The 288,358-nt window shown below is 40.9% G+C and overlaps 1 protein-coding gene across 3 annotated transcripts; it reads right to left on the reverse strand.

Moving 5' to 3' along the window:
* Positions 1 to 20,913: 20,913 nt before the first annotated feature.
* On the reverse strand, positions 20,914 to 227,698 carry LOC306969834 (cell adhesion molecule 2-like). Of its 3 annotated transcripts, XM_079565533.1 has the most exons (11): positions 227,262 to 227,698; positions 85,776 to 85,802; positions 69,865 to 70,014; positions 55,033 to 55,185; positions 52,733 to 52,870; positions 40,425 to 40,586; positions 39,744 to 39,834; positions 39,463 to 39,641; positions 35,961 to 36,074; positions 24,435 to 24,557; positions 20,914 to 22,771 (listed from the first exon to the last, which is right to left on the reverse strand). In XM_079565533.1, exons 1-11 carry the CDS (start codon positions 227,320 to 227,322, stop codon positions 22,653 to 22,655), a joined length of 1,317 nt encoding a protein of 438 aa, XP_079421659.1. In that variant the 5' UTR covers positions 227,323 to 227,698; the 3' UTR covers positions 20,914 to 22,652. The 3 variants fall into 3 exon arrangements, with proteins under 3 accessions (XP_079421659.1, XP_079421660.1, XP_079421661.1); XM_079565534.1 differs by lacking the exon at positions 85,776 to 85,802; XM_079565535.1 differs by lacking the exon at positions 35,961 to 36,074 and having other exon boundaries at positions 227,262 to 227,697.
* Between the last annotated feature and the right edge of the window lie 60,660 nt (positions 227,699 to 288,358).

Consider the following 288,358-nt stretch of genomic DNA (forward strand, 5'->3'; position numbering starts at 1 on the left):
TATTCCAAAAGTTTATCATTAAGTATTACATTTGTCACCTCGAGGCAACAAGAAAAAAGACTGATTCAAAATGTGGTTGTATTGGAGTTGATTTTTAATAGTTAACATCAGCAAATTTTTACCATCAAAGAAGCATAGCCAAGATCAGAAATATTGGGCCCGATCTTCTGCCTCACGCAAGGACAGCATTGGTCGAGGCGAGACTGCTACCGCTAGCCTGAGGGCGTCGCTCAGGAAAAAGGTCGGCTGAGGTGTGTGCAACAAGCAGCACTGACTTCAATAAGAGCTTACTTTCCTTGCTCCCTTCACTCGATCTCCTCTTACATTCGCGCGCTGCCTCGCGCATGTTTCTACTTTTGCAGGACAAACAACAAACTAGCTATTTCTCCCACTGTGAGTTAAACACTGTCCATGTCTCTCGGGAACGAGAGAGAGAAAGCATTGATGGATCTCGCTATTTAATTTTTTCCTTTAAGTGAAAAGACGTGCCATTTATTGATGTGATAAAGATGCAAAGTGCGCTCTGTTGGCCTCTGTGGTTTATGGGATTAGAAAATGCGACACATTCAGATTCTATATACAGAATGCTTCAGCTGTACATGAAGAAACAAACCAGGATTAGTGGGTGTACTACTAGGCCTATATGTTACTGATGAGGTCCTGATTGATTAATTGACTGATGTGTTGCTAATGTTGATGAAATACTAATAACCCACCCTACCTACCTAACCTAATTACCTACCTTTATCTTCGTCATGTTCGGTGTTGTGTGCTGAAAACTGAATACTGTTAAGTTATGTCGAGGTGCACACTTGGAAATATCCTTGCATGATGCCAGAGCATGTCTGTGCCATGGCTACATTTGCTGTTTGGCTTTGAAAATGAAAGGGTATTACACAAGTCAAACAGAAGGTGTTTGCTTGTGGCCGGCACCGGGACCCTTTTTGGTCCATCTTAACGACGCATCTTTAATAAATATTTATAGAGGGCGTCAGGGCATATTAAAAAACATGACATGCTAAGATCTCTTTATTCCCAGGCAGATAGAGGTCAGTTTGGAGCTGGCACTGAGGCGGGGGCAGAGTAAAGACTCATTTGTTTGGCAAACGCGGGACAGCGGATGACTTTGGCAAGGACAAGTTTGACTGAGTTTTGGAACAAAGGGAAAAGCTCCATCTCAATCAGACAAGCAATTTGTGGTAATCAACTGTAAATATAAACATAAGGCTGTGTTTCAAAGCGAAATGAAGTAAGTCATTTGCATGCTAAAGGTAGGAGGTAGGAGGTAGGGGAGAATACAGATTCTAACGTGGTAATAATACGTTACCGTGTGTCTAAGTTGTTAAAATGTTCTGTAAAGAAAGTTGGGAGGTTAAAGTATTGTAAATCCTATATTATTATTGATCATTTAAAACCTATTTAGATTTCAGTCCTGGTATTATCCACTATATAATACATTATAAATTGCTTTAGACTTGATGCTTGTAGACAAATTATAACGGTCTTATAAAATGTCTAGACACTGAATCAGCAGCTTTCACCTTCTGTTCAAAGGAGACATTTCACTTCAGGTTGTTGATACTTATCTCCAGGTCTCTGTGCCTTGTGTGGATGACTCTGTCTCTCCTCTTGAAACCTGCTATGAAAGTTAATGTTTAGGTCGACATCTTTCAAAACGTTGCAAAGTCTTTAGCAGCCTTTGCGCATCACCAGTGCCACAGCTCTATAAGGCCAGTTTGAACTACAGTCCCACTCTTTGACAAACAAACAAAAGTTTAGTTGACACAGCAGCTTTCCTCTCTCTCTCCCCCAACTGCAGTATCCAGCTCACAGCTCCCATGTCGGTCTGCAGTCGTAATGAGTCACTAAATGTGCCGAGGCGAGTGGAGCGTGGCTTTAATGATGTGCATGATTCAGAGCTTCCTCTCACAGGCCTTCCATCAGTAGACCAGCTCCTATTAGGCAAAATATTCCACTGTACCTCATTTTGTCCTCCTGCAAACGGGACTCTTCTGCTCTGCAAAGAAATTGGCCCAGCAATAAGCCTTTCTTTAACACAATCTAAATTCACATAAATGCGCGGCACATTGTCAGCAGATGCACAAAGATATTAGTTTGTAAAATATAATGGGGTTCCGGACTCAGCGAATAATACACACAATGTACCCAGTATAACTTTTTACGGTTACAGCATTCGGGTTATTATGAAGACGAGATTTTATTTCAAAAATGTTCATATCAGCTTTAACTGCGTGAGAAGTTGCCTCAATAAAACAAGGAAAAAGTAATGGTACCGAAAACAACTTTCAATACTGTGTTTTTTACGTACAGTGTCTCACAGAAGTAAACATGCCCCCTAACACTTCTGCACAATTTCATTTAGTCTTTTCACAAGACGGCACCGAAGAAATGACCGTTTTTCTACAATATAAAAATAGTATACAGCTTGTGTGATTTTAATGTCCCATCCAAACATTGTCAAAACATGTGGTACCCAAAGTGAGTGCACCCTTCAGTGAAAAGGTCCATCGGCTGCTTCATAATGAGCACCTTTTTACAAACACCTGCAAATGGTATACTCTTAAAGGGATATTTCAGGATTTTTCACATAGGGCCTCAGTGTTGTTCATTTCTGGAGATATATATATTTTTTAGTTCATGCAGTCCTTATATTTGAAGAGTTTAGTGGTGCTAGGCTAGTGCTAGGCTAGCGCATGGCTATGCTAACTAGTAGCCTGCATTAAAAACCTCTTCAAAATCATGGGGTAGTCCTCTAAACGTTGCCATATCTGATTTGTAGAAAGCTTCTTTGTGAATTCCATGTGTAGCAATGCCGGCCGCAGGTAAACAAACGACTGTAGATCCGGTAAGCTAGCAGATCACTCCACCGCTCCGTAGCTTGCAACCAGGAAGCTGATGCTGCTCCAATATGAGTTCTTTTAAATGCAAAATGGTTATATTTCAAAAATGATTCAGTCAACACAGCCATTTAAATCAGTTGTCTGGTGTTATAAGTGATTTGCCTCAGGTGCACTGTGCTTGGGTCAGACTGTTTTAAATGCAGGCTACTAGTTACCATAGACATGCGCTAGCCTAGCACTAGCCTAGCGCCACTAATCTCTACAAATATAAGGACTGCGTGAATAAAACAAAAAAAAATCTCCAGAAATGAACAACACTCTGGATACATAAATAAATTAGGCCCTATGTCAAAAATCCTGAAATATCCCTTTAACATGGGCGTGTTTGTGTCTGTGAACACCCAAAGGACCCCAACTACATCGTGTCACCCATCGTCAAAAGTACTCGCTCCCGTTTCTCCCCTTTCCCCCCCCCCCGTTACAAATATGCGCACAACTTTATACGTGTTTCTGTACAAGACTGATACAGACCCTGTAGGTTTCATTAGAGGGAAGATGCAAATCCGATGATGTTTAACAACTGCTTCATATTACAGGTACTGCTCCCGGGTCACAGCGCCCCAGGGAGAGTCTGCGCTCCGAGCAAGGATGGCATTTGACCATTAGAGACGGATTAATTAAGGTCTTTACTCCGACATCCACCTGCAAAAACAACTCATTTTCATAATTGGGGATTTTAATATCCTCAGTAGTGCGCCGCGATGACAGGTGAGATGTGCCGGAGAGATGCTCAGACTCCGAGCTCTTTCTCCAGAGAGGTGCTTTATCTTTTTGCTGCAGCTGAAGATGTATAAACCGCAAAAGTCACGTCTGAAATCAAGCGACGGGTTCTATACGTGATCCAATTAATGCACATTGCTCATGCAGTCCACTGCTGAATATGCTGTAATTGCTATGTATAATTATTCAAAGTAAACTGAGCCGCTCTCCAGCCTCGGTGTCATGGGATTGCGTCCCGGCTCTGAACATTTGCTGAATGTCTCTCCCCACTCGTCTTCACCCACATTTAACATGTACTGTTCTGTCAAATAAAGATAATGAAGTGAAAATACTCCACCCGCGAAAAAGGGAGAAAATAACTAAGTAAATAAAACCACTCGCTGTTAACCAATTAACCCCCGACTAACCAAGCACATTTTTTCCAGTTTGGCTTTACCCAAATCTAAAAGCGTTTTGAAAAAAGTGTCAAAAGAGGAACAAAAACAAGGATAATAAAGCAACAAATAAGTGACAAGAAAGCGACAAAAACATGCCAAAAGTGTGTAGCAGTTTTTCATCAAAAACAACGAAACATGACAAAACCAATGAAAAAAGGGACAAAAAAACTCAGACCAAAACCGGACAAAAACCACCAATAAGACGACAGAAAAAAATAGAAAAACACGACAATAAAATGACAAATAAAAACAGGTAAAAAATGAAATTATATTAGAAATGTGACATAAGGCAGTGACAGCGCGATGAGAAAAACCTGTTCTTATTGTGAGATATTGACATAGTTTGAGAGACCACTTGTGGCTTTATTTACCCCTAAACTAAAAAGTCCCCCACTTTGTGTCTTTTTAATGAGCATAAATGGTTGCGACTTGTCAGTGTTTCATCATATTCACCCTCTTAACAGTTTCTTTCGGTGGCTTTATTGTTGTCCGCTTGTTGTAGCGGAGCAGACAGCACACTCTGACCCCTGAACGAAATGGATGATTGACAGAACAAGCATTAGCCTCTTATCTGGGATCTTCAGAGACCATTTTCACTTCTTTCCCTTCTTGTAGTGGACATTTCAGGCCCAGGCCATTAATCAATTCATATCAGCGCCACGTCTCAAAAGTTTGCTGAAGCTAAATGCAACTCATCCATCACTTTGCTGAAAGGCCTCATGTGTGAGAGATGTGCACATTTTTCTTACACAAGCCCTTGTCAGTAGTGGATATGATCTCGTATATGCAAAGTGTGGTTCCTTACTCTCCACGCACGCTTGATTAGTCTGTGAATTTGGACCTCCTTCAGTTATGAAGTAGATACAATGGACAAAACTACTTTTTCTTGTTGCCGGTCTGATTGTTTGATTGACCAGGTTCTCCCAGTGTTTAGGCGGGTTTCTGCCAGGTGCCCCCAAAAATCCAAAACATGCACAATCCTCCAGGTGCTTCTGACCATGAACCTACGCCCGAGATCTGAAGATGTGTCCCCAGGTGCTGCACTGTAATAGCCTATTGCTCCACAAGCTCCAGTGGCATTGAAAAATGGGTCAATGGGTCTTTTGTACAATCTGCATTTTCAGTCTGAGTGGTGCCAATTTGTGGAACTTGTTCACCGAGTTTAATTCTTTGACCGCTTTTAAAATGTGCAAAGTCATGAATGTGCCAGCAGCAACAGCACTGAATGTATGTTTAGTGCAGCTCTGTGTCTGCAAATGCCATTGATCTTTCATCCCTCTTGAACATGTTTTGTACATTTAAAAGTGTAAAAAAAAATGAGGACAGCAAACTATACTTTAATCTAGGGCATGGCGATAAGGTGATAAAAAACGACTCATGATCTGCTTTTTGGTAATAGTTTCATCATATCGTGATTCTGTTTATTTTTAAATTTAATGTCGATTCTTGCTCAAATAGAGATACTTTCCCCATTCACTGCTTCAGCTGCTCAGTCTCTTCAAGCTCTGAGAGACAGGAGGACTTAAAAGGTAACATACAGATATTTTAATTGTGACAGAATCAAAATAAATGGTGACAGAGGCAAAAGAAGGGGTGAAATAATCCTTTTTTGCCATATCGGCCACTCTTTCCTTAACATCTTACTCCCCACTTTAACTGAGTGTATTTTCTCCAGCTCGGCTTTACCCAAATCTAAAAGCTTACAGCCTATAGGCCAGAGAAACGCCTCATTTGAAAGCTAAGACCTGCAAAACTGATTGTAACTTTTTTGTTGCTTTGTCGCCGTGTTTTTGTCACATTTTTTATGTTTGGCTTTTCCGGGCACGTTTTTGTCGTTCTTTTGTTGCATTTTGGTCACTTTTGTGTTGCATTTTCAACCTCTTTTTTTGTCGTTATTTGGACGCCTTGTTCAAGAAGCTTTTAGATTTGGGTAAAGCCGAACTGGAGAGAATGTGCTCGGTTCAAGAGCAACAAAACGATACGAGCAAATAAAATGTGAACATCGCTACTCCAGGTCTGAATCAGGACTGAAGTGTCTTAAACCGACCAAACCAAAACCAAATCAGGCAAAATCCATGCCAAGGTCACAGGGTCTGCTCTCAGTGAAAAACATGCAGCGTCACAACAGGGAAACTGCATCAAACTCTCGGACCACCACTAACCCCTTCACCACAGTTTGAGAACCAGTCGTTCTAATACCTCCTCATACCTTACACAGCCTTGATTAGTTTGTGAAGCTTTGCCTCCTTAGAGCATGAGACAAAGCAAGGGGAGGATTTATAGGGGCAAGTTGAGAGGCAGCCGCAGTGGGAAGACAGATGGACGGGTGAGAGGAAGATTGGGTTAGCTGCAGATAACATCAGACCGTGATAGATTCTTGCTGAGACTAAATTGGGCTCGTGGGCTGAGGCCGAATTCGTCTAAGTCGTGAGTGACAGCCAAGGAGAGCCCTTATCAATGACTGGCGACCATGGATTGGACATCTCTTGAATAGCCCCCGTGATAAAGCTGCTCATTTGGGTGTGCGTGTGTTTCTCCAAATGGTACAACTACGGCGCCATAATCGATAATTCTTTTACATCAATTCAAAATGTGTGCTTCAGACTTATCCAATCTCGGTCTGGGCTGACACAGATATTAGTCGGGCCATTATGGGTGCACTTTATAAAATGAACAGCAGCACTAGCCTCATTCTCGTATAAAGCTGGGGACATTACAAGGCTTTTTTAAACCCACAGTCAGGAAGTCTAAGCCAGTCAGCAGAGTCAGCAGAGTCTTGAGGATTAGCATCAAATCAGAATATCAGCAAAATGTTCAGATTCAGGCGCAAAACCAAATATTTCTTTAGTGAAATATAGGACACAGATAACAGAAAGTCATTGTTGTCTTTTAAGGCTGGGTTTAATTAATCGATGAATCCATTTGAATCAATTTTCCTTTGAATAGCCCGGTATTGATTCAAAAAACCCTTCAATTGATTCTAAGGCTGTGTTTATATGCGGTATTTATTTTTGCACCGCGTCTGCTTATTTTAGCTCCCTCTAGTCGTCTGGGAAGCAAAGTGACAGCGTGGCAAAAAAATAGCAAAAAAAAGCATGGTGGTTCCTTGTCCCGCAAACAAAGATTTAGTGGTTTATTTCCAAAAGTCATGGACAGCTTCAGTCTGATGTCTATGGTGGCAGCCATATTGTTTACTGTCAAATGCCAACCTGATTGGCCGTGCCAGTGCGCCACTACGCACATAGAAACAAAGGGGGGTTAAATTCTTAATGTAAATATTCATATTTATACAAATGTAAATATTCTTATTTTTACCTAATGTAAATATTCATGTACAAATTAATATTTATTGTGACCTGAATCGAATCGAATCAATTTGGGAAATCCAAATCGATATGTGCCAACACTCTCAGCTGTTTTCGCAATAGGCTACATAAGCAAACTCTTAGCAGAAATACTTTGTAGATAACGCATGACTTAAAGGGGCTAGATGCAAGTTAGCCATTTTATACTCACTACTGCCACCTCAGGTCATAGGTGTAGCTGCAGCTTCTACATTAAGCTCGTGCATGACGGCAATTTGGACCTGAATTAACACCTTTTTGAGTGAGTGTGCAGGATTTTAGAAGCAGTTGTGGTGAATATGTCTGGACTCATTGTACACCTTAGGACATTGTTGATACATGTATGGGAAGGAAAATACTTAATTTTAACATTTTTAAACTCTGTATAGTCCCTTTAAAAAAGGAAATTGTGCACATAGAACCATAATCAAAATGTTTTTCATATACATGTAGCCAATTGATTTATTCGGAATAAGTTAGTGATCATTATGACAATGACGGCAGCCTGTTTTCGTTTTATATGAATTACTTGTTAGCATGTGAGGCCCAATGATTTGATGAATGATCAAGCCCCTCACGAGCCTATATCAGACAATGAAACTCAAGATTCTGAGATTTGAAGCTGTTCTGGATGTTGATGCTTTAAATCCATGGGGAAAAACGTAAGTATTTGGCCTAAAATTAAGCACAGATTGGCCCAGAATACAGTACAGAACTTTAGTGCAGCTCTTGCCCTCAGACATTCCATTATCATAAATAATCAGCATTCTGTTTGCATGTTCTTCAAATCTTTTCAAGGCGAGTGTGACCCCAGCTTAACTCTGGCCTGAAAGATTTATCCCCTGCGGTTACGAGAAAGACATTTAGCCCAAACTCTGCTGTGAAGACTTCAATGTCCGGTGACAAGGTTAGACTAAAGTCAATAGTTGTTCCACTTGTCTCTGTGATCACCTCGCCTTCCCTCTCCCCCGCCGCCTCCTCCCTATAAACTGGCTGTAAAAGCTTCAACAGATGGCTCCCGAAAATAAATGTGTGGTAGTCTGAGAGCAGCTTGTTCAGGGTTAAGAAGGACATTAGTGAAAAGTGGTTTTGAAACGGCACCAAACATTTCTTAATCCCTCACCTTGCTCAGATGTTTAGATGTCTGCCTCATTTATCGAAGATTGCACTTGCTGTGGATTTTAATAGTGTCTTGCAGGCATGTATTTTAAAATTACATCTTGACAGATTTAGTGGGGGCTTTCGTTTTTTAAAGAAACACGGCACCACAGCTTTATAGATGGATGCATGTCCACAACAATCTATTTGATCCCATCAAAAAAACATTTAAAAAAAACGTTGAAAAAGGACGCAGTAACACGGCAACGACGCAAGGAAAAAGATCAATTTAAATGAGTTTTGTAGGTCTTAGCTTTCATTGAGGTGCTACATTAAGGGTTAAGGTTAAGGTGTACTTTATTGTCCCCGTAGGGAAATGCGTCCTCTGCCTTTGACCCACCCTTTGATGCCGCCCTATGTTTTTGCCTGTAGGCTGTAAACCTTTAGATTTGAGAAAGCTGAACTGGAATAAATGCACTTGGCTAAGATGGGGGTTAACAGGCTATAGGAATATTTCAGGATTTTTGACATAGGGCCTCATTTCCTAGTCATCCAGAGTGTTGTTGATTTCTGGAGACCCGGTAACCGAGCAGATCACTCCGCCGCTGCGTAGCTTACAACCAGGAAGCTGATGCTGCTTAAATATAAGTTCTTTTAAATGCAAAATGATTATACTTCAAAAATGATTTAGTCAACACAGACATTTATATGTTATAAGTGATTTGCCTCAGGTGCACTGTGCTGGGGTCAGACTGTATTTCATGCAGGCTACTAGTTACAATAGACTAGCACTAGCCTAGCACCACTAAACTCTTTAAATATAAATACATTTTAAAAAATCTCCAAAAATCATCAACACTCTGGATAACTAAGAAATGAGGTCCTATGTCAAACATCCTGAAATATCCCTTTAAGCAGTTTGAGATCTGACAAAGGGCAATCTTACAAAATACGTTTCAGACCGGTAAATTTACAACTGTTTTTGTTGTAGTTGCACTTGACAAAATGCAAGACCTGCTAAAAAACAAAACAAACGGAAAAGGCTCATTGGGCATATCTTACTGAGGGCAACCAAAGGGTCATCAGACTTAGGGCAGGTATACCTTATTCAGGCTCGTGTACTGCAAAGGACACCAGCTCTGACACCTCATGAAAGAGTAACAACACCCTGATGGCGGCAATAGTGCACCTTGTAGGGGCAGGTCCTGGTTTCTGCATTAGTATTACTACTTCTACTCCCACTAATACGACAACCACTTCAACTGCCACCTCCTAGCATCACCACAGTGAACACAACTTCCCTTTATTGTCATGCTTTAGGTAGGAAAACAAACTCTGAACTCATAGTGTCTTTGGAGTGGACTGAAAGTTTGATGTGCACCAGTAAATTGAATTTAACATGTACTAGACAGTCATTTGAAAACCCATGTATAATGCACGGTGTACATCTTGCTGTGACTACAAGTTCTAATGGAAATTGATTTATGGCTCTTTCCAAATCCTGGGCATAGATAAATGATCACAGATTCAAAGTGCATTTTTCACTTCAATCTGACACCGCACAGGCATATTAATATCCTTCAGGACGGAGACTGACTCGGCAAGAGTTTCATGAATTAATAAAGCTCTTGCTATACAACAAACCCGTCCGCTTGATCCAAATAAGGCCATCTCTCAGTCACTTCTGTTCTGAGCTGCCACACATGTACATGACTCGAGCACTGGGAGCCCTGACAGAGACAGCACAAAGTTAATGGTGATTATTCTGAAGCAGTGGGGAGGTGTTTTGAGCCCAGCAGTCAGCCCAATTTTATAATAAACACTAGACCGCTGCGCCGAATCAGATCAGAGCCATGTGTGGTTTGTTTCTGAGGCAGACACACGTCTGACACAGTCCAGAGAGGCATGAGACAGACATCAGTATTAACATTGAATGAACTGGGATAATATCATGATTTAAAAGGTTTCAGGAAGGCTAAGAATTGTATGCAAAGTTTGGAATGTAGCATATTGGGAATTATTCCACAACGTAAATGGAAAGTGGTTTCAGGTGAAATGGCTGCTGCGAGAGATGGTCTATCTGAGCAAACTTATCCACAGTGACATAATTTGTCACCAATGCCACCCTAGATCCAGGGAACCTTCATTAGAATTCATTCCAAGGTTTCAATGGTACGGACACACAATAGTAAAGCACTTTGAGTGCCTAATGTAGGTGGAAAAGCGCTATATAAGTCGAGACCATTTACCATTTACCATAGGTGAATGACCAAGAAGAAGTCAGAATAATACAGGATGTACAAGAAGGAGAGTCTCGACCTGAGCTAAAGAGCAGCTCTAACTGTTGTGGTGCGATACACAGATGAAATAATCCACAGCAAATCATCTGAACACTTGTGCCTACCCTTTTACCTGAAGTATAAGTTACACAAGTCTCAAACACTGTACTTTCAGAGCTTTAACCATTGAGAAAATAGCAGAGGCATCATAAGTGCAGGTGCTGGAATTACAGGCATGTTAAATCTGTTGGCCGTAGATACATAGATAATAGTGCATATTTTTTCATCATGTTTACAATTATTACAATAACACGTTTTGTGTCTGTAACACTAGTAGCGGTTGAGTGCAGCGGCTGCTTTAAGAAGCCCACTGCAGGCTGTTAAAAAACACTTGTAATCCCCTAATTATTAGGCTCTTCACATTTGCTCTAACACGGCAGGATTTATGCAAATTAACATTCAGAGTGGAAAATGCAACTCAGTTTTTGCTCATGAGAAATTAACAAATGCTTTAATTTAAGCTGCTTTTAGAATTTCGGACCATTCAATAATTTGATAACAGGTGACAGGAGATAATGAAGGAAGGTCTTTGTCGAGATCTTTTTTATAGAATCGCCATGGCAACAGTGTCAAAGCCGAGCCCCCTGTGGCGGCCCTCACACGCGGGGGGTCTCTCTACTGAGATGGCAGCATTTAGTTCAGCTCACAGACGACGTGACACTCCAGTCCCCCCCCGGCTCAAACATCTGCTCAGGACTGACCCCTGTCCCAAACACTGGCACCTATCTCCACAATAACATCTGTTTAAAGGTGACCCTCGCCCCTGTGAGCAGCACCTGGGTGTAACGTGGTACCTCTGCTCTACAGAGATCATTAGTTCTAAAGCAATGGGTGGGGCCTCACGATTGAGATGCACAAGAGGCATACAGAGAGTCAAACATCTGGTTTAGTGTGACCCTGTGACACTGACCTCAGTCCAGAGTGCAACTTTCAGAAATGGTTGACTTTAATTGTTCTGTTTGTGTGTGTGGTTTCTAATCCTCCTTTAACGTTCGAGACGGTGTCTGATAGGTGAGAGCACATATCGTATCTGACCAACAGTCCCATAAGGTTAAAGGTGACTGTTACAGGTGTTAGCAAACAGCAGCATGTGCGATCTAAGAAGAAAGTGTTCTACTGTGTAAAACACATCTGATAAGTGTACAGGCTCATTTACTATTGTTCCCATGTTCTGTGTTCACCCCCACAGCCCAAACTGCAAAACTACATCTGACAGAATCCCCCATTAGTGCTGCAGCCAAACCAAACGGCATTTGTCCAAATGGCCTGAGACCCGGTCCAGAAAAATGCATTTGTCTGGTATTTTGTCCAAATGGGTGTCTTTTATTGCAGCGACTTCATAAGCATTTTAACAGACGCGCTGATGTTTGCCTTACGCCGTTATTACTGGAGATGTGAAATCGCACAGCTGCCATCACTTTCATGCGCTCACTGCCAGGTTTAATGGATATGTTCAGAAACACCAAATGAGCTCGCGGAAAACTTCTGCCGCGTTTTCTCAACTCAATCGGCTTCAGAGCAGCAGACGTCTGACAGACGATGATTATAGAAATGTCATATGATCAGAGGCTGAGTTAAACATCAGTGAAGGCAGTGGCCAGTGATTAAATCTACTTTGGTAAAGACATTATGGAGATATGTCCTAGTAAGTTAATATTTCAATTGCTAAACTAGCAATCCTTTGAAGACAAAGGATGGCTTGGTTAAGTAGTAAAGTAGCTAAAGCTGTCAATCAGACATTTTTATGTTTCTTCTGTAAACAGACGTTTGGATTGAACAAAGTCTATCACAAAACTATTGTTTTCCTGCATGTCAAAGTTGTGAATAAGTCGCCTATGGGACAAAATCAACTCAGTGGAGAATGTGCATACTTCTGGATCCAAGTTTTACTATTGATTTAACATTTTAAGGGCTTTATTTAAGAACTCTGGTTCAATGATCATGTACAGTAGAGTCCACACACTTGTTGAATATGAAACATTCAATAGTGAAGTATTAATCAGAAAGCAAACTTTCAAAACACAGGCCTCTTTCTCCAATATTTTTGGCATCAGACGATTCACTTACCCTTTAAATTGTTTGAGTTTCATTTTGTATCAAGATACCTTTTCACCGCAGGACACGGAGCGACTGAGGCTGCAATAAAATCTTCAATGGAGGTCAGTCACCCCCAAACTGTGTCCTGGACTGTAGTCAGAGCAGCAGAAATCCTTCAAAGACAAACTTGTAGACTTCAAAGTAGGCTTGTGTACAAACACCGATGGCATCTTCAAGCCCCGCAAAGCGCTCGGGCTTCTGTGCACCTGGACTACATGTGGTTTTGGCTACACGCGGTCAGCACAATTACCCGACATCAAAGACCGGCAAAACCGCCCCTGTCATCCCTCGGTTGATCCGGCCAAAGTGAAAACGTCTGCGGAGGAAAAAAGGATCAGGCGACACAGCAGAAAAATGTAATGGATATCTATGGGGCTATTACTAAAGCCAAAAATATTGTTGAGCCTGTAATGAGAAGTGCGCGTGTGAAGACTTTTGTGTGTGTGTGTGTGTGTGTGTGTGTTACAATCTGAGGGACAATTTCTTGAGCCCAAAAATCTGGTTAGTGATGAATGTAAGCAATAACAGCAGAACATAAAACATACAAATATTACTCTTAAATCTCCGGGAAGCTGTGGATTCAAATGGACAAATCTGAAAAAGCACCCACAACATTCCATTGGATTATATTACAATGTTTTTTTTTTTCCCCTGACTGTCACCTACTTAAAACGGTCTAAAATTAAGATGAGCTTAGAACCTTTTGCAGGGCACAGGTGCTTTTAGCAGGATGTAGATTGATAGAGGGAGGACAGGAGTGAAAAGATCCAAGTGGCCGTGGTGAATTCAGAACATAAAAAAGGAGATTTGCATATGGAGCGCGGTGCACCTGAGAGACAGCTGCAGACTGACAGCACTGGGCAGGTTGAAACTATGGCAGGGTGACACTTAACGAGATCTACAGTGTGTGTGTGTGTGTGTGTGTGTGTGTGTGTGAGACAGAGAAGGGGGCACGGCAATTCATCTCCAAAGAAAACTTTTTGCAGAGGTCTTCAAAAATAGAGACGTATCAGTTTTCCTCTATTTGGCACATCCATCTGTGTCCCTTTTTTTTTAATTGCCATCCCCCTTTGCTCAGTTTTCATCTCTGTCTCTGCGCAGAAGTTAAAACGAGGGGCACGCTGGGACAAGAGATAGTGGAGTCTTATCAGGGAGCATACATTTACAGAAAAAACAAGAAAAGGACAAAGCATTTCTATCTGGGGATAGTAGAAATAGTCAAATACATGCAAGTTTTGTGCAGAAAGAAGCCGGCACATGTATTATAACACAAGAGATTCTTCTTTAATTTCTTCAGTCCCCATCAAAATGTAAACACCTGATAACTATTTGTGCATTTTTATGTGGACCTCAGAGGATGGGATTCTTGTTAAAATACAGAATATTTACAATCTTTGTGTGTAAATTGTCAATGAACTGACCTTTGATGTCATTAGATTTGAACGACTCAAATTTAGTTGTAAAGCTTGAAATATACAGCTAAAAAGAAGTAAAAACAAAGCAAACAAAACAAAAAGTTTGATCTGGATCATGGTCTTCATCAGACCATTACAAACTAATCTGACATTGCAGTACTGACTTTTCTTTTTGTCGGGAGGCTGTGCATTAATGGGGTGTGTTGAGTTGTCGTTTTATTATACATTTTATTTCATCAACGGGAAAACTTTTTCCTCTATAGTCTCTATAATCACCCCCTACCCTTTTTTTCAGTTTTATTTAATGCTGACATGTCTGAGTTCCCAGAAAATGTTGTTTAACATCCAGGAAAAAATCTTTTTAAGTCTTTGCATAGTTTTAGTGCAGTTGGAGGTTTGTTCCATTCTGAGATCATCCTGTTTTTGGTTTTGTACATTACCAATTGACTGTTGACCTTGTTGTTCTGACCATCTGATCAGAGGTTCATTGGACAAACCTTTTCAGTGGTGGAGGGGCCACATTATTAATTATCGTGAATAGCAACTTTAGTTTAACGCCAATGGGGATTGCCTTTGGACTCCACTATTGCTTCTTAAAGCCGTACTAAGTAGCTCATGCCCCTTGAGGCCATAAGCGCCACTACAGGTGTCGTAGCATGTTACGTTTTTTTACTCATTAATTGTCCGTGAGAGTAAATACTACGCTGTCAGAAAAGACAAAGGGAGAGAGGGATATTGTACATTCAGTTACACAATGGAGATATTTTTTTTCACTCAAACTTGGCTTAAATACTATTTAAGTGACGCTAGCCCACAGTTAGTTTTGCCCGTTAGCCTATTAGCTTCTTCGTGATTCCATTAGTGTGTATTGGGGCCTTCAACCCGGAGGCAGCCAAATTGCAATTGTGGATTTTTGGCCAGACACTTGTATTACCCCCAGAGGGACTACGAAAAGGATTTATTAAGGTAAACAAGTTAGTACTGCTTTAATATAATAATGACAACACTTACAGCAGTGGAATATATGTTATACTTCTTCTCACTCCGTTTCGAGTTTGAATATGTACAGATATTTATAATATAATTGTGTATGATGTTGCAAAAGCTGCACATATTGTATGAGATGTTGTTGATGCACTAGACGCTCGAAGTAAAAATAAACCAAATCAAACGTTGACATTCAGTTTTAGATATTTCCTACTGAATGTAAATGATGAAATGCTTCGTGATTAACATTTCGATATGAATTTCTTCAATTTTTCATAAAGGGGGTAAAGGGGTATTTTTTTTAGGAGCTTTTATTGTTATAGAAAGGAAATACATGAAATTCTGTGTATCTGTGCCTTCTCAGCTCAGCATAACATATTCATTCCCCCTAAATAACAGTTTAACCTTGTTACACCAAATCATGTCAAAATGCAGGATTTCCACACAAAGTTCTGCTGAATCAAACCTTTCAAACTTTCAAAAACAATTTCGTCATGTTTGGCAAATACCATCTAGATGAGAAGCCTCTGACACAGTATTTATTTTTTCGAAACGCTGGTCACTTTCAAAAAACAGCCTCGCTAGACAATTTGCTCTCGACACAGAGGCTGAAAGGCTCCTGTGTCACACTCGGAAATCAACAGTGTCTGAATGATGCCATTTTAAACATCTGTTATAAGGCTTTGAAGGGTTTGTCGAGTGAGCGCTAAGTCTATATTCTCTGCATCACGGGGCATTAACATCCTCTTTACCATTTGATTTGGGAGGCGATTGGCCATGAAGCACGTGTTGACAAGGTACTGAGGAGGAATACATGGATGGCGCTGGGTTTTTTGGTTTGGTGACAGCTCAGTGGACTAAGCTGCGTTACTATTTGTGCGTCGCATGGCTTCAAATCTATCGCTGCCTGTCAAGCCACCTGTCTCCGCCATCTGTCCTGCTCTTCACTGTGCGCAAACTAATGAAACGGGATACAATATAGAGGAAACTTTTGCCGCACTCCGGAAAAAGTTTCGACAAACGCTTTTCCCTGGAGAAGCTTTGAAAAGTACAGAAAACGTCACTTTTTTTTTAGTGATTCATGCAAAACAGCGCAGTCTCAACGCAGATGACCATAAGTTCAGTCCTCATTACAGCTAGACGTCTTGTTCATGTTCCTGTGTTTGTGACATGTGAGGGCTACTGTTTGCTGTGACAGTGAGTGGTTGTAAAGTCCCATGATAAATATATCTTCTGCATTTTGATCCATCCTTGAATGCCACCGTCAGGCTCAGTGGACAACCGCGGAGAGCTCCTCTACAAATCAGGAAGTGTCTTCAGGGGTCTGGAGGATTAGGGCATGTTTTATGTTGATAAGGGAAACGCAAAGGAAATCTATTCAGAACCAGCGAGAAACAACTCCACACTTAAAGGCCACCCTGCCAGGAATTGAACTGGAGTCTTTCTTTCATTCTTGCTCACCAGTAAATGTGATGTTTTCCAGACTATAAGCTCCACTTTTTTTCATAGTTTGGCTAGGGGGGTGCAATTTAGGTGCGACCATTAACTGCCAAGGCTGATGCGACTTAAACTCTGGAGCGACTTATAGTCCGGAAAATACAGTAGTTAAATTAGAATTGTGGCCAGATCACACATAAAGAGCTGCCGTCTCCACAGTAAAAAGCAGAATCTTCAGCTTTTATGAACAATAGTCACATTAGTAACCTCTCTTCTCTGACTTACCTCGCTTCAGAGCAGCCATACGGCCCTAGTGTTTGCAGACTGTCGATTAGTGAGAGGGAATACACGGCTTAAAGCTCGACTCTCTGCATGACAAGCTGGATTCAACTAAAACATGTTGATGCATATTTTGAGCGCGGTAATTCTGCCTAATTCTGAGATAAGAGGCTTGACTTCAAACACAGGCAGGCACAGGTGGTTTAGCAACTGTCAATTCGAAATGCAAAAAACGCATTGAACGACATGGAATAAAATCTTAGAACCCTTAACCCCCACCGTAACTTAGCACCTTTTCTCCAGTTTGGCTTTACCCAAATCTTAAAGCTTTCTGATCTGAGAGCTTGCAGCCTATAGGCCAGTGTAATGCTTCATTTGAAAGCTAAGGCATAAGCTCTTTGAAAAGCAAGAAAACATGACAAAAAGACCAAAATGTAACAACAAAAACAAAGAAGCTTCGTTTTGTAAGCCTTAGCTTTCAAATGAGGCGCTACACAGGCTGTAGGCATACCTATAGGTTGTACGCTCCAGTCGAGAAGCTTTTAGATTTGGGTAAAGATGAACTGCAGAAAATGTGCTTGGTTACAGTGGGGGTTAAATGTCAATAAAATAACATTAAAATTGATTCTAACAGGCATTAAATCTGAAAAAGTCTTTGAAAATAATCACCTTGATCAACTTTTTAGACCAGTTCTGTTCATACAAAATACTAAGATTATGGTTCAAAGTTTCAGTCAGATTTACACTTTTTTGCTCAAAAGTTGCCCTTTGTGTCGAAGTAAGTTTTAGATATCTACATTTCCCATCATTCCTCTGTTTCATGTAATGTTGAATGTTTGTGGCATTCAAAACATTGTATTCGGGCATTAAAGAAAAATCAAAAGAATAAGTAGCTTCTGTTTAACTTTGCCACCGTCTGTCAGATAAAACCACATGTTGGTCGTGTATCAAGCCCAACGAAAAGGGAAAGACACACTTTTCTCCCTGTCGTCTGCATTTGGCCCCTTCTCCAATATTTCTGAGGAACCTGTCAGTGTCAGTGGCCGACTGCACTGCTTGGTTAGTATTTGTCAGAAGTCTCGCTGCAGGATTTTAAGATAGTACACCCAGAGAAAGAGCCAGTCTCTCAGTAAATTAGCTCTGAAAGGATATCATGGGATGAGCATTTATTGTGAGCTCATTCATAACTGTCTCTCATTTAGCCAAATCAAAACCACATTTTTGGATTGTAGTTGCACTGATGAATATGAAATTTCTGTAAAACAGTCGAACCATCAGTAAGGTTGGACTGTTAAAAGATGTTTAGTTAAAGGGCCAACACAAAATCAACTTCACTGAGCTTTAAACTATGCTATGTTGTTACATGTTCATCAGATCATACCTGGAGTGATGTTATTTCATTGCACAGTTGAGTAACTTTGCATATCTCCTTCTTCCACACCCCAAAAGATAACGCACACACTGATATACATCACACAGGGTAATCCATGAAGCTCCTCTGTTTTACGGTACAATAGGGACAATCCTGTTTCTGGTCAAAGCCTTCAAGTAAATGAAAACAAGATGTTACTGAAGAATCACTGAATAGTTTTATTAACATTGGTGAGAATCCAGAACTCAGCACATACATGGTGTCAGCATTTCGGAGCACAGTGAAACGTGCTCCAGCGAAATCCCCTTTAATAAGACAAAATCCTAAATGAAAGATATTCCTGAGATGCAAAACAAAACACAAGAAATTCATCAAATTAAAGAAAAATGAAATCAAAATCTAGAAGCGACTGTGTTACAAGTTGTTGTAGAGAAGGAAATGATTGTTTGTGGAGGTCTGTACAGTGAACATTGTTGGGCAAATTTAAACCTCAAAATGAAATATTAAAACTGTAAAACTATGAGAAGATATCATTACTTTTACTCTCCCCTTCGTTGAGTTTTGGGGTCTTAATCATTTCAAACTGGTGAGAGAGAACTGGATGCAGCATTCGTGCACAGGTGCAGCTGCGGCAGGTGGAGTTTGGGTGAGCTTTCATAATGATCAATTATTTCAGCTTATAACTCTTTCCACCTTAAAGCACAGGCCAAAAGAACAGTCTCTGAGGGGGAAACAGATGCTGCATGTGGAACAATGTAGAGTTAGCTAATATTGTAAAAGGGGATTATAATAGTTACAGAGTTATTTCTTATGTTAAGAATGAATCCAGCAAGACAGAGAGTTGCAATAATAATAATAATAATAATAAAAAGAAAGAAAACTGTTGGGTTGCAAATATTCTTATCGTGTAAAATTCTATTCACCATGAACATTGCAAGACTAAATATTAATTCTACTCACATAGATTTTGTGAATTTGTATTGGTGTTTCATGTCTCTCTGCCAACATGAAAACTGTTCCTGAAATTGGGCAATTTCATGGCAAAATGGATGCCTCTATTACTGAGCTTTGCCCAATCTGCATACACATACCACCTCAGGTGGCCCTCTACCTCCTTTTTTCAAAAGAAGCTAAAAAAGGAGAATAAAACTAAAATAATAACATGGACGTAAGCCCAATGGAAATGGGTTGAGTGCACTGTTCCCGTCTCACCACCAGTCTGAAATTAGAAGCCCCTCAGTGTATATTTACTGAAATAGGCAGCAGATTTAAAGCTTAGTTTCAATAAAATAAAGAAATGAACTATGATAATAATAATAATATCAAAAAACTCAAAGCGAGCTACAGTTGAATCTACCAAATAGTGCAGGATGGGATGTGCCAGGCTCTCAACACATTACAAAAATGAATTCAGGTTTGGTCTAACTATTATAAAAAGCCATTTGCAAGAAATAAGCTCATTATTTTCATGTCAAAACACATATTTACACGTGGATTTTGTTAAAAAATAAAATGCACAAAAACCCCAAATAAACAAAAACAATCACACATTTTTACTAAGAAAAGTCAAATTAGTCGGAGTGCATAATTCAGGAGATGGCACCTGTTCAGCCCCTAAGACATCAGCCTAATAATACGGACACAGTTCTGATCCTGCAAAGCCATTTCAACAAATGTAAAGGAACAATTGATTGACACCATCACTGATTTAAGACACAATAAAAAAATAGAAAAGAAAATGATAAAAACAGAACATCTTAGTGGTACAGTTATATACAGAGAGAGACAGAGAAAAGCCACTGAATTGTATCTGAAGTTGTACAAGAGACTGACCGAGTAAAGGACAATGAGAGCAACAGTACTGTGCAAAGTTTCATGTCGATGGACTATTTTTTTCTTCGTTTTTGTAGCATTTCTAAAAAAAAGTCAGATATACAAGGTTGTGTTTGCCCCAAATAGAAAGAGCAATGACCCCTGAACTTGAAGGTCTGTCAGTTTTTGAACAAGTCTGAGCACTGTATCATTTCGCTAAAGGATCAGTGCCTTGGCAGAGGTTTACACCGTTTGATCCATATTTGGTTTGTGTTGTACATTGAAACACCTTCTTACAGGCTTTTGCACAGTACTGCACTGAGGCCGCTAGCACTCTTGAAAGTAATCATGATTGTAGGCTGAACACTAAGTGAATTGTGACACCCGACAATTTTCAGTCTATGGTTCTCAGGTGAATTAACATATAGGAAAACCTTTTACTTGCTGACCTCATTTGCATAATGTTGTAAATTGGCCAGAGAATTGGAGACAGACGGGACTTTTTTTTAATCGCCCTTGGTAACAATTTGCTCACTTAAGTAGATCCGTGCCTTAAAGTCTTGGATTTCCAAACCAACTCAACTATATTCTTGCAACTAAAAAATAAAAATACAAGGATATGGAGCTTGTTTTGTTTGATAGTTTTGTCCCTAGATTTTGTATTTGTATTTGAGAATAGTACTATGTTTGCAAATAATATTTTATCGTTCAAATCCAGTCCAACAAAATCATGCCATATACACACACAGCCACTGTCCCTTCTTTTGTTGTCAATTTACTTGAATAATTTAAATAAAATCAACCAAAGAAGCTCACCATATATACATGCCCCCAGTAAAAGAAGTTGGAATTATGAAAAAAAAAAAAAAAAAAAAGATGTTGGCAAATATACAAATTTCAAACAGGAATCCAAACAGCATTATCCACAACCAAATCACTTTTTTTGCAGACACAATATACAGAAGGGGAGTCTCATAATATAAACCTTTTTGTTCAAATTCTTAAAAAAAACAACAACAAAAACAAACAAAACAGGACTCACTTCATATTTGGGCATTTGGAAAAGCTGCGAAAAGATTCCCAACAACCATTCGGACTTTGTGCTTCTTCTTTTGTTGTGTGAACTCTTCAGAAAACAGTGTCCCCTAGTGGATTATGACTTAGCTGTTGCACTGTTTTCTTTCTCTATGACAAAACCTTTGATGATCCCGGATGACTAAGAATACTTCGAAAGCTGCCTTGACCTTAAATCCGTCCGCACAAGAGACGCCAATTTTGTAAAAATCAACACAAAATAAAATATCGACCTATTCTTCATTCAAGGTCCAAAACAAAATGTGTGCTGTGAAATTACAAAGTGAAAAGCTAAAACTAACTTCAATACAATTTATACAGCAGTAGAGAGAAGTGACTGACTCTTTCTGTACAACCCCGAAAGCTCAATGACAAACTACCCTTTAGCGTTTTGTAATATTTTTTGCTAAACTGCAGCCTGGAAGAGTGCGGCGCTATACGGACAAAAAATACACAGCGGGTTTAGCATTTGAGTTATAGGATGAAAACAATGCTAACCGTCACTAGCATCTTGATATTTTTGGTGTGTATTCTCTTTTCTAGACGATACCACACTAGCCATTTTTTTTTTTTTTGGAATACCCCTAACCCTATTGAAAATTATATTATACACGTATCTGACAAACCTTGCTACAGTGTTACACAAAAACCTTCTTCGTATCTTACAACGGGCTTCAGTAATTTACAAGTCTGTTCGGTTGGGGAGTAGACAGAGAGAAAGATAGAAGGGGGGAGGGGGGGGGGGGTTAGGTTGCAGAGCCTCTAAAAATGTGATCGACAAGTATAAGGCGTCAAAACAGCAGAGATAATTGTTTTTTTTTGTTGAGAGACACAAAAAAAAAAATCTAGACCTATAAGTGCCACGGAATGGGGCGGACTCCCGAGCTAGCCGCCTCCCGAAGCTACCCACAGACAATATACATGAAAGGCATTGACGAGATTTCAATGGTAAGTTTTAGGCACCGTGTTTTATGTGAGATATGCATTTTTGTGGTCATTTGTGTGAACTGAATACTGTGTGTGTGTGCGAGGAGGGGAGGACGGGGCGGAGGAGAGGCGGCCATTTTGAAAAAAAGCAGTCACGGGTCGACTATTACAGAAAAGGCGGCAGCTCCCCGTAAAGTGAGCCTGCCTCTGACAAAATGGCGGACAGAATGGCCGACACCGAAGGCAAAACACGAAGAACTTGCGGAGGTGGCGCTCTTTGTCTGTGATGGTTGCGGTGATCAGGAGGCAGTGGTCAAACGATGGGGAGACGGAGAAGAGAGAAGGGGCGGACAGAGGGGATGTGAGAGAGCCGTAAGCAGCGCCCCCTTCAGTCTAAATGAAGTATTCTTTCTTCTCCTCCGTGTGCGCGTGGTTCCCCTCGGCGTTTATGATAGCCGTGTCGGCATCCGGCGCGTCGTCCGCTCCTTTGGCCTCGTTTGTCAAATATGTTCCTGCAAAAAAAATAAAAACGGAAAACAAATGCAGATCATGGAGGACAAATAAAGAGGCAAAGTTGATGGTTGCTGGAGGCAAGAATTGCACAGATCAGGAGACGGCGTCAGTGAAGCTACATTATTCATAGAGGCGCCGGTGAGGGACAGGAAATGCAAATGAACATGCAGCAGAGGAGCAGCGCAGACAGAGCAGATCACACCTACACTCGGGCCATCTCTGCGGAGGCAATTTAGGCCTAAGTGTGAAGCCCACAGCGGGGCACACCTCTCACTTTGGCTCATTTTAATATTTTTTCTGACAGTGATTTTCAGAGTGAGGTTTTAATTGTTTGGGAAAAGGTGCTTTGTACTTTCTTTTTCGTGTTAGTAACTGCTACCAGGCCAAATGCAAAGAAGGTTCCAAGAACGCACTGTTTTTTATGAATTACGTGAAGATTTAAACTTTAGGATTCAGAAACATAGCTCAACTTTGAAAAGCTTCAGCCCTACAATTAAAGGTGTGCAATTGTGGAATAATTTGGAAATGGAAATGAAACAATGTCCAAACATCAACCTGTTCAAATATAAATACAAACAAAAGACTTTTGAAAAGTACAGAAAAGAAGAAATGAGTTGCCACAAGAGGGAGCTCAAAACAAAATAAAGAATGAGCCACTCCCAACGGGCTCATTAACCTCATCTTTTAATGCACTTTAAGCATAGAAAGAAAAGGCAAATAAAGGCTACATTTCTCACTTTGCATGTAATGAGTCTATCATATATTAGTTTCACAGTTTAAGTTGAATAACAGAAGTGAATGCACTTTTTCACGATATTCTAATAATATGATAAGCACCTGTATTGTACTTGAATTATACTAATCTTATCAGGTCACAAGACCAGCTCAATGGCCGCTTGTAGCAGAGTTTCATGACACCCTCCATTGCTGTAGTACCTCCATATACGGGCGACAAAACAATTCTCTAATTTTCCTGAACTTTCAACAGCTCCTGTGACAATGGTGGTTTTAGTTACAATTAAAGAAACCAGGAGTGAGGAGGAGCTGTCTATTCTTTTCTACGGTCTATGGTCCTGCTACACCTTCTTCACCACTTCAGCTTTCTCCTCCTGAAAGTAGTTTATATTTATAGGTTTCTTTTATACTTCTTCCTTTTATTGATTTACTTCCCATAATATGTTTTACCATTGCTTATATTGAAGTCCTTCATCAAAGCCAAATGACCAAATAAAATCCAAAAGCAAGTTAAACTTAGCTAATTTACTTCTTTAATTATTTTTCATTGGCGATGAGGCCGAGTGTGCCCAACTTGGCAACCGTAAAGGACTGAGCTGTCTCGATTGTTAACCTGTATTAGTTTAAACACTTTAACAGCACACATTCTGCATATCATTCTTTATATATTTATGGCCTTAACTAGGGCTAAACAAGGATTATCCCAAAAGAGAAAACATGCTATATGAACTAGTAAAAACTTCAGTGTAAAAGATAATTAGTTCTTTTAAAGCACTTGTCCGGGGAAGAGCAATCTCATTCTTAGACTCCACTGCCCAGTGATTTCTCCAGTACTTTTTGTCCTTGCAAGAGGACAGCTGAAGTGGGCCATGCTCCGCTGCGTACACGAGCTCTGAGACAGACAGCTCCAGTTCACTGCGGTCTTACCTTTATGCCTGGCCAGATATCTCCCCAGGACAATGATTAAACACAAGGTGACGAAGACCACTACTGCCACCACTCCCCCGATCAGGGCATGGTCCGTGCCGTGCTGCCCCACTGCGTTGGGATCTGAAGAGAAACAGACACAGAGAGAAGCGAGATGGCGTCAAGGCAGAGAAGCTCAAACAGTGGGAAGATCAGGCAGAACATTACGACCACCACCTGAAGAACACGAACTACTGAAGAGATTGCGATCATGTCGTCACGTTGGATAAAATTTAGTGCAATAGTAAATTAAGTTTGAAGACAGACAGCAATTACAATGTTGTAATGTTGCTATTTTCTTTTTTTGACCAAAGTAACTCTATAGACAATATTACCTGCTATCAAGAAAGAAGCTGGATTGTCTCTATACAAACACAAATACCTACAGAATAATGGGCTAGACTCTTATTAATGAAAACCAACATGAAGTTTTGCAATTTGACGGGTTCTATCCAAGCTTCCGTTTACTCTCCACTTCACCTGTTGCGTGCAAATCATACATTTTTTCCCCCCTTGGGCCACTTTTGATACAGCTCATGATACAGCTTACCCTGGGCCTGTCAGTGGTCGTAATGTTGTGCCCGATACATCAAAAAAACACAAAGCTAAACATCCCGGAGTATTTCTAAAGATCTTTTTTCTAGAGCCACAGTCATCACTCCTGTTGCGTTGAGGCTCGAGTAGAATATAATGCAGATAAGGGAGACAGACACGAGCCCTGCAAAATGAAGGAAAATGGGAAAAAAAGGTGTGGGAAAAAAAAGAGCTTGAATAATTTAGGATCGCCCCTGCAGGAGTCCCCAACATGCAAAGCAGGGCAGCGGTGGAGAGACGTACACAGTAAATAAAACATCATAGAGGAAATACAAGAGGAAAGATTGGTATTTTTCATGTTCTTGGCCAGAAAAGACAAGAAAGTCGTTGAGAAAATGAATTGAGCTTTTGCCCCTCGCACCTATAGGTGTCGGCGGAAACAATTGTCAAGTCATAAAAGACAGCGGGTCGGTTCATGCCTCATGCAAAAGCCATCAAAGACTTTTCTTAACAATGACTTCTCTGTATTCACGAGTCTCCCTCCCTCCCAGGCCAGTCAAGGTAAGGCTAAGGACGTAGCACTGGAAGGGGCACAGCAGACGCATGTGGAAAAGTTGACAGTAACGGCAGTGGGGGAGAGGCCTGTATTATTCATATCAGCCGATGACACCTGAGAAATTAGCACTCATCTCGCTACCCAGCCGCAAACACAGAGCCGCAAAACACGCTCCTCGCACATGCCTCCGTCACGCTCGCCTGTCATGCTCTGTCTGTGTTTGCGTGAGTGGGAGAGAGGGGCGTGATGGCTCAAATACAGCGCAGAGGCATGTGGTGATGGAAGGCAGGGAGAGACACTCAACATTTGCATACGCCTGATCTATGTAAATTTGGACCTCGTCTTTGCAAAGGGAAAGGGTCTGGTCTATAGACAATTTCAAGATAAGCCAGACAGTGTCAAACTAGACATCTACATGGTCTATATACAGTGGCGCATGTCATACATATATTTCAAAGGGAAAAGCTTAATATAGATCTAAAAGCTCCTGTAACTTTTTCCTTGTTGGAGAGTAAAATCCTTTTCCCACATGGAGAAGTGGAAAAATGAGACTGCTGCATCCTATTACAAAACATTTTTTAAGTGGACACATCATTAATAATTGAGGCTTATAAACTTGCTTTTGGGCTCCTCATCATTGATAGTTCACCTTTTAAAGCAGAACTAAGTAACTCATGCCCCCAGAGGCCATAAGCGCCACTGCAGGTGTTGCAGGTGCATGTTGCGTTTTTTTTTAACTCATTAATTGTCCGTGAGAGTAAATACTACACTGACAGAAGAGACAAAGAGAGAGAAGGATATTGTACATCCAATTACACAATGTAGATCATTTTTTTCACTCAAACTTGGCTGTAAACACAGTTAATGTGGTGCTAGCCCGCAGCTAGCTTTGCCTGTTAGCTTCTTCTCTGTGATTCCTTTAGTGTGTATTGCATGTGCAGGGAAAGTTGCAAGGGTGGTTTTCTGGCCAGAGACACCAGAGGGAAATGAAAGACCCCACAATCATCCCATTAACACTTGTATTACCCCCCAGAGGGACTACGAAAAGGATTTATTAAGGTAACCAAGTTACGTAGTACTTCTTTAAAATGCAAGATGTGTGTGCATAGAAAATACACTTGATCAGTACAGGCTGCACTTAGGGATCTTGGATATTGCTTGGAGCGCCCAACCCAAACCCTTAGATTGAAAATTCTAAAAATAAAGCCATTCCTTAATTCCATTTTATGACATGAAATGAAAAAGGCTACAAGCAAAAAAAGGTAGAAATTCAGCACCTGTGGCCTCTCAGATGGTGTAACACACAGTCACACCAAGCCATAGACAAAGTGAGTCACTCAAGGCTGAAATGCAACGGTCAAAGTGTGTCCGGATACAAAAGCGAGTTCTCACACATCATCACTGTGTAAGGAAAAAAAAAAGTTTGCTTCAAACTCCAGCTTGTATTGAGAAGAATCACCATTATAACCAGTGCGGTGGACTGTATATGTACACTCCCTCGAATCACTATAACAGGGATAATTACAGGTTAACTGAAGTCAGTGGAGTTGAACACCCTGCAAGCAGAGCACAGTAGACTCCATCACAGGGCACATATTGACTGTTTCGCTTTACTAATCTTTTTTTTTAAAGTTGCCCGCCCATGTGGCCAAAATGAACAGCTGCATGACTCACTTTCACTCCGACTCCCCGCTCGCCAGGTCTGCAGGTCTTCACACCCGACTGCCTCCCCCTTGCACTGGAGACGCACTTTGCTTTTCACACATGACGCGGTCCCTCTGTGCTGTAGTTCTGCTTGGCCAGTGGTGCAAAGACCAAAAGGACCAACACATATACGGGTGTCCCTCCTCACCTCTGTGTGTGTGTGTGAGGGCACTCTTTTCACCAGGGCTGATTCTTTGTGGCAGGAACAACGCAAAAGCAAGTGGAGACAAGTCAACCAGCAGCACCAACACAGCCGCATCTCTCTTTGTGCTTGAGATTGTTAGGTGTTAAAGGGGATGTGTGAGTGTGACGCAAATCCCCAGACATGACAGAAAAATGTCTTTTTTTTTGTGGCAACAATATCACTGCGACTTTATAGCAAGACTAGCACCAGCTGGCTTCTAACAGATAAAAAAACTGACATTAATATCATGGAAAAAACAATCTCTCTGTACCTTCATGACAAAGAAACCCCCAAAACCCAAAAGGCGTAAATACTTTTGGTGTGAGTGCGATTCAACATGCTCTATCTGTTCTGCTGTAATGTATTCTGTACAAGGCACCGAGCTACAGCGGGGAGTGAGAGGGCACACAGCGCTGGGGAAAATGGAGATTGATGGACAGGAAAAGAGTAAAATTTAAGACAAACTGAAAGAAGCGGCGGTGGAGAGGGATCTAGAGGAGCGGATTATACATTTTTATGGTTCCAGGAGACATTATCTTTTAATAAGGGTATACATTCTTCTCTGAGTGATTTAATATGGGAGCACAGAAGAGCAAACTCCTCTTTTAATATTTATGGCTCTCTCCTTGTCACCTGGCCTTGTGAGTCAGGCTGGTTTCATAAATTAAAGGAGTTCACGGCTTCATTTTAGCCATTATAGAGGTGTAGGCTACATACTGATATGCTCAGGCAAAACATAGAGACACCTGTTGACTGTTTGAGATGATGTTACGCAGAATAACATTTTTTCAATTGATAATCCCAATAAGAATACACTTTTTGGGGGTCGCGGCTTGTCATGATACGTTGAAGGTGGGTCTAAAAACTACGCCAATGGAGAACCAATTTCCCTACAGAACAAATAAAGCACATCACAAACCTATCAGTGTTCTCCAACTCACATGTCAGTGATCAAAATGCTATTTCAGATCCCGGTACAGTTAAAAGATCCTGTAACATTTGAAACCATCTTAAAATGCGTCACGACCCAGTTTCTTACTGTAAAGGTCAATACGGCTGACAGAGTGAGGTTAACCATGGAGCGCACACAGATGGGAAATGGCATACAGAAAATATTATTAGTTCAAATATTCCATCAAGGGCTCAGCTGGAGAGACATGATGAGAGCACAAGAAAAGAGGCAAAGATTAAGCCCCAGATTTAATCAAGTGATCACAGCACAGTCAGTCACACGTGAGCACACACACACACAGGCATGCATCCACACGCACACGCACACACGCACACACACACACACACACACACACACACACACACACACGCACACGCGCGTGCGAAAGCTGTGTACCATCCAATTACAGAAAAATATAGACCTTTCCACTTAAAGGGTTGGCATCATTCAAAAGTGACTTTTTAGAGTAGTTTACCACATTACAATGATGGGGGGCGAGAGGAGGAGGGACTTATCAGGACACAGGTCGATTTGTAATGTGTGTCATACCAGAAGCTAAGAATAGCAAAGTTTTGAATGAGCCAATTTAGACCAACATAGTATTTTCTTAACAAAATGTAACACAGTGAACACATTGTGTTTGGATTTAACACCAAACACCGGAAAAAGCGTAAAACCCCCACTTAAACCGATTAAAATAAACTTGAGGTACACAAAAGCCAGTCGTAAAAGTAGGACACTTAATTGACTTGCAATTTTTGAGTCTTTTGTCTCTCTGCCTAAATTACCATATTTTTAACGTCACCTCCCACACTCCTGCCTTACTCATTTTGTCTAACTACTAATGTGGTTCAGTATCTCAGAGCAGTAAAGCAGCAGTAGGGCAGCAGTGGCCCAGTGGCAAAACATTTGTCACTAATGCAAAGGTTGCTGGTTCAATCCTGCCTCGAGGTAGTGCATTCCTGGAGGGGCTAAATGGAAATGATAGCTTTACAGTACTTTTCTATTTATTCTCTGCACTGTCCTATTTATTTAATTTTTTTCTAATTTTTAATCTGTTGTTGACTTATTTGTGCTGCTGATGAACAGGATTAATAAAGTATATCGCGTCGTATCGTACTGTTGTATGACAAGACACTCACCTCCTGTGTCTACCAACACTGGAGTGTAAATTGCATGAATTAAACAAAATGCAACTCCCATTATGTTTTTGATGAGAGTAACATTATAATGTAACATGGTACAAGCTCATAAAAGTTAGTTCTGTATAATATGGGATTTTCAGAAATGAAAAGACCCGCCAGCATTATAAATAGTCAATTATGTCCAACTTTTCTTTTGGCTTAGAGTGGAAATATAGCTCTTGGCTCCAAAGGCTGTTTTAGCGCCAAGATCAAAGAACCCTCCCAGGCTCAAGTCAAGCAAAAAAATATGTAGTAAGAAAACCTTCACACACTCACAGACAGCCCTGCATACTACAGACAGAAGACACGTGTGCTGGTGTGAGCCCCAAGACCTTTGCAGTATTAGATCAAACAAAATGACTTGAGCCGATAATGCAGTAAAAACTTGACATCATCTACTCTCATACAATCTGTGATCCGTGGGTAGCCAACACAGCATAATTAATCACAAGAATGCATTAAGTCACTTTGACACTGTCCATCAAACATGCCAATCATCTGTTATATCACTTAACACAGTGGAGGATGAAAAACATTATCAATGTATCTTCAAGGTTTAAGGATGGTTAAACTGAACGTTTTGCTCTCTATGCAGAGAACATTCTCATGGCAGCTTTTGTGACGTCACTGGAAGTTCACATTCAACGCCCACCATGGCTATGTAGAAAGGCCACAAAAGTAAATCCAGCTGATTGTCTTTAGTCCTTGAAGACAGAATTAACCAGGATGATGTTTGCACCATTTCAACATTATGTTTATTTTTAGCTATTAGTAAATACAAGTAAAACAAAATCTTCAAAGAAAAAAAAAAAAGAACTTTCGACTGAACAGAATGAATAACCTTAAAGGTACACTGCATAACATTTTAGACTATACTGTTCAGTACAAAACATGCTCCTAATGACCAGCTCGACACAGAGAATGCTGTTACTGCAGTGGCTAATCAAAGAATGGATTTGGATGAGGAGCTAACCTATTCTGCTGACTTTAGTCAACATCTCCATGGAAACGAGCTGGAGACGTACCCACTCCTGGTAAAGTTACAGTCATGTCTGTCATAAAATAAATGCTCGAATTTCAATTTTAGTCATTGGGTAAAATCATCCAAATCCATTCTTTGATTAGCCACTGCAGTAATAGCATTTTCTGTGTTGAGCTGGTCATTAGGAACATGTTTTGTACTGACAGTCCAAAGATGATGTCTGATGTGTGAAGTTTGCGTCGTATTATGATTTGTTGATGCTGTATATGGTCAACCCAAATAGTCATAATGTGACGAAAAGAGGTCTACCTGTGTAGTCACATTTTGACTCTGAAGGACGGCCTCAATGGTAAAAAAAAAACAAAAAACAACAACAACTATTTTGTTACATTTGGACTAAAAAGGTTAAAAATGAGGTATAGTGCCTTTAAGTTGAGCCAACTCACATTTATATTTATTTACAGTTATTCTTTCAAGTCACTGGTTATTAGGCTGACTCTTTACGAGAGTAATCAAGCTACAAAGCTACTTCATACATACTGGAGCTATCTCAGTGCAGCCATGATCTTTCCTCATTGAGATGAAACAAATAGAGATTGCTATTTCCTCATAATTCATAACACAGGCCCCAGGACATAATGATTTTTCTGCCTCTGTCCAACACTACTATAAGAAATTGTTGCCATAATTCTTCCCTAAAGCTAGTTAATGTGACAGCTCATCAATACAGTTGCTGGCAATAAGTGGAGAGACCTTTGCATTATGTTTTAATTCCTCCTGTGTTTTATAGGGTGGGGGAGTGGAAGAGCAGTGAAGGGAGGACTGAAGGTACAGCTCAATATTTAACCAATCTTCCCCCTGGGACACAGCGACCGGAACTTAGCCTTTTTGTAACAAACCATTTACCCTCAAGGAAATATGTCTTATGTTCATCGCTTGGCCTAACCTGTGGCCTCTATCTCGAAATGAGATCGATAGCAATGGGATAAAGCCGCCCCTCCACAGACCGGGAATGGTCCTTTGGTTTATTGGGTTTACTCTAAAAGCGTGTTTTTGAAGGCGGGTGTAAAGGTGAAGATGGTTAGAGCAGGCAGAGATTATCACATTATCTGATGCTGTGCAGGTCGGATTTTTAAAGGGTCAGACTCTGACTGGTTGGAATCAACATGAGTAGAGTTTTGATGATGAAGTATTTCTGTTAAAAAGGCAGTAGAAAACCCTAGGTGATGCATGCAAATAGTCCAATATGATTCAAACTTACAACATATATATAGGGTTGCAGAAGGACAAGTTACTGATTTTTTTCTTTTTAAATTATTATTATTTTTCAAACAAATACATCTAAGCCTCAACTAATTTTGGTTTCCAACTTAAAGATCTTTATTCACTTTGCAGGGAGGTAACACTAATGTCTCGTGATGCTTTTGGTTTACAATTACTCTCTGTGCCATCCGAGAGTTGTGTACTTAAAAAAAGATACATTTAGACATAGATCTGTGAAGCTTTCTTATGAAAGAGGTGTAAATGTGTCACCACTATGTGTTGACAGTGAAGTCTCCTTTGCACATGACATGTCAATAAACATGTATTGATTTTTCGATATTTCAAACTAATCTCTTCAATATTTGTTCGTGAGTGCTGAGCAAAGAGATATTTGTGAATGAGTTAACATGGACGCTGTTTTATTGTTGAAGATTCTTTTAAAATAATAATAATGGCTTAATGGTATTGCGTTTTACAAGCCTGTATTACCAAGTTTCTCAAAGCGCTACACTGCAGTCATTATTCATTCACGCCGCACTCTGTGGTGGTAAGCTACTGTTGTAGCCACAGCTGCCCTAGGGTAGACTGACGGAAGTGAGGCTACCGATCTGTGCCATCGGCTCCACTGACCACCACCAACCACTCACTCACTACATTCATTCTGGCTTATTGTACATGTTTTTGGTGGTAGGGAAAACCGGAGTAAACCCACACACGGGGAGAACATGCAAACTCCACACAGAAAGGTGTGTGGAGATTAAGCCCATTAAGTTTTTTGTAACAGTAATATCATTAACATTTTTGTGTTGCCAAGGCCATGTGCGTTACTGATTTAGCTAAGCAGAGAACAGGCTAGCTCAAAATAGAAAGGCCTCACCCCGGCCACTAATCGAAAACACAAGCTTTTTGCATTGAAGGGAGAGCGCTGACTGCTGTGCCACCAGATTTCTATCATTAAAAATGAGTCAGGAGCAGCATTTCCTTCCCAAAACTTAAAAGCTATGTTATACTCAGGACTGGCACCTCTCTCTGCATGCCTCAACGGCTTAAGTCCAAAACATCCCATTCCTCTGCCTTTCTCCTTTCTGTTGTTATGTCCTCCTTACAAAACCCTCGTTACATTAATCACCATTAGCAGCCAGGTAGATGGTAATTACCATCACTTTCCATTACATGTGAGTCACTGAGTTTAGCCTCTGGGCTCATGAAGCGCACTCAGCTGCATGTATGACAGCAGAAAATGGAGCCGTCACAACTGCCGTTCTGATTGGCTGCTGGTTGTCATGACAGCGGAGGGGAATACATTTAGGACCTCCACCTTGACCCTGATGCTATTATACAAAGTACACGTCGTAGAACATGCAAATAAAAAAACAATTAATTTCTGCAGACACATATGGGCTGGTTAATGCACACAGCTACCACATTCATCTATATAATTATCTGCATTTTTACAGATTAAAAATGAAATTGAAATATGTAGATTAATTTACTTGCACCTTAATTATTCTCCCTGACTGAACACTGAGATTTAGCACTTCATACCAGGGAGTCTAGCTCCTATGATGCACCTCAACAGCTCTGGGACGAACTCATTAGGCAACTTTGTGCAACATCTGAAAATAAATACCACCTTAATTCTAGATATATTTGGAAAACAAAACATTACTTTTACTAAAGTACAATTTGAGAATCACAAAAACAGCAAACTTTCTTCATTTGATCTTAAAGGAAAATTACAATGACAAGATGTAGTAGTTATAGTAACATTTGAAGCGGTAAAACTATATGATGGGAAGTGTGGAAGATGGATTATTGGAGCGTAGCAGGTGCAGTACATGTAATATTTGAAGCATTAGATAGTGGTTGAAGTAGCAGTGTAGGGTTTTCCGTTACATTTCATTTTCTCTTTTACTTCATCTTGAGAAATCCCTGTTTTTACTTTTCTTTGACTTTGAATATTTGGAGCACTTCCTCTACTTGCGTACGGGAATTGAAAGCCAACCGAAGCTCAGCTGGCACGCTGAAACTTTACATCCAGACCTCAGCTCTCTCTGTACAATGTATTTCCCTCACGCAGCGAGACAGCTTTATTAAAGAGGCGAAAAACGTCACTGGGGCTCCTCTCCAGCTCCGCACTTGTTTGCTTTCATCCCGGGCCTGTGAAAAGCCCTGGTAATAAATCAAGTCGACACATGAAAGCAGATAGGGTGGTATCCTGTGACTGCGAGACGCGCTCAAGCAGTCTGATATTTAGATTCCCCCAAGATACACCGCGATGCTCTGCTCCTTTTGTGTCGGCGCGGCAACACAAACACACATCAGAGAAGAGAAGGCGCGCGAGATGAGGAATATCCAACACGTGTGCATGCCTCTTATCTACACAGAGGTCTACCGAGACGGAGACTGGAGGAGAAGAAGAAAGATGGCGGCGGAAAGACGTAAAACAAAAGAGGCAGAGTAGAAGAGGAGAGGGCTCATAGAGGGGCTTTAAACATGGCAATTTACAGAGGAGCAATGACGAGGGGGAATTATACAGAGTGGATTGAGCTGAAGAGCTGAGCAGATTGGAGAGAGAAAGAAAATATAATGAAAATATACGTGTATGACAGAGCAGAGGGTGAACTTGACTGTGGTAGCACGAGATAGATGGAGTTCATTGCACCTCGTATACATGACATTGTGATAAACTTAATCATCATCAGTCTTAATCATAATTATTGGAGGTAATGACATGTTAGAGTTGCTTTAGGAATCATGCTCCTAGATTAAATTCTATGTAATTACTGTTTGCTGAAGTCTGGGAAAAGTCTTTAAATGTTTACTCCGGCTTATACAGATGGTTTACCTTTCTATCGATTGAGCCGGCACTTGTTGTATTAGAGCTTATGTCGCTTCAGAATTGAGTTAGCTTTCTTCATATTTTTTTCCAATGCAGCGCAGAATATATAGCAATAGAAAATAACTTGACATGATTTTCGTACTGCTCAATAACAGAAACAACTGAAAGAGGCCTAAAACATTTTCGGAACCTAAGATACCTACTGCAACCCAAAAACACAGACATTCACAGATCTTTTTGTAGCCAAGGTTGCACTTCATTATCACTTTTGAGGCTTGTCAACTGAAGAACAGATGCACCAATCCCACACGAACAATTTCACCCCATTGCTTGCCAACACCAACCTTTAGATAAATACAAACCACTGTAGAAGCCCCTGTTCTACTCATAGCTGCTTCAAGCCATAGATACAGACGGCATCGCGACATAGAAGGGGACATAGAGGGGGAAAATACTATCTTTTGGGAAACACATTTTTTCACTCCAGCCATTTTCTGTCGAAGTATAAACTTATTCATCACATACAAGTCAAGTCTAAATTGGGTCCATATGGATGTTTATTCACAGCAGATTGTTCAGTAGAAGCAAAAAAAAAAAAAAGGCAGTTGTAGCTAGCACGATGCTAACATGAAGCATCATGCCAGCATTAACCGTTATTTATGTATTTATGGGCCGTTGAACCACTTTGCTCCTCTCCATGTCTTTGTATATTTATCTCGTAGAAAACTATATTCATAATTCAGTAGTTTTTGAATAATTCAAGAAAGTTTAGATTTTTCATTAATTTCATAGTAGCTGTCTTGTTTTTAAGCTGAATGGTTTGAGAAAACAGAAACCAAAAAACTAACAAAAAGCATACACATAAACCACTGTGTGACATACAAACATTCCTCCAAATTGATTGTGACAACAGAAGTCATGAATAGGGTTCTCCAGAGGGTAGACATTTTTATTCGGACATGACATTTGCTTCTTTGAGCTTTGAGGGCGCACAAGGACTGAACAGTTGGAAATGCCAAGGGGCAGAATATCAGTACTTGAGCAGTGAGGCCCTTTTAGGATTTTTAAAGTCTCCTACATATTAAAAGGATTCATTCAGTTCACTTTAATGGGACATTTCTGCCGACTGTTGACAATTACACTGATGAAGAACAAAGAGGAGCATTGGAGTGTACTGATAGATGAGGGCATTTGCAGCTGGAGGCAGTGAACCGTCTCACAAAGAGAGGATAGAGGAGACAGGCGATGAGACAGGAGAGGAAAGGCGGAGTGTGGCAGTACTGTACCTCTGTGTCCGGTGAATGAGGGCTTGGAGGCGGGGCTGTCTAACTGAACTGTGGACTCTGGGGTGGAGGGATGGAGGGGGGCGGTGGTGGATGGAGGTGGGGTGGTGGGAGCTTCTGGTGGAGGGCAAAGAAACATACACAAATACAAACAAAACCAATTCACATGGGCGTTGTTAGGGAACAGTGCAGAGCAGGCAAACTGAGAGGGTGAAGTATTACAGAAACGAATGCATGAGAGACGAAAACATCTGGTTAAAACTAAAAACAAAACGATGTGGATGCAAAATTATAATTTCAGCAGATTTAGCAGTGATACTTACGGCACATGCTGCACATTCTGCTCGGAACAACCCTTTGGAGACTGTTGGTATAATGTGCATACAAATGTGGTGGATTGGATTGCATGCAAATATAACAATTAAAGTAGTTGCCAATTATTGTGAGATTTTACTTGACTTAAGTTTGCACTGTTGAGTTACTCTTTTTAGATGCGTTAGAGTGCATTATAGTTTTATGAATAATAGAGCACATCGATAATTTTCATTCCAAGGAAAACCCTCAGAGTTCCTTTCTGGATGTCAAACTTGTCACTCATTTGGCTTTGGCTGATATGCTCATGGCATAGCTGTGTTTCCCATGTTGCGATCTCACTAGCGTCCCATAAAATTCCACACAACAGGTAGTCACTGCTGTGTTGAAGTTTATGGGATGCATAAATTCATGTTTATGCAAGTTATGAGTATGTTTGCCTGTCTAAAATTATAGTTAAATGTATATATATTGTACTCCCTTGTATATAGCAAGAGCAGGAGCCACTGTGCCACCTGGGCTATTTGCATAAGGCAGGAGAAGAAAGTTTTTTAAACATTAAAGCAAAACATGCTTTTTACTCATTAATTGTCTGTGAGAGTAAATACTACTCTGACAGAAAAGTCAAAGGGAGAGAGGGATATTGTACATCCAATTACACAATGGAGATCATTTTTTTCACTCAAACTCAGCTGTATACTGTTTAAGTGGCACTAGCCCGCAGTTAGCTTTGCCCGTTAGCCTGTTAGCTTCTTCTTCGTGATTCCATTAGTGTGTATTGGTGACTCCTACCCGGTGGCAGCGAAGTTGCAATTGTGGTTTTCTGGCCAGAGACACGAGGGGGAGATGAAAGACCCCCCAGTTAAGACTTTCTGACCCGACAATCATCCAATTAGCACTTGTATTACCCCAGAGGGACTACGAAAAGGATTTATTAGGGTAAACAAGTTACTTAGTGCTTCTTTAATGTTGGCTCAAGAGATGCTCTTGTGCTAGAATAATAAGTTCTGATACTGACCTTGTTCATTTAATTAAACCAGTGGTCCATCCAATCAGACGCCTATCATATAAAGATGGAAGTAATGATATGAGCTGCTGAAAACCTGTTATGACATAGTTGATCAGGTTACAACACGAGCTTATCTTTTAACTTTTTTGCCATGGTATATTCTTTACAATTCGATTGTTAATTGGCTGCGCTCTCCTCTCCCAAGGGCGAGTCTCCTCTGTGTCTCTGTGACATTTCAGCTTTAGCTTGAATCACTAAGCTGCATGGTGTGGGTCTTTGCGAAAGAGGGAGAGCGGTGGGGAGAAGGCGTTTCCTGGTTATTGAGAAACCATTAAAAAGGTATTTTCTGAGAATCATGGAAGCAATTGCAAAAGGCTAAATGATGTGCTAATCACTAATGAAGCCCAGGAACAGAGACAGTGCCATTTGAGAAGAACGAGTAATGAATCCAGTTAAGACTTTCTGACCCGACTATTACCCAATGGCTTTTTGAGAAGCAGTGGAATTTGTCAGAGTTAAGAGCATCATTGTCATTAAACGCATTAAATACATTGGTGATTCTTGTGGCTACACTGTGTGGCATTTGAAACCATTCTCAGACACAAACAAACGCTAAAAGAAATGGACAGTGATATCATCTCTAGCTCACATACCACACATACATCACAACCTTTGAAAACCTCTTCTACGATGAACAGCTACAGTACAACTGCATAGCTGGCAATCATTAGAAGGATATACTGCTTTTGGTTGCATTTCCTTGTACAAATGTCACCATGTTAAACTACAGGTTACTGAAGCAGCCGCTATAGGTTTCAATTTTGTAGCCTTGATCTTTTCTGGCCCTCAGCAATTCATGAAGTATACATACAGGATTAACCTTGTTTCTCCCTTCAGCCTCTTCACACATGTACAGCCAAGGACAGTCACAGGAGTGCACTGTATCTGCTCCAGGCAAAATACACATAAGGCTTACATTCTTTTTCATGAGTTTAATGCTGCCTTTAAATGCAACCAGGTCAGATCTTAGCACAGCATTTTTTTTTTTTTTTTATATCCATCTTCTTGTTTCAGCTCCAAACATCACAAGCTACTGACATTAAAATGGTGTCAACAATGTGTCCTTAAAAACAATCTATTTCTGTTATTTCCATTTTCGCTAGAGAAAGATTTTAGTTGATGATTAAGGAGTAAATTTTATGTGAAATACCAATGATGTGGGGTCTAAAGCTCCTTGTAAACTTCCAACATTTCAACTGCAAAGTACAGATGATGACTCAAGGGCCTTCATCTAGGATATCCACGCAATGTTAGAACTCACTTAAAAGAAAAGAATAAATAAGGAATCTGTTGCTCATGTTTAAAATCCATAGAAAAATTGACCAGCTGCTTCCTGCACCTCCTCTGGAGTGGATGGGAATGACTTATCCTTCCCGGTGATATTCCTGACAACGCAGCACTGAATTCCGGCTGGATCCTTATCCATGCGTGTAGATCTAGGACAACGGTTTATTTAAGGAAAGCCACTGGAGACATTTTTGCCTCCTGAGACCCTCATCCCCCAGTGCGAGGGTGCTCTAATCGCTCAACTCAGCAACTGTATGCATTAACAGAATCAAGCTCTACAAAAATACATTTTCTATTATGCTAACTTTGGGTCTGTTAAAATCAGTCAATTTCATTTGTGGCTCAATGGAAAGGCCACAGGCGACCACAAATCCAAAGGTCGGTGGTTCAAGCCCAGCTCCAAACGGTGTCCTGGGGCAAGAGACTTCACTCACCTTCCATATGTATAAATGTTGTGTGTGTGTGTGAGGGGTCCTTTGGCACAGATTGGCAGCCGAATTACTGCTAGTACTCAGACTGACTGATTCACTGAACGTATGGAACATAATGATCTCTTGTGAAACACAATGTGACTATGTCTGAGAAAAGGGCTGAGGAAATAAAATACATAATTTTATATCAATAGCAGCAGCAAAATGTCTGCTGCTGCTATTGATTTTCAATTAATGGTTAAAATCAAAGATCATAAGTCAAATGAAATGTTTACCAGCCTTGGGTTCTGGCTATTGTGCATTTGAGGGGAGCTTTTCAACAGCTCTTTCGTCTCTCCTAATAGGTTTATTATTGGGGCCTCATATTGCAGGTCTTTTGTGTGAGGAGCCCATCACTTGAACTCACCGTACACATAGAGCTTGTACTCAGCGCTGCTCGTGCCCAGGTGGTTACTGGCCTCACAGCGGTACGTCCCATTGTCCGTCTTGTTCAGGGAGGTGAAGGTGAGGTCACGTCCCTCCACAATCATCCGGTCCAAGTCAGGCAGCTCGCCCCCATCCTTAGTCCACATCACAGGGTCAGGCCTAGGAAGACATCATGCAGTGGATATAATGAGAGTACTGCATGGAATATGGATGGGTATTGTAAATCATATATAAAAAAAGAGGAGTGATGAAGTGACTTACGAAGGGTTGCCTTTGGAGTCACACTCCAGTTTGAGGTACTGGCCCTCCTGGGGCACAGTGTGGGTGGGGCGGATCTCCACACGAGGGGCGTCTGTGGACAGAGAGAGGACAATGAGTTGACAATAGGCTATCTATCGATCTTAACTGTTTTTTTGTTTGATTATCAATGAGAGCATGAAAACTAACATCTTAACTCCCACCTGAACCGAGCACATTTTCTCCAGTTTAGCAAATCTAAAACGTTCTTGAACAAAGTGTCAAAATCGGAACAAAAACTAGGATGAAAACGCAACAAAAAAGTGACAAAAATGCAAAAACAAAGGTCACAAAAACTCAACGAAAAAGTCACAGAAACTCAAACAAAAACTCAACAAAAAATGCCACAAAAACTCAACAAAAACTCACAAAAACTCAACTCAAATGAGGTGTTATTCTGGCCAATGGGGTTCAAGCTCCAGTCAAAGAAGTTTTCAGATTTGGGTAAAGCTGAACTGGAGAAATTGCACTCAGTAAAGGCGGGAGGGGGTGAATTACGGTACTTTTTTTCCGTTAGTAAACGTTAGTAAACATCTAGTTGTATTTATGTGCCTTGACCGAAATAACAAGCACCATCTGTAAGCTAAAGCTGGCCTCCCTTCTCTCAGTGTCAGTGACGTGTCGGCCGCACACGTGTGCACTCACAGTGGACCTCCAGCACCTCGGTGGCCTGCTGCGGCGACTGGGACAGGGACACATGGTCCACGCGGCAGGTGTAGGCCACTCCATCATCGTTCCTGTCCACTTGCAGCTGCAAGTAGCTCTGCACCGTGAACGTCTTCCCCATAGGATTCACCACCTTGGCGCCTTCATACAGAGAGAGGGGAGAGAGAGGGGAGGGGAGCGAGGGGAGGAGAAAGGGAGCGCGAGGGGGTAAAGAGAAAATGTCAGTGATTTGGCTTGGATGAGGCCTTTGTGTCAGAACAAGTTGTGGTTTCAAATGCCATGAATCTATGCATAAACCACCACTAATTAAGCGCTTAATGTGCCTTCAACAGCAAACTACAAAAACTGATCTAAACAAGCAGATACCGGTTGTCTACATTTCAATTTTAGGCTTCATTCAGTCAGGAGTAAAAAAGTGAAAATGCTATAAAAGAAAAAGAAACACTTATTTGTAGAGCAGAAAAACCCTGATTCCACAGTTATTCAAACCACAATTCGAAAACCACTGTTCTACAGCAATTTAACTCTGAATTCTATGCTGAATATTTTTTTTTCTGAAACCAGCTGAACGGCAGAGCTATTTTCTTGTCAATGTGCCTGTGTCAAAAAACTGTCTTGAACAAAGCGTGAAGAAATGGCATATTCTCACTCTGTCTCACCTTCAGCAAACCCAGACGGAAAATGTTAAAATGCATTTCAGACTTCAATCAGCCTCTATGCGCTGTATGATTATTCTCCGTTCGTACAGTGTGCCCATGGAGCCATTGACGCCACACCTGCTCTGTGATCTGAACAGCTGAACACCCTCATTACCGTCGGGCCACTGGCGAAAATCTTCCAGCTGAGCGTTACCAGAAATACAGGTGTCCATAAATCGTTCACAAATCGTCCACTGATCACACCATTTTAGGTTTTGCATATGTTGGCTCCGGCTGTCCGGTGTTATGTCCAAATCTCTAGAGTTTAGAGCCCAAAGTCTGCCAGAGTAAAGTCCTACAGACAGTTAGAATCTAATGTTCAGAAGAAGTGTAGGCCCCCTATTATAGTGAATGTACCCAAACAGACACAGGGAGAAGATTAAAACTTCAGAACCTCAGAAAGGGTCAGCCCGGGAGTTGAAGTCAGGACCTTTTTGCTTTGAATTTTCTATCTTCCTGACAGATAAAACTGAAAAGGCTTTGTTTGTATTCCAGTTGTACAACGATATTGTCTATATATAAGAATTACTCTCAAGCCACTCAACTGATTGCTCTTCCAATGTGTGTCTAAAGGCTGGGTGAACCGAACCAAATGGAGGAAACCTACACAGACACATTGAGAATAGAAATTCCTCACAGAATGGCCAAGCATAGACTAGGGACGGGAACCTCTGGGTACCTCAAGATTCGATACGATAAACGATACATGGCTCACGATAACCTCACCATAGGCCGATACTGTGACAATCGATATATATCTTCGACATCTTTGACATTCGTTTTCATGTGCGTTTTCTTCAATGAATAAGTGAACAAATGGACTTGGAAAATGGGTGAATTGATCTGTTAATGACATCACTTCATTTACATCTAAATTAACAAGAAATCACAGTATTTCAAAAGGAATCAAACACAAAATAATCTTATTTATAATTATAAAAACTCATTAAAAGCAATATATCTGTGCGACAGTGTTTGATCACAAAGTGCTTATAATTGTTGTGCTGTCCTCTAATGTTCTGACTAAATTCTTGATCATTATTGGCCTCTATTGACTGTGACAACAGGGGAGCACTGCTACCTCATTATTATGCATGACGTCATCAAAAGTATCGATATCGGCATAAAAAGTATCGATATCATATTGTCCAGCAAAATATCGCGATATATCACAAAATCGGTATATATATTGTCACACCCCAACATGTCGGCAAACCACTATACCACATTTCGGCTTAATTCCCATGGTTCCATTTTAATAAGTGCCATCCGACCGTTAAGAATAATTTCAAGTCTTCTTTCCTTATCTATTCAGGCTTTGTTCCTACTTCAATCCATCCAAAAGCGTTAAAACCTTTTTTGGTAAGTTGCTGCTCACTGTATTGTTTTTGTATTTTCCTTCTAAACTCCTCTCTTCGTCTCCTCACTTCCTTAACTCCCGGTCCTCATGTCTCCTTCTGTTTTCACTTATGCCAATCACTTCCTCCGCTCAGTCACTGCACCCAACCGCTGCTCTGAGCCCGCCTCCCCCGGTGAGACGTGATTGAAAGCTCCGCAGCGCCAGCAACATCCAAGCGTACAAAAGCCAAAGTGAGAAAAAAAAAAAAAATCCTGTGTTTCAAATGTCCCTGCATGATTTAGCAGCTGCAAATAGGGCAGTCAGATCTGGTCAGACATTTCCACAAATACCGGACGTTTTTGGGGAAACTTTTATAAGAAGTGCGAGTGTTCCGGATCAGCCTGACCTCAGCAGAGCCATGTCTTTTGATGTGGTTAGATGGTTAAAAAGACTGGCGTATACAAAGGCATAAATGGATTTGAAAAAATGTGGCGAGGTGAGTGAGAAACATACGGGTGACCGGGTGTCTAAAAATACAGTGCAGAATTCTTTCAGCAGAACTTGATAATGGGAGCATGCCAATCAGACTGTTTGTGGAAGATAAGTTAAAAAAAGTAACTTTTAGAAACTGGTGATTTGCTGTGAAGCAATGTGTGCTGTACTACTGATTTGAATTATTTGAAGGCCTCATATTTTTGTCATCCAGGTGTCACTATAGAAAGTCAATGTATTAATCAATCTTATCTTTCATATACTTGCAATAGAAAAAATACTGTGTGTGCATATATCTTTTTTCTCAAGAATTTCCAAAACAAACCACAGTACAAAGACTGAAATCATGTAATATGGTTGAAATAACAAAACCAAAATCAATGTGTTTCTCGATCACTTCACGTCTCTGTAAGCTGTGGTTTAGATTTGATTGCACTGTTATTCCATTGAGGATCTAAAAATGCAAGTCCTTCAATCAGTGCGATGAACCCTCAGCAGTGACATGGACCACCTCAACCACTGATGTCTCTGTTCCACCATCGCCCACGAGCGGCCGAAAAGTATTGCCGCGCGATTCATCGTCTCATTTTGAGACTGCGAAGGTTCAACAAAGCAAAGGCCCTCAGCGGACTGAAATACAAACTTGTTCCTTTGAGTGAACATTTGTAAAGATGGACTCTGATTGCTTCTGTGAAAGTGGGGCTAGTGCTACCAGGCAACAGGTTCATCCGTCACAAAAATGGGCGAGGTGAAATACTGACAAAGACACAGTTTTTTTTGTTATAGAGTAAGTGATGAAGTAAAACATGTACAAAATGTGCCGGACTATCTTTAAAATCAGAAAGATGGTAATTATAAACTGAATCTTTTAGACACACTAACAATGCTCATCTTTGCTGCAATTATTACATTACATATACTCCCTGCCTGATTATGCAGGTTTATCCTCATGGAGAGCGTATACACTGAGTGAGGGGGTTGGACTGTTGACTGTATTTAGTGTTATTAATGACCAACATTCGGCTGGGCTCTCTGCTGTGCGTCTTTAAACCGCGTGTTGGCAGAGTGTGCCGGGAGCTGCAGCTGCTCTGTGGGTGGACTACAAACACAGAGCCAAAAGACCGCGCCTCGGACGATGGAAAACAGAAAAGGCAGCCGCACTAAAGTGAGAATGTGACCCTTTCATGTCCTTCACACGAGAGGCTGAGCGATGAGAGATACTACTAAAAGTGGTGACATTCATTTCATTTAAAAAATATGTGCCAACTATGTCATCTGCCTCAAAATACATTGATTAATTGGGCACAGAATTTATACCTGATGCCATTTATACTTTCTTTGGGTTAATCTAATTGCATTAATCTAATTGCATTACATAAACAACATTAATATAAGCTTAGTGCCCAAATTTGGACATAATACATAGGCCTGTCATGAAAACAAATTTGTAGTTCAATATATTGAGCCAGGAAAGTATCGCGATAAACGATATTATTGACTCGATAATGGATACTGTCGACTCTCAGGCATGAAAATGACAGAAAACCTTTGTTGTAAAAGTGCATCATCATGCCCTGATGTTCAAGCTGCAAAAAACATGAAATATAATGTAACTCAATTTGCTTCAGTTAAAAATCAAAGTTTTACAAATAAAAAATAGGGGGCCCAAAAATCTATCGTTTATCTGTTACATATTGAATGATAAGTCGATATAGTAATTATTGTGACAGCCCTAAAGATACCTGCATTCTGTATTTGTGACAATATGACCTTTCTTGCCTTAGACCAAACCTTCATCTCGTTGATAGTATTGTCAAAGCTTCATCCTTAAAAAGCAACACTTCCTTCCTTTTCTCAGCTGTGTAGACCATCCTATAGTGTGTTTGTATGCTTGCTTTTGGGCAAAGTTTACAAACCAAAACCACAACCCCTTTGTCATAGTTAAAAAGGCACTTTCCTTGCTGCTTGGCCCATAATTTCTTGTCCGTGGTGCGGTCCAGGGCTGTAATCCCCAGTAGGAGCAGCGTTAGCGAGGTGTGGACATGATCTATTACACCCGGAGAGCCCAGGGAGCGGGACCTGTTGGCAGCACTGGTCGGATCTGTCTCCTCAGCTCTGGACCGTCCTAACTGATGACTGACTCGAGGGAGCGAGCTGTAAGGATTTCTATCAGAGACACGAGCTGCGCTGACATGGAAATCCCGCAATGCTCAGAGTGACTTGTATTAACAGATATGGCCCGTGCAAAGAGAGAGTGGGTAGGTCTTGGCACTGTAACCGGCAATGCAGTGTCGTTGGCTGTTTATAATTAACCCCTTTGAACGACCCTACAACACGCACAACAGGCTAAAACCTCCAGCTCCTCCTGATCATGAACTCGGCTCAAGAACGGTGGTGACAGGTTGCCCTAGTGGCACTGAATGATAGGACAAATCCAAAGAACAAATTTCCGTTTTGGAATGATCAAGTACCATACATTTCAATAATTCAGTCAAGTTCAGGTCAAATGTGGTTGTTGGCTACAAAATCTACAGTCTGTTCTTCTTCTTCTGACAACAAAACAGAGGACAACCATGTCGATTTGATTCCCAACAGAGCCCTAATATATACTGCTTTTTGACCATTGTGAATACAAGTACCTTGGAAAATGTCGACATGCTCCCAATTGCTTCTAAATGTCCTTATTACCTATAAAATGGAGAAAGCAAGACCTGGAATAGACTCCCTGAAAATCGGTGTGTTGGCTGGCACACATGGGATTCATTTACACCAAGTAAGCAATCTATAATAGAAAACGCTATCTCAATGGCCGCCGCCTGGGCGCCGCCATGTTTATTTCCCATACCGACTTTGAAGCTAAGCAGGGACGGGCCTGGTTAGGACTGGGATGGGAGACCGTTTGGGAACACCAGGAAGCGAGAGTAGTGAGTGTGTGCGTGGTTGGTGGTGGGGGCTCATGTGCGCATAATTGTTCAGCAACTTTGAGCGTCTGGAACAGCGCTATATAAGACTAATGCATTATTACTATTATTATTATTATTTCATCCGCGGCCGGCCCCCACGTGACGGTCCCACCAGCCGCGGGCATTGACCACGGGTCCATATGCACCGCGGTGCTGCTGTCCGAGGACAACCCGCCGTCACAACAACGCGAGTGCACGACATCTGACTGCCGTGCGTGTGCGCGCATCCTAACAGGGCGGTGTGTGTGTGCGTGTGTGCGCGCGCGTGTGTGCGTGCGCGCGTGTATGCGTGCGCGCGCGCATCCTAACAGGGTGATGTGTGTCATCGTCACTCACCGCTAACCTGCAGACGCTCCGCACAGGTACAGTTACATCCTCCAAAAGACATCTGCGCGTCTTTGTTTAAGTCTCTCCTGCAGTGACAGAGCCTGTGGTTCATTATAGATCCAGGCAGTATTCCGTCTCTAAAGCTTTGTCTCCGAAAAACAGTACACGCAAAACATTGCCCAAAAGCCTCTACTCAAACGCGCTGCTCCGACTGATTTATCCTCCGTGTGAGTCAAAGCGAAAATGAAACTACAACTTAACGAGCGCATGGCCTGCACTGCGTAGTTTTTTTCTTTTTTTCTCTTTTGCTGCTGTACCATTTGTTTTCTATTTTGCTTTCACGTATTGTGAGCCCAGAGGTACATTTCATTCTAAAGCAGCTTGGAAAGCATTGCCAATTTTATTGTAACGTTATAAATACTGTCTAACAACGATCATTAGGCTATTTCATTTCAAACCCTACTTATTATTTTTTTGATTGCACACTACCGTGATGCACCAAACCACGGGTCCTGCACCGTGAACCAAACCGTTAGAGCTGAACCCCTAATATTTATCCATAATTATTCCACTGTCTCTTCATTTCTATTCCCTGAGTTTAGCGAACATATCGTCGTTGTAGTTTATAAGAAAAGAGTACGGGTGCATCAAACACTCCAATTGCAGATTGTTTGATATTATTTTTAGCATTCATTATTTTACACATTTGTAGTGGCCATAGTTTTTGGAATGGGTTGGGAACCACTGGTCTACAGCTGAACTGTGTGACGGGTTGGACATTTCTTTGTAATCACTAATAATCTCAGAATATCAAATGTGGAGACTAGCGAGGCCCGGCCGAAGGCCGGGTCTCAGCTAGTATTTATAGATTTTAAATGAACTAGCCGCTTCAAATAAAGGCTTTCTAGAGGATTTAAATAGTGAATTTTGATGCAGAAGAGCCCTTGTCTCTTCGTCATATTTTCCTAAAAGTGACTTTTTTACAACTACCTGAATATGATTTGGCGCTATAAAAATGAGTTTGTTGTGGGCTACAAAGAGTTCAATTTGCGATCCATAGCAACATAACGTTGAAATTAATTTAGATAAAAAAATGGACAAGTTTCAGGTTAACCTCCTCCAATTACCTTTTTGATCATTTGACAAAGACGACTTGCTCTTTTGTAGTTCCTGGGATGGCGTGTTACAAGAATGAAGCGTCAAGTCTCAACTCAATTAAGCAGAAACAAATTGAAGGGAACATTGATTATGTAAACCATGTCAAACATTTCACAAACAAAAATATGATCCCACAAAAAAGAGCCAAAAAGTCTGATTTCGTATCTTTGTGTGGAGGTATTCAGGACAGAGGAGTCGGAGCGTCATAATCTTTTATTCATGGCACTGTGACCTACCAGAGCTGTGTTGAAATTACATCTTTAATAGTCATCGATCCAGTGCACCCTGGGGAGCTGCATACTTTAGTTCCAACAAAGGCTCGCTAAACAGTGAGCAAGGAGAGCCAACACTTCAGAAAAAGAACTCAAATGAAATTTTCCAACACGAAGCTTCTTTCTTTCAGTGTCACAATATCACTGGCAGCCCCATTAGCCTCAAACCTGATCCTGTTGGAGATACACTGACTGACTGGCACTTTTCGAATACCAATGTCCATCTTATTCTGTGCAAGGACAACAGCCCACAGATGAACAAACAGCCTCCAGATTCTTTAAGGATATTGATATTGATATTGAAATGATATTAAGATAATTCAAACGCCAAAGAGAAAGAAAAATGATGATGAGCAAATGAAATGGCAGAGTAACCACCATTTTGGAAAAGACTGAATAACTTGGTGCCCACGTACCTCAAGACATGCATCAGTTATTTTTCTCTTTCTCTTTAGATATATAAATAAGACACTAGTTATTCATGACTAATAAACACACTCAATTTTCTGAAGAAGAAGAAGAAGAAGAAGAAGAAGAAGAAGAAGAAGAAGAAGAAGAAGAAGAAGAAGAAGAAGAAGAAGAAGAAGAAGAAGAAGAAGAAGAAGAAGAAGAAGAAGAAGAAGAAGAAGAAGAAGAAGAAGATATAGCACTGTTCATATATACAGTAATATGGAGAGGTAGGATGTGCGGTCATGTTAACCAAGTCCATTAAATTCAAATGTTATTTTCTAAAACATTATCACGATTTGCTCTATAGCGGACTGACTATGTTGGAACGGTCAAGTTACCACATACAGGAGCTAATTATCCACAATGTTGTGATGAGTTGAATTTTTTAGAAAAATCAGTGAACAATGAATGAACCAGAACAGTTCAAATCGGGAAAGCCCAGAGCGCATTTGCAAAATACGTATTAGTATGTTACATAAAATGACACAAAATGCACCATATTCATCATCTGAATCATCTAAAATCATTCACTGAAATGTAGCGCAAAAATATTGGTGCTGTTATAGTCAACAAAGTCCTTATTGTGCCTGGCATGGGGAAGGGAGTGCATGTGCTTGTTTTGGATTCAAGCAGCAGAACCATTTTATAGCAACAGCGCTTCTATATCGCCACTATTACCTTTAAACGTAGCACCATGCATAGTATATATCTGCAATTCATTCCCCTTATCCATGACTACAACACCTTTGACAATAGAATATGTGGCCGCAAGTGAGCGTAAATCAAATCTGTATGTTTTTTTCCCCCCATAAGCCCTTTTCGGATATAGCTGTAGCCTAACATGATGAAGCAATAACCTCTACAGTTTAGGTCAGACGCTATGATAATACCTGCCCGAAAGCTACATCCCTGCCCATATATTCAGGGAATAAATATTCATTTCATCTCTGCCTTTGCCTTGGTCTCTCCACCAGTCCCTCCGGTTCAGCGGTGTGTAAACAAGAGCTACATGTGGAGATATTGGCGTAGATCTCAGCGGGCTCCGCATAACAGAGACAGAAATATAGCATTACAGGGCGGGACTGAGGGGATCCGGGGCATCAAATATGAATATTGGATTCAGTTCCACATGCGAGTTTATGTCCTGGCTTTCACTCATATACATATCAATAACACCCCCCCCCCCCCCCCTCACCACAGCGTGTTTAGCATAGCGCTGTGCTAACTGTATGACTTCTGTGGCCCTTTCCCATAATATGATCTCGTTCCTTCCCCCAGATCCCACACCAATATGTCTCGATTGTCTTTCCTCTCCAGCAGCGTTGCTCACAGTCTCACACTGAACAGAGCGGGATCTGTCAAATGAGCAAGTCAGTGCATGTCTCACGTTTTGTGTTATCCTCTGTGTTACATGCTTATTTTTTTTATTTTCTACAAACTTGCTCATTCATCAGGGAGTCAGGTTGAAGGATAAATTAAAGTATATCAACATCATTGGGACTGAAAATATGGACTTTTCCCCCTCAGTATCATCTTTCACTTTTGATCCTTGCTTGTAAGGTCTGGACGACACGGCAAAGAAATGAATCACGGTTTTATTCTCGTATTGATTGATCTCGGTTTTTTTCCCTATTTTATTATTTCACACTAAAAAGAAATCCATGTAGCCGATTCGTGAACTTAGACAGATCTTTATACAACTTCAGCTCAAACAAAATAAATGCTTTCCTCCAGTATAATTAAAGCAGTACTAAGTGACTTGTTTACCTTAATAAATCCTTTCCGTAGTCCCTCTGGGGGTAATACAAGTGTTAATTGGATGATTGAGGGGCCTTTCATCTCTCCCTGGTGTCTCTGGCCAGAAAGCCACAATTGCAACTTTGGTGCCTACGGGTCGGAGGCCTCAATACACACTAATGGAATCGCGAAGAAGAAGCTAACAGGCTAACGGGCAAAGCTAAGTGTGGGTTAGTGCCACGTAAACAGTATTACAGCCAAGTTTGAGTGAAAAAAATGATCTCCATTGTGTAATTGGATGTACAATATCCCTTAGTCTTTTCTGTCAGCATAGTATGTACTCTCATGGACAAATAATGAGTAAAAAAACGCTACATGCCACAACACCTGCAGTGGCGCTTATGGACTCTAGGGGCATGAGTTACTTACTACAAAAATCTTCAATTGTAAAAAAAAAGGATGATAATGAGAGACTGTACCTCCTGGGAAAATAATGCACATAAATGTACACAGGTGCCAGTGTGAGATATCCCCTCAGCAATGGGATTCTTCAGTCTGAATAAACATGATTCAAAATAGCGCGTGCACCGCTGTCAATTCAAATAGAAAACTGATATGATATCTGCTTAAAAAGGTGTGAAGACCAACATTGATTTGGCCTTATCTGACTGTTTATATGGACCAGGGACACCCACCTGACTGATAGCAGGCTGAAGTGAGGGAGCTTAAGACCCACTACAAAAGGAGTAATGACAAGACTGACAAGAGAGCAACAGAGCTTTGCAGACAATTCACTCCAGATCAAAACGTAGTGACTTTGTGATAAAACACCTGACAACAATCGCCGACATTCATAGTGTCAGCGAGGTACTGTTAACAAACAACGCACAACCTCCAGGACTTTGGACAGAGGATATAATACATCAAATGCTCATGCTGCTTATCCATAGGGTTGAAGAGTAAAGCAATGCAAAAAATGAATTAATTAAACTGTCACTAATGCCAGTTGTTACCAGCGAGATGCTAGGATACGAGGAAAAATAAGGTGATTTGTTATCATACATGGCTTTAGGTTGTAAAAGTCTGCATTTAGCACACAAACTGCTTGTGATCATCCCAATGGACAAAACTATAACAGGGCAATTAATAAAAAATTAAAAAAAACTTAATTGACCTTTACTGAACCCTGTTATGCATAATAGCACCCCTTGTATTTAATAACCAGCAGAAAAGATACTGGCCCTAAATTAAAGGAGATCATGTGTGAGGTTAATGGGGGACCTTAATAAGAAAGCCTGTATCCCCGTGAGACTACGGTAGCCCCCCACAGGACATTACCCTCCAGTTAAACAGCCTGGTGTAAATGAAAGAATCTTTACTGGACACATTTACCGACCCCCTCTTCTAGTGGGAACAGTAATAATTCCCCGCAGAGACTATGGGAGACTGTTAAAGGGAAATGCCGCCTGCTAATTAGTATGCCATTATCTTCTTTATAATCCCAGAACACCAGAATTACAAGTATAACTATGGATCAACTACAATGGAAATAGGCTGTTTGAGTGATCTAATCTAAAGCTCTGCCTTTTCAACACACGCGCAACAAATATACATTGAGCCCAGTGGTTAATTAAGAGCCATTGCCAGAGAGGTTCTCTTAGAAATGTGCAAATTTCAGTTCTTTTCTGGGAAATGACTGTAGCATGGGTCATGTTTGCCTCCCTATATAAAAAAAAGTATTCTGGACACACCTTTAGTACAACACGATAAAAAGCATACAAATAATGGTGAACAAAATTATATTGAATTAATAAACTTTGACTGAAAATAGCATGCCAAGGTTAATAAAGTGTAATCTTGACTACAAAAGGCCTGAATACCTGAGCATAAACTGACATACAAAGGTAATGAGCAAAAGCGTTTGCCTTTGCAGAGTGTTTTTAGGCTTTATTAATACCTCACTGTGTCTGGTGCATGAAGGAAACTTTACAACATTAAATTGGGCATTTAGGATCTGCAACACCTGGATGCGAGCTTCACTCATAACACTAGTCATTACAATAGTGTCTTTCTGTTTTGGCAAGCGTGAAAACAGTGATTTTCATTTCAATTTCTTTGTTTACACTCGCAGCTATGCAAATTAGAAGAGGATAATTTGCATTCCGTGTTCTACCTTTATTGTCTTTTGTTAAATGATGCTAAAACCAAAGTCGGCTGCAATGTTGAAGATAATGTGAGACATTCTGTCTTAATGAAGTAAACATATGATTTATAAAATGTTCTCAAATTACTAAAAGGTAATTCCATTGTGCATGAACAAAGTGGCACATCTGCTTTGTACTGCCTATAATAATACTAGCATTTTTCAACAACACACCCTTTTAATTCCAGACAATTACAAGGAGTGAACTTCGTCAAATGGAAAAGAGTGTAAACTGAAACGAGAGATGAAGCTGGCTGCCCTTTGATAACAGGTTAATGTACTGTTCTAAATCACCATTAATAGAAAATACGAGCTGTTCTTGTGACACTTTAGGAATCATTTATACAACAGCTGTGTGTACAGGTAAACACACTACACAATCTTGATCTTGGAGTAAAAATGTAAATATGAAATACACTGTACATGGTTATAATTCATTCACTCCATACTCCATGGTGATAAGCCACTGCTCAGCCACAGCAGGTGGTGAGATGAAGTGTCTCGTCCAAGGACGAAATGTGGCAGCCGGGATTTGAACCGCCAACCTATCGGTTTTTGTACGAGCCCCTCAACGCCCTGAGCCATTGTCGCTTCATAGAGGGTAAATCCTAATCAATATGGAACAGATGAAGAGAGCCCAGTCCATACCTTTGACTTCCTTCTCATTCCTGAACCAGCGCAGGTCGGCGGCGGGCTTACTGCCCTGGCTGCTGCAGGTCAAAGTGATCTGTTCTCCTTCCAGTGCAGGCTTCTTCAGGCCATCGATCTCTGGCTTTGCTGGTACACCTGAGACAAACAAACAAACAAACAAACAAACAAACAAACAAACAAACTGGTAATTCCTTCCTTCACCTGGTCAGGTTACAACGTCACCTACTTTAATAACCCATAATGTACTGTTATAATAACCCATAATGTACTGTTCTTCAGCTCTCAAAGTAAATTAAAATAGAGGAAAATCAAATATCTACAGTATCTATATCTATATCTATATCTATATCTATATCTATATCTATATCTATATCTATATCTATATCTATATCTATATCTAGACATAACATATTACCTTTCACTGGTTGTGATCATGGTAATGGCCTAAAGCCAGTGTTCAGAGCCAGGGCCACCAGATTGTCCAGAAAATGTTAATTACTGGCATTTCCAATAATGAGTGCTTTAAGCATGTAGAGTGTCAGCCTCAGGCTGAGGAACTGGAGCACTGTCAGTCAATGCCATTGACTCTCTCTGTCCTTGTCCATCTCAGCACATCCTGTAAGCTTTATTACTGCACTTAAAGATCTCTTTGTTTACTAGGGCTTTGAAGGGCACTATAAAGATCAACATGGCAAGAAAGGGGAACTATATGTTTTAGTTTTTTCCGGAATCAATACGTTTTTTTTTTTTTAATTCTTAATGTTATGATCACACTAAACACATACATATTTTTTATCAGCTAAATAACTATAATGGATGTTTAAAAAAAAAAAAAAATCCACCGGCGCATTAATTACTGCTCTGTTTTGCAACATCATTTTCTCCATACCCTTATTGAACAGTGGGCCTTAATGTGTTGTAATTCTCCCATTGCTTGTTAACACACAGAGCCGGCTAATGGTCCTGGAGAGCACTAGCACATCTATTAGCATTAGTGAAAACTAATTGGCAACATAATAAGCTCTGTGGCAGGAAATGAGACAATGTTTGTGCGTGAAGATGATCTGAACACAAAACATGCAGAGAGATTGGACAGCCTCACAATGGACCATAACTACGGCTTAAGTCAAATGATGATACAATGTTATGCAATCAGCAGGAATCAAGTGTAGGAGGGACACGGCACGCATTGATTAAAATCTAATTGTGCAGCAAAAAACTAAAATGTGTCTTGATCTTAAAATGGATCCTATTATGTTTTGACATTAGGAATGCTAAATCACAATCAACGTAAATAATAGAATTCAGATCCAAAGCTGTACTTTTCTAAGATATGAATAGAAGCTCTAATAGCTCAAACCATTCGGGGTCAATAGAAATAGAATTTGTTTATGTGTGCATTATTACTGGCCCTTTATGTGACTTAAGAGCATTGAGAAGCATCAACTCCTAAACTAAAAACCACCCTCTTCGGCACAGACAGAATAATCTGTTGAATTCTGCACAGAGATATTCAATGTGTCCTGCAAGATCACTCACATTAGGCCACAGTGGTGCACACATGATTCCCAACAATTGTAGGCCTTAGGCAAGATGTACACAGAAAGTAGGTCATACAACCAGACAAGAGTTTGCTGGGTTTCATCTGATACCACAACATCACACAATTTGAGATAAAATATACATTTTGTCACTAGTATAACAAGATTCGTGGATGGCCTGATATATGATTTTGTTTGTTTGCAAAGAATAAAAGAGGTAGTGTGTAAATTTGAAATTGTTAAATGTGGTCCAGACTCACTCTAAACTTTACAGACACATTTCTTAAATACCAATTCTTCACATGTATGTCTTTATAAGCATGCTTTATGACTTTCAAGGAGCAATACTGATGTGGAAATGTAAACACCAACAACTAGCCTTGGAATTAGATGCACAGCAGAACAAGCACATTTTATTCCACAATAAAAAGGGCCTTTAATAAAGAGGTCCAAATAACAAAGATTTGGTATTTAATTTTGAATTTGCATCTGCATTTTCTAATGGGTATTTGAAATAACTTTTATGTTAGTTAGTCAGGTAGAGAGGTGTGTTAGGGAGGTGAAACAGGTGCATTTACTGTCACTGGGGGAAAAAAGTTGGGAACCACTCATGTAATTGATACAGGAATACAGGCTCTAGCCCCCACCCTATACGTCTGAAAACCACAATGATAAGCACCTCCATCTTGTAGACTTAAATCGGTTAAAGCAACATGCAAACACTTAACTCTATCTGTGGGTTTAGGGCGCACTCACCTAGTACGGTCAGGTAGGCTTTGGCTGTTCTGATGGGCATGGTGAAGAGTGAGCAGGTGTACATGCCCTCGTCGGACAACTGCACGTCACTGATGCTGATGGTGAGCTCTGACCACGTGGCACGGACCAACTCGATCCGGTTGTCCCTCAGGGCTGTACAAGACACAAAAACACAAGGCATTTAGTACAAACATCTGCATACAGTAGATTAGAAGGACAGAGGGCTGACTCATGTCTATTTAGGGTAGGTGGAAAACGTGCAGTCTACTGAGCTAGCTCTAATTATGTCCATTGTGTCATCACGGGATGTACTTCTCAAGAGACCACACCATCGAGTGGCGAGGGCGTTGTCAGTCTGATAGACTTGTCAGGATGACCACACCTTGGAGGAACAACAGCTAGTTAGTGACACACCACTGCATGCCAGGTGACATTTCTGAGAGAGGCTGCCATGTCAAACTTATAGTGTCTGAACAAAAGAAAGTTCTGTTTGTTTCGTTGTTAGACAATATTAGAGCTTTGGACTTAGACTATAGACTCGGTCATCTTCAAATATTGAGCCTCAATTATAAAAGCCATTCAGTCATTGATTTGGTCTGCACAGCTTTGTATTTTGTTTTTAGAAATGACTCACACGCATCTGTCAAAAACCCAGAGCTGAAATGGAGAAAAAGTAGGAGAAAAAAAACAAAAAGAAAAAAAGTATCTTCAGAACTTGTAGAATTGAAAAATACATGCTTGAGTGGATCTCCACAGTGCGCTGCTGGAAAACCACATCAGCATTTTACTTATATGAAAATGTAATCTTCCAAAAGACATAACAGCAATGGAAATCAATAGCACAATAAGCGGGTGAGAAAGAGGCCTAATGATAGTTTGGAGAGATGAGAGACTCATATTGGATTTGCTGAAAATTGCATGGCCAGATGAAAGGGCTGTGTACTCCATAGCTATACTAGGGAGAATATGTTCACAATAGTTACTTATCAGACATGACCAGGATGATATAGCAGGCCTATTATGTGCTGTATGCCAAAGAAAGGAGCTATGAGTCTGATCGAGCTCAGCTATGGTCAAAGAGAGGCATGCACACTTTGATTTAGTGAGATTTATTTAATATGAGCAACTGAGGCCATATTATGCATTGCCCTTTACATTAAAAGAAAATGACATTCATATGTACAGCATGTGCTCATAATATGTTAGGAAAAGAATCTTTTGGCAACAGACATCTAATCATGTCGGTCAACTGGAAGGACAGTCCGTAAACCAGGTCTCATTCAGATCCAAAGTGGATAAAGCCAGGTTTGAATTATGGCTACTGTCAAGATAATAATGAAACAAGTAAACCATGCAACATTTTGAAAAGTACAGCTCTTGTACAAACATCAAAAATATAAGCCATAAGACATTTGTGTGTTTTTGTGGCTAATTTCAAAAAGTACTTGAAAATGGTACTCAGACTTTGTTGAACCATATTCAAGGGAGAAATAACCAGCCGAACGCTTCACTACACAAACCCCTTGTAACATGTTTTCATTGTTACGTTGCTAGCACTAATTATTCTGTGACTAACAAGTGAACAGAGCAACAGACTGAAAACCCAAGGCTTGTTGGACAAATAAAGGCCTGTTTTTGCCAGAACACAGTGGTGGCTTTGAAGGCAACTTCAGGGCTTTGCTCCCACACTGAGAAGGTGCTGAACTGAGAGTGATCAAAATAGTTTTTAACCGTGCATTACAGAAAAAGACACAACGCTAAGAATTGTTTCCTGTACCGCTTTAATGACTACACTCTTCTCCTCTCCTCCTGATTTACATATTCATTTGGCAAAGATTTTAAGCCAGATGCCTTTCATGACGCAATCCTCAGCAATTATCTGAGCTCGGAGCTGATATAGATGATCAACTTACAAATAGATAGATTGATCACTTTGAATCTCGAGTGCCATTGGAGGAGCACAGGTACTGCGTCCAGTTGTACCTCAGTTTGAGAATCCCACATGCATAAAGCAGGTACTGTGGACGGGAGACAAAGACTAGCCTATGCCTGTGTCGTGTGTGCGCGGCGCTTCCTCCCACTGCAGTCCTCATTCTGTCGAAGCCTGTAGCTACTCAGACGATCCGAGCTGGAGACGGGCACGTTAAACAGGGCTGCTGCGATGCAACTCTTCACTTATGCTGGGGCATTTGCTTTGGGCAATAAAAGTGAGCAGGCAAATGTCAGTTCTCATGCTTTAGCCCTGGATTGATAGATTCTTATGCAGCGCAGAATAATACCATATTTACCCACACAAACTAGCTTGATACTTGTAGCAAAATGTTTCCGGGTTATAACATAGAGATGGATTCATTGTAAAACTTGTACTGTATTGCATTTTGCATCAGTGGCTACACACAATAGCTGTTATTATTCAAATCAGGGGTATTATGCTTTTTACGAGAATTGAGTATTAATCTATGGTTAGAAAATGCTATACTGTTCTAAAATGGCTTATACAAAGACAGCCCTTGGCCTGCAGCTTCCGCATCGACAGGCTCTGGAATCACCTCTGTGACTGGGAGCGCCCTGTGACCTCTTGCAGATCCGGACCTAGCGCATTATGTGGGCTTTAAGTGGGCAGGACAGGCTCCCGTGGCCAATGGCGATATTATGTAGAACAACCTTTTTCCTCCAACCAGACTCCGCGGCCGGAAAAAGGGCAAGGGAGAAGGGTGGTGGGGGAGTGAAAGTGAACATGTGCGTTTGTTTGGGTCACGTTATAACGCAATTGCGGCTGAGTGCAGACAGGCAACACAGGCTGTACATCCCTTTCTCTCGGGACACCGAGAGAAAAAGGATGTACACCAGACACAGATGACTCAAGTACTTAGTAAGATAGAGCTTATAAAAGCCCGTAATGCTGAAGGAAGAACAAGGCAGAGTGATGTGTACAAGGAAAAGAATGTGAGGCTGCAAGAAGAGAATAAACCACCCCTGAGTTTATAAGCGACGCCCTCTCACAGTGGCCCAGTCAACAACGCAACAGCAAGATGGCGCCTGTCTAACGTTTGGAGCAGCGCTGTCCTTGCGCCAGGCTAAAGATCTGGCCCCTCGTATGTTTTCTTTAGGTACAATATTGCAACATGGTAAAAAGCAAAAAACAGTTGAGAAAAAAGATCTCAACTGTCTTAAATCAAAGTGGCCATAGGCGCTAGTGTGTGCTACCCATCTAAGTCATAATACACCAGCGTGTATATTACAGGTATATCTATCCTTCTGAAGCCTTCGATTCATAACTCTATTACACATGTGGATGGTTATACAGAACTCTGAGCTGAAAGATGAAGATGTATGTTGCAGTGTATAGTTCCTGTGCGATCAGTTGTATCCTGCATTTAGTGTCTTGAATTTGCCTATTGAGTGTTCATGGCAATCTAAGGCTCACCCGGAGCCCCCTGAAGAGTTTAGGAACATGAAAGGCGTTATATAAGGTGTGAAATGAACTAAACTCCTACACAATTATCCAGACGTGGGAAGGCAAATATCCTCCAAGGCAACATCCTAATAGAGCACACAAGTCAAAATTATTACGTAAAGTCTCAAAGGATGGATAGAACTCAAGGTTTGGTATTAAGAGCCTTGTTTTTGTTATTTTAAACAATATGGCTTTTACATGGTGCAGAAGCTAAGCACTTTCATGCAATTTTGATCAAGGAAATGGCATTAAAACAAATGACATATATTGATATTTTTTTTTTATATTGCAGATGACAACCACCCAGGAACCCAGGAATAACAAAACAAAATCTCTCGCAACTCAAGTATGAATCCTAAAAACTGTCACACTTTATTTACTGAGTCTAATCTGCTATAGTGAAATAAAGGATGAAAATTAGCCCTAGAGTCTGGTACATGCACTGTCCTGACCGAATAAACTAAATGGAGTGACACTGTGGTGAATGTTCAAATGGTTCTTTAACGCCCCTGAGTGCCTGTATTTCTATAACTGTGCATATGACTTTTCTGGCTTGCAAACTTTGAAATATTTATGTTGTAATGAAGGTGGTTGAGGTAGGGCTTATAAAAGTCCGAGTGAATAGGTCTCTAATTGAAAAATGCCATTAGATAATCTATATGGAGACATTATGTATCCATCTACTGGATCTATCCATTATCAACCATTAGCGCCTATAAGATGTATTTGCTTCAAAGGATAAACTTGATTATCATTTGAAAACGAACTCTTTTAATGCCATTGCATCTCCTCAAGGACATTAACACACTTGTCAGCATCAAAGCAGCACTGATTTAGCAACGTGTTAGGAACAAAATGGCTGATGCCAGAAAGAAACTGCATTTACTCACATTCGGCTGTCAAAATCTCTGTAGATCTAACACCGGAGACACCTTCGCAGCGATAGCTTTATGAGTTCACAGAGGTTGATGCAGAGTGAGATTTGGAGTTTTTTCTGATCTTATTACAGCGATAGGACTTATGACCGCAGACTCCAATGGCTCTGACGGCGTTAAAGTACTAAGAAATACATCCAGCACTGATGCGAAAGCAGCAACGCAAACGTATACTACAAAACACAACCTCCCTAATGGTATAGAGATCACTGAACAAAAGGGAGAGAGTCACATATTGGCTTTTCATACTATGTGGAGGATAGAGGGATAAAAAAAATGGCTTTAAAAAGCATAAATAGAAGGTCAGAGATGTCTGGCTTCCTTTAAATGAGAAGTGACATTTTGATTTTGTCGGCAGAATAAAGACGTACTCAAAAGAAAAATCCCACATGAGCAATTTAGTGAACGGGCGCAGGTCAAAAATATGTAGACATTTCTGTGGACATTTTGGCACTTTTAGTCAATTATCTTTTATATAAATATACTTTCACAACACATACTGATATATTACTAAAGGCGAAGAAAACAGTTGTGTTTAGCTATACACCGAATGCATTCATCTGGACACCTTAATTTCAATGTGTATTTATTTCATTAGTAACTAGTACTTTTAATACATTCACATTTTAATCACTAACACATTAAACTTACTTCAATAAAATTATCTATTGGTGTCTGTTATGTTTCACTACATTTATGTAATGTCCCATGTTTGAACTGTATGACCTGACATCGCACAAAAATCTCCATTCTATTGTGCAAGTCACAGAACGAACATTCTGATATTATCAATGTTGTTTTATGTTTTATAATTGTTGTTGGCATTATACACCGTGCCCAGGGACAACAGCTGACAACTAGCTTTGCAGCTAATGCTGACACATTTACAGAAATGTTCATTAATGTGTACAGTCCCTGTCAAATAAACTAATAAAATAAAAAATAAAAAATGTGTGTACAAGTGCAAGAAAATAAAGAAATATATAAAATAAAGAACTACAAAAGCACTGAACAATTTTAATTTCTGTGCAAACCCCAATGCCTCACATCTAGTAATAACCGCTCAGCTCACAGTGCTTCCTGTCTTGTTATGAGAGCCTTGTTATTGTTACTCAGGCCCAGTGTCTCTGCACATCTCCTGTCAGTCTCACAGCCCCACACTACACTTTTATATGTAACACATAAACAGGCAGATGGCTATCACAAGCCACCTACATGTTTTATGTTGATGCTGTGGGAGTCATATATTTACCCACAGAATGTGCAGTGTGTCGGCTGTGTACCTAACAGTTACTCTCCTTAGCGTTAAAATATGTGTAAAATCTATCTCCAATATCCGTGTAGCTTTAGTAATGAGCTGGATTTAGTAGAACATACTCTCTTATTTCTTTTCCCTAGGATATTTTCACTTGGATTCAACGTTATTATATTTGTCATGACGCAACTGTACATTGATATTATGTTAATCAAATGCAGGGTTAGTTCTGCTGCCACAGTGGGTCAATGTGCAAGAAATACTCATATGTTGATTTTTATTGGGGTCCTTATGAGCTAATTTCATGTTATTTACAATGAATTTGCACAAGGTACACAAGGTATGCAATTAATTATATACACAGAACTTATCCAACGATGGACTGATCTCACGACTAGTCTCTCGCCTTCCTTATTAGGGCCGCTTTTATACGGCCGTACGAGCCGCATGCATAAACAAACAGCCACAGTTTACATAAAGCTTTTTATTATTGCCCACCTTCACGCCTTCAGCTTCCTTCCTCCGGTGACCTGCCCCCTCTTCGCCCCTGTCCTTTATCTGAGCCCACACACTGTGCATTAGTATAGAAAGCTGACAGGTGCTTGCTCATTCCACTGACACACTTTCATAATGAGAAAAGTGCAAATTTCTCCCAACACATACATTCAGCGGTGGCAGCCCGGATGTGACGGGGTTCGCTCCCTCGTCAACAAGTCGTCTGGGCGACTGGTGAAGATGCGATAACCAACACTCAATGTTTATGGATGAGATTGATGCATATAATTAGAGGCGGCTGTCATAATGTATGTAGCTTGAAAAAGAAACTGTTGGTTTATTGTGGCTGTTGAAAATGAGGAGATTTACTATGAGACGCCTGACAGCAGTGAGGAATGGGTCAAATGTATGGGGAAAATTTCCCTCCAGGGGGAATAAAAATGAAGCACACCTTAAAAATAGTGGGGCACCTATTAGAATGGCCGGTGTGTCTATCCACCCTCTGTATCTCAGCCATTCCTCACCCTTCATTTGTGCCTTTTTTATTCCAGGTACGGCGGCTTTTTAAAATGTAAAATATGTCACAGACTATACAGTATAATTGGCCGGTGGTGGATTTTTTCTGCCGGTGACAGGAGTGATTTTCTTTCATCAGTTTTGGGGCGGCCATGCTGAGTTCAGTGGGACACCTAGAGCCGCAGCGTTTCATTAAGTCCTTGTGAGAAGCAGGTCAAGAGAGAAAGAGACAGGACTGCCTATAAAAACCATTGTATTCCAGCACCGGGGTACAGTCTCCCCTCCAGCTCGAGAGGAGAAGACGGCCAGCGATAGCGAGTCTATTAGAGGCCCGCTATTTTCTCGGCTAACCACTTCTGCCATCCTTCACAGTGACTTTGAAAAGAAAGAGCACTGTTTTGTACTTCCACTTTTTTGGGGGGGATTATGCAGGTAATACAGTTAAGATGCAGGATACATTGCACACCTTATTATCTACAATTCATGTTTATTATGATAGGCCTACAGAACAGAAGCACCATAGTGTGTCAAGTGAAACTAATGGGGGGACAAACAACGGTGGAAGAAAAACAACAGTAATATAATTTTAAAGTGGCAACAACATGATGTGAGGAGCTTTTCAGAAAGACAGATTATGATGTGAACTAAATTAGGAAAGCACTGATCGGATATCGGAGCCATTACTGGAAAACATATTATATTGGGTATCGGCTACAAATATCCGATACTGAACCGATAAGGGATAAGTTAGTTTTAACCTCCGCAAACACATTTTTGAGTGGCTAGCTACAGCATGCTAAAGCTAGCGGGAGCGTGCTAATGCTAACGCCAACGAATCAAGGCTGGGTAAGAAACTATAATAGAAATACCTAAAGAAGCCTAATGAAATTGGCCACTGCTGGAGCGGCCAAGTATTTTAGTTTGTGATGCTGCTAAAGATGAACTGATTTAAGATATTTGTAATGCACAGATCTGTTGATGTAAAATAGCCTGTCCCAAGGATAGTGTCAAATATCCAGTGATCCTTGTTAAATGTTTTCCCATGAGTTTATCAATAGATATAATTGATAATGAATCTGTAACATCATGACAAGAACATACTTTATTGATCTCACAATGGAAATAAGAGGACCATTAACTTTTTTAATCTAAGAAAGCCACTTTTAAAAAAGTCTCTTGGTATCGGTTAATATCTGGTCGCCAGACACTCAAACCAAAATATTGGCATCGGAAGCAAAAAAGCTGGATCGGTGCATCTCTGAATTAAATTTACAGAAACAGATGCTCAAGATCCTGCCAAATTTGAGTTGGTTTGACTGTAATTAACACTGATGGACTGGATTAATACTTTCGTGTTAAGGTTTTCAAGCTCCTCCAATTTCAGTTCATTGTTAGTCAGTTCTCAAGGATCTTTATGACCTGGCTGGTTCTGTTCCTTAAAGCGTTCCAAGGTTGCCCCAGTGCATACAAAGAAATACATAAGGCATATGTTCCTATACAGAGACATAAAGTGCACTTTAACCTTGTTCTATTTAACTGTGGGCTATATAAAAATGCAAATATAACATTAAGCTATTTCTTTACATTCACCATCGCCATTTGAGAGTTTATATAACAGTGTCTGAAGAAAAACAGTATTCATTTTAATTTTCTTCCCTCTGCCCTAGAACTTTCTTGTGTAAGAGAAAAATGAAGAGTTCTAAGTGTGAGCTAATTATTTCTTTTGGCCTCAGGTATTTCTCTGTACCTCGCAATGATAAGTCGCTGTGCTAATAAAGACTGGAATAACAGCATCTATTTCTGAGTTTGACAGCGCTCTGTGCCGAGGTTCACCACTTAAAACACAACTGTCATTCCTCTGACACCACTTTTCCCTAACAGACAAAAACACACAACCCGCATTAAACACACGCACACGCCTCCAGTCTTAATGTGTGCGCGGCACTAAACCCGATGCAACGGCGAGTTTGTGCAAAAAGCTTTTATTTGTATGAAGCTAAATAATGTGACAATGAAAGCAGACGCACGGCTCCGAAGGTCACCTTGCCTGTCTCTTAAAAAGCCCACTTTATTCACCGCAATGAAATACTTCAGATATTTCCATTTCTTAAAATACTACCTTTGTGCACTCAAACGGTACATTTACTTCACTCTTGATGCACAACTTAATCAAAAGACTATGGAAGATTGTAGGAAATTAAAGTATAATCCAGACACTGAGTTACAAGTCAGTTTGTTCTTGGTGCCAATCTAGAAAAAACAAACCTTTTGCACATCGTATGCAGTGTGTAATATGTTTCGTCATCGTTTCCGTCAAAGTATTGTTCTTTCACACTAAAGACTTACAAAAACTAGGTAAAAAGTACTGAATGACAACTAAACCGTAGTGAGCATGAACAGTGAAGATCCGATCTGGAGATGGCGCCCTTTTTCCTAAACAAGTAAGCACCAATGTACGCCACCTCAATGCATTTATTAGCACATGCCAGTGCCGTTGCCACCTCCCTGCGGTGTAGCTTGTAGTAAAGCTCTCACACTCGCACCTGCCGCGTGATGGCATCTGTTTAAACATTAAGATTAGTGTTATGGCTGAGCGGCTAACGGCTAAGTGCTCGCGTTTTTAAGCTCCGAGCTGCTGAATATGAAACCGTTTGGTCCTCAGATGTCAAATACTCGGCAGCCTGTATCAATTTGCTGCCTCTTTGCCGCGCACATACACATATACGGGGGCCGCCGTAGCTCACCAGTTTGCAGCCACGAGAGCTTTGATGCATTCAGAGTATCCGTGCCTGAGCAATTTGGACGATGGGCTTTTAAAAGTTTTCCCCAAAGTAAATAACAGAATACCAAATGCGCCTCAGACTTTGTATCAAAGAAATGAAAAAGGAAAAAAAAATAAAAATAAAAATTTAGGCAGCTGTCTATTTTTTATTTATTTTTTTCCCTTTCTATAAAACGTCCTCAAAATTGGTACCAAATTCTCTGCCATCTGAAGAGAAAGCTGATTGTAAATCCCCACAGATCCTGAACAAGTCGCTTCTCCTAAAGACAAGGGCCATAAAATATTAGAGGGAGTAGGAGGCGGTGCAGGGGATGAATCAGAAGAATTAAGGAGGCATTTTATGACATGAGAAAACTTTCAGCTTTGACCTTGAGCCGTCTGAGTATTTTTTTCCATTGTCAGTTAATTTACATTGAGTGAAAAAGGCTTTCGTACCCATTAAAAACACCAAAGGTAGTTGCAGCACTAGACGTGGCAGTAAGATGAATATTTTCAACACATAATGAATGAAGATTTATTTTACTTAATGGAGGCATTCACCAGATATTCATCAACTAAACCTTGGTCATCTATAATAACATCCTTTCTCTCACAAAAACATTTTATCCTTGGTATTTTGGTGGAATAGTATGTAATATGTAGGGTGGCCGTGCAAAAATGAAACGTATCAAAGGAGCTAAGTACAAGGACACGTAAAAACACAAGCACAAACACGAGCTACTTGACCTAGCTGTCGGCGCATGTGCGAATTAAACAAAACCAACTCAAGGTGCGTTTTAATTTTTATATGAAGAAGTGCCATAGACAGAATTATTCAGCTCAAAAACGTTGAATAATTTTAACAGAATAATAAAGGAACATGTCCATTGTCCTGAAGAGCATATATTGTATAGTGGATGTTCTTCTATGATAGACAAAGAAATGGAGTAACAAAGGTCAGGTAAAGAAAGCGCAGAGTGCCACTTTAGCCTCTCCTTAAAGGCTACTATACAGGAACACAGCCCTGAAAGTAATTACGCAAAGGTCTCTCTAGTAAAAAAAGAAAAGAAAATCAAATTAAGCCGTGGTCCAATTTTTCTCCTTCTAGGACATAAAGCTGTTATCATATTCTGAATTAGGCAAACCTAAAGAGCAAACTATGAAGTCATATTAAGTTCTTTTCAATGGCATAAAAGACAGGCTTCCCGCTCATCTCCCTCGCACTCGCATTCCAGCGGTTAGCGATGGAGAGGACAGAATTGGCTACTTTGAGGACAATGACTTGAATGATTTGAAATTCAAACAAGTCCCGGGAGTCGTCACGGCACCTTCGAGAGCGGAGGAGACAAGAGGAATCTGGTCCGTGCCAGCGCGTCGAAGGAGAGCAGCTAAACCGGACATTAATAAAAACACATAACAGAGAAACATGCGCCCGGGCTATGATTGGAGTCCGTGGTTTCTGACAGCAGCAGTATGTTTATGCTAATGCTACAGGGGAACACGGGGTGGAAGTGGCATGAAGTGTGATACATACAATTAGAGATGCACCGATCCAGCTTTCGATACCGATAGGGTCTGAGTATCTGCTGATATCCGATATTTACCGATACCAAGATACTTTCTTAAAAGTGGCTTTCTCATGATGTTACAGATCAATTATCAATTATATCTATTGACAAATTCTTGGATAAACATTTAACAAGGATCACTGGACTTTTCTACACTAAATATCCTTGTATGACCGGCTTAAGGTTACGTTATTATAAACAACTCACACAAAGTGATCTGGTCAATACAAATATGTCAGCTCAGTTATTTCTTAAACTAAAACAAAACACTGGTTATTTGATTTGATTAGGCCACTCAAGGAAGGCTATTTCTATCAAAGTTTCTGACCCAGCCTTGATTAGTTTTCGTTAGCATTAGCATGCTCCCGCTAGCTTTAGCATGCTATTGCTAACCGCAGAATGATGGTTAAAACTAAATCAGCGACTGAATTCCCGAGGTTCTAAGCTTTACAATGATATACAGCATGCCCAAATTTAGATGGTAAAAGATGTGTTTTTGAGGCGTTGAGAGCCAAGCCTGGTATCGGTTCAGTATCGGATATATTTATAGCCGATGCCCGATATCTTTTTTTTTTCAGTACTGGCTCCGATGTCCAATACCAGTATACAATGCAAGCATACTACTTATATGGAAAACAATAATGAAAAAACAATAACTCAAGGCTCATTTGTTATTGATGGTTAAGTCCGGCCAATGTACTTAAATGCACTCTCTGAATACGCTCATTACACAAGCAAACAATGCAACTTTAGTCATGTCTAAATCGTGACATTTGCAAGTGTGGTTTTCCACACCAAAGGCATTTCAATTGCAGACTTCAAAACGATGCTTAACATGAGCTCATACAAGAAAATAGTTTTAACACATTCCTATCATTAAAAAGACAAATGCAGCAAAACATCTCCCCGCATCTCTGTCCATTTATTCTCAGCAAAATGAACCAGTTAAAATGTTTACACTGTTTCTGCATCCATTTACTGCACCTTTAGGCGGACAATTTCCACACGCCACTTAGCCTCTTTTCAATACATTTCACTGTAGCCCTGGCTAATAAAAACTCACAGTGAGGTTTGTCTTTTGAGCAACTGTGGACTTGCCCTCATTCGAATCTGCTTCCCATCAGGCAGTAGTGAAAATTAATCTGAATCCTACTGCGCTCGAGGGCGTTCGAGACGTGTCTGTTTCCTCTGCACTGGGGGCACTTTGGAAACACTCTCCATGGCAGTGGCCTCATCAGCATGTGCATCCCAATCTGCAGCATTCAGCAAGACAACTCCCAAAGCGCCCGACACAGACGCAGAGCCAAGCCCAAAACAGTGACACTATTCGGGGCATATCGACGCACCAGTAGCCATCCTTTTTCCTTTTTCTTTTTTGTGCTTCTCTGATAATAACAGTGTCCAAAGTTGCTGTCGCGATCCCGAAGCGGCGCAAAGGGAAATGGCAGGAAACGGACCCTGAAGCTTGGATCGAAAAATGTTGCTGAGGCCATGAAAAGTGAAGGATGGCACTGCGTATAGGACTCCAGGGCAAATCGCAATCAAAACAATCTAAGGACAATTATCAAAGTGCGGATGCAGCAATGTTTTAGGTGTATAACATAATAACTTAATGTTCTCTCCAACAAAATATCCTGTTCTGAAATACCTGCTCCATAGGTATATTATTTCAGTGTGTGCTCAAATGTTAATGTGTCTGGAGGGGGCTGCGTGATATGAGAAAAATTGTGATATTGTATCAAAAATAGCGATAACAAAATGATTGCAATATTTTACAAAAGAATTGAACCTCATAACCCCCGCCTGAACTTTACCCAGTTTGGCTTTACCCAAATATAAAAGCTTTCTTGAAAAAGATGTCAAAATAGCGACGAAAATGAGGATGAAAGCGCAACAAAAATGTGACAAAAAAGCGACAAAAACGTGCCGGAAAAGCAAAAAAAATAAAAAAATAAAATAAAAATGTGACAAAAGGGTGACGAAAAGGCGACAAAAAAACAGGGGAAAAGAGCCATGAAAAAAAGCCGCGAAGAGCCACAAAGAAAGTGAAAAAAGCCCCACAACAAAACAGTAACAAAAGAGCAATGAAAAAAGGGTCCGGAAAAGCAATAATAACACAAATTTAAAAAAAGGGACAAAAACACAACAAAAGAATGATGTAAAGGGAACAGAAAAAGCGGTTAAAAAAGATGAGAACGCAGAACTTCCAAAATGTGACAAATACGCGGCAACAACACGACCAACAAGTGATGAGCGGCATGGTAGCACAGCGGTTAGCGCTTGTGCTTCACAGCTAGAAGGTCCTGGGTTCGATTCCCACCTGGACGGGGGCCTGTCTGTGTGGAGTTTGCATGTTCTGCCCGTGACTGCTCCGGTTTGCCCTACCACTAAAAACATGTACAATAGCCCAGGATGAATGAGAGTGTGTTTGAGAGTGCGAGTGGGGGACGACAGATGGAAATTAGCCCATGGCCACAATCCGGTGTGGCTTGTTTACATGCATGAGACCCATGTATGTTCATTAACATGCACTGTCCCGACCAAATAAACCAACAAATAAATGAAAAATCAACATTATTATTTTGTTCATTGAATTGTCAAAACAAAACAAAATCAGGAATGAAATGGATTTAAATTTGGAAGATCAGGACTAAAGTACCAGCGTTTCTGTGGTAGGGTATGTTAGCAATACAATACAAAAAAATCATAAATCTCACTCAAGTAAAAACATTAGTAATTTTGGGAAACATTAGGTAACACTTTATTTTACACTACCCTTGATACATTGTACCTAACTAAATGTGTAATAACTTGTCCCTATGGGTTAGATACACAATGGAATAATATGTATTTGTATTATGAATGTACATAATGTAATAAGACATAATTCTAACTCTAACCCTAATCTGATGCCTTAACCCTAAGGGTCTCGTGTCCTATTACATTATGTACTTACAAAGTACTAATACAAGTTATTCCATTGCGTATGTACTACATAGGTACAAGTTATAACAGATTGTTACAGAGCACACATTACATCGTACTAAATGTAGTTCGGTACAATGTATCAAGGTAGTGTAAAATAAAGTGATACCGAAATATTATAATAAAATATTGCACGGCTTACTATTGCGATAACAATAATTTGGTAACACATTGACCAGTTCCACATTTAGACATGTTTCAAATGTATACTGAACAGAAGTGTGTGCATTTCCCTCACTACAAACAAGCTTTTCATAAATGGACTCCGCAGTCTGACAAAGTGACAGTGTAGCAGCCCAGTGGGCAGAGGGATAATGGAGGAAGACTGTGTAAATCCCATATGTGCTTAATCCAGACACTTACAACACAGTGTGATTCATAGTCCATTACACTCCGCTAATACAAGCACAGACACACAGCACACAATCAATTCAGAGCGTGCTAACCGGCAAAATAACAGGCATGAATCCCCTTTATGCGGTGGTGAGTGAAGCAGGTCCAAAGGTCACGGATACAGCCTCACAATGTGCTTATTAGTCATTAAACACTAGCGGCTTTGTGCTGGTGATATAGCCGAAGTCTGTGTGTAGTGTTATTAGCGGGGCTTAGTCCACGTTACCTGGGGATTTCTCAATGGCACTGCAGATGGTGCTCAACGTGGCAGTACACTATGAGCCTCAGTAACCCACTAATACTAATGATACCACCACTAGTGCTAAGATGTATTAATAAAAGCCCACAGACTTTAAATATAAAAAATACTGGCGCTCACAATCTTAAAGCCACAACAAAGATCAGAAACCACAATGCAAAAATGAGACGCTTTCGCTGTGGACCGTGCTGCTTGTGTCTTAACTCACCTTTCTTGTCTCCGAAAAACAGGGTCTGCTGTGCTGGGTTGGACCACTGGAGGGAGGTGTTGTCATTGTACTCCACGCGGCAGGTCATGTTGACTGTCCCTCCCTCTGTCACCGTCACGTTCTGGACCAGAGGGTACTGACCGCTGAGGCCTGCAGCACATTAAACAAGACACGAGGGTAAGAAGAGCGGAGCCACACGGGGGAACTCACTCTCAAACATATGCTACTTTTCCGATTCAATTCACTGGTGCAATGCTGGATCACCTTCGCCAATGACACCCAGTTGAAAATACAGCAGGAGGCCTTGCAATGTGGCCGGATTGACAGAATAAGCATATAACACAGCTGATATTTCTTTACTGTGGCACCTGGTAGTGGGTGGAACATACTGAGCAGCAAAATCATGTCACAGAAGCAGGAACACTGGACAAACTCACAGGATTTGAGTGAGCTTGCCAAAAAAAAAACACGTCAGTTTCAGTGTAGCAGCCTGTTAACAAATGAGCTACTGCTGCCGAAATCGCTGAAGAAGTAAACGCTGGCTCTGATAGAAAGCGGTTACACTACGAGGCACATCATTGCCATTATGAGCATCCGTGGCACAGGCACATGGTCGTAACGTCACGCCCTATCTGTGTTGTTTAAAGCAGTCCGATCCCGCCTCAACAAGAGACAGACTTTTAAAGTAGCTAATATCCTAATTACAGAGCAAATGTTCGGTAAAGAATGGCTGGTCACTGCTGTGCGCTAAATTGGAGCCTAACACGGGGAACACAAGGGGCTTTTAGCCTGCAGTAGCGACCCTGAAACCTCAACTCCACAGGGAGCACCAATTAAAAACCATCCTCTGTGGAATTGTGCCCATGTTTGTCTGTGTAATTGCTGCGACGAATGAGGATAAAAAAAAAAGGGAGAAAAAAAAGAAAGAACAATGAGGTGAGAGAGAAGCACAAGAACAGTTAGAGCTGCTTTTGAGTTCAGCACCACGGACAGGTTGTTGTGCAGCTTTGAGCAGCAATTTCAGCACCACGGACAGCTCTAACCACTGTCTGCTCTGCGTGTGGAACTGAGAATCCTCATGCTAGCATCATCTAAACTTCAAGTATTTTATTGAGAACAAAACCAGGACATTAAATACAATTAAGAAACTGTTTTTTTTTTTTTGCTCATACATTTACTTTAACCTCTGAATTCCCGCCTAAACCGAGCATATAATCTCCAGTTTTGTATTACAAAAAAATAAAAGCTTCAAGAAAAAAGCGGTGACAAAATCAAAGATGAAAACACAACAAAAAAAGGCAAAAACGCAACAACACGGCCACAACGTGAGGAAAAAGATTAGTTTAGATCAGTTTTGCGGGTCTTAGCTTTCAAATGAGGAGACTGGAGAAAATGTGCTCGGTAAAGGCGGGGGTGAAGAGGTTAAGAATCCTTCTCTTCAGCCACACTGGTATTTCAACACTTGCCTAAGTGCAGAGCAACAGCTATATGAACGCCGACACTTTCTCTGAACAGTATAACTCACACCCACGTGTTGGCCAAGTTCACGTGTAATGACGGTATCTAATGTCAGGTGTGAGTGTATCAGAAGGTAAACAGCTCTATACTAGGCTACTGACAGTAAAGGTTTTCTCTATAGGACATGCGGATTATTGGTCACTTCAGAGCCACGGCCAGCCCGCTCTGTGTGTGCGTGTTAGCGCGTGTGTGTTGTTTATAGAAAAGGCTGAGGGTAGGCTGGTAAAGAATAATAACCGTAAATCTCCGCCTGGCTCGATATCCAGAGGACAGGTTTTAAAGAGAGTGTGAATAAAGGCTTATAGGTGAGAAAGATTATTCAACGCAGCTAACTCGACTTAGAGCTACTTCCCCTCTGGTCAGGATCAGAACCAACAAACAAACATGTATAGAAGGAACGGTCTAAAAGGAAACACACAGGAAAGTTTGAAGTACTCATTCTAAAACTTATTTCGTTAAAGAAACAACATGCTATTTGATAAAAACACAAATAATCTTCAGTTTGTTTTTGTCAATGATAGTTTGTGTCAGACAGAATAGACAGTGTTGGTCCTTGATGCATCGCTGGCACATATGACGAGCCAGCAGGGTGGCGGAGGAGAAAAGCGGAGGTAAGGCGGGCACACGGGTCATTTCCACTGTTGATTAAGGCCTCCCGAGGTTAATCATGCGTGCCACAGATAGAGCATGAGGAGTCGGCAAACGCTGGAGAAATGGATCTCCGCCATGAGAGCCGGGAAGGATGTTTTATTCATGAAAGTTTTGCATGAAGCATGATCTGCCAATGATTTACTGTTCTCCCGCGCCTGGCCTTGGTCTCTTTATTACATTCTCTTTTTAAATCACTTACATTCCCCCATTTTTCTCGCCGATGCACCATACAACACGCAGCTCAGCATGAACCATTCTATTCCCTTTGTGCTGGTCACAATAGTGCGTTAAAATCAAATGGGAGCAGGCATGGCTGAGGCAGTAGGCTGGAGAAAATGAGCAATAATTTAAGATGATTATTGGAGTGTAAGCGTGCTGTAATTTAGGAAGACAATCATCAAGGATTGCATACGTTTAAAACCGTCAACAGCTCTGAGTCAGGGCTGATTGGCTTTTCACAAACAAGAAAACAAGAGAAGAGTGATGGGATATGATCAACACTTCAGATGACAGCCGGCATAAAAAATTTGCAAAACTTAGTTACTGTGTATGCCACAATATAAGTAGGTTTTACAACAATGTGATAGATGATGTTCTAAAAAGGCGTATCTTAAACCAATAGCCTAATCTTCAACTTAAGTTTCAATGGCACTGACGTGGTAATTACTTACACAATGGTCTACAGGTTTGAGTGTATTATCACAATCTGATTGTAAATTTTAGTATTGTCTCAACATTACGCACCGCACAACTGTTCCATCAGCTCCATCCACTTCTGGGATCAGGAACAAGCCAACTTGATATTAATCTAACCACATACTTGTTAAAATGCTGTTGGCTAAAAATCGAAGCTTGTATTTAGTGTGTTTCTATGGTTATGTGCGAACAGTGGGCGCTCCATACAATACATAAGATGCGTCTTTTTGCTATATACATTCTTTAAATGATAAAAAAAAAAGTGAACTATTGATAATAAAGTATCCCAAAGCATGAGCATGAGCCTCTATTAAACACCTGTCCACTTGAATTTACTGTGATTGTTGAAGAAGCATGAAATGAGAATGAGATAATATCATTGACAGTTATTATGTTTTGTATTAAGGCCACTTCCTCCCAGTTTTCTTCTGTTGCTCTCCCGTAACTCCCTCCAGTCTGGGGAAGCCTGTACTTTAGTCCTAGTCGGGAGTCTGCTGCTACACATCCAGTGGGACCTAGAAGGCCAAAGGGTGCACCATGATGGTTATATTAGAGCGGTGCGCCAGTGTGTGCGCCTAATTGGCCAGTGGAGTAGGCTTTTCTCTGCTCCCCCTGGCCATCCAGACCTGATTTAAATGTATCTCTGGAGGCAGCTGTTCTCTCCTGATTTCCATGTCTAAATTTAGGGCTTCCTTCACTTCGTTCCCAACACCTACTTTCACTTCCTTGCTCTGTCTTCGCCAGTTCACTCCTGCTCCAGAGTTGATCCCTGAAGGTGGCAGTTTTACTGTCTTTGTCTCACTGTCAAAGTGACCCTATGCAAGGGTTTTGCCCTTATTATGTTCTATATTCCATATAGAAACAAACCCACATGATCTGCCCTCCATTTTTAATGACAGCTAAGCCAGGTCGACTGTTTCCTGGCTGCATGTCAGTATAGAGATATGACACACTGCGTTATTTAACTGGAATTAAATGGTGTGGTTTGTCCAACAAGCAGACTGTACATACAGCACTATTTGCAGGTCATTTCAAGTAAGAATTCTGTCCTCATTGTGTGATAAGATTCCAACCAAATCCAACCTTGGCAAGATATACTGTAGCTAAGAAAAAAAAAAAAGTAATCATTCAATCAAATTTCACTCAAGTGTTCGTTAGTCTAGGAAAAAAGTGTTTTGGGGATACAAAATGATATAAAAATCATAGGTAGTCATTTTGCAAAACAGTCAAAATTGTTTCCAAATTTTAAACCAGCTCACATCAACCAATGGGGCCACTACCATAAAACTTTATCTGGCTTCACTGTAATGTGCTGACTTGTCTACTCAAAATAAAATGCAAAGCCTTGTTTTAGGACAGAGCACATTAAACCTGCTCCTTAAGTGCTGACCACCAACATTTCCAAAAGCACATGTCAGCAGTGTTGGAAATGGCGCGTCCTGTATCTACAGGCAGAAAAATAACACAGACGACCAAATGCTTCCCTTAGATTCGATAATATGACCTTTAAAGCAGGAGAAGACCAACCATTCTCATTTAGACATCCAAATGCAGAGAATGTGAGAGACAGACAGACCAATAGACAGATGGATGGACGGACAACTCAGCCACTGACCTTTAGAGCTGCACTGTAGCGCACTCCAGCTGAGAGAGCTCTCCATGTATAATCAAGAGCACAGGAAGGCCAATTAGGTAAAGACAGTATGCCGCTACTTTTTTGTACTTTTGTGCTATAGGCGCTATACTGTAAGCAAATGCGTCATGAATTGGAAAGGTTTTACTGATGTCACTGTTGTATTACACAAACATTACCCAGCATGGATGGTGGGAAGAAGCTTGAGAAAACCCATATGTGGAGGACAGGGAGATCAATATGAGACCTTTTCTGAAACTCTGAGACCAAACTGAGAGTGAAAGAATATTCACTGATCACAGCTTAGTAGCTCATAAAATTCACTATGTCATTCATTTCTGTGTTGTTTTGTATCAGACAAATTAACATATTGCACAATGACAAGCCAATAGTTAACGTTAAGCTGATTGTTTGATAAGTACCCACTTAGTAACGAAACACAATTTGATCATCCAGCTTAAAAACCCCATTAAGTGTTGATGATTATTCAAAATGACCAACACACGTGTATTCATGTCATAACCACAGTCGAAGCCAAACGTATCTCTTTCTCCACTTGTATCCATGGCAGCGCTCTGAGGGTCGCCGCTCAAAATGCACTCGGGAGATCATGAATGAGACACACAGGACGGGATGAGACATGACAGGTTTGCCAGGAGCGCTTAGCGTCCGCGCACTTACACAGGTGGTACGCAGCTGGTCACGGCCTGACTGATTCCGAGTGTCAGGCTGCGCGGCAGGACGGCCCACCCGCTATCGCAAAACAAGCGCCCCAAGGTCAACAGTTCGATCGCCTCGAGAGCTTTTCTGAATTCATCACGAGACTGGGAAGAGGATCCTGTCAGCGCATCCTTGAGACACACGGCCAACCTTGACACCTGCCTTCTCACAAATGTTTAATGTCATGAAAAATGGATGGAAGGAATAACATGCGAGGAATGATTTCTTACAGAGAAATAAGTGCAGGCACAGGAATTCAACAGAATTCAATACACATTAAGTGAGTCTGTTGCCAAGCTTTTGCTCATGTGCAAAACAAGAAGCACGAGACCTGTGCACATTAAAAGATCTATTGCATTTTTTTTATTTATTTTTTTACAGAGATTCAGTTTAATTTTATTTACACCTAAAAAAATACTTTGGGTTTGCCTCCAAACACTACCCCAAATGTCCCTCTCAAACATGCATTGCAATCATTGCACCAAGTTAAGGACATTTTTGGTTTCTTTAGTACAGACAAATGGGTTTTGTTCATTTTGATGATGTACTCTGGTAAGCCACCATGTTTGTTTTGCTACGGGGGGACCATGTTTTCTACCCATGCCCCCTAGAGGCCATAAGCACCACTGCAAGTGTTGTAGCATGTTGTGTTATTTTATTTTACTCATTAACTCATTGACTGCCAGCCATTTTACACAATCACACATCCAATTACACAATGGAGATACTTGGCAGTAAATACTGTTTAAGTGGCGCTAGCCCGCAGTTAGCTTTGCCCTCAATCCTGTTAGCCACTTCTTCGTGATTCCATTAGTGTGTATTGCGCCGCCGACCTGGAGCAGGGAAAGTTGCAAGCGTGGTTTTCTGGCCAAAGACAACAGTGGGAGTTGAAAGATCCCCTAATCATCCCATTAACACTTGTGTTACCCGCAGAGGGACGACGAAAAGTATTTATTAAGGTAAACAAGTTACTTAGTACTTCTTTAACTTTCGGTGATAACTTTATTTATTTATTTTACCTTTATTTAACCAGGAAAGTCTGACTGAGACTAAGAATCTAACTTTTAGGGGAGTCCTGGCCCCAGAGGGAACCTTTTGTCCAGTGTCTGCGTATTTTGGTGTATGAATGAGAGTGTGAATGGGTGACTGGTTCCTTAATGTAAAGCGCTTTGGGCCTGATAAAGGTAGAAAAGCGCTTTGTAAGTTGAGGCCATTCACATATTTGTATTGGTATGGGGGAAACCAGCACGGGGAGAACACACAAACTTCACACGGAGAGGTCTCATCCAAATCTGGGGCCTTCTCTGGGCTCCAGACAAGTCTCTTCATACGACAGGAAAAGCGTCTGGTTAGTCGAGACCAGGACCAAATCGTCCCCAAACCATCTACTGCAAATGGTTTTGAAAAGGCTCAACTAAACAGTAAAAGCAGCCTCCCGGTGCACCGGTACCACCAATTTAAAAATCATTTTAATTGTATTACATTAATGAATGAGTGCTGTATTTTTTGCATTGACTTTCCATTATCTGAACACTGCGTGCGAAACACAATTGCAAACAGAACATCGTGTCTTATTAAAAATGCACTGGTAGCTGTTAATAATTGATAATATTAATATTTCAGTCCACAGTTAAAGTTCTACTGTGCTCCTGAAACAATTAGTCAAATACATAATTAGAGGAGCTTGTGGTATCAATCCTTCAGTGACTTAATTGGAATTTACACTGTAGGGCAGAACGAGCCGTGCCACAGATGTCTCCTATATTTGGACTCATTTAATGAACCAATGAACAATTAGTTAAGAAGATAAAAGGCAGATGTTGAGAAATATGTAAAATTACCATTTGCTCGCCACATTCAAAGCAATACATCGTTTCATTCTGGGAAACGTGTGATCACTCAATGCATGGAAATTCTTCTCAATGACCATGAAAAAAAAAAAAAGTTATCAGTGACGGCAAAATTAAAATGCAGGAAACAATTATTCATTAAAAATAAAGCCACTGTCTGCCAAATTAATGAATAAATGAACAAACACTCTGGTTCTGTCAACATTCATATTGCATGTTGTTACAACAACAGCACAAATTGAATTCCGGTACAAATCCGGCCTCACTAATATCTGCCAGCTGTTGTTGTTACCTTAATGTAATCTCCTTTATTGTGCAGCAGAGAAATCAAGGCTGCATGACTTTTACTTGTTTTCAAATTCATTATTTAGCCCTTTGTATGTGCTGTGTCTTGTCCTCCTGGATTAGTGCAGCCCTAAACAAACGTGACTGAAGCATAAAAAGATGTTTAAAGGGGCTCTAAACCAGTCCTCCCCTGCAGTGGTGGGCGTGGCTCCTGCTGGACTGCTAGCTGTGAGTACCTGAGTCGTTTGTGATGTGCACTTCTGAAGTTAATTACGGCGCAGCAGCAGCACCACCACAGCACAGCGATGGAGCCTGTTGTCATTTACATACAGTAATGAGAGTGGGCAGCTGCTGATTCTGCCACAACAAACTCCCTGTCCAAATCAGCCCCCAGTGTCACATCAGGGACATCACCTGTTACTCTGTGTGCCCAAGAAGAGTGTGTGAGCATGTAGAGGCCTAACGCTACACAGGTTAGGTGGGGGGGGGGATTAACGAAAAACAATTTGATCACTGACAATGATAATAAGCTTGCGTCATGTTCCTTTTCACTAAACCTTTCAGTTTTATGTCCGCCCTTGATCCGGCCACGTCAATTTATAGAGCAATACAAGGCTGAAAGTATCCAAAAAAGGTCCAGAAATCCCCCCGTTGTCCCCTTTTGCGCCCAGGCCGGGACGCTCACACTTCTTTATGACACAAGTAAACCCCTGCCTTCATAAATACTGCATGCTTTCTTCCAACAGGAGCGGGAGAAGCCCAGAGCAAAGACGAGTTAGGTGAGGACACAAAAACATATTTTTGAAAACATGGGATTGAAAATTCAAGATCAGCGAGGGCAGAGGGATGAGAAAGCAATATCTTAAAAATGTTTTTTGCCGAAAGGAAAACTGTCTCTCGCATGACTGCACTTTCTCAGTAGCGGCGATAAAGGGAAGATGTATTGCAATTTTCTACCGACATAAAGCCTTGTGCAAGTCACTTCTTTATGCGCATATCGCCTGAGGTATATGTTTATGCAGACATTGTGCATTATCACCGTGCATTGAAAAAGACACATTACACTTATATACATACTGCTTGGCTTGAATATAATGATGGCAAACAGTAAATACAGATGTGGAGTTGAAACGCAATTAAAACAATCTTCACACTGCAAGAAGAAGTTAGTCATTTTCAGAATAGACTCAAATCCAGGTGTCAACCCACTCCAAGGGGTTGAGGCAGTAAACAGTAGATTCAAACCTACTGCAAGTTCTATATTTTCATTTATCACTATAGGGCTGGGTAACATTATTTTTCTTTCAATATCAGTACTTAAAGGAGCATTATGCAACTTTTAATGCGAAAAAAAAAAGTTGATATTTGTGCGTATTTGATCTTGTAGTGACCTGTATGAGCTGTATGAGTGGTCAGCATGGCGCCTTCACCTTCCATCACAGTGGCTTCTGTGACGCTTTCACAGCTGACGGAGCCTCTCACCAGAAAACCTACAAAACAATTGATCCTGGAGCATCACAGAAACCACTGTGATTGAAAGTAAAGGCGCCATGCTGACCACTCATACAGCTGCTGCGTCACTACAAGGTCAAATACGCACAAATATCAACTCTTAATAATACTTGTTTAATGATATGACTATCGATACCTATACTAAATGATTTGTCATCGAGAACCCCCAAAAAATACAACAATAATGTAAAATATTTTATTTATTTCAGTTTTTGAATTTAAAATATACTTTTCCAGTACCAGTGTTCTGTATCAATGTTTTACCGGTAACCGTAGTATCGATACCATAGTATTGTTTAACAGAACCCAGCCCTGTATATCACCAACAAATTTAAACATTGGCTTCATCTTGGCGTCTATCTTTGATAAGAATATGTCTCTAGAACATCATCAGGCAGCTGGTCAAAAACTGCTACTTCCATCGATGTAACATAAGCTCAGATCTATGGTGCCCAAAGAAGAACTGGAAATGATCATTCATGCATTTGCGTCCTCGCGGTTGAGCTTGAGCAACAAAGAGCTTGCTCGTCTGCAGTCAGTTAAAAATTCGACTGCGAGACTTCTGACCAGGACAAACTGGAGAGCCCACATTACACCTGTGTTGAAGTCCTTGCATTGGCTCCCTGTTGAATATCGGGTTCAGTTTAAAATCTTGGTGCTAATCTTTCGAGCTCTACACGGTCAGGCTCCCATTTACATTGCTGATCTACTTAAGCCCTACAGTCTGACTCGGAGCCTGAGGTCGTCTGGGTAGAACCTACAGATGGTTCCACAAACGTGCTTAAAACTCAGGGAGATTGCTCCTTCAAAGCCGTAGCGACCCGACTTCGGAATGAACTTCCTCTTGCCTTGCGCTCATTGGAGACAGCAACTACCTTTAAAGGAACAGGCCACCGTTTTTCCATACTGTGATATGATCTTACCTGAGCTTAGACGAGTTGATATGTACCTGTCTGGTCTTTGCGAGTGTCTGTGGAAGAGCTTGGTGGCTTCTAACTTCACCCGGTTTGGAGCAATAGGAATATGCTGGGAGAGGCCAAATGGTTCTGTGGAATAAGCTCCCTCATTCTTTAACAGCATTGATGTTCAAAAGCTGTTTTAAAAGAATGGTAAAAAAAAAAAAAAAAATGTCCTAAATCATGGGATATAATGTAGAGAATAATAATCTCCCAGGTTAGGTGTATTGTAAAATTGTATTAGCATGTTCTTGTGGTGTTCAGGAATGGGATTTTAAATGATGTATTTGTACATGTAATGATGCTTTGTAATACTTTAAATGTAGCATTTTCATGGACCCCAGGAAGAATAGTCTTTACCATGGTAAAGACTAATGGGGATCCATTAATAAACAATAAACCATCTTCTGGTCGTTTTGTGTGACAGTTACGACGCATCAACTCGTCTAAGCTCAGGTAAGAACATATCTCAGTATGTCAAAACGGTGGCCTGTTCCTTTAAAAAGCACCTAAAAACCCATTTGTTTGAGAATTATTTGAGTCCGGCTGACTCAATATTGACACAGATTGTACTATGTTTTGAATTGTTGCAATTTGAATATGTTGTTTTATAATTATATTTATTACTGTGAAGCACTTTGTGACTCTGTGTCTGTGAAAAGGGCAATACAAATGAAGTTTACTTACTTACTTACATTTACATTGACCATGATATTTGAATGTTCAATTCAAGTTTCTTAAACACATGATCAGTCCTCATAAGTGCCAAATGGTTAAAAATGTCTGCCCCTACAGTGCTTGATTCAACCTGTCTTCAATGTGTTGCCACAATAGACAATGTTATTATGTAAATGCTCAGTCACAGCTGTTACTGTATCGTAACGCGTACTGGAATTACTTGTTTAAGCAGTTAAATACTATCATTAATTAGCAATATTTGATGACATAATCTAATTCTTACATTGAAAATAGAATCCGCCATGCTATGAAACACAATTATATCGTTCATCAAAAAATAAACAGGGAAGATGTCTCTACTTTTCTTGTTACAAAATCCACAACAGACTTCGAATCCCCTCTCAGGGACAGCGGGTTAAACAAATATGACAGCAGCACTATTCTCAACAGCACAACAATCCTTGACTTTTGATCGAAGGTTGTAATTTTATCCCAGATTTTGTTGCTGTGAGAGCAGATATTTGGTGGCACTCTGGTGGGAATCAGCCCTAATCGCTACTGCCACCAAACAGTCCCTGCTTCCCGGATCAACATGACACAGTGTGATTTTCTAATGTGCGCTGATGTGGTGACAGATACTCTTCATTTAGGCAGTGATCTGGGGAAACGCCGCTCGCCCCGGGGGGTACACAGGCTAGTGCTACGCTCTTAAAAACACCTTTTATCATCGGGCGCCTGTGACAGGACTTATTTTGCCTGACGCGATCGGAGCATACAACATCCAAGTCGGAGTTGACACTGCAGATCAGGGCTCAAAGGGAGGCTCGGGCCGGTCGAATGGCTGGGAAATAATCAAAGCGAAGTCTTCGAGAAGTGCCGTGACACATGGGAGGCGTACTAGTGTGAGAACTGCATTTAAACGGCAAGCCAGACCATCGCTCTACATTATACAAGTCTATTAAATACGCTTATGAATAAAAGATCAATGTAGGAAAACTAGCGATGCAAAATAGTGGCACTAATATTAACATTAACCCCACAGGGCCTTTGTACTGTTGACTATTACATGATGCCATATTGTTATGTTAATCATTTCATATTACAGCCACCAGGTCATATTTTCAGCAAAAAGAAGGGGGAATAAAGCAATGGGTTTGGATGAGACATTTTTAATACAAAATAATAATTGTATCTTAGCAATAGCAACATAGGGCGGACTTCCTGACTCCACCTTCTTTACTTGTTTGTGAGAGGTCCATTTCCATATTTAGCCTGAATAGCTCATGTGTTGTCTCCTTGAGTCTCATTTACGCTCGTATGGAAACGAATGGAGCCTTCTGTTCATCTTCTGGGTTGAGTCTGTCCGTCTGCTCTGTCACTCGTTCCGTTAACCCTGAGCGAGTGAGATGTTTTGCAAAGGAGCTGTTCATGTTCCTTCTGCCAGGGACGCTATTGCACACAGCGCAATAGGTGAAGCAGAACAAAGTTTTAAAAACGTGTAAACAGATCATCACTGCTTTCGTGTCGTTTTCTTGACTTTTTTTCAGTCATTCTTCTTCCATTTTGGTGCATTTTCTGAAGATCCAGCACCCTTTGGTAAAACTGGACATTTGGAACGTGTGGAAGCATAAATGCGCTGAAGTTAATCATAGCAGAGTAAATGAGCCTTTACTGCATGAATAGTGAATTGATCAATATTTATCAGCTGTTATGCTATGGTATCCCCTTTTATCCTTTACATACTGTATGAATAAAGCAGTGTTTTGAATAAAAACACTACTCAGCATATTGTTTTGGATGCAATTACTCACTGATCTATAAAAAGCTGCAGACATTGGTGACCAATCTCTGCTCTCTTTTTGACAGCTTGTGTGTTTTGACACTGCGCAGCCCCCATGCACCGTATCACTGTATCCCCTTTAATGAGGTCTTTTCACAGCCTCATCTACATACTGTCATTCCTTCTGTAACGCCGTCTAAAAATACAGATTAACCAGCGACCAAATGGGAGAAAATGCATATATGTTAGCATGTGTGGGGTCCAGGGCATCCATCTCTGTCACTGTGTAATTGGATTAGATCACAAGTACACGGGCCATATGTAAAGCTTAATGTACTGTATATAAAGTAGTAACAGATTCATTGGGTGAAACAGGGGCATATGACATTATGGATTCAAGAAAACATTCCAATATGTGGGCCATTATAAACGGACATAAAAAGGTCATTTATATGCATCCTTTTATGTGTAACTACTATGAATGATACTTATAGATTTTAGGCTTCGCTTTAAAGTGATAATCTGCAAGATTTCAAAATGAGGAGAAAGTGATATGGACATTTGAAAGTAATCAATCAAGCTCCTTCCCTCTTAATTAGAGCAGAAAGCCATTCCAAGTTTGCAAACTTTCAAAAATAAATGATCACGCTCCTCCCCCTTTCGTCTCATTGGTCAAAGTGATGGCACCGGGTATTCTGATTAGTTTCGGAAATCAGCAAAGGGAGTCTCTTAAATATATATTACATTACCAATCAAATTTTAGACACAGGCGGTCAATCTATTCTATTTGCAAAACATTTACACTTCCAGACTCACTTTAATATAAAAATATATTATATAGAATCAAATTAAAGCTTGGATTTTAACTGTGAACTATTTCCACTTCACACTAAACAAAACGTTAAACTTCAAATCATCGTGTAAACAATCTGTTTCTTGTCAATAACAGCTGCCTCCTGAGTGACGCTTTGAGGTGAGCTACCTTTATCTGCCCACGACCACGAGCGCACGTCTTATCTCCCGTATGTTTACCTCCCGTCGCCTCATTATAAGGAGCAGGAGGCTTGACTGTGATGTACACTTCCTCTGTCCTCCTGTTAAGAGAGCAATGGATTTCCTATAGCATCATGGGGAGATGAAAAAGCATGATAGCCGCGTTAGTGTCGCCTTTAACAAGCTCGGAGGTCAACACCAGCTGTATCCAAACAGCTTCAAACCATTTGCATTTGAAAGCCGAGTCTTATCTCGCAATTGAGATGTTTTGATACAAGTGATAAACCAACTGACGCCGCACCGGGGGCCAACTTTTCCAAACAGATGTCTCTGAGCTGGGACAGTTGACGTCACGCCAAAACAAGGTTTCTGGCCCAATGCCAACAGCAAGCATTGAACAGGTGTTACAGGTGAGCTACACAACAGGAGAAAACTATTATCAAAGTCAGAAATGCCTCCTACGGGGAAAAAAAAAAAACACATTAAAAACTGGTACAGAGTGCTCATAAATAACCAAACGGGAATGGGATATCCTGAGGGAGCATTTGGAGTCTAAGTGCAGAAAAGTGTATGGATTTTAACTGTGAAAAGAGCATTTCTATGATGAATTGTACTGCTGACTATTAGAAAGAGGATACACCGGAAAATGCTTTATCTAAATGGAGGCTGCAGTCTGATAAATGGCTTTTTTTTCGGTCCTGTATTTTCTTGAAACTGAGCAATTACTCTGTTTGGGGGGGCATTTCTTTTTAAATAGCAGACTACTCGCTACAATGTTGTTTAAAGCAGCCACTTTTGTTTGACCACCTGCCGCGATCGGGTACATATAAATGCTGCGTAAGAGGCTCCATAATGTAAAGAAGGCCCATTTCCATCACATTTCCATTAGTTCCTTCTTGTGCATTTTGCTATCTTCGCGTATCAGTGATTAGAATGGTATGGTATACAAAAAAAAGTTTGTTATGGGCTTGCATTTGTATTATTACATCTTGTTAATAAAAAAAAACACTGACCATAACCCTTTAAAGGACAAGTGACTACTTTTGCTAATTTCCGCACACTTTACATATGGCCTCCCTGCTGCACATCAGTATAAGGTCAAGAAGCATGTAGTCCACACTCTGCCAATCCGAAGACATCACCCTACATCACAGATCCCACTACTGTGGCATTTGACCAATCAGCAGAGACCTGTCACGCTCTAAACTTCCAGCTTTCTCTGAAGTCTGAAACAGTCTGGCAAAATTCATGGCACATTTCTTTACATAACTACAAAACTAACCATGGTAAGTTGATAAAACTCACACATTTTATTGGTGAATAATTGTGCTAAGTGATGATATATGTGTTGGTTTTGGAGGACGTAGTGAAATAAGTGAAATTACAGCATGAAAAAGGCAGGCACCATATTTGATCATACGTTCACTTAATTAGTTTTGCCCATTTTTGGACATGCCCGTTGCACCTGTTATTCATACTTACAGTATTTTCTTGACAAAAGAACCAATAAACCATAGGACTATGCCAATGGTTATTTTTCGTAAATTTTTTAGGAAAACAATACTGAAGTTGAGTGACTCCTCCCACTGCACGTGAATCACAATCACATTACAAAAACTCTTGCCTATGACAGGTGTGATCATTCAAACATCAATATCACAAAACACAACGTACCAAGTACCAGCATCCCCGAGACCTGAAACACTTTTTGTATATTTTACATATAAACCTTTGTATTTTTTTTTACCCCATAAAGGGCAATTAACCAAATATGGTAACTTCGCTCACATTGATTTTCTGCAAGATATTGAAAGAATTTGAAAAAAACAGAAATGAACTTGTCTTATGTCCCACAATAACACTCTTACGTTGAAATTATTTATTTCTAAGTATTTCAATGAGTGCCCTACAAAGGGCTAAACTCATAAGCCAGGTGTTCACTGCACGATTGAGTCTGAGATGAAAAATCACAGATCAAAAACACAGATCTCTAGGTCGTCGAATGAGACGGGGACAAAGATGAGGAAAAAAATACAAACGAATGACCAAAGACAACCTGCGACAGATGTCAAGCAGTGTTAAATATATGCTCTCTGTCAGGTTATCCGCAAAATACACCACCAGCACACCGCCACCGTTGCCAGCCATGAATGGGACCTCATTCTCCTTTACTGTTCACTTTTCTGTGGAAATAAACACTACTGGGGCCTGAAACTCGCAAGTAGCCACGATTCAATCTTCGAAACATCGCGTAGAGACAAGAGCAGAGTTACGATTTTACATTCAGCACGTCTCGCACCGTGACAGTTTGCATCAAAATCAAAAATCTCCATTCTCCAGATATGCAAGGAAGCACAGCGCCTCATTATTCACTTACACAGAATGAAGAGGCGAAACATGGGAGCAAACGATATCATACCGATCAGGCATAACATTGGAGACACCTGCCTGATATGCGACCCAATCCTTAACAAAATGTGACACTCGCTCACAAATTTCTATGGAACAAGAATTAGTGTTGTTATGCCTGATCAGTGCGGATGGAACTATGGAAGCACAACTCTATGAAGCCACTCCAACACTCGAGGCATGTCATGAGTTTGCTACGGGGAGAGCAGCAAACTATAGCCACCACTCACCTCGAACTTTGCCTTTTGAAGCCATCACTGGAGTCCCCAAGAAGACAAAAGTAGGGGGTGGATGGACAGCAAGAGAGGCAGAAGAGAATAGAGAGGGGAGACAGAGCAACAGATTAAATCACTGTGTGGGAAGAACAGTGCCGTATCTGTCAAATATATGCAAAAACAACATTCTCTTTATCTCCGACGTCAATCACAGGAGTGAAGCGCGGCAGACCGCTCAGCCCTGAAAGAAACTATTGTGGCTGGCGTCAGCAGATTGAGACCTTCCATTTTAGCACCTTTTAATTACTCCTGTCTCATCACCTGCATCCAGCTCACAGGCCCGTTGTTTTTTTAATGAGTCTGCGGCGCGGTAAGGGAAGCTGCCATCTTGGACAAAATCACCATGAATTTATCGAGGAATAAAAGAAACGGCACATTGTTTTATTATGTGAAATTGATTATTAAGGAGATGGCATGATCTACTGTATCATCCGTTTTTGCTACACTGCAGAGACGTGTTGTGGATATCCCAGCAGTGACGATAACCATGCTGACGCTATGAGAAGAGATGGCATACAGTTCAGTAACATTGATCAAAACAGGCGCTTCTGCTGCTGTAATTTGAGTTTACATGGTTTTATCAGTCTCGAGTGCAGGAAGCCAACATTGTCAAACCATAAATCAACTGCCTTAGGAACATGACAGAGGCAGCTACTGTGTGTTCAATAACATCGAGGCTAGCACTTTCTGTAATGAACAATGGGAGTTTTACATTAAGAAATCATTTACTTAAGTACTGTATTTCCCAGATTATAAGTCGCTCCAGAGTATAAATTGCACCAGCTACATTGTTCAAGCAGCCGTTTGTGAACTCATTGCTCTAGCCCCCTTTTTTGTTTTCCTCATTACAGGAAGAGTAACCTCTGATTTCTTTCAGCTACTCGATTACCGTTTTTTTCTTTTTATTGTCAGTAGAGTAAGTAAGTGCTTTATTTGTCATAATACGTATACAACCGTACATGAGTAGCAGATACTGGTACACAAGCCTAGAGCGCCCTCTAGCGGCTGTCAGTGTGAAAATAACAAACGTGAAATCATATATATATAAGTCGCACCTGAGTATAAGTCGCACCCCCAGCCAAACTATGAAAAAAAGTGTGACTTATAGTCTGGAAAATACGGTACCCTGCCCAAAAACACAAAGGCAGGTTCCACTTGTGGAGTTTGCCTTTCCGTGGGCATGCTCTTTTAGCAACTGCTGCGCCTTGTTTTAACATTGACAGAACAAGTTTATTCTGATCACACTTTACTATAAGAATAATAGAAAACTGTATATTTTTCTATCGCCCGTTTCTTTTTTGTAAACGCTAGGCCCAACATGCTCTTGCCCAGTATAGATGTTTTGCAAACTCTAAGACCAAAGCGGCGATGTGGCATGTTCCATTATACTTTTGTTATTTTGCAGACAAGAAGATTATTGGTCTGCGTGACTGCTCTACAATCAGTTAGAGTTTCTGCCTCACAACACGGCCCTTCTGAAACAATGGGAGGGGCTCAAACAAGACAAATCAACAAAATACAGCAGCCCCCACCCCCCTGAAGATGTCCCGCAGGTGAAGACACTGAAATAAACTACTTAGAGCGACCATTAGCGTGCATGTGTGTTTGTCTATTAGCTGATGTTAGGGTCCCGAGGGAATAGCTCTTACGCTTCACACAGACTGCTTTGGCAAATTGATGGATGTATTGGAATGCCTCCAGTGAGCCTGAAAACCACAGAGAGACGGCGGCTGAAAAATCGTATATGAGAGAGAGAACCTGCAGGTGTCCAGAGCATAACAAATACGGCGCCTGCTTTAGGATCGCGCATTAAGTAATTCCCTTTTCTTGTAAATCACATAGACACGCTAAATCTACATGCAAAGATATATGGTTCATTTACTCAGTGATAAGAGAAAATGGCATTTTTGAAGCCAAACTGTGAGCTGGTACGCTGGCCGCTCTCCTCTATTACGCCCACATATTGTTTTGCCTATACTGGAGCCTCTATTAAGTTGTTGATTGCGCCAATTTCCTGTCCCCATGGAGATGATTATATTTTGTGTTTGCAGCTTGGGGAAAGAACAGATCATTTGTAGATCTGTATCTGCAACATCATCTCACACTTTGCTTACAGTACTTTTTTTTGGCGAGGCTTGATTTTATAAATACATTCTAAAGTTGGATCCATTTTCAGGGAACTCATGATGCTCAAGCATTAAGGTTTATGAGTTTCACCTCTCACCCTCCGCCTTAACCGAGCACATTTTCTCCAGTTCGGCTTTACCCAAATCTAAAAGCTTCTTCAAGAATAGAGTCAAAATAGCCACAGAAATTAGGATGAAAATCCAACAAAAGAGCGACAAAAATGTGCCGGAAAAGCAACAATAACATAATTTTTAAAATCGCCAAAAACACAACAAAAAAAGTGTCAACAAAGCGACAAAAAAAACGTCTACACGCAAAAAAAAAACAACAACAAAAAAGCCACAAAAGAGACACAAAAAAGACCTACCAGCTGCATTCATTCATCACCTCATCACTGGCAGCTCTCTCCAATCATCACAGACCCTGCTCATCCCTGCTTCAGCCGCTAATCGCTCACGATCCCCTTTTTAAGCTCCCTGGTCAATTACTCAGCCATTTCCCAGCCATGCTACGACCCTCCTCCACCCCTTTCTCCGCCTGGCCTGGCCTCGGCTCTGCTCATCATCAACTGGCCAACCCAAGTCACCTCTTTAACCACCACCAGGGTCCAGGCTCCATTTCATATCATTCATTCAATCTTCCGCCGGGGTCTGAGGCCCAATAATGATTCATGTTCATGAATAAAATACTCATACCGTCATTCTGTCTCTGAGTCTTTTCAGGTTGAATTTGTCGGTTTGTAGCCTTGGGCTAATTTCCATCCACCCCTTGCACAATCTCAAACACACTCTCATACATCCTGGCCTATTGTACATGTTTTTAGTGGTAGGGGAAACTGGGCAGAACATGCAAACTCCACACAGAAAGGTCCCATCCAGGTGGGAATTGAACCCGCTGTGAAGCACAGGCGCTAACTGCTGCGCTACCGTGCCACCCAGCGACAAAAGAGTGACGAAAAACATAAAAAACACAGTCTTAGTTTTCAAATCAGATGTTACACTGGCCTATAGACAATGAGCTCCAGTTGAGAAACTTTTAGATTTTGGTAAAGAGAACTGGAGATAATGTGGGAGTTAAGAGGTTAAATATATGTCTATGCACTATAACTTTATGATTGCACAAGCGCTAAGGGCAGACTTGGCAGACGTTGACTTTGCGTTTCAAGTTTTCTTCCTTATATATTTACTGCATTGATCTTTCATATCCTTTCTGGGCTTCTGCACAGTACAGTACACCCACTGGAAGAAAGACAGAGGTCTTGTGGACATATGCATTCGCAGACGTTGGTTCCACATTGCTGGCGTGTCATCGGTCAGAGAGGTCGAGCGATGCTGCCGTCTTCGTGAATTGAGAGGCTTTGTGAAATATTCAGTCGGCAGTGCTTGACCTAATCTAATCCAGCCTCTTATCCCAGCTGTCGAGTTTCTGTCACATCTGTGGCTATGATCTCTCCGTGTCACTACTCAAGGGAAGAAATCACCAGAGGATCAAAAAAGCACTGTATAAAATCCACATATCAACTTGGACAATCAAACCAATATAAGCACAGCCCACCGTACGCTATGGAAACAGGCTTGTAAGAAAGATTCGCCATTTGTTGCATCCCTTATTCTGGTTAAAACCACACAGTTAAATTCAGTCTGGATTTATTATAAGCTATTTATTAACTTTGAAAAAACGAAAGAAAACAGTTAATCTGATTGTGTACTAAGCTTTTCTAAGTCCTGTGGTAAATGCATCGATATAGCACATCAATATGCAAAACCATACATGCTGGGAGGGAGATGACAGAGTGATAACCTTGAAAGAGAAACATTGAAAAACGTTTAAATGGACAGTCTTTGTATGCAGGAGAGCTCAAAGTCTGAGAAGGAATCAGCAAATTTGGGCCTTAAACAACCATTGACAATCACTTGTAAATCTCAGGATCATAAATTTAAAACACGCTTGGATAAATAACTGTAGTTTCAGCAGTTTAGACTTAATAAATCAAAAACTAAATGTTCCTTTGGTTGATGAGATCACGGTGCTCAAAGAGAACCCACTGTAACACAGGCTGGAAGAGCAAACTCCACACAGGTAGACAGGAATTTAGCCTCCATAGGATCAACACATTCTACAACAGATCAAAGGGCCAATCCCATCCAGACAAGGCCAGAACAAGCAAACTCCAAAGGGAATCAAACCCTCTCGCCCTGAGGAACAGGTACCACGGTGCCACTTGCCTTTCTGCTTGCCGAGACTTGAACAAGGTATGAATCGGCTCTTCAGTTCAAGGTTCACTTCCAGGTTTGCGAAGATAACATCGCAACACACGGCAACTATGCAGTGCCTCCCTCACATTAAAGTTCTTTTCCACCTGATTCACACCAGCACATGCATACATTAGAAGTGCAGACAGGCAAGAACACACAGCCTTGAATAGAGAAGAGGCTGGGGAGAGTATTTTTCACTATACACTCGCGGCACTTGTGTATCGGAGTATCACAGTTGCTAGGCGACTCACACAACAGTTCTCCGAGTCCTGGCTCAAAGCTGAAATTGAATAAAACACTTTTCATTCCCATCTCCCGTTCCTCTATTTTACCATGCCATGAGCAGAGTATTCCCCACCGACTGCACAATGGCCACCTCTCGGCGCCACTCAATGGACTTGATTGAACACAGTAGGCAAAAGACACATGGGGAACGGGATATTGGTCAGGACAGCAAATTGTTGTGGTCCATATTGTATTAGTTGTGCTATTTTAAAACCTTGATACAAAAGTTGCTGTTTTTGTGTGAGAAAAGGCATAAAAGTGTGGATGTAAAGTCAATACATCAACCCCGAATACAAGATGTTTTGATGTTATGAATCATTATTAATAACTCTGTTGAAATCAATACAACACAGTCTCATATTTAAATGCAGTTCTAGGTCGTTTATTGTTTAGTAGAAGGTAACACTGAAATACTTCAATATGGTCTGATAAATCGCTCTGTTTTCGCTGCATCTTCTTTCTACGTTTCAGGGCAAATGCATTAGCTTTCAAAAATGCAAATCAGCACCGTCCTCTTTCAGGGTCATGTTTTGTGTGCATCTAAAATGCAGTTTTGAAATAAAGATCTGACCTTTTGCTGATGTTTTATGGATAACTTATTTCAAGTGCTGCATCTAGTTCTATATTGTTTTTATTTTTGTTCAGTCACCATCTTCCTCTCGGGCCAGAATCAATGGGGACGTTTTACTCTTCTTTACCGTTTTACTCTCACAACATCTGCTCCAGCTTTTAGGTGACAGATTTGAAACAATAATCATTATACATCTTATCTGAGCTTGGGACTGACCTAAACATGGCAAACAAATGTGCGATTGATTTTGAAACGATCAACATTTCCCGGCTAAAGTAGCACTGCCGTTCAAAAGGATCGCAAAAAAATCAATATCAAGACACAACCGGTGACGCAGACGGCCAACGCATGCTTTCAAGAGTAGAGCATCCGGAAACTAGCATGCGGCGCGTAGTTTCGGCTGCACTCTGCAGTTTGCGGCGTGAGAGATAATGTTTTGAGGGAGAAGCGGTGAAATGATTGAAGAGAAAAGCAGGTTGTTTTGTGAGTGCGTCTGTCAGCAGGGCGCCGTCATAAATAAACTGTGTGATAGTTCGTTCGGGCGCCACCTACTGTGACACGTACACACACCCACACACACCTGCACACACTGGAGATGATCATAGTATTCCCGCGGGGCACACATCTCCCGCGGGACATGTTCTATTGTGGGATGTTTCCGTTCTGTTCACTTCCTCTCATTCACCCGCTTGCATCACCTTCCTATTCCCATTCCCTTTTACTACACGTTAACCCTCTCTCCGTTTCAACACAATTAGATCATTCAGCTGAAACACATTGATGAGCCCATGTGCATAAAAAAAACAGTTTAAAAGACCAACCACTACATTTATGGCGAGGCTGTCTCTCTTTGCTTCTCTTTGATCCGTTACAGTTTGATACCAAATAGCACTTTCCTCCCGGTTCAATCCAATCAAAAAGAAAAAAAAAAAAAAATACCCTGAAGGTGCATTCAGACCAAACATGACCAAGGCATTTGCCGCGGGTGATTTCTGTGTTGTCTCTATTTGAGAAAGAAAGTTTGGAGTGAGCTACAAACTTGTGAGGGTCTGGCGAAAAGCGGAGGTTACTCTTACTTTAATGGGAAAAAAAAACAAATGAAGCTAATCGCGAGCTAAAAGCTAGATGGCCACAGCAAGAGACACGAGTTTGCAATATGGGTGCTTGAACAACGTGATGCCGGGAGAGGCTTGTCATCGGTGCAGGTAGCTGCCCAAGCTGGTGCAAATTACACTCTGGAGCAACTTATACATGTTTTTTCCGTCTTCATTATGCATTTTTTTGGCTGGTGCGACTTATGCTCCGGAGCGACTTATAGTTCGGAAAATACGGTAAGCATTTTTTCCCCCCCTAGTAAATGCTCTTTTGGGTGTTGCAGGTCGTACCCCGGGCCTTTTCTGTGGCGGTGGCAGATATATTCCGACACTTGCTGAAAGGTCTATGGAGATGGAAGTGTCACATGCCATGATGGAGAGTTGTGCTTATCTTTGGCGGAGCAGCAGCTGTTTTGCCGTATGTTTGATGTACTCCTGGCCCTTTTGGAATCAGACCAATATTTCCACCGGTGAGCAGATTTCTGTACCACCGTATGACTGAGCTACACACGGAGCCATCAATCCCACAGCACACACAAGCTCAACACATGCAGGGAAATGTGCATTGTGTCGCACATTTATTGTTCGGGAGTATTTCATGGCCCTCTTTCATCAAAAACATGCCTGGAGCTGTGTTTCGGCACACACGCACATCTTTGAGTAATCTTTGAATCTTCTCCAGAGGCTGTTCTTGGTCTTCTTTGTTATGACCTGTAACCTAGTTTAATGTAAAAAAAAAAAAAAAGCTTGTATGAATTAAAAAGCATGTTGCACAGAGTATTAGGTTGTTTATGTTCTTTCACTTTGGACACAGCTGTCACATACACATGGGCCAATCTGCCATGTCACTACTGTTTACTGTGAGGGATGTGCTGAGTCACTGTTACCAGACCTCCATGCATTTAAATGGAGAGTGCTGTTCATGTCCATGTGATTCAAATCCAGTTTAACTCAACATATTTAGCTATAATCACATGTCAGGTTAGATGCCAAGTTACAATGTCCTGAAAAAGGAACAAAAATAAATAAAAAAATCTGATCCCACTAAATTTCAATCACGTTTTTGCCCAGATTAAAATGTTTTGTCGCTTGGCTGTTGCCTTCACTCTGTCCTCATGATACCCGTCACTCACACCATAGCACATTGTGCAAATGCTGCTGGACCTGGACCACACGTGTGATCACAGATGCCCTTTCTGTTGCAAACAGCCACGTTGCCGTGATTGGAGTTGACAATGTGGATCCTACCAAGGGATACAACAATAAAATGTCTGATAAATATATCGTGGCGCTGTCCGTGCTCTGAATTATCTGTTTCAGTGCAGTAATTACCATAAGAGCAGGGCGTTAAACACAGTTAAAATGGCACAGGCCGTTATTTATGGCATGCCTCGAGGAGGTGCTCATCAGAGGTAAGGCGCTGAAAGCTACGCATTAAGGTACTTAAAGCAGCACTTTACCCTTCTAATTCCGTATGCCCTTTATGCATGACCTGGCCCTACGCTGAAAGCTAAAAAATATACATTTCTATATCTACAGGCAGAACAAAATGATGTCCTGTTGTCTAGTGTTGTCCTGAGAGCTACAGTGTAAAATTCTGGATTGTAATCAATAGGTTTTTCAAGTGGATTTTAAGTGGTTTATTTGTTCAGCTTTTACACAAAATCACAGTGAAAACATATATTCAGAGAAATAATAAAACAAACCTGAATGTTCAAATGCATGTTGACATATGGGACTACATTAAAAAGCTTTATTGGCATACAGAAGAGAGTTGGAGAATGCGTTTGTGGCCTACAGCTGTTTACTGTTGCACATCAAACGCAGCGGAGTGAATCACTGAAACTACTGACTCGACTGTGTACAGGGATGATGTAATCTAATGCACTTTGACTATCTGCACAAACACAAGAGTTCACAATCATCTCTGTATTCTTCATGTTGTGTCGAAATAATAACCACTTTTATCTATTTTCCAACACATCCAGTTGCAGTTTGTTTCACTGGTCATTCCAAATGGAGGGGTCACTACACATTGTGTTTTCAATATGTATATTCACAGTGCATAACCAACAGAGAGCCACAGTAGTGCCTATAGAGCTCGCAGGTTTTGGTCCCAGAATGCAGTGCGGTGTTGCCATATATCACACCTTCCCACGCAGCCAGCAGAGCTCATCAGGAAGCGCTGACACCGTGCGCTCCTCACAGCCCTCGTCTCCCCGTGCTCACTGCGCCTTCATAGATCATGCTAATTAAGTGGGACTCTGCATGACGAACAGCCAACTCCAGCTTTTCCCACTGTGATTAAGAACATTTCGGAGATGATCAACATTTAAATGCGGCGCAAAAAGTCAAAACGCCAAAGCTTCCATGCCCTTTTAAGTCTGATTGCACCAATGAGTGTGAATCCTAAGCTTGAACTACAGTGGCTCTTTTAGTTTTCTTCTCGTTTCTGAACTTATAGGCTTCAGTTAAACGAGATCTTCACATTTTAAAAACAAGATTTAGCAAAAATGTAGCCCATCTGCAAATCAGCAATAACAACAGGTAGAACGTTTTAGACAATGAAGTATGATTGAGAGCTGATTATTGATTCAAAAGCTTCAAGATTCAGTTCATTTGCCACTTGCAGCGTGGAAGCCACATTGTCACACTTTTAGATCCTGACCCGTGCACTCTTTGAACTCCACAATTCAGCACACTTGGTTTATTTCCTGCTTTCTCTCCCTAAACAGCCACCAAATTTCCGAAATGAAAGCGCTTCTAAATTGCGCTTTTGTTGCACCTCCTTATCTTTCCCTTCTCATTGGCAGCCTTTGTGCGCGGTGTATGTTGGAAGCTTCGCGCCTGATCACATTTTATGGCCGAACACCTCCCACTGCCTCTGTCAGGTACAGTATATCTCAAGGTGCACGATGCCTCTGAAATAGCACACTGCCAACCAGCGCCCGGGCTGCAAAGCAAATAAAAGTGCGCTCCACATAAAACACACGTCAAGATTAAACATCGCCCACAGATCTATTTATAATTCTTCAGTCATTTTAACAATATTGTTTTTGTCTATAAAAATCCCCCTTCCATTGTATTTAAGCCTCAGTGTTGTGCCCTTTAACAACAACAACAAAACCAAAAAAACAGAAGAGGAACAGACTGACCAATCCTATTTAAACAAAGGGAGATGAAAAGTATTTACAGAGCAGCGTGATTTTATAAAAAAGTAAAGCAAAATAAAGTTTGATATATTGAGGCAGGAAAGTATCGCGATAAACAATTATTGATTATCGATACTGGCAACTCTCGGGCACAAAAATGACAGTAAACCTTTGTTCTAAAAGTGCATCGTCATATCCTAAAATACAACACAAGCGGCAATAAATATGAAATCTAATATAACTCAAGTTTTACAAAGAAAAAATAGGGGGGAAGTGCTAATAAATGTACAGACGATAAATATCGAGCCCAAAAATATATCGTTTATCTTTTACAATAAGTGCTATAGCGATAAATCGATATAGGAAATATCGTGACAGCCCTATACACATCCTGGTGCATCACAAGCATTTCTAAATATGTTTTTCGAGGTCTAAAGTAAAGGGTTTGCAGATTTTGTACGGCAAATCTCACAAAGACAGGAAATCACATCAAAATAACTGCAGCGTTTGCGATATGCTAATGCGACTGTTTGATACAATGCGATGGCCGTCAATAGTGGTGGTTTGTGCACCAGTATACCCTTAAAACTACAAATCCTTTTCTACTACCCGAACATCCCAAATTTAATATAATACACATCATCATCACAACAAGCAACATTTCAATTTCCACAAAGTACCGGGGGAGAAATGGCAGCCATGAATCTCGGAAACGAGAAAAGTCCGACACAGGCACTGCTGCGGCGGGATGATGGACACTGGCCGCTGTGGAGTATGCATCCACACACTCTCAGCCACACCTCTACCTGTCAGGCCACGTGATGGACAACCGCGGCACTGCCCATAACTCACTGTGTGCTTTTTTTCTTCTTCTTTTTTTTGTTTCCACCGCGTCTTCAAATGAATAGTTTAGAAAGTGAAGTTATATTGTGATAGATGCCTGGCGGGTAACAAATGGCTTCCAGCAGACAGGGCTTTGAAGTGGATGTGGTGACCAACCTGTAATCTGGGGCCATTTGTCAGCGACCGAGGGGACAGCGGATTTTTTGCGGGAGGACTTGGACGTAATACAAAGCTCCATTTTTGAGCCCGAGCAGAGGTCAAGTCTAGACAGGATAAAGACTGTGAGTTATGACGGGCTTTGGGATTTCAACGTCTTCACTACATTTGATTTCTGATGGGTTTCTGTATTGTGGCAAACTTATTAGTCTTACAAACAAAAAGAACTTCACGTTACCATTTGCTGAACGATTATAGGCATGCTTTAAAGTCTTAATGTGCAAAATACTTATACTTAGAACTAACAACTTTTAGAAACTATTGTAAATTAAAATGCACTTTTTAACCTACTAGGTAAAAGCAAAGGAGAGAAAACAACAACGACTGTGACTTGATTAAAAGAATTATAAGGATTGGTGTCAATCAACAGCGACACTGACTTATGAATGAACCAAATCAATAAAGAACTTAGAGCCTAAATTAAGACCAAGGTACAACAAGGTTTAGTTATTGTCCCCGTAATGAAATTTGTCCTCTGCATTTGACCCATCCTTCGACGCTATTGGTAACACGTAAGGAGCAGAGGGCAACGGCAGTGCCTCGCGCCCAGGGACCCATCTCCAGATGTGCAGATGTGGAGCCTGGAGTATCGATACTTTTTCAAGTATCACACTCCTTTGTTTTGCAGTAACAGCACTTGGCATTAGGTTGATAAACTTTTTACAAATTTTAAGGTAAACATATTACAAATCATAATTACTTATTGTATCGCAATACGTATCAGATCGGCCCCTGAGTATCGTGATACGTATTGGATTGTAACAAAAGTGGATCGTCCCATATATATAGATATATATAGTGGTAGGGGAAACCGGAGTTCTCGGAGGAAACCTATGCAGACACAGGCAGAACGTGCAAACTCCACACAGAAACGTCCTGTCCAGGTGGGTGTAGAATCCGGGACCATCTCGCTGTGAAGTACAAGCGCTAACCACTGAACTACCCATAGATCGGCACTTTTGTAAAACAAATTGTGTGACTAAAGATGAAGCCAGTGTTTCCCAACCAGGGGGACGGGGAGTATAAATGAACGACTCATGGGGTACGCAAGACAAAAAACCACTGGATTAAGCTGTGGAATCATTTGAACAAATCAATAAATAATGGATTTAAATGGTGCAAAGCCATATTGCAATAACTACTAGAAAGAATTTATTTTAAAAATGACAGATTTTTCCCATTTAAGCATGTTTATTATAAAAAAGGTTTAGGCACAATTTCAGGCCATTGCATTCTGTTGTGTCTGTGGCCTTTAGTCTCTGCGCGTGTTGAGGAAGGCAGCTTTTATCCTCGGTTGAGAGGAACACGCCCGCGAAAAGCCCCTCTCCTCCTCTTGATAGCTCGACTTTGATCAAAAATGTGTCATAGCGTTTTGCTCCGGCTGAATTATTCAAAGGTCAGCGAACAAAGCCGTGTTTGTGCTGTGTTGCATTACAAAGGCTTGAGTGATGGTAAATTGGCGAAGTGTTGACTGTGTCTCTGTAGGGGAAGTGACCGGGGGAGCGTCTGCCTCAAGGGACCATTTGGAATCACACAGAGCCAAGTCCTTGTGATTGGAGGCTGCACCTGCCCTCCACTCCCTATATACCTGATGTGTTTTCACGCCATTATCTTTTTCATCCCTTTATGCGGCGGGCACAAGGGGAGTTTTCTCGAAGGGCAACAAGAAAAGGGACCTCAGTCAGGAAAGGAAGACGAGCGGGGGTCATCTCAGCATCGACTAACAAATACTGAACGTAATTGTTTTGTGAATCACTGTGAGCACCATTGAGCTCTGACAATACATATTTCAAATGTGGGCGGAAAATGTCATGCTAGAAGGGCTTTAAAGTGCAGATCTCCACAGCTTTGACCCAATCTATGCCCTATGATTAAAAAAAGAAAAGAAGGCGGCTGTGATTATTTGTGCAGCTTAGTCAGAGGAGACCAATTCAAAGTGTGTCAGCTCAATACTGGTTACCTGTAATAGACACTGTCCTTGGGCAAGACATCTCACTTCACTGAGGTTTGATTATGATTAATTACCCAAAGGCATCTTTCATCAGCTTGCACTGTTGATATTAATGGAAAATGCAAATCCAAAACGTGTGAACCACAATGGTAGTTAGATGAGACTGCTGCGTGCCTCCCGACAGAGTAAAATGGAGTAGGGGAAAGCTGGAGTAGGAGTATCATGGTTAAATTAAACAGCAGCTTGTGTTGATTTCGAGCAAATTGTTAGCAAAAAAAGACTTTTCGATTGCTTCACTAACGGCTACAGTAAGGTTTTAAGGAGCGGGAGGTCAGTGTCGAGCAAGTTACTGTAATATGATAATATATTGTATATTAGTAGTTATAGCTTTATAAATGTAATATGTTTGTGTTACATATTACTGCTTAAAAATGTAGCTGAGTTACACTACATTCAGCTACTTTTGAATTACTTTTGAGTTACTTTTGGCAAAATATAAACTGAAAATAGTAATAACGCCACCGTGCAAAAGTGCAGTCAAAGATTTATGTTTCCTTCACATTCCCCCATTCTATCATATTTTGTTTTAATGACGTCAGCTACAGTACAGGCAACTGTAGATCTTATACACCAGTGTCCAACTCGATTTGGTGCTGCACTTTATTTGGAGAGTTTGTACATCAACGCAAACCATTTAAATGCACTTGTAACTTGAGTGACTTAAATTGTAATGACTAATGTATTCCGGTATTTTGTTTCAGCAATATGCTATATTCCTTAGGTACTGAAAAAAGTAATATACTTTTGCAACTCGTTACAAAGTGAGAGCTGTGAAACGAAATGTTATGTCAAAGTCAAAGCCAAATACGAGTAGTTTTATTGAAAACTCACAATAAAATGCAAACATAAACACTGTAGAACAAAGCACAGTAAGGTGCCCACTTAAATAAATAAAAATATCTTTAAAAAATCAAAAAGGTCAAAGAGGGCAGCATTTATATATGAAGGGCTCTATTTAAGATGAACTTCTTTAAACATCAGCTTGTTAACTTAATAGCTTATCTGAATTTGAACTATATTGAGATATGCAATATGGTCTAATTCTCTCTCTAATCTTTAATATCAATATATCGCCCAGTCCTAGTGGCTATATACTGTATGTGCAAATAAACTGCAGACGCCACAGCACTTTGAATAGTTGCCGTGACAAATTCGACTCAAAGCACAATTGTATGTGTGTATATTTTGATAAAAATCATAGAGCTGTGTTCTGAACGTTACAGCGCAGTAGAAAGCTCGAAAAAGTCAATTTTGAATAATACCACCCTTCGAACTATTGATAGTGTTTGTCAAGCAGTTATCCCATCACTCTGCATAATATCGCTCTTCCAGTAGGTCATCAGAAGAATAGGCCCTCCACTGGGCAACATAGAAGTCTTGTGGGGTTTTGGTTTCGACACAAGTAATGAATACTGAATAGTGTGCTGTGTGAATCCGCGCACTATTTTAAAAGTGAAATATTGTGAGCGCTATTGAGCTTTGACATCCTGATGTGCGTGTGTCTCCTCTGCTTGCATGAGGTCTTTTGTGATGATTGCAAAAGGGAAACCGCTGGGGCATCGAGACCGCAGGCTGTCTCCGGAGGGGCAGCGACTCATGGGGTCTGCTGCTCAAAAAGGATGGGGAGGAGAAAAAAGAAAAAAGGAAGCGTGCATTCATCTGACTGCCTTTCAAGTCTATGCTTAGCTTTTCTCTTTTGTCTTACGATATCCCTTGTATCCGCGCATCACGATTTAATGATTGTTCAGTATTGTTCGCTGCTCAGAAACAATGGTCGCGTTCAGAGAAAAGGCGCAAGTAGAACACAGATAATAGAAAGGACCGGCTAACCTTGTGTGCTGGTGTTTGTTTGTCTATGTAAAAAGCAACAACGGATGTACATTATTCATACAGTTACAGAGATGGAAATAGTTGTTGCGAGCACAGGCATAACATAAATAAAAAGGAAAACCTGCACATGGAGTATATATGGAGAGAGAGGGGCGGCACAGGAGGTGATAATGAAGCTATAGTCGGCGTTCCCGGGAGAGCTGCTGTATCCAGGTCAGATAGGCCTTCACCATGGAACTTCTGCTCTCACAAGCCAATGCTCTTTCCTATTCAGACTCAGCGAGCTGGGTTTTAAAGGGATATTTCAGGATTTTTGACATAAGGCCTCATTTCCTAATCATCCAGAGTGTTGTTGATATCTGGAGATATTTTTTTCTTAAATTCATGCAGTTTTTATATGCGCTAGGCTAGTGCATTTCTATGGTATCAGCTAGCCTGCATTAAAAACAGTCTGACCCGCTCCACAGTGCACCTGAGGCAAATCACTTATAACGCCAGACTAATGATATAAATGTCTGTGTCGATAGAGTAATTTTAACCATTTTGCATTTAAAATAAGTTATATTTGAGCAGCATCAGCTTCATGGTTGTATAAGCAACGCAGCGGCGGAGTGATCTGCTAGAAAATAGTCCCTCAAAATGCGATCATTCATGTGGTGCAAGGTTAGTTTTATTCCAAAAAAATATTCTATCGACCCAGGCATTTATATGGTTAGTCTGGAGTTATAAGTGATCTGCCTCTGTTTCTAATGCAGGCTAGCTGATACCATAGAAATGCACTAGCCTAGCGCCACTAAGCTCTTCAAATATAGGAACTGCATGAATTTAGGAAAAAAATAAATCGACAACACTCTGGTTGACTAGGAAATGAGGCCCTATGTCAAAAATCCTGAAATATCCCTTTAACGGCCCAGCTACACTTATTTGTTTTTACGAATATTTTCCATCTGGAAGAAATTACTGATTCAGAAGTTAGCGGCTGTTCGAGATGACTAAACAAAACAATGGTGTCCGAGAGGATAGATGAAAAATAGGCAGGAGTCTGAACGTCTTATGCAGGAGAAGTTTACTTCCTCTCAATGCGGGAACCAGACAGAGACATGAACTCAGGACACTGTGCAAGTCCACATGAAGAGGGATAAATATTCTCTGTTGTGTGTCATACTGATATGCAAGCCAATAGTTATGACTATACGACAGAGATGGTATGTACAGCATGACCCAGTATGATAAATGGGGACTCAGAGAGAAAGTGAAACGTTGGCGTCACTCAAAAATGTATTGATTTTACAAGATTGACTAAACCACTTGGATGACTGAGATTTTACATTGTTTTATTGGAGAAAACAAATTAACTGACTTTTATCATGATGCCCTCAAGGAGTCCAGAGGCCAGTGAGGGGAAAACTTCAGCTAATTTCCCAGCTAAGAATCCCATATTGTAACTATTGTAATAATATTATCCTAATGATACTTTTAACACTAAATCTTTGAATTACAACGATACCATCACAGATTTTAACTTTTAAAAGAGCAACTATTGTGCACAATAACATGGTCAAAAACGTGATTGTAAATTACTTTACACTTACACAATTATTTAATCATTTTACTTTTCAAGGGCTGCTCAATATGAGAAAAAAAATGACTTCAAGAGCCTTCAAGCTATTTGTTTAATCATGAAATTGTGTCAAAACAAGACTTGAATAAAACACCAGATCAGGACCAAAACAAAAATAACATAAATCATGACTACAACTGCACATGTTTTCCGCCTCTTTCAGAAGACCTAGTGATTTTGCGATATATTGTCGCTTCTTGCAGTATGGATATCACATCATCCAGTATTAATAATGTTGTTTGCATAGGTGAATTTGTCTTTGTTTTATTTATGGCTGCATTATATGTATTTAACCAACTTTGCATCTTGAGTTAGGATTGTTCTATTAATTATTCCATTGTTTCATGATTTGTGTTCAGCACTTTGGCCAACTTTTAAAGTGCTTTATGAATACAGTTGGTATGGTAATTTGGCGATAAATTGTGCAGCCCTATTTTCCTGCCTTTTACTCGTCCTGTGCATGTATGAAAACATTACAGCGATGGACAGACCTCAGCTCAATATTACCATTCACCTAAACCTGGATAAGAATAAATCTTATTTCATGCTTCAGCCTATATTTACACAAGAAATAAGTGTGTCCAATTACCTCGAACAAATTTGAACGCATGTGGGTCACTTCCAACAAATTGAACAGCCCTTAATTCCATCCAAGTCGCACAATTAAATGGAACAAATAAATGTAATGTATTAGCTTTTTTCCAAGTATCGAATTAAAGTTGACCTCATTGCTCTCCTATTACAGCCGAGACCCCCGGGAGCTTTGTAAGCGGGTGGCCTGTGGAAGGACACGGTTGGACCATAGTCGTGTTAAATACAGGCTTTAAGGCAGGAAGAGATTTTCCATTTTAAAATCTGAAAATGTCCACCTCATCCCCCCCACTGTCCTTCTTTGTGCCAGTCCCACCTCTCAGCTGTACCCACGCTCTCTGCCTGTCTTTCTTTGCCCATTACAAAGGTGTAAATTGGACACAGATAATTGAACATTACTATCCTGGGAGGACGCTGGTACCATCTGTTAAATGTCCGCCCCCGACATCATAGAGTATTGTAGCGTGTGCACAAACATCCCAGGAGTGCATCGAGCGGTACTTGATGACAAGATTTCTTCTATTCCTAATATGCATTCTTAATTTCTTCTCATTTTTCTGGTACTAAAAAAACACACGAGAGGGCAGAAATGCACATTATGTATTTTTAAAAAACAAAACACAAGATAACAAAAACATAACAGCAACAAAACTGTCAGTTACAAAGATAAAAAAAAAAAAAAAAACGTTGGGGGGTGGGGGGTGGGGGGGTGTCCAGAAAGGCTCTCTCATGCTGGAAAGTGTCTGAATTACCTAATGCTCAATCGGACAAAACTCGCTGAGCTGTATCCACTGTAAGCAGGAATCACTATGCCAGGTGCAAAAGCTTACATATAATATTTTATTGAGGTTCAGGAGCAGGACCATGCCTCGACCAACATGTTCCCTCCCACCTAACCAATCCCATCTTCACCTACACCTCGCCTCTAAATGTGTACAGCCTCACACATGTTATTAAAGGAACAGGCCACCGTTTTTCCATACTGAGAAATGGTCTTACCTGAGCTTAGACAAGCTGATACGTACCTGTCTGGTCTTTGTGCGTGCCCGTGGAAGAGCGTGGTAGCTTCTAACTTCATCCGGTTTGGAGCCATAAGAATATACTGGAAGAGGCCAAATGCTAACAACATTTTTGGTCTTTTTGCGTGACTGAGGGCAAATACAAAGACCAGACAGGTACACATCAACTTGTCTAAGCTCAGGTAAGAACATATCTCAGTATGGAAAATCAGTGGACTGTTCCTTTAAGCTTAGCTGTAGCCTTTAACTACAAAGAAGCGATTTCTGCAACTGTGAGTTAAACACTGTCCATGTCCCGAGAGAGAGAAAATATATTGATGGGTCCCGCCCTAGCGATCGTATTCAAGAGTGTTTGGCAAACTCCAGGCAGCAGAAACATGAGCAGAAACCCCTAAATCTAAGAGTTATGTGGTCTGCAATCTTGCTTTGAAAACACTATCAAGCCTGTCAATGCATTCAGACAAAAGTCACAGTTGGTACTGGATTGTGTAAAGGACAACACTGAAGTCCAAACCTATTATCACAGAGTAACTAATCGTTACTGTAAAGTGGAAAACCATTTGATAGTAGTGGCCAGTGCCTGGATTTAAGTTGCTACCAGTTGAATATCATTGTGCTACATGGACAACAAGGCAAGCTTATTTAAACCTCCACACTAGACTTGACTAAAATATTCTAATTATTGCATTTGGTGTGTTCCCGCACCCCTGGCTGGACCCTCTCTCCTGTCAGCAGACTCTCTCTAATTGTACTCCATACTCAGTGCCTAATGGCTGCTATTGTTCATGCCTCTGATGTGGTTTACACAAGTCCTGGACCGCCACTAAATTCCATAGCATTCCCCAACAAAGGCCTAATTATCGGACAGGATGGGAATATGATAGGTTATCTTTGCAAATAATGAGGGCATTGTCACAGTGAATATCTGAAAAGCTCTTAATAGTGCCTGGATTATGCTCTCCCACACTCTCTGACACACATGGCTGATTAGCAGTTGGCATTTCATTTTTTGGCTACGTGCTAAATGAGTGCAGCAACATTAGCATCTCAAAGATACTCTGCGCGCCCGGTCAGGACACAATGGCTTCTCAAACACTTCATCGATCATCCCCCAAACATAAAATTCAGACATTTGGCCTCATGCCTGTTATAGCGAGCTCCACACAGAAGTGCTCGGGACAACAGGAGAGAGCAACAAAATTCTAGTAAATATTTCAATAATAGAGAAATGATTTACACACCATTTAATTTGGTGATTGTAAAGCACTTTGTGATGAGTTGGCCTGAATTAAACTTTCCATGATACCTTTCAAATACGTTCAAGCAAATAATATTTGGGTAGCCATAACGCCTTTGCACTGCTTCATACAGTCAGATCTCGGAAGCTAAGCAGGAAGGGCCTGGTCGGTACTTGGTGCTTTGGGAACATCAGGAAGCCTGGGTGAATGTAGTGAGTGAGTGAGTGGTTGGAGGGGCCGATGGCGCAGACTGTTAACCTCGTTTCTGTCAGTCTATCCCCAGGGCAGCTGTGGCTACAATAGTAGCTTACTGCCACTGTGAATGAATAATGCAATGTAAAGCATCTTTGAGTTTCCAGAAAAGTGTCATATAAAACCAATACATTATTATCAATAATAATAATAATAATAATAATAATAATAATAATAATAATTGTTATTATTATTATTAATAATAATAATGTATTGGTTTTAAGACACTGTTTTATTACTATTATTATTATTATTAATAATAATAATAATACGAATTATTATTATTATTATTACTATTATTATAATTGTTATTAGTAGGCCTGTCAGCCTAGATTAAGCATGTTTTTACCAAACTAAACAAATTATAGTCTGTAGAACTTCTAATCTTTCTCGTATACTGGGTGTAATTGACAATTTGCTCTGTCCATAGTAAACAACAAACATGACGAATACGGTGAAGCAAAACACAGCGAAGACTGAAAAAAAGTGCAGATATCTGATGAATCAACCGTGATAATTAAAAGAAAGAGTTGAATATCTTCCATATTCCATATGTGGCGTGTTGCAGATAAGTGTCTGATCGGAATCGACACCAAACTTATGGCAAACTATTTCTGTGTTTTGGAACAGGAAGTAATAAAAGTGTTTGGCTCTTTTGAATATAGTCATATGTAAAGAATTGTGATGATTTGCTTTTATCAAACTAATATCAGAAGCTCCTTTCATTAAAGCTGGATAGGTCTGTCTGAGTCAGATATAATAAAGAATCAAATACCTGAAGATTCAGGGTCACACAGAAGTTATCTGTAAAATCTGCCAATTACAAGAAGATAAAGACAGAGTCCAGAGCAGCCCAGCACATACAAGAAAACCTTCAAGGCCTATACGTTTCAAAGCACACTATAAATACATTAGAAAAGGACAGACTAAATATGGACTTGTGGAGGTGCCATTTTTGTTTACACCTCAAAATGATGCATTATGTATGTCTAGAAAGCTGTGCTCTGAACAAACATAATGGATGCTTGTTGTGAAGCTTATAGCACTACAGACGGCTTTTGTAATTCACTACATCCACACACCTCCACTTAAGGCAAGAGCATGTGTCCTTTCAGACAGGCCTGTTAGAGTCAAGGATGTGAAGTGCATTTATACATGCACACATAGTGAAACATACTGTCTTTAATAACAAACATGTCAGGCTCATTAAACACCGACCTGCATCTAAAAATGCACTGTTTTAAATGGACACACAACCTACAACATAATGCAGTCTTAAGTACAAAACATCTGATCTGAGAATGAAACAGCAATTTGTTTTCTGTTTGAGTCACAAAAGTGTGATGTTGGATTATGTGTATGATGCATTGTAAATGCAAAAGAAAATCCTTCCTCTGAGAGGATCGATAGCAGGGCTCAGCTCCAGCTCCTGTTTATACTGCTGTGTGTGTGCCCTCTGCATCGATCCCCCACTTTGTTCCAATTATCAGTGAGGGTATGGCGCCTAATACTGCTATTCACACAAGTATTAGAGTTACATAGGCTGCTCTGTCACAGACGGGTTTAAAGATACAGAGGAAGAGAAAGATGAGGGTGGCTGAGAGCTTTAGATAAATGTGTCAATGTTTATGCAGAAGATGTTTTAATGAGTAACACCAAACATATCAATGTATGCATATGTGTGACACCACATCAAGACTAATTTATAGCACACTGCTCTGTACAGTACAATTCAATTACCTTACATACGAATACCCTGCTGTAGCTGTAAGCACAGCTGGAGCTACTTCAAACAAGTGGACAAGTGTATCAGGCTATTTCAGAAGATAATGGCTTTTATGAGCTCATGTTGTTGACCTGCCAAGTGTCAAAAAATAATTCTTGCCTGCATCATTTGTTATTCTATTCTTCTATTCTAACTACAACACATTAAATATGGATGGCTGCCTCTGTGGAGGGCTGCCGATGGACACCCACAGCGCGGATTAAAAGATGTGGTGTTGTTGCAAATCGATTGGCCTTTATCCCACACAAACTCTCAGTCGGAGCAGTACGTGTGGGCCTGCACACAGCTCCTTAGCAATAAAGTCTAACCTATAAAAGGCCTGTAAAGAGTTGAGGGTCATCATTACTGACACGAGGCACACAAATGTATCGCTTTTCCAGTTATCTTAAGAGCAAAGATACAAATTCAAATCATTTTTAGAGGCCCAATCGAGCTTCACCTAAAAACAGAGGAATCAGAGGTAGATAAATATGCACTGTTTGATTATGTTCTTTTTGCTCAGAAAACAATCATCCCCTCAAGTATTATGTCCAATTCTGGCAGCGTCTCAGATGATCATTACATGTATTATTATGTATTAGCCTAGCGTAGCAAAAATGAATAAATGAAGTGAAATATATTGTTCAGACCAAAACGAAACTGGGAAATGAGATGCATTCAAGCCAATTTGTATGTTGCGTATGCATGCTGCTGTGGGTGGGAGCCTCTCTGGAGATTTGAGCCACATTGTTTGATTCCAGTTGATTCCACAGTGAGCGTCGCCAGGGGCTTGTTGGCGAGGGTTGGCCAATTGAATTAGGGATTTAACATTCCCTCCTCAGACCGGCCTCCTGACCATTTCCTGTTCGGAGGGATCCCTGAGGACCCCTCCCTGCCCCTCAGCTGTGGACTGTAATTGTGTTTAAGATGCCAGCACTAAGCCCAATGGAATTCAACAGGAGGAGATGGAGAGACAAACAGAGCGAAGAGTTGCAACGAATGTGCTAAAAACATGGAGAAAGTTACTATGGATTGATAAAATTATGTACAAGATGTAAAAGAGAAAAAAGGTCATTCCATTTAAGAGGAGAGACTGAGGAAGAATATACCGTAGTCTAGTCATTCCACTCATTAGACTTCGAAGCTTGAACAAGTGAGGGGTGTAGGAAACACTTTGGTGTAACTGTAGCCATGCCAATGTGATAACACAGTCTAATTGCCTATCATATCATAATACATTAGATTTAGTTTCAGACTCTACCTAATTTAGAACTAGGTGTAGTGAAGCATTAAAACTATTATACCACCATGAGGACCACCTCTGTTCATGCTGTCTGTGGAGTTCAAGAAAGTCATGGCCGCACCATCCCCCCTCGCCCTGACAGACTCTCCGACTCCCATCTCCATTGTGGACTCCTTCCGTTTCCTGGGCACCACCATCACCCAGGACCTCAAATGGGAGCCAACCGTCAAGAAGGCCTAGCAGAGGATGTTCTTCTTGCCTACCAGGATGCTGGTGCATACACGGCCATCATCCTCCTCCATCACCATGTGGTACCCCGTCATCATCAATCATCGTCTGCAGTGCGCTGTGCGTGATGTTGTATTTCGGGTCCTGCACTCCAGGACCTGGAGGCGTGTAGGTCGGATTACAGCTGACCCTTCTCACCCTGGACATGGACTATTCACCCCTCTCCCCTCAGGCAGGAGGCTAAGGTCCATACAGACCCATACCTCCTGCCACATCCCACATGAACATTTTTTCCCCTCCGCCAACTCATGAACGATAACAAGACCTAATAACTAACTGTATCAGACTCATGCATGTAATGACCTCTTTCAGCCATTTGCACTGCTCTGTTGCACTATGTGGTATGTCCACACTCATATTTGCTACTAACACTTAATGCACATGCGTGTCTGTGAATACACTCATGCTGTCAAATTGTTGTCTTTATCATAGTTTCCTATTTCAATGTCTCTATTATTAACCAAACAGGTGCAGGTTTTTATTGACCCCACTCACACTGTTGTGCAGTGTGTTGATAAACATCATGACTCATGTATTTAACTAACCATTTTCTCTGAGCTTGGGGCTGGTGTGTTATGTTTGGTTTAATGGCAAGGTATTCTGACTCATAGGTTAAACTGCACTTCATGGGAGTCAAATTTTAATTTCAAAGAGTTGTTTTAATAAACTTGTGACGTCCAAGGTGTGGCCTCTTATTTGAAAGTTTCTTGTTCATCTGTGCAGAAGGAGCGCGGTTCCCAGAATCAGGTCCACCTGTGGCTTTCTCTCTGGTCGACTCCTGCCATGGTTACCATCCGGAACCTGCTTTAGTTTAGTTTGCTCTTTATTATTAATAAGTGTCGTTAAATTGGGTGAGCCCTAAATTACCGTAGTGGCTACTTATCGAGCCGCAGTTGTAACGGGTGGCAGTATTGTAAGACTAAGACACAATAACAAAAGGCTGAACTGCCTCTCACTTCTTTTTGATTTGGCACCAAGTTACTTATTTGTTTCCAATTTCATGCTGGTCAAACAGAATAACTATTTTTCCAACGCCATTTGTTTCAGCTCTTATATGGCTTTTCTCCAGCCGGCCCATGGTGATACCTGTGCTGCAGTTTTGTCTGACACGTGTTTGGTCCGAGCCGGTCCTTCTGCTGCCCCGCTCTGATCAAAGGGTGACGCTGCCTCGCCCATCTGTGTCCCATGTCATTCAGTGCAGTGACGGCAGGCCTCGGGCTACAGGGGGGGGGGGGGGTTACCAAGGCCTGACTTACAGACTCTATCACCATTTAGTAGTTCACAGCAGATACTGTATGTGCAGCAAGCTTTATGGCAGACACTTGATAGAATACAAAGTCAATGCAAAACATTTATAACATTAGGCAGAGCTCAATAACAGAGTTACAACATCCAGGCATGTTAAATATAAGACAAATCAATCAAAATGGAAACTCATGCATTAAAATCCATTTGGTTTGATTCTGATTTGTGTGTAGTAATTAATTATTATTCATACTTCATCACCGGGGAAACCAAATACAACAAGCGCATCCAATATACCAAATAATAACTCTTAACCAAAATGTTGCCAATTGACTACAGTTCAGCGCTGGAAATAACATTGAACTTTGAATACATCAGAAGCAGCAAACCACCAGATTTGGTATAATTTGTTCCCAGAATCCAAACCTAATCTGTGCTGTACCGAGAGAAATCTCAGGCATCAATAGCGTGTCAAAACAAGTCCAGGTTAAAGCATATGGCAGCAGCGCCCTTGACTGCTCCCCTGCTGCTCCCTGTGGTCAGAATCAGTCCTCTTTGGTCCTGCTTTGATGACCAGGTGCAGGGCAGGTGGCACAGACAGACACCAGGTACAACCCTATGAGTGTGTGTGTGTGTCGTGTAGGTGCAATGCAATGATCGGGCAAAATTCATTCCCAGCGTAATGAGAGGGGTGCCAACTGCTCATCCATCTGGCATTGAGCAAACTTTTTTCTCTGCGTCCCTCCAGCCTTCCTCACCCTTACACTTCTCATCATCTGTTGGTTTGCTTTCACTTGAGCATCATGCCGTTTGACATTTTTGGATGATGTAAACACTCTCAGCTGCCCACACACACTCCAGCCATGTTGGACCAGAGAAATGCAGCTACATCTCACACTGAGTGGTGGAGGAGGCTATTAGCATAAACAGCTGGTTCTGAAATATGCAAACTATTAAAAATATATATTTATTTGCTATGATCTTGTCATTTAAGAGCCTTTTGAGAGGGAAAGGAAATTGAAGACAGTAAAGGACAGAGACACCATTTTTGACACTCAAGCTCTTGCGAATGCTTTTAGATCCACACCACTGGTGATTCAAGCCAAATGAATGGCATTATTGCTGTGAGAAATCGGGTTATGTATTTGCCGACAAGAATGTGCACTTTTATTGACAGCGCAGGAACAAAGTAAGGTATGCTGCTACATACGGCACAGTGCTTACAAGCATGCCCAAAAATGTTTCTTAACATATTGAGTGCCGCTCTGTTTTTGGGATTTAGTTGTAGAGTGCCAACAATCCAGACATTTTTCATGATATTTGTAGCACCAAAGCGTATTCTATGTTATAGCTATGGACACATGCTATGGCCGGTTCGTAAGTGAAAACAGTTTAATTCTATGTGCCGCCGTTCCTGAGAAATCTAAGCTCAACAGAGGCTAGTTTTGATTAAAATCACAGATTTTTTTTCTACAAACGGAGATATTGCGTGTTTTATGAAACACTTTCCTTTCTGATTAACTCCTCTCCCCTCCTCTTTCCTCTCTGGATGGACACTAACGTTAAGGGAAGAGGCAAATGCCTAAACATCTCCGTTTCAAATCAATTTTCAACAACAACATTGTTGACACGTTTTGAAACACTGTGTGTTGCCGCAGATCAATCGCTTTTTATCGCGTGTGCATTTAAACAGGCTGGTTCTCGGATTGAAGACTTAAACAGGATGTTTCTCAGCCGTCCTTGGATTTTAACCATTTAAAAACTCAGAGGAATGTTAAAATCTCAACTGTTTCCATAGGAAGCCACTCTGCTTTGTCAAACGCGCTCCAGAGAGTGAGAGAGACGTGTCGGCTTTACAGCTGTTCGCTACGCAACACAACGCCATTTATTTCACTTCTGTTCATCACAGAGCTACTAAAATCACACATGAGGTGTATTAGAGTGTCTAGTTTCATGATTTAAAAAAACAAAAACAAGTTTTTACGTTTTTGGTAATTTAATTTAATGGCCTTGCTATCTTGACAATTTCATGTTTTGAGACTTAGCTGAATATTGGATAAAATGAGGTCAGCAGCAAATGCTCCACTAAAAGTCCGGTGGTAAGCTACTGCCACAGCTGCCCTGGGGTGGACTGACAGAAACGAGGCAACCAGTCTGTGCCATCGGCCCCTCCGCCCACCACCAACCACTCACTCACTACATTCACCCGGGCTTCCTGCTGTTTCCAAACAGTCTCCCACCCAAGTATCAACCAGGCCCTTCCTGCTAGCTTCCGAGATCTGACAGGATGGGGCATAGCAAAGGCGGTATGGCCTCATTTTACATTTTGCATTCCCTCTCCTATTCCCATTAATCTACAACAGTTAATACCAAAAACCCACTGCACACAGTGATGATGTAATAGGCCCGTTCAGAAAGACCTCATCAGACCCCTCCAGTCTCAGACACCATTCGCCGACCGTATTTACCTCGCCTGTCTTTATCTCACTCTGGGCTGCAGACATGCTTGCATACAACACACATTAATTGACTTTCCGGCATCTTCTGAGGCATTTTGAGTGACAGGGGGCGTCGGGGGATTGTGGGTAATGATGAGGCAGCTGGCAAATGGGCTGATGGGTAATGAGGGACCCACTTGCTGCCAGCCGACGGTTAGATGCTGAATTAAACAGTTTTCAGCTGCATGCTATACCATAAAGCCTCTATACATTCAATATGCTATTCACTGTGCGCGACAATGTCAATACACTGACAGAGAAATACAAACTTCATCCGCCACCTATCACTGAATACTAATCTGCAGCTTTACTCAAACAGAAATCTACATACAGGTTATGTCAATCACTTCATCACGACGATAGCATCCGTTCAAGAAGCACCAATGGGCCATCCCTTCACACAAACAGGAGCAGGCATGATTTTCTATGGTGACATTTTTATTTGATCTTTATTTATCCAGGAAAGTCCCACTGAGATTAGAATCTCATTTCCAGGGGAGTCCTGGCTACTTAGGGGGCCCTACATTGTACATGTTTATAGTGGTAGGGACCTTGCTGTGAGGCACGAGCGCTAACCGCTGCACCACCGAACAAATGTTTTTGTGATAATCCATTTAGACTGTCAGTCTTCCAGTAATTATCCATAGTAGAGATTTTAGAATATTGTCAACTGGACTGTTGATTGAGTTGTGGACTTTTTGCTTCTACTGTAGATTCAGAAGCTTCTTCTCACTTTTGCAGTGACAATGTAAGACTGGTTAAACACACAAGCTACAAAGCAATGTAAGGAAGAGTGCAGTGAGCTGTATAAGAGGGAAACAAAACAGCTTCTATTCAAAAGGAAGTATCAACATCGCAAGGAGAGGAGGAGAGGTCCACAGTCAGCTATACATTTCTAGACTGGCAAGTCCATAATGATGTATTTGGTATACACAGGGATATCAGTCTTGTCACCACCTCCGTGTTCTCTGCGTGAGCCAAACTCAAACCGACACGTGGAATCAGATTAGTTTATTAGCAGCAACGTGTTGTTCGTGAGCCTCATTCTCGGGATGTGGAAGACCCCCAATAACAATCCAAGGATGGCGGACGCTACAGCAGAGAGTTTTTTCCAATCTGTGGTAAATTACTAAATGCACAGTAGGAGAGTTGTGTGATTTATAACCCTGTTTGAATATTAACACAGAACACACGTCCACCCTTCACTGATTGGTTCACTCCACTTCCTGCTCGTGTTTGCGCCGCCTTAAACATTTGGTTGATGTCGCTGTGACCAGACTCAATGGTTGGTACAGAGGTGACTGTGGACGACATCTCCATCTTAAAACAGTTATGGAAGAACTCCCTTCCCTTCAGGAGTGGCCAGAGTTTTAACAGACAGCTTGTGCGTTTACCCAGTTAAACATTTGACAATGAGAGTGAGAAGATAGAAACATCCTAAACTGAGCCCAGTCAATATATGTAAAATCTCTACAACGATGGTAAATGTCAATGTTGTCTAAATGTTTTGCATGTTCACTGCAGCTAGTATTCCATCCCTTTTAAAGCATGTACTACATAGACAGTCCTATTGTAGACTACTGTTGGTGGATGTATACTATCCTCAAAGGGACACTGGGATGCAGAGGAGTCAAGTACAAAGACCATTACCATTTGGCAGTGTGTGCTTTGGGAGTTGGCTCTACACGAGTGCAGTACATTATGTGTGGTAGACATTAGACAGGGCTATTATCGACCATGGGCTCGATTAAGCTACATAGGATGACAAATGTTCAACACCAGACAATGTGTAGTTATAGAAAATATCTGAGCATGGCTGCACTTGCAAACAATGCAAGTTTCTACTTCATTTCCAAAATAAGCTTTGTTTATTTGATTAAGAGGGCTAAAACAAACAACAGTCTGTGTTTACTGTCAAGCTTCTAGAGGAGGGAAGGGACGATTATCCGAGCCACAACCAACTGCTAGTTCTAGTGATATCACTTTTTGTCTTTGTTGAATAAAATAAATAGGACAATCAGAAAATCGCAATAGTAATTAAATTGGACAGCTGAGAATAGATGATGAGCGAATTGCCTTACAACTAGATTGCCTGTGTGAGTGTGTCATGTGAGTGAATGCTTGTTGTTTATTGGAGAGGCCGATGGCGCAGTTTGGCAGCCTCCCTTCAGTCAGCATACCCCAGGAGAGGTGTAACTTTTATAAAACTGACAACGCGTTATAAGTGTCATTAATATAGCTACTGATTTGTTTTCTTGGCTGTAATGGAGGATCTCTTTCATTCTCCTTTGCTTTCTGGTAGTTAACAAGATAAAGGTGTGGTCGCTGTTGCTCGACGACAGTGGCAGACTCTGTCCATTTGGAGTGCAATAAGAATGATGAAACATGGTTGGTTCTGCTGACAAAGCTACAGAGCTTATATGGTCTGTGTTCATTACTGGCCATTAAAGATATTTACTGCAGCCTACATGACCTCTGAAAGCTGTACTGACCTCCTAGACTTAACTAACAAAAGTGTGATGTGATTTTGCCCCTCTTACCAGTTCGTCCTTGTTAAAGAAATGCCTTGTCTGCATTGTGTGTGTTTTCCTTGGTGACTCGTAAAAAAAAGAAAAGAAAACGCATTGAACCACTCTGCCACTCAGAGCATAAAGGTCTACAGTTAATAGCTTGTGTGTGAGGAAATGCATTGTCAAAACATGTAGTGTTAAGTTATTAGAAATCATGTGTATGAGAGAATAGTATAACATAATGTATTGACAATTGCAAGTGTATCATCTACACACAGTAAAATATTGGTGCCAACAATTCAACTAGACTTCACAAATTCACAAAATCTGGTATTCTTCTGGTTGCTATCGCAAGTGAAGGCACGGCACTTGATAAAGTTTGTGAGAGAGAAAAGGGGGAAAGAGAGACTGTCCATCTCATTATTATGCTCCACAAATAACATTTTGCACACGGTGAATTCAATAATAGAAGATTTACTGGTTCTTCGCCCGTGCCGGAGAATGTGTTACAAGATGTTATGACGGTACAGCGATTCAGCTCCAGGGAAATTAGAGACATAAAAGTCATAAAAATGGAAATGAGATTTTTTTTTTAAATATAAAATTAGCTTAAAAAAAAAAAAAAAGGTTTGATTTTACAGCTGTAAAGGTTTGGTGTAGAATTTCTCCTGACTGAATTGATTGAGAGAGCATAGAAAAACAACAGCTCGAGAAAGGAGAGCGGAAATATATCGGTCTTACCTGGTGATGAGGCGACAGTGGACAGGCAAGAAGCGGCGGGGGGAGAGAAAAAGAAAAACATGTGATTAATATTTCAAATATTTTTATGACATATGATGAAGAGACATTTTAATACATCAAGCAATATCACTAAACCAAATATAGAGATACCAGATCCTTCATAAATATTAAAGGAAGACGATCTACCTTGTTCTTCTTTGCACATTTTCCTGACAATTTGAGTGTCTCGTGAGAGGTGTAACATGTGAATGTCTCCATTGTGAGATCAATAGAGTCACATCTTATCTTATCTGAACCACAAAGGACTTAAAACAAAGCGAGTGACTAATGTGCAATGAGGAAGTACCATTGTGTCCTCATAAACATAATAGTACATTTACATAGTTTATTGTTTCTACGAGCTTATGACTTTTTCCCCAGAAATTTAGTGACACAAAAGGATTATTTAAAGGGTAGTATCTTCCAATTGACTTAGTGTGTCTTACATAGTAACATTTCCTTTTACTGTAGAAAGGATGGAGTCATAATCACAAAGTAAAGAAAACTATAACCTATACATTTTAACTAGCTCCAGTGGTTCAATGTGCTGCGCTCCATTGGTTTTTTGATGAATAATGGCTCTAAATGACTGATGTGTAAATGGGCCTGATCTCTTTGGGATTGAAAAGTAGAGGGTCGATAATCCACTTCTTCTTCTTTCTGAGCTCCCTGTGCTTTTGTTTACACTAAGCTGTGGCCCAGAGGAGGAATAAGAGGGTTTAGTCGAGCAGGCTCTGATGTCATGCACACATAAAGTAACTCAGTCAGTCACTTAGCTGGAGTCATCAAAGCGCAAAGGGGGGAAACTCTAAACAATATATTTATCATGATCCATTTTTGTAAATTTTTAGAGCAAATATATATATTTTAATAAGCACACAAAGATCCTCACCTAAGAAAAAAGATGTAAAGAAGTTGCGGATGTTTTTATTTGCATAGCAACATCCAGAGAAAATGCTTGTCCCTGGTTTAAATCTCTGTTTCATAGCATGCATAATGGTGTATTTGTCCATCTAGACATCGGCTCTATATCTTGTACTACCGTTTCTCCCTTGTTTCACTGTCTGACTAACTTTCACTATTTACTATTACGCCACGAATAAAAAGAAAAGAAAACTCAGCTATCCAACAGCTCTGGAGTATTACATCCCCAGCTGTGGGACTTAACTGGATTTCCTGCAGTGAGCACCAGTTGCACTTAACAGATAATGCCACCTGCTTGAGTTCCGGACACAAAAAGTGTGATAGGGAGCACAGTGTTCCCTGATACAGAAATGTCCCACTGTGTGCCTTTTAAAACAGCATTAGGGTCCCATCAGAGACAGCGTGAGGAGCGCTAGAGGTGAGCATTTGTGAGCGACAAGAGCCATCCATTATTACACTCTACTAGTGGTGTGCAGGTCAGCAATCTTTTCTGACCATGTCCAGCCAACATACTAAAAATCAAACCCGACCCACCCGACCCTAAAATCTAATGTTATCAAGAAACAATGAGCAGAAACTAGGGCTGCACGATTATAGAAAAATTAACAATCACGATTATTTAATGAATCACAATTATTCAAACAATTATTGGTTGCCTTTAAAAAACAAACTATGCAAAATATTTTCTTTGGACAGTTAAAAAAAAAGTCCAAATTACATTAAATATGCTACAGTTTCTAAACTAATCATTAATCACTAATAATTATGTATTTTCCTCCCCCTACATGTTCCAGCAATGTCCTAATGTGTAGAATGAGCCCAGACCTGTTCACCACAACTGCCTCTAAAATCCTGCACTGTCACTCAAAAAGGTGTTCATTCGGGTCCGAATTGCCGTCATGCACGAGCTTAATAAAGAAGGTGCAGTTACATGTTTGACCTGAAGTGGCAGTAGTGAGTATAAAATGGTAAACTTGCATCGAACCCCTTTAAAGACATTCCTGGTTCACCTCCTCCCTGCTGGCCAGCCCTCACACCTGCCCAAGCAAACCAAGCGAGTGGCCTGATGACATCATCACACAGAGCTGTTTGTTTATGACGGGCCAAAGCATGTACCATTAAGCACGTGAAATGCGAAGGGAGCAGAAACAATCATCACAGTGGGACGAAATAATAGGAGTTTGCTTTGAGCTGCGTTTGCTCCTGAAGAAGAGTTTTAGACTTTTTGCAAAGAACAGCCCTGGGCAAAGGATACAGAGGCTTCTAAACTTCCTTTATCAGTAGCGTTTTCTCAAGAGCTATGTATAAAAATTAGTATGATTATTTTATTATTATTTCCATGACAAACACAACAGTTCATCGCGCTGTGTTGGTTCAGCCACACTCACACAAACCGTGCAGGATGTATTTTCTGCATTTTGAATGGACAAGCGGGAGGGCATCCTTAAGATTTTTTTATGCCATTTTTGTAAATGTCAAAATCGTCATTGAATTTCGACTAATTTCACAGCCCTAGTATAAACGGTCACTAGGCTTACCTTTACCACACCATGCACAACTCTTTTTGTCAAGCTGGATACAGAAATAGCCTTCCTGACGCTGTATGAAGGTCCTCTCTTCAGGTTAGTGACAAGCTCTCGCTTACTTTCATCAAATAGTTACAGCCTGTAGAGTGTCCAGATAATGCCTGAACATGGCGCAGTGATTTAAGCCATACAACAAGCTATATCTAAACTTGGCACAGAAAGAAAATAAAACACACTGATTATATGTCGGGATTTGTTTAAACATGTAACATTGACATGGTCCTTGATGTAAATGAAAAATATGTAAATCATATACACCTGCTTGTTATCATTACTGTTATTATCCTGTGCGATCATAAAACGTCATCCATCCACCTGATTCTAATAAACTCTTATGCTGTGTGCCCACAGTACTAGCACTTTACTTTTGATCTAATGGGGAGAGAAGGACATTAAACCCTAAATGAAAACACTGTCATCATTAAACAGTGAACCTCATATTGATGTTCCCACACATCTGTTGCGTCTGCTGAACCGGCCCACAGTCGATCGCTAGTATGACTGTAATCAATAGCTTCATAATGAGAAACCAACACAGGGACAGCTGTTAGACACTTAAAAGCCAAATATAATATAACCAACAGATGCTTTCCACATGTGCAGCTGAGTGTGACGCTGAACATCCCTGTTCATTTCTCTACTGTCAATGATTTTGATTAAAATGATATTAATTTAGTTCATGCTGTTTCTTCTTGCCAATGTCTAAAGATGAGCTGTTCTAATTATCCACACAACCACAGACCCTTGGGATGCATTACCAGGTATTTAGTAGTGGTAATTTGAATTTCAGAAAACAAAATGTCTGGACAGATTGAAGATGAACAATCTCCTGCAGTATGCTTCATATTATAGGTCATCTAGCGAGAGTCAAATATTGAACACATAAATACATATCACACAATGTAGACAACATGCTATTCCTCCACAGTGAGATCAATCTTATCTAAATATAAAACAAACACAGAAACCATGAATACAAATGCGATTTGATTCTCTTAATTTTAAAAGTGTGATTGATTAAATGATTATTTGATTTTCCATGCAGATGTCTAAAATATGTCTACGTTTCCTGTTTACCTGTGTGACGACAAGTGTCTACCTGGTCCAGCAGCAGAAACAAGTCTTTGCACAGTTCATGTTTTTAGTTGTAGTTTGTCGCGTCTGACAGAGATGATGCTCCTCCCTGTCAGTCGCCACAGCGCAGTGTGTTCCTGTCATTCTGTAGTGTGTGCATTTCTTATAGTGAACTGTGTTGACTTCTGTGACAGTATTATTTATATTGCAATGACATATAACTGCATAATTACACTGAAGTATAAATGATGCTGGACGGTGCTGTGTAAATGGAAATGACAGAAAAGAAAATCGACACAAATTGTACACAAAAGTAATGATGCCACTTCACTTCGCAGAAAGTGAATGAGACCAACATTAGCTCATACATGCCACTGCAAATGACTGTGTACCATTAATGTGGATATGGACAAATTCAGCAGAGAAATCCTGATAATAACTGACTTGGAATGAATGGAATTTATAGAAGATCCAACCTCATTTGCCATATTAAGTTAATTGTCAAATCAAAATGTGATGCTCATGATTTGAGTTATAAAACTGTTGTGCTGTCCTTTACCTCACTCTGCCCTTGGCCAACAAGCTCTTGGTTGATAATGTTTTGCTTGATTATGAGTAGTAGTCGCAGAGGAGTAGCTGTAATGGGAGTAGTAGTAGAATAGGTTGTAGTGTCTTGAGCGTTACAAAAACAAATTTCACTCGTGAAGTAAAATAAGTATTTAAGATTCATCTAAGGCGCGTCTAATTTTCTTGGACACTATTTTTCCCGCACAGATGGCTTGACTGTTGGATTTCTCATTGAGTGACTTTGAACAACGCAGCCTGCCAATATCTAAAATGAGCTAAAGAGAATCTATCGAATGGACCACTATTTGCTTCATTGTTTTTTTGAAAGAAAATCTGTGCATTCTTCTCTTCTTGACAAAGATGATACCGGCTTTTGTAGAGTTTGAGGGAGTTTGCTGTTGATTCACCTCTGTTAGTCATGTCTAATGGGTAATGGCTGGCTGAAGTGAGTGCATTTATCCAGTGTCCAGCTGCATCAAACCTCGTGTCATTATGTAGCATTACCACAGACGCTGACACCAGTAGCTCTTACACAGCAGCCTTCTAATCACATTAAAGGACTCACTGTAAATACCATCCTGAAAGATGTAGGGGAGTTGTGGGGAATCATGGTTTACAGCGGCTAAGAGGTAGGTGTACAGTGTTAGGGCTTTGAACTTTGACAAAAGCAGCATCAGAAAAAAAAAAGTGTTGTTCCGCATTGGATCTCCTGTCGATACGAGAGGTCGACCGATATGGGTTTTCCTAAGGCTGATGGGATTATTTGGGATTTTTATTGGCCAAAGCCGATATTTTTGCAGATGTCTAGTCTATAAACCTGTAAAAACATAAACATTTATATGTACATGAAAACTGTTGCTGGCCGCAGCATTGTGTGTGCTGATCCAAAATACAATTGCGGAGGTGAAAACTAACTCAGCGATTGAATTCCAGGTTCTGTTCTTCAAAATGACATGTAGCACGTCCATATTGAATGAAGTTTAAAGAAACTTTAGTCAAAAGCAAACAAATGCAAATTGCTATGTTTCTCTTTTCCCCTGAGATCTAGGGTGTTGTGGGAGGACTTGTTTTAATGCCCTCACTTCGCTCTTTCCAATGCAAAAAAATGGGAAGTCTCTATCGCCTTTAATCGGCGCTAGATCGGCCGATAGCTGATATGGTAAAATCCCCAAATCCCTCTAGTCGATACCACTTGTTCTTTGCCAGGTATTGGTACTGGTGAGTACAATTCAACAATCCTAAACTGATCTGCCATTAACATGATTTCTCTTATACAAGTAACCACAGATGGAAGCGACCACTGTTTCTTTTGTGAGGCTAACGCTACAGCTAACACCCAGAGAAGCTACTTTCCGTGGAGGCTCTAAAATAACTAAAATCTTTATAAGAGGCCACAGAGAAAGTCATGTGACCTCTTTTATACCTTGATTTAGTCTAAAAAGTGGAAACAGAACTTTGGACGAATCACACAGTGTGATTCAGCACAGACTTTGTCATAGCTTATAACATGGCGTCGATCTGCTCACAATGACCTGCAGTTATCCCAGCAGGGCCACCCATTTCAGCCAGCTCGGTTATACTTTCAACTTCACACTGTTCACATTATATGCAACATGCGAACAATTGTTCTTTTCTATACTGACAGTCTATTGATGGATGACTTCAGTCCAATGTCTAATATACTGTGCAATATGCCACAAATATTAATAAAATACAGCTTTAAACTGCTTGGAGACAACATGTGAAATAGAAGAATTAAACCAACAACATTCTGGCCAGAAAAAACAGCAGCAGTACCTCTCTGCACATCCCAAGAAATAATAGTAAAATGGCTCAACACAAGCAGCATAGGAAACCTAAAATGTGCATTTGGATGAAGCCAATAACATTGTAAAAGTGGTTGAAGAGTTCCTTAGTCAATCAGAGCCAAACCGTGAAATAATTAAATGAAGAACGAGTACGAAAATGTAACATGTTGTCGAATTATTACATTCAAATCAAACAAATGAATGAATAAAAAAAAGCAAATCAAAGTACTGTGGCTCTTTAAAGTTATTCGTAACTTTTCTGAGGCAAATCTTACAAAGCCCAGACTTTGTTTACTTTGCATAATTAGCCATGTCCTCTTGGGCTTAGCCACAATTTTTACAGGCTTGTTTTTATTCACACCCAGCAACGGCATAGGACGGGCACTCGGTATTGGACGCTTCATTGAAACAAGTATCGGTGTCGGATCGTAATGAAAACATAAAATAAATACATAAATATAGAGCTGATATACAAAAAGCAAGAAAATCTGTATAAGTGATGCAAAAATAAGAAAAGCATTACTTGTGAGTGTTAATATTTCTGTGTGAGGTTGGTGAGTCTGACATGCTATAGTCGCTAATGCCTAAACACATGCGTTTGCTTTCAGATAATGTATTACCCGAGGTGAGAAAAATAGTGCATGAACATGGTAGAATAAAAATCTATTCTTTTAACTGTGAAAAATGTGGTTTTGTCAGACGTAATGGTGTGGTTTACAGATGTTGTTATTGTTAAGAAGGAGGAGGACTGCGCCAAATCATGGCGTCGATCTGCTCACAGTGACCTACAGTTATCCCAGCAGGGCCACCCATTTCAGTCAGGTCGGGTACACTTTCCACTTCACACTGTTCACATTATATGCAATTGTTCTTTTCTGCTGACAGTTTGTTGCAGAGTAAATGGGAATTTCATAAAATCCAACACAACCAGCTTTCTAATTTGGATCGTCTTTGGCAAATGGTCTCTGTGGTTCACAAGTTGGTGAGCAGTTCCTTGGTCAAGAGCCAAAATGTGATATGATGAAATAAAGGAGAAAAAAAAAAGATATAACACATTTTCTAATGTCAAATACATGATCAAAGTAACTTGGGCATCTGCCATTCAGCATTCAGTTTGCCTTTCTTTTTCCTTTTTCTTTTTCCAAATCAAAGAAACAAATAAAAAATGCAAATCAAAGTACTATAGCTCTTTAAGGTTAGTCAGAGCTTTCCTTCGGCAATCTGAGCTGAAAAGCGGCAATTATTGTGTACTCAGGAGGAGACAGGCAAAATTACATATTTACGATCAGCATGGCGCCCGGCACATTGCATTTTGTTTTTCAACTACAGCACAATGTAGCCTTGTTTGTGTCAGCACAGAAGACAAATTGTCCTGTGAAACTTCACAAAAACAAACGTGCAACAACAACTTGACCTAAAAATGTGTCTTTTCTTTTTAAAAAGGAAACCAACCTTTGCTAAAGGCCAATAAACAGGCAGTGGAGCGTCACAGCTGTACTGGTTTTGGAGTAAAAAAAAAAAACAGTGTAGCAGCAGTAATAACGAAGAAAACAAGGTAAGTCTATACGTTTCCGAATGAAGGTTATAAACTGTTGAAAGAAATACTCACCTCTAAGTTTTTAACCTTGCCTATCAGCTTGTATACCTAACCCATCACTCGTGAGTTTTTAGCTCTCAGTCTCCTCCTGTGAACTCTCTAGGCTTCCTCACCCAGTTTTACCCCAAACTGACCTGTCTTTTCCTCTATTTTCTGCATCCATAACCCTCTGCCCCTTAAGCCAAGTGCCATAGACAAGCCAGGGGCCTGGGTTCAGTATTTGCTCAATATTTCATGCTTGGTGGGAGGATGTTTTATTCACTGTGTCAGACCCCCGCTGTGTGCCACTCATAACAGAGATGCACAAGTTCCTGAGATGAGGTCAAGAGTCGGGGAGAGCAGAGTGAAAGAAGAGACTGTGAGGCCAGGAGAGCTTATGTGGATTACAGTATTCATTCATGCATTCAATTTACAGGCAGACACTAATGGGTGATAAACATGTTTTGGAAGATTAGAAACCTCACATATTAGGCAGAATGGATTGAAATGGAATACATCTTTAGGTGAGAAAAGAGCACACAAACTTCTGCACAGACATTTTTGCAGTCGGTTCTGAATTTCAGACTCGCTCAGTAATTGGAGGCATTTACAGTAAATGGCAACTTTCTGACAAAGAAAGTGTGACTTCATTTTATTCCGTGAAATATCATAGCGTTGTTTCCGTGGTAACAGCAGAACATGAGCTGAGCCCGAGCAGCTCAGACAGACTTACGACAACGTTGACACAACCAGAGAAAGTACCATTCAAATCAACCGAAAACAAAACCTGCATTTGACATAAAAGACATATCACATGAGTTGATATTAATCCTGATTGATGCATTTACATCCATTCTAATCACTTTCCCCACACATACACATACATTGCACCATTACAACTACATTTCAGCGATTAACTTCAGTGAAACGATGCACAGACGGCTCTAAGAAGTCAAACAGGGTTATGCTCCGGACCTTTTACCTGACGCACCTCATCAGTCAGCGCAACAAGCAAATACTTTTCATGGTCACGTCTGGTATCCGGGCCACAGACACACTCCGCCGGCTAATTACCTCACGCATTGAGCTGAATTAGAGCCACGCAAACTGTCTGGTCTGGATAGACATTCATATAATGCCAATCATAACAGATACCTGGGATAAAACTCACTGATGAGAAAAGTTTTCAAAGTGCACCATACTTTAAGAAAGGACTTATGTTTTTCACTTCACTTCAAGTGAGACATTAATCAAGAAATCAACTTTGTTATTTAAATGAAGAGGGCTCGCTCTGTCTCGACAGCAGCAGCCGAGAATAAATAATGGGGCAAAGAATACCGCTAAACACCTCGATTAGTTTGGTTTCTTTGTCTCATTATACACAAACTACTGAGCTAGAGTTCCTTAGGCATCACTTAACAAAGCTTATCTTTGTTGACATATTGGATTCAAAATGTCCATGCATATCAATTGAAAAGTTGATGTCAGTCATGCGAAGAATTTCTGTTGTTTTTATTAAAAGGTTCTGCAGAATTGTGACTATGATCAAGCTCTGCTGGCATTAATTGATTGAAATTTTTCGAATAATGAGTACATCAGACAGTCTCGATTATTGCTGCTTTAATCTACAGATCTAGAGACAATGTTATGGCATTAATAGCTCATTGTTTGAAGTGATGTTTGGCTATTAGAGGAATAAAATGTAAACTAGTATTTTGTGTTGAATGGTATTGGAAAGCATTAATTTGTTGTTTGAGCTTATTTAAGTTACCGGTCTGTAAGCTCCAAGCCGCTGAAGAAGCTGCTGAGGTTCTTCCTTCACGCTGATGCGGAAGTGGGCCTCTGTGACTGGTTTGGCTGAGCATTGGTGAGTCTAGTGAACTGCATTCTGGCTGGCAGTTGAGAACCAAATGAGTTGTCTCTGGTCAGAGGTCAGGCTGCTGTTGGTAAAGACTTGCCTTCTTCTCTCTGTGGTCTCCTCTCATTTCCAACTCTCTGACTGGTCTGACTGCCAGATCTGGGTGTTGGCCAGAGTATATACTGGGATGGTCAGTCATTTTCAGCGGAAATCTGAACCAATAGGAAGAGACGTAGCTTGAGGACACAATGAACATTGACATTATTCCACTGATATTTAAAGACCATGTGGATAGCTCATAACGTTTCATGTGAACACATTAAAGCCTATTACAAATGCATTATTTACAATATGATTCCACATTATGTACATGTGTTCATCCTTGGGAAGAAAAATGCATTGTCCATGCAGGGTTAAGCAATATCCTTGGCCACGCTTCAATCTAACATGTTGATGAGTCTTTAAAGCAGCATTTGCGAGTCCAACTTCCCATCAGAGTCTGATGAGGTTTGCTCTGTTGCTTGCTCTCACTTGTTTTGGTTTGCCGTAACCAAGGCAATGAAGCAGCAGGTCAAAACGTCACTATAATCACTACAAACTAATACTTGTGCACAGTCAGATCGTGCTGTGCCCTAGGGTTGTGCAATGAAAAAAAAAGACTTTTAATAAATTGTGGTAAAATCTATCTACACTCTACACTATCTACACTGGCCAAATGCTTTTTAGATAACAGGTGCAGACACTCGTGTGGCAGCAGTGTTTGGAGATTTTGGAGGAATAAAATAAAAACTTTTATGAAATAATACTGGAGTGTTTACTTTAAAGGTTTACTTTAAAGGTCTATCATGTCTAAGTGCATGAAGCTTTTGGTAGCACTTGATAATAATGGTACATGAGTTCATGCATGATTTTCATGAACTTATGTATGAATTAATGCTTGATTTCATGAAACATTCATGCATTAGTAAATCATGACTTCTCAGAAACATACATGATTGATCACATGTTGGTTCATGGATGACTTCATCCCTGAATTAAACGTCTAACAACTGTAATGAATGTACATGAACATCTTAATAATAAATCATGATCATGAGGATCACATAAGAATACCATGAATTTACTAAAACAGTAATGAAATAACAATAAAATGATCAACAAATCATGATGATGAGGATCATGATCAAAATGAATTATTAAGATGTTCATGTACATTCATTATAGTAGTTAGACATTTAATTCACAAATGTAATCATGTTTGTTCCTGAGAAGTCATGATTTAGTAATGCATGAATGTTTCATGAAATCATGCATTAGTTCATGCATAAGTTCACGAAAATCATGCATGAAAATCATGCATGAACTCATGTACCATTATTATAAATTGTTACCAAGATTTTTAGTAAATGGCCGACTTATTAGTTCCAAAATAAATGACTGTAATATAATATTCCTCATATTCACATACTGTATGATTATAATTAGTAGTTAAGTCAAAAGTCAATATAAATGCCTCACCCTCATTATGGACATCTTGCGTAAAACCTTTTAAAAGCTGATAATTTGCTTCAACAACAGGAAAAAAAACAAAACAAAGTATATCATTTATAGGGCCAGATCTTGTAGCGGCGCACGCTCTTGGCGAATTATTTTCCGAGTGGCGGCGCTGTATGTGCCATTCGCCTCCGCCACCTGTGAGGGGCGTCACAAGAGGAGGTGACTGCACTGATGGAAACACGGCTGACATTCACTGCGTTCTTTCTTAAGCCTTAAGCTCTCACAGGTCAAACCAAAAACTTTATTTACCCCATCGTGAGAGGTTCACGTCTCGAGAGAAAAAGAGCTACAGCGTCCGCTGTGGCGCGGATCGGCCCGTGCCTGGCGTGAACGCGAAGCAAAACAAAAGCACATGTTCACCCCACACAACCACTCTCCTGGACGCGGAGTCGATCTGGTTGGAGGAAAATGTGTGTGTCTCCTCCCACTTAAATGCGCTAAGTCTGGAGTGGCAAGATCACAAAGTGCGCTTCTATTGAGCGCAAAATGTCACGCTATCGTCTCCGTTTTGATGCACAAGATCGGGCCCATAGTGTGTTTTCTGCATAGTCCTCACGATGACCTTTCTATAGGCGTATAGTGAATAATTTGTTCCGGGCATATAATATTCCAGACAATTATCACTAAAATAGAAATCACAGCATCAGCCAGTCCTTAGTCCTCACCTTTCGAGTGACCTCTTTGGCACAAACAATAACAGCCAGTCCATCTCAGGCATTAGCACAGAGCGCGTAACAAAGACCAGTAATGAGATCAAAGTATGGCTGCTCCGTCCCCGCAGCTCATCCACCAGTCCGTGTGCTTCAAAGTGCAGGCCGCATGTAACAAATTATGCCTCACATCAGTTTTTGTTCTGCTCTGACCGGCACTGACTCTGACAAATTTAGACAGCGATGGTTAAATTTAAATCGAAGCCAAAACAGCATAATGTATAATTTCTTAGGCATAAAATAATTTCACCACTTTTTAGACTTCACAAAACTCCCAAAACTTAAAATTGTATCTATTTTTGTGTTGTTCCCTTCAAAAGGAGGTTTAAGTCACACCAATGGCTGCTGGCTCCTCTGCTTCGAGACCACGACACGAGGGCCGCCATTGCTGTAGTACCTCCATATAGCCGCTACTTTCCCATTGGAAAGCATTGCACTTTAGACACGTTAAAAACAACTTTAAAGCCTGGTTTCTAATTTTTCGAAACTTTCTACAGCAAGATATTCCTCCTGTGATAACGCTGGGTTCGATACAATTAAAGAAACCAGGCTGGTTTTCGTAAGAATTCTTGTATACTAATGAGGGCCGGACTTTGACTGACAGGCCGTTAGCATTAGAGCTAATGGCACGGGCACGGCTACGACTGAACTACGTGCCCCGCGAGGGCCGAGTTTACAGTGAAGATCCCGCCCTTATGCCCTTTATAGGAACATGCGCCATCACAGCAGGGTAGGAGGAGTCTGTAAATCCGCCATGATTCCCCCTTGAACGTAGTTATTATGGCAAACAGGGAAGAGTGATCTATTCTTTTTTACGTTCTATGGGTCGCACTTTATTTTACACTACCTTGATAAAGTGTACCTATACTAAATTAAGTACAATGTATTCTGCTATGTAATAACTTGTACCTATGTAGTACATACACATTGGAATAATTTGTAGTTTGGAGGTGCATAATGTACTGTAATAATAAGACCCTTAGGGTTAAGGCTTATGGTTAGGATTAGAGTTACAGTCTTATCTTATGTCTTATTACATTATTTACTTCCAAACTACAAACACGTATAATCCCATTGTGTATTTAACCCATAGGTACAAGTTATTACACATTGTTACAGAGCACATTACGTTGTACTAAATTTGGTATAGGCACAATGTATCAAGGGTAGTGTAAAATAAGTGTTACTGAGGTTTTTAGTCACAACAGAGTTACTTAAAGCCACACCGCGTAGAATTTTACCCAAAAAATAGAAATGAAATAGAAGCATTTATTTTATGACAGAATTATCATCATTGAAAAATGCCTCATAAATGAACCAACAAGCATGAGCCTTTACTGTGAGCGGCTCAGCTCTCCTAAGACATGACTGTAACTTTACCAGGAGTGGGTACGTCTCCAGCTCGTCTCCATGGAGATGTGACTAAAGTCAGCAGAATATGAGATTTCAACCGGTTAGGTTCTCATGTAATCCATTCTTTGATTATCTACTGCAGTAATAGCATTTTCTCTGTTGAGCTGGTCATTAGGAGCATGTTTTGTACTGATGGCAGCAGTATAGTCCCAAATGTTACGCAGTATCCCTTTAAATAAAATAAAATAAAAAGGCACAAAACGCCTAATTGCATTTTTCCTTTGAAGTATAGTGCAATTCGATTTGCAATTTAAAATGTTGAGGTGAAGATTTAGTTCAAGGTGCACATTTTCAGGTGCTATTACGTTTGAAAGAACAAGTTTGTAGAAATACAAACTATAGCATTACAGGTTTCAAAACTTAATAAGTTTTGCTGGTTTTATAATACAACAAATAATGGAAGTCTTTACAATTTGCTAATTGCAACCATTACATTTTGATTTGATTGCAATTAATTGTGCAGCCCTAATTTGGAGTTCGTAGAGTCACCGTTTCACTCCGCTGAACACACTCAAACAATCTAAATGCCCGAGAAATATGAAATGCATTTGGACTTTTTTTTCCATAAATGGTCTCAATTCACATCGTGCATTTCCACCTACATTAGGCACTCAAGGCGCTTTTACATCAAGGAACCACTCACTCATTCACACTCTCGTTCACACGCCAGAGCACAGACCCCGGTGTTCAACCCGCGCCGCCATCTGAGCCGCTGTCGTCATTTCTATTCTTTTTTTTTTTTTTAGTTAGAAGCTCTCTGTGCAACTGTAAAACACTGTAAATACTGTGATAACGAGCTCTGTATGCTCCACGAGTGAAGACCCATGTGTCTCGATCGTGGCAACAACAAACTCACTGTCACGAGTAAAAGAAAAGCTTTGAATCAAACGCATAAGCGCAGAGGACCGGCGAGGACAGCGTGAGACGAAGCTTTATGTTTCGCTCCGCACTCTTGAAGTTTTCCACGGGCATCAATGGCCGCCAGCTGTTCCCAGAAACATTAGGAACGACGTGCGTTCTCTTTAAGCGTCGTGAAATCAAGAGGCTTTCACCAAGATCGAGGGACAGAGGTGTTGAGGTTCTTTTTTCAGCTAAAAACAACCCACAAAGAACAAAAGTCACACATTCGCAGCAAGACAATGGGTCGACATTAATGATGCTGTTGAAATGAAAGTGAAGAAGGTCTTTTTTGTGGCTTCTTTTTCCATTCAATATTATTTCGATAGCATTCATTTGGTGATACATTCGATCAGAGAACTGCAATCTCACATGGACTCCTTTTTCGAATATTCGGACTATTTCAAACTATACAAATAAAATAGCAATGCCAACCGTAGCTGCACGATTGCATTGATTACGTCTCTGTCCGTGGAGCGCTGGCCAGCCCGAGTCAGGTGAGTTTTAAAAGCAGGAAGGCTAAAGATAAACGCTCGCTGAATAATACACGGAATGGCCGTTTCAACTACAGCGAGTGCAGTGGAGGGAAACAGCTTGTGAGCAGTAAAAGCCATTTGTCAAGACGAACCAAATGCACTTTTTTTTATAGTTTCCCGAGCTTTTCTACAAGGCTGATAATGCTGAGCCCTTTCAGAATATGTTTATACTACTTTAGGGGTTGCTGCTGTTGTCAAACATGGAGATCGTTGGTTCAATTCTCGCCACTGTTAAACCTAAAGACATGCAAATTTCACAGAATCAATCAATGACTAAACTAATGTGCTCCGACAAAGGAGAAAAAAAAAAAGCACAATATAAATTCACTGATAAATGCATGCCAAATTCCTGCATTTCAAAAGTTGCACCAAACTATTGAGAGAAATATTTCCAGCTAAATGCGCACTCATTCATTCGTGACTGTCTTCCGTGGGGTTGGAGTGAGTTGGGGTCGCTGATTTTCAGAGGGATTTGAGCAGAACAACCACAAGGCAGCGCTGGGAGGAGGAAGTGTGTGCGTTTGTTTGTGAGTGTAAGAGAGAGAGAGAGAGACAGAAAGGCACTGATGATGATGGGGGGGTACGGGGCTCTAATGCACTGGCTTTTAAATATAAAGCCGCACATTAAGCTTTCATAAGCTTCCCACTGCTTCTCTTGTCAGGAGAGTTAGCCAGCAGGACTCCACGCTCTCTCCTAGTTAGAGGAGCGTTCTTAACCGGCAATTAGACACCGAATGCCAGCTATAGATGGAATATTGCCAAGGTACTGTGCACGTGGCTTACGCCATTAACATTAAAGGGACTATACGGAGTTTAAAAATGTTAAAACTAAGCATTTTTATCCCCCTACATGTTCCAGCCATGTCTTAATGTGTAGAATGAGCCCAGACCTATTCACCACAAGGAGACTAATATAGAAACTGCAGTTACTTAAGTAAGACCTGAGGTGGTAGTAGTGAGCATAAAATGACCAACTTGCATCTAGTCTCTTTAAACGTATATAGAATCAACCTTCACTCCTTGTACCTTTGTTTTAATTAATATACAAATCAATGAAAGTTTTGCAGATTGATCCTGCCTATTTGCAGAATTGCCACTGCACTGGCACACTCAGTATTGCAACAACTGTATTTTATTGAGTCTGATTTTAAAGTTTATACTATCAAGTCGCTTTATCTAGCTCTCCGCATGCGGAAAGGTCTACAGTCGGTTTTGTTGCCAAGGTCCTGAAGCAGAAAACCCTTGTTAACTAACCCTCCACTTACAACATCACCCTTATAACTCAGGAATAGATCTGTTGTTCTGGGATCAGCCCTTTGGAGAATCAAGGTTATCCTTTAGCATCAATTATTAACAGCCCCTGCACACTTCTCACTGCGTCCCCCTTCCCCATGTTACGCCGCATCTGTTTACACGCACCCAAAGTGGCAGCATTCATGTCTTTACAGTCGGTGTTTTTCAGGGTCACAGGGTCAGTCAGCTGAGTCTTCACAATTTATAAGCGCTTCACTAGCACGGTGCAAAAAAAAAAAAAAAAAAAAAAACCCAGGAGATTTTCAAGTATTGATTTGGAGATCAGCTCAGAGTGCAAATACACCAACACAGCCACATGCAGCCTGCTATTCTCCGGTCGATACTTTTTAAGGGATGGCGGTGAGGAGAGGGATTCAGGGGGGATTATCTGATGTTTTATAAACAAATGAATCTGCATGTCTTGCCAATATAGTATAACTTATTGCCGTTGTAGGTACACACGGTTGAGCAGTCATTCACATACAGTTAGCGTAATGGCTGCCTTGTTTTGACACATAAACGCCAAGCTCACAACAATGCCCTGTTTGGACATTGGACACACACGTTCAAACACCACTCATCATGTGTTGCACGACCCCTTTTGTTTTCCTTTGCCTCACACCTTGGTAACTGCTGCTGTACTGACAGTATATAAAACGCTTTCCACTATGTTACAGCGTGTTATGCTCCCGGACGAACCACCATAACAATTGGGAGCATTACACCTGTCCCATATCCCTCTTTTTGTGTGAAGGGCAACAAAAACAACAACTGTAGATACTGTAGATCATTATTTATGTGCACTGACCACTAAAAAAGCTGCAGATTGCCTTGTTCTTGCCTTACTGTCCAAATCTTATCACACACTGTCATCTCTGGAGGAAAAACAAACAAACAAAAATTTACATTGTGTCACACTTTGCAATGAGCGTGTGTGCATGTGGATTCTTCCGAGGCTGAAATGTCCAGTGGAGAGTTAAATCCTGCAAGTCCAAACCCAGGGAGATAGTGTCAGGGCGCCTCTGCAGCACTCTCCTGTTTTATTCATGCTCCTTCAAGAAAGCACAACACTAGATCAGGTGTCCTCTTCTGCCATCTGTCTTTTTCGAACGCTGTGGATTTTTTTTTTTTTTTTTTTACCCCATGCCTTTGCTGCTAAAAATATGTGCATCATCAGAGGAATACATCGCCTTCTTTGATAATGTACTGAATAATCAATGATGAAATACATTGGAGCCGTGCGCTGTTTGGTGTTTGTGTTGCGAATCCCGGATACAGGGCGTAATCGCTTTCTGTTGCCAAAATACACTGCTCGTGCTTGTCCTTATTTAAGGTCACGCTCATTCGGGGACGCTGCCTGTGCTGACATAAGAGTATCCGTGTGTAAATGGTAAGGAAGATTCACAAATGAAAAACAAAAACAAGCTATTGATGTAGTTGTGCAGTGGGAAAGACGTCAAATAGACAAAAGCATTCAATCGACCACACAGTTCTTCACAGTAATTCGACTTGGACACTGGAGTGGGTTAGGTGTGAGATCAATCTTTGTAGGTGAATACCATCATATTGCAATAATTAAAAAAAACAACCTACAAAACGATCCCACTGCGCGCTTTAGATATTAAGTAATGCCTTTGCACAGAAAAACTGTAGCAATGATTTGAAACGCACACACAAAAAAAGAAGAAGCAGCCGCGAAGATCTAGCACCAAGGAAAAAAAAAAAAAAAAAAAGTGAAATTAACCAAGGCGATGAAAACACAAAGACTGTAATGAGAGCGCGGATCGTGAGCGGCCTACAGAGTGAGGGAGCCGGGCGCGGAGAGGTCCCACTGAGCACTGCTGCTGAGTGAATTTATCTGAGCTGTGGCCTCTCAAGTGAATCCCTGAATGGAGTAAATAGACAGCAGCGGAACAAGGCCCTGCACACATCAGCGGGCTGTGTGGGAGAGGAGCAGGACGGTGGACAGTAGCACGCACTGGCTTTCACTGACATAAAACAATATCCATGCTTAAGGAGGAGGTACAGCAATAGCATGCCACGTTAAGCCCAAATATGCAGAAAACAGTCACAGTGACAGTCATAGGGTTGGATTTACATTTCAAAACTTTATATATCTATTTTGGCGCTGTCTCTGCAGAAATATTTGCCATGCTTTGTGAAGGAGATTGAGCAAATCCCTATATAAAAATGATCATCACCTCATATAAAGCATTACTTGGGTATTTGCAAGTTTAGAAATAGGGACACTGGACGGCCGATAAAATATGCGTGCGTATCCATTAATCATTGGTGCCACTTCAATATAGGCCGAGCCTCGGAACAACAAAAGACACGTAATTTCTCATCAAGAGCACTGCAGTTGAATAAACCGCCCACAGTTATTGTGTCTAATCTAAAGAGACCATCTGACCTTATCAAGCAGTGAATATACTCAAGTGAGCCCTGTCATTGTCTGTGGTAATGAACCCAGGAGAGTTAAAGACTTACAGAGCTATCGAAGGAACATTCTAGACAAAGTAGTTTGTGTTTGCCCAGTAGGTCATGTATAAATGTAGATGCTTTTGAGATAAATGACTGAAAAATGGGCCTTTTTAAAGATGTTTAAGATGCCTCTGCAAGGAGACTAGCCATTTGCAACAGGCCAATTAGCATTTGCCTCCGTCAACAAGGTGTCCTGTATGCTAATTCTATGTAAATGAATGGAAAAGGGCAATTTGATGACCTAAAATTTATACACCCGCCGCTACAACAGCAACAGCCCTCATATATGTGACGCTATGAGCAAGTCCATATGCTTAAAGAAATAGGCCACCATTTTTCCATACGCAGTAATATCTTCACTCCTATAGAATTCTCTGCACGGACGACAAAGTGTATTACGCCTTACAATAGAGTACCCCTATTTATCCACTTAGAACATCGACATTTTGTGTTGGATTGTGGAACCACTAACGTTACCGTATTTAAATAGGGGAAATGTGGAAGAGCTTGGCCGCTTCTAACTTCACCCCCGTTTGACCCCATAGAGGAGAGGAGGAGAGGCTAAATGCTAACAACATCTTTGGTCTTTTTGCTAGGCTCAGGTAAGACCTCACCTTGGTGGTGATATCACATCGCCAGGTAAGGAGAAGCTGGAGAGGCTCTTCCTTTCTAAATATCTACAATACTTCCTAAGAAAATTTCGCTGGGGGCCAAAATACTGTATATCAGGAGTATTTTGCCGGTCCATAAACAAAGGCTCCAGTAAAATTTGGAAAAAATGCTATTGAGGAAACTTTTTTCAATGAACAACAACACCCTGTCGTCATTATTCACTCACTCCCCACTCGGTGGTGGTAAGCTATATTGTAGCCACAGTCGCCCTGGTGCAGTCTGTCCATTTACCACATGGCTAACTTGTGTTGTTTATATCCTGATCTCTTCTTATGTCAGTGCCCTCTGCTGGACACGTGTGGAATTCTTTCCTTTTTTGATTTAAGCAGCCCCCTAGTGGCTGGAGCGATCATTCTGGCTATTTCTTTAAAACTCCATAACTCCGCACAGGAATGAGCTAGAGACTTTTTTGGACATACTCAGGAATTTGTGCTCTACAAGTTGTGGGGCAGATTGAATCATCTCGTGGGCCGGATGTGGCCCGTGGCCCGCTTGTTGGAGACCCTATTACTTTTAAGTTTAAAAAGATCAATCGAAAAGAACTACTGGGAACTACGTACTTTGAACCTCTTTCCTACAAATGCCTTCAGCAGCTTTGTATGTTGATTCTTACAGCGTTGTTCCTCGGTTGCTAAAACTTCATTCAGCAATTAGCCACAATGCCAAACAAAACTACATCGCATAATAAAAAGCTTGGCACACGAGGGCAGGAAACCGCATCTTTTCATATCCAAAGATGAAGCCAGACTATGTACTTATGTAACATTGTTTACTTAGTTCTTAACACCCTACCACAGCCACACTGTCTCCTTTCTTCTCCTGTATTACGTGTCTTTCTTGCAGTGGTGCAGGCCTGTGCTGTGCCGCTAAGGGAACGGCAGTGACATGTGACAGGCCCGGCTCACTCCTCCACTGAGCCTGTGCGAGCGAAGGAGACTGTTTGTTAGTGTGCCGCCTGTGTTCTGTACTTGTGCACTCTGCCGCTATGTCCTGCCTCTTTGTATTTGTCTACCTGTCCAACAATATTTCCAACACTGTCCCCCGCGGCCTGTGGAGAAATAAGAAACGTCCACCGCACCTGATTCGTTCACTGTCCTCGTCAGCCATGAATTAATAACGCCACCGCGGACAGTGCCAGAACCTTTGCCTTGTCTGCGATGGGACTTGTGGATGAAAAGAAGCATGCTCGAACCAATAAATGCGTTATTTGTGAAGCATTGTTGTTCTTAAGTGTGATTTTGAGATTGAGCTAATAGGAGAGCAGCCATCCGTTTTGTAGTTGGCAGCAAAGAAATGTCTCTTGCGCATTTTTCATTTGAGCAAAACAGACATTTAGGGCCGGAGAATATGGCAAAAAAAATAAAAGCAAAAGATCACTATAATCACATTTGTTTCCTCATAATGATCAATCTCAATTTTCTATTCAATTTTGTTTTTTCATAATAAATACAAATACATGCAGCTGATTCATGAACCTTTTATATAAACCTTGGCTCAAACAAAAGCTTTCTTCCAGTTTCTTTTAACCACAAATATCTTCCATTGTTTCATCCATTTCCATCTAGGTGCTGTTTCTGCCAAAGAATTGTCTGACGATTATGAAGTCCCATGGCGATTATTGAGATTGACCAAGAGATTGCGATTTGTATTACATTTTTTGATGAAATAGTTTTTCTTCATCCAAATAGAAACTTTTCCCCATTTGACTTCTAGAACCGAGCACTAAAAACAACTGGTAAGGGACGGCGCTGAGTGCGTGAACCGTCTCTCCTGGGCAAGAAAATCAAACCAAGCTACAGCTATAGGAATATGCTGAGAGGCTAAATGCTAACAATGTCTGCTAACAATGTCTTTGGTCCATTTGTGTGACTGAGCGCACGCATAAAGACCAGACAGTAATGCCTCAACTCGTCTAAGCTCAGGTAAGAACACATCTCAGTATGTAAAAACGTATTCCTTTAACGGTTAGGTTTGACAATGCCGACCATTTCCTTCATCTGCATAGTAGAATATGTTTTTCTTGTTAAACCGCGGTTCAATAGACACATCCCGCTCTGCTTTGATTCCTATAACCCGGTCCAAACTGAAGAGAGCGTCCTGACAGTGCGCCTAACAGAGAGGACAGAGGAGGGGGAAGGCTGTTTATGCTTGATCCTCTATGTACCCGGTGAGTGGACAGCTCCTGGTGTAGCCATCTCATCCATCTTCGTCAGGGACATTGTCTCAGACAGCTGTTTCACACGCCAACACTCACACAAGAGCCGCTCACCCACCTGCTCTCTACACACATATCCACACATACAAGAGCTATTTGTTCTACTGTAGCAACTAACGCAGCACGCCAGCATTCCTCACCTTCACCATGCTTCCTCCCAGGAGCCGCCGTTTACGGCCACATAATCAGCCATCAATACAATACAATCAGCGTTGTGAAACATACTTCCACTGAACCTACTACCTGCTACCTTTTTTCTGTCCGTTTCTTTGACCTTCAATCACAGTCACATAACACATTCACACTAGGCAAGATGTGAAAGTGTGTGAGGACACATTGTTGGAAGTTCGCAATTGAGCCTCCACCCTTTGGATTAGAGGCCGATTGTCTGTAATGCACTGCTGAAATACTGATATATACGATGATATTCAGCACTGCCTCCCACACATTCATCCGTCACATTGTCGTGTGTGTTGTAAAAACAAATAAACAAATGCACAGTCTCTGTTTCATCTTCTGCTCTCTGTCTCATATGTCCACAATAATATTTACAGTGTGTTGACACTATATTATTACGTACAGAATCGGCCACACAGGCAAATGAATCAGTCATAGGGAGACGGATATTTACTTGTTTGTGTGTGAAATGGGGTGAAAGGTAGTGGAAAAAGACGTATGTAACTGAAGTATATTGATATTGAATAAAGATGCTTAATACACAAAATAAAACAGTAGATTACAGTACAGCAGGCAGACGGATGATTCCAGACTTAAAGGTCACAGATGTTTGCAGAAAACAGAAATAATCCTAAGAAATGGGAAAGTCTGAGTGAATACAATTCATGCTTGATGTTAATGGCAGCTACATGCTGACTTTCTGAAAAGGTCAGTTTTACAGAAATGAATGGGAATCTGCTTACTTTTAAAAGAAATCCGCAACTGATGATACAGTGATAAGGAGAGATGTTACTCCAGGTCTTTCATGCAAAACAGAGAGATGAATCTACTAATGAACAAGAACAAAAATGCTTGGAAATGATTGTGTTGCATCTTTGTAAAGCGTAAATCCTTCTTGAGACGGGGGTATAAAGACAAGCCGCTATACGAACCGACAGAACTGCTCGTCTGCAGAGATGAGAGAGCACAAGATGCCCTGAGGAAGGAGGAAAAGAGGGCAGAAGTGTGCGAGACTGGGAACGGGCTGAAGAGATGCTCTTTGGGTACATCGAGCATAGATAATTATACATTATGTATGCCAATGTAAAGCTGCTTGAATATGTGCTCAGACTGCTATTGAAGAGAGTGAGAAAAAACATTAAGGACCTATGTATAAGAAGAGGTTCATTTATGTAAAAGGCACATTCTGCACCACTGCAACGCCAAGTACTGCAATTATATACAATAATACCAATAATATAAGGGAGGAGTTTGATATGTTACAGACAGATTCAACATTATGACATCTGCTTGATGTGCAGTCCATATTATTCCCAATCCCAAATTGTTCATCTGTTGAATCATATTTCTTAAACTCCTGAACCCCTTCTTGAAATTTTGTATATGCTCGGCCCAAACATCAAAATCAAACGCACTTTCCTTTTTCATTTTTTCAACTTTTTCAACACATTGATAATATCCCTTCCAGATTTCACTTCACTTCTTGCGCACACAAATCTAACAGACAGTGCTGCACATGAACAAAGAGTACGAAGCCCCTGGTGGATCTAATTGAAGAGATTAGATGTTATCCGGCTATATCCCAGTCAATTTCGGCCCATAGCCAAACCTAATGCCGCAGAATTCAGGGGTTACGACAACCTCGGCGCTTCACACAGAGCGGTTCCCGTAGAAACAACAGCATGACAGTCTATAACAACCTGCCTAATAAAGCTCCCTCTTCTGTCAGTGTCTGGCGGCCTGCTTTTCAAACTCTTCTGCCTCCATCTTTCTGCTCCCCTTTAATACAATTGCGAAAAAAAAAAAAAAGAATTGGCATCAGTAGATCAAGCAGGGATGGGATTTGAGTCGGCGTGGGCGAACTTATACAAACTTTCTTGGAGATAAATTTCGGAAAATGACAAAAGCTCGACAAAGTGTGATGGTTTTAAATACATTGCAGGAGGGGTTATAACAGGTTATATATAAAAACAAAAAAAGAAAGACATGTGAAGGATGTAGAGAGAAGATTCAAGATGATTTTTATATTTTGCTACTAATTATAAAGAGCACATAGCGTATTAAACTGACTTGATGTGAACTTAAGCCTAGATTTGTGATTTGTTTGAACTGGTCAGCGATATGAGGTCTAAGGCACCTCCTCTAGAGCTCAAAACGCTTGCCCCCCCAGCCCACCTGCTGACGTCATAAAAGATTGCTGTTTTTGAAGCTTTGTACCTTTTGTTTTGCCCTTTGTCTCTTGTCACCGCTGCACAAAAGACAGACGGGCGCACTAGTGCTGTCACGATACAAAAATGTCAAACTAGATTTCGATACAGAAAAAAAAAAAAAGATTCTTGATCATCGATTAAGATATGATACCATGACAAAAATAAAATCAACTTTTAAATATATATACTATTTGCTGTAAAAAACTGTTGTCTCTTTCCATCTGTACTGTATTATCTATATTGCAGAACACTCAACAATATATGAGTTTATTCAGATTGACCATGTTCTTGAGAAATCATTGTGATAAAAGGTCTAATTTGTTATGCTGCTATGCTATGCTAAACTGTTTTGCATTTTCAGCTGTGATATTCTTAGTCAAATGCTTATACTATACTCAGCGATTTAACCCACAATACAAACTATTTAATGGGTGGATTTGGCCCATGACCATTTTGTTAAACACTGTCCGTTCATGAAAAGTAACAGTCACTGCTGTCACATTTAGGAGCAGGACAGGGCATTTATTCAAAGAAAATGGAAAAACTGGCCTTCAAAATTCCTCTAAATATATCCACGAGCCAAGTACAGATAGGAAACATGTAACTGACATTGGTGTAATTTAATTTTGTTGAGATTTTTTGTCAGAAAAACAAAACAAAAAACGCTTAATAACCAATGCAGACTGATACATGTAAACCAATGGACGCCGCTAAGCTAACGTTAGCCACACTTGCAAATTCTAGTTTCTATAAAAAACGCCTGCTCCTTTCGACCTGTAAAGTAACGATACTTCGCTACCACTTCCAGTATCGGATTAGTATCGAGGAATCGATTTTTTTTGACAACCCTGCAGGCCTAAAGTATAACTGCATTTTATCATATCATTTAACACAGGCATATTGGAAACGCCTAAGTCATTTTAAGTTGCTTCCTGATGTGTAGAAGAAAGGTTCGCTTCTCTGGCTTTGAGCGCAATGTTTACGTCTTGTCTGGACTCATGTTAGTATGTTAAACACGCTCAAGAACACATACCATATGGAAGCAGCACTTAGCATGTCCAAATATTTGAACTACATACATCACAGGAACATTATCTTCGTGACGAGCGTCTATAAGCCCTCCCTTGGTTGTCCCCTGCACATGTCCCTGTTCCGTGTGGCTGATGGTGTGTTTGTTTACCCGCGCTCAGGTTAACCTTCACTCTCCCCTCGCTCGTGACCTGCACAAAGTCCCCTCCCTCATCTGTCACAGCGCACGTCACCACTTAGACTAACAGCAATGATCTTGACCAAATGTGCTTCATCGGCAGGTGTGTCAAATTCATTTGTCTTCTTCAAATTGAGAGGTTGTGTGAGGGAGTTTATTGGCCTTTAGCAGGGGGACGCCGTGGACTCTGGGTTGGTGATCTCAAAGACAGAATGAGTTTGGACCACTGCTAAATTAAAATGTATGTGCTCCTTCTTAAATTGTTTGTAAACTGAAAAAAAAAAAAAAGAAAGGATGCAACAACGCAATAATCTGGAAAATGTGTGATATCTTGAGTAGCCCATGGTCTAACATACATGCCAACCATCAATCCTCTTGGCACGGTTTTTCTCTGTGACTGACTTGCCAAACACATTACATGCATGCACTTAATGTCTAAGCTTTTAACAAAGTCAAGTTAACGCTATAGGCAGTAGAAATGAAGAATTGGCCAGCCTCACCGACCACCTGAGCTCAGTTTCACAATAGATTTGGCTAACCCACATGAGGGCAATTATTATGGGGACAAATGGCAGAAAATCCATCGGAGTCATGCCAAATTGTATGATGACTATTGATGCATCTCATCAGGAAGAAGGATTGCCCGGATCTGGCTGTATTTCCTGGCGTGTGTGGCTTAAAGTCTTGGGTTGGTTAGCGGCTCTAAAGGGCTGGTGCGGCTGCTGGGGTTGTCATGTGATTAATGCCCCTATTTGCTGCTCTCTCTTCCCCTTAACCCCTTCCCCAGCCCAAGGTTAGAAGGAAAGAACCTTTTACAGCAGTATGTTGGAGTTAGAATAGCAATGAGTGCAGAGTTTTATCCCTGTTATTCCTTTTTTTTTCATTTTTGGGAAAGGAATAACAGGGATAAAACTAATATATCCACAATTATACCCATATCAAAAATAAGGAAAATCATAATTTATTCTATAATTATTGCATGCCATGTTTTGTGTGTAATGTAATGACAACTGCTTTTTCCCAACTGGGAAAAGATAGATAAAAAAGTACATTAAGATAGTGATGAGAGGCACAGTTCCAATGGGATATAACCCACAGACCTCTGCTGCCGTAGACTAACACGTCAAGGTTAATTGCTGTTGCTTCACGTGAGCATTAATCTGCCTGTTTAAACAGCACTGCCGATACACACTTAGTGCGGGCACACACATTGGGGCACATAAAACCATGGGCTGTCAGGTGGGGACGTCCTCTGTGTCTTTGTTTCTGCACATGAAATTCACATGTCAGCACCGTGTTAGCTTGTGAGCCGAAATTCTGTGAATGTTGCATGACAAGAAAAAGCTTGTTTTCTTGTTGTGATGAAGGAAAACATTTGAGAGAACTAAAACAAATTATTATGTTAATACTTTCAGTTTAAATAAATCAACAAAGTACTTTTTTCACCCTCAGTATTCTTAGGGATACAAAGCCTTTACCTAAAAGGAAAAATACAATATTCTACATTATAAAACTCTACAGTTTGAAGCCTTCAATTGAAATTCTGCTGTATGTCTTTTGTTACTGACATCTCAATAGCATCTAGTCATAGACGTATGTCTTTTAAAACCCTGGTAAATGTAACTATAATAGAGGTCAAATGTGACGCCTGTTCCCTATAACAGGGCTGTCACTGCAGTTAATGTTAAGCCTCACTGCAGCCGAGCTGTACAACCGTGTGGAAACAGATGGATTCTGCAGTATATACTGTAGTATACAGCTGTAAACCCAAACTCTAATATCCTAAACTCTGCCTGCATAAATCATTCCATGATTAAGTTGCCTATCATCGTCTGTCATCTGTCACACGAGGTTGTCTTCCTTTCCGCCACATTATCATGTAAATTAGCAACTCTTCAATCAATTAACACACCAATCCTTCCCAGTTAGTGCAGTAGATAATCACTGATAATAGGAGCTCTAAAAGCACAGCACATGGCGGTCTGTTCTGACAGCAGCAACATGTGCATGCTCCCGCCTGGAACCAGTGTTTTAGAACAGTATTCCAGCGACAAAACTAAAGAAACAGCATTTATACCTTTAATTTTGAGGTTTCCATGTTTTGACACAATCATTTGTAGAAGCAGAAAAAACATAATGAAATCACAAACTTGGACAGGTAGGTGTACGACGTGCAAAGCAAAGAGACACAAGGAAATGTTACTGTATTAGAGGTTTTCCCCAATGGCTCTCCACCCCTCACCCCTCCTCCATCTTTACATTTCTATTTGACAGCTTGATATGCAGAAACTGTGGGAGAGATGAACGGAAGGAATTAAATTGATAATATGAACTGTGTTTTTCCTGTCAGTGGCATCATCTCTGCTTTTTTCACATGTGGTTTATATTTGTGACATAATTTTGAGGAAATGGACATAATCTGTCCATAAACCAAAGGGGGCAAAAGACACAGAAAAACAGTGTTATGCATGACGATCAGGGCTAATTCTCACAGTAATCTTATCTGAACAAAGATTTAAATTGACTTGCCCCCCTGTGGGATTGAGATAAAATGCGTTGTGGCACTTCGAGATGGAATTGAAGGAAACCCGACTTGTGATCCCTATTAGGGGGGACAATTACACAGAGAAGCCCAGCTATGCAGTGGTTTAATACTATTTGAAAAGAGGTGCAGAGCCTGGAGTATGTATGGCGGTCACAACATGGATGCATATTAGATCCAACGGAAACGGGGCCAGATTGACCCCAATAACCCAAGGCCATGTGGCGGTGAGGCAGTGGTTCAAGTGACACACCACATAAATATTGCACAAGCTCTTTCATGTGCAGAGTGCGATGTACAGTAAGTGGAAAAAGACAGATTTGTCCAGCCATATGCAATAATAATAGGAGAGAGAGGAAAAAAGTCCCTACTGCAGGTATGTGACCATCACCACAGTTTTTTAGAGCACAGGAACCAGGAACTCACCTGCAAGAAACAAGAACAAAAGAGTCATGAGTAAACTGTACAGTGGAAGCATGTGGTAAAAGATCATCATGACATTCACTGGAATACCATTTACTGAGGAGAATTAACTGCTTATGGTCAAAGGCCCTGTACCAATTTCCCCCTTTTCAGGCTGTGACAAAGGGAGCTACTTAAGTTGAAACGGTTCAGCTGTCCGCGGTGGCTACTCGTTTCAGTTGTTCCAGTGCCACGTCTGGGCTTATGATTGCTAAAAATTGTTCACAAGCCTGTGCACTACAATGTGAGACTGAGGAGACTGTAATCCATTCCACATTTCCTTTCGTGGAGCCCAAAGTTGAAGCATTTTTATGAAGACTAATGGGGTTGTATTCATTTTGATGTATTTTAGATGCTTCTCTGTGTTTTCCTACATTTTTACTTGGAGATGTGAGGCCTGTGTGATCAGTTCAAACACTTCAAAGACAGTTTCAATAGCAGTTTGACTGATTTAACTCTATATAACTATTCTGTGAAAAATTGTTTTGGGCTTCACGCCATGTTCATCCCCAAGCAACATCTTGCAGGAAATAAGAAACTGAAAAAGTGTCTGTGCCGCCAATTAATTTCAATTCATATTTTCAATCGCATTAAACCTCTATGCAATTAATTAATCGGAATTAATTGAAGTCCTGGCCCGAATGAAAACATAAAACAACAGACGATACTTACGTCAGCAAACTACAGCAAAAGTGTAATTCCTTTTCTAAAATGTTAATCGTAATCTAAAATGTTGATATTTAAGTTTTGACATGTATGAAAAAAAAATTACATGCTCATACCCTATGATTTTGTCAAACAATGCCTGACTAATAGCATGTACTGAATTAATTCTCCTCCACAAAAGGCCGTACAAAGCCTCAGCGGGCGTCGCCTCGACTCCAACACGTGTGCTGAGAACGCAGAGGGTAATTGGGAAAACAAATGAGTCTAACAGCACGCTCCCCTCTCAAGGCTTTCACTTCATTTTGGTTAGAGTGTAAACGATCCAAACGTACAAAGAAGTGACAAAACATTAATAACAATGTTTTCTTCTGACCACAGCTTATGCAATGCCATACACGACCCTATACTATACTATAATACCACTCTGTCACACTGGCCTGTCTGGCTCCATAGAGTACATCAAAAGACCCACTGTTTTTCACTGTGTTTCATCCACAAAGATATTTGATTTGATGGAAAACTCCAGGATGACTGACACAAAAATGTAAATGAACAAAGCTGTATATTAAGGAGAAGGATCGAGCACTGAAATCGATCACATAACCGTACTGTGTAAAGTGTGCATGGGCCCACTTCACCGAGACTCTCCCCTGAAAGGCAGTCATTCGCTGCAGATCAAAAAGCCTGGCATTAGATTGTTGCTGTGTGGATGTAGGTAAACAATATGGAGGAGGAAGGGGTTGACATTTGCTGACATTGGGTTTATACAGTACTTTCAGCGCTTGTGACTATTCATTGGGTTTGAATGGGTCTTTATAGACGAAGAATAAGCACGCAACTGCTGCCGACTCCATGCACTTATAAACAATTTCCTGCAGGTAAGAAACGAGTTTGAGGAAACTGACTCATTTTAAAATTAGAATATAATAACATACTTTAAATAGTCAGTCAGTCAGTGACAGGGGAGGACAGAATAGCGCAGTGGTCTAAAAGTTCATGATTCGAAATATGTGATTGCTTTGAAATGGAAGGACACAGAAAGACCTGGAGTGAAACAGTGGATTAAACTGATGAGCAGTAACTTAGCGCTGGAGAAACTGACATACATGGCCAAAGGAAAACTGGAAGACTTTAAAGACATTTGGTTGCCCTTTCTACGCCTTGTAAAGGACTTTGATTTGTAGAAAATAATTTTGTTGTAATTGAGTGAAGGGTGGGTTTTAGGGTGGGGGGAGGGATTTTATTTTATTTCCTTGTGTTTGTGTATGTGTGTGTTAAAATTGAAAATTTCAATAAACATATTTGTGAAAAAAAAGTTCATGATTATGGACATCTCAACTGCCCCTGGTCTTTGCTCTACACTATGCACTATCCATTTTGTACATACGCAAATGTTTAGTAAATCAGGCTAATAGAGTCTTTGTGTTATTACTACATGGCACCCACTGTCCCCTAAATACAGACACAATAATGAGGCTTTGGGCACCCAGTGTGAAAATCTGCCTAAATCAAATAAAACTGTACCATGTCGACCTAAAACAAAAAAAGGAATAGTAAAAAAATCAGTCCGTCAAAGACAAAATAAACTGCTCCCAGAGCTCAAATTAAATTAACTTGTCTCTACTTCTTGACAGGAAAGATTACTCAATAAAACAAAAAGACACACTTCTTGAATCTAGCCGTAAGCGATAATCAATATTCTCCAAATGAAATATCTCCATTAGTGCTTAATATAAAAACTGCAGTCACAAATGCGGATGTTGAGACAACAGATTTTACTGGTGAGTGCGGTGTTCTCTGCAGCCTCTGAGTGACATATGAAATATAATTTGCACTTCTAAACCAAACAAAGTGCGACTTGCTTGTTATTGACTGGATAAATGCACACGGTGCCAGCCTGGCATCAGAGCGCGCTGCCGGGAGTCCACTCACACACAGGAAATCATCTGCATGTTTTTACTGGCGCTACGGCGGCTGATTGGCAAAGCATCGCTTGAGTTATTCACTGATGTGATGTTTGCTTGTCAACGTCAAGAAATTCAATTTTTTTGTGTTGTTGTACCAAACCTGACAAAACAGTCTGGTTCTGTAAAGGGGCGCCACGGCAGGCAAAACTGAATGCCTCCAAGTTGAATTGATCAAGAATGAATTTAATCACCACTAGAAATAAAAAGAAATACAATAAAACAAATGTGTTTTCACAATTGTATTCACTACAGGTATTGTTCTTAAAAAAAGAAATTACAATTCATTTGTCACATGATGCGTAGGCCTGTCACGATAACAAATTTAAAGTTGAATATATTGAATATATATATTGAGGCAGGAAAGTATCATGATAAACGATATTATTGACTCTAACGATACTAGATACTGTCAACTAAAAAGACAGAAAACCTTTGTTCGAAAAGTGCATCATCATATATACTAAAATACCTCAAAAGCTGCAATAAACATGAAATATAATGAAACTCAATGTGCTTAGAAATCTAAGTTGATAAAGGCTGATAAATGAACAGACCATAAATGTCGAGCCCAAAAATGTATAGTTTATCTGTAATTTATTGAACGATAAGTCGATATAGTAAATATCATGACAGCCCTTATGATTTCCCTATAAAATAATAAACAAGACAAGGTGCTATTGCTCTTCTCACTAGTAAACAATTATTCAATATTACAGAATTGCATAGTCAAACACCACACAATCTGTGAATCTGTCCTTTTCACTGAGTTAGTCAATACTGTGAGCCCTTAGACTCTGGGACAAACAGACCCAGAATGAAACATCAATCTCTGACACATTTTGATGTGAAATTTCAGAATTTCTTCAGTATATGTCATCCGCTAACTAAAAGAGAACATGCTCAATTTCCAACAGCGTGGATGGAGCGAGAGAGCAACTAATGAGAAAAGTCCAAGCGCCTTCGTAACATGTCACCATTCCCATGTCCCCCGTCAGTGGCAGCGTGCTGGCACAAATCCGATCTATCATAATTACATGCTCGTCTGCCTGTATTGATCAGGCGTTAGTCAGGCAGGGTTGACAGCGAGCGCACTAATTCAAATAGATGTGTGTGGACCAGGCCCAGGCTTTGGGACTCCTTCTCACTCCGGCTCAGCAGCTTACGACTCCAGCGGGCGTCACATGTCACTGTGATAGATGTGTCTGTTTGCCTCATGCACACATGCTAATTTAGCAGCACGTGAAGCCTGACTTATACCCGAGTACATGTTACAGTACTGCCGCACAAACGCTGTGACCTCAGTGACTGAAAATGTTCAGGCCTTGGAAAAGGAGAGGAGCAACATTTCACAAACACAGGACACGGAACAATGATTAACTTTATATTTCAGTTTATTTATGCTTTATTCAATTTTGTAAATGTAAAAAAACATTTATCAAGGGAAAAGAGACCTTAAAGAATTGCCCTGAATTAGTAAAAAAAAAAAATCTGAATATCAGACGCCAACCAGTTTCGTGTTTGTGCAGTTTCCTTGACAAAACTAACAGCGCTGAGGCCAGACAGCCTGGTGTCCTACACACTGTGTTTTCACAATAGAGTCTGGTGCCTTTGAAGAGTGTGACTTCAGAGACTCGTGGCAAGCTGCAGCACAAGAAGGCAGTTTTTACACTGTTACTTCCCCCATTGTATCGAGCCTAAACCAGCGATTATTCAGAGGAAATGATCACATGTAATTGCTAATTAATGTTGAACTTTTTTGTCTTTGTTTGTTCCAAAATATTTTGTACGTCTTGGGGGGCATTCAAATCGAGTACGACGTGTGGATCAGCAGTAAAGTAATTCGCACATTATTCCATAAATATGTGATGCCATTAGCTGCTGTAAAGATATTTTCACACTTTAATGCAGCCTGTCTATCTCTTATTTGCTCTTTTCTCCAATACGCCCAACACTTCATGTTTTTTTTGGCCGTTTGCATCCTTCTCTTAGTGGCAGCAACTGAGCCCCTATCTAATGACAGTCTCAAAAAGTACAAGTGGCAGAAAAGGCGGAACGCAGAGTGAGAGAATGGACTTGTGAAGGTGAGAAAGCACATTGGAAGCAAAATGTGTCGAATGTGATAGAACAGATGTGAATTTGGTTTGGGACAAAACGGGGTTACATGCAATGTCATTTTCACATCACGGATATGTGTCTTTTATTGATTTATTTAAATACGAAAATGCATATTAATGAGCATGGCACTAGTGCTTTATGCTGGATATACCGAACATACCACCAAAACAATATAATTACAAACAAGAAAAGATCAGGAAAGCCGTCAGTGTTTTAGAGTGACCAAACTGTCAAAGACAATTTGGGATTTCCACCGAAATGTTTTATAGTTTAGGCTTGGTAGCAGCAAATTCCAAATAGAGTCAACACACACAGGCCTGTTTAAAATCGGCTCTGTCCTGGGTGAAGGTCTACCAGAACCTTGCACACCTATCTTGTTCCACCAATAATGTCTCCTCAATACAATGGACTCCTCAAACCCCAGAGAAGGGAACATGATTGTCGCTTGGTAAAAAATGTTGATTTTTGCATACAATTCCCCCTTTAAATCTCCATCCGAGGTTTAAAAACTATTGAACTGCATTCACATTTCTGACAGTAAAAGAAAAGAAAGAAAGTGCATCAGTGGCCGAGCTCCCCAGTGCTCGCTCCCCCAGTGTTAATGTGTCAGCGTCCAGAGCAGCAGACAGACAGCAGACAGCTGGTCAGGCGTCAGGACCATCGCTCTTTGCTCTGACCTCAGCAAGCAGCATACTGATGTGAGAGAGACACACAGTCTATGTGCACTGCTACTCACACTCCATCAGGCCAAAACATATTACCATTGAAGCAGTGCTTGATTTGTAAATAAGAGTTTCAGGAACACTTCTGATTTGATGTGATGAATTCAGGGAACAGGCCAGAACAGTTACCGGAGCACTCTCATTAAACGCCATTATACAACAGTATCATCTGAAACATACTTCCAGGATCCTTCACCCTTAAAAACTGAATGATGGGGGATCAACTTAAGCAGCACTGCATTGAAGCTGTAGTTATCATGGCACATACAATAGGACAATAAATATTTGATCCTCAATGTTGATGGATTAGTCCCTGGGGAGACTGTAAAGTTGTAGCCACAGCTTGGTCAGTAAAGGTGTCAGGTTTTGTGCCGTGTTCCAGATCTGGAGTGGTCAGTCGCTATTAATAGTGGCCTAAGAAAGGAACAGTGGTGAATCGGGGACAGATGATGCATTGAAGAAAATCAGCCTTAGTCTCAAACAAACTAGCATCTAATTCATCATTCTCAAATTGTTTACAGAGCAATATAGAGCACAAAGAGCAGACATATAGACAGTTGAAATGAACACATGCAACCTTGTAACATATGATTTCTAACCAGAAAATCTGGACTGAAACCTAGATAAAGAATAGAAGAAAATCCAAGCACGCCACCGCCCTGTCTCTGCAAATCCCTCATCTTCCAGTTAGCGGCCGACAGCCGGCTCATTTAGTATGGCACTCACATGCGTTGAGGGGAAGACGGAAAGAGGAGAAGAAGAATGAGGGGCTATTTTTTGAAATTGCTGCTTGGTAAGAGAAGTGCGGCGCAGCAGCAGCAGCAGCAGCAGCAGCAGTAAACCTCACAAGATCCACAACCCAGATATCCTGTGGCCAATAGACAGGGGGCTCAAAGTGAGGAAAATAAAACAAAAAGACATCCAGAGTGGAGACAAATTGGAACAATATGATTTGCTGGAAAGTGCTGACAAGATTCCAGGCGATATACAGTGGTTAAGAGTGTTAAGGGCGTGCACACGAGAACGGACAATCTAACGCAGGTGTTTTGACAGTTTTTGCAAGGGCGGTGTGCTTTTAGCCCCGGGAACATAGACCCTAAAGCAATCTTCAAAGACAAGAGATTCTCTGGAGAAAAGCTGTAAATGAAATTCGTGCGACACTGTGGCGGTGAACACATCTGCTCTTTTATTGTGTAGTGTAGGTGTAGTAAGGGGATTTGTAGCTCTGGGGTGAATCAGCTATTATACTATATTTATGTACTTTTATTGCCATCTAATCTTCAGAAAAAGTAGCACAATTAAAGCCATTTGTTTATGTTTTACGTCCACAATTTACAATGTTTACAGCACTGAACTATCCCTGTATTTGTTTAGCTCTACATTAAAATGTTTAATGGAGTTTCATGATCACAGTGAGAGCGCCAGGATGCACATACAGTAAGAGTCGATCATAGCTGGGTTAGGTTTGAGCCACCCACGGCCCCCATAATGAAAACAAGCTGAGAATGATTGAAAGCAGCAGGACATTACTGTAACTTCTTCAGTTAATTTAGCCTGTCATCGTATATGTATAAAATGTATGGCCTAAACGTGCACAGGTAACAATGTAAAATGATGTAGAAAGGACCAAGTGGGTCATGCCTGCTCACAGCCATTAAAAGATGAGCTGCAGAGGAGAATAAAGCGCAGGAAAGGATGGGGAGAAAAAAGTCCCTTGACAAATTCAATTTAGCAAGGCCAGAGCCGGTGCATGCAGACAGCCCTGTATTAGTATTACTTATATGATAGAGCAGGCCATCCATCACACACAGTCCATGTAGAGAGGGTAGATAAAATGAGAAATAAGGATGGAGCAAGGAAGTGGAGATTTTTCTTCCTTTTTTTCTTTTTAAGCTTAAATTTGTATGTATGCCGGCCCGCTGAAAACCCTATTAAATCTATTGTTTTTGAAGGACACTGTTATAGGTTGAATTCTTCCCAGTCCCCAACCTTTCCATGCCTTCTGGGGAGGACGTTGACGTAATAAGCGTGGGGGGGGGGGGGGGGGGGGGGGGTTGGGGGGGCTGGGGATGGCGGCCGGCGGTCTGAAAATGCATTTTACTGTATATCGCCATGTAGGTCACTATTCCCCAGATAAGCCTCTCTTTTTCTATTCCTCCTTCACACACTGTGGCTTACTCATAACTCCACATACACAGGAGGAAGAGTCGTGCGGGGGGAAATATGCCGCGCTTCACCTCCGGAAAGTGTGCAGAGGCAGAAAATGAATGTAGTGGAATGGTAAAGGCCAGTACACTCGACTGCGCGCTGTACTCGCTCTGAAATAGTGTCCGCTGGGGTTCGGACAGTTTATACACTCTAAGAGACATTTAGCTCAACTTTGACCTCTGTTTGGGTGGACTATAAAAACACACAATGTGAAGAAATGCAACGAGCAGAGGCTGGAAGAAATAATTAAAGGCAACGAACAATTCCACTGCAGTGTCCCTTTTTTTTTATTGAGAGCAATTTGATAAAGTAGGTTCAGTTTACTTTGTCCCATTAATTTCTTTTGTCACTTTTTTCAGTTAAGTTCATGTATTCATTTTTTCATTGTCATATGTTTGCAATGATTCAACAGATAGCTTAGCTCTGTAACGAGAGCACCTGGTTTGTGATTCGAGGGTCGTGAGTTCGAGATCATGGTGTGATTTGGCATCCACTGGTAAACAAAAGCAAAAATATGCTTATTATTGACACAAGCACTATCCTTTATTAAATCTTGGTCAGTGACTTCATTTCAAGATGGTTGTATCACTGATACTTCTCATTAATTCTCATTCAGATGTTTCTATCCAGTTTTCCTCTTTCTAAATTCTCACTCTCAGTTGGTTAAACAGCTCAATCCTGATGATTTGTTTCACATTTTGAACGAGAATTAATGAGCTCAGTCAGTGTTGAGTTTGCTTTTTTCAGGCTCACTGCTGTGATGCTTTTTCACCACCAGATGGCGCCTATACAGTGATGATACAGTGTGATACAGTGTGACACAATGTGTGACACACACTTTGAGGTATCATCTACCTATCCCTGGCAGCTATATTTAAAACCTCTGCTTTGCCCATGGACATGTGCAGGGGGGACTGGTTTATTGAATATTTTTGTATTTTGTTTTGTGTTTTGTGTTATACTGGTTTTTTTGTTTTGAATGGTGTGCAAAGCCCTGTGGTTCCACCAAGGTTCAACACAGATGCCCCTAGTGAAGGGTTTTGAAACAATGACGCTAAATTAAATACTTCAGTCTGGGTCACGTGCCATGCTTTGAAACAGTGCCGAGGCGGCCATCCCTTTAACAGTTACTTTTTGTCAATTTTGATTCAACCACATTACCATGGTAAAATATATTTTTTGTATCAATTGTGAATCTTTGAGTCTGCCTTCTACTTGACCACATTGGCCAGCTTCTCCTCAAGTTCCTTATTATCTTCTTTTTTTTTACATGGTTGACTGTAGGGACAAAGTGACCTTGTATTTGATTTCGCCAAAAACTGCGGTGGCACTTACTGTTCCAATAAATGAAGTAGCACTTCACAACTAACAGTGATCATAAAAACATGATCTAATATCACAAATTGGAGCCTGATCCAAGTCCAAAAACGGAAAGGGATGTCTGTGGTCTCTTACTGTGTACCTATATAATTTTTAGATTGTGTTTACCATTGTTGTTCTGCGACTGACTAAATTGAAAAAAGATGCAAACAAAATTGTATTTGAAATATTGAGCAACATACATTTGAATTAATAGGCTTTCCATCTCCTCAAGCTTATCTGACAACAACAGTCCATCTGTCCGCGTAGTCTTCCCCGTGTGCCTTTGAAGACAGTCAAACGACATGCTGGGTAAGATTGTCCAGGCACCCCAATATTAAGGTCATCTGTGGAGTTCAAAAACCATCACTTTGTTTTTTAACCATGTCCTCAAATGAATCCTGATAGAAGTCACTAACGCAATTAACCTTTCAGCTCCAATCCCAAAGCCCCATTCTCTGTGTGGACCTACGGTGGCTCCGATGGGCCAAAGAATAGCAATGACTCAGGGGTCTGAACAAAGATAAAAATCAATAGAGGAACCATGTACTACACACACATTTAACTGTTGCACTCTGGGAAAACTGCTCATCTATCATTCATGTTTTAGCCTTTCAAACTTTTCATAACCCCAATCCCCAGTACTACACCTGCACTATGGATACTTGCGCTCTTCTAAAAGATTTTCTTTTATGGAGTGGGAGAAACGGAGTGAAGAGCCAGGACACTGACGCTGTAACTCAGTTTATTTTAACATGCACAGCAGTCCCTTTGAGGCGCTAACTAAGTTGTCTTTACATTATTGTTACATACTATCTTTTGAAATAACAACATTTTGAAGACAAAGAGTAAGTGAACTTCCTCAATTGAAAGACTTTTATTGACTCACTTTTATTTAATCGAGCTTCTTGTGCCTTTCAACAACAGGTCTATGGACACGCTGAAAGAGGTTAACCCGAAATGAATCCTTAATGTGTTTTGGCTGCATTATTTCCAGGTAACACCATCAAAAAGGCAATTATTCTGCAAATGTAAATTCCAACCAAGGAGATAATGAACTTCATTTAAGTGGCTAAGTGAGTTTTCTGGTACATTAGCTGCAGATTTTCCCCACTAAATAACGCCATCTCGGGACTATGCAGAGACGATGGGCTAATACGTTTCCTGCAGGGACTCAAAGCTTGCAGTCCTTGTGAGTGCACTTGGGAGACAATGTGATGGAATGCCTCTCCCACTCACGCTGCGACAAATCAACCTACTGGTGGGGTGGCCCGTTCACTCTTGCCTGACTTTACTTCTGCATAAAAACAAATAAGTCAAGATTTTCTCAAAGTGTCGGAAACTGTTCCAAACAACCCTGTCCCGATGCCTGCTTTTCCAAAACCCTGTGCTACAAAAAACAAACTCCTGGATCACTAATTTGATGTATTTTCTTACAAGGCTTCACGCTAAGTTACCTGTTGCCCCAAACTCCCAATTCTTCATGTAAAATATGAGTCTTTGTCTTTGTACAGAGCAGATCTACTGACAAAAAACGTAAAATGGTCTAGTATAGGAAACTGTGTGTACTTCATTTGTGCCTTTTTGTGTGAAAAGGGGCCCAGAATGATCTAATACAGAGAGTCTCAATTTGTGGTGTTTCGCAAGCCTATATTTAAGAGCAACAAAGACCGAGACCCCAGACCACAGCTCCCTCCCACTCCATCAAACTCCATTTTACATCCAGCAAAAAGCCTTCTACTTTTATCTTCACCAATTCATCTGGGACACATATGGGGACCTTTTGAGAAAATAAACGGGTTGGTGAAATAGGCGCAGAACCCCTCCCTTCATTTTGCAGGCGCACACAATGAGGGTTTTTTTTATATATATATAAATATATATCCAAAGATATAAAACCAACAATGAAGCGGGGCAGGCAGCTTTCTCATAACACACAGAGCTGAATTGAAAGCTATAAAACTATGAACTGTGCGGCTTGGCATTTTGTTTTCGGGCGTATACTGGAAGGGCACAGGCAAAAGGAGTCTGCTCTAATAGAAATATTATTTGGCAAGACAGTCAAGCAGCAAGTCATATACTTCTAAATCACAAACACAAGCACTCAATTGAAGATGGACATCGCTGAATAAGGAAAATTCGACATTGTGAAAGATCCTTTCTCTCCAGCTTATTCAGATGAGATTTCAATACTTAATGTTTCCTTTTACTTAAAGAAGAACTAAGCAACTTGTTTACCTTAATAAATCTTTTTTGTAGTCCCTCTGGGTTAATACAAGTGTTCATGGGATGATTGGGGGGTCTTTCATCTCCCCCTGGTGTCTCTGGCTAGAGCACCACCCTTGCAACTTCCCTGCCTCCGGGTCGAAGCCACCGATACACACTAATAGAATCACGGAGAAGAAGCACACTCTACATAGTTACATGACTCTGTATTGTGTATTGTCATCTATCGTTTGTCTGTCTCTGTACTGTTACGTTGACTATTAAAAAAAAGAAAAAATTTACAGACAAGTGTTTGAGTGAAAACAATATCTCCATTGTGTAATTGGATGTACAATATCCCTCTCTGCCTTTGACTTTTCTGTCAGCGTAGTATTTACTCACAGACAATTAATGAGTAAGAAACCGTAACATGCTACAACAACTGCAGTGGCGCTTATGGCCTCTAGGGGCATGAGTTACTTAGTTCTGCTTTAAGTAATTGAGGTGTAATTATTGTTTCCCTCGACTTGACTGTAGTCATAACATCATTATTCTCCTCTGAACTGTAGTGAACAGTATAACAGAAAGCAGTCTCAGCAATATTACTGTAGTGGTGATACCCTCAGTGTTGCACGGCTTTGATCTACATCCAAACCTTCACCTCTGGCCTGTCTCTCCCGTCTCCCTCTCTGGTGTCTGCTTAATGCCACGTGCATGTCCTGACTGCAGCATGCGGCCTTGTTTTGCTCACAGACACTCTAATGCCCTGCTTTTTTCTCCACCATTAGAGCGGTAAACACTCGGCTGTGGCTTCTCTCTGTCCTGTTATTGCTGGCTTCTGCGACTAGCTTGAGGTTAATCTCCAGCGCTACTACAACAGAAACATATCTTTTTTTTTTCTTCTTTTGCCTTTCAATCTTGTGTTTTTTTAGCCGTGTCTTCTCTTGTTAGTGTTCCTGCCAGAGCTAGACTGTTCCCTTGACTGGCAAAAAAAAAACTCTGAACAAAAATGTAACTCATAAGAACAGGTTTTCGAGCAAAACTTTCGAAATAAGAACTTAAAATAGCAATGGAAATGCAAGGTAAAAGTGCAAGTTTTCCTGTTTTATTGTCGTTATACAATTATGCAATGAAATTATGTAGATCAGAAGTCCTGAGCCAACCCGATCAGCCTGTATCAAGGTATGGGAAACTGAAGCACCTGGAGAAAACCAACACAGAGCCGGGCAGAACATACGAACCCAAAATTTAGGCCCAACTCGGTCCAGGATTTGAACCATTTGCTCTAATATGTAAAAAAAAAAAGAAAAAAAAGAAAAAAGGTGCGATAGTAACGATAAAAAATTGAAGTAACATTTATAAGGGGAGTAAAAAACATAGTTTGGCAGAAATTTGCGAAATTTGGCAGAAAATTCCATTCGGTCGTTCCAATCAAAAAAGTCAATGAAACCCCATATGTTTTATGGTGTTACTGTAGAGATGACCAGAACTCCCATTTACTCTAATGGGAAAATTGTATAACAAGGGCAAGTGGAAACATTGTTTTTCTCATTGCTTATTCCATAAGATTTATAAAAAAAATATATAGTTTTCAGACACTCTGAGCACTGAGCCATGTGCCACCCATAGAAAAACAGTGTATTTGCATCCAACTTTGAATTGACCTTGAATGATCTCAAACCCTTTAGTTAGGCCAATATTCTTGGTTTATTTAATGCTATAGCAACTAAGGTCTTAAACGCCTATAATAGAAAAATACTATTCGGAAATCTCACTGGGGGACCGTGTCGATGTCGATGTGACTCTTGAAACTGATATTTCAAAGCTAAAAATGATGTGACATGATGAAACAATATGTCAACATTTGAAACTATGTCCTTAAATGTCAGGTTACAGTACCAAAAAGCTTACAGTAAAGACATCTGGACGTAGTCATTCTACTTCAGTATACGACAACAAATGGCTTGGAACAGCAGACGAGCAGCAGCGCCAAGTCTGGCTATTTAAAACTTTTAAGTCGCGCTTACATGTGACATTAATTTATTGTGTCTCCAGTTCTGGAACCACAACTTTTGGAATCTTTTAAGGAGCTTCCAGTACTCACTGCTGTGTTTGCAGATCCTGTGAGAGCTTTGGGCGTATATTTGATGTGTTTTTGGTGATTTGGTGGAGCCCAGGCACGCCAACTGTTCTGGAGGATTTGGCGTTTCCAATAACCTGGGGCTGTTGGCTATGTGTGTGTGTGTGTGCGTGTGTGTGTGTGTGTGTGTGTGTGTGTGTGTGTGTGTGCGTGTGTGTGTGCTGTTGATTAAATGTGGTGTCTGAGGCAATGTGACAGCCCCCGGTATATCTGCGGTGGTGGGTTAGTGCTAGTCTCAGTTGGAGAGGTAGTTGTTTACACCCCCAAAGATACGATAAAGCCATCCAGGGGGAGAGGAAGGGGGAGTCGGGGGAAAAAAGGCACAGAAGTTGATGAGATTTGATGGCTTTCAAGTGTGTTGTTTTGGTATACGGCTGCTGGGCGCTCGTAAACTGAACTCTAGGAACTTTCACAAACTTTAAAAGAAAAAATTGTTAGATAGATCAGTGGCTTGTGCACAGCAACCAACTTCAATGAGCGGGTTGTGGGTTTGATCTCCGGCCTGTGTTACTATGGGTTCTCTGGGGGTTCCTTCTGTCCTAACGGTGGAACAGTTGGCGTGTCTTGGCTTTACCAAATCACTAAACAAATCTAACAGACCGAAAGCAAACACCATTTGCTGTTGGAAGCAACTAAAAGATTTCCGAGTTGTGGTTTTTGAACTAGAGATATGATTTATCAACGTACAGTACATGTGTAAGCAAGCTCAAATACATCACACACTCACAGATTTCATCCAGATGGCCTCCATTTTCAAAGAGATTTTTTTTTTCTATTAGCGACAAAGTTGTGCACAAATTAATGAAAGTTATCTTCAACCACAGAGAAACTGGTTCCCACACATTGAGTACCAGCTCTGAATGTGCTTTTAATTGAAATCGTTATCTTAAAGGTGCATTGTGCATCTTTTTCTATGAAAAAGAGTCCTATTATTGCGTATTTGACCTTATGCTAAACAAAGTGGCTGTATGAGTGGTCAGCATTGCTCCTTTACTTTCGATCACAAACAATTGATCCTGGAGTGTTGTAGAGACCACTGTGATGGAAAGTAAAGGCTCCATGCTGACCACTCATACAACCACGAGGTTACTTGTCAAATACACACAATATATTATATTTTTTTGCATAAAAGTTGCATAATGTACCTTTAAAGGCCCCTTTTTTTGCCAGAATGAGAACAATCTCCAATGCAAAAACCTGAACAAAATTTTATGCACAACCCTGGTATTGTCACAAAGTATAGTCTATATTAAGGATAACTGCATACAGCCTCAGAAAACAACGGCCAGTTACTCACCAGCAACATACATGACCGTTCAACTGAATCATAACACAGTCAAGAAAAAAAGTGCCTACTTCAACCATGCATGTTCCACAATGAAATGAACTTGTTCCCCCCAACCGCAAGTTTAATTTGGGCGTCGTCTTGTAAGACATAGCACGTCGTAAGTCTTTATTTAGCTCAGCTTTATCATGAGCCAAACCAGTAGTTCATGACTCCGGTTACCACTTGAAGAAAGGGAAAACAGAAGGGTGGCCCCTGTCGCTCGGCCGGCTCCCACCACCAATGTTGTTCTAATGCAGACCAGATGTGTTTCTCTGGAGCTTGTGGGTTCCTGGGACCGCAGGCCTTGCTCACACAGACAGACGGCCGGGAGAGGACAAGCAGAAAAGAGGGATGGGTTGACACAGAAATTGTACATTGACCGAGTCTAAGCTGAGTATGAAACTTTCAACTCCCTGTACACAACTTCAGCAGACAATATTCATCCCGAGAGTTCCTCATTGAAATGTGCCCGCAGATTCAAATCCTTGATAACACAGCGCAGATGACATCAGGGGCTATTTTTTCACAGACGATTCCCAATGCGCAAGTGAAGTAAAGGAGAATTGGAGGAGAGGTTGATGTGCTGAAAGAGTGAAGGTTGTAGAGGGCGAGTCAATGTCATTTTGCAGCTTCATTAAGCCCCTGTTATGAGAGCAATGAGAGGGTGACAAGAACAAAAGGATGACCAAATAAAAAATCTTTAAGAGGAAAAAATGGCAGGGAATATCGAGCCATTTACGCCACAAGTCACTGAGGGGCAGGTACAATAAGTGCCCGGGCTGATAAAGTTTATCTTAATCTCTCCTGCATTATTACCTCAATCTCCCGGGGAAGATGTGTGATAAAAACTCCACCACCTGCCATTTGCTTTGCGCTCACCTTTGGATGTCACCCTCGAGCTACAGTGAAGAGTTCCTCATCACTATCTTCATGGAGAAGGTTAAGGTTTTCTGGTCAGACGGGCGGGAAGATGTCTACGGCAATATGAAAATCCCTAAATGAACTCTGGCAAACAAACAGCTGAGTGAAGTAAACAGGTTCAAACACAAAGTGAAGCAAAGAGAGATGAGTGTAGTGACAGATGACAAAGTGGATCCCCAAGCCATAGAAGAAGAACTACCGGAATTCAATGCACATTCAGGGTCAGTCTGTTTCATGTATTTCAAACATTATCCAGCTTTTAATTTTACTCTATAGTCTGATGGCGGATGTAGAATTGTCACTTGATACCATTATAATTGGTTAACAAGAAGTGATAATGTAATAAAGACAAAACAGCCCTGTTATTAAATCAGACTCCTCTAATGCCATCTGTGGACTTTAGGCCTATGCCCGTATTTCCGGCTGAAATCAGATTAGGCATGCTTGGAAAGGTCAGCAGTAAACAGGGTTAACATTCACTTTATTCCGGGCATAACAGAAAAGCGGAAAATCCGACACAAACCCACCGGCATGGCCCGTGTAAGGTTCAGTGCCCCTCTCCAGAAAAAAAAGAGCCGCTCTGCCCTGGTGTGATTTTGTGGTTGATCAAGTGTAAAAACTCAAGAGATTAAAATTAGTTCAAGTTTACGCATCAAATTAGCGTCAACTTTAAGAGGGTTAACCTGCAATTAATTGAGAGCCAGGTATTGAAATAATTAAATAAACTTTGAGATTTTGTAAGAGTTAGATGAAGAAAAATGACGTCATCAGATTGTCTGTAGTTTAGCTAACAACATGTAAAGCATTGTTTTGGAAAGAGATTCAAAGCTATAGTTTGGGACATCTGCTTCAATGCAGGATGAGGTCAACACATGGCATAATAAACAACATTTGTTAACCTCTAGTGGATCAACAGTTCAGTTCTCAACTCCAGTGTCTGCATACACTTGTGTATGAATGAGAGTGTGAATGGGTGAGTGGTTCTTTGATGTAAAGCAGTTTGAGTGCCTAAAGCAGGTAGAAAAGCCCTATAAATAAATGTGAGCATTTACAATTGCAAGACAGGGTTGATGCTTCTGAATAACTGAAACATAATGATGTCCTAAATCCTTTAATCATTGCAGGACCCAGTATGTTGACTCTATAGCTTCATTTTATAATGCAAATGTGCACCCCATTTATTAATATGTATGCAAATCATATGTGTTACCTTATTTTAGCATTTAAATGAACGGGGCAAAGCCAACAGTCGCAGAGCACCAGACTGCAAAGAGCCGACTGTGAATCCCAGCTGACAGTGCCACCACCCACAGCTAACGCCAGAGGCCAAGAGGCAATAATTAAAAATTAACATCCATTATCAAAACAAACATTTTCTGTTTTGTTTTACTGATAAACAAATCACCACTGCTGTCTTTAGCATACATAAGGCATTCACAATGAGGCAATTAAGCTCAATAGATTGTCAAAGTACTTAAACTCCTGAGATGCCACCAGTTTGCACCACTGATTATTTCATTGTCCTGATTCAAAGTTTAATGAGTTTTTATAAGGAGCCTGCAGCTACACCTTTTCTGGGAAGAGAATCAGAGGGGAATAGTACTTAAAGGGTGTGAGACAACTGTGAGCAGCTAATAAGGTAATGCATAGCGGATACAGCGGAAGTGAAGGCACATTGCTCTCTCTCCTTCTCTCTGATCTTAGAGCAGGGCTTTTATGTTGATACTTGTAGCCTGCTAATAACAGCATAAAGGAAAAGATGCCATTAGCCAAGAGGGAAAGTATCTGTGCTTAGCAGCAGCATAATTACATGCAGGAGATAATGCTTGGTTGACACAAGCAAGCAAACTCAGAAGATACAAATGCTGGCTACTTAAAAACACGGGTTGTGAATCCTGCGTCCTTTTCATGTCTGTGAAATCATTTGGTTGAATCTTAATTGTCCGTGAATGAATGCCAAAATGTAAAATTGATGGTAAATTGTTTAGAAAATAAATCATAAAGATGTTTACTCTGCCACTAGGTTCTGGGTTGTGCTTCTACAAAAGGCTTGGAGTTAAAGAGTAGGAGCAGGAAATGTTTTGGGAAAAACAAGAGCCAAGCGGAAACAGTGGTGTGCTTTTCTTGCTGCTGGCCAGAAAAGTTTGGCAGTGTAAAAATGGAATCTCTAAGGGTTTACATGAGTTTCTTTGCCGCTGAGATGTCAAACTGTGCATTGCAAAACGACGCTTGGAGATCTCCTCTGGTTAACCCACATTCTGAACAATTCAAAGTGGACATTTTTTACTTTCATTCAAAGTCTGGGGAGGCTCGAGACCTGGAAAAACTGGCAGAAAACATTATCCGGAAAGTGACCTCGCTGCTTTTCCATCACAAATGCACAAAGCAAACAAAACCGGCACAACTGCGACTGTGTTAACTTGGGCATATGGCAAAAAAGGACTGAGCCTGTGCAAACATCTTTGTTTGCTTTCTTCTTTGTACGCAGTTAAAAAAAAAACCTTTTCTGACCAATGGCAGATGAAGGGAATAAAAGATTATCTTTTCAGCATTATTACGCTTTTGGGGCAGGCTTCAGTACAAAGCAAGAAAGAAGGAAACTTGTCATTTGATTTTGATACCACAGTGTTCATAAATAAGTAAATAAGTAATATAATACGTACACAATGTATTCAATTTATAAACTTCACATAATACCTTTTCATTTTGCCTGTATGTTCAACTGCATCATTGAAAGGTTTTGAATGCTCGTAGATAGATGACTATGCATTTCGGATCTCCTCAAGTCTTGTCTGTCCTAAGGATCAGAGAAGTTCCCCTGCTGTGTGACTGATGGCAATTACACAGGAGGCAGGAGCAATCTATTTGGAGGGAAAGACTGTACAATATGAATCTGTGTGTCTGAGTGAGTAATGCATGGGCAACTGTAAGTAGGAGGATGAGATGCAGATATATTTATAGCTTTGTGTAACTTTATCCCCCTCCTGGAACCGCCACCTTAACGTGGTGGAGGGGTTTGGGCGCCCGAATGATCCTGGGAGCTATGTTGTCGGGGGCTTCATGCCCCTGGTAGGGTCTCCCAGGGCAAACAGGTCCTAGGTGACGGGTCAGACAAAGAGCGGTTCTGAAGCTCCTTATGAGAGACCAACAGGTCCGTTTACTCGTGAGGCCGTCCTTCTGTGGACCCACCACCTGCAGGAGGAGCCATAAGGGGATGGTGCAATGTGATTTGGGCAGCTCCAACAGCTGCCCCCACGACCCAGGAATGGACAAGTGGAAGAAAATGGATGGATGGATGGATGGATGGATGGATGGATGGATGGATGGTGTTACTTTATCCATTTATGCGCCTCATGTCATCATTCAGAAAAAGCAGATGAAGCTTTTTTTCAGCTAATTGGGACTCGGTTTCCGCTTGCCAAAATGACACAATTGTGACATTACACTTACATTCATTGACAATATCAAAAAAAAAACTCTTTAACCAGTTTAACCAAGTTATGTTTTAATCACAAAGATCTTCCACATTTTTTTAGAAACTAGAAGGTCTTTCAAATGAGGCTTATAGGCTGTAAACAAAAACGCAGCAAAACAAACAAAAAAGCAACAAAACAGAAACAAAAAAGCAATGAAAACACAACAAAAAATCATGAAAATGCGGGAAAGAAAGTTATCAATATGTGACATAAATACAACAAAAATATACCGGACAAACAACAACTCAATAAAAAAGCCTAAAAAAAAACACACATGAAAAAGTGATGAATACGCCACAAAAAAGCATGAAAAACACAACAAATTACGACGAAAAAGCAACAAAAATGTGTCAAAAATGCGTCAAAAAACGCTTGACTTTCAAATGAGGCATAACACAAGCCTTTAGGCTGTGCACTATCCAGATTTGGGTAAAGTTGAAAATGCGCTCAGTTAAAGGGGCTAGATGCAAGTTGGTAATTTTATACTCGCTACTGCCACCTCAGGTCTTAGGCGTAGCTGCAGCTTCTATATTAAGCTCGTGCTAGTAACAACATTTTGAGTGACAGTGCAGGATCGGCAGTTGTGGTGAACAGGTCTGGGCTCTTTCTACACAGTAGGACATTGCTGGAACATGTAGGGGGAGGAAAATACTTGATTTTAACATTTTTAAACTCTGTATTGTCCCTTTAGGGTGGGGGGTTAAGAGGTTAATTTTGTAGATTACAAATGTACTCTTGGGGGCTGATACGATTGAACCAAAAAACTTTATTTTTCCAATAGCTTTGAATGCCCATTAGCCGGAAAACTGCTATAAATTGAGGTCATACCATTACTATTCATGAGAATCCAATACACAATGAAACGTCCACCGTATGTGTCTTATCAATTTTGACAGAGGTATTTGGTAATCATGGATATTGACGTGTGTAAATGTCAACATCATGACATCCCATAATAGTCAGCCTCCACAAATGGGTGTACGTGTGCGCGATTATCCCTGAAATCAAAAAGGTAAAAGACCGGAGGGTAATGATGCCTGGTCTAAAAGCAAAGCACAGGCTCATCTCGTCCAATCAGAAAATGGCAAATCTAATGAGGCACTAAGACGAAGCCCTGAGTAACCCCCGCTTTAGTGCTGCAGCCAACCTGAAGTCTGCACATTATCTTGGGTCATTGACAGCACCTCCAGACACTCAGCTCACTGCACCGGGGGAGAGTAGAAACACAGTCAACACATTTACACCTGCAGACTTGACGGTGCACTCGTAGTACAGGGGGGGGGGGGGGGGGGGGGGGGGGGGAGCGGCGTCCTAAAGCTGCCCCCTCGGTGGATTCAGACCATAGTGTAACGTGTTAATGGATTCTTTACCAAGTGAGACACATCTGGCGCGAGTGCTGACGAGGTGGAAGTAAGCGCGGACATGTTCAAATGTCCGAGGCCCCAATGTCTCGCCGCATGCGGTCATCCCGTGGCAGGTTGAGGAGCAAGCCCAGGCGCCAGCGGGGGGATAGACTGAAGGAACAGCAACTGCATTTGATGTTCAAGGCAAATAGCTGGCATTACCAAGTGCCACTTTGAACACAATCGTGGACACAATTCAATTCCGCTCTCTCTTTGTTGTTCTCTGTTAATGAATGGAGTTATAGATTTGACATCAATGATCAATATCAAATCAGTCAGTAAAGAACATAAACCGGGGACCACACAAAATGTTGTTTCTAGGCAGTGTGCAGCAAAACAAAAACCTGTTTAGAAAGTGCTAAAAATGTCACAGTCTAGTTCCTTTCCGGGGGAGAAGACAGTGATTCGTTGGACAGCACATAAACTGGGACAGCTCACTGCGTCGCCTGTCGTCAAACTCTCACGAGCGTTTTAAACCTAAGTGTCTGCAGTCATGTTTTTGTCTGTCTCCACTGCTCTGACTCTTGTAAATCCCCCCCGACTTGGCTGATTACGCCGCAGACGGCACGGGGACAAGGAGGCTGTGGCCAGGGAAGTGAATATCAAAATGCCCCTCGTATTTTGTGTTGCTACAAGCTAATCTGTTATTATGAGAGCGCCGGTACAGCACACGCACCTGTTCTGTGATTTGTGAGCTGCGGAAAAGGCTTAGGCGTCATATTGTTCTAGTGTGGCCCAGGTTGACAAGCTCAGTAAGCTTTCCTACACACAATATGTAATGTCTTGCGTGATAAAATACAGATATGTGTAACGATGCGTAGACTATATTGACTATTGAATTTAAACGTACTAATGTGTTGGCGACACGGTGGTACAGCGGTTAGTGCTCGTGCTTCACAGCTGGAAGGTCCGGGTTCGATTCTCACCAGGGACGGGGCCTTTCTGTGTGGAGTTTGCATGATCTCCTCGTGTCTGCGTAGGTTTCCTCCGGGGAACTCCGGTTTCCCCTACCACTAAAAACATGTACAATAGGCCAGGATGAATGAGTGCGCATGGGGGACGCCGGATGGAAATGAGCCCAAGGCTATAATCCGGTGTGGCATGAGACCCATGTATGTTTGTTAACATGCACTGCCCCGACCAATAACCAATAAAATAAATAAAACAATAATGTTTCACCCGGTGAGAATTGCATTAGCTCACCTCAGTGGAGAAGTGGCAGCTTAGCTTTGACTACATGAACGCCACACAGGAAATTTAAATACAATGTGCACTTTCTAATTTGTTAATAATTTATCCCCCACCTTTTTTTTAAATTTTCTGTTATTGGAATAAAATTTGTTTTGTCCATTAGTATATAGTAAAGGCAGACATTTATTTAAAAAACATTGGTTTAAAGAGGGGGTATTATGCTTTTTTCAATCACACCAGTCACACCAGTCTATAGCACACTACAATTATGTTCTGTTGGTTTGTAAATGCAGTAAATTAGAATAACTGCCTTGTATAAAATTGCTCTCTCAAAATGGCTGTAGCGAATGTCTTGAAATAGACCTCTGTCTCTTTAAGAACCTCTGACTCTTTCCGACACCCCCCCTCCACACGCTGTCTGTGGCATCAGTGGGGAGGGGGTTCTGCTGAGGGGCAGTGATTGGTTACTCGGTTGGTGACGAAAGGTCGGAGGCGTCTCCAGTAGGTGGGGGCGTTCCTAGGAGGAATCAGGCAAACCTATCCCTAAAATGGCTGCCATCAGAGTTTTTACAGATTACTCAAAAATACGTGAATGTCCCAAGGCAACACTTCAGGCATGTTTTTAATGAGGGAATGACATAATAACATGATGTAAAGCTTGAAAAAGTTGATTTTGCATAATACCCCCCCTTTAAAGCCTTTTAAACAGTCATAAAATGTCAGGCTTTTTTTAAATTTTACAGTGAAGTGACAGTTTTCCTCCCTGAAAGTTGTGAAACCTGGTTTAAACTCAGTCCCTGTGACGAATTTTGATGTTGTAAATGCATTAGGAAAGTTTCAGATGAGTTTGGACCAGATAATAGCAATTTAAATTTGAGGGACCCTGTTTCTTTGTTTCTTCTTGAACCGAGTGCATTTTTTCCAGTTTGGCTTCACCCAAATCTTATCTCAAATGAGTGTACTGCCTCATTTGAAAGCTAAGCCCTAGAGAACTTATTTCCCCCAATTCTTTCTTTGTAAAACTTTGATTTTTAACTGGAGCAAATTGAGTTACATTATATCCATCCATCCATCCATCCATTTTCTTCCGCTTTATCCGGGGCCGGGTCGCGGGGGCAGCAGTCTCAGCAGAGATGCCCAGACTTCCCGATCCACACACACCTCCTCCAGCTGTTCTGGGGGGACCCCGAGGCGACACCAGGCCAGCTCGGAGACATAGTCCCACCACCGTGTCCTGGGTCTTCCACGAGGCCTTTTCCCACTAGGACATGCCTGGAACACCTCCCGCGGGAGGCGACCAGGAGGCATCCGGAACAGATGCCCGAGCCACCTCAGCAGTTACATTATATTTCATGTTTATTGCAGCTTGCGCGGTATTTGATATGATGCACTTTAAGAACAAAGGTTTATTGTTTTTTTTATGCGTTGACAATATGTCTAGTATCGTTAGAGTCAATAATATTGTTTATCGCGATACTTTCCTCCCTGAATATATCGAACTTTAAATTTGTTATCATCACATCACGTTTTAACAGCAGCACCAACTTTCCGGATAAATGTGTGGTTTATAGCAAAGCAAGTGTCTGTAAGTCTTGTTAATACAGCTCTCACTATCTGAAGGAGCAGTTTGAAAACCTGAGTAAATCCATGTACTAAAATTGGGTTCCTCTGATGTTCTTGCTGCACACCACAAAACCTCTGACAATTCCACAATAGAAATACAATAGCTTGCTTTCGAGTCGTCATGTTTGATGAGCGTGTTCTGTTGAAAAAGGTGCCATTTTTAACAGTATCTAAACGCAGCACATGAAAGTCTATTTGCGTGCATTCATTTGATCTGCTTTTGGTTACAAACGATGTGGCAGATATATATTCTAACTGGAAGTGACTACACAGGTACCTGGGCGTACATGGGAAATATAATGTAGGTTACAGGTTTTCTGAGGGCCCTCCAGGCAAACCGGCTACTTACTGTCTGACACCAATTACCAAACAGGCACATCATTAGGCATGTGATACACAACAGTCTCACCAATCCAATACTACAACACATAGCTTAATCTAACATGGTTAAATAATAAACCTAAAATGACGTGCTTCTTAGTTTCAACTATAAAAACCAACGCACATGTTTACCCTGAATAATGCCCTTTCTAACACAGTTTAGTTTAGTTTAGTTTAGTTTAGTAATAGGGACTGCCGTATTGTCAGACCATAGAAAATGAAGCAAGATATGACAACTTGCACCAAAAAAACGAAATATAAAAACATAAACTTACATTGGTTCCACGCATGCTCTCGCTTAAAGGAGCAGTCCAACCCTTGTGCACCACAACATTCACAATGAACATAATCCGCCTCAGTCTGTGATCCGGCTACTCTCCACACAACCCGCACTTCCTGAAAAATGATTTTTATTGTACGCTTGACTGGAAGAGTTTATAATTAGAGCAAAATGACTGATCTAAACATGAGGAGATCATGTCGCGTTGTCTTTAAATACATGTATAGTATTAACAGTAGTAAGAGTAAGTAAATCTGCTCAGTGAAGTAGTAAACACAGGATTAAAGAGCACAGTCAAGCGTCTGAAGCCAACAGTGGATTACCCACGATCCTTTGAGAGGGACTTCCTCTGTGTGGTTTACAGGGGCATCCACAGCTCATCATCTGTGACAGCTCGGGTCTTTGTGGTCAACAGGATCATTACCAATCGACTTAAGAGTTACACTTTGTATAGCAGTTGGAAACAAACCCAGCCTGATGCTGTAGTTTAGGTGCCCGTTTCAAAACCAGATAAGAAGGAGAAGGCATATGAGCAAATAAAGACATGTAATCAGAAGAATAATTTATTCAAATTGAGTGTGCAATAGTCAGAGTCAATAATTTGAATTTTCAGACATAGGCTTCTTCCTGAGAGCATTAGTGGAGAAATGACAAGTTTGTCAATGAAGAGATACTGTACATCCTGGACAATGGACAATCTCTGTGTTTACAAGATGCTTAAAAAGGCCAACACAATTTTTATTACTACTACTACACTAATATAAAAACAAACCAAAAATATAGAGTAAAATAAACAGATAAATTGGGTGTTTAAGGGGACTTGAACTATTGTCCATAGTTTATAGTTTTTCAAGGAGGAAAACTGAGCAGAACTCTCGCAGCAACTCCGACAGACAAGCTGAAGTCTGACATGTTGAAACAATTTAAAATATCTTTTCATAGCGCAGTCGTTTTTTGAGCGAACCAAACATCTTGACTTTTGTAAAGGCACCACCTCTCGCGCTGCAGCTGCCTGGGAGCACTTCTCACTCCAAAATACATCTCCACACTCAGTATCAACACACTGAATCTCTGTATTAAATCACTGCTGTGCCTAAATGAACACTGCTCCAATTACAGTGGCAGCCTCCTCCCTTCACACTGGCTCATATACAAACACAGGCTATAGACGCTCTAACTGGGAGTGTTGGCTTACTGATAACAGCTCTAATATATTTCTAATGAGGCACCTGCCAGGCTGTGCAACTACTAATTTACTTGTATTCATTTGAACAGCGAGCCTCTCGTTGGCTCAGCAGGAACATGGACACATACTGAGAGAATAGGCAAAAGGCTTATGGATTTTACCTGTCTGATAATAGTACATGAATTAACACAATTAAGCTTAGATCAGAGGGTGAAAACACACATTACACGTTCAGGTGTTTCAACAGTCAGAAAGCATTTGCAGACTCATGCATGTATTTCAAAATCTGACTATTTTTCAAGTCAAGGGACGAGTCTTAAAGAATTGACACTCACGAAAAATGTTTTGCACTTCTGCCGGTTAAGCAAGTCCGCATTTCAGCAGATGTTATTGAGGTGAAAGAGGAGGCTGTGACTGATCAAGGCTTCAGAGTTTATTTCTAACAAATGTGATTCTGTAAATGCATCGACATTGCATAAACCTGCTCTATACTTCTGTAGACTATAAAGACTATACAAAGGTTAAAATTGGCATACATATTATGGCCACCTCCAGTATATTGTTGTAAATTATAAACAACATATTAATTATGGTGAATAAAAAAGGAAATCCAAGGCACTCAGATAAGATACTTTGATCCAGATCCACATATCCCACAACACACTGCGATCAAGCGAGCTCTACAATAAAACATATTAATTATGATATTGATGAGACAATCTTTATTCTTTTGTACGCTAAGGCTAACCCATGATTTTGTCTGTCTGAGATAAAAGATCCCTCTCCAGAGGAAAATTGCATTTTGTAGCTCACTTTGATGTTATGTGTCTTACAGTAAGACAGTGACAAAGATGAAAGATCTAAGTGTTTCACCACTAAAGACGAGCTGCATGCAGACATGGCCTCAGCCAAACACACGCCCTGCAAAGCCTGAAACTAAAAACTGATAGACTTTGGCTGTAGCATATCTCGCAGTGTGACAAAAATCATTCGAGATGAAAAAAGTGCAGTTTATAACCACCCAACTAAATGTTCTTAATCACAGCAATGTATTATTAATACAAAATGCACGTTGTTGGAAGCTCAGATGACCAGCAAAGCAAACACTGCACATTTCAGTGGCAGAGGCTGTTGAAGTGAAGCGACAGCTGGCTGCTTAAGAATTGATAAGTTGCAATGGGGACATGTTTCATCCCGGACACTTCCTGCTGTGATCCATGTCCGGTGAGATGACTTCCTGTTATCAATATCATTACGACCTGCTGAGGTGAGGTGACAAAGAGACCAGCCTCCTATCAGTTCCCTGCCCTCCGGGCTCATGTTGTTGATATACTGATGTCTAGTTGGTTTTCGAAGGGCGTAAGGAGGTTTTATATGGATGGCCCTGTGAATTATTCATTGAGAAACAGCCTCTCCCAAGTTGTAAACTGATTTTACTGACTTGTATTTCAACATGGGTCTAGTTTTGTTCATTTTATCAAGTCACAGAGAACAAGAAAACTGAGCTTGCTCTTATTGTGAAGAATTAAAGCTAGTTTTCAGCTCCTAGTTCGTGGAGTGAAACATAAAGGGCAACAGGGCAACAGGGCAACACTGCACCAGGGAATCTAACAAACAAACCAAATCACAAGAATAGAGAGGACTAAACCTGTTTTATCACTCGGTTGGTGCATTATATATATGGCCTAAACAAAGAGGTCATTAATCAAAAGCTTTATTCAGATTTACAGTCCTTGCACGGATCATTTAACTATCAACGTTAAGAGAACAGAAAGCATGTGCTTCCATTCCCCACAGAGACACCTGTCCCTTTCCAAAGCCCTGTGTCATAGCAAACAAAAAACTCTCAACTGTATAAAACTATACATACCTGGGGGAAACCCATGACTCTCACCTTACATATGGTGTAAAACTGTTGAGTATGGTAAAAAAAAAACTGTTGAGTATGGTAAGATCAGAGCATGTTTGTCACCATCCAGCCAAAGGACGTACTTGAATGCCATCGTAGTTTCCACCCTGTCGCACTGTCTCCCAGTTTGAGCGCTCACGACTAAGAAAATACTTGAACCTGTGGCTAGACTGCACAACAGAACATACAAGATCAACCACTTTCTCCCTGGTTGGACCCAGCATTGCACTGCTCTATCACTGTCTGGTGCCTTGACTTTCCAGAACTCTGCCCTGAGCCATGGGATTAAGCTCTACTTCTATCTGCTCAACAACTGCCCATCGGCCTCACTGTCTGCTCTGGTCCCAAGATCCGAGCCCTCAATCAGAGCGTTCAACCAGATCCACAAGCGGTGGTCACAACAATAGCTGTCGGCCAGTCTTTATAAAAAGTCCAGGTGTCTTTATGGTTCTAATGGTGAGGGGGATCCTGTTCCAGGCCCTGGTGAGCTCACAGAATAGACAGTATTCGATTATAGAACAGCCTGAGCCAAATTCCAAGCACCTTTCGCAATTTGGTTTAACTTGAGACTTAAAAAAAATCATGACAACTAAAGAGAATTCATCGAAGAGACGGAGCTGACTTGGGCACCAGCATCCTCAGGTTTTCAGGAGGAAGACGTAGCGCGCAAACAGTTAAAAGCCTAATCCATCTATTTTGTGTAATGTTATTATTTAGACCAATTGTGCAGTGTTTATGACCCAACAAATTGAATCCAAGTCGGTGCCACGGCGTTGACAAAAACCTAATTTGGATAGCAAACTAGTAACGCCACATGCACCACTGTTCTCACGGGCATACGGCATAAATCATCAAAGCAATCATTTAGCCATGCACAAAATAACCCTGCACTTTGAACCACTATTGATAGCATTATTGATCGAATAGACTTATCTGGCCGCGCAGTCCTCCTATTAATTATTCTCCTCTGAGTTAACAGCTAATGATTGGATATTTCCACGGCTCCCACACACCAGCTTGGAAAACACAGGAGATGATGTTAATGTTTCTCTCTCAAGGCGATCCAAAACCTACAGAAGTGTTTACTTTCTCACTGTTGTTAGATAGTACATAAGGCCAGACAATGTGACAGCTCCACAGATGCATCGTCGCTTTTTTAACCAACAATATTTCTACTCTACAGAAAGTAATAAATCAAGGTTAGAAATGAGTACAGCAGTGTAAAAGGCTCAACAATAACAATAATAACAAATATCAATAAGGTTGGAGAGAGTGGAGTTTTTCAGAAGCTGCTGTTACAATTGAACAACATACTCAAGTTGCACAACAGTACGTAAACTTATCCAAACTTATCAGCTTTTCATGGTTGTGCTTGAAACTGTGACTCAAGCATGTTATATGCAAGTGTTTCTTCTGACGCCCAAACTGAATCAGATCTGACCTTAAAAATGCAAGTAAACAAGTTGATCAGACTGTGAAGGAAACTAATAATATCGTGCTTCGTCAAGTCAGGGGTCTGCCACCTTTTCTTTTTCCTCCCACGAGGTACTTTTGTAAAGTAAACACTTCAGTTTTGATTGGAGTATACAAAAGTGCAGTAGCCATAATTTCACTGATAAATTTGACAAATGTAGAAAACCTGAAGCATCGGTTCCCAGTTCAGAGCGTTGAAGGCCCCTTATCGGTTGAAATCCACCTGATCAGTTAAAATTCACCTTATCAGGTAAAATAATTGGCAATTGGCTTTACATCTTACATTTCCAAGACTATAGGCCAGAGTGACGCCTCATTTGACAGCTAACAACTACAAAACTAATCTAAGCTTCTTCCTCGTTATGTTTGTAATGAAAATGGTTGCAAACGACAAAACCGTGATAAAAATGTGACAAAAACGTGGCAAAAACGTGACAAAAAAGTGACAAAAAAGTGACAAAAAAGCAATGAAAACGTGACAAAATTGTGACAAAAATGTGGCAAATTAACTATGAAAATGTGATTAAAAAAAGCAATGAAAATGTGGCAAAAACGTGAAAAAAGCAGTAAAAACTTGACCAAAACGTGATTTTAAAAAAAGCAATAAAAACGCTGGCAAAAACGTGACAAAAAAGTGCCAAAAAAGCAATGAAATATAACAAAAATGTCACAAAAAAGTTAAAAAAAAAAAAAAAAAGCTCTGAAAAAGTGGTAATGAAAAAACAGATATGATAACAAAGCAAGGAAGGTCTTAGCTTTTCAAATGAGGCGAAAAAGGCAAAACTTTATTTTCCCCTGGACTCCCCCTTCGCACCACCTTCACAACAATGCACAGAAAGAAAGATTAATATGAAAAAAAGAAAAGTTGATAATATACCACCATGTTCAAGCTGCAAGTCACTTTAATACCATTAATCATGTCCATTGTCTCATAGTTGTCTCATAATCCTCTTCTACATAAATCAACAACTGTATACGTGAGATCTAGATGGAGCATTCTGCTGTCACATAGATCTGATTTCAAGCAAGAATGTAAATCACAGTAGACTGAAACAATATCCGCGACTAATTGTGTATCCAACAAACTCAACTTGAATAAATATTTCGTTTTTTTTTAGGGACTAGAAACACTCATTCCAACTGGAGGAGGACCATGTAATATTTGCATGGCATACACAAAAACGGCCATTACCATTTAAATAGGATTTTCTTCAGGGATGGGTGAGGCAACATCATAGAGAAGGATAAATTACACAGCAAAAATGTCAAAACAGCTTAATGATACATATGAAAAGCACACAGTGGATGCCTTTCTGCCGTGATATAACGGGGGAGTTGTATAAATTACGCCGCAAACCCTTGGGACAAATGCGACGGCTGCACGCTTGTTTTGTCTCTAGCCGGCCCTGCACTTTTAATTGACTTGAATAAAAAACTCAATTACAGCACATTCTGGCCACCGGGGGGACAGAGATAGAGTGAGAGAGGCGGATAAGAGGGAGTGGATGAAGCGTGAGAGAGGAATGAAGGAGTTATTGGGTCAGAATGGCACCTTAGGGGGGTAGTGTAGACGGCAGACGCAGTTTTCCAGACCACACTGTCTATGGGAATTACACCTCCGCAAAGGGAAGCACAGGGACCTTTTTTCTGTGTTTGTTTTGTTATATATCACGCGTGTATCGTCCCCTGTTCCGTCCATGGGAAAGACAGTGATTGAAAGCGAGGGGCGGAGGACCACTTGAGGGCTCGACACTGATGCAGCTGCCACTAGTTGACAGGTCTCGCACAGGCGCAAAATGAAGAACATAAGTAGATAAGAAGGCCAGTGTGATGCAAGAAGAAAGAAAGATTTTTAAGGGTGTGAAAATGAGAGCCGTGGCTAATGTATGATTCAGTGTGGGTTTATTGGTAAAATGTTGAGTGTGAAGTGAAACCCTCGGAATAAAGATGGCTGCCGTCTATAAATATTATAGTGTTCTTAACTTGTATTAAGCTGGATATCGAGCTAGGTATGTTCCTGTGGCTCATTAAATGCCCAATGCATTATTCAGCATTTTTAAACTACTTTGAACACTTTAGCTTTGATACTTCGTGTTGTATCACTTGGAAAAATTGTATGTGTCCTGAAAATACTTCAGGACGTAGCGACTGAATTTTATATATTAAATACACACTTACAGGGCGCTAGATTGGCAGAGTGAAGAAAGAAGCACTTTCGAGCCAACCTAAAAACAATATTAGAAAATGCTAAAGGACAAGTGTTGTGAGTTTGGGAGAGGGACACTATTAAGATTTTTTATAAAGTCCGTTTTATGTCAAATGGGAGCTTTAACCCTCTAGGGCAAGTAACTATTTTTGGTCATTTCCGCACACTTTACATATGGCCTCCCTGCTGCTCATCAGTATAAGGTAAAGAAGCATGTAGTCCACACTCAGAGGTTACCCTACATCACAGATCCCGATACTGTTGCATTTGACCAATCAGCAGAGCCCGGTCGCGCTCTCAACTTCCTGTTTTCTCTGAAGTCTGAAAAAGACCCAAGTTTGGCTAAATTCATTCAAAACTAACCATAGTAAGTTGATAAAACTCACACATTTTATTGGAGAATAATTGTGTTAAGTGATGATATATGTGTTGGTTCTGGAGGTCGTAGTGAAATAAGTGAAATTACAGCATGAAAAAGGCAGGCACCATATTTGATCATACGCCCTGTTCACTTGAAGCACCTATGCACCTATTATTCCTACTCACAGTATTTTCTTGACAAAAGAACCAATAAAACCTAGGACTATGTTTATATGTTGCCAAAGGTATTTTTAGTGAATTTTTTAGGCAAACAATATTGGAGGTGACTAACTCCTCCTACTGCACGTGAAGCTCAATCACATGACAAAAACTCTTGCCTATGACAAGTGTGATCATTCAAACATCAATATCACAAAACACAACATCCCCCAATAACTATTATTTACTTCAAAGTATTTCAATGAGTGCCCCATAAAGGGTTAAACATACCAACACTGTACTCCTCTAGTTTAGGGGTAAATTCTAAAACAACATTTAAAATAATACAGTATAATGTATCCTTTCCTATCTTGCAACCACCTAGGTACTATAAATCAACAAAAACATACTTCTTGTGGGTATAGGTAAAGATGTAAAGTGATTTGTATGTAAGCGCAAATTTAAAATCATCTTAGTTACAGTCATCTTGTCAATAGCTGTGGACAGTGAGCCAACGCTTCCACTTTGTGAGTGGACAAACAGCGGGCCGTTGTTCCAGAGCCTCTGTGATATTGATTAGTCATCTCTACGGGCAATGGGCGCTGTTATCAGTCCTGACATGGAGACAGACGCAGGCGGATGATGCATGAGGGTGGAAAACTGCAGAGACGCAAAGATAATGGAGCCTGGGACGCACACTGGCACACAATCCTACAAATCCTAACACACAACAATAGGCCCATTACCCGACAAATACATTGGCAGGGATAGATCTGTCTCCAGTACCACGGACAGCGCCTAAGTACTGTGAAATGCCATACACTCTGCATAATGATTATCTATGGGAGCGGCCATAATCAAACAGTATTCATAAGTAAAGCGCCAAGACCCGAGGGAAGCTCACAGTGTTCAAAGTGACTGGAGAGGAGAAAAAAGTCGTCCCTACTATGAAGACTACCCCCGCACTTCTCACACCATGACACAGAGGGAGCAGGAACTCACCTACAAGAGACGAGAACAGAGAGAGAGGTGATTAATATGATGCACAGAGCAGAACAAAGCGTGAAGAATAACAATACCTTTTCATAAAAGCTGTTTCCAGCATGTCTAAACCTTCACCATCATTAAAACATAAGTGATGGGATTCATTGCTCTTTAATGGGAGTCAAATATTGATTTTTGTTTTTGCCAGAAAACATCTGAGAACAAATTTGGTACACATTTTGATTAAATTTTACAAAGAGGTTACTTTAAATCCACAGTTTAGTTACACCTTCTGTCTATTACTTATAACTTTTGTTCGATGTTTCCCTGTAATTAAGTTTTGAATACAATTTTGGTGTATTCAAATTTGAAAATAGATCAGCTTCTTTTTTGTATGTAATTTGAAATGAGTAATGGGATTTTAAAAGCAAAGAATATCCATACAAATGTGTTTTAATAAATAAATTGCTGTGTGGTATATGATGGCACTTGCAGTAGTCACACTGTAGCGATATTCAAAAGTGCCAGTGTGTTTTTTTCTGGATAATAAATGACCATGAGAACAGATTCTAACTTCTTTTACTTGTGCTGAACTCCTCCACTTGACTGCAACTTTACCATGTACTGAAAACTTGTGCAGAAGCAGGTGCTCCACACTGAGTGAGCTGTGTGTAAATGTCAGGAGTGGAGGCTGCTGTCAGAGCGAAGGCGATCGAGAGAGAACACAGGGGAGAGAGAGTCAAGGTCCGCTCCCGACAGCACTCCTCCTCCTCTGGGACAGGTACACCCCAGTTTATACAAGTCAACCGTGAAAATACACAGGGGTCAAGCTCTGCGCCATGTCCTGCAGCCTGTTACCGATGGAGCCAAGGTCAGATCAGGACACACGCACACACTCATTCACAACTGGTCTAAAAGAGGGAGGTTAAGGAAAACAGTGGTAGCGCTTTATTATATTATCATTAATGAGTTAATTTCCTTAATTAACTGTGTTCATTCATGAGTATTTGTTCATGAATCCTGATGAAATTACATAAATTCATGATGAATTCTAGTATGAAGTCATGATGAATTAATGCATGAATTATGCATTCATTCATGTATTACAAAGTGTTACCAAAATGGTCCCTGTTGGTGTATAGAACAACAAAAGAGTTTAGTGGAACACAAAGTAGTGAGGATGGACTAATACACAGATGTAAACCTTTGTATCTCACTGTAGTTGTCATGATACTAAAAGTCAGTAATGTTATCTAAAGGTCAACGCATTTTTCTCTTAAACGTAAGGTGATGTTTTATAACACAGCGCGTCTGTTTTGTCAAATGGAGATCAAAGTTGGCGACACGAAGAAGTGGGACGTTTTTCTTTGGATTTAATAAGAAAAGCAGAAAGGCCTCAGCCCCGAGATGGAGGAGACAGCGGAGAAAGTAAAGAGAGGCGAGCCGCTAGCCGCGAAGTGAAGCTATACACTCCAAACTCAGTAAGTCCCACTAAACTCTGTTCGCAGTTGAAATGTAGTTTGAAAAGGTGGTTGTCGTGAACTTTTGTTGATATAAAGTTGTGCTGTTTTGTGCCGCTGTTTTGACAGAATAATGTAAAAGGAGGCGCTGCGGTGTTTTTCGAACGCGAGTCCAGTCGTGACCCCCCCACACTACGCAACCCTCCTCTGTGTGACTGCCTTCGACTAGCCACAACTCGAGAAGACTCGGCACGACTGAGAATTAGAACAGAATCGGGCATAAATGTCGTACAGTGTGTGCTGACCTTAAATGTATAGACCCTTTAATTGTTTGTAAACATTCCGGGTTTAGCTGGAGGCAGGAAGCTAGATTCCTATCCATTGTAGCTAACTGTTGTTGGAAATATCAGATAAACCTTGTTTTATCGTCTCAAATGTCATTCCTCTTGTTCTTGCACCTTGAGCCACAACAGGACCACATTATTTAGTTATAGTTTTACACTTATAATCACTAGTTTTAGTTTAATCTTATAGCTCTCGATCACATCCTGCCTCCAGCTGACGTCACTGATGATGTAAGCAGCAAAAGGGTCTATAGCTAAAAATATGAAGTCTGACACAAATAAGGTAACATTCGGTTAAGTTTACACAGGTACATTTACTGGAGTAACTTTTTGAAGTACTGTAGCTTCAAAAGCAACATAACTCGTACTTAGGTAAATATTTTAGCTACGATAAATGCCATGAGGAAAAATGCAGTTATGACTCTATTCAGTCTCGCAATGCTTCGTGATAGACCAAATACACCAGCTGCAAACATGTGGGACAAAGTGGACAAACATCTGTATCTAAATGAGTGTACTGTTCTGGTCTGCACAATTCCCACAGCCTTGATGGGAGGACCTCTGCAGAGATCAATGCAGCCCGGCACAAAAGCATGCTGATAATTCAAGGCCGTTTTAAGGGAAAGCCTGGAGCAACAGAAGAGAGTTAAAAAAAAAAAAAACACATCGTGAGACATAAAAACAAATGTCCCCTGAGGTACAGTTACAGCAGAAACAGATCAAAATCAGCGCACGATTGTTTGTTCACCGAGTCTGTTTTGAAGATAAAATCATTATTCAAATAGTGTGAAATTAATTTTATGGCAGCTGGCAGCAGAATAAATTAGCAAGTGCAATAGTGTAATCCAGAAGTACACGGGTTTCTCAAATCATTATTTTCAATGTGATTTTGAGCAAATTGTTTATGTGTGATTCCTTATTTTTGATGTCCAGACCTTAGATATTTTATTTGGCACATAAAAAAAAAAGGATTTTATTTTTCGCTCTGTTATAGAATCGTCAATTATGGCTATAATGTTCCTTAAAGGGGCTAGATGCAAGTTAGTCATTTTATGCTCACTACTGCCACCTCAGGTCTTATGCGTAACTGCAGCTTCTATATTAAGCTTGTGCATGACGGCACTTCGGACCCGAATTAACACCTTTTTGAGTGACAGTGCAGGAATCTAGAGGCAGTTCTGACAGGTCTAAGCTCATTCTGCATATTAGGACATGGCTGGAACATGTAGGGGGATGAAAATACTTGGTTTTAACATTTTTAAACTCAGTACAGTCCCTTTAAAATGATACAAAGAATATTATAACACACTTTTAGTAAGTTAATGCACATGTTCATTACATTTTTATTTTATTTCAACGTTTCATTTTACTGTGCACTAGAGCTTGTGCAGCATTTGATATCTTGTCAGATCTGCCCACAGTAATTCATTCCTCCTTAGCACAGTTCATGACTGTACGTTACATAAATATATTTTCTTTGGTGTATCAAGATTAAATCACAACACCAAAAACATCTGTACTTTTCTACTTGTTGGTGAATCAAAAAAAGCACAACACATTTAAATGAGTAAAGGGAGAAGCGTAACATTATTGCACCTTGAGTCTGTGCGGCTCATGTGGCTGTAGTGAAACTATGGTGAGTGTTTTCACTTCACAATGAAAGGATTCAGCTTAGCAAGAGATTAAGAGGAAGGAAAGCATTTCCTGGATGCAGAGGACCTGTTTGGGAACTGCTGCCTCGATGCTAAGAATAGCCAGAGTCAAAGAGGACTCAAGATGCGCAAGTGGGTGGAAACACTACTCCAAGGTGGTAAAAAGCTTCAAAAAGTCAATTTTGCATAAAACCCCCTTTAAAGGTGCACTATGCAACTATGCACTATAATGTAATTATGTAAAAAAAAGAATAATAATAATGAGTTTATATATATAAACATATTTGACCCAGCCGGACGTATGGGTGGTTTGCATAGCACCTTTACTTACCATCCCAATGGCCCCTAAGATGCTCTAGGATCAATTGTTTTTGAATTTTTCACTGCTGATCGAACCGTATCCATGGTTACATATACATATATATTACATTTCGAAAACTAAAATCCTGAAGCATCAGAGGAGCCACCGGGATGAGAAGCAAAAGGTTCCAAGCAAACCACCCATACACTGGGTCACTGGAAGGTCAAATGCGCACTGATATCAGCTTTAGTATACAATTATTCATTTATTTGTATTTAAAGGACAATGTGAAGTTACATTACAAAAGATGACGGCGCCAGATTTTGCACCATGCTAATCTGTAGAGCTGGATATAAAGTCGGAACATCTCAACAATCCCATTTTTTTTTGAAGGGTCACGGCATCACTTCCGCTGTTTCCCCCCGTATCAAATCAAGCCCACTATTTTGTCGAATCAATGAAGTGATATCAACTGTATCAGACTAAATGGGTTTATTGAAAGCTTTTTTTTTCTCACTCCCTGTTCATTCAAAATGGGTCTCAACAAAAGAGCTTTTTAGTGGGTCACTTGGTGAATTACCCAGGGCACAATTTGCAGCCTGCAATGCAAAACTGAATCAATATTTTGTTGTTGGCTGTTTGCTGAATACAAAGTTACCAGAGTAATTATGACAAAGCCTTTAACCTTCATTTACGGCTATTACATTACATGCTAATTTTTGATCAACATCTTCAGCAGGTCAACATATACCACTATCTGTGTCTTAATAATCCTGTAAATTGAAAAGGGTGGCTCGACAAGTCGTAGTGGATCAGTTAATGGCCAGGTTGTGGGTTGGTTTCCCTTCATGGTCCGTATAGGTCTGCATTATGAGGTGACCTGGTGACTCGAAAGACAGCCCACTTGCTAATGGGACAGCCTGCGCTATAGCCCAAAACACATTAGCAGTGGCATCTGGTTCATAGTTCAAGCTGGTAAAAAGACGTTATTTTATGCTGGTGCTTTCCCTGTCTTTGGCACTTTTACTGACGCAGTTATTGTATGGGAGAAAATGGCTGCTTTGTAACTAGGCCCATCCATAAACCTTTGTGTTAACGTGTTGCCGCATGTGAACGTATTGATTTTCCACCCAATCTCGTTTCTCATCTTTACTTGGAGCACACCTGTATTTTTCCATTCGTTTGTGGACATTTTCTCCAAGTTCACTCTGATGGAAAATGCAATCTTTGTCCCGTGCACTCACTCCACTACTTTGCTCATTCTTTCTTGTGACTAATAGAAATTCGGTTAGTATGTTTGTATGGTTTGCAGAGATGAAAATGATTTTATGGTGAGGAAGAAGGATGGCGTTGAAACGGCTGTGGGCGATAAAAAAAAAATGGCCGGGAAAGGAAAATCGATGAAAGATGAAAAATATCGCAAGTCCTGGAGCAAGGTCAAGAGGATATGATCTGTGCTGTGCCTCACTGAGCCGCCGGGAGACGCAAAAGCCGCCCCTAAAGGAAAATGAGGGGCGCCGAGCGACAGACACTTTTTTACTGAGAGTGGCCACTGTTCATTTATCAAAGATAGCATCCTGCCGCCAGCGTCCATAAGGCCAAGAGGACTGCTAAGCGCCGCTCCTGCACACACTGCTGATGGTGGCACAACGATGGTCTAAAATGTGGAAATGAATCTTTCTTCAGTCATGATCTGCCCACGCGCGGTAATTCAGCTAAGTGCTTAAACACACGTCCATCACAAGCTTGTCTTTCATGCGCACAATTGTCAAAAATACAATACAACACTATAAAAAGATCATTCAAATACATAATTTATTAACTTTTTAGGCCATCATTACTAGAGTTTCTTTCAATCATGTATTGTATAATCTGTTTTTTTGCTAAACTAACTGTAGAAAAGGGAGGTAACTTGTACTTGATTTTTGATAAATCAAGTACAAGGGAAAGAGCAGATACAGTACATTTTGTTTTAGCTGTAGTCCAAAGTTTTTCCTAACTTTGCTAACACACCACTGCTAAAAATAGCTATAGGATGTTTAAACTGGCAGATCATTTCAAAGAAAATATGAACAGAGTTGAAACAAGTTAGAAATGTCTTAGAGTAGTACAAACTACCGTATTTTCTGGACTTTAAGTCGCTCCGGAGTATAAGTTGCACCAGCCTTGGCAACTACCTGGGCATGGTGGCGTAACTGCTCCGTTGACAAGCCTCTCCTGGCAGCACGTTGTTCAAGCGTTCATTTGCAAACTTGTTCCTCTAGCTGTAGCCATCTAGTCTTTAACCCGCGATTAGCTTCTTTGTTTTCTTCATTGCAGTAAGAGTAACCTCCGCTTTTTGCAAGTCCCTCAGAAGTTTCTTGCTCACTCCTCACTTTCTTTCTGCTGCTCGATTACTGTTTTCTTTTCAATTTTGGTGGTACAGGAGTAGCAGATACTGGTACACAAGCCTAGAGCCTAGTCAGGATGAAAATAACATGTGAAATTACAAATTTTTACATATTTTTACATATAAGTCGCCCCTCTAGCCGGACTTAGCGTCCGGAAAATCCGGTAATTAAAACTACCCAAGATTACCAAATGAAAGCATTACTTTTTTATCTGAGACTCCACTTTCTCCTCCTCCAGCAGGCAGAGCGGAGCGCATCTGTCTACTTCTACTTCAACACTGCACCAATTACTGAGCCATTAGTGCCCAGGTTAGTGGGCGGTGGAGGTCAGTCCGTCTTGAACTGTTTGTGCCTATATTCTCCCCATTATAGCAGGCCATTGTGCTCCATTCATACGACTGTACGTACAAATACCAGCCGACATACCACCCTTATACTTTACATCACAGACGCATGTTCACAACCATAAACAAACACACTTTCTGTCTGTGTAACCTTTATTTTGCCCCTCCACCCACAGGCCCCTCCCCCTTCATGTATGATTCATTAGGCTCCCCGGTCGCCGTCATACAATTTTAATTCATAATAGGGACAGAAGTAGGTCATTTGACAAACATGTCACATCTGCTCTAGTCACGGCTACACACCTCCTTCAGTGTGAGCTCTGTTTGATCTCCTTAGGCCTCAGAGCAGCTATAACAAATGAGGAGAATGATGAGCATGTGGATGTTACTTAATCTAGTGTAAAATGCTTTGTACGGTTATATTAATATTCATACAATGCCATGGTACATAACAAGGAATGACGACTGTTCGTGGGAGGGTAATAGGACTTTAGCTTGACACGCTGGTTGTTCAGAATCGGAACTGCTCAATATCAAAGGTGCAAAGAAAAGTCAACATAGGCCATATGAGTGTCGACGTTGAGTTACGAAGCTTGTTATTATTAGTTTTTGAGAACATTTACGAATAACATAAACGCACACCCTTAATCGGACTGCATTTCTTACAGTGAAAAGGCTTGAGAAAGGGAAGGCACACAGAAGGCGTGGGCAGAGTGTATCGATGCAGATGTCACTGCGGTCTCCTGGGGGTGCTTCGTACCCCGCACCCAGCGCTCTGACCTGAGGAGGGCTGAATGTCAGCTGTCCCCAGAGAGTCGCCAATCTGCTAACCCCGATAGCCCACTGTTTGTCACTGCCTGTCCGCCAAATGCGCCAATGATGGCTGTAATCATCATACTGTACGGTACGTGATTGAAGAAATGGGCATATTGTATCATACTGATGTGAAGAAATTCTGTCTGAAACTCATTAGTAAATTCGTTTGGCTCAGTAATCCAGGCTATTCATTTGAGTCGACAAATCGTTCATGAAAAAAAAAAAAAAGTTTTCCCATGTAGTGTGACACCAAAAGAGCCCTGGGTACGCTCTCATAGCTCCTACTGTTAACTGTATTAGCAGCGTGGTTTATGTGAGTTTTGTTGCTGAAAGTCCCCATGGAGCGATAAGCCTGTAGCACTGAGCTTTGAACACGTCCACCACTGGAGACAGCATGCTGTTTTTAAATCCGCATGTCCAACGAGAGTCCCTCTCCCTGCCCAGCTACAGACTTTCATTTAGCCACAGCTCAACCCGCTGCACTGTTCTGCCTGCTAACAAACTGTCAGAGGAATTATCAGTGTTTACAGCGAACAAAAGAAGCCAATGAAACTGTCACCACTACACCGGCTGTGGCAGGCATGGGTCCAGCAGGGGCGCTAATGCTAATACTAATGCTAATGCAGCAAATAAATGGGCCATATGAGAGAGGAGCAGGATGTAATGAGTCGAACTGCACACCTTATGAAAAAGTGGATCAGGGTTAGAAAAGTATCAGAAAAAACAGTCAAAACCTGTGGACATAAGACTCTCTCTCACATGAAGAACCCATTTGACTGAGGTATTATCGTTCATAATAGGATTTTCTTTTGTTAAGCTATGAGCCAATTTACATGGTAAACAGGAAAGCCAAAAATACATGGTGCTTGGAATACATTTTGACCATTTGGACACATAATTCGATAATGGCATGGTAGCATTAAGTTTACATTACATCCACATTGTGACAAGGAGGAAAAACAGAAAAAGGAAAATACCATTATGTGTAATGTAAACATGATCAAATGCAAATACACTGCTACATAACAATCTTTACTCTTTAAAATAACAGTGTACAGCATTTTGTTGCAGGCTGTCCTGACCTCAACTAAAGAAGCAAAAACAGAGAGAGAGAATTACAGCAGAATTTCAGAGCACTACTGTCTCTTCAATTTACTTTCAGCACTCGAATATTCCTCTATGCCTCAGTGCACAACAAGAAAGCCCTGGAAGTCCCTCTCACGCTCAAAGGCCTCAGACAGTTATGTAAAAGGGAGGCCAGTCCACTTAAGTGAAACACAGTAAACAGAATGTGACTCTGCGTGCCACATCCTTCTCCCACAGGGTCAGTGCACATGCACTAATTGAGAGGCAGGCTGTTCAAATGGGTCCACAATTATTAGGGCTGTGCGATATGGCAAACAATAAATCACATTAATTTGTCTAAATACAGATCAATCTCAGTTTTTGATTACATTTTACTTGTTAGTATTAAATGCAGGCAGCTAAATATTGGTTTTACAAATATGGTTCATCACAAAGAAATCTGTTTCCATTTCATTTATCAAAGTCCTAACTTCAAACAAACCAAGAACTGTTTTTGCCATAGGTTTGGATAGACCAGTCAATAAAAAACCCATGCCAATAATTGAGAGTCTTCTGAAAAACATCTTTTCTCAGCAGTCTGTAGTACACCCTATTTATATTTTAGAAAATAAAACATTATACTTACTGTACAAATGTGTATTGTGTTTTGTTTTGAGACTATGTACGGCACTGGGTGAGAGCGATGTATATCGATATTCTACAATGTGAGGATGGAAAATCTGTTTTTGACAATTAAAATAATACTTCAGGGATATCTCACCTCTAACACACTCTACAAAACAGGAGGAGGAACATTTGACTCCTTTCTTTATTTGGACGCAAAAAATGGCCTCATATCAGTTCAGTTCAATCCTTTTGTGAATCTCAGATGCTCCGGAATCTCCTCTTAACTAATTTCACCCGACCATTAAACCACTATTACAAGACAGGTTTTACCCAACTGTACGCCTACTGCTGCTGTTGCACCGACTGTATGTAGACAACACCATGTGGCATCCAGTGAAAACGGCAAGCATGTGAACAACACACCTCTCGCCTAAACAAGCACAATCAAATCCCTCGACTGCTCGCGCCTTTGTTCCCCTTTTAGTGTTGACAAGCCCAGACGGCGCAGAGCGGTGGATCGAGGAGCCGCATGCTGCTGCCTATGTGTCCTATTTGGAGCGTTTGCCAGACTCTATCAAATCCTCCTCTACTGTAGGAGAATATGTCGGCCACCCACTGACAGCCTCCTCAGCCCGGCAGACTGCGCACCGCCGCTGGGAGATAGTGAGGAAAGATATGCGCCCCGGCTGGGATAATCCGGTTACACGGTTATGCACGAGTCCCAGGCCCACCTCCAGAATCCATAGGCTATAGCCTTATACATTATCAATACTAACAACTTATTTATATTGTAAAGTGCAATAAAATAAGGTAGGTACAAATTATATTTACAACCTTAGATTATTATGAGAGATTGTGCAGCATTTGAGTTCAAAAAGTGAATACCGTATTTTCTGGAATAGTCGCTCCAGAGAATAAGTCTCACCAGGCAAAAAAATGCATAAAAGAAAAAAACATATTTAAGTTGCTCCGGAATATAAGTCGTACCAGCCTTGGCAACTACCTGGGCAGGGAGGCGTACCTGCACAGTTGACAAGCCTCTCCCGGCATCACATTGTTCAAGCTCTCATTTGCGAACTCCTTCCTCTAGCTGTGGCCATTTAGCTATTAGCCCGCGATTAGCTTCTTTTGTTTTCTTCATTGCAGTAAGAGTAACCTCCGCTTTTCGCCAGTCCCTCACAAGTTTTCACTCACTGAAAACCTTCTTTCTGCTGCTTAATTACAGTTTTTTAAATCTTCAGTGGTACAATGGTAGCAGATACTGGTTCACATGTTTGAAAATAGCAAACATGTGAAATTGTATATTTTGATATACAAGTCGCATGTGAGTATAAGTGGCACCCCCAGCCAAACTATGAAAAAAAAAAAGTGTGATTTATAGTCCAGAAAACACGGTACATTATTGGTAGCGTTTACTCTATCTCACAATGTAAAGAAAATCCAGATTAAACTTGTAAGCATTGTCAGTGTTTCACCAAAAAAGATTAACAGAATTAAATGAAACTGTAAAAATGTGCTTACATTATTTTGTTATCTCATCTTTAGGTGTTATCTCAATTACTTTCACAAGCCCCTTAAGTCTCTTTAAGGATTGTGGTAAAAACAAAACAAAAAAGAAGAAATACTTCCTCCACGACAAACTTTTGCATAAATTTGTCAGTTTGTTGTCAACATAAAAAATTACAGTTGGAGTAATGATTTAAGCAAGCATCTTTCGTCACGAGTCGATCCCCCATCTCATTTACTCAAGAATCACTGTCCTGCTTGGTTTATCCCCATCTACCTGTGTAAATACCATTTCCCTCTAAATTGTGTGTCAAATTCCGCACACCAATCAGGTTCTGTGCTCAACAAAGGGAGACTCATTGAAATTCATTGTATGTGCATGGTCACTTTCTCCCCATTAATTTCAGTTTCCAACTCACTTGCTTTTCTAAATAGACTTCAATATAAAAACACTTGCATGAAGAATATTAATATCTTGCACGCGGAAAATACAAAGACGGTTAACACATCAGTTTTTCTTAAAGACTGGATTGGAATTTTAATTTAATCAGGTCGAAGGCTGCACAACTTTACAAAAACAGCCGGCACGGTAGCACAGCGGTAGTGCTTGTGTTTCACAGCTAGAAGGTCCGGGTTCGATTCCTATCAAGGACGGGGCCTTTCGGTGTGGAGTTTACATGTTCTTCCCGTGTCTGCATAGGTTTCCTCCGGGTACTCCGGTTTCCCCTACCACTAAAAACATGTACAATAGGCCAGGATGAATGAGAGTGTGTTTTAGAGTGCGCATGGGGGAAATTAGCCTAAGGCTACAATCCAGTGTGGCTTGTTCATTAACTTGCACTGTCCCTACCAAATAAACCAATAAACAAATTGAAGTTAGCGAAATATATGGGGAGGAGCAGATTAAGAGAGCTGCAAATGTCTTCAACATTAGTCTTAATTTCTATATTTATTGATATTTGTATGTGTTTTTAACTTGATTATACTATTGATTCTGCTTTGGATTGTGTGAATGTGAGCAACAGACTGAACTTCCATCAGGATCAATAAAGTATTTATCTAACTATCGAAAAGGACATCCCTGAAATAAAGACATTAAAGTTATGAAAAGGTACATACAAGATCATACCCTGACATGAGTTTAACAGCTTCTAAATATAAATATAAAATTTAGTTTTTTGCTGCTACAATCACCATTGGATTTATTATAGGAAGTGGATATTATAATGAGCACAGTGAATTAATATTTCCTATGGTTTGTTGCTTCTTGAGATGGACTGTCTGTGCGTCACAAACACTAACCTAAAAAGACAGTGGCTGGCTGCATTTGATGGCGCTTTGCTGTGTCACTCAAATGCAACAGAAAGTCTGTGTTATTCATAAAAGAAACAATGGACTCTGATGCACTTCTTGTGACACCACAAGTGAAACAAAATTGAAAATAGATGAACGTCTGAATACAATGTTTGTGAAAATGGACAGGAAGTGCACTTGAAGCATGTTTCCATTAGTAACATAGCAACAACAGCCATGCAGCATCACCAGAAGCGTACAGTGATAGTGAACATAGGCTAAAACCTCTTTGGATAATAACATGACCATCTGCTTTTCAATCGACATGTCAAGAGCTCCAGTTTTCATCCGCGTCAGTGTGTTCACTGTTTGTAATAGGAATGGAAGAATTTATAATCAAGTTTATATTTAGATTCAGTGATGAACTTGACTAATATTGATATGGATCTGTTTTCCACATGCCACACAGATAAAGCAATGGGGGCGCGTTTGGTGGGGTTTGTCTTAGGACGAGCTAGAACCACCTTGTAGAACCTTTGTCTACAATTTTCGGAAGCGGTGTTCTTTTCTCCGCCTTCATTCCCGAGTGTAAGAGTTTGCATTTGCTCCACTGTGTTGAGCTAAATCAGCTCTGTCTGAATGAAATCGACTTTTTCAAGCTTTTCATGCTTTACATCATGTTATTATGTCATTCCCTCATTAAAAACATGCCTGAAGTGTTGCCTTGACACATTCACGTATTTTTGAGTAATCTGTAAAAACTCTGATGGCAGCCATTTTAGGGATAGGTTTGCCTGAGTCCTCCAAGGAACACCCCCACCTCCTGGAGACGCCTCCGAGCTTTTGTCACCAGCCGAGTAACCAACCACTGCTCCTCAGCAGAACCCCCTCCCCACTGATGCCACAGACAGCGTGTGGAGGGGGCGTGCCGGAAAGAGACAGAGGCCTATTTCAAGACATTTGCTACAGCCATTTTGAGAGAGCAATTTTATACAAGGCAGTTATTCTAATTTACTGCATTTACAGACCAACGGAAGGTTTCATCATCATTGTAGTGTGCTATAGATTGCTATAGGTGCTATGTGATTGAAAAAAGCATAATACCCCCTCTTTAAATTCCAGATGTGTCCTGCTTGCCTTAGAGTAGCGACCACTGGAGGTCCGTGAAGCAGATAGAGCCACATTACAAAAATATTTTATTGGTCTAATCATTCATGTGTCAATATGATGTTGTTTGTGCAAATAACCAAGCCACTAATATCTAGAGAAGAATTATTGCCATTCATGCTAATGGTCCGTGTTTTTGTGAAAATAACATGGCGCCTTGCTCCTCCTACAGAGCATGTTACTAAAAAGAGCACGAAGGCAGGAAGCCTCCACAGTGGTCCAGAGCCTGTCAATCAAAGCCTCAGGCTTAAACGTTTTAATCGCAGGTGTAAAGTCTCCATTGGAATCCAAATTTTAAAAGTTTCTTTTGGAGTCACCACTGGCCACCAGGGGTCAGCTCGCCACCACGAGGACCAAAGAGTCTTGCTATGAGAAGACTCAGTAATAAGGTTTGTCAACAAGATGTCTGAAGCAGCTCTGAAGCTCCAAATCTTTTGCGAGGAAAGTGTTAACGTGTTGATTCACCATCACTAGAAACTATGCACTTGGTTTAAATAAGAAACATTATTATTATTTATATTTATATTATTTATATTATTTGCTATCTGGTTAGTTGGTTAAATTGTACAACACTAAATTTGCTGTCTTTCATTCATAAAGAAAACTGCCAGCGAGTGTCAGCTGGCTGAGTGTCACGCTTCTTCATGTTAACATGCAAGTCCTTATCCAGAAGGCATTAAGATTCAGCAGCTGCAGCCACCGCTAGGTGGGCTTCAGCACAGCCCAAGGCAGGTGGCAGATAGTCAATGTGCATGCTCCTAAATCATTCATGTGGAGAAGGTGGAGACTGGACATTGCCTGCTACATGTATGTGCGCTTCTAAATTAGTAATGTTCATGTAACTAGGTGAAATGGTGTTAAGGCAAATAACAAAGGTTGTGCTCATATTACCAAGCCATTCTAGATTAATTGGCCCATTGAGATTGGAGGCAATTCAAATTTCAAGAGCAGATTTTGAAACATTTTTAGGGTCAATTTATTTGCAAGTACTGGCCAACATAAGTAGAATCGGCTCAAAGTTCGATGTATTTTTATGTCAGAGCAAATTATTGCTCTGAAAAGTTCTGATACCATTTCATCAGTTTCACAATTTTAGAAGGCAGGGTATCATTCCTCTATAAATGTGGTACTTTGTTTGACCAAATTGCAAATTGTAAAAACCATAACAATAGATCTGAAGTTTGTACACAGCCCAGCTACCTATATATAAGGTGGAGAAAAACTGGCTGAAAGCATAGGGCAGGCAGGTGAAAGTGACATTCAGGAGAAGGGGCAGACTCTCTTTAGGATTAGTATGCATGACTGCTGCCACACAATGACCCGGAGGAAGGAGCTGCGCCGCAGACAGCTGACAGAAACTAACACTAACAGCACAAATTATTACCTTTTCATTATGGAAATTAGCCCTTCCTTCTCCTTCCTCCCACTCAGTCTCTGTCTCTGTGCTATCCAGGCCCCTCCCACTCCCCTGCTACACTGAGGAAGAATGGTGTTGACTCTGAAAAGCAATTACCTGTCATTTACCTGTCTCTCTCTCGCTCTGATAATGAATTTCAAGTGAAAGGTGAAATAATTATCTTTTCCCCGCACAAAATCAAAGCTGTGGGTGGGGACGGGCCCTGTCACAATATGTGGCATGTCTTGTGGGATTACAGAGGGCACAGACTCTACACACTGTACTAAACTGTTTGCCGTAAGTGTAGAATCCAAAAATATACTATAGACAAGTGGTTCTCCAACGTTTAACACCAAGTCAGACTGCAACACCTCACAACTTCAGATCCAGACCATATCGTTTTGACACATGACTGGACGGCGGCTGCGGAGACGTGATTACTACTTTTCAGAGACTAGGACGTAGTAACGCGGCCGTATCACCTCTTGTGAAGAAATTGGATTAGTGAACTTCAGTGACTGTAGGATCCCCGTGGTGTTGGACTAACCCAGAGAATGAGAAATGAACAAAGCAGATGGAACAGTGAGTACGAACAGGCCTTGTTGCATGTTGTGCCTTTTATCACCATCCTTATAGACCGACACATGGCTGACACGTTATTGGTTTGAGAGATTTCAATTTGATGCCTACGTTTCCATTGGTTTGAAAAACTGAATCAGACTGTGTGGAGGTGAGGGCAGTTCGATTATTGAAAAAATAATAACCAGGATTATTTTAGTGATAATTGAAATTATGATTATTCAAACGATTATTTGTTGCCTTTAAAAAAAAGTCTATCTTTATTTTATCTATTTATTTATTTATTAATCAAAAAGCTAAATGAATATTTTCTGTTTTCAGAAAAAGTAAAAAAGTACAAATGATTTCAAGTATGCCTCGACTGAGGAGAGGTCTCTGTTTCACACCTGCCCCTGCTGGCCAGCCCTCACACCTGAGGAAGTAAACTGAGCAGTGCTGCCTGTTTGTTTTTATGTCAGGCAAAAGCATGAGCCATGGCATGTGAAATGCGAAGTGAAAATAATCCCAGCGGCATGAAATAATGCAAGTTTGCTTTGCTTTGTGAGATCGCTTCGGATGGATCAATAAAAATCAATTAAAAAAAAAAGAAATCATAATCGAATTTCAATTAATTGCACAGCCCTAGTGGAGGTTATGCAAGACGTGAAATGTCTGCATCTAACTTCTTATACAGGAAAACTGACTCTGCGATATACGATAAGATAAGCCTTTATCGATCTAACCGTGGAGAAATGTACATGTTACATAGACACTACACATTACATAGATATTACACATAGCAATACATATCTTGTTTGTCTACTTTATTGTCCCCGTACCGAGCGGCCCGTATATAATAATACTTTTCCTCAGCTTGTGCCAGGTCATAAGTCAAACATATGTAGCTCATTATCTGTTCATCTTCAAGTGGATATTTATATACTGTGACATCATATTATGTGCCCATGCATATTGATCTGCAGTTGAAGACATTGCCTAACCACTGGCAACAGATGAGATTGAGAGCTGAGGATCGGTTACTACTGATGAAGCGGAAGCAGCACAATGAACAAATCAGTTTTAGGTGTTCAATCAAGTGCCTGGTTGTTTGGGAAGGAAAACAGAGGTGCCAGCGTTATGGAGGTGGTCGTAATGTTTTGCAAGAACGTGGTCTGCAACAGCTTAATGCATGACGCCCTTGTTGATAATCTTTCACTGAGAAAAATGAAAAAAAGTAAACTAAAAGCTAACCCTATCATGTATTTTGGCCACACAGAAAGGCTCATTAGGATATGTGTCGTCAGTTTGAAAATATGACACCAATTAGAAAAATCAAGTACAAATTTTGATTGATCCATTTAGCCCCGTGTTGCTTTTGAGACGGGGAGAATTCGGCAGTGCAACACAAACAGACAAGAGCACAATCCTCGGATAAAGACTGGAATTTCGACACCTGATCCGCGACAAGCTAGTTAGAGGTGGGTGCTTTCATCTCCAGTGAATAGTTGCTTTGTGCTGAGCTGATTGGAGACAAATCGGTGCTATACGCCATGAGGAGAAAAAAACGCACAAATGCACCTGCATGTAGGGATGCAGATCTTCTTCATGAGTCTCATATCAGTTAGTGTCTGAACATAGTCGAGAACTGTCATATTGTTTTAGTTTCCCACGCATATTATGAAAACACATCTATGTATTTTTGACACTATCCTTTTTTCGTGCCTCACAGCTTTAAACATTAGATCATGCTTTTTTTTTTAGCTTTATCAAAGTTGTGGTCCATTCATTGCCGAGGTTTGATTTGTTTTGCCTCTGTTTTGACTTTCATTTCATTTCGGACCAAAATCTGAAGTTGCCAATGAAAAAGGGCACGGCCGTGCAGAGATCTACAGAGGGACACTGGCACAAACTTCAAAAGGGGCCCACTATTTATCCATCCATCCATTTTCTTCCGCTTTATCCGGGGCCGGGTCGCGGGGGCAGCAGTCTCAGCAGAGATGCCCAAACTTCCCGATCCACACACACCTCCTCCAGCTGTTCTGGGGGGACCCCGAGGCGACACCAGGCCAGCTCGGAGACATAGTCCCACCACCGTGTCCTGGGTCTTCCACGAGGCCTTGTCCCACTAGGACATGCCTGGAACACCTCCCGCGGGAGGCGACCAGGAGGCATCCGGAACAGATGCCCGAGCCACCTCAGCTGGCTCCTTTCGACGTGAAGGAGCAGCGACTCTACTCCGAGCTCCTCCCGGGTAGCTGAGCTCCTCACCCGATCTCGGAGGGTGCGCCCAGCCACCCTGCGAAGGAAACTCATTTCGGCCGCTTGTATTCGCGATCCTGTCCTTTCGGTCATTACCCAAATCTCATGACCATAGGTGAGGGTGGGAACGTAGATCGATCGGTAAATCGAGAGCTTTGCCCTCCGACTCAGCTCCCTCTTCACCACGACAGACCGATACAGCGACCGCATCACTGCTGACGCCGCACCGATCCGTCTGTCGATCTCACGCTCCATCCGTCCCTCACTCGTGAACAAGATCCCGAGATACTTGAACTCCTCCACTTGAGGCAAGGACTCCCCACCGACCTGAAGAGGGGAAGCCACCTTTTTCCGGTGGAGAACCATGGCCTCGGATTTGGAGGTGCTGATTCTCATCCCGGCCGCTACACACTCGGCTGCAAACCGCCCCAGAGCGTGCTGGAGGTCCTGGTTCGTTGAAGCCATCAGAACAACATCGTCCGCAAACAGCAGAGATGAGACTCTGAGGCTCCCAAACCGGACACCCTCCGGCCCCTGGCTGCGCCTAGAAATTCTGTCCATAAAAGTAATGAACAGAACCGGTGACAAAGGGCAGCCCTGGCGGAGACCAACACGCACCGGGAACAGGTCTGACTTACTGCCGGCTATGCGAACCAAGCTCCTGCTGCGGTCATACAGGGAACGGACAGCCCTTAACAGAGAGCCCCGGACCCCATACTCCCGGAGCACCCCCCACAGGGCACCACGAGGGACACGGTCGAACGCCTTCTCCAGGTCCACAAAACACATGTGGACTGGTTGGGCGAACTCCCATGAACCCTCAAGCACCCGACGGAGGGTATAGAGTTGGTCCAGTGTGCCACGACCAGGACGAAAACCGCATTGTTCCTCCTGGATCCGAGGTTCAACTATCGGCCGGATCCTCCTCTCCAGCACCCTGGAGTAGACCTTACCGGGGAGGCTAAGGAGGGTGATTCCTCTGTAATTGGAACACACCCTCCGATCCCCCTTCTTAAAGAGAGGGACCACCACCCCGGTCTGCCAATCCAGGGGCACTGTCCCCGACCGCCACGCGATGTTGCAGAGACGTGTCAGCCAAGACAGTCCTACAACATCCAGAGACTTAAGGTACTCAGGGCGAATCTCATCCACCCCCGGAGCCCTGCCACCGAGGAGCTTTCTCACCACCTCGGTGACTTCAGCCCCGGTGATGGGCGAGCCCACCTCCGAGCCCCCAGCCTCTGCTTCCTCATTGGAAGACGTGACGAGGGGATTGAGGAGGTCCTCGAAGTACTCCTTCCACCGCCCGACGACATCCCCAGTCGAGGTCAGCAGCCCCCCACCCGCACTGTAAACAGTGTTGGTGAAGCACTGCTTCCCCCTCCTGAGGCGCCGGATGGTTTGCCAGAATCTCTTCGAGGCCGACCGATAGTCTTCCTCCATGGCCTCCCCGAACTCCTCCCAGACACGAGTTTTTGCCTCTGCGACCGCCCGAGCCGCAGCACGCTTGGCCTGCCGGTACCTCTCAGCTGCCTCAGGAGTCCCACAAGCCAACAAGGCCAGGTAGGACTCCTTCTTCAGCTTGACGGCATCCCTTACTTCCGGGCGCCACCACCGGGTTCGGGGATTGCCGCCGCGACAGGCACCAGAGACCTTACGGCCACAACTACGAGCAGCCGCATCGACAATGGAGGAGGAGAACAGAGTCCACTCTGACTCCATGTCCCCCGCCTCCCCCGGAATCTGGGTGAAGCTCTTCCGGAGGTGGGAGTTGAAGACCCCACTGACAGAGGGATCCGCCAGACGTTCCCAGCAGACCCTCACGACACGCTTGGGCCTGCCAGGTCTGACCGGCTTCCTCCCCTGCCAGCGGATCCAGCTCACCACCAGGTGGTGATCGGTTGACAGCTCAGCCCCTCTCTTCACCCGAGTGTCCGAGACACGCGGCCGGAGATCAGATGACACAACTACAAAGTCGATCATCGACCTCCTGCCTAGGGTGTCCTGGTGCCACGTGCACTTATGGACACCCTTGTGCTCGAACATGGTGTTCGTTATGGACAAACCGTGACTAGCACAGAAGTCCAATAACAGAACACCACTCGGGTTCAGATCGGGGAGGCCGTTCCTCCCAATCACTCCCTCCCAGGTCTCACTGTCGTTACCCACGTGGGCGTTGAAGTCCCCCAGCAGAACAGTGGAGTCCCCAGTCGGAGCACTATCTAGTACCCCTCCCAGGGACTCCAAGAAGGCCGGGTACTCTGCACCGATGTTGGGCCCGTAGGCCGAGACAACGGTGAGAGACCTGTCCCCGACCCGAAGGCGTAGGGACGCGACCCTCTCGTCCACCGGGGTGAACTCCAACACGTGACGGCTGAGCTGGGGGGATATGAGCAAACCCACCCCAGCCCGCCGCCTCTCCCCGCGGGCAACTCCAGAAAAATGGAGAGTCCAGCCTCTCTCCAGGAGTTGGGATCCGGAACCCAAGCTGTGCGTGGAGGTGAGCCCGACTATATCTAGCCGGTATCTCTCAACCTCCCGCACAAGCTCAGGCTCCTTCCCCCCCAGCGAGGTGACGTTCCATGTCCCGAACGCCAGAAGCTGCGCATGTGGACCAGGTCGTCGAGGCACCCGGCCTCGACCGCCACCCAGTCCTCTCTGCACCCGACCCCTACGGATCCCTCTGCGGGTGGTGAGTCCACAGGAGGGCGGGCCCACGCCGTCTCTTCGGGCTGTACCCGGCCGGGCCCCGTGGGCAAAGGCCCGGCCACCAGGCGCTCGAGTTCGAGCCCCAACCCCAGGCCTGGCTCCAGGGTGGGGCCCCGGCTGCGCCATGCCGGGCGGCGTCACGGTCCTTGTTCTTTCATTGTCCATAGGAGTCTTGTGAGCTGCTCTTCGTCTGACCCGTCTCCTCGGACCTGTTTGCCATGGGAGACCCTACCAGGGGCATAAAGCCCCAGACAACATAGCTCCTCGGGTCATTCGGGTACTCAAACAACCCCACCACGTTAAGGTGGCAGCTCATGGGGGTTGCACTATTTACTTTTAAATGTAAATAAATAAAAGGCATGGAGGCAAATGCGACTCGGTGCTTGAGCCTGAAAGAAAAAAAAGTCTATTGGACACTACAGTTTCAGGTTTACTAATTTCTTCTACTTTTGGCCTATTTTCCACAACTAAGGTTGAAATTATGCAAATGTCTGCTACAGTTCGAAGGCCTCATTTGCATACAGCGGCAAAGAAGGCAACAAAAACCATAGCGCATCCTGACCCGGGTCCTGCTGCCTGGGGAGAGCCTGTCCACTCTCTAGCCTACGGTCGATGAAGAATCTAAATTGTGTTGTTTTTTTTCCTGCCTGAAGTGAATGACCCCTGACCCCGGCATCCCATAGCAAGTGCGCTTCCTTGATCCAACAAAGTGACAAGGCTAATAGGCTGCTTCTGTGCCTATCACGGACACTTAGGCGAGCTTTTCAAATGTAAATGCTTGGATTAGTCTCAACAACAGTCTTTTGCTTTTGGGGTATTCAACAAGAACTCCTGTGAGAATGATGCGCCTGAATTCCCATTGTATGCATCTAATACTCTACTTGTGTACAATATAGTTTTCTCTTTGCTGACTATGGAATTGACTCTACTGATACAGCTCAAATTGCCAATGCTGCGGGCCGGCACAGTTAATCACAATAGAATCTAAATAGCAATTTGAAGGGCAGGGCAAATAAATAGCAAAGACTGCAACAAAGTATCCTGTCCTGTGAGCAGTTTATATTTGAATGGTCACTCGAATGTGCTTCTTCTAAAATGTGCCCTAGTAAATTGAATCTTGATTTTACTACCAAAATTGCAATACATATATATATTTATATTTTTTTAAAAAACTGAACAATCCTAAACACAACTGAAATGTGAATCATTTTTTAGAGTCGTGAAATTACAATATAAAAAGCCATAATTTTTTTAATACCTATCACACACCACAGCACTGTAATGCAAGGTTATAAAACAATGTTACTATGAATTGGCAGGAATAAAGCGAAATAATGGATATAGCAAAAGCCAAACAATTATATGTAAAACCTTGCTATGCACTGCTGGGGGCCACCATACACAACTGTAGCTGGATTTCCCTCAACATGACAATGGCTGACAGCAGTGGATGTTCTGGATTCTAGCTGCTTAAGGATTATGTGAATGGGACTTCTTCTCAGCACAAACCGTAAGCCAATAAGACCATTTTTTGGACAGCAGCACTCCGGAGCTGCTGGGATGAGACTTTCAGGAATTCTCTCTCTCGTTTTTCTCATCACGTGTTGGGAATGACACAAACACACATCTGCTGACTTCAACAGAAGCGAAGGAGAGTGCAGGGGAAGCAAAAATCTGATTGGAAAGAGAAGCAATGGCAGTATGTAAAAGTGAGGTACATGTTGAGTGGTATTCTGTCTTCACAGTAATGCTAAGCGAGTGCTGAATAGTGTATACAGAAACACATCAGCAATGGAGTAAAGTGGTAAATCTAGTGTCTTTGCAGGACAAAAGCGATGCTGAAAGTGGTAAAGAATAAAACTAACCCACTTCACATTGGTGTAAAAATAACTGCTTTTACATAATTATTTTTTTCACTCAACCATTTGCCAGAACTGGGTCAGCCAGAATTGCTTTCACTACTTATAGGAATAAATACTATATCTCTGAGGTTCTTAAACTCTTCACACTAGAGATGCACCAATCCAGCTTTTTTGCTACCAATACCGATACAGGTTTTGAGTACCTGCCGATACCTGATATTTAAAACCACTTTCTTAAAAGTGGCTTTCTCTAAGTGAAAAACTGAATTGACTCTTTTCTCCATTTTAAGATCAATAAAGTCATATTTTATTGTCATGATATTGAGGATCAATTATATCTATTGATACACTCTTGGATAAATATTTAACAAGGATCACTGGACTTTCCTACACTAAATATTCTTGGGTATATGACAGGCTTTAGGTTACAGTAAAAAACTCACATGAAGGGAGCTGATCATTAAAAATATGTTAGATCAGTTATTTCTTAAACTAAAATACAAACACTTGGCTTCAGCAGCGGTCAATTTTATTTTATCAGGCCTTAATTAGTTTTGCGCGGTGATCAACACTGCGTTTGTGGAGGTTGAAATAAGGTTCTTAGCTTTCCAATGATATGCAGCATGCCCATATTCACAAAAGAAATATAAAAAATAATCCTAGCTCACTTTTCATTAAAAGTGTTAGTGAGAGCGAAATCATTGAAATTGTACATTCCTTCAAAGCTAAGAGATCAGCAGATGGATCTGACATAGATATGGTCCTCATGAAAGAAATTATTGATTTTATTGTCACTCCTTTCATGCATATATGTAATCAGTCTTTTATAACCGGTATCTTCCCAAGTAAAATGAAAACCGCCAAAGTAATACCTATTTTTAAAAGTGGAGAAAAGCAACAGTTTACCAATTACAGACCGATCTCATTACTTTCGCAGTTTTCAAAAATATTAGAAAAGCTTGTCAGACGACTTGATAGCTTTGTAGACAAGCATAACCTGTTAAGTGAACATCAGTACGGTTTTAGATCCAATAGGTCCACTTCAATGGCAGTCACCGAACTAGTAGAAAAGATATCAACATCTATTGAGAACAAGGAGTATGCTGTTGGAGTATTTATTGACCTCAGCAAGGCCTTTGACACAATAGACCATTCATTGCTTTTAAATAAACTTGAAAGGTATGGTGTCAGGGGCCTAGCTCACACTTGGCTAAAAAGTTATCTAAGTGATCGAAATCAGTACGTACATATTAATAACATCAACTCAAAGGAGGAAAAAATAACCCACGGTGTTCCTCAGGGCTCCGTTTTGGGACCTAAATTATTTATCATGTACATTAATGAAATCACTGAAGTCCTCAACAAATTACAATGTATCCTATTTGCTGATGATACCAGTCTGTTCTGTTCTGGAATAGATCTCGAGCTGCTTTTGAATACAGTAGGAACTGAGCTTAAGATACTAAAAAAATGGTTTGATATAAATAAGCTTTCCATAAATATGCATAAAACTAAATATATTGTATTTGGAAACAAGGAAGTTAATAAACCGTGTCAACTCAAAATTGGGGATGTAGAAATCGAAAGGGTGTATGTAACAAAGTATGTAACAAAGTATGTAACAAAGTATGTAACAAAGTATGTAACAATATTGATGATAGGTTAAATTGGAAAGCGCACATAAATACACTAAAGACTAGAATTTCTAAAATTATTGCCATACTATGTAAAATTAAAACCTCTGTGAATCAAAATGCATTATATATGCTGTACAATTCCCTCATCCTTCCATACCTTAGCTATTGTGTGGAAATATGGGGGAATACCTATAAAACTAACATACAACCTATCTTTTTATTGCAAAAGAAAGCAGTTAGAGTGATCAGCCATGCAGAATACTTGGCTCCAACAAATCCCCTTTTTATCAGACTAAATATCCTAAAATTGCATGATCTTGTTGATGTTTACACAGCAGTTGTGATGTACAAAGCTCACAATCTCATGCTCCCTCAGAGTCTACAGGAGATGTTTCAAACTAGAGAATCTAGATACAACCTTAGAGGAACTGATCTGCTACAGAAACCTCTGGCGCACAGTAATACTAAGAGGAGGTGTTTATCAGTTAAAGGCGTTGATCTATGGAACGGTTTATCTATTCAACTTAAGGGCTCCAAAACTATTAAAGCATTTAAGAAAATGTATAAGTCAAACATGATAGAGAAGTATAGAACACTTGAATGAAAACCATTAGAAGAGAAGTCGATCGAGGATACATAGCATAATTTTTGTTTGTTGAAGTTTAAGTTTTGTGCTAAAGCGTTACCATCGTTGGTATTAAAAAAAGTGTATAATGTGTCATCTTGGGACACAGAGTCACAGTTGTAAAAGGGGTTAGGCAGAATAAGTCTTGGCTTCAGCCTAAACCCCTTCGGTCAGGCATCATTTAGATTAAAATCTTAATGTATGTGTTTTCTTATTGTATAATGTTTAAGATCTTTGGAAAACATGTGACATGTGATTTAAATGTTCATAATGACCGAAGAAAATAAATTAACTAACTAACTAACTTAGATTTAGGTATTAAAATGTGAGTTTTCAAAGCATTCCTCAGTAACTTGTTTACCCTAATAAATCCTTTCCATAATCCCTCTGGGGGTAATACAAGTGTGTCTCTGGCCAAAAAAACATAATTGCAACTTCACTGCCTACGGGTCAGAGGCCCCAATGCACACTAATAGAATCACGAAGAAGCTAACAGGCTAACAGGCAAAGCTAACTGCGGGCTAGTGCCACTTAAACAGTATTTAGAGCCAAGTTTGAGTGAAAAAAAAATATCTCCATTGTGTTATTGGACATACAATATCCCTCTCTCCCTTTGTCTTTTCTGTCAGCGTAGTATTTACTATCAAGGACAATTAATGAGTAAAAACTGCAGAGGCACTTATGGCCTCTAGGGGCATGAGCTACCAGTATCGGATATCAGAGCATCCTTACTTCGCACCAAGTCCCACCTGCCTGATCTTCCAAGTACAACAGGCCTTTCAAGATCAAATCAGGAGTTCATCTAAATTCTAAATTCGACTAAACTGTGTTAAACTGGGTGTGAACTATCATAGCACAATCAAAAACACACAAGTAGATCCGAGGCCCTCATGCTTACAATTAAAAGCCTTTTATTGGGATCTCGTCAACGCGCTTTGACCAATAACGTGGCCTTCTTCAAGGCATACAATCACACGGTTCAAATAGGAGCAAATGGGGCAAGCAAAAAAACCTAAAACTTGCCGTTCCATTTCAGCAGTCACAATACAAACTACTATGACACACATGTTTGTCTGGTTTCTGACCTCTTTAGGTCGACGTGGCGTGCCAGTGTGTTGACGGTAGCAGCTGATTTTGCCACATGGGACTTTTGGCAGCCCGTGTCCAAAGATGCAACGACGAGAATGTCAATGCTAAAAGGCCAGATGGACTGTAGTGAAAACAACAAATGTAATGTTGATTCATTCTTCTCGGGCACCCAGGCTCCTCTCTGTGTGAATGTGTCTTTGTAAAAGCTGTTTATGGAGCAAACAACTGAGGAGTAGCGCATTTGGCAGTACCGCTTTTTCATTTAAACTGATCAGGCGTGACATTACAGCACCGGTATGCAGGCATATTATTGTATTCTATTATATTATAGTCATTTTCTCTACATAACCATCTTTTCCTTTAGATGGATAGACAGGTAGATAGATAGATGTATAGATGGATGGCCAGAATATTACACCTGATTGGTATATCTGTACACTATACTTGTTTATTGATTTTCCTTTCATGTCTTATTCAAACTCCTGCTTGTTTTCCCAAACTCAATATTATGCTTGTCATTTTAGTACAAACAACACATGACATTGTCTCCCACGTACTATTTTACCAGTGGAAAATTGCCAACTACATTTGTATTCCTTGCAAACAAGCCCATAAACACATAAGCAGCTTTCTTGGCTCTCGCTCAAAGCACTCTTTTTTCCAGTCCACTCCTGTTCCACCTGTTTTAGTGGACACTCGTCACAAAGATCTAATTGCAGCTTAAAGGCTGAATGGAGAACATTTGAGGAAGAAAAAAGAAAAACAGCCTGTACTTGGGCTTATTAAGTTCTTTTGTTCACTTTGGGCTCCGGTAATATGGGACCGTGCACTAACCAGTTAAACCACGTTGTGACGACTGACACAAGCAGTGATTATCCGGTGCCATGGCAACTCTGGGTGGGATGCGAAGTTGGAAAGAAAATGTGGTTTTGCAATTTAGAGGGGCTGGATGCAAGTTGGCCATGTTATACTCACTACTGCCACCTCAGGCCATATGTGTAACTGCACCTTCTATATTAAAGAGGGGGTATTATGCTTTTTTCAATCACATAGCACCAGTCTATATCACACTACAATGATGACAAAACCTTCTGTTGGTCTGTAAATGCAGTAAATTAGAAAAACTGCCTTGTATAAAATGTCTCTCTCAAAATGGCTGTAGCGAATGTCTTGAAATAGGCTTCTGTCTCTTTAAGAACCTCAGACCCTTTCCGACACGCCCCCTCCACACGCTGTCTGTGGCATCAGTGGGGAGGGGGTTCTGCTGAGGAGCAGTGGTTGGTTACTCGGCTGGTGACGAAAGCTCGGAGGCGTCTCCAGGAGGTGGGGGCGTTCCTAGGAGGACTCAGGCAAACCTATCCCTAAAATTGCTGCCATCAGAGTTTTTACAGATTACTCAAAAATACGTGAATGTGCCAAGGCAACACTTCAGGCATGTTTTTAATGAGGGAATGACATAATAACATGATGTAAAGCTTCAAAAAGTCGATTTTGCATAATACCCCCCCTTTAAGCTCGTGCATGACGGCAATTCGGACCCGAAGTGACACCTTTTTAAGTGACAGTGCAGGATTTGAGAGGCAGTTGTGGTGAACAGGTCTGAGCTCATTCTACACATTAGGACATGGCTGGAACATCTAGGGGGAGGAAAATACATCATTTTAACATTTTTAAACTCCCTATAGTCCCTTTAACTTTGTCTAATTTAAGTCTAAAACATAAAAAAGATGAAAGCATGGAGCAGGGTAGGTTTATTTGCGAGTTTTAGATTCTGATTCAAGATCGGGGAGGTAGCTCGTCGTGTGTGGGGTCATTTTTGTTGACAATTACACATAGAACAATTGCGATCTTTCTGTGTGTAGTGTGTTCTTAGCCTTCCTAAAATAAATCACACATACAAAACAATATATCTTACAAACACAATGATGAGTCATGGCACAGCCGGAAGTCTTGTAGTCAAGGCTGCTGCCATGTACAAAACACTGTTACGACCTCCATTTGAAGACAAAAATATTTGTTCTGTACTGTATACAGCAGGGGTCCCCAACGGGCGGACCTGGGTCCAGATCCAGACCTTCAGAGGCTTTAGTCCGGACCCCAAATCTTTTTCATCCTCTCAATATACTTAATTTAACATTGAAATAAGATGGCAACATTTTTGATAATGACAAAGTAAACTATATAAATACTGTACATATTAAAAAACTGTATTTATTTTTATTTTATTCTGCTTGCTATTGTCTATATTATCAATGAATGCCTAAGTCCCAGATTGTTTGCATGTTAATCTTATGGGACACGACCTGAAACGTTTGGATACTAGATTTTAATCGATCAATACCATTAGGACTTTACATTTGCTGTATGTCTGTATTTCACTTTTTGTGCAAATTAATTTCAATTATTACAGAACCGTCCGAGGTTAATCAGCTAAGCATTTACTCAGGAAAATCTCAGCTTTCCAGCCAGGAAGTTCTATGAACCAGGCTTCATAGCAATGGCTTCACTTAGAAATATTCTTAGGCAACTTTCTAGATTATGGGCAATTATATCATTTATGACTGATGACTGCATGTAATTCCCTCACCCCATGAGCATTAAGCTTTCATTTATGTGTCTCACTAACTTCTGCTGCATATGCACTTTTTTCTAATCTTTTCAGCTCTATTTGTTGTTTATGAGTTTTCTTTCATAGGCCGGGGTTTTAATTACTCCTCTGTCTTTATGGCCCTGTTTTTTCTGTTTATTTTCTTTCTTCTTTTTTTTCAATCAGTACTTCTTTGATAGTTTTATAAGTTGCACCAGTGGCAGTGTGGAAGCAGATTAATAGCAGAGTAATGTCATTAAAATGGTAATGTGTGGACTTGGGCGAGATGTTGAAAACAATAATACTCCACTTGATTAATGACACTCTAAGGCAAAAGCACAGTGAGAACACAGACTACACACACACACACACACACACACACACACACATACGCAGACACATGTACACACACACACACACACACTGAGTTGAGCAAGAGCCGTTTTCTTTTCATCATCAAAACGTGTGAAGTTTTTGTTCTAATAACCCTGCAAATTCAAAGAACGTACTTACTTGAAAACAAACATTGTCTACGGTTTTTCTTTTTTTCATATGAGAAATCCGGCTTGGTAAAAACAATGTAAATGGCATAATGAGCTTACACAGTGGGAATGAATACAGTATGACATTGTTTTAATGTTCAGGGACATTAACATTTGAGAGAGAGAGTACTGAAATAGGAAAGGCTCAACTATACTGTATGACTCCCGTGCATTTCAGAACATATTTAACAAAGTCTAGTACTTGCAAGGTCAAACATTTGAAGTGGTACTTGGCGTGAAAACTTTGAGAGTATTGGACTGGAGAATATCAGTCACCAATGCTAGGAGTACCCGCAATAGGGTGTCAATATTCTTCCCTTCTAGAGTAGATGGGTGACTTAAACAATCTTGTTTTGTTGTCAGTCCAATCCACACAAATGCCTGTACATGTCCCAAGCTCGGCAGTGTGTGGTTTGGGCCGGTCTCACATCTGCCAAATGCACCAGCTGCGGCTGGAATTGAAGAAAGCCGTATCTTCAGGCGCTGTCTCAAACCGGGCTCCTGCCAATACTGACTGGAGACAGCGGCCTGTGAGTGTCCTCCTGGTGCGCCTCTGCTTGTCTATGCCTTCAGACTTGTTGATGTGAAACTGTGGGCAAATGGTCAAATAATGACCGGCCGCGGCCCAAACACAGTATTTGAGGATGTGAATTCATTGTTTCTCTCGAGCTCGCAGCGTGCAGGCAAATCCACACTGTTATCGCTGTCAAAATGGCTCGGCTGGAATGAATCTAGCTCCCGGGCCACGGCGAGACGGAGTGCTGCGCCCCGTGGGTTACAGCAATATAGTGCTCTGCGCTCCTCTGCCTAACACAACATGAGGCTGTGCTCCACATATGCTATTAGTTCAATTAAATGTATGCAGGATCTACGGATAGGATTTTGCTTTAATTTTAGTATTTCATTCAAAAACAATATAATAATATAATATATACAAGTGTTAATGGGTGTCTCTGACCAGAAAACCACACCTACAGCGTTCCCTGCACCGACCCGGAGGCCCAATACACACTAATGGAATCACGCAGAAGAAGCAGGCAAAGCTAACTGCAGGCTAGCACCACTTAAACAGTGTCTATGGCCAACTTTGAGTGAAAAAAAAAATCTGCATTGTGTAATTGGGTTGTGGCACAATGTACAGTATCCCTCTCTCCCTTTGTCTTTTCTGTCAGCGTATTATTTACTTACTATTTAAAAAACGCAACATGCTACGACACCTGCAGCGATGCTTATGGCCTCTGGGGGCATGAGTTACTGCCTTGATGTGGGCTTTGGCCTGACACCAAGAGAGACGTATTTGTGTGTGTGCTGGTTCATTTCTTTATCCTTGGAATTTGAATTTAATTTTGCATTTGCCCCCATTTGTCCCTGCATATCCACAGTGTCAGATCCTCAGTCCCAGCGCATCAAAGAGAGCACTAACAGACCGCCGTAGAGGCGTTGACACTGGCGTCAGGGGGATCAGACTGTGTGATCATGTAATGGGCCTGGACCATAGGACGGACAGCGGTCCTCTCATCAGCCTGTCGGGGGGCCACAGCCGACCCTACAGCGCCATTTTGGCTCTAACTGGCCCCGTGCTGAGAGGCTGAGAAAAACAGACTCAAACTCAAAGCAGTGAAGATGTGTCACTTTGAATTCAGGTCATTATTGGGCCATTGTAGACCGGCTTTCTCTGTGTGATACTGAAAAACACTTACTAAACCTGAATCATGTCACATTGGCTTTTCATACAGACATACAATTCAACTCAAGTAGCTCCAAACAAATCATACCCTGCGCCTGGACAATGACCAAAAAGTACAGCCCAAGGAGATAAAGAAATGGTTGCCAGGGAATAAGATGAATATTTTCAAGAGAGCGGATCTGAACCATTTCATTGTGAAATTGTGAACAGAATAATGACGAGAAAGTCTCCTGAAAACAAGGAAATGTGTCACTGACAGAAAATATTTGAGAAAGTGTTTGGCAGCTGTGTTGGAAAATAGTTTTTGCTTTTCATGACTGTGAAAGGGTAGGATTTTTTTTTTCCCTTTTTTTTGGCACAAGCACATTTCTTTCTGAATATTTTTAACACAATGTTTGGCCACACAACTGAAAGAACAGAAGCGCTGGCAAAAATTACGACCGGGGTGTGTGCATACCCCCAAATGTACAGTGCTGGCTTTTTGTGACGCTGCTGTTTATTGTGCCTGTGGGCTCGGCGTCGTGGCACATTTTATGCTCTACAAAAATAGAAAGTGACTAAGAGAAAGCCAAACAACAGCAGCTCCAAACCACAGCAGCGCCAAGGCCAAGCAGCGACCATGAGAAAACACACGGAACCGCTATGGGAACCGATGGGGGGAAAATGAGGTCGGTACTGGCACATGGACCTAAGCATGGCCAATAGGTTACATGTGATCCTGTTCTGAGCATTTGATCTGCCGCAGCGAGAACAGATGACCTGCATGTGACTCCTGCACGGACATGGTTAAAGTCATATCCACTTCACGGCAGATCTCGGGCACCTGGGAAAGTGAGGGACTTGTTAAACTGCATTGACATGGGGTATGAGATGTTATTTATTTGTACAGTATAAAGATCTCTGGTTGCAACATGTGGAATCCAATATTACCCGCCAGAAGCTTCTGGGTCAGCGCCTTCAACTCACATCCCTCATGTCCGTTTGATAAGTGCAAGAACGCAGCGTGAAGCCAGGTCATCTAAGAGTCAAACCTGTCTCTCTCTCTCTCTCTCATTTAGACTAAACTTCACTGACATTACTGAACAAATGAAGTCTATGGAAAAACAATGGAGAGAGCAAAGGCCACGGCTGCAACTGTGGGCCAAATCAGGCAAAAGATTACGACCATTGACAGATGAAGCAAGGGTTTATTAGGCAGCCATTGAAGATTTCATTTTGTGTTACTGTATAATGACAAGAATGAGAAGAAATGAGGATTTAAGTGAATGAGCCACATTGTGTTGGACCTCAGTGAAAGGGTCTATTGAAGCCTTCACAGTGGACAGAATAAAAGTGTCCAGTAACTAAATGGGGTTACATCAGTGATATGATAAAAGGAAGGAGTGACAGCAAGATCAACAAAAGAATGTCAGAATTTAGAAATCAAAGTGGACCCATTGAAGCAGTACTAAGTAACTTGTTTACCTTAATAAATCCTTTCCGTAGTCCCTCTGACGGTAATACAAGTGTTAATGGGATGATCGGGGGGCCTTTCATCTCTCCCTGGTGTCTCTGGCCAGAAAAACAATTGCAACTTTGCTGCCCCAGGGTCGGAGCCACCAATTCACACTAATGGAAGCATGACAAAGAAGCTAACAGGCTAACAGGCAAAGCTAACTGCGGGCTAGCGCCACTTAAACAGTATTTACTGACAAGTTTAAGGGGAAAGAAAATATCTCCATTGTGTCATTGGATGTACAATATCCCTCTCTGCCTTTGTCTTTTCTGTCAGCGTAGTATTTACTCTCACGGGCAATTAATGAGTAAAAAAACGAAACATGCTACAACACCTGCAGTGGCGCTTATGGCCTCTAGGGGCATGAGTTACTTAGTTCTGCTTTAATATGACCAACAGCATTGTGCACATTAACCAGGTCATAATGCTATTTGATTCATGTTAATTTACCCTTTATGTTTTCAAGTAGGTCAGTTAAGAACACATTTTCATTTGGCTTAATGACCCCGCCTACAGGCAAATCAGTTTTCGATGTAGGAATTTTAACACATCCAAAAAGGAGTAAACATGAGAAGTGCTGTTTGAAAAGTGTTTTCTTCTGGAGAAAAATTATCTAACTGTGCCTTTAAGCTTGCGCCAAAACCCATTTGGCAGTGTTTTCTAACTCTTACAATAGACCATACAGGAGATTTGTACTCTAAGTGAATGTTAAAAGAATCCTTTTCTCCTTCCATTCACTTTTAATCTTTCCAATAAACTAGCTTAAATGGGGAATGAAAGCGCATACATATACAGTAGATGCATAGAGAGAAGCCTTTCGTCTTTCATTAATATAATTGGCAGTGCTGGGCTTCTTTTTTTTATGCATTGGCAAAAATAAAAGTGTAAGAACAAAACCCACAGCCAGCCCAGCACCATTTTGTAGTACTGGGTTTTGCCAAGACACGCTGGACCCAAGCAGACGTGACAAAAACCCAAAACAATCCAAATACGTCTGTGACATACGGCTGCTCATCTCCTGTTTCCCTCAATCAACACAGACTGGGCTAATGTATCTTCCTAATCCTCTCCACTCCGGATCCGAATGGCGCCGTGATTCGCGAAACATCCACCACTCCACACTTGGTCGAGGAAAGAGGAAATGTCACAGCTTGATTCAAACCCGCACAGACAAATTTCTGTCCCACCAATGCCATTTGTTTGATAATAATGGCAGCAGGTAGAGTCGTACATGAATCGGATTACTCATTTTGCAGCAATGGTGTGCCTTATACTGTACAATTGTGTCACAATGAATGATGTAATGATTATAAATAGTCATTTAGAACTTGAATGCAGACATGATTGTTCCATGATAATCATTTCATTTTCTTGCTTCCTACACACTAATACTGTAAACATACAGACTGGTCTCTCACTGCAAGTAATTCCTCACCGGTAACAAGGTGAAGGATATAAGGATGTGCAAAAATTATTAGCAAAATGAGTCACCTGAAGGCTGCACAAAATGTCGCTAAATTAGGTGACTCATTATCACAAGAAGCCACTATGTATTGTAAAAGTACTTTTCCTTTTGACAGAGATTTACAGGGTTAGGGGTTATAGGCTCTGAAAAGGAAACTGAAAAAAGTAAACTAAAAGTAAAAAGGGAAGTAAAAGTGCCAAAAATTTGAACTTGATTAGAATAGTGTCGGGTCTTTCCAAACTTCTATCAGTATCGGACTCCAAAAGTCCACATCGGCGGGGCCCGAATTCAGTGAAGCGACTTCCAAATGGAGGCCGAAGTGTGCCTATGCGCATACAGCAAGGGCATTAAAGAGCTTGGGTCAGGGCCACTGTAATCTGTGCTGAGCGGGAAACTGGAGGAACTCACTGAGATGTAGAGGGAGGGGGTGGGGGGGGGCGCGTTACTCATGCATGAACGACCCACAATGCACCGCTACGCTTTTCATTCACTGTCGGCAGGACAACGGAATCAGCGAGGAAAGGAATTTGGGAAGGCAGGGATTTGCCAAGTCTGTGGGAACTGCCAGGATCTTTCGAAAAAGGCCACAAAAGATAGGAGCTCTTAACACACACATCGAGGCGACAGAAAGTATTAGTTGTGTCGCGAGTCTTGCACCACTGAAACATGTATAGATGCAGAACTAGGAGAAGTTTTATAATCAGTCTGTCTGTTAAATGTGACCTCACTCTTAACACTTTGAAACAGCATCCTTTTTGTTTGTATCTTTGTGTAAGATTCTCTGATCATTACTTTGTACATCCACATTGATTTTGCTGTATTATACTCTTGAACAATTGCTTTATTTGAAAATTAGGGTGTGTGTTGTTCAAATGACACAAGCATTGATTATTTTGCAGTGGTCCACTCCCCAAAAAATCAGATACAAAAAGAAATCCACACAAAAGAAAAAAGAAAAAAAAACTCCTAACGGCTAAGGGCTCCTGAGGACAAACACATCCCACTCCCCAACACTCCCATAGCATTGATTGGTCTGGCTTCCTCCAAAGCAGATGTGAGCTGACGACTAATGAATAAGCAAGCCTCAATTAGCCCACTGACTGATGGGAAATGTGATTTCATTTGGATGCTACTACACACTGTAAACAGGTCATGCTTTGTGATAGACGACTGTCGTGAACCAGGCAAACAACGAATGCGTTACTTTTAAGTTGTTTCCTACACTCCCCTTTTTCTCACAAGTCACGCGATGAAGCAAGAGGTTAGGACTTGGACAATTATCCTGAGGCTGACTATTTAGATTGATGTTTGCATTTTCTAATTGCAAATCCGCACAATTAAAGTTCAGTCAAAAAAGGTTAAAAAAAAGGTTCATAAATCTAAGATCAGAATAAGACTTTGGTGAAGTTGAATAATAATAATTAAAAAAAAAACCACTGCAGGAGGAGTTGGATCATTATCCTTGCCTTTGCCTTTGTCTGCATATTTTCTGGCTATTGTTGAATTACGTACAGCATGGGACTGAAATCCCCAGAACGAAGGGGACAAAAGCTAAGCTATAAAAAATGAGACAAGATAAAACATATCAGGCATTTAGTTAATATGAGAGGTTAGAGTGAAACTCTTGGACAGAAACCGACACATCCTAAATGACCTAAAACAAAGCGGGTAAGAAGAGACACAAAAACTGTTATCTAAATGCACCTAACCTTTATGCATCTGCGCTGCCCTTGCACCACAATCATTTAGAACAGCGTAAACAGAGAGAAAGGCTAAAGGACAGTGGGAATATGTGGGAACCGTGTTTGTAACAGTGTAACAGTTTCATCAGCGCAGACCCGCCGCCTCCTTCTGATGGAAACTGAGCAGTGAGCGCTTTCGCCCAAACAGGGGAAATGATATGTCATGGTCTATAAAGCAAACCTTTTATATACTTTTGGAGACACCGTCCTTGTGACTCGTGCGCCATAGTGCAAGAATGTGAAACCCCCAATTCAAGAAAAGTTGGGCTGCAGAGTAAAAGATTGAAAAGGTGATCCACATTTATATGACAGAAATGTGATCTTTATGCTGTACCATTTGAGGACCAAAGTATATCAGTTCAGTGTCCCATTCTCTGCGACAGTGGGGTTGTACAACACTTTAAGCTCTTTCGCAGTGCAAAGGCTGTTGGAAAATGTTCAAAATATCTTTAGGATTGAGTTTCCCCAAAATTCCTTTGCACGTATTATAACAGGTCAGAGAGCAGAAATAGCAAAAAGGAGGAACAAACTGCTCCAGTGACCTTTGCCCTTGTTAAGTGTCTGGCATTAGGCTTCCTCCAGTCTACATGTGGTGTTCTGAGCTGTACGGTTACTATAACACCACACTAAATACTGTAGATTCCATTATTTTAAGATGACTGTGTAATGAAATAGCTCAGTAATAGGCTAAGAAGTAGATGAAATGAGCGAATCAACAACCTACCTGCACTGAGGAAAAAAAGGGAAACGAGTTAATTGTCCTTGAGTGAGTGGACTAAAGTTTGTGGAGGCAGGTGGAAAGAAAAAGGGAGTTCAGCTTTCTGAATGAAGCTGTTCTTTAGTCGGCTGGTCCTTGTCCAGAGACATATGAAGACCACTACCTGAAGTCTGCACGGCGCTGGGATTATGCCCGATGCTGAGGTGGCAGACACGTCCTCATTATGCGCTTCCACAGGATACAGTTCAGGAATCATATGTTTTACGGAGCAGTGCAAAGAAAAGTGATTTCCAAACTTCTACCTTGGCTAGGCCATAAAACACTTTTCATCTATATTCATTCAGCAGCCGGATGTTCTTTAGCCCTGCTTTATATATTGAGACAGCTGCTGAGAATCTTTAGCGTGTGTCAAAAACCAGCGCAAAATGACGCCTTACTCACGTACTCTTTCATTTGGTCGCAGAACCGGCAGTTGCATGGGGTTGTACTATTTCTGTGGCGCGGCAAAACTCGGCGGCGCTTGTTAAAACACTTTTCATATCCACGCAAGTGCAATGAATGGTGTCTGACAAGGGCGCTTGTCTGCCAATTGGAGTATTCTCATAAAGGAAGCACCCCGCCAAGATAAAAGCTCCGGGTGATGATGAGGAGCGAGGTGTCGAGGTAAAACAGAGAAGAAACATTCAGATTGGGATGAGAGAGACCCAGGAAAAGATGGAGGAAGAGAAGTAAATATGGGAAGTATTATGTTCACATGAACTGTGAATCAGTTTCCTTTTTTAGATGCACTATGGATTAGACAAACAATTCTGGCTTTAGCGAGGTTATACGCAGTTCATTCTGTCTGTAGATGTAAATATGGAGCCACAAAAAATATTATTTCTAAAGGTTATTTGTGGTTTTGGAGTTGTGTGCATGTGTAAAATATGCAGAAAATATGCGCATCATTGAGTATTAATAGTTTTCTCATTGGAAATCAGGTTCAGCAGCAAAGTGAGGATATCGAAAACCTAGAGTATCAAGTTTGAGCAGATGAATTAAGTAACACAATTATTATCTGGTACACCCCCGTACTTCATATTGCACAGATCCCAACAATACTACAGCACACTATTCTCTGTAAATGCTGTTTATGTGCTGGAGACTGAAGCTGTGTCAAGGCTCATTTCCTCAATATCTCACGCTTGGATGGTGTTCTTTTCTGGCTGCAGTACATGCACTGTTTATATCCCTATTTTTACTTTCCAATAGTCAGCGACAATCTCTTCTGCTCCAAATTATACTGTGCACCAGATCAAATTCACCAGTTCTACACGAGACTACATTTTGACTTATGTCTGCGCTGTCTCATTTCCAGAAGTGAAAGAAGGAAGAGACACGTGTCCTTTAAATAAAAAAACAATTTATCAACAGTGACTCCAGGCAAAGGCGCACACCCACTGAAAACAGCTGAGATTCACTGCTCTAAAGATACCGCAAAATATAGCATTTAACTTTACATAAGTTAACCCTTGTCACTCAAGGTGCAACAGTCACTTCTATATATACACAACATCTCTGGCATTTTCTCCCAAGAGCCCACTGGATATCAGGAAAACTGCTGAGACTTAGGGGATTATGCTATTAGGTTTGCAAATCAAGCTGGCGACGGATAAAGGAAAGAGCAAGAAGCTCAAGTCTCCCCTCTGGTATATGTTGAAGTTTAGACTTAATTACACAGAAATTATCACATGAAATGTTTATTATACTATCAGTTGAATGACTCAATACAGAAGCAGCGTACAAGAAGAAAGAACGGGGAAAACATTGAACCCAAACCCCGACAAATGCACTTTTTTTGAATAAAGCCTATATCTTTTAATTTTGCATTGAACCATAAAACCCTTACTTTGCTATGGGGAAAAAAAAAAAATCAGATGAAATTCAGATCCTATTGGCAAATCCTGATGAGCGAGTCAGTCTCATGTATTATGTTGAGTGATGTAAAAAGCTATGCATTTTTATCAGCTTTACAAATGGGATTTTCCCTGTCAAGATGGAAGTGTGTTAACAAAACGAATCAGCCGTTTATGATGACAGTGTGTTTTACATGTTATGGCAGAAAAAAGCAATTTGCAGCTCGCACGAGGGTGATCAAATATGTGATATGTGATCCTCAAAAGTGCAAAGATGTACGATTTTGAATCCGATTTGTGCTGTTAACTAGCTCCACTAGTGTTACAAATCCAGTGGTAAGAATGTGCAAAAAAAACAGATCTAACCCTATGTCAGTGATTCATTCTGATCCAATGACTCATCTTTCTGTTTCTATTCAGTCAATTGTGTTTTTATCACTGTTAGCAACCACCAAGTGCGAGGATCATAAAGTAATTCCTATGGGGGTTATAGGTCACGGCGGGATTACTGCATGTGAAGGTCACCCTGTCACACACCCCGATGCTGATCTGGGAACAGCTTTCTGAAGGGGGCTACAGTTTAAAGATGGCTTACTTTTTCAGTTTGAGGCTCACTTTTAATAAGGTCAGGATTAGGGTGACCAGTGCATTATGACAAGGGCTTTAGGATCAGTGCTTAGTCCTGGAGTGCTGGCTGCCATTTACCAGCTCAATGCAACTGTGCTTAACATGGTCTCATTATTACAGCCGAGCCTGGAGATTCTGGCTCTATCTGTGCTGTAATAACTCGTGTCTGGACTGCAGTCAATGGAAAGTACGGGTGAGGATTTGAGGCTAAGCGCGCTTGTGGTTTTAATATTCTCCAAAAAAAAATGGTGTCCATTCACCGTGCTCTCTTTCGTTCTACCCCACAGTCCAACATGAACCGCGGAGCTGTAGTATGTCGAGGGTGCCTCTCTGAGGATTAGCACAGATTAGCATTAGCCGCTCCATTTCTACTGGAGACACATACAGCGGAGTTAGCATATAGGTCTGGGTTTGCACTGTGCTCATAATTAGCTGTTTGAAAGAATCCAAAAGCTGGCTTTAATGTTATTGATTTAAATCATTAATAAGGCATAATATTATCACTCACAAGCCTGTTTATGTGTCATAACAACATCAGAAAATAACAAGGAATACCCTTAATTACTTAACCTGTACGGTACATGATCATACACAACATGTCGTAATGATAACAATAATAACGGCTTACACTGATTGCACTTTACAAGCCTGTGTTGACAAGTTTTTCAAAGCACTACACTGTAGTCATTAATCATTCACTCAGTACTAAGTAGAGATAAGATACTACTGTAGCAACTGCTGCCCTAGGGCAGACTGCTAATCTGTGCCATCACCTTCTGACCACTACCAACCACTCACTCACACCACATTCATACACAGGCAAGGAAGGTTGAGCACCATACCAACTTATAAAGCACTTTAAAAACTGTACAAATCATATATTTGTGTCTTGTCCGACTTCCTATTTAATCCAATACATTTCTTGAGCAAAATCAAGACCAAAGAATACAAATGTAGCCGACAAGCAGTCTGATTTTAGTGTCTGTTAAACATACAAAGAAAAAGCTAGAATAATGAAAGGAAAAATTGCTTGATTGGAAGCGCATATACAACATGGTCGGAGCAAACTTGGCTTACAAAACGTACTGATTTTTGGCATGTCACTCCACATTCATTAATGGTGTTTACCAATTCCAACCACAGGGGAACTTTTGACACAGTCAGGCCAGTGACGGCTTTTGACCTGTGGGAAGAGGGAGAGTGATGGAGTGAGTAATTGAGTTCAGTGTGAGACAAACACTAATGAGGATGATAAAGGAGGAAGTGAGTTAAGGCTGATAAGAGGACAGGCATGAGGAGTGAGTACGAGGGAGAGCGCAGAAGAGAGCATCTGTGCTAACGGTTTTGTTTTAGCTTTTTTTAAATCACACTGAATGAGAAAAAAGGTTCTTGGAGGTAGTAGTAGCACCTAATATATTTAACACTTTTTAATTTCCTTTTTAATCAGCACTAAATAGTTATGATACCCTTTTTCTTTTGTACTATGAGTGCTACTTTTTGAGGTTACATTACTTACAGTGGTGGTCGTAAAATTGGCAGAGTGTAAAGCACGTGCAAAATTCATCTGCCTGCGTTTTGTGCCAAATCACAATACTTGCTCTACCCATCCAGAGCGAAGGGAGAGAAAAGCAAATAGCTTTAAGATAGGCAGCGAAATTAGCCGTAATTGGAGACCATTTAAAAACATAATAACTTCTTTGTTTTCTCTGCAGGAGGTTCAGGGGTAGGGAAAGCCTTTTGATTAGAAGTGGAGATGAGTGAGCCATAAAACTAGTGAGCCAGCCCTTCCCCAGTTTCATGCGGCGTGCCCGTGTGTTAAATCTCCCTGCCAAAAAAGTTAATAATGTTGGAGGAATTATTAAAACGTCCGGTGTCAAATCAGGGGAGACCAGTGGCGAATATCAGACAGAATTTCCCCACAGGAAGAAGATAACAACATTGTAAAAAAAAAAAAAAAAAAAAAAACCTCTGCAAAACACAAACTTACACAAAATAATAATAATAATAATAATAATGCAAATGGGGCATAAAAATACGTGATAAATCCTGAGAAACGCAACACGGCACAGTCAACAAAGAGGTGTGCTTGGTAGCAGATTGTCACCGCTCCACTGTTTGGGGCATGCACCGCGACTGAGCCCAGGGTGTGTGCCACTTAGGCGGGGGGAACAATGTTGTGGAGCATATAATAGATTTGCAATGTGGTGAGCAGAGACAGATGGCAGGGGGGCTGTGTGTGTTTACCAGATTGAACACACACAGCACAATGGGTGTAAGGAAGACGAAATCCCTAAGGCGTGTTATGTATGCCGCCGCGCGCTCACCCCAGCAGAGGGGTCGCACTTCATTTGGGTTTTAGCGGTTATAAATTGTCACACTTGACTCCATCTTCCCTCCCTCAATACAACAGGCCTGGAGCGTCTACATGCAGAGGAACCGGTATGGATTTCAGCCTTTTTGGAGTAATGCAATATCTATCTAAAGATTAATTCGGCAATAACAATAATGTGTGAGAAGTATTAAAGTTTGGATTTTAAATACGTTTACCCGAGGGTCACTCCCAAACCTTGAATAACTAACTGTTCTGATCTGGGGTGGCTGCAGTTGGTCAGGTCTCGGTTCTGCAACACTATGTGCCCAAAGAATGAGATCAGCTGACGACCTGAACATCCTGAATGACCAGATTATTCTATCAATGGATTTCTTCTTTCCTACCTCCAGCCAATGATCGTGTCTGCGAGGGTCACACCTCCGCCTCAGCCTATCAGCACAGAGCCACACCTTTGTAGCAATCATCATCACCCTTGGTTCTGCTTTGGCATCCATGGCCGTTCGCTTCCCGCCTGTGCTGCAACCCACCTCCTCCCCGTCTCCGCCTCTTCAATCTACGGCTCTCCGTGCTGCATCCTCTCAGGCGTCCCATACCACCACCGGTGTCCAGGCTCCGAGAGAAGTCATCTCCAACTCTAACCTGCCCATCTATTCAAAATTCAATCCATATATCTGATGTCTAGTGCCGAGGTCTGATTGCCATAAAAATACATATCTCAATGAATCTTTCTACTCTCTGCTTTTGTCTGTTTGAGTCTAACCTGGTTGAAATATGTTTATCGGGCTCACATTGTAAAAGAGTGGTTCAGGAAGCACGAGATATAATTTTCACACTTGGATTGGCCACCACAGAGTTCAGCTCTTAAGCCCCATTGAGAGTCATTGGGATGTGCTGCTCAGTGGTCACACTCTCCCATCACCGAAACGAGATCTTGGTGAGAAATTAATGCAATACTGTATCTTTTGACATTGCAGAAGTGTACTGAGACAATGCTACAGCGAATGTGTGCTGCAGTCAATATGTTGTTGGACTAAGGGTGATCCAACAAAATAAAATAAATAAATATTTGGGTGGTGACTTCTATTTTGGCCAAGCAATGTATAATCTGGTCCTTGATTCATCAACATGTAGAACCAGAATAGACTTCTACAACAATAGCACTAATAGGTGCTAAGATGAGCAGGTAACGTCACTAATCTGTAAGTGTATTGTTAAGCTCACATCACCTGTTTAAACCCCGTCATCGACCCAAACTCGCAGCCTATTGTGTGTTTTGGAAACACATGGAGTCATTGAAAGAGTTAGACCAGCAGGTGAAATTCCATACCATACCTAGGGCTGGGTACCGTTAAACGGTACCTACTTGGTACTTGTCAGAGCTGTAACTTACTAACACTGTTGTTTACAACTCCAGCTGCACCAAATGCAGCACGGAGCGTTTGGGATCAGATTGTCTCTGGAAAAGGTGAGCACTCACTCTTCATTAGCCATGTTTGGAACAGTCATGGTACATTGTTAGTGGCAGAGTGAGCGCTCTCACTATGTAACAGATCTTTGACGTGTGAGGAGCTTTCACTTCGTCAAAAAGTTTATCTGAAAGAAAACGGTGCCTGATGTGGATCTGGTCTGTTCTTGCAGCTCAGAAGGTAATAATGTCCTTTCTCTCTTTTTATCACTGCTTTAGTGGGAATTCTGCTCAAAACATGAAGTTACAGGTGACGCTGCTGCGGCCTGTTTTCTGATGTGCCGTGGTTGTGCCGTGTTTGTGCCGCTGTGCTGTTTGTTCTCCTGAACGAGAACAAACAGCTTCCGGTACCGAAAAGCAGGTATCGTTAAAGTAGTGGTATCGAAAAAAACCGAACGGTACCCAGCCCTAACCATACCTGCACTTCTCAAAAGTAATCACTTCATGAGAGTCTTTAAACCATATACTACGTGTTTTCTCAGGTGACACACACAAAGCCTCTATCCTTCAACCGAGACCAATAATAATAACTTGTCCATGCTTTCATTCAGAGTCCAATTGTTCAGCCCAATAACACTGTATTGAATGTCTAACAACAGAAACCACACAAAGGTTGCTTGGACCTATACGTTCCACACAGCGAGGAGCTTCAGAAAAATGGGTAGAGCCAGACAAATAAACAACAGGCAATCATACAGAGGCCAATTGGGTTGCTCTTCTGTTCCTAAGAAATATATAAGCGAAACAGAGGCTGTGAGAAATGATACAAAACACACCCGAGTTACAACTACCCTGTCCAAATGACGACTTTGAAAACTCCTATGACGATGGACCTCCTGAAAATAGTCATTCCGTTTGGCAATAATTCTGCATTTAGAGACAGTTCTCACGCCTCTCATCCTCTGTGTGTAATAGCTTTCAAACACCAAATTAACATGTGTGGAAGAATCCCCTCCAGCTAATGATTAGACAAGGGACTCAAAAGCATCTTCTGGCCACTAATATCAACACAAGCCCCTTTTATATCACAAACTCCCACAGACGGAACATACACCAGCAGCGGCACGCGCAGAAAGTCAATTAACACCAACATGTATCTTCAGGGAATTATATTTCAATTAGCTTTAGCTACTTCTGGGCTTCCTTTGAGACGGCTCTGCTGAACAAGTGCATTGGTGATGTGTATTATTTGTGGATGCAGTAAATCCCACTTTTCAATTAGCATCGCGCAATAATTCTATACTGTTATTGTCTGAGAACAAGTTAAGCAATTAGGCAGTAAATCACAGTTTCGCACAAATTTGAGAGGCGTTAAATATGCATGCATATCATATTAAGTATTTTTAGAGCTAATTTTGAAGTAAATTAAGGCAGTGGGAAATGTAGCCGTTATAAATTATCTAGAGGGAATGTACACTGATTAAACAAATTACACTAACTAAGATTCTTATTCATGAAATGCTCGCCCGTGCAGCAAGAGAGAGGGGTTTTTCAGTCTGAAACTTCAGACTGGGCTTGGTAGACACACATCCGCCTGTCGTCCTCATTCTGTTTTTCTTCACCTGAAGTATTCTGACATGCATTTCAACTCCCCCCCCCCCCCAACATATTCCCCTTGGATTTAGTCTTCCTGACTGCTGTGATGTGATAGAGAAACATGCATGTGGAGTGGACTAAGACAGGTTAAGTGAGGTAACTCTGCTTTATCCATTGTGCGAGACCAATAGTGTCTGTCTTTGAAGACTGCACTAAAATAAATCTAGTCTTTTGTTTCTTATTGGCTTATTCTTTATAATAATATGAGTCAGGTAAGGGAAGACCATCAGGGCAGGGAGCCGTCTGTAACTTGAGTGGTTGGGTGGGTGGGAATTGTTTTTAATCAGTAAACACTTTGTACTCCACGTTTATATGAAAATCGCTTTAAAATAAGGTTTTGGTTGGTTGATTGATTCTTTAATATGGGATTTCTAATGACTATGTTGTTGTATGTACAATTATTTAAAATACTGAAAACTACAGTCATCTGCTTTCATTTTGTTTTCTCCATTGATTTCACTGAAAGCATACACTGACTTGCCTCTGTTCATTTGTTTAGGTTTCACGATACCACAATGCATGCAACCAAAAGGTTCAAATGAAAGCAGAACTTAGTAACTCATGCCCCTAGAGGCCATAAGCGCCACTGCCGGTGTTGTGTCACGTTTTTTTTTACTCATTCATTGACTGTGAGAGTAAATACTACGCTGACAGAAAAGACAAAGGGAGAGAGGGATATTGTACCTCCAATTACACAATGAAGATAATTATTCACACAAACTTGGCCGCAAACACTGCAAAAGTGGTGCTAGCCGCAGTTAGCTTTGCCCGTTAGCTTCTTCTTCCAAATTCTAATAGTGTGTATTGCGCCTCCGACCCGGTGTAGGGAAAGTTGCAAGGGTGGTTTTCTGGACAGAGACGAGATGAAAGACCCCCTAATCATCCCATTGACACTTGTATTACCCCCAGAGGGACTACGGAAAGAATTTATTAGGTAAACAACTTACTTAGTTCTTCTTTAGAATAAGATAACAGAATAAAAACTAAATACTAAATAAACTTTCCCCTCATACATAATATATACTAAGTTAACTGAACTGAACTGAGCAGCCGCACCTTTTTATTTGAGCTGTGACTGTATGTGCAAAATCACATTTGAATTGAAAAGTGTGTCAGAATGCCATATTACAGAGGCCATGTTTGCTCTGGGTGACTCCATTCACAGCTGTAGCAGGTGCAGAGACTCTTCACAAAAGCCGGGTTGGGGGGCAGAGGGAGAGCAGTGAAAGCAACAGGGAAGAGCCTATCTCTATCTGTGTTGTGGAGGACGATTACTGTACTTGTGCAGGCAATTCTCAGCGTGTCGGACCTGAGGGACTTGTATGAAAAGGAGCTGTCAGATGAAAGGGCACATAACATGAAAAGAACATTATCTCAGTAAGAGTGTTTAATACGGAGGATGAAGTAGGGGACACTAAAGTTCAACTCAAAGCCCTTGTTGCGCTGACAGGAAGTGTTTATTTGATTTGAGTGTCGTGGGCATATGTACGTTTCCTTTCTTCTTATCCCAACAGTGATCTTTCGGGTAAAATAAATGTTGGACATTATTGGTCATTGTAATAGCAAGCCAAGTAGAAATAAAAGTATTTTTAGTATTAGTAGGATTAGCATCAGCTGTAATCGTAGTAAAACGTTCAGCAAAGGGCCTTTGAAACAGTTGCCACAGAAGTAAGTAAATAGGCCAAGCACTAAGTAGTATTTGGAGGGGTACTGCTTCTGAGGTTAGAAATACCATTTTTGTTTTAAAATAGAGATTCCATAAGCATTAACATTTGAGAGAAGACCTGCATCCATTCATGTCACCGTTGCTGCAAGTCTCCCACGAAAATGAGATTTACCTCAAGGGATTGCCTGATTAAATAAAGGTTAAAAGGAAAGAAAAAAAGTAGCATCTATTAATGGAGTGGTCGTGGAAATAACAGAATCATTAAAAATGTGAATGTTCGGTAAGTGTTGAGGCAGCAAGTTTATTATTTATTAATTGTTTAAGGATTCTAGATACCAAGAAATGTAGTGTATCTACTAGATGATAGCAGATAAGTGTATTTTTGTGTTGCCTTTTCTTTTACAGTACCCAGCCTTAGGCACACCTTCAGACATGAACGGAATAACGATATTATTACATTCGATATTTTAACAGGTAAACTTGAGAGCCCAGGCTCTTCATTTCCGACTTCTTTGTTTGCGAGAAACACTGCGCCGACTTAGTCAGCTTGAATCCAAAGGTGCTTGTGTGTATACGGCTGGGGGAATATTCTTTATTCCAGTGTTTGAGATTAGTGACACATGGCTTGTCAAAGACTGGGGCTTCAGATTAGCCTGTTGCTAATCCTTTGCAATTCCATTCTAATACAGACATCACACAGACAAGCAAGAAACACAAGAATCCAGTTTACCAATGTTTGTTTAGGCCTAAAATAATATTGGCAGATGAGGTTAATAAAGAAGCAGTGTGCCAAGTTGCTTTACCAGCAACCACTGACTGTTCCGGTAGCTGATTTGTTTTCTGAGTTTGAGCATTGCCATCACCTACTGGGAGTGCTATTTAGGTGCGAACTGTCTGCAGCTGGAGGCCTTGCTAACTGTTCGCACCAGGAGGCTGCATTTGATCTCAATATTCTCAGTCCTTTGGTTTATTTTAAGGCTTTCATTTCCCTCTGATCAGTTCTACTAGTTTTGGATGTGTATAAATTGGAAAAGGCATTAGCTTCAACATAGCCTAGTTCATGATGCTAAGAATATTTATATATCAGTACAAAATAAATGGTTGCATATATTTTTCCGAGGGCAATAACAGCCATCTATTTCAGAAACTCTCAGTCACCATTCAAACTTGGATCTGACTTTGAGACTAGAGATGCACCAATCCAGCCTTTTCGCTACCGATACCGGGGTTTGAGTATTTGGCGATATTCGATATTTATCGATACCAAGAGATTTCCTTAAAAGTGGCTTTCTCAGAGTGAAAAATGTAATTGACTTTTCTCCATTGTAAGATCAATAAAGTCATATTTTATTGTCATGTTACAGATCAATTATCCATTATATCTAGTGATAAAATCTCTCTACACTAAATATCCGTTGGGTATATGTCAGGCTTTAAGTACATTAATATAAACAACTCACATTAAGTGATCTGATCATTACAAATATGTTTGATCTGTTATTTCTTCAACAAAAATACAAACACTTGGCTTCAGCTTTGGCCGATTTTATTTTATTTGGCTACTTTAGGTAGGCTATTTCTATCATAGTTTCTGACCCAGCCTTGATTAGTTTTCAAATTACATTTGCAGAGGTAAAAACTAACCGCGATTGATTTCTCCGGGTTCTTCAAAATCATATACTTCATGCCCATATTCACTTAGATTTAGGTGGTAAAACTTGTGTTTTTAGCGCGTTGAGAAAAAACTAGTATCGGATATTTGTCGCTGACAATCGACATCGTATTTTCTCCAGTATCGGCTCCGATATCCGATACCAGTATCGGATCAGTGCATTCCTATTTGAGACACTGACATAGCACCATTCATTCTTTCAGCTCATCATCAGAGGAGCTATTGTATAAATGTTATTTTTGCCATGTTGCTATTTTGTCCACTCAAACTCTAAGACACTAGACTTTTAATGCCAACTTCCTGGTTGAGACAACGCTTTAAACAACTCAATGCAATGTTGCGAAAAATTCAAATGATATGTAAATTAAAAACTGGAGCAACGATAAATGGTTAGATTTACTCAGAGCCGACAGAGCCAACGCAAATAAGGCACATAGCTTTCAGGCATATCTCAGATTTGGCCATGCTTTCTAAACATTGCATTATGAGTAAGGATGTCATTTTGTTCTGCTAGTTTCTCATTATAACCTCTTTGTCATTTTCTTGACTGGCGAAATAAAAGAAAAATCTGGCAGCACACTCCGTCTGTACTGCGTCATTAAGAGCGAGGGTGTATTCACTTAGGACGAAAAAAAATGCTTGCGCTGTGTGGAATATCATCTTAGAAGAATCTTCAAGTAGCACATTGAGTCACACAACATGTTTGTGCAGCTCCCATGCAAGGAGAAAGTTCATGAAGAACGTGCTGAACAAAGTCTATTCCCCATGAATATGCAAATCAATGCCCATTTCTCTCATCTAATGTTGTATATTCTGCATTTTGTGAATAATGTATAAACACAACTTTTCATCTCTTTCCTGAGACCAATCGGATCAGTGCAGCCATAATCTGAAAGGCAGTTTGTGGAATTGGCGTATAGTATTATCTGTGAAATGCATTGCAGCTCAAGAGAATAGTGCAACAGGTAGCAGCGCTCTCAGCTGTGTCATCAAAAGACACGTCTGCTGCCCCCTATAGCACGGTCCGATTGTGTCCCTCCTCTCACACTTTTTAACACCTGGACTAACAAAAGAGCCGCTTTGATCAGGGGAAATCCCTTGGCAGAGCTGGCGGAGGATCCACAGAGCTGCGTGTGTGATGCTCCACCGAGGCTGTTCCGCATTGAAGATTCATGGCTTGGGTATAAGGCGCTGCTGCTGAACACCTCACATGTTGTAGCCATCAAAGCGTGCCCATGAAAATGAACACGCACATACAAGAGAGAGAGAGAGAGAGAGACAACCAGAGGGCCAGATAGTGAGTACATCTTGTTTCCTGGTGTAATCAGTAGCTCTGCGAACACGCTCACACACATAAGGAGGCCTGTTATCAGAAGCTTTCCCACGCTGCTCAGCTCCATGCCAGAACGAAGTGATGAAAAGAAAAGAGTAGGAGAGAGGAAGTCAGAATGGATGGAGGGTCAGTGGCTTGGACTCCCTGCAAAGGTACAAGTACGGCAAAGCTAAAACAAACATATTATCATTTGTAGATTTCATCTCCCTCTTGTATAGTTTATCTTGCTACAGATTATGTAGTTATGCTATCTTAGTTCAAAATGTTAGTATCAATGAAGAAGTAAACAGTGCATGTACAAATCAAGGTCAACCAGTCTCTACCAAAGTGTCCGATGTTCTGCTTTGTTGGCTTCCTGTCGTCTTTGCTGCCGAATGAGTTTGTGAACTGTGATCTGGTGCGCCTAAACTAGAAGCCCTGCTGTGACACGTTTTATCCCAGCAGTGAGTCTGAGCTGCTCAAGGCTGGTCCCACATTCAGTTCTTCTTTCATTGTCCTCCATTTGTCCATCTTCATCTATAGAAGTATTACTACTCCTCCAACTGATATTGACCGTTATGGCAACTACAGCTGTTGCTGCAAGTACTCGTGTTTACCACTACACGCTTGTCCATAAACCTATTATCTATTTTATATTAGGCTTTCAATCATTCAGCTATTACCTTGTACAAGAGATTTCAATATTATTGATTGGACTGGGTTGATTGAGCTGAGGTCAATTCACCAGTAGTTCTTCTCGTTCATGTAGTCAAATGCCAAACTGACTAAACGCACAAGCGAAAGTCCTTCTTAAACAATGCCCCTTTGTGGAGCCGCATTATGTAATAACTGTTCAAAATGTTAAAAAAAAAACATTTTATAAAAATATACTCTAATTTTGCATGCTATTAGACCATTTATAAAACACTTGTTTCCTCATATCCAAGACATTTCCAAAGCTTTCTTCATCATTGCTACTCATTAATAAGCAGCTAAATAGAACCGTTATTGTTCCGTCAATTAATAAGTTTAAAGTCGATTACACAACATGCCCAAATTGTTTTTTCTAAACCATTTCTGACTTGTCCCTGACCTTAACCAGACACACGGAGGGCGAACATTGTCACTATGCTATTACTATGTGTGCATTCAAACATTCAGCTGGGTGTATCTAAGAGAGGTTTCAACCGTCATTTAGGCTCTGTCTCATAATAAATGTTACTTTTTGAGGTTTAAATGTGTAGAAAGTTGCAGTAAAAAGTACCATCTCTGGTGATGTGTGCCAATAAAACAAGAAGGCCAAAAATTGGTCTGAGGGCCGCATTTGGCCCCCAGGCCGCACTTTAGACATGCCTGGTTTAGATGCTTATGTTAACAATGGTTAGTGAACCCATTCCATTACAGAATGTGTTGAGACAGTTTATTATAAAATGTGTCACATTATTATGAATTATGCGATTTACAAGAGTCCAGCAACAATAGTAGCAGTAGTTGCCAGTGGTATTAGTTAGAGAAGTAGTTCCATAGATGAAGATGAGGCAGAAACACAGACGATATTCAAAGAAGAACTGAATGGAGGGTCAGCCTTTAGCAGCTCAAACTCACTGCTGAGATAACACACAGCAGGGCTTCTATAGTTTAGGCTCGCCCGATCACAGTTCACTAACTCAGCCAGCAACAAAGACAACAGGAAGCCAGCAAAGCAGAGTATTGGAGACTTTGGTAGAGACTGGTTGAACATTCCTCCTCCACACCTCTCCTCCCACAGTACTCTTACATCAATCTATTCTCTGACTCTCTCAATGTGTAAGCTTCTGTTTGCCCCTCTGCCTTCAGCTCTTACGTAACCGTTCCATTTGCATAACCATGTTTTTTTTTTCTCCTGCTTTGGCGGCGGGCAACACGAGACCCAATAATATGTTAACAATTCGAGCTGTCGGGATAAACAGCAAGCCCGTATCACAACATGTTTGCAGCATATACAGGTCTGAAGGAGAGTTCCTGGATCTCCTGATGCCAGCTGGCAGAAGGCCACTGGGGCCACAACAGCTGTCATTTACTAAACAGTGAGGATGAGATAGACTTGTTTCGCAGGGAGGCTGACCAGCCTGCTGTGTGGAACCTATACAATAATAGGTCTTGCACCGCGAGATGACTGTTCAAATCAAGCAGCCTAGCATTATCCTCTTCAGGGAGAAAGCAATTGAAGCTGATAACGGATTGCAGGCTATGTGTCGTAAAGGCAGGAAGACACACATGCACTGGCTGGCTGGTGTCTTTGCTTTGGCATTCACAAAAACGTTGTACAAATAGGGGGCCTGTTGGCAGAGATGTTTTCCAATACCCAAAATCATTCAGTTGATTATGCCTTTGTGCAGGGTTTGCGGGTGGCGCCACACTATCACAATCACTATATGGCTTGGGCCAGGTAAATCTAATGCGCAGTCAGGGAGTAAAAAAGAAAGCGCTCAGACGTTTGCAGAAATGTTGTTTAATGCCCCATGGTTAGACATAACGACACAACAGTAAACAGGGGACATGCACGCTACACTCAGACACATCCCAATTGTCTGGTATAACAGGTATAAAACGCCTCAATGAAACGCCTGTTGTCGTATTTATTTGATATCCTAAAAAATCCCCATTCATTAAGTCAGGAATCATCTTAATCATGTCTGCTTATTAGACAAGCACCGTTACACGCGCGGGCACACACATCCACCAGCAACGAATGATCAAGGGAATGCAGCACAAAAGAACCCCCATTTGGGATTTCAAGTCAAGAAATTGGAAGTCTTTTTTTTTCTTAATATAATTATGAAACTTGTCTTGTTTTTTAGATGTTTTGCATGGAAGGTAGTACAGTAGCTGAATAAAAAAAAAAAAATACCGTCAACATATTGTCAAAACAACAATGATCTGACAATCCCAAAAAAGATGCTTCTCACTCTGGCCTTTGATGCCTGGGGCGCTGTGGAAACCACCTTCATTAAAAATAAAAATTCAACAGCATGTTTAAGTGTAGTTTAAGATGACTAAATGGGCTACCCACCGAAAGGCACTTTGAAGGGAATGCGAGAGGAGGAAAGGGGGGCTTCTGAAGATATACTGTATTTTCTTTTGTTTGAAGCTTGCTACACTTTGCTTTAATAGACCTCTGGCTTGAAAGATATTTTTCTTCAGGGAGAAAGCTATCAGTCGGTTTGCATAGTCTACTGGAGCTCTCAATGATGGCAAATCCAAATGCATGGCCAAAGATTTCTGAATGGAGAGACTATAATAGAATATATTGGACAGGTGCAATCCGGGTCTGCTATATTCCCACCAGTCCATGCCACTACGTCTTTATGTGATGGGATAAAAGTAAGCACTAAAGGCTGCTCTCCTTGACCTTGCCCCTAACAATGTCATGTCACATGTGTGTTTACAGTTGTGAGCAGCATGCTGGCTTCCAACCAATCTGAGCTGACAATTACCTCCTCCTAGACATGGCAACAGCAATGATTTATCACCTGTATTCATCAACAAACCCATAGCACGCTTGGCTGCCACAAAGCAGGTAGGACAGACAGTTTGTCAGTTCTTCACTAAATAGATGTTTTCATCACACTTACAGGTACTTGTTTCCGATGCATCATATCTAGAGAAGTGAGTAATTGGGCAAAGGCGTATAGGAATCAATAAAATGCTCCACCACAGTACAACAAATTCTCTCATCAGCAACCTAATATGCCGTATGTGTGTCTGAGTCACTCGCTCCATCCAACTCACCCTGAGGTGTGTCTTTCACCAAGGCATAGGCTATGTTTATGCACTGAAATGTAAATCAAAACTGGGTGAGGAAAAAATACGCAGAGTACGGTGTAGAAGAAATATGCAGAGTATTATGTTCAGGTTAAGTGAGAGGGGGGGGAATTACATTCATCCACGCATCACTTCAACTGAGTGTAACGGGCCAGACACACCTGTGCGTAAGAATGAAGCGTCAGTGACCGCAAGAGCTGACCCGTATTCCCGCCCTAGTGAACAACACAACAACAACGCACACGCATTAAGCCGAGTCCCGCACTTACTCACCTTTCACCAGGAGCACGTAAATAGTGTAGAAGGTAAAAAGCAAATGACTCTTGAGGTTCATCCTGTCTGCCTTCCTCGCGTCCTCTCTCCACCGCACTTCTTCTTCTTTCTTCTTCTTCTTCTTCTTCTTCTTTCTTCTTTCTCCTCGCTGGACCCCGGACCGGACCGCTTTGTTGGTGTTGTTGTTGTTGTAGCTATTCCAGATGGACTTCTTTGACTTCGCGACCCGGTTCTGACGCGTGAGTCGCTTACGTCCGCACGAATCGCGATAGTTTAGTCGCGTATGTTCGCTTTGAGCAGACGGGACGCTGAGAAGTAGCAGTAGTAAAAGCCTCGTCAACAGCGCGCCCCGCGTTACGCACTGTGCTGAATGGATGGATGGATAGATGCTGCCGCTGCGCTGTCGGCTGTGGCGTACAGTCCACACTGAGCAACGACCACGAGTCGATTGTTTGAGTCCCGCCCATGGGGGGGTTTGACGGGCAGGAGGCAACGACCAATCCGAGAGGAGAGAGGCGCAGAGAGGGAGGGGCGAGACGAGGAGGAGCAGAGAGCACTGTAAAAACTTGCAGTCAGTCTGTCTCATTGTGTTGTTTGACTACGATGTTGTTATTTGGCTGCCCACTTCTCCTCAGAGTTCGCAAAAGGAAAACAATGCCTTTATAGTTTGGTATTTTCTATATGCTACAACCATGAATGGATAGACGAAGTGCACACAGGGAGACAACATTACTGTAGGCCTAAATGCACCCTCTGGTTCTGCACTGGATGCTCGTGCGTATCACCTGCACACCTCTCTCACATCTTACATCTCTCTGCTGTACAATCATCCCCGTCTTTTTTCTTTCTTATGCCTCTCTTTGATATTTTTGCTCCATATGTCTGACGTGAAGCTGCAGTCCTTGTCAAAAATGTCTCACACCTACACTTTCTCCTTTTCTGCTTACAACAGCCTGACATGAGATTTTCCGACTTACAGCCCATCACCGCTGCAATGCTTTAATTCAACAGCCAGATCTCAAGCCTATAATTGCATATTGACCAATCTGTTGCTGTAAGATTTTCCACCCGACCCAAAATATCACCTGCAAGACTTTTTACCCACAACGTCCTCTCCAATTGTTCATATTATTTTACAAATCACAATGCCACTGTGTTGCCAAGAAAAAAAATATTAAGTTGAATCAGTTTGTTTTAACTGCCAATGTTTATGATCACTTATGTTGTTTTTATCTATTATAGGCAATCGACCATCTCTTAAAGCAATAGTAATAATAATGCATCGGTTTTATATAGCGCTTTTCTGGATACTCAAAGACGCTTTACATTGCACTATTCATTCACTCCATACTCGGTGGTAGTAAGCTACTATTGTAGCCACAGCTGCCCTGGGGTAGACTGACAGAAGCGAGGCAACCAGTCTGCGCCATCGGCCCCTCCGACCACCACCAACCACTCACTCACGCATTACATTCGCTAGGCTTCCTGGTGTTCCCAAACGGTCTCCCATCCAAGTACCGACCAGGCCCTTCCCTGCTTAGCTTCCAAGGTCTGACGGGATTGGGCATCGCATAGGCGGTATGGCCATAGTAAGTAACTCATGCCCCTAAAGGCCATAAGCGCCACTGCAGATGTCGTAGCATGTCGTGTTTTTTACTGTACGTGTCGTGAGAGTAAATACTACGCTGACAGAAAAGACAAAGGCAGAGGGGGATATTGTACATCAGATTTTTTTCACTCAAACTCGGCTGTAAATACTGTTTAAGTGGCGCGAGCCCCCAGTTGGCTTTGCCCTCTTTTTGTGTATTGGTGCCTCCTGGCAGCAAAGTTTCAGTTGCGGTTTTCTGTCCAGAGACACCGGGGGAGATGAAAGACCCCACAGTCATCCCATTAACACTTGTGTTACCCCCAGAGAGACTACGAAAAGGATTTATTAAGGTAAACAAGTTACTTCTTACTGCTTTAACATGCAATTATTCACATATTTATATACATTTTTTTATATTATGCAGGGTTATATGTGAGGTCAGTCAGCCTTTATTATTCATTTTACTGTATAATTCACAATTTGTCCACTTGTCCTTTGCTTGTATTCGTTAGTACATGTACATTATGTAAATCTAGAACTTTACCATATGTTTTCTGCATTTGATCATATTTTTCTATTTTTCATTTCCTTATAATTTTGTTAATAATGATATGTGTTATGTTTAATATCTATCTATCTATCTATCTATCTATCTATCTATCTATCTATCTATCTATCTATCTATCTATCTATCTATCTATCTATCTATCTAGCTATCTAGCTATCTATCTATCTAGCTATCTATCTATCTAGCTATCTATCTATCTATCTATCTATCTATCTAAGAAAAGTACTAATGTACTAAAACAAATCTGATATGTACATAGTACATGGTCTCTCAGGGATTGCCTTGACTGCAGCTGCCGATTTGCATGTATGAAAATCATCTTGTTTTCATTGTCAGCAATGCTTAGCTACAGGCTCTATGTCTCCCTTTGCTCCTGGGTTATCTGGAGCTTTATTGTCTAGGTTTTCATTAGTTACATCAGAGGTTCCCAAACTTTTCAGACCCCCAAAATCCCTCAACCAACAACTCGCAATCTCTTTCTATAGAATGTAATAAGCATTTTATAATAATTTTAGGTGCATGATGGGAGGACGTTTTTTAGAGTGCGTTAATTCTATGGCTGCAGAATTCAAAACAGAGAGGGTGCTGAAATGTGAAAGAGAATAGGGAGATCTGAAGCTGGAGAGACCATAATGCATTTCTATGGGGGGATTTGCATTTGTTTTTGGAAATGCGGAACACCAACCCATCTTTAATGTTAGAATACAATACAAGTGTTTAATTATAACTTGAGTATTACTAACACACTAAATTCAGTCTACTAAATTATCAATCACAATATCCATGTTTGTATTTTTGTTTTTGTTTGTTTTTAAAAATTTACAGAGCAAGTTTCTATTTGATACCTTATTACTTTTTTATCCATGTTTGTTTGTTTGTTTGTTTGATTGTTGTGTGTTTGTTTGATCCTGGGAAGAAGAAAAAAATGCTTCTCACACAACATTTTCTTGAATGTGTTATGACCAGAAGCTGCGTGTAGCCGAGCTGTCCGAGGCAGCGCTGAGTGATCTTTGGCCCTTGGGTGACACCTGCCCGTGCTTTGAAGATCTTCACAAGGACTGATAAGGAGAGGGGTGGATGGAGGTGTGTCTCTGTGTGAGTGCTTGAATGAATGTTGAGTATTTGCATGAGTGGAAAGTGGAGGTACAGTATAGCGTCTCAATGTCTGTTTTTGTCTATAATAAAGTAAAATTTGCTTAATTAGTGAAGGAAAAAAGTATGTTGACGTGTTGAAATCCCTAAAAGACAATTTAGCTGATTTATTAACGTTCATTCTTCTCAGCAAGAAGGTTGTGAAGTGGATTCTCAGACAAGTTTTTTCCCGTCAAGCATTGACACTTAGTTAATTTAACATCTCCAATTAGCATGTGGACGTGTTTTAAAGGAAGCAAGTTAATTATTTGATCCAGACCAGTGACTGACGCAAATTAAGGCTGCATTCCATAAGTGCAGGCCACACACAGTGACAGAAATAAATGGGTGGAGACGTTAGCAATAAATAGCATTTAATTAGTTTCCATAGCTGGTCAATATGTGATAATTACCCGACTGCTTTAGTGGCCTTCATTAAACCTGATGAAAAACACATTTGGGATGTATTAAAATGAATGTTAAATATTATGTCAGTAGCTCCTGCAAGGGCATCATAAAAGTTGCTATTGATGTTGATTAATGTGCATGTTAAAATCAATCTGGTGTTCATAAAAGTCTCAAAAAACTATTAAAGATAAAAGGTTCAATAACACCGACTTGAATAGGATCAAAACAAGTTGTATTGTTTTATAATGGACCATCAGTACATATTGCAAGATGTACAAAAACCTCACAAAATTAAATTAAAACATTAGTATCATGTTTTTCAAAGTGAAACAGTTGACGCTGAGAAATATTCACACAATTGTAATGATTACAGTGAATGAATAAAATAGTATTACACAAGATGACAAACAATTAATAATACTCTCAAGTAGGCTACTGGGGAAAGGGATTGTTTACCACAGCAGCCTAATCTGTTTGGGACTCCAGTTCTATAAATAAACCTGACTTGACTTGAGCCTGCTGATCCCATTTTGGGTCAATCCACTTCAGTGGGAGGAGGGGGCGAGCCGCACACCTTGTAATGGCTCATTTCACACTGTCAGAATTGGTGTGCGCCGTCACTGGAGCCATAACACAGAATCAGCGACTCTGCTCTGGATGGTGTTTGGATCAGGGGCAAGAGGCAGGCAAGCTGAACATTTAAGTTTCCACCTCACCTGAAATCGCCCAGAGTTCCAGATGGTATAGACCTGGCTTCTCTCCCTCTCTCTCACACACAAATGACACATAGCCTCTCAGAGTTTGGAGTAGGCGCCACCTGCCCCTGCATCAGCCCATTGTTCAGTGGTGCCGCTAATGCAGCCTGACACATGTGGCCTGTCCAGCACACAGCACTCTGGCTCAGACAGAACAGAGTTGGACGCAGCATGAATCACTTGTCTTTGGAGCTTTTATTTTGAAATGTGCTTTCAACCATTTATTCTTTGGTGTTCAATTCAAAGACAAAACATTTTATTTATGCCAGTCGCAAAACACATGTAAACACAAATAAACAGGGAAACAGGGAATAGTACATTTGGGACCCATTTTAAAATGAAAAGCTAAATATTTTTGCATGAAAGCATGTGGAAGCACCCTTGTGTTCGTGCCCATTTTCATTCATCCTCAAGGAATATTACAGAGAAAATGCACATCTAATATGTATATATATGTGTGTGTAAATGTGGCGTGTGAAAGGCAGTCATTGTGTCCATTCAGGTGAAGCATGTACAGTATTAACAAAAAATAAGTTGTGTGGTAGTTATTCTGAGCCTAGATTTAGGCAACATCGCAAAAACAATTTCAACCTCCGAGCCTTTACCTTTTACAGTACAACGCTCCTCAATCTCTTGTTTTTGTAGCACATCTCACAGGTATTTAAACACATTAAATCAATGTGCAGTCTACCTATATAATCCATCAAGTCATTGTTAGTCCCTAGTAAAAAAAAAAAAAAAAGAAACCATTCACCAGTGCATGTGGGATAGTCAAGATGTATTTCCATAGATTATAGTTACTTAGCCGTGGGTTGTAAAGTTAACACAATCAAGAAAGCCATTCCTCACAGAGTTGGAGCGGAAACGTGCTATAGCACACGGGAGTTCAGAAGTTTGAGCTGTGACTTGTGGAAGTGAGTGGGTGCAGTGCCAGGATTTTACAGGTTTAAGAAACTCGCTGACATCCTGTTTCTTTTAGCTCTGCCTCTTTGTGTGTTTTCTGCTTTAAGAAAAATAAATAAAAGCGTCTCTTTTGAGCAGCCATCAGCGACGACACACAAGCATACAGAACATGCTGTCTTATCTTTGCAATCAAAGTTGTATTGGTTTAGTACATAACTATAGAAGTGAACATTTTCCTTTAAAACCTTGAGTCATATTGTGTTCCCCTTTCCATTCTCTTTGTGACACATTTACTTCAGAATATACTGACAGAAAGTACATGATATGAAATAGCGAATATCTTCTTATTCAAACTCCCGCCTCTGACTTTGCCAAAAAGCCTGCTTTCCCTTCTAACATCTGCGCAGGGATTTATTTGGTAAAGGGAAAAGGCAACACCACAGGTTTGCCAGCATGATAGTTCCAGGACTGAGTAGCATTTCCCGATTAGAATGGCACTCTTAATTGTTCTAGTAGCACTCATTTGGAAAGCAGAGCCAACTTTGAATACAAAACACTGGACCGGGCGCTTATTAACATGAAAGGCAGCTGCTTTCCCTGTTCCATTGGCGATTGGAGCGAGTGTTTTCACTTTAAGAAAGCAGTAATTGACAATGTTTGGACAACTCACAGTGTTTGTGTTGCTATACGTTTCTCAAACTATGGTTGATTTGTAGACTTTTAAGAGAACACGGACGAGAAGCAAAGATAGTTGGTGGTGTTTGCTTGGTTGCCAAGGTCAAGTTGATATGTCATCATTTGTAGATCAGAACAGCTGCTGGTTAAAAGCTCCGGCTACATATATCTGGCTGATATGGGCGGACCACCATGCTCTAATCCATTTTGCATAAAGCAAAGTCAAAAGGAAAGAGAATCGGTGGTGTTTATTTGCCTTGTCCAAAATATTGTGATCTTTGTAAGAGACGGCGAATGTCTGCGGATTTTGCTCCAAATAAATCAGAAGCACGAAAGGTCAGAATGCACCTTTTGTATGTTGCGTTTTCTCAAAATGCCACATTACTTTGGCCTCCTGCTCAAGAGTCGACTGAAGGAATAAATCTGAAATGTTTGTGTGGATGGGATAAACAGAACACAACATTTTGCATGTTCCTTGAAACCTCATTATGCATTATAGAGCATAGCAATGAGATCGTACAGACAAATCATGCCGTTTTGGTCTTTGACTCTCTTGAAATCTGCGTGAAAAAAAGTGTGTGGTTAAAAATAACAGTGAGCCAGCAATGGGGCACTGCTTTGTATCAGCCTCTTGTCTGTTCATGACACAGTGCATTGTCTCAGACGCTCTGCAAAGGGGAAACTGAGGAGAGGCAGATCTGCACACATGACATGTTTCCTGGCAGGGGGATAAATGATTAGCCAGTCCATTTAAGTTACATTTCCGTGTACAAGTGCCATGGTCAGCCAAGCCAGAGCAAAGCAGACACAGACAAAAGAAGCTCAGGGTACAAAAACCTCTCTCTTTAAATGCGCAAAAAGTCTGTTTACAAATCTGTATGAGCTTTTCATTCTCCTAATCGAGCAATACATTAATAATGACATGGATTAACTGAACATTGAGAGAAAATGTAACGTAAAACTAAAATCCCAAAGATTATTGATGTCACCCAGTTCAAACAGATGATGCATTAGTTTAAGTGTAAATGCCCTATTGTAACAGAGCCAAAATATCAGGACTGGTTTTACATCTGACTACAAGAAGGAGCAGCTTCTGAAGAGAGAAGCCAAGCGTTCTCTAACAGTGGACGATATTTAATAATCTCTACTTCGATATTTTCTTGACCCATGAAGTAATGACAATGAAGTTCCAATGCACTCTTCTGAACAAGGAATCCTGACCATTACACGGTGAAGAATTCTGATATGGGAATAGGATAAAAAAACACCAACATACAGCACAATGGATTTAAAGTTCAGTTAATACATCTATAGTTAATGTGGACTTCAAAAGACTAAATTCTATCTATCAAATACACTGGACATTGGGAACTTTTTCATTTAATTTTCCAGCCATTACATTGGAAATGTATTACAAACATTTCATTTTATTCGTTTGTTTCATTCAAAAGTGACATCACAACAAAACCACCAAGCCAATACAGTATGAATGAAACGGAGCAGAGAAACAGAGAAGATCAAGTCTCATAACATCTGCCCCTTTAGCTACAACGCACTTTACATGTTAGCTTTTAAATATATACATTTGCAGTATTATAACGTTTATTTTTTGTTGTCAGTATTTTTATAAAACACAGCCATTGTATTCATGCTTGTTCAAATCAAATATCTCACATTATTCAGGGCTATTTTTCATACTTCTTTAACATTGTAGCTTTTATGTGTCTCTTGAACTCGGGGAGAGTTCCTGACTGTTTTCTTCTTTCTGAAGTTTATTCCATAAACTGATTCCTGTCACTGTAACAGTTCATTCCATTGATTTAGAATTTTTTAAAGGAACAGGCCACCGCTTTTACATACTGAGATGTTCTTACCTGAGCCTAGACGAGTTGATGCGTACATGATGTTGTTAGCATTTAGCCTCTCCCAGCATATTCCTATAGCTCCAAACGGAGGTGAAGTTAGAAGCTACCACGCTCTTCCACGGGCACGCACAAAGAAAGACAGGTACATATCAACTCGTCTAAGCTCAGGTAAGAACATATCTCAGTCTGGAAAAATGGTGGCCTGTTCCTTTAAAGATTTCTGTTCCTTTCAGATTATAGTGACTTTATCTTTTCCTAAACCTTTCTTGGATGTTCACTGGAAATATTTTGTATTTGCTTTATACAAAACCTGAAAGATATTATAGTCAACTATATCATAAAATGTTACTAACTAATTAAATAAATAAATAGTGAATTTGATGGATCTCTATATCTAATATTACAGTGGCTGTATATAGCAGGTTGAGCCCTAAATTTCCACACAGTAAGTTAAATATGTATAGGCCACGTTATGATGACTTAAATGTAAAAGGCCTACTGCATATGGAGGGAAAACAGGGTGTGCAGTTGAGAAGGGAGGAGTGGTTAAGATGTGCTTCTGAACCCAAGTCAAATCCTAATTTCGTTTACTGAATGAAAGGAGGTATTTGACATGTCGAAGCCACACACACACACACGCACACACACACACACACACACACACACACACACACACGCACACGCACACACTATGCTCGGCAGTTTGTCATTTACTTGTAATAGGACTATGACTGTCCACAGCTGGGGTATCCACTCGGGCCAGGGACCTCCTCACTGATGCAGAACCTTACAAATACCACATCGCAACATCGCACCTCCAAACTCTCTCTCTCCACTACCCAGTGTCCGTACAAGAGAGGACATCCTGCAAGTCCGGGCGCAGCAGAGCAAAACCTGCACAGATTTTGGGACGATTCAGTGGCCCCTCTCTCTCTCTCTCTCTGTCCTCCAGCCTCTAGGTATAAGGTAAAGGAGCAGTGCAGGGGAAGGCTGGTGAAATTGAGTTCACGGTGGTCGCTTAGCAATGTTGAGCAGCGGCTGAGCTATCAGGCCAAATTGTTCCGGTTCCTCTTGGCTCCCCTCAATTCCGTTTGAGTGTTCAGGGGCGGAACGGCGGCACAGCGATCCGGGCCCGCTGACATTTACAACAGGAAGGAAGGGGAGGAAAGTCCTGAAAGTAGGATGTATGTCTTGTCTTTGGAGAGAGAAAGTTGCTGCATGTGTTTAATTCTATAAACTGGATGTTTTTTTGTTTTTTTTCATTACTATTATCAATTATCTTTTCATTGTCTGTGGATGCACTTTAACCTTACAGGCCATTACATATTTTCCATATCTACATTGAAATTTTTCCTCTACTGTCCTTGCGATGAAAAGAAACCTTAAAATATAGACTGAAGGTCATTCATTTGTAACATACCTTCGATTATCTTGTTTGCCCTTCCATCCGATTGCGAGCGCATTTCATTCCCATTTCCTTGATAATAAAACAAAACGGGCTGAATGAGTGTGTGAGCCTCTTTGTTGTTCAAATTTGCGGCTTGAGTTGAGTTCATTCGCATTGAACAGAGCATGCGGCCTCAATGACACACAGAATGAATGCTCTCATAGTTCACTTACCCAAGGGACTGTGCAGCTAATTAGTACACAGCACCTCCAAACCTTCGAATCAGCAACAGCACCCATATTTAAGTCAGAGGCAGGGAGAGGAGAAATTTCAATTTAGATATGGACAACAAAAAAGTGTACCCACAGACAACAAAAACCAAGACACAAGGCACTCTGTCCGTTGGGAAAACATTAAAAAGCTCAATGAATGCAGACACTGGAGGCAAGTAGGGTGAAGTGTCTTGTGTCTTGCCCAAGGACACAGCGACAGTGTACATTTGCGGGAGCTGGGATTCGAATCCACGACCGTACAGTGAAAAGTGAAACACTATTACACTTACTTAGTGTGGTACAAAGCATCGAAGGCCTGATCTTGTCTTTCTAAACGCAGACTATAATGCAACATTTTGCGCTTATTAGAGGCGCACTTTGAGATCTTGCCACTCCAGCATTTAAGTGGGCTGGAGAAACACTCATGGCCAATTGGCGGTGTTATGTACAACACCCTTCTCCTCCAACCAGACTCAATCAATGCCTCCATAGGATACTGAGGATCCTTTTTCTTCACAGCAAGTTTGTGTTCCACTAATCTGTCCTTGAACCTCCTCTTAGTTCTGCCGATATACAAACAGACCCCAGTCTATAGACATCGAAGCAAGTATTGCAGTTCGCTTATCCTCTCAGAAATGATGATCTCCCTGTCCACACATCTTTGAATGATCAGCCCGAGAGCAGTGGCTGCAGCTTCCACAGGAGAATGTACCAATCGGATGCCCTAGCCAAGTGGAAGGATGGGACAGTGACAGGTAACTCCTTTCAAGTTGATCCTTAAAGTGGGAGCGCATCTAAATCAAAACGTAGGAGGATCACCGTTTTCAAATGAGGATCACTCTGAATAATAATACAGTAATGTTGCTCATTTCATGGCATCTGGCACAGTACTGAGGGCGAGTCCTTCAGTTAGAAGATTTTTTTATTTTTTTTATGTATTTACGTATTTATTATTGCAGTATGTTGTTGTATGTCTGTGGATGTACTGTTTTTATCGGGCCCGTACTGGCACTTCTCCTGCAAATGAAGTTCCTAACGGATAAATAAAGTGAATTTGATTTGATTTGATTTGAGAGGGATCTTCTTTAATGTATGCATGTTTCCAGAGTTTCCTTCTTATAACCTCTTTATTTGACATACAGTCTGTGCTCTCAGTCTGTCAATGTAGATAAAAATGTAGAAAAAAACAATCTCCCAATTCACCTGAAGTGTCTCGCCATAATAAGGGAAAATGTTTCATGCTAGACATGCTTGTAGGAGCAACACACTTAATTAAAGTGATCAAAGCTTTCTCTGAAATAGTTGTAGCCATAACATTAGAAAAAAATATATTTTGAAATGCTTGAATAATCATGTGTCACCACTGTTTTATGCTCTCGTTGCTGGACATCGAGGCTCTGTCAGACGCTCCATTAAAGCATCAGTTAGGCCTGTCACGACAACAAATTTGAAGTTCGATATATTGAGGCAGGAAAGTATCGCGATGAACGATATTATTGACTCTAACAATACTAGATACTGTCCACTCTCATGACAGTAAACCTTTGTTCTAAAAGTGCACAATCATGTCCTAAAATACCACACAAACTGCAATAAACATGCAACAACACTCAATTTGCTTCAGTCAGACATCAAAGTTTTACAAACATAATATGGGGGGGGAGTGCAAATAAATGTACAGACGATAAATATCGAAAAGTATATCGTTTATCAGTTATTTATTGAACGATAAGTCGATATAGTAATTATCACGACAGCCCAAGCGTCAGTCAGTGGACTGTGTTCACACAAAATGTAGAACATCTTGGACAGTCCAGCTTTTCCTGCAATGGACTTTAGAAGTCTCTGCCCACTGACAAATACTTTCGACATAGGTCTGAAAAAGTGGCTGAAGTCGGACCAGACAAAATGAAATGTTAATTGTGTTTAAAAGCCTCCAATGGACAAGTGTTGAAAATAATCAGTTTTGCTTTAACACTTTAAACAATCCAACTGGTTTGTCGAATGCTACTGTTACGTCTATACATGGTTTTCAGTCATGTGACTTTTGTTGTTATGTTATGGCCATTTTGAATACCGAAGTAGAATTATGCAGTTCTATAACATGGAACAATAGCTCTACTCAGGATATAAAAGAAAGACAACTGATTGATAGTGGCATTTTTATTTACCCGTAGTTATTGCTCACAAAGATGACAGTAGCCCCAGAGAGGCACGTTTATGTGAAGAAACCAGTGAGTCAGTGTTTAAGCTGCTCAAGATGCTAGCATGCTACCGGTTAGCATTTAGCTTTAACAGCTCAGCTCTGACCTCTCCAAGAGAAAGCCCTGAACCACAAACATCTAGCCTTGGATACAATTGTCACGGTTTGGTTTAGGACCCAAAAGCAGAACACAAATTGGCAAGTGCACAAAAGGACATTTATTGCATAGGTGAATTGGTGGCTGGTAGATGAATAGGCAGGCCAGTAGGTGGACGAACATGCAGGTACACAGCACGGCAGGCAGACAAACAGGTCCTGGACAAAAGACAAAAATTATTTAAGGCACAAAAATCTTCACCAAACTCACAGAAGCTAAAGCCAAACTAACTGTGGTAGTTTAACTGACGAACTGGCAGCCTGTGGAGGAAGAGCCAGGCTTCTTGTACAGGTCACAAGGTGCAGGTAACGAGCTGAGGATTGGATGCAGGTGCGTAACAGGTTGCAGATCTGATGGCTCCGCCCAGGTGAGGAAACAGACAAACACAAAAACAAGAGGGAGGGGAGGAGTGGCAAAACAGGACCATGACAGTACCCCCCTCTCAAGGACGGATCCCAGACGTCCAACACAAAACCGGGCGGGCGGAGGGGGTCAGGAGGAGGGAATACAGTCCGAGCAAATGAGTCGGGGGGCCACGGAGGTAGACGGAACACCAGGGGAATCAGAGTAGGGACACAGGACAGACCAGAAGACGCTGATGAGTCTGGGGGCCAAGGAAGCAGAGGGGACAGAGAAGACACTGTAGGAGAGTCTAGGGACCATGGAGCTGGAGGTGGCAGGTCTGGGAGGATGGCAAAAAATCCTGAAGGTAGAGACAGGCTCACAGGAGTTACCTGGTCTAAAAATGCCAAAGGCAGATTAGGAGAACCTGCTGAGGGGCATAATGCCATGGATAGGCTGGGAGGACTCACTGACAGAAACGGGCTGGGGGTGCCCACAGACAGAGGCAATCCAGGAGCGCCTGCAGACAGAGGCGGGCCGGGCAGAAACAAATCTGAAGAGCCTGCAGACAGAGGCGGGCCGGGCAGAGTTGAATCTGGAGTGCCTGCTGAAGGCACAGCGGGCTCCAAAGACTGTAGCGGGTCCAAAAGCTTCAGTAGAGGCAAGTCCGGGAGCTCTAGTGGAGGCCACAAGGATCCAAGGGTAAGATCAGGAAAGGATAGCGGTTGGGACGTACTCAGACAAGCAATGACAGGAGCTGGAAGAGCCCACGCCAGATGTAGGTCTCGGTTCAATGGCGACCCCAGGACAGGAGGAGCCCACCCTGGACGGAGAAGGGTGTCCAGCGGTGGCTCCGGGACAAAAGGGGCCCACCTCGAACAGAGGTCAGGATCTGGCAGAGGCTTAAGGACAGAAGGAGGAAACCGCCCCGGAAGGACAATAACCGGCGGTGAATCAGGAACAAGAGGAGACCACCCCAGACGGAGATCCTTGTCTGGCGGTGGGACAGGACTGGGAACACGAACAGGAGAGGCTTGGGGAACAAGTGAACATTGAGGTGGAGTAGCTAGGTCCTGGTAGTTAGCAACTGCAGGAGCAGAAATAGGTGGAGCCGGGTTGGAAGTTAACATCTTGATCATGGTGCTGACCTTGGCAAGTTGTTTGGTGATGGCTTGCTGACTCTTCATTAAGCCACAAAGGGTTTGTTGATGATGTCCAGAATTTGCGAGGGCTTGAACTACTGGGTCTGTGTCCGCTGGGTCCATGGTGGCCAGTTCGTACTGTCACGGTTTGGTTTAGGACCCAAAAGCAGAACACAAATTGGCAAGTGCACAAAAGGACATTTATTGCATAGGTGAATTGGTGGCTGGTAGATGGATAATAGGCAGGCCAGTAGGTGGACGAACATGCAGGTACACAGCACGGCAGGCAGACAAACAGGTCCTGGACAAAAGACAAAAATTATTTAAGGCACAAAAATCTTCACCAAACTCACAGAAGCTAAAGCCAAACTAACTGTGGTAGTTTAACTGACGAACTGGCAGCCTGTGGAGGAAGAGCCAGGCTTCTTGTACAGGTCACAAGGTGCAGGTAACGAGCTGAGGATTGGATGCAGGTGCGTAACAGGTTGCAGATCTGATGGCTCCGCCCAGGTGAGGAAACAGACAAACACAAAAACAAGAGGGAGGGGAGGAGTGGCAAAACAGGACCATGACAACAATATGCTGTTGCTGTAGTATTTCATCAGTGTTCATAGATGTGAGCTGCACATGTGTTTAGCGTGTTGAAGCCATTGACAGTTGGTTGATGACAGTTGCTAACCGGTAGCATGCTAACGTCTTGAGCAGCTTAAACACTGACTCAGACTGAGACTCTGTTGACATGACAAACTGTAAAAATCACAGATAAAGGTTTTCTGTCTCCTCTCTGATGTGCTCATTTAGTCTTCAGAGTGAAGCAGATCTTCAGTAAATCCTGCTGTAGCTCGACAGACAGAGCTGCTACGTCTGTGCCACATTTACTGCTTACATCACATAAACGTGCGTCTCTGGGGCCGCCAGAACTATGCATGATGTCATTGAAAACGCATGTAAACACATAAATAAATATATGCACAGGATTCCTGCATTAATGTGGCACTGAATGTTAAAGGTTGGCCAAGGTCAGTCACACATGGCTTCATTGGCGTGTATTGTCCTTCTAGTTCATACATTTATTCATGTTCTATTTTCTGTCTGCCAATAACAATGCCAACAGATATAAGGCGGATGTATCCTCTGTAACCGTACAGACAATTGTAGACTCACTGAACTACAAAGATTTGTTTTTCTGTTGGTGAGAGAGATGCTTCTGTAGAATAACGAAGGGTGGTGCTGAAACAAATCAACCCCTCCCCCTGGTCTTTATTAAGTCTTTATTATGTTGAAGCTTCTTGGATGAGAGATGAAATGTCTCAACAACAGAGTATAGATGATGACACAGAAACCTTCAATAACATCTTCCTAGCAGACGGAAAAAAAATGCATGTACCAAGACAATGGACAAGTCTGAAGAGAGGCCAGGGCAGTCACTCACAGTAAAGATATGTTTTTTATGTATTTGATAGAAATATCACAAAGTATTCTAAAGTCACTCTTTGCCTTTCCATAGCTGACCTTTTGCCCATTTCGGCGTAAGTGTGTGCCCGTACCTTGTCTCTGAGGTGAGATGAAACTATGAGGCGCTAAGCCCAGTCTCTTTTGTGTATTCTCTGGTGGTGAACCCAAAATGAAATTACTTCCTGCTGCAATATCGCCAATCTGACTCAGCACTGACTTATTGTTTTCCCCACTTCATTCCTATTGCTCTCCAGCCACCTTTCACCATTATCCTTCACCACCGCCAGTGCCACGGAGGAGCACGAATAGCCCACGAATGCAGCTCCCTGTAGACTTATCTGTTATTTTCTCTCCCCCCCCCTTTACACGCTCAGTCTCTTATGTTTTCAGCCCACGTGTTTTGCGCCGCTGATGGGCTTCGGCGAAGTCATTAATTCCCAACACAGCGCTCACCAAAAGGGGTAGAGGGGCAGAAATGCTCACAGCATCCTTCTGATCTCCCAGCCTAAAGAAAAATATCCCCACGGGCTACAGCTTTCGCACAGTCGTATAGTGGAAAAAAATCTGGGGAGGAAGAATGATAGGGAGTCGAGAAAAAAAAAAGAAGAAGAAAAAAAAGGAAAAAAAAAGAAAACGCGCAGGTATTGTTCCAAAAGTTGGTTCCTTAGGGGCCCAAACTGACAGGCGGCTCGGTGCACTTGATAAGAGAGGAGTGTGAATGTCTGGAACTGTCATACAACTTAAAGGTGAGAGAAGCCCGGCCTCGGAGAGTAGAGCTTTTACCACTCGCTGTGATGAAGCACAAGTGGACACAGTGTGGGAGCGGGAAGTGAGGGAGCACGTGCTGGGAATGACATGGAAAACAGTTGTTGAGTTAAAGCCAAATGCTGTAAACAATTTCCAAAGTTTGCTCCACTTGAATAAAAGTAACACAAACTAAAGTACTTTATTTACATTGGAAAACACTGTTCATTCTTTCTGTGTTTGTTTTTGGTTGATTTGGACTCGTGCGATTACGCTTATCTCCATTTCTAACAGAAGGCCATTCAAGTTAAATATGGAAAAGCATGAATCGCTGGCGTCCTCTCAAGCCATTCCAGGTTAGTCTTTTTGGGTTTCAAAGCTGAACAAAGCTGTCTTGTTGTTGGGCGCTGTCGGTTTTTCCAAAGTCCGGCCGCATTGTTTTGCCGCCATTGTCTCGCACCATATACATTTTATCTCAGTGTTCAGACAGAGAAGTGGCCACTGATTTAAGTGGGTATTCAAACTCTTTCAAACAACTGATACTCTGTATATTCAACTAAAATATGTACAAAAAAAACATTTATAGTAAATAACACATTGTATCTTTACTATAAATTGGTAGATTTAAGTATTCCAGCTACTTTGGGTAAAGTTGTGAGGATGTTAGGTTGAAAAAAAAATGAAAATAGAGAGAGCGATGGCCCATTCTAAATTCTCAGATTGAATCAAGTAAAAGCCTCACTAAAATCTCGCTTCTCTCTATTACTAATGCCTCAATATCCAGGATGTTCACAGATTTTTTTTGTCACCTTAAAATTTTACACTGTCATATCTGAAGGCTTTTTAATTTTTAATTTTTAAACAAGGAAAAACACTTTGAAAATGAAATGCTAAAAATTCAGTGACTGAAATTGTGACAAACATGCATCTTTTTAGTGGTAAAAAAATAATAATGAAAAAATAAAGCAATACAAAGTAGAAAAAACATTTACAAACATCAAATTCATAATAATGAATCAAATAATCTTCCATATTAGAACATCCCCAAAACTACCGATCTTTATGTGAACAGGCAGATCTCCACTTTTAGTAATTTCCGCACACTTAATGTCCTCCCTGCTGCTCAGTTTAAAGGTAAAGAAGCATGTAGTCCTCACTCAGCCAATCAGAAGACATCACAGATCCCACTACTGTTGCATTCGACCAATCAGCAGAAACCTGTCACACTCTCATCCTGGTTTCTCTGAAGTCTAAGAAGAACCAAGTCTGGCTAAATTCAAGGTACATTTCTTTGACTTAAAAACTTACCATGGTAAGTTGATAAAACTCACACATTTTATTGGCTAATAATTGTGCTAAGTGATGATGATATGTGTTGGTTTTGGAGGATGTAGTGAAATAAGTGAAATTACTGCATTTAAAAGGCAGGCACCATATTTGATCCCTGAAGTTTTGTCCATATTTGGACATGCCCGTTGCACCTTTTTTTTCATACTTAAGAGTATTTTCTTGACAAAAAAACAATAAATCTACTATAAACTATAAATAAATAAACTATGTTTTAATGTTTCCAAAGGTCATTTTAGTAATATTTTCAGGCAAACAATATTGGAGGTGACCACATTAAAAAAGCTCTTGTCTGTGACAGGTGTGATCATTCAAGCATCAATATCACAAAACACAACGTCTCTTGAATACCAGCACCCCCGAGACCTGAAAGTACTTTTTGTATGTTTTATATATACAAGTACACCTTTTGTATTTGTTTTACCACTTAAAGTACAATGAACTAAATATGTTTTGTTTTTTTTACCAGTTAAAAAAGAACTAAGTAACTTGGGGTGATTGGGGGTCTTTCATCTCCCCATGGTGTCCCTGGCCAGAAAACCACCCTTGCAACTTTCCCTGCTCTGACCCAGAGGTGTACAATACACACTAATAGAATCACGAAGAAGAAGCTAACAGACAAAGCTAACTGCAGGCTAGTGCCACTTTAGCAGTATTTACAGCCAAGTTTGAGAGACAAAATAATATCTCCATTGTGTAATTGGGTTGTGGCACAATGTACAATATCCCTCTCTCCCTTTGTCTTTTCTGTCAGCGTAGTATTTACTCTCACGGACAATTAATGAGTAAAAAAATAAATAAACAAATGCTACGACACCTGCAGTGGCGCTTATGGCCTCTAGGGGCATGAGTTACTTAGTTCTGCTTGAAGGGCAAGGAATCAAATATGGTAACTTTGCTCACATTGATTTTCCCCATTATATTGAAAAAAATTGAAAAATGTTAAAACAGAACTCAACTTGTGTTATGTCCCCCAATAACACTTTTAATTTGAAATTATGTATTTCAAAGGATTTCGATGAGTGCCCTATACAGGGTTAAAGAGAAAAGCGGTGAGGCCACGATTGGCAATGCATGCTGGGATGAAAGTCTGGCCTCCATGTGTAAAGTTGATGCTGCTCTGATAGTTCAAGGTGGTGTAAAAACAAGAAACAACTGTATCTCAGATGTCAAGTCTAAGTCATGGAGATACAGTCGATTACAATGTTAACCATTCTGCAGCTTTACCACTTCAAATTGATTATTCGAAAAAGTCTAAGAGAAATGCATCCCGATCCTATTAAGGTAGAAAACATTGAGCCATTTTTGGCGTTTGGGACTGTTAAACCGATGTTTCCATGACAACAAAAAGGTCTTCAGTGGAGAGCTGGCCTGCACTTACTCTCGGCTGCCTCCTCACCACAGGACACCACTATTAAAACCCTTTAACAGAAAAACAGCGCACATCGAAAAGACACATTTCTGATGTGTGTTTATGACAGAGTTCGAGGGGAAGATCTTTGAAGTTTGGTGAGGTGCTGCAGGGGTCTTTTGACACTTCAAGTCAGTGTTTAAACTTACGAAGAAGTTGCCTCAGGCCGCTTTTGGTTCTTCATCGAGACATCAAAAACTGTACAAGAAAGAGCTTTAGTTTTACAGAGACACATCCAATGTCCACAAAGTTTTACTGTCATCATCAGACGAGGTTCTTTTTGTGAGTTCAAAGCCTTAAATGATGGGAACTTTCTATACAGTGAGGCACAATTGGTTTAATGACAGAGGAAATTGTTTTCTCTTAATTCATTGTTCCTTTTAACTTTTTTTAATTGTCAGCCACTAACCATCTGCTCCTGATATTGTACTGTGATTTGCAATCGTTCATTTGGCATAGGCTTTCTCCAGATAGTGAGAACCTTTCATTTTTTGTGTTGGAACTGGGACACACTGCTTCCTCTGCAGTCCCTTTTGACTTTTGTTTACCATTATCTTATTATTGAGATTCACCTATTCTATTATGCCTCCTGAAAGCCCACTGCTGATGCCGAGATGTAGCGTGTATGATCATTATAATAGAGCTTGTGCTATAGAAAGTGTTGCTCGTTCAAATACACCACATCATTATCTGAGATGGGAGGTCTCTTTCTTTGTGTGTCTGTGTCTCTCTCGCCACATTCAAACGCATTAACAACTGCAGTTTGATTGCCCTCCCTCCAGTGCCGCTAAGTGCTTGGACAGGATAGATCTGCCTCCGTTTGCATTGGAATCTTTAAATTCATCAGATTTTACAGCAAAACAACAACAGAAAGTGCTTGCCGCTCTCACTTTTCTGTGCCACGGAAGATGTAAGGGTCTGAATTCATGAAGTTACATTCTCATCAGGCCTATAGTTTACTATTGAGATGATTATGCTTGTATTGCAACACCTTCACATGCATGACGAATGATGATTTTGGTGGTTGATTCAGATGAATTGAACTCTAATTTGCAATGTTTACAACCGGGGCTTTGTTTGCTTCTGTGAAATGATAGTCTTTCATTTGAGCTTGTCCATTAGCAGTTGTTGCTGTTGTTGAGTGTGTTTGGTTGATGTGGAGCACAAGGGAATCGGGTCACAGGTCAGAATGAATTCGCATAAACGGAGAGGTCACTGTATCGTCACTCCTGGAAACACGCTGCAGAGGTGGATGCTGAGATCAACATCACACTGTATTGAAAAATAAAGAACCCTTTGCCTTGAATTACCTCGAATTACTTTGATAATGATGTGAGCAAGAGATGTCTCTGTAATGTCATGGAGATGATACGTGTATTACTGTTTGCTATGAGAAGAGACAATATGTTCATGTTAAGATGAGCCAGAAATGAAAAACTAACGCTGGAGGATTTTGGTAAAACATCCCATGCTTTTGTCACCAATAACTGTGACCATTCAGATGTCTAACTTCTGAACATGGAAGGAAAGATCTTTGTGATTTTTACTTTTAACAGTCTCTTCCACTTGGACCAATTTCACACAGACCTGTAGAGCCCAGCCTCACAACAGGAGGTTGTAAGTTTGAACTCTCTGAGAAGGACTAATGGACTTTCTGTGTGCAGCCGGCATGTGGTCCACCAGCAACTTTGTGCTCTTTGGGGATTTCATCTGCCTTTCATCATGCCAAAATATAGGTCCTCTTCATCCTTTAAACGCATTATAAAGCTGTCACGCAAGGCGGCATGGTCGTGCTTCACAGATAGAAGGTCCCGGGTTTCGGCCAGACGCAGCCTTTCTGTGTGGAGTTTGCATGTTCTCCCCATGTGTCTACTCCGGTTTCCCCTTGCTACCACTAAACTCATGCACAATAGGCTAATCCTCCTGACCATTAGTGTTTCTGACCATTAGCCTGGCTCCACATCTGACTGTGAGCTGAGGGAGGAAAAATTAGGAATAATTAGTAGAGTGAGTCGCTTTTGTAATAACCAAAGATGATAGCTCAATGTATAGTATTTTAATGTGTGGTCTATGAAGTAGGGCCAGGACTTTTTAATTAATTCCCATTAATTAATTACATAAGGTTTAATGCAATTGAAAATATCCATCAAAATTAATCACACTTTACTTTAGCGGCGCAAGACGTTGTTTAGGGACTAACACTGTGTAAATCGAAAAACTATTCTACTGTCAAACTTACATAGATAAACTTATTTAAAAAGATCATTCTCCAAAAAGCAGAGAAACTCAAACTGCTACTGTTTTTCAAGTGTCTGAAATGATCACACAGGCCTCGCAAAAAAAACATCGAAAATATGCCTCTGAAAAATACATGCGATTAATTGCGATTAATTAATTACAAAGGCCCACCACTAATTTGAAGTGTATCTCCACAACCAGCATTCTGCAACAATCCAATGCTTCTTTAAAGGAACAGGCCACCGTTTTTACGCATGTATCGCGGGCATGTATCCTGTTTTTGTCGGTTTTCACCCATTTAGACACTTTTTCTGATCGGACCTAGTTTACTTTGCTTATTTGAGGACATTTCAGACCAGTTCTAAGGTAAATCTCGCTTGAAATAAGAAAGTAAAATTGCCAATGACATAAGACCAATCTTCTTACCCCATTGGCAAAGAAAATGACCTGAAATAAGGATGAAATGTATTGAAATGAGTCAGAAACATCTCAGAACAAGTGAAATAATCTAGGACAAATGCCCAACAACTTCTTAACTAGTTAAAACAACTAGAATTTGGATTATTATGCTCAAATTGAGATGTTTAAACTGATCTAATTAATTACTTTTTGCAGTGTGTTCATTTATGGTGGTGTTGGATGTCAGCCTTAACCTCAATATACTTTGACACACTACAAGATGTTAAAACTGCAAAAGCAAGGAACATTATTTTCAGTGTATTCTTCAAAATGAATAGCTCTGAATTTGAATCTAACATTTTAAAAAATCTGTAATGAGCTGCACATTACCATGAATTCACAAACACCACCGTGACCTTTAAAATAAGGGATTGATAATTCATTTTATGGCTCCACCTCATTCCACTATTGCCATATTTTACCAGCTGCACTGATTCACTTAATGCACTTTATTATCAATATCCTCTATCTCCTGACACCCATCTGTCTCTCCTCACCTGCACGTACCCTCTCCGGCCCATTTACCTCGTCAGCGATCAGTGTCCCCATTCACACTAAATCAAATCTGTCACCTTTCTCTTCCGCCATTTTGACTTCTCATTCTCCACTATTCAGCGAGCCTTTTTCTTCGTACGGATGTGGAAGAATGGGACACGATAAAGCTGCACCATTGTGGGAAGCAAGAACCGATTGAAAGGCCTCATATAATGCCCTCTTACAACTTTTCTAAGAGACCTTTACTTTTATTATTTTCTTTTTACTTACCGGTTTCAGGGTCTGCTCTTTCAATAAAAAAAAGGCCTGCGGTTATGATACAGTTCATTGGAGTATGAGTATATACTCTGAATTTGCATGTATTCGGGATGTGAACCTTCTTCTGGTTATGGTGGATAATGAGGATGTCCAAATGTCCACTTACCAGTCCAGATCTAAAGGTCTTCGTGCTTTTCATTTGCATAACATAGACATCCTTTACTGTATAGTCTCATAAACTCAATGTCATGCCGAGACAGATGAAGACACTGAAAAGACACCGTGATGTTCCCATGTGTCTCCTGAGAGCTAATTTCCCAGCTATAAATCGCTCTCCTTTTTGCAGCTCTGTTAAGTTTGGTATCATTGGGGACAATTGGCATACATGCACCCAACACGCATGTATTTATACATAACACATGGAACGTTATTGTTATGATTGAAAGGAATCCGGATTCTGAAAATAATGATTTGGAGGTCGCTGAAAAAAAGGAAACATATTTTAATAGTTTACTATATATTTTCTTTACCCGGTTGTAAATGAATGTGAAATTCAATGGCTGATTGTGTTTCTGAGCTCATGGCTTCATGCAAATAGGCTACTTTAATAAAATGTCTCATCTCTATGTTTGATAGATAAATGCCATTTATAGTCAAAGCACTCAAAAACAATACAAGTATCAGTACCAATACATTAAAAGTTAAAAAAGTCAAAAGTCTACTATCAATAGTAACAAAAGCTGCACATTTCTGAGGGTCCATTCAACTGTCTTATGGCTGCCTGGACTAATATGCTTTGTACTTTCTGATGCAAAAAAACATATGGTTCAACCTTGGTTTATAGGTTCATGTCCATATCCAGGTCAGAGGGTCATAAGTGATATTTTCTGAGCAAATTATATGGTTAAAAATAATCAAATATGTCAAAGGACTACAGGTGCATTTAATACCAGTCGCCTCATCCTTGATGTCATTTTACATAGATATTACAAAGTGTATGGTATAATTTCAGGTGTGAACTCAATGTTTGATAAAGCAGTTAAAACACACTGCCGACATGGCAAGGAAAACAGTCTATGTTTTGAACTTTCTCTGTTATATTGACCATGCAATTTTTGTATGTAGGTAGGCCTACACTGAATACGGCTTTCATATGATTAGTTCTCAATTTTATTAGCAAGTGGCCATAACTCCAGCTGATTTATACTTAACATGAAAACTTTACAGGTCTTGGTGATAGTCAGTAATTAAAGATCAGAGATAGTAAACATAAACAATAAACAAGAGCCAAAGTCGTCAATCTGTCCTTGGCAAAACTACTCCTCATAAACATGCAGATGTTCACTGGGTGTTTGTGCCCAACAGTGAAACTGCTTTGTTCCTTGTGTAAATTACACAAGTTTACTACTTCCTTCACTTCCACAGTCCTTAAGATAGCTAGTATTTTCATTTTCAGAGAAGCAAAATTTAGACATTTTCTTAGAATAGAATTTTTCAATGTTTGCTTTCCCCATCCATCCATTGGTGCAGCCAATTGTGCAACCTTAGCAGAACCTCCTCAAGCTTCCAGTCCAGCCAGGAGTTCACTTTTTTTCATTTTATCTGATAAGATCCCACACAGTGAGGTGGAAAAAATACCAATGATGACGTCAAACCAGACAAGTGTAAACCGCTCAGAGACGCTCATCGACAGAGCATAATTTTAGCCTGTTCCGTAGTCTCTTCAGATCCATACGGAAATCTCTGTGCAAACACATTATTTTTTCCTCCTTTGCTGTTGCAGAATAAACGTTTTGCTTCGCCCCAGTTTCATGTAATACTCAAAGTTAACCGAGAAGTGGACAATGGGAGGAGCTGAAGAACCCACTTGGCTGTGATCCCGGTCCTGTTAGCTGCACCTCGCACCAACCACAATCAAATTACCAGGAGCAAACGGCAAGGTAACACAATCAGTCCCCAATGACGTCTGTGGCCTGTTTTTAGGGAGCGTTGGTATTGCGCAGCTGGTGGGAGAAAGCAAGATCAGGTCTGCTTTGTAGTGGTTCTGACAGCTGGAGAATGCTGAGCCCAAACAGTAAACACAAAGACCATTGGGATAAACAGAGGGAGAGGTTAAGAGAAAACAACATAGCCACGTGTTAAAGAGGGGGTTGATGCATTGTGCAGGTATTTGGTAGTAATTTCAAACACGATCACTATCTTACTTTTTGTTGGCTCGAAAATGTGATATTGATCTAAAACATCTCATTTAAGGCAGGATTTATGGTTCATTAATGAAACCAAATCTTTGGGATCTGTTCATTAAAAACAAATTGCCATTCAAAAGACTAACACATTTTTGCATGTTTAAAAAAAAAAAAATCCATGTAAAGATTGTCTGAGGCCCAAACTTACTTTACTTTAATCTTTATTTATGAGACATTAACTTTATTTATGAGACATTAAAGGGACTACACAGAATATATTTTTCATTTAAATATGTAAAAAATATGTATTTACGAAGCCTGTACCTTCAGGACAAAAGGCGGGAAGCCACGCCCTCGCAGGTCATGCAGCCCGGCTACGAGCCTCCACAGAGCTCCAGAGCCTGTCAATCATAGATTTAGGCTTCCACTTTTTACCGCTAATGTACAGTATCCAGCGTGGTTAAAAATACACCTACCATAGTATTGTCACATGGGTCATAGTAATTTTTAGAAAAGGAAAAAAATAAATAAATGGAACCAGGCTCTTAAGCAGTGGAGGTGTAAAGTCATCATTGGAATCCTGTTTACTAAGTGACTTTTGGAGCCGCCCCTGGCCACCAGGGGGTGGAATTACAGCAATTTCAGCTCCCTGCCTTGAGCACCAAAGTGAAGGGCTTTCCTCGTCCATTGACCGCCATGCATGAGCTTAACATAGAGACCTCTGTTATGCGTAAGACCTGATTTGGCCGTGGTGAGAAAATAAAATGACTTCCATCTATTCCAGGGGTGTCCAAACTATTTCATCAAGGGCTGCAAGTGTAGACGCTCGGTGGTCAGTGCAGTGAAACATTCACCCGGGTGCATTTAAGAGAGGTTAAACTCTGCCCCACGTCTTTCTCTAGGCTTGGAACGTTACATCCAGCTCTGTCTCACAATAAAGTGTTAGTTTTAACTGTGTGGAATTATGAAACTTGCCGTAAAAAGTACTATCTCTGGAGATGTTTTCAATTCAACAAGAAGTCTGGGCCACCAAAAACTGATTTGAGGGCCGTATTACACTTTGGGCACCCCTGAGCCAGTCCCTTTAAGCTCATAGAGAGGATACAGAGATGTACAACACCAGATTATAGCTCAATAGCTAGATTTCATCCATAGTCCCTGGAAACAAATAAACAATGCACATTCAATAATATACAGTAGAACAAAAATATCACAATGCTGTAAACTTCCCCCAGCATTAAACCCCATTTACAGTCACATCCGTCAGAGTCAGACAGTTTCACAACTACCTCAACCTCACACGACACTTACCCAATTACTGCATTTCACTTTACATCCTGTGAACACATAAAAAAAATGTAAATTTAGCATTACTGCCCCTTAAAGGCCATAAATGTACATATCAAAACATTTCAAGTAGATAGTATATTTACAGAAACTGGTATGACCGCTCAGCAGCCACTTTCTATAGTTCATAAGAAAAGTACTGTAGCTTTTTGGATTTTTTTTATTCAGTTGGGAGATTATTCCACTCTTTAATTCCTTGATCTGAGAAAGCTGATCGTGCGAATGCTGGTTTACAGCTTGGAATACCATACTGTCCCCTAAAAGAGGAGTGTAGCTCTTTTTTATCACTTGGTACGTCAACTGGACAAATCTCTTCAGAGGAGCAGGTGCAGTGCTGTGTATGATTCGGGTACACCCATCGGACACTGGCCAGTTTTTGTATGTTTTCAAAGTGTAATAATCTGTATTTTTCCAAAACATGACAGTGATGATGCTGCCTTGTTCTCCTGTCCAAACATTTTAGAGCCTGTTTGAGAATGGATTCCAATGGCTTCAAGGTGGTTTTATTGGCCTGGGACCACCAGCTGATAGTGGTTATATTACTGGCATTATGCAAAATGTTCTTCTTCAACCCCCCCCCCTGTTACTACTATTATTACTTTGCTTTTCCTTCATCACAAACCGATTTGGAGCTGTGTCAAGACATAGCAAATAACGCAATCAGAGGAAGAAAATCATCAAACAACCTCAAGGAAACAGAATTAAACATAAATGAAATGGCCACAAAGCTGAGAGAAGCAGAGGATAAATGCAGGCTGATAATCCATTGTGGCAATCCCTAAAGGAACCTTGATGTATAAACCTGAATAGACCAAACATTCTTCCACTGAATCACGATAATGTTTCTTTTGACATCTCAATGACAGATACTTCATTAGATTTGCTTTAATGATAAGGCCTACAGGTGAGGTATGATAATTGCAACAATAATCGCCTATTCCTGTACAGATGAAACGGTGCCATTCCAGTGCGGTGAGAGAGTGTCTTGGTATGCATGCCTGGTTTGTGCGTTAAGTGAATGCATTATAATTTGCCGCACGTAGCTCGTCATGTTCACATGTTTGCTCCCTGTTGGCAGCCAGGGTTGAATTTATTCTTTTGTGTGGGACTTTCCCCCGACTGTGCTTCAGGGTTCCTGGAGCGGCAGGTTTTGAGTAAATAGATACAAAAAAAAAAAGTGGAGAGGTTGCCTAACTGTGCAAAAGTAAACATGTATTACTCGAAGCCAAAATGAACAGGGATGGAAGAGGATCATTAGCCTAGCTTGTGGCTTCTCTCTGCACATATAACAAGACAAGTAGTAATTAGGAGACGCAAAAATCCAATGTTTCTGGCTCAGAACTGGAAATTTTGAACAACTTCCCTTCTCTTCATAGCTCAAATACTTTTGTTTCGTTGTTGACATGCAAAGCACCTAAAACAGAAAGAAGAACATTTACAGTGGGATGGGTTAGTTTTGGTAATACTGCTGTTTCAATCTGCACATGCACTTTGTTCATTTGATTTCAACTCGTCAATTTCTTTACTTAAAAGAACAATGTGGTGTTAATTAAATTGAATTCACTACAGTTCAGCGTAATCAAACGTACAATTTTTCCATCGCGAGTTAAAATGACGCCATCACCATGCCTTCTTGTACAACTCTAGTATGAAGGAGAACACATTTATAATAGTTGAAATTCTGGAATAATTTTAGCACCTAAAAGTCTGCACAAGTCAATATAAAAACACAAATGCACGATTTTAACCAAGACGCGCAGTTTGCCATGACCTGCCTTATGAGCTTTGGACCTTTCAAAATCATGCCCTATTCAGAATTGGCAATTTGCTCTTACACTTCGCTTCCCTTCCTCCCCCCCCCCCACCAAAAAATAAATAAATCATGAATTGGTAATTCAACACTTGGATAGAAGTGAAAGAGCTGTTAAATGTAGCGCAGTTTACAGAAAGTTAGAGTTCTATCCCTAGACTATTAATGTTCGACCCAGAAGAAGCAGAAGGAGATAGATGAACTTAGAGGCTCTTGTTAGAAATCACATGTCCTATTGTGCTGTTGCATTGTTATTGAAAAAATAAATAAATCACGATTACTCTGGGTTTCATTATTCAGTGTGAAATGTTTGTCATGATGCCAAAATAGAGAGCTTTTGTGTTCAAGTGTCCGCGCCATTTGCAAATCCTGAGCTTTGGAGCCGTTTACACAACACGTGCTGGCAAAAATGACAAAATTGTTTGTGACTTGGCCATTTGACGACACAAGGTTAGAATTGATTCCTTCATAAAAACGCAACCATAGATACAGACGGCATCTCTGGAATCGCACATATAGGGTCATGTTTGAAAACAGTTAAGGGGAAAACAATTTGTAGAAAAATCTAAACTTTCTCTAATTATTCAAAAACTACTTTAAAGGGACTACACGGAGTTTAAAAATGTTAAAATTATGTATTTTCCTCCCCTAACATGTTCCAACAATGTCCAAAGAATGAGCTCAGGCCGATTCACCACAACTGCCTCTAAAATCCTGCACTGTCACTCAAAAAGGTGTTAATTTGGGTCCAAATACAGAAGGTGCAGTTACACATATGACCTGAGGTGACAGTAGTGAGTATAAAATGGCCGACTTGCATTTAGCCCCTTTAACAAATGCTGAATTATGGATATAGTTTTCTTCTAAATAAAAATACAAAGACATGGGGTGGAGCAAAGTGGTTCAACAGCCCATAATTACATAAATAACAGAGAATGCTAACATGATGCTTTATGCTAGCATCGTGCTAATGCTAACGCTAGCTAGTGCCGACTGCAGTTTTTTCGCTTCTACTGAACAATCTGCTGTGAATAAACATCCATATGGACCCGATTTAGACTTGACTTTATTTGTATGTGATAAATAATTGTATATTTCGCCAGAAAATGGCTAAAACGAGTGAAAAGGCCACGCCACGCACCCTTCTATGACACGATGCCGGCTGTATCTATTGAATAAACAGAACATTTGGGCAGTGGGTTGAGTAGGTTGCACTTTACTTTAGTGTTTCTCAAACTGGGAGCATATTTCGAATGTAGTTTGAATCCAAAAAGTGCTCAGTTGGTGTAACAACCAAAACCATTGCTAATAATAACAATAATAATAACAATGTAATGGGATGGAAATAGCACTGTAATGAGGGATCATTCTGGAGCCCTGTCTCTATATAAAACAAAGCAGATTTTCTTTTTATATGTTCCTATCACAACCAACCACGTTACTGTGACTGGAATGGACACTGAGGTTTTTATACAATAAGAGAGAATATAAAGTAAATTCAAAAACTCTGTACTATTTATGCTCAATCCATAGATTCCTTTACTTCCCTTGATTTTTTTTACCCATGAAGGAGATGTGTTGGTTGGATTTTTATTCGTAGTCATATTAACACAGTCAGTCTTTTTCTCCCTTACTCACTTTGCCTTTGTACCCTTGAGCAACACACTCTCACATTTTGCTTCTACTGTCAGTGGTGAATGAATACGTCTTTCATGGTATCTACAACTTCATAACATGGTAGTAACTATGCTAATTACATGGGAAATTTCAGTGTAAAGTGTTGTGATAATCACATCCCCATCCCACCCCTTTGTAAAGACTGTAAATGATCTCAACAGTGAATAATTTCTTGGTAACAACATGGGCTGCAAATAGCATTAGATCTTGTTATCCCTGGAAACTGTTTCCATTCCTTTACCCACTGATTGTTTCCCATTGACCATTGCCTGAATAATGACTCTTCTTGCTGGTATAAATATACTGTAAATGAATGTGCGCAGGGCGTTCAGTCCGGGAGGGAAAATTCAGACGCATCTGGTGTAAGATGATATTATACAAATATACAATCAGCTCTGACACTCCACTCTCTCGCCGGATTTAATAGCCATGTCAAAAAAGCAGTGTGCCGGAGTGCGTCTTTACATCAATAGTCAAGCGGCGCATAATGAGATGAAACTCCTACAGTCAAGTGACGCTATAAAAGGGAGCGTTTTTATTTTATTTTGCGCTGGTGTGTGCTCAAGTGTGCGTCCCTTCTCAGCGGCGCTGTGTTATTTTTTAAATTAGTTTAATCATCAGTAGCCTGCTGCTAAACCTGAGGCATGCATCACAATGCCTCATCTACATAATGCTCTGGAGAGGAATTTACTTTAATGCCTTATAACCCCTATCTCACAGCGATAGACTGTACTGCACAGAATGGGCGGGTACGCACACACCAGCAACTATACAAATCTATGGAGCCAGCTTTAGGGATTTCTATTGCAGGGGGCTCCCATCTTTATTCCACTGTGAGCTACTTTACAAAACATAAATGGCTGCTTAAGTGGAGTACATCCACTGTTTGTAGACAAAATTATGCATTTAGTTTCCTTAAAGTTTGAGTCTAAATGTTTCCTGTGTCGTGTTTAGTTTGTTCACGACAACAAGATTTTGGTGCACAAAAAGACTTCACACATGAGTTGTTTTGACAAGACAGTTAGCAACTTATTATCACGGAGAAATGTGCAGAATCTCTATTGCTACATGTACTGTATATACACACAGTTAGTTTCAGTGAGGAATGACCCGCCTTTTCTTAATCACGGCATTGATTAGAAGGGAAAACCGGTCCTGAATACCATCTCCAGCCCCCAAATTGTCGGAAATGAATAAATCATTGTGCTTATCCCAAACAGCAGAAGGAGAAAATGAGCAATATCCGAGAAAAGCTTTAATTTTACCCTGCGTAAATATGAAGCGCTGGTTTGTGAATGCTAAGTAGATGCTTACCTGATTGGAATATGATGCAAGCTGAGTAATGGCAGCATCCAGAGAGAGCACAAGTATTCAAACACAACATTTTAAGGCTTAGCCCTCTATTCTTGGAGAATTTTAAGAAAAATGTAAATGTTTTATCACATGTGCTCTTAGGCAAATGGAATTGCGTAAATAGCATACAAAAAAAAAAGGGAACATTTTGCCTTGCTTGGGTTCTTATCAAAGCCCTACTTATAAACACTGCAGTGTCATTTGGGTTTGGAATTTATTTTAGTTAGTTACTTAGTTGTTTATTTGGTCAGGACAGTTAATGTTAAATGAACATACATGGATACGTGCATGTAAACACGCCACAGCAATTGTAGCCTTAGGTAATTTCCATTGGTTGTCCCACAACACACTCTCATTCATCCTTGCCCATGTTTTTAGTGGTAGGGGAAACCGGAGTCCTCGGAAGAACGTCCTAACCATCTAAATCTGTGTGCTGGATCAAACATCAGAACATTTATATTGGGGTGTCAGCTCACCAGACTGATGAAGGGCTGATGCCTTAAACGTCACCGCGGTGCTGATAAATCGGTGAGCTTTACAGTCTGCTGTGCAAATCTATGTGTTTCTTCATTGTTCTTTCTAATATTTTATCAAAAAAACCTCTTGTAGCCTGACCTATAGTAATACACATACTCAGTGTTGGGGAGAATACTTCCAAATACCCTCACTGTACTGTACCAATACAGTTACTCAAAAAGAGTAAGTGTTCAGTTACTACCCACCACTGATACTGCTGTACCACACTGCAATTGACATGAGTTCAGTTTAGACCAACAACACCAAGCAACGTAGCAAAAATATAAGAAGTAGAACATGTGACACTCCCCACTGTACTCATATTGTAACCATGTTGTAACCGCTGTTTTTTATTTTATTTATTTATTTGAAAAGGGACAGTGCACATTAATCAACATTTTACAATGTAAACATGCCCGAGTTCGCAGAAATCTAATTTTCATCGGTAGTCCCTTTGGCAGATGTCAAAGCCAGCCCAGGAAAGTCAGAAATTAAAATCACACAGTAATATACATAACACAATATATATACATACATATATAGTAGCTGTAGTCGGGATAATTGAGTATCTATTACCTGTCCCCTGCACTTGTCCTGAGCTACTTGTATCTGGATGAGCGAGTCCATCCGTATACTTACAGATGTGAGACGAGGCGGGGGACTGACCACCTGCAGAGTGACTGGCATGTCGGCAGTGCTCTACAAAGGTTCTAGTACACATCACTTACTCTTCCAATTTCTTTCTTATAATTAGTTGGTTGAAATATATCAGACAAGAGGCAAAATCTTAAAGGTGCCAGAATTTTGAACGAGAGCATCCCTAAAACTGAAATGACTGCATTTTACTTTTAGTGACATAAAAAAAACAATTGGTGTGGAAAGAACGTTGAAAAACTGTCATTATTGCAATCCCACCATGCTTTTCTCCAGTGCGACGATCTTGAACATAATATTTACCGATTAATATATCTATTTATTTAATTAGCTTCTTTTCTACTTTCCAGTATGCATGCATGTATGTCAATTTATATACAAACCCTTAAGCATTGGCGTTGTTGGGCGCGTCCTGCCTCTCCAATTAAAATAGTTTAAAAGCAGAATTCTCCTCACTCTGCTCCACGGGGATCCGGCTGAAAAGGCCTGTCTGCTTTCTCGCTCTACCCAGAGTAATAATTACCTGAGATAATGACTTCCCTCTCTCAAGCAATTAATGCCAATTCCGGGGGCGACGGCTTGAGACTCCGGCAGAGGCTTATGTACGCCGCTTCAGAGACGGAGCAGCGGGGGGCCTTTATTTTTTTAAACTGTCTTTATTAAACACTTCACGACATAAGAGCGCGGGATGTGTGATCCGTGGTAGCATGTGGTAGCAGCGGCAAAGAGGTAAACCTGAGCCGGGGAAAATTAATTGGAACAGATGTCGACTGCTGTGACATGCTTCAGCTTGGGTCCCTTCTGAACCCCATTTCCACTCATTTAGAGCATGTACTGTTAATCAGTGCAGTGTGGGATACAAATTACAGAGTCAGCTCAGGGTATGTTCGAACAATGCGGAAGAAAAGAAAACGGAATCGCTGGTGAGGACAAACCGAAATGAACAACTGCAAAGGCTGGATTGAAATATGTATTTTACTGGTTTGATGAAAAGTTATCGTAACCTTGGTCTCATTCACTGCAAATTCTCAAAGGAAGATTCTTTCACCAGTTCACAGATTTTTAGTTTGCTAGCTATGTGTGTAACCGGAGGTCACTTCAAACAGCTAATATCAACCTTCACTACAGAATACAGACACTTGAGAGATGCATACAGTCTGATCTCATGTCTCAAGATGTTTTATGGAAAATAGAAAAGAAACCCCCATAAAGATGACTTAGACAGGAGGTGTTTCTTTAATTGGAACACGCCCTCTGATTGGCTGAAGTCCTAGCTAGTCAGAGTTAGGGGGTGCTAAGGGACAAAATTTCCCCCAAAAGAAGGGACAAAATTTCTCCACAAAAGACTTTTTCTGTAAATATTTCCTATTTATTGACATTGCCTGCAGTTCGTAAACTATCCATCAGGGAGTGCTGCAACGCCCTCAGCACCCTGGGTTCCCACGGGCTTGTGGCTAGTGATACAAAAAATAGAAAAAAATAACAGCAATCTTCAGGTTTTCAACTGAGCTAAAAAAAAATACATATAATTAAATTTTACAATGATGTTTATGTAATCATTGCTACATTGTTGGCAAAATAATAATTAAAAATTTGATAATAACACCTCACTAGAAAAGTCAAAGTGATACTTAATAAGGACTTTGTAAAAAGTAACAAAAAAGCAACTTCTGGCATTTAGCAAATAGAAATACATTTTAAAATGCTGATTGACCTAAACAAGTTCATTCTGGTTTCATGTAAGACAATGAGAACAAAATGCAAATGTGTCTTTTTACAAAGTGTATGTAAACATCTGGTTCTCACTGTAATTAAAAATCACACAGACTGTGATCAAACATTTAAGACTTGGATTTAAATGTTTAATAGTTTTCTCGACCATTTTCGTGACTTCAGTGATGATGTTTTTCTAATGTCCTGTGGAGATGCATTGGACTGAATGGGGTGATGATCAGAGATGACTGTTTCCTGTTTAGTGGCAGCATGTCCTTCAGAGAACAAGCTGAGCTGATAGGAGTCCCATACAGCTGCAGTAATGGCCTCTGTGCAAGTAGACTTCTGCCAGAGTCTCATCACGAGGTACTGTATGTAAACACTGGGGATGGAGAACCACCATCCTGGACACATGTGGATAGGGAGAAAAACACAGGGGGGAGTGAAGAGGACTTGACTTTGTATGGCCACAAAATGTTTATTTTTGCTCTTCATAGAAATGAGTTTTGCAAATGAGAAGACGTGAGACGTTCTAAGCTCACATTGAGTAGGTGAGTGAACACAATGGCAGCACATAAGTAGCAGCGATTTGTCTTTTAAGCCTACACTGCTAATACTGACTACAACATTTTTGTTATATCATAGTTCAACTGTCTCCCTGGTGACATTGCACATTTTTTGTTTGTGTGGGAATTATACCTCAATCAGTTCTTGTTGTTCAGTAACAGAGGAATTCACCATGCAGTTTACCAAAATCCAGAATGTCTATAGAGCATGAATGTTTATGTGTATGGGGTTTTAGATGGGGAGGCTGACATTTGAAAAGTACAGCTAATGTAGTTTTGTCTCATTAGCCGCAGAGGCAAAATGACCGCATTGTTTCATCAACCCGGAGTAAACAACAGTGAAAAAGGCAGTGGCACCTCCAGAGTGAGGGTTGGACAATAACTGCAACGATGCATTGTTGCCATGACAAACACTTGCGGATAGTCTCTGTGGCTTGTTTTTGGCTGTCGCTAACTGATAATGTGCATGTTAAATATTCATTCAATTACGGCAGATGAAGGGGTGCTCTTCTGAGGCAGCGTGACATTTGAAAAACCATTGAATAAATCCTCAAGACTGGCCGATTCCTTAACCAAGCTCTCCAGTCCCTGGTTCAAATAGATCAGAAGCTCATTTAATGAATGTTCACGGAAAAGAGCAGTCGTGATTAAGACCAAATATCTGAAAAAGTGGCCTTGGTCAAGCCCTGCTGTGCAGATACCAAAGTGAGAGAAGTGAAGTTTACAATCTTTTGCACACTGACATCAATCTATCAATATTTTTTTTTTCCTTTTAATTTTTGCACTGTATTATAAAAATGGTTTCATACATTCACGTGATCTTTATCTAGTCTCTTAAATAGATTGATGTGATGGTCGCTGGTTTATATAGAGCTTTTCCACCTACATTAAACATTAGACCCTCACCCATTCACACTTGCATTCATTCACACAACGGCAGTGAGCACCTGGGGATTTGAAACCACCAACCCTCTGGTTACAAGACAACCCGCTCCACTATCGGTACTACCTTAGTGAATTACTTACTACTTAATGCATATATAATACATAAAAAGTCACTGATGCATGATGGATGAATATGATTGACGTAATCAAATAAATGTATCAGAGAAAGTTTAACTACTGAGTGTAGTTTCAAAAAAGCATGGTTGCATTTTAACAGAACTTTTTATTAAGCCAAAAGCAATAATACAGTAATGCGAAATTCAATGAATATGATAATATATGATTAAATGAGAAGCATTCATTTTATATGGAGCTTATGGAACTGTATAGTGTGGGAAAGTGCACAATTTTACATTGACCAAAAAGGAAAGATGCATTGTACCAGGCTATAGCAAAAATGCTCATTTCCACCTGTGGTCCCTGGGCAGGTTGATGTTACAGTACAAAACTGATTTTAAATGTAAATGAGCATATGACCATGGGTTTATGCATTATAACATCATCATTATACATTGTGACAATGGCATGTCCTGCCCAATTCTACCTTTTGTATCACTCCATGCACAAAGAAGCTGTAATTTGTAACATACACAATAATCTTGTGATCACGTTTGTATTTGGAACGGGAACCAGTGTCATTACATTGGTGTATAGGAATGAGAGAGTAAATGGGTGACTGGTTCCTTACTGTAAAGCGCTTTGGGCCTGAGAAAGGTAGGAAAGCGCTATATAATACCATTATATACAGTATATACCATTTACCAATTTTGTAACTTTAGTAACTTACAACAAATCACCTAGTGCAGTCAATAAATGACTGACTATCTTTTAGGATGCATGGGAAAAGGTTTGTGTTGCTGCCGTTGACTCTAACGAGACCATTTCTTTCAAATTATCCCAAAACAATGTAAAAGAAATTGTGACGAAATTGTAGATATATTAGGTCTTCCTTTTTGAGAATTGTTGTCTCTGCGTGACATTTCTATTAGTGCTCACACAAACCCAGACACTCATCTCCGCTGCCTACTTTACACAGCACTAAAACCACATCTATTCTATCACATCATCTATCTACATCTATTTGTTTTGTGCGGCTGCCTCCAAACCTAATCCATATCTGAGGGTTGTTATGACGGCAGACCAGGCGTGCCGCGATCTATCTGCTTCTGTCAATCTCAGCCTCATTCCTCCTCCGCCCGAGCCACTCCTCCTTATGTGTCTCTAATCCGCCAATTGTACTTGTGATCATGTTTGTATTTGGAACGTAATTGAATGAAGGGATGCTGTCTAGACCAGATTGGCACGTCAATCTCACTCCTCCACAGATGACTCCAGACACGGGGATGCACAATGGGAAGAGGTAAAGATGTTGGAAGTGAAAAATGTCTAAAATGTACTAATCTTCCATTCAAACATCGAGTAAAACTGGTACGTGTCACTGACGGCAGGTGAACATGGGCCTGGAGATACTCTCTGTCACTGCATCCAACAGATCAGTTTGTGGATGCAAAACAACTTTCTCCAGCTAAATGCAGACAAAACTGAGATCATTGTTTTTGGCCCACAGACACAAAGACGAAGTGTTGTCAGTCACCTTGAGTCTCTCTCTCTAAAACCAAAAAATCAGGTTCGAAATCTGGGAGTGATCATGGACTCAGACCTGAACTTAAACAGCCACATCAAAGCAATAACATCAGCAGCTTTTTACCATCTGAAAAACATTGCTAAGATCAGAGTCAGATCAGAGGAATGGAGAGACTTATCCATGCATTTTTCTCCAGCAGGTTAGACTACTGTAACGGCCTGCTCACTGGCCTCTCTAAACAAGCTGTTAGACAGCTGCAGTACATCCAGAACGCTGCTGCTCGAGTCCTGACAAGAACCAGGAAATACGACCATATTAGTCCAGTGCTCCGGTCTCTGGACTGGCTTCCTGTCACTCAAATAGACTTTAAAACAGCTTTAGCACCAAAGTACATCTCTGACATGTTACAGCCGTATGAACCATCTCGGGCCCTGAGAACTTCAGGGAGGGGTCTCCTGGTGGTTCCCAGAGTCAATAATAAACACAGTCAGGCTGCGTTTCAGTTTCATGTAGCTAAAATCTGGAACAGTCTTCATGAGGATGTGAGACAGGCCTCCACTCTGACAATGTTCAAATCCAGGCTGAAAACAGTTCTTTTTGCCCATGCATATGACTGAAAGTATTTTATCTATTATCTATTTTATCTAATTTTATGTTGATGTCCAGAGGAGAACGAGCGACAAAACAGAGGTTAGGTAACTTTGTGTGAACGAGGAGGTAAAAATAGTGCTCAAGACAGAGCGAAATAGTGCTCAAGACAGAGCGAGTCAAAACAAGACTTAAAATAGTTCTCAAGACAGAGCGAATCAAAACAAGTATGAAAGTATTTCATCTACACTCTTGCCTCTTACTGTAATTGATTAATTTTATGTTGATGTTTTTATTGATTGTATTTGTTTTCTTATATTTATGCAACTGTGAAGCACTTTGAATTGCCTTGTGTATGAATTGTGCTCTACAAATAAACTTGCCTTGCCTTGCCTGGTATGCACAGAACGTTGCGGGGATTGACAGTAAAAAAAGTTACGGAAATGTACTGAATGTTGATGATTTTACACCACAACGCTATTACATCTGTTGTTTTTGAAACAGTAAAAAAACTGTTGAGCAAAAGGTTCTCAAACCCTCATTACTTGTTACAGGGTTGAGGATGTTCTGTCTCTCACCTCGAGCGGCTTCACTGGCCAATTTTGTGCCCAAGGCGAGTTTGGGATTTGGGCCTTAACCCCCTCACACGCACACATTTTTTTACATGCAACTTTGGCAAGGACTGTGTCAAAAGTGTTGTGTGTACAAGAGAGACTTGTGAGTAGAACTTGGACTTTTTTTTTCCTCTTTTTTTTTTTACAACATGGTAATTTACTCCTCTGCTGCATCACTTTTGCACATGCTACTTGTTTTGCATGCGAGTATCTCCTTTTTTTCTTTAAATGACAGGTCTGTAGCTTTTCCACAGACATTTGTATCACTAATGTTTGACATTCTCCTGTGCGCTCATCAAATGTGTCACAAGGTAGAGTAAGAGTGTTGTTGTACTTTTCAGACTGAAACATCCATCCATCCATCCATCCGTCCGTCCGTCCGTCCATCCGTCCATCCGTCCGTCCGTCCATCCGTCCATCCATCCATCCATCCATCCATCCATCCATCCATCCGTCCATCCATCCATCCACCCGTCCATCCATCCATCCATCCATCCGTCCATCCATCCATCCATCCGTCCATCCATCCATCCATCCATCCATCCGTCCATCCATCCATCCACCCGTCCATCCATCCATCCATCCATTCATCCATCCATCCATCCGTCCATCCATCCATCCACCCGTCCATCCATCCATCCATCCATCCGTCCATCCATCCATCCATCCGTCCATCCATCCATCCATCCATCCATCCATTCATCCATCCATCCACCCATCAATCCATTCATTTTTTCTTCACAATTTCAAAAGGTCAAACGAATAACTTTATTTATCCCACCGTGAGTTAAACACTGTCCATGTCCTGTGTCCCGAGAGAAAGAGAACACAGTGTATTTTAAAATGTAAATCACAATAGACCTAATGCAGTACTTCATAACACCCTTGTTGTTGTGATGTGCACATTGACTTGTTTTTACTGTATTTCCTACTCGGCTGATTTCTTTCTTTTTTTCTTCTTCTTCTTCAAAACACTCATTTAATTGTCCATGCTCTTTCATGTTTTGCCCCAATAACACAATATTGATCCTCAATTTGACTTTCTGCTAAGACAGGGTTGTAGACTTGCTCTGTCGATCTGTTATCTGGATGGTGGACAGGTTGTCCACTGATGCTGATGCAATTCTTTTACATGGACATTGTATTGTTCTGTAGAGAGCCTCCATGGTTCATTTGTGTTGATCTTTTGGCCAGCCATCTGGAGCTGTCAAGGCAGGCATTTGTTGATAAAGGTCAGTGAATTTTTATTAGTTACCTGAGTGTTTTCTGCAGATTCTATATTATGTTACATCAATAGTGTAAGTATGTAACCTTTCATCTCAGTGTTCTTCACTGTCTCTGTGTTCTGTGCTGCTGAGAATATTAATGAGGATTGACACTTTTTCCAATGACACCTACCTCTTTTCAAGATGGAGAACCAGTTTGCTCATGACACTCCCCATGTGTGTCATGTGATTTTGTGACAACTTTTTGTTCTTCTACCTCAAATTCGAAGATTGTCACTTGGTATTTGTAGCTTTAGAAACAGCTCATCAGTCTTCTTGCATCCACCTCTGCTCATATCACACAGCAGAGCATATGAACCACATGTGGAGGCTCGGTATGCTCTAATGCCCTCACCCATTTATCTATTTGTTTTCTTTAGCGGGGAATAACAGCACGTGTGAGGTTAGCTCATGCTGTCAAAAGCCTGGCGTCATTGTTTTGATCCTGAAATCACATTCAACTCAAAACAGTTTTGGCAGACTTGTGTGTAAAGGCAAAGCCATAGTGATGCCTGCACAGCGACGACTCCTCAGGAGTGTGGCTGTGTTTAGAGCCGCCCTCCTCGGCCTGTGAGCACATATACAGCCTCGGGAGCTCGGGAGTTTCCCGGTGTTCGAAGCTGCTCTGAGCTGCGTCCGTAGTAACCACTCGTGGCTTTTGATACGTTACCACGTTTCGCAGGACCCTCCATAATATTTCCGCGGTGAGAGAACACATTTATTTTGCACCTGAAGCCACATCAGCTATAGCACGGGAGGGCATCCTGCTGCCTCCGCTCCTCTGTAAACGGTAAACACCACAGGCAGAGGTGGAGGGAGACAGCGATAGGGCAACACATGACACAATATTCAGTATGAATAAAAATCTATAAACTTAGCGCACTGTTGTATAAGCTGCCAGATTCAAAGGGTGGGGAAAATGTAGCGGCGTATAGTCTGGAAATTACGGTAGTTCTTTTGTTCTGCTCATAAATCGAAATACAAAGATTCCAAGTTCTTTACAAAACTATAAAGAGCATGAATCCAACTCATTGGGCGTGAAAAAAATATTATTTTTTGCACAGTACAGGCAATAAAATAAAGATTTGACATGTTAGACATAATAAGCTTGGTATTTTCTAATATAGTTGATGTGCATTTTAATTAGACTTGGATCATTAGTGAGTGATCTGAACCCACACACTCAGAATGAGCAACTCCTTTTTAAAACCGTGGCGCCTGCTGCCTCTGAGGCGGCGCTGCTAATAGAAAAGTTAATTATATCATTGTCGTTCATGTTAATGTATGTACTTTGACAGAAGCAATATAATGAAAGGTTAGAGGGCTGGGTCCCTGTCCCGAGATACCACACACTTTTAATTGCTTTGTCTTTGGCTCCAAAGTCAGTCATTTTGACAATGTCTTGAAATACAGTTGGTTCTTAATTACATGTTACAATTTCTCTTGTACAAGTTGCAGTCAGTTCTTTTCAGCACAGTAAAATTGTACCTTTTTGCAGTTACACATTTACAGAAAAATGGGAGGGGAGAAAAAAAGCCCATAAAGGAGCAGTGAAGAGTCAATAGATAAGTTTCCTACAGATTAATGTTCCAAAATGTCATCCAATAAAATAATTACCTTCAAACACTATCCTATGTGCAGAAGTACATTATTACATGAGAATGGAAAGTAGCATTTACCATAGTTTTCATCAGTGTCACTGTATCACAACTACTTCTGGTGCTAAACCAAATTCTCACTTCGCTCAGAATGTGCCAAAAACATGGGGGATTAGAGCATCTTAGCCCTGGAAATATCAAGGAATGTACCCAGGTCTAATCGATCATGTGGACTGCCTCATCCCCTAAATCAGCGACAGGCCTGAAGAATGGTCCAATATCCCGCTGCACACTGCTCCAGACTCGAAATGAAAGAACAAGAAAGAGGAGCGCGGTTGTTCTGACATGACTTCACAGTTCACTAAATGCAGCGGCATCGTATGGACACACTGTATCTACAGACCTTCATCTTATGGCTTCTGTGCATTGTGCTTTCATCAGATTATAAAGTTGTTGCAGAATCTTCTGCCTACAATGGTTTGATGGTGTTGGCATGTTCTATGTCAGGAACCGTCTAGGGAGACAAAGGGACACTTGTATTAGCGTTAAACATAATACATTAAAGCCACATCATGTAGAATTTTATCTATTACATAAAATTGAAAAACAAGCATTTATTTTATGACAAATATTTTCATCACTGAAAAATACCTCATAAATGTACAAACAAACATTGCTTTTGCTGTAAGCGGCTAAGACATGACTGTAACTTTAGCGGGAGCAGGTGCGTCTCCAGCTCGACTCCATGGAGATGTGACTAAAACCAGCAGAATATGAGATTTAAACAGTTTAGGTTCTGATCCAAATCAAGTCTTTGATTACTAACTGCAAAAATAGCATTTTCTGTGTTGAGCTGGTCATTAAGAGCATGTTTGCCATCAGTACAGATGGCAACAGTATAGTCTAAAATGTTACGCAGTGTGCCTTTATCACAATCTCTAAAGTAAATGTGTCCACTGCATTTGACCCATCCTTAATGCTGCTGAAACAGCCAGACAGGAGCGATGGACCACTGCAGTGCAGTCTCTGGGGCTCCACCTCTATGTAGATCTTGAGCCAAGCTGTTGGCCAGGTTGTTAGTACCTCGCTCGAGGATTTGCCTATTGTGCATGTTTTAGGTACAATTTATTTTAAATGCATTCAATTCAGGTCAAATGCATCACTTTGTTTATGTGATTGACAGCACATCTGAAAGTTTTTCGCCAGGCAGTCAACATTTTTCACTCTTTTCAGATAGTGAAACTGCATTACTTTGAGTGACTGAATCACAGTTTATAAGCACACTTGAGTGAAAGTTCACCCATTGATTTTAATCCACTTTATACTCCTGAACAAAGAGCTTTTGTTTCTCCTGCATTTTGAAGCTGTACTCACTTCAAAACACAGTCATGAGTCATGACAACTGTGAAATATTATATTATCTTGTATTATTTTGTTAGAGGATTGGACAAGTGTGTCTGTGGGCAGAAGGTGTTGAGCTATCTGCAGTGATGGAGCAGGGGGCAGATGGGTCTTAAACCTGGGACATAACCCGGATTAATCATCTCATCATGCGTGATTCATTTGGCTCTGAGCAGCTTGGGCATGGAGACACAATGAACCAGGAGCCCCACTGACAGGTCAATATGTTTACACTGATGGAGTGCTCTCATACACGGACACATGCAAAGACACACCTCGCCATACGCACACACAGGTGGAGAAAGACTGAGACACAAACATGGTGGTCCCTTCCTGACATTTAACGCGAACACTCCCCATTCATGGATTTGAATAATATTATAATACATTTATGAATGAAATGGGGCTGGTTGTGAAAATGTGGATTCAGTTATAATCTTGTGCATTACAGGTAGCTTAAAAACAAAATTATATGTACAGTTTACTACTACTACATTGGTTTCTGAACTTTAAAACATTCTGTGACCTACTTCTCATCAATCATTTAAAATTTTAAAATAACTTCAGACACAGGTCTCTGTCCTGTACATAACATTAAAAATAAACACACAATGACTGAACAAAAGCCGCCCCCCGCTCCGAGCTCCCGTGGCAAAGACAAAGCCTCCTCTTTTCCAAAGTTTGGGAGTGTGAAGGGCAGATTGTGATGGCCGCCTCCCTGTCTCTCTGTCATCTCTTCTCACATCGCACTTCAATGGACCCAGCCTTCTCTCCAATCAAAATGCACAGGGGATGAACACAGATGGAGACAATGGGTTGTCACCTCATGGCTCCTGAATAAAAACAAGAGTTGCTTTAGTGTTCCCGTGCTTTTCATGGCACAGGTGTTCTGGCAGCCTCCTAAAGCCTCATACGTGTGTGTGTGTGTGTGTGCATGCGTGTGTGTGTGCGTGCGTGTGTGTGTGTGCATAGTCACCTTTACTGTCCTGTTTTGAACCGTCCTTGATCAGTGAAACGTACAGCGTCATCAAAAAAGAGACACATCAAAACGGGGACGTGTTTGCAAAGTTGTGAGAAACGCTCTCCAGGGATTGGCTGACTTTTCGGCTGTTCAGGGTCTCCACATAGAGGGGAAAAAACAGGAAAAACAATGGCGGCAGCTGCGGCACTACATTGTCAGGCTCAAGGAGATGAATGAGTAGAGTCAGACGGTATAGTCTGTGGATATAACGTCCTCAAGAATCATAACAACAATGGATTAGTCTCATATAGTAAAATTCAGATTTTAAGTTTACATTCACTCTCCATAATTAGTGGGAAGCTTCTGCTAAACCCACAGCCGCCGCCTGCATGTGCACACAATGCTCACTTGTGTACATTTTTAAACAGGCAGGGAGGGCAAAGGGTCTGAACTGATGGGACCTAATCAGAGGCGGACTGGGACTGAAAAACGGCCCTGGACTCAAGTTAGCCAAACTGCAACACTTCCACAAAGACATACAGTATATTAACCTCTTACCACCAGCCTTCACCAAGTGCATTGTCTCCAGTTTGGCTTTACCCGAATCTAAAAGCTTCTCGACTGGAGAGCAACAGTGTAACAACTCATTTGAAAGCTACAAAAGTGTAACTTTTTGTCACGTCGTCGCCGCATTTTTGTCACATTTTTGTCATGTGTTTGTTGCTTTTTTTGTGGCTTTTAGGTGTGGTTTCATCCATTTTTTTGTCACTTTTTGTGGCTTTGTCATTGTGTTTTTGTCATGTTTTTGTCACGTTTTTGTCAAGTTTTTGTCCCTTTTTTGTCACGTTTTTGTCATGTTTTTGTCACGTTTTTGTCAAGTTTTTGTCCCTTTTTTGTCACGTTTTTGTGGCTTTTTTTCATTGCTTTGTCATTGTGTTTTCATCACCCTTTTGTCACTTTTTTGTCACGTTTTTGTGGCTTTTGTCACATTTTGTCATTGCTTTGTCGTCGTGTTTTCATCGTGTTTTCGTCACGTTTTTTTATCAGATTTTCATTGCGTTTTTTGATGTTCTTCCGGCGCATTTTTGTTCTGTTTTCATCCTTGTTTTTGTCGCTATTTTGATGCTTTTCTTTTAAACTTTTAGATTTGGGTAGCTCAGTTAAGGCGGTGGGTAAGGGGTTAAGGAGAAAATTGAAAGGCCAGACCGGAGGCCCTAGAGCCAGTGACCCTTCTGTGCTCTTCCATGTGGCCACTCCGCCCCTGGACCTAATATTGAACTGCTAAAGCTTTGTGCCGAAGACTATATTATATAACCCATATTATATATTTGATCTCTAGAGTTCTACATGTAAATAATCTGTCATGATTTTCGGTTCTATGGTACATTAGTGACACATCTTGGCCCTGCAATTCTACAACTCAGTCATGTGTTTAAACTTCCAACCTTTGAAAAGTTGCTTCAGTTACAGTGTAAAGGCTGTGTAAAAGGGCGGCTATTATCAGTGAAACACACAGTGGGCTAATGCACTTACTCTTTCCTGACAGCAGCAAGAGAGCTGGGGGATTTTCTTCATTGAACTCTCAGCACTATTAATGCTGATTACATTAGTGGTCTCTATGGCACAGTCTATCTACTCTGACAAAATGCTTGATAGAAGGGCGACGTTTTTTGTTACAATAATGTGGTAATAATAAGGCCCCGCTACAGTTGACATTAAGGGGAACTGACGGAGAGGGAATTTTGCATAGATTGCTATCATTTTGGATTAACAAATGTGAGGAAATTGTGGGTTATTACTGCGAATAAAAAGGAGAGTTCATTCAAGTGCAGAGCAGCAACATCAGATAGCTACTGTATGTCTTTATTTGGACTCATACAGTGTTTATCAATGCACCCATTCAGTCTTAGCGCAGCTGTTTGGTCTTTTACCCAATTTACTCGCTCTCCAGTGCACCAGGGAGAAAAGCTCTTATGGTGCGATTGCGTTAAAAAAAGAAAGAAAGAAAGAAAGAAGCGTAATCATTTGCAAAGTAGTATTCACAATCACAACTGCTTTGCTTTTTCACTCAAACATCAGTGCGTGTCCTGATATATTTGTGAGCCTAAAGCCAGTGCCTGTGTCGTAATTAAACATACAGACACACAGTTAAGTGACTGGTTACCTGCAGCTCGGCCCTGTGCAACTTTTAATGAGGTCCCTGGATCACCTTTTACTGCCACTTATGCACCTGTTCAGTGCCAACCAAAAAAACACAGCTAAGTCTGCTTTAACTCCTAATGAGTAACATAAATTGACATTAAAAAAAAAAGAAGAAAAAAAAGAAAGGCAGTGTTCCAAAACAGTGTCCTTTTTTTGTGAACTTAAGAAATTATGAACTCTGAAAAACAAATTTGGGGAAACTTTTTGCATCTGATGACATTTGTACCTTGCCACAATTCTCTCGCTTTACAGCCCAATTAGAGTAAAACTGCAGTCGACTTCATCTAATGAGAACTAACATAAAAACAAAGTTCACTGTTTAAAGCGCTTATTACAAATGAAAATATCATGTTGTTGAAGATGCGGCCGCATAAACTGGACTAAATATTTACCACCCGAGGGATTCCTCCTGCCGTCCCAACACGTTACCACAGTGACGCTTATTTTATGTCTTTTTCAGGATCTTTATCCTCTTAACTCACTTTTTCTCCTGTTTGGCTTTACCCAAATGTAAAAGCTTCTTGAACAAAACGTCAAAATAGCAACACAAATGAGACGGAAACAAGAATGAAAACGCAACAAAAGAGCGACAAAAACGTGGCGAAAATGTGATGAAAATGTGTGACAAAAACACAACAAAAGAGAGACATAAGTGAGATGAGTTTTGTAGGTCTTAGCTTTCAAATGAGGCGTTACACTGGCCTATAGGCTGTGACGAGGTTAAACTTCTCTATACCTCACCGCATTACTGTCTTTTTATTTAACCCACTGACATTCAGAATCAGAAGTGAGTTTATAAATAATTCAGGGAATGACAAAAACGGATGGTGGGAATGTTTTTTATTCATGTTTTGTCACAAAGAGAAATGCGCTGAGCACTAAATATTACTCTCTCAACAAACAGATGAATACACAAGTAACAAAAACATTGTGTCCAGTGATTCACTGAACTGCATTATAGTAAGCTGTATAGTTAATTTTGATGCTGTCCGATTGTAAATTAAATGTCTGTATAACTTCCGTTTGCCTGAGGCTGACGCCTGAAGCTTAATTTGACATAAAACACCTCATATTTGTCAGCCAGCAGCACTGTAATGTTGCATACGTAATATATTTTCATTATAGTTCATTTTGTTCTCCGTGTATTTGACAAAAGCACTTTTGTGCTGCATTGTTCGCTTTTTATGGTTGCAGCCTTGAGTCAACAGTAAAACTTTTTGGAGAAATATTCTTGTCAAGGCCTTGGTAATTTCCATGTCAATAGTGAGGCTGTTAGCGAGGTGAGCCCGCAGCAGTAATGGGCCTGGAGAGCTTCAAGGCTGACTCGGACCAGATCTGATGCTAAAAGAGTTTAAAGCCACTTTCCGCAAGAACCATGCACAGGCTTATAGGGTTGTGTTTCAAATGCCATTTTTACAGCACTAAAGAGGAAAGAAGTCTGCTCTCATACTGTATATCGAAAACCCAGTCTTTAGAAAGTCTGAAAGGAAAATGAAATGGATACTTTAATTCTAACATCACAAATTCCATTGTGGGTCCAAAGTTGGCAGGAAAACTCCTGACTCACCGCTGTACCAGTGATTGAGTTACCTGTTACCTGTTGGCATCAAATACATTTCTAGAGCGGAACATACACGAGCAGCAGAAAGTGGAGTAAACCAATCAAAAGACACCTATATTGTTGATGTGTTTTTGGTCATTCCTGCCGATTGGAAGAAAGCTCTCGGCTCACCCGTGCGCCATCTGTAGATTGTTATTGAGGCGTCTTCTGCATCTCAAGCTCGCGAACAACACATGAAGACAAACAAACTAATCTGACTGCGTGGATCCGTTTGAATGGCGGCAAACCAGGGTGCCCTGCCCAGACTGATCTCCCCATGTATAAAAAATACAGAGAGTATCATTCTGGACAGACAAGGTTCAAAAGTATTCAAGTATACTGTTAAAATGAGTGAAGAAGAACCAATATCTTGTTGGTTTGGACGACTCATCCCAATGAATCCGCTAACTCAAAATATCCCGCCCTCTTCCAAACATTTTCTTTTTCTAAACAGGTTAACATTTTGTATTCAGACCCAGACAATAGAAGAACGATTTCCCAAAGTTAATGACAATCTCTGTGTTTGTACTGTATTTATTTGTCAGTGATTGGAAGCCCATAGCAGCGCTGTTATTTATCCGCAGGCGTTTCATGAATATCTATAATTGTTTAGATTTAGTTCAGCGTGTATGAATGATTATTTTGTAATTGTGTGTAAAAATGACTTATTACCAAGGGAAATAGATGCTAGGCTTTTCGCCGCCCTGATTATAAACTCAAAATGATCCTGTTTACCGGAGTTATGTCTTCCTGCTTCACCATATCTGTGTGTTTGTGGCTGTAATTTGGAGCTGACCCACGTGTACCGGGATGGCATTTGTTGCTCATTGGGGAGGGAGGGGGATAGTTGAAATAAATTGGAAAAATATGGATTCAGGGGAAATGCACTTTCGTGGTTAGAACATTATTTAACGGATCGTTTCCAATACGTTAATTTAAGTGGAGTTGTGTCCCGCTTACAGAGAATTAATTGTGGGGTTCCGCAAGGGTCGGTTTTGGGCCCCAAGCTATTTCTGTTATATATAAATGATGTTTGTAAAGTATCGGATGTTCTTAATTTTATTCTCTTCGCGGACGACACAACGATATATTGCTCTGGCCCAAATCTTAAGGAGCTTGTGTTGGTGGTAGAAAGAGAATTATATAAACTAAAAAATTGGTTTGACGTGAATAAATTGTCACTTAATTTAGATAAAACAAAATTTATGGTATTTAGTAACAAGGAGATAAATGATGAGATCAAGATCAATATTAATGAAAATGAGATAGAAAGAGTAAATCATATAAAATTTCTTGGAGTGATTATTGATTGTAAAATGACATGGAAACCACATATTTTAAACACGCAAAATAAAGTATCCAAAACTGTTGCAATTTTGTATAAATTGCAATATATTTTGAACAAAAAAGCATTACATTTACTTTATGATTCTCTTGTCACACCGTACCTAACGTATGGCATAGAGATTTGGGGAAATACTTATAAAACTGGAACCAATCCAATTTTCCTATTACAAAAGAAGATCATCAGATTAATCAATTATGCACCTTACAATTCACCAAGTCATTCACTGTTTATCCAATCAAAAATCCTGAAGTTCTATGACTTAGTCGATTTGTACACGGCAAAGTTCATTTACCAAGTTAAGCAAAATAAAATCCCTAAATGCTTGCAAATATTGTTTACCCAGCGAGAAAGTAACTATAATCTCAGAGGAACATATATATTTAATCAACCGCAAGTACATTCTACATTAAGAAAACACTGTCTATCAAGCAAAGGAGTTAAATTATGGAATAGCTGCTGCAATGAATTAAAACAAGCTACGTCTCTGTTTCAGTTCAAAAATACTTACAAGAGAATAATAATGGAAAAATATTTGGCAGAATGAAAATTTATTAAATATGCTTCTGGAGCGGACAATGGTCCACCTGTGTTAATTCAGTGAACGTATGGTTATTACCATTAACGTGCTGCATTCATGATTTAAAAGTGAAGGGCAGGCACAATAAGCTTTAGCTTCTGCCTGCGCCTGGTCATTTGTTGTGTTCATTGTTTGACTTGTATGTTTTGAATGTTTTGAATCATTTGTAAATGACCAAACCGAAATAAACCGAAATAAACCGAAATAATGGGGGACAGGGCAGAGCAGTGTGCACTCATCCAGAGCCTGTGGATCTTCCAGTACATTCCCCCCCACCCCCCCGGGCGCTTCCTGTCCATCTGTGGTGACAGGAGGACCACTCCACAGCTCACAAATGTACAGGAGCCTTACAGCCACCTGCATGGGAACAATGAGCTGAAAGCTGAAACAGATAAATAACAATTCTGCATCCAGTTTGCCTGAGGATACTTTTATGCTGTCACTAAATCTTCCAGGATAGGCAGTGAGATGGAGAGGATGTAATAAGTAAAGTTACTTAGCAATCATTTGTGCATATTCTGTAACAAAACAAATCGGAAAAACAACAACATGTGTACAAGTCTGTATCAAGTACAAATATATACATATATGTCAAACTTTTCTTTCAGTTTTGCTTCACTAACTTTTACTAACACATTACTCTTACTAAAGAATAATTCAAATGTCAACATGCAAATTGAAACAGGAAAAGTCAACCACTTGCATTTACAATGAATCAAGCCTGCGGTATAAAGGGCCAGGGCCGGCTCTAGGCATAGGTGACCCAGGCGGCCGCCTAGGGCGTCATCTGCTGGGGGGGACAAATTGCACTTTAATTTTGAATCCCATCTATAACATCGCCTATTTTCGGACATCACTTTGGAACAGAAATAGACATGGACTTGTGGTCTTTAGTGTTGGAAACTAGAGATTCCAAGCTTTCAAATGAGCCCCAACCAGCCCACCCTGGTCGTAAATTTACTTCAGAAGTAGAGGTTCCTCCACCAATACAACTGTTAATAAACTATATATTTTTTTATGAATGGTTAAACATAGTATAACAATGATAATCATAATGAGCTTTTTCCATATCTGTCCAAAAGGAAGCCTATAGAATGTTGTTTGGATCAAGAAAAATTCTGATAGAACTTAATGAAGTGATGTTAATGGGCTATTATCCCAATTTTATATATATATATATATATATATATATATATATATATATATATATATATATATATATATATATATATATATATATATATATATATATATATATATATAATATATATATATATATAAAAACGTAATTTTGTAAAAATTCAATATCACCTAGGGTGCCAAATTGGCTCTTTACGGCCCTGTAAAGAGCAACATAGTGACTGACGGTTGATGAGAGTTTGTAAAAGATGTGCACGTGTAGAACGGCCTGATCAGAGGGCAGTGTGACAGTATTATAAAACTGTGCAGGTTACAGGCGCCCAGAGTGAATTATTGATCGCTGCATCAGCAGATGAGAGGAACACATTGCCACGTTTTGAAAGAAAGGCAACATCAAAGGTTGTGGTGTATTTACATTGTGAAGGGATTACCATTTCAAATGACTTACATGAGTCAATATTATTCTAATCAAGAGCAATAACGCAAAGACAGAAAAGGCCGAGGTGGAGTCAGAGGAATGAACACAACATGACCCATGGGTTTAGCCCTGAATACCGACAGTAAAATATATGCATTTTCATTGTGGATCATTATGCTTTGTGTTTGACTGTCCTTCTGTCTGGTATACACAAAAACATGATATTTCTCCTTTGGATCACAATGGCAGTGCTCTGATAAAACATTTTCACCCTTTTTTGTTTCTGAATTATCGCCAGAACAGAATGACACAAACATTTTTTAAGCTGGATTGAAAGAAGCTTCCCACTCTCTTAAATGTATAGACAAAATGTAACACCTTCACTCAGCGCTAACAAGTGGATGATTTATTCAGTTTACGCCAGCTCGGATCATTTAGAAACATAAATCTCTTTTGCATTTTGATTCGCTTCTACACATGGAATTATTTCCCTGCTCACGTATGCCCCATCACTTGTGACAGAAACACCACTTGCCTCTTGACAATAGCTTCCACCTGCAGCCTGGCGATGCAACATGACACACCATGTTAAACTGCTGTGGGGCATCACGGGAGGCCTGTCCCCGCTCCACTGGTTCAAATGCACATGAATATTACAGATGGGCAACCTTAGCGCCAAAACACTGCTCCAGGCCGGACGAACTTTAGCGCTTAAAAAAAGACATCTGGAGGAGAATGAACCATAGTGGTCTTCAGGCGCCGTCACCTGTTACCACAGGCTGCGAACTTTTGACCAAACCTTGGAGTGAGACTTCCCCGAGAAAGTCTGAAAATTATAGATACTATTTCCTGTTCAGGTATATTTTAAGAATATGTTTGGTGATTAATTATTAATCAAGTTGAACATACGTGTTTTGGGTCTGGGAAAAGCGACGTTGAACTAAGGAGTGTCAAATGCAAAGGCGTTCATGAGGCTGCCTCAGAACAGTACAGAGATTAGGCCTGTCACCATAACAAATTTGAAGTTTGATACATTGAGGCAGGAAAGTATCCCGATAAACGATATTATTGACTTTAACGATACTTGATACTGTCAACTCTCAGGCAAAAAATGACAGTAAACCATCATCATATCCTAAAACACCACACAAGCTGCAATAAACATGAAATATAATCGTTTTGTTTCCGTTAGAAATCAAAGTTTTATAAAATAGGGGGTAGTATTAATAAATGTACAGACGATAAATATCGAGCCCGTTAATCTTGGATTTATTGAACGATAAGTCGATATAGTATTATGGTGACAGAGATGTGGATCTGATATGCAGCGTTTTGATGCAGCTTTTCTTTCTTTATAATGCTGTACCGCATGAAGTGAATTGCAGAGTCGGAAAAATCTCAATCAGTTTTTTTTTGGGCTCAAAATTGTGCTTTGTAAGTCACATGCTTTTGTCTCACAGCACAATTGTGATAATTTAATGATCAATGGAACAAATTATCAACTTAAAAGATTGGGGACTAGTTGTTATTGGCAGTGATGGATATTTGGAATTATTGAAAAAGCTAAAGAGTTTTCTTTCCTTGTCTTGGGATCAGCAGAATGGTTGTGACATTAATATTGCTGATTGTATAATCACATGTATCTTTCATTGGCTTCGATTACTGCACTGAACTCTGATCCTATAAAGAACTTTGTGGAAGTCAGATGCTCAAATAAAAAAGATGAATTGAATTGATAATATGAATATACCAGAAAAGTTGTATTTCCGCTGTTTAAGGCAGTGGTTCTCAACCTGGGGGTCGGGACCCCCAAGGGGGTCGCGAGACAAATTTGGGGGGTCGCCATGTTTATTAGCGTATATTATAGTATTTTATTGTCGCATGTGTGTGCTATTTTACCAGAGTGCCATTATATGTTTGTAACTTGATTAATTTGATTTTTTTTTTCTTTGTTTTTTTAACAATTATGTAGGCTAATGTCCCGATTTCTCACGGTGTGACCCGGGCGGGGGTCACGAACCGGAAGGTGATAAGATATGAAAGGTTTTAACATCTTGTAATTTGAAAACAAGCTTTTGCCACTCACAAAGCATTTCAAATAAAAGCATGTTTATATATACAAAGTAAATGAACGTAAGTGTACTAAATCAGAGCTAAGACCCTGCCTTTTCCTGCGCTCTGTAACGGAAATCAATTCGTGATCAAATGGAAATCTAAATTTGCATTTCGGAGATTTGCGAGATCCCAACAGGAGACACGCTTCAAAAACATTTCTGTTGCAATCATCGGTGCTGCAATATGTTCAGCACTATAAGAGGAGTTTGACGTGGCTTGTGTGTAAATAGCTTATGTAATGTAATGCAAAAATGGAAGGCACTGTGATGAAACAAAGCTTCAAATATCAGAGCTGTTAGCCCTGAATGAAGAAGAAAATGAAAAGTTGATTCATGGCCACCAGACTGAACATTCATGGTACAATGCATCTATTTGTAACTCTTTTGGTCGCACCAATCCAGCGCAGTAATGGCATAAAAATAGCGTGGTAACTGATTGGGAAATAAATGCATTTGCAACCAGTATTTCCATATCACTAAGAAAACACCAACCATATTTCCTGATAATCCTGATCTTGTGTAATGAACTAGACAGGCTGAGCCCAATCCTCCACTCCATCTCCGTATCGGCCCCCATTGTGCAGAGAACCGCATAAAATATGAATGGAGGAAAATGATGGGCAGAGCAATCTAATTGTTTAGACAGAGCATATTGAATTTTAGAGGTCTCCATCGAATTAATAGGGTATGATTCCACTGTTAAAAATTTATGATGAGATTGTGCGGCGTGTTGGTTTTAATTCAGTCAGAACCGAAATGCCGCTACAGAGGGATGAGATAAAAGGCGGGAAAAAGGATCTGACCTTATTGTAAATGAGAGTAAGTACTGTGGGATAAACAGTGAAAGAAATCAATGGGCTCACTCATATGTGCAATGTAAAAAGCCCATTCTCATTCGGGTGGAAGTAATAGTTAGTCAATAATGGCTCGGCCTGTGGGAGACGCTTTAGTAATTGTACACTATTGCCATCCAGCTAATATGTTTGAACTGGAAATAGAGCTTTAATATGCGTGGTGAACTGCTTTTGTGTGCAGAGATGTTTAGTTTCAACAAACTTAAGTAGAGCTTGTTTAGTAGCAGTCAGGCTTACCTTTACTTGAGTGGGAATGAATCAGTTCATTTACTTACAGCTCAGCTCGAGGGCGCCTTGTCCACCTGCCACAGGAATCGAGAGTCCCTAAACTGACCGATTCAGAGGCATTACAGGTCTCTTCTATGTGCTGACCAAAAGTACCTTTAAAAGAGACACTTGTGAGCAATGACAGATCACAATTACTTTTTTTCCTTTTCTTCATGCGAGTAGGAGTAGCCAGTTTTTTCTTCTTGTACTGTAGAAGAAAGTATCGAGTGATTTTGCTGTATTACATTGAACACAGTGGAGCAGCAGTTAGCGCTTGTGCGGTGAATATGAAACAACATCTTCAAGAAAATCCTTCGCTGTATAAATCCAAGCCAAGGCAACAAATTGCATAATTCCCAATAATGTTGTTCAAATGTTCAGAAATAGTGTGTAGACAAAAAACAAATGTACTCCTCGGCTTCTTCATAATAAACTGAAGGGAAAACTCAAGGCAAACTCCAGCACTCCACGCACACAAGCACGCACGCACACACAATAAATATATTTAATTGAATATATATAAAATAAATTAAAATCCATTAATAGAAAGTTGTGTTGAAGGCTGTTTTTAACTTTAAAGGGACTATGCAAGTTGGTCATTTTATACTCACTACTGCCACCTCAGGTCTAACACGCAACTGCAGCTTCTACATTAAGCTCGTGCATGGACCCGAATTAAGAACTTTTTGAGTGACAGTGCAGGATTTTAGAGGCAGTTGTGGTGAACAGGTCTGGGCTCATTCTACACATTTGGACATGGCTGGAACATGTAGGGGGAGGAAAATACATAATTTAAACATTCTTAAAATCGTCTAGCCCCTTTAAAGAATAAAAAAAAAAAAGTATTTTAATGACAAAAACTATAAGCCTCAGTTGTTTCCTTTCGTTAGGTTGATAATCGTGAATAATCATAAAATCGCAAAGTTTATAAACTTTTACACATTCTGAGCAGTTCTACACTCACTGCGTTTATTATAACCCCATTGATTTGCTGGCTTGTACTTTTCTTTTATTTAAAACAATTACCACTGTCTGCCGTGAGCACTCCATGATATGACAACATAAAATATCAATGCCTGAATATCCAAAAGCAAAAGCTTCATAAGTGACAATCATGCATGATACTGTATATCCATTTCAAGTATAGTCCGTTGAGACGCTCTTTTATTCCACACACGCTCTTACACTGTGCCCCAGACATAGGCTGGACTTGTACCCTTTCTCCAATCCCTTTAGGAAGGCATTGCAGGCAGCAGTTCCTATTTATCAGACTGCCAGCCATCTGAAATCAAATTCTCCCTGAAGACACCATGAAATTACAGATATTTTCTCCTCTCCCAGTCCGCCTTCTCCTTCTCCTCCATGACAAAGCCCAGAGGATAAATATCGCAACTCTAAAGCCTTTGCGAGCTCCTATAAGCTGGCACGCTGATGACATTTTGACTACACACACGCACACACTTCTCTACCCAGAATTTGTCCCTTCTTTGTCTCCCTGTAGCCTCTCTCTTAGCGACAGGCTTAGCAGTGCAGTGATCCATGGTGCTAGTGGTCTGTTTATCCAGGCTAAGTGCTCTTTGCGGTGCCACTCCACTTTCCTGTGTTGTCTCCGACCCGTTTGATTGATAAATATTGCAGCTGGCAGGCACACGCTCCCTACTCTGACCTTAAGATAATGGAAAGAGTTGGGGAAGTATAGGACAAAAGGCTAACTGCTAAAGCGGCTTTGCTAACTGTGTCGGGTGTGAGGGAGTGGCAGGTAAGATGGATGGAATTAGGGAAATACACTGCCAGGAAGCCGGGTATAATGCTGTGTACTGAATTGACTTCAAGTCTGTTGCTGGTAGAAAGATTATTTTACAATTGAAGTAATTCTATTTGTGTGGTTTACAGTGATTGAATAACGGTTAATGGTGAAATCTGGTTAAAACTGTAGATTTGTGCAGTTTGGTTAATTGTACTGAATATAAGAATATGCATACTAAGGAAAGTGGAGTTGGAATCTTTGACATTTTCTAAATTCTGATTCTGTTCATCCATTTTCAAATCAACATAAAATGTTGTAATGAAGTATTTAGAAATAGAACAGCCAATTTATTCTGTGAGGCATAGGTTTGTTCCATTATGTAAGCCCCTCTGACGCATTCAGGAACTTTCCATTGTAGTAAAAGCTTTAAAAAAATCATCAACTGAACTGACGTTTCCTTCCTGTCACAACTTCTTCTTGTTGTACATAGACTTGAAAGTTAATGTATACAGTGCTTCAGTAACGGTTCTAGTTGATGCCATGCTAGTAAAAGAAGACCCAACCCTCACTACCTCACAATGGCAATTACTGCTCCAGACTAATCATTGGTATATTGTTATTTCACCTCTTGATATTTGTGCTGACACACAAAATAGTCAACAAATGCAAGTGAAAACATATTGATGGATCTATTTACAAAAGGAAACATAAGAAGCCTCATTAATGATCTGGTTTTATGTTGCCAGTGTCCTTTTCAGTAAACAGGCTCTGTGTGTGCTTTAACTGAACAGTAAACTGGTAAGGGGCTTTTTGAAGATGTGTATGTTGCTGCCGAGAACAAACGGAGGCTGTCTCAGTGCTCTGTGTGAAACTGCTTTTATCTCCTGCCTCAACAGCAGACACTTTTTTCAATGCACATGAAACATCACTCTAATGTACAACATATGCTGCTTATTTGGACCATTCTGTTGCAGTGAGGCCAGATATCACAGGGGGAGAAAAAAATCTTTCTCTAGAAGAGATCCTGCCTGTTTGGTAAGGCATTGTAAACTTACTGACTTCAGAAAGCTTGGCGCTGACATGGACCCAGCTACTGTATAAACAGTCACTGATGCAGAGACGGTGTGTTTTGCTACTAACCTGGCATGTACAAAGCTTGGAGAAGCCCAAAACTTTAGACAGTTAAGAGGAGTGTGTTTGTGCCTCGTGGGGCACTGCCTACCTTTCTGACTGTAGCACAACTCTAAAAACTTGAGTATTCACTTGATGCTTGGATGTACTACATTTATCATCGCAAAATAAAGCCAAAATCTTATAACTACAGTGCAATGCTTCTCGAAAAAGTGGACAGATGAGACTGGTTTAGAAATCACTTCAGCATCATATTTTACATGTAATGTTATAACTTGTAGAAAAAGGCAGAGACTTCAGCATATCAGTAAAGATGGGTGCCTGAGGAGGACCCTGTCTCTGGTCGAAATGTTGCAATTTTATAAATACAATTTCTGCAAGGAATAGTGGTGTCTGGGACTTCCTTTCTGTTGATTTGACAAAGTTTGGTCGGAGTGCCAGGGATGAGGAATCTAACATAGAAAATATTATACACAAGCCTCTATTTTTAGCCAGCGGTGGAGGCAAAAGCTCCAGAACTACTTGTAATGGTCTGATAATATGAACCTTAAAATGTACATGACATAGAGTCTGGTATATTGGACTCTATATATACACAAACATGTTTTTTCTTCTTCTAGTTTTAACAAATATTTCTAGTTTTTTTTCTTCTTTTTTTTTTCTTGCACAGGTAACCACGCCCAGGCTGACAGACCACCCCATAAGAGACATAGTTGCTATGGCTGCATGCACAGACGTTTTGCATTGTATGATGGAAATTACAAATAATCAATATTTTTGACACACATTTAATGCATTTGAATAAAATAAGTACTTCACTCGGTGATAATTATTGGTCCAAAAAATGTGTGTCCTGCACATTACACATTCTTATGTAGTAACCACCAGCTCCAAGTCTAAGTGGCTTATGGCCCTGATCCTCTTCTCCTCTCACTTCTACAGTTGTGATCCGCCGCCTCATCCCATAGTCTCGTATATAATATCAGAGAGGCTGCACTAAGCTGCAGTACCTCTCTCTCCTCCGTCTCGTGTCCATTTATTTCACTGTCTCCTCTCGCGCAGCTGAGCCCTCAGGGGCAGTGACCTCATCTAAACCAAACCCTGTGACCAGTGTGCTTCCTGTGTGCGTGCGGAGATGAGAGCAGCAGACACCTCTCTTATTAAAGCTCTGTTTGGCGATCAGGCAGACGGGCGCGAGGCAGACACGGGTGGGCCGCACCAAACCAATGTGCTTTGTCATTTCCAACATTACACTCTAATTGGCTCCCATAGGTCTACAGCCGCTGAGAAAGAGCAGCTATACACTTGTAAACTCGGATTCAGCCTTTGCACGCTAATGATTTGATCAACACACAGACACTTTACTTGTAATTATTGTTATTAATTGCTAATATTGCTTTTTGTGTTGCATGTATTCGGTTTTAAAGAGGTGAGTATTATGCCTTTTGAAGGAATTTGGTAATAATCTCAAGCACATCTTTATCACTACACTTTGTTTGGTAGAAAATGCAATATTGATCTAAAACCGCAAAAAAACAAAAAAAAACCTCATATGCCCCTCCCTTGCTCCCATTTGCTGTGCAGCTGTTTTATGTTAAGATGACCTAATTAAGCTTTGTGTTAGATTGAGAGGTAAGGAAAGCATTTCCTTGATACACAGGACCTCAGGAAGAGCTTTCTCTGAGCTGCCGCTGCAGTGCTAAGCATCGCCACTGAAGAAGATTGAATAACTCAAAGATGTGCAAGTGGCTCCAAACACAAAATCAGGTCTTTTTGTGATGAGAGAACAACATTATAAAATGCTTGAAAGCTCTAAAAAGTCTATTTTGCAGAATACTTTTAACTCTCCTGTAAATTTTGCCTCCAGGAACTTACAAACCAAAGTTACGTTATTTTATCCATGAATGCAACAGCAGAACACACAAAAAAACTAACAATAATTTGATTCCCACAAGGATGCAGGAAATAGACGAATAAAGTAATGTTCTGGGAGCAACAATGATTTGGCCAAAAATAAAAATTTGAAATGAGTAAGAGAATAATTTTTTTGGTTACCATGGAAGCAGGTGGGCCTTTTGCATCAATGAAGATCAGCTGGAGGCAGACAAAATGAGTTAGCGGAAATAAAGAGGAGGACTGGATCGAATGGGTGTGGGAGTGTGTGGGTTTAAATCGTCCTCTCGCATTTGTGGTGCTCGTTGGTTTCTTACCTTATTTTTTTGACGTGTAGCAGGCATAACATTGCTGAGGCATAAAAGACAAAGTCAGCATCAACAAGCAAGTGCACACTGTGGTTGTGTCCTTGGGCAAGACACTTCACCCTCCTTGCCTTGTGAATGACCTGCCATCCAACAGTACAGGTGACATGCACGGCCAAGTTCGATTGGAGTCTGCCCCATACCTCTCCTTCTTCTTTGTTCTCAGTCAGTTCCTTTGTTCCGTCTCTGACACACATATTTGAGAGACTGAACAAAATGGCATCATTTAGGAAGCTCACAAATTATCCTCCATCCTGCATCGCACCAGGTTTTATACGAGCCCCGTCGCCAGCTAAATCACCCTCTCCTACTGTCAGAGAGCCATCAACCGCATCCGGATGGCACATTCACACACCATAGATTAATGCACTTTCTCGTATAACAATGTTTAATTACACCGGCCACCATCATGCGCCGAGATTTATGTGTGTTTGTCTGCAGATATGAAGTCTATATAACCATACGCTGTCATATTCATCATCCCAATAGATGAAGCAGGCTTTAATTCGCCCCTCTGTTGGGATGTAATTACAGAGGTTTACTGAGACGGAGAGAAATCTGACACAAACACACTCCTCACACAGACACACACACCACAGTTTCACAAATGAGAAATTGGTTCTTTCTGTTCTTAGCCGTTTTCTGAAAAATGAATGTACCTTTCATGTGCATCACCATAGCAATACATTTCTGTAATTGTGATTCGTAAAACATCATTTTCCATCTCGTTTACTTACATCCACAAGAATATGACAATAGTTTTGAGCATGCAGGAACACATTATCAATCCAAAAGTGTCAAATAGGGAAAATGGAAAAAAATTCATCTGGGGAACGCTTCGTTTAGGCATATTGTTCTTAATCACTTTTAAAGTCTGAGTCTCACGCACAGTTTTATAAATGAGGCCCCTGGTTCTTGTCCCGTCCTGCAGTTTGTTGGACGCTGCTTTGACTGTGCTGGTAATGGTTTTGTTTTTGCTTTTTGTCACCAGAAGCTGTAAATGGGTATTGCTGCATAGTGCTGCAATTACTTACTTTTATGGAGTAGTTGCACCACAGGAGTCTGTCCGGCCCTGAAGCCAAGTCAATAATCTGTCCCTTCGTGGAAAAAACAAACAAAATCATTTGGAGACCTCTGGAATAGGTCATCCGTGGATCTGGTGACGTGACAGAGTTGTCTTGTGTTCCCAATGCACCTAAAACTTGACCATCTCCAGCTCACCTCGCTCTCCTCTACAGACACCTGCTGTCAGAGACATCAGTGCTGTTTCTTCTGGCCATCAGTCACTGCTGCTGCATGTGCCAATCACCCAGCACACGCCTCCTCCTGTCTGTCAATCCATCGCTTTCTCCTCTCTTCCTCTCTGACGTTTCCTTCACAATTCAATGGCAGGTCATTGTCTGTTCCCATAAGGTCTCACCTCTGCTGGCCCAGTGGTATAGGAATATGCTACTGCGGCTATTAATGCAATTTACTGCAATGACTGGTGACCTGTGCATCAAGATAGTACAGTACAACAATAGCAACACACAATGCAGGTAGAGATGTAAAACCGTTTTATAAAAGTGAACAACAGATATCAAGTCAGGAGCCCAAGGAGAATAAATGGCTGATGTTTCGAGAACCAAATTCCTTTCCTTCCCTTTCCAGTTTTTGACACCTATTCACTGTTTTGTGTTACCCTTCATTTTGCAATCTTGGGAATCCAGTCACCAACTTTGGCCCCGGAGAAGTGAGTTATCTTGATTAATCAAGAAGGAAAGGTCAAGAAATGTATTTATCTACCTGGATGTTTGAGTAATCTTTTTTTGGCATAAAATTAATAGAATAAACAGGGTTGGGGCAAGTCTCACTCCTACCTTCAAGAGGAGCATAAAAAGTCCAGCTAATGATCAGAAATAAACAGTTTGACGGGGTTAAATGTCTACAGTTCAAAACAGCCCATTAGACGACGTCTTAATTTTTTTTTATACAACTCTTGTACGACTGAGAGCTAATACAAACAGAGGAGAGAAAAGATTAGGGATGCCGATACTGGAAAAAATACGATATCGGGTATCGGCTACAAATATAGCCTATACTGAAACAATACCAGTTTTGGCTTTCAACACCTTAAAAACACAACTTTTACCACCTAAATCTAAGTGAATATGGGCATGCTGCATATCATTGTAAAGCTAAGAACCTGGGGAATTCAACCGCTCAATTACGTTCAACCTTTGCAAATGACGCAAATTTATGCGGTTAGCAATAGCATGCTAAAGCTAGTGGGAGCAAGCTAATGCAAATGAAAACGAATCAAGGCTGGGTCAGAAACTATGATCGAAATATAAAGTAGCCTAATAAAATAAAATAACCACTGCTGAAGCCAAGTGTATTATTTTAGAAATAACTGATATAACATATTTGTAATGATCAGGTCACTTAATGTGAGTCATCTTTGTTTAATGTTTATCCGAGAGTTTATCAGTAGGCCTAGATATAATTTGATAATTCATCTGTAACATCATGACAATAAGATATGACTTCATTGATCTTACAATGGAGAAGAGTCAATTAAATTTTTCATTCAAAGAAAGACACTTTTAAGAAAGTCTCTTGGTATCGGTAAATATCGGATATCGGCAGATACTCAAACCTCGGTATCGGTAGCAATAAAGCTGGCTCGGTGCACCTCTAGAAAAGACCCATTAAAGTTACATAGTACATATTATTAAATCAATGTTAATGAAACAAAACCTAAAACAGTGAAGACAGTCCTGGTGTTTATGTCAGTCCTCACATGAACCTTGGTTTATTCTTGTGGTGCATTTCGAATAAATAGCCAGCGCCATTGATTACCCATAAAAGTCCATTATT

Source organism: Gobius niger (assembly GCF_951799975.1).
Source record: "Gobius niger genome assembly, chromosome: 11".
NCBI classification, from domain to species: Eukaryota; Metazoa; Chordata; class Actinopteri; order Gobiiformes; family Gobiidae; genus Gobius; species Gobius niger.

Excerpts from the sequence above, each read along its gene's own strand:
- LOC306969834 (XM_079565533.1), bottom strand. The coding sequence starts at position 227,322 with ATGAACCTCAAGAGTCATTTGCTTTTTACCTTCTACACTATTTACGTG. Across the intron at positions 40,587-52,732 it reads GAATGAGAAGGAAGTCAAAG|GCGCCAAGGTGGTGAATCCT; the intron begins GTATGGACTGGG and ends CTCTGTATGAAG. Across the intron at positions 39,642-39,743 it reads GACTCCAAAGGCAACCCTTC|GCCTGACCCTGTGATGTGGA; the intron begins GTAAGTCACTTC and ends ATGTCTTCCTAG.